The sequence below is a fragment of the Pleurodeles waltl genome, chromosome 6 (genome assembly GCF_031143425.1).
Source record: "Pleurodeles waltl isolate 20211129_DDA chromosome 6, aPleWal1.hap1.20221129, whole genome shotgun sequence".
Lineage (NCBI taxonomy): Eukaryota > Metazoa > Chordata > Amphibia > Caudata > Salamandridae > Pleurodeles > Pleurodeles waltl.
Genome location: NC_090445.1, coordinates 1,034,701,545 through 1,034,989,902, shown reverse-complemented (window position 1 = coordinate 1,034,989,902; position 288,358 = coordinate 1,034,701,545). Strand labels below are relative to the sequence as shown.

At 45.3% G+C, this 288,358-nt stretch overlaps 1 long non-coding RNA gene and 1 pseudogene across 1 annotated transcript; both read left to right on the top strand.

The window, feature by feature from the left end:
• Positions 1–82,234: 82,234 nt before the first annotated feature.
• On the top strand, positions 82,235–251,367 carry LOC138302074 (uncharacterized). Its single transcript, XR_011205258.1, has 4 exons — positions 82,235–82,320; positions 82,408–82,480; positions 248,094–248,149; positions 249,457–251,367. It is a non-coding gene; the product is annotated as an uncharacterized lncRNA (long non-coding RNA).
• Positions 251,368–277,120: 25,753 nt separating this feature from the next.
• LOC138302299 (small nucleolar RNA SNORA17) lies at positions 277,121–277,234 on the top strand (annotated as a pseudogene).
• Positions 277,235–288,358: the final 11,124 nt, after the last annotated feature.

The window sequence follows — 288,358 nt, the reverse complement described above, 5'->3', positions numbered from 1 at the left end:
GCCCTAGAGGGAGCACAAACCATATGTTAAGAAAAATGGAATGTGAGAGCCGGTCCCCCACCAAGGTAAGTGTAGTGTGTATGGGGGAACTGGGAGTACTAGGAAAACTGAAAGGTAAGTGCCACAACACCCCCCCAGTGACCAGGAAAGCAAGAGTAATTCACTGTAATTTCCCCAGAACAGCCACTTGGAAGAAAAGAAGAACAATGCAAAGCCCAGAAGAGACTGCAAGACATCAACAGTGGATTCCTGGATAAGAGGACCTGTGGAAGAAGAGGACCAAGTCCAACAAGCACAGCAGAGTCCAGGAAGAGCAGGAGCCCCTACCCACCAGACTGAAGTTGCAAGAGATGAGTCAATGGTGAGGAAGTAGAGTCAGCACTGCATCCAAGAAGTTCCTGGAGGATACAGGGGATGTCCTATGCTGGATGGAGGATTGCAGTTGGGTTTGCCTCTTCGGTTTCCTCCAACAAGCCTTGGCACACACAAAACTCATGGTAAGCGGAAAGTGGAGCTGCCCGGGACCAGGAAGGACCAGGTGGACTCTAACCAAGATGGGGAGTCACAGGGGATCCTCAGCAACACAGAGAGCCCACAGAAGAACAGGCAGCACCCACAGGAGTCCCACAAGATGGGGACACAAAAGTAAAACAATAAGCCTATGCAGCACTACAAAAAGGGATCCCACGCCACCAGAGAATCACTCAGGGGGCTGTGCCACACAGGATGGGGTGCTGGGGTGGGAGCTTCAAGATGCCTGAAGATCCCTTGGAAAAGATGCCAACAAGCCTTGGCAGCTGCATAGGAAGCGATGCACAGGGGTACTCTCCTGTGTGGTCAGGCAAAGGGCTTACCTACACCCAAGTTGGACAGATGAAAGAGAGGACACCAGGACCACTTCAGTCTACTACCCGTGATGCAGGTTCCATGCAGCTCAACAGGAGAGGGGATCCAGCAGCCGGTCGTCATTGCAGTTGGTACCTGCAGATGCAGGGGAGTGACTCCCTTACCCCAAGGGATATTCCATCTTCTTCCTCATTCAGGCTGTAGATGGGCTGTCCTAGGAGGATGCACGACTAGGGAAATGTTACAGTTGCTGGAAGGAGCCATGGATACAATGTTGCAGGAGGTGTCTTGCTTCTTTGTTGCAGCTTGTCGGGTCCTAGAGCGTTGTCATGACCACACAAACTTGCCAAGTCAAATCAAAGAAGTGCATGAGAAAAGCAAAGAGATATCCTCAGTGGAGACAGCAAAGCCCAAACTGGAAGAAGGTTTGCAGAGTAATCTTGCGCTTATTTCAAAGGAAGAATCAAGAAGAGAAGATCCAAGATGGCCGCTGTGAGTCCTGAAGGTTAGTTACAGTTCTAGTCTTGCAATCGGTTGGTTGCTAGGTTACGAGCTCTCCAGCTGGAAGCCTTGCACTTCAACTGAGGTCTGACAGGAATCAGCTGTGTGGAGAGAGAGCGCGCTTCAGAACAGAAACTCCTGTGAGGTAAAATTACATTTGAAGATTATATTACAGAAAACGAATAAATATTGTCAAGGTTTACTCGAAGAGTTTGATAGTAGACCGTTCCCGTGGAAGTCGGCAAGGCTACAGAGTTAATGTATGAATTAACCTTATTTTTACAAGGTTCTTGTTTAAGATATTAAAGTCAAAGAAAAAACGAACTTTAAAAGAGCAAGCATCTACAAATATCAAGGTTATAAACAAAGGCCAAGTTTAAAGGAGAAACAAACTGTTAACAAATAAGCATTTACAAATTCAATGGTAATAAACCAAAATAGAGTTTAAAAGAGAAACAAACTTAAATAAACAAGCATTTACAACTACAAGTTATTGACAGATGTCGAAGTAAGGAAAGAGAAACTAACTGTAATAAACAAGCATTTACAAATACAAGTTATCAACAAATGTCGAAGTAAGAAAGGAGAAACGAACTTTAATAAACAAGCATTTACAAACACAGGTATTGACAGAAGTCACAATAAGACAGGAGAAATTAAATAACATCAGCTGATTTGAAGAACGCATTATCACCAACTATATATATATATATAGCATCATAAAACCAATCTCTAACAAAGGTTGAGAAGTTCTTCCAGAATCAGTAATAAGCATTTTTTTAAGAAGAGCTATCATTTATAGAGAGAAGCAAGGCTACAGAGAACTCAGGGTGAGTGAAGAAATAATAGAATTAAAGAGAATTAAGTGTTGAGAGTAGAAAGTGAAAAACTGATGTTGTATGTCCCTAGTAATTGCGACTGTGACTCTTGCAGGTGCTGTATCCAATCTTAGATGTGAAGAGGCAGACTGAGTACTGGCGTTCATCATCCCTGTGGCAGTCTCTCTACCATCCCATTCCCCTTTCCCCCTCCGGGGTACTCAGCACAAAGGATTAGTATTCGTTGTGAGTAGCTCGGGTCGGGACTGAGGAGTTATCTTCTGCTTCTGAGGAAATCGAATTGAAGTATCCTGACAAGCGTCCAGATGCAGTTTTTTTGGTCAGAAGTCAAAGTGGAGGTTGCAGTGGAATCCTGCTGGAGTTTTGCAAACCAAATCAAAAGAACCACCCAAAGGAGAGACCCTAAATAGCCCTGAAAGGGGGATTGGTCACCTAGCTGGGTGACCATCTTTCAGGGTGGGGCTCTGGCATTACCTGCCTGCACTGACCACTCAGATGCACCAAGAGTTCCCTGCCAACCTTGAATCCAAGATGGCAAAAGCCTGGGACCCTCTGGAGGAGCTCTGAGCATCACCCCTGGGGTGGAGATGGACAGTGGAGTAGTCATTCTCCTTTCATTTGTCCAGTTTTGTGCCAGAGCAGGGACTGGGGATCCCTGATCTGGTGTGGACTAGTTTTTGCAGGTGGGCATCAAATGTGCCAGTGAAAGGGTGCTCACACCTTTTCACGCAGGCTGCAATGGCAGTCCTGCAGAACCCTTTGCTTGGGCTCCCTATGAGTGTCAAAATATATGCTGAAGCCCTTTGGGATCCCCTGGAACCCCAATGCCCTAAGTACCTAGGTACCATATACTAGGAACGTATAGTGGGGCACCAGTGTGCCAATTATGAGATGAAATACAGAGTTTTGGGAAAGAGCATAACCACTGTGGTCCTGGTTCGTAGGATCCCAGTGAACACAGTCAAACACTGGCATGAGAGGCCAAGAGTCAAAATCTCTCCCTCCAATCCATCTGGTCAGTCCCTAAAATGGCAGAGTTCTGTCGCTTCAGTTGTGTGCCCACAGATTATAGCTGTCACGGCGGAATACACAGATGTGCTCCTCCAGCCTCCAGTGTGAATTTGTGTCAAATTAATAGGCACACAATGCATTTTAGAGCAGAGAAATGCTCATTTTCTAGAAGTGGCATTTCTCAGTTATTATAGGAAGGGGTTTATCAGGACAATTTCAATGACAGTAAACAATATGAAGCTGCTCCACTGCAATCCACTATTGCAGTTAAGAATAGTTGTAAACTTCCCCCATGGTAACCTATGGGCAGAGAAATTCTCACTTGTAATAAAAACACACATGGGTATTCCTCACTCTCTGGGCATATGTGCTCTTGCACAGACACAAGCTGGCCAGGGGCAAGATGGGCACATGTTTAAGAACACCCTTGGTAGAAATGTGCACACCCAGGTCTGCTATGACAAGCTAAATATACGTCTAAAAACACCATAGATATGTGTGTACACACAGGCCTGTTATGTCAGGCTCAGCAAATGTTCGACTCACCAGTCGGCATACGTGCACACACTGGCCAACACCACTTCACAGTGTACTTACAGCGGGAAAATGCCCCGTGCCCTGAGGCCACTGAGAGAAAATCAGTAAAGCCTGCAGGAAAAAAACAAAAAGGTTTGGGGAACCACTACCATAGGTCTAATGTTTTCCTTTTGTATGATTACCCTCATGTGTTTGCACTGACAATGGTGTTTTGGTTTTATTTTGAGCACTAACCAGGTCTCAGTGCATGTGCTTTGACTCCTAAAACATGTTTAAATTGACTATACTTCTAATTGGCAAAATAACCCTTTTTGACAGGTCTAAACACTCCTTTTAAATATTAATGTTATACTTGTGTAGGCCTTTAATTCCAGAGAGAGCATGTTATTTAAAAGTAGGACATGTAAAATTTCAGTGTCAAGTAAGCATCAGGAGAAGAAAAAGGCTTCAAAAGCTATTTTCATTGCAGAAGGGCTTGCTGTTCCATTGGAAAGTATTGGTATACAATATTCCAGTTAATAATGTCATCTACACCTAGGAAACAGCTACAAAGATAATTCTTGTACTTTCTAAAAATGTATTGTAAGTACAATTCACTGGTAAAGTTACATTTTTAAGAAATAATTTTAAATCAGGTCTTTTAGAAAATGACCTTGTCCTTGCCTAAAGTCTCTAGAGGATCATTTGGATAAGCATCTACAGTAACTCAGAATAGTCCCCTTGAAACAAAGGCTTTGCTTCTGTGGAGGTGTTCTGTTCCTTTAACGAGAGGACAATTTGGGTTGTATCCTGGAACCCAATTAATTTCAAATAAGCTGGCATTGTCACAGACCCATGTAGCTAACACCTAGGCCTGTCCCAGCTTGGTCCCACTAGTCAGCTAGGGACCAATCCCAGAGAGAGAAGAGCTGACCTCAGCCGCATTTGAGTGACCACAGAGGTTGGCTTTCTCATTTTCCTAGCCTTACCTCCAGAGTGGTTATAGGAACTCTGCACAAGGGAAGAAATGTTCTGTCATTTTGGTGGAGGGGGACACTGTGGGATTGTTTGCAGTAGGGCACACAGAAACAATTACCCCAAGCAAACATTTTTCAATTTGTTAGGAGGAGCCAGGAGTCATCCTCACTGAAAAGCTATGCTAGACATATATGTGGCACCCCTGAGAAGCCTCTTCAGAACACTACTGGACTTGTGGAAGACTGAAGGACTGCAGCTGCTGTGGAAATCTGTAAGGAGACCTGAAAGGCCACACCTGCTCCAGGGTCCACCTGGTATACTACAGGAATAAAACAAGCTTCTAGAAGCCCTTTTCCTGAAGAGCCCAGCTGACAGGTTCCAACTGGACCAACATTGGACCTCACTGGTGGTTTTTGCTGGAGTGAGCCTTGACCCTCCCCCCCCCATTATCTTGACATTCTGGATAGTATAAACTTCTTATATCCAAAGACCTCTGGAGGACTGAGTCAAAACATAAAGTGAATCTAATGAAGATGCATTTCCACTGGTCCAAACATTCAGACTGTTCCCCCTCAGTGCATTTACACAGCAACAAATCAATTTTAATGGGATGTCGTGGTGAGAGTATCTGGCCTCTTGGAGCCCTCTTTGGCTACAGCTTGTAGCCTTGCCCAGCTGGAGGAATTCAAGGTACAAAAAAGTGACTAAGTCCAAAGATTGAAATATTTACTTGGTGAAGGAGCTAAAAGTATCTGCCCAGCAAGGGACCATGCTAGGGCTGGAATTATGAATTTCTTCCACTCTGAGCATTCCCATCAAATGTCAGTGGCTTCAATGAAACTTTGATGGCTATGGGGCCTTGTGGAGTCCTTCCTGCCACCTTGGCTATTTGAGAAGTTTTGACTTCTATTGGATTTGGCCCTCTCTGATGGGTCACCTCAAACTTGTTGCCTTTATCCTCTACTTTATGTTATAAGTCATTTTTGTTTGGCTCTAGGACTCATTGCTCTTTTCCATTGCTAAATAGTGCCAAAGTGCTCTCTCATTTAAACATAGTAAAATTTGGTTACACCTAATTGGCATCTTTAATTTACATAAAGGTTCCTTGTAGGGTGGTATACTAAATACCCAGGGCCTGTAGATTAAGCCAGCTAGTGTACCATCTATTTAAATTGCCCTTTAAAACACATCACAGGTCTGCCATTACAGCTTGACTGCAGCTTTATCCTGCCATTTCAATATAACTCTCTTGCCAAGCCTGTAACTCACCTTCAATTGCATAAGCACCACCCATAAGGTAGGCCCTGGGTATCCGATAGGGCAGGGTGCATGATAATTAAAAGGTTGGACAAGTACTTTTTAAGTTATATCCTAGTAGTGAAAAACTCCTAAATGCGTTTTACACTACTGTGAGGACTATCCTTCCCGTAGAATAATATTAGGTTGCCTTATTATACTTAATATGTCCTAATGTTTGATTGGGAACAGGTAGCTATATCATGTTTGTGTATGGAAATTGTAATAAAAATCCTCTTTGACAGTAAAGCTGGATTTTAAGTTACAATTTAGAAAATGGGTCATATGACTGGGTGCAGCTGGCAATTGGACTTTGTTTATTACTCACAGATAGCCACAAAATAGAGGGATTGGATGTAGTTGGAAGGCCATCACTGGCAAGATAGGGGTCGGTTCTCAGCACAGCTTCACTTTAACCTGAATAGGGTATGCGCTGCCTTCACACAAAGGATTTGGCACTTCCACTTTATTCAAGCAGCCAGCTTGGAGCCAGGGCAGGGAAAGGAAAAAACTTCAAGCACTTCTAAGGGAATTCTTTAGAAACTTCTCCTACTTCAAAGAAGGTACTAGGTATAAAAATAGGTCTCTCAGACCCACTCTTCAGTTAACTTTTTAGACCTATAGAAGGACTCTCAGAGGATTGCCTGCTGCTGTGGCCAGCTGTGTACTCTACAAGACTTTTTGCTGCACCTAGAGGGATTGCTTTGCTGCCTGGACCCTTGCTTGACACCTCAGAGGCCTGTCCCTGCTGGTTGAGCCCTGTTCTGCTGTTGAACCCAGGACTTGCGGAGTGTCTCTCATAACTAGTTGCCTGGCCTCTGATCTGAGCCTCAGGGACAGAAAAGGCTCCAGCCATCTTAAACCCACTCATTGGCCCAGTATAATGAGTACTGACCCTCCAAGTGGTACCCCTCCAGTCTTGGACCCTTGGTTGTGGTGTTGAAGGTGCCCAGATAGCCAAAATTCATAACTTGGGAAATGTTTTTCTTCTGAGAACCAAGAAGAGACTGTGAACAACCCACTCATCTACCCTCCATAGGTGAATCGCAGATTGGCTATGTTCTTCTCCACAGTAGAAAATCCTGTTTAGCGATCCTTCTGTAATGGGGTATCTGGCCTCATGGAACTCTTGTTCGCTCCAGCCTTATCCAGCCTGGGATTTTCCACTCCCAAAAAGCAGTCCAAGTTAGAACGTAGAACTCTTCACTATGACGATGACGCCTCCTCCTCAGACACTGCATGCAGTCATGCCCTCCTGAACTTCTACCTTCTCAGAAGCTTTTTCACCAAATATCTTTTATGTCTGAATATAAGCACCCACCAGGCCCAATTCACTTTTTTTATCCGACTTGTGCTCCATTCTGGTCAATTATATTTTTCGACTTCTACCCAGTCTTGTGTGTCTAGTTGTAAGCAGTTGAAGCTTTGATCTTTTAGGCACTTGTACTACCTTGAACTTTAAAAATACATAACTCCTGTTCAATTGATTGGATTTCTGTTGGTTTGGTGTCAAATAAATTATGTACATTCACTACATTTTACTGAATTAATGTGGGATTTTCCAGGTGTTGTGTTTTTAATTTTTTATAGTTTTTGTGCTGCATAAATACTTTTCACATTAGCTCTAAGTTAAGCCTGACCGCTTTTGTGTCAAGCTACAAGAGGGTTAAACACAGGTTAATTTCGTGACTTATGTGGAACACCCTGACAGGGATTGTGGCTGTTGCTTGAGCATGATTAAAACCACACTCAACCAACATCCTAATTTCTCACAACTTCCATGTCAGACAATAAATTGGTAGAGAAAAAGTCTGACTGGGATGAAACTGGTTTCTGTATCCGACATGTGCTCCATTGCGGTCGGCCGTAAATTGTGCCTACGTACAGGTCAAATGCAATCAGATGACTGCCATTGGAGTTAAATATTTTTTGTGCTATTTTTAGTCCAAAATATTTAAAATCATATCTTCAATGTCCCGTATTTGGTCTTTTTTTTAGTTTTGGTGTCATTTTGTTAATTAAATTATTTCCTAATTGTATAGATTGAAGTTTGCTTTTTGTGTTGTGGTTTTGAGTATTAACTGTTTTTGTACTTCTAAATGCTTTACACAATTTTCATAAGGTAAGCTTGTTTGCTATGAGCCATAGGTACTAGGGGTTGGACTCAAGTTTAAATTATGGTGATAATATAACTTGTTTTAGACTCCTATCTACCACAACTAATAAACCACTGTCTCATATTTATGGTGGCTAATCTGTGAGGCCCTAAATAATGGATTCCAAATTGTATTTCCATCTGAAACCTTGCCAATATTTGTCCTTCTAAGTACTGCATGTGTTTGTTTTTACAATAAAGACATTTTCTTTTTAAAGAAACAGCATTTATGGGCCATTGGTTTATTTTGTTTTATTTGTATGCATTGATCAGTTGTGAGTTTCTAGTGCACAGCACCACTCTGAGTAAGCCTTGAATTACTATGCTTTTTTTTATTGGCTATCGTTATCTTGTGGGGGCATTCCAATAGCCCGGGAGAGACGCCAAGGACCAGCGGATACTTCACCAGGTTGTCCTCATGTGTTACAGCTCCTGCCAGCTGAGGCCATTAATGCCATTCATCTCCCAGCAGTGCAGGACATGCTCAAAGTTAAAGGGGATCTCCTGAAATTTTTACTTTGATGTATTGTCCATCTTTATCTTACAGGGGAATTCCAGCCTTGCAAAATGCACGCTCCCCTTATTTTCATACTTATCGGGCAACGTATAACGGCCGAGGAACATGCCGGCTTTACGCATAAGTTCTATTTATATTTATTTTTGTACTGGTTCTTTTTCTAATTTGGAGATGCTCAACTTTGTCTTACAACGTACTTTGAAGATATTGTGGGGTCGCGCAATGAACTTCCCGTGGGGTCGCGCGTTGAACTTCCGGAGGAGGACTGCTGCTGCTGGTCCCTGAAGCCTGGGGGCGGGGCTGTGAGCCCTTTAAATCAAATTTGAGCGCGCCCACTTCGCGGGACGCGCGCGGGCCAAGCCCTTGGCCAAGGGCGGGCCCGTCCTTTGCCCGTTCAGTGCCCGGAAGAGGCTGGGCTGGGCAACCCCCCTTGGTTTTCTCTTCCAAACTCTTTGTTTACGCACCTCACAAGAGGGTAGTGAGTGCCTTTTTTTCCCTGTGTTACCTATCTTACTTCCTTTGCCAAGCATGTGGAAGCGTAAGGCGCGCACCAGTCCTGATGCTGCAGGTGCTAAATCTAAAAACCTAAAACTTAATCAAGTAGCGCAAGTCCACTCAAACTGCGTCTCAAGAGAAATTGATAACTTAATTGAGATGGTGGAATCTATTCTTAAGGAAAAGGAGAGCAAGGCCTGCAAGTGACTGAAATCTGGGACTTTACTCCCGTTCCTAACAGCAGGCCCTAACCTTTCTATCGATCCCCAGCCCTTCAAATCCCCTGTGCAAGTCTCTGTTTCGCCTAGTCAGTTGGGTTTGCCTAAATCTTTGACTCCCCCAAGTCTATTGGACAACTTAGATGCCACTTCTTACGATCTCATTGTCAGTGGCATCCCTTGCGCTAATCGCTTTTCTACTTTAGACCAGGCTGACTCGGTGGGTGCCAACCAACCTCCGATATCTTCACATGTTATCACTCCCTGTGACCCTCCAGGAGAAGACGTACTAACTATAGTCTCTAGCTTAAAACGTGAAGTCGGGGAGCTAAAGGGTATATTGTTTGAGGTTCTCAATCTCTTAAAAAAAATTGATTCACCTCCTCACCGTACTTTGACTCCTGTGCCGGTACAATCTTCTTGTCCTTTGGGCCCGGTTGCACTGCCTGCTATTTCTTCAACAATTGAGGACCACAACAAGGGCCCCACTAATAAGCCAGGCCATAGGATCCAACCGGCCACTTTGGCAGTACGTTCAGCCCCTTCTACTCACGTGGATAATTCAAATTGTATTTATTTGTGCAATGTTCCTCCTCTTACATCTCATATCAGAGAAGATACCTCCTCCCTTGTCAACAAGGTGGCATATTGGATTCGTCACACCAGGGGCTGTGCTTCTATCATTCATTCTGACATTGTTTTTGCTTCTCGAGTACGTGGTTGTCCCGGTGGCCGTGATACCATCAAAATTAACCTCACTAACCCCGAATTAGTTAGGGGACTTTTGCAGATGGAAGCCCGCAATACGCTAAGAACTGATTTTGATATACATTTCCGCGAACGCCTGCCTGCTATTGGCCACAAGATCTTGCCTGCACATCCTCTTAGGCCCAAGGGAAGCCCCCGCAGTGTTCCAGTTCCTGCTCCTAAGTCTGGCTTGTTGCCTTTCCCGGTTGATGGGGCTGCTTTGGTTCACAATCCCAAACATAGTGGTTCTCAAGACCCCGTTACTATAGGGGATACATCTGATGTTGACTGACTACTCTTCCCTAATCATTGCATACCTTGTGGTCCACTTGTATTGTCTCAAATACCTTTAATCAGCCCAGGTGGTCCTAACCCAAGTGCTTCTTTCTGTACTCCTATAGTTAATTCTAAACTAATTACGGATTTTGATTTTGATACGCTCACTTGTAACACTCCAACTTCTGAAGGGTATTTGCTGTCCTGGAATGTGGCGGGTATTAAGAGCAAACTGCCTGATCCGGAGTGGGGGGCTTTTGTGGAATCTTACTCTATCTGCATGTTCCAGGAAACTTGGGCAATGGGTGGTATGCATAGGCAAGGTTATCGTTCTTTTGTAAAAAAGGCAACTCAATCCCACAGGGGGAGGGCGGTTGGGGGTCTATGTATCTGGGTCAAGATATCTGAGATGGTTAGGGTCAAGGAAATTGCTGTTGATTCTTGTGATATTTTAGCCATAGTATTACAGCCTAGGTCTAGTGCCCCTGTGCTGTGTATTAATATCTATAACCGACCAGGCTCCCTTAACCAACAGTCTGATACCATTTATCGCTTGCATAATGTTCTTTCAGAATTCCATTCTAAATATCGAGTCATTATTGCTGGTGATCTTAACGCCCAAATTGAGTTTGGCTCAGCCTTTGCTGAGTCCACTCAGGATGAGGACGTAGTGTGAAACATTCCCCCTCTCCAGCTTCATCCTACGCCACTCACTCCTTCCCCTAGGGTGTCTCAGATAATAGACCTTGCACTTACCTACGGCCTCCGTTTTGGAAATGGCCGATTTCCAAATGATAACCCTGCTAGGCCCACTTTTTTCAGAGGTAATTATAGTAGCTGCTTGGATTATGTCATTTTGGACTTACGAGTTTGGCATTTCATAACTAATGTAGAGGTGGGTCTTCCCCACACTAGTGACCACGCCCCCCTGCAAATTGCATAAAACGTAGCCCTGTTTGATCTACCCGCTGGTTTGGCTGGCCGAAGTTTTCTGTCAAAACTTTCCACTAATAAGCTTGCGGTAAAGTGGCCCTCATTTTTTAAATCTGACTAACTGAACCATAAGCTTGGCATTATGATGACCCGTCACCAACTTTTTGAGGACTCCATTGCATTATCTCCTTCAGAAATTTTGTCCGCCCATGTGGGGGTTTTTGCGGAACTCAAGGAGCTCTTCACTAAACCTTCCAAATCCCAAACAAAATCTTCTGCTCCTAGGTGCAAATGGTTTGACAAAGAGTGCCGGGTGGCCAAGTATCTTCTATCTGAGGCCTTAAAGGCAAAGAATCGGGACGACATTACACATGCGAGAAAGAACTATGTGTCTACTCTCACTCGATCAAAACTAAAATACGAGGAGCATTTATGGGAGTGTCTGGCGGCGGCTGCTAGCTCTCGCGACGCCAAGCTCTTTTGGACTCTGGTTGCGCGTAGCGACCCAGGCCTGTCATCCACTACTGAATGTCTTATCGACCCAGGAACCTGGCTCTCTTATTTTCGTGAACTGTACGGCTCTCGGACGGAGCTTTATGATACTCCCATAGATAATGCACTGTGCCAGCCTGAAATGCCGCCCTTCACCCTAAAAGAAACAGAGATGGCAATTTGCGCGCAAAGATCTGGTAGGGCCCCTGGCCAAGATGGTATTCCCTCTGATCTGTACAAATCAGACCTATCTGTGTGGACCCGTTATATAAACAGGGTATCAAACACTGCCATGGCATCTCGTTCCTATCCGCTCTCGTGGAAGATGGCGATTATTGTCCCCGTTCATAAAAAAGGCGACAAGAGCTCCCCTGGGAATTATAGGCCTATCAGTCTATTAGACAACTTGCAGAAAATCTTTTCGTACCAGTTGCTAACTAGATTAAAACAATGGATAATGAAAAATCAGGTCTTAAGCCATCTCCAGGCAGGATTTAGGGACAAGATCAGCACTATCGATCAGATCTTCCGATTCATCACCATCAAGTGGAAGACCGTAGATGCAGACAAAGGCCATTTATTTGTGGCCTTTGTTGACTTGAAGTCTGCGTTTGACCTGGTCCCGCGTGCCAAGCTTTGGGAGGTCCTTAGTACCACCGGTGTTCCGGGTTCCATGATTAATATTATCAAGGATCTTTATTCTGATAATTGTGCTAAAGTCCGCTGGGGTTCCATTGGCGATCTGACGCCTGCTTTCCCAACTACACGGGGCGTGAGGCAAGGCTGTGTCTTGGCGCCCACCTTATTTCTCTTGTTTATTAATGCCTGTTTGCCCTATCTCTTAGACTGTCAAAGTGACGCCCCTAGTCTGGGCGGGCAGAAGATCCCCTGTCTTCTGTTTGCAGATGATACCCTATTGCAATCACGTACTGCCATGGGCCTTTCTAGGCTGCTCTCCAGATTCCTGGAGTTTTGCACTGACCATGGGTTATCAATTAATTCAGCAAAAACAAAATACATGGTTTTTGGAGATAGTAGGAGAAAAATGAAGAGGCCTGTATATTTAGATGATGTCCCTTTGGAAAGGGTGGGTACCTTTGATTATCTAGGTATCAAAGTGGAAGATTCACATCTTTGGCATGCCCAGCGCCATAAATCTTTATTATGCCTGAAGCAGAGGGCGGGTGGAATTGCCAGATTTGCCTCTAGTTCCCCGAAATTTGCAATATCTCCTGCATTGGAAATATACAAAGCACAAGCTAGGGGGGCCGCCCTATATGGAGCTGAACTTTGGGCCCATTGTAATCTGGCGAATCTGGCTAGCGCGGAAAACCAGTTTTTAAAAATGATGCTAAAGGTTCCATTGAGTACCCCATCTTTGCCCATTCACCTGGACCTAAATCTTTTCTCAATCTCACAGATTGCGGCCCTAAGGCCCCTGCTGTTTTGGATTCGGCTGTGGACAACTGATGCCCTAACACCTTTTCGGTGTGGCCTCCTAAAAGTGGTGGGCCGTGATTTTAGTATTAAACCTAAATGGTGTGTATTCGTTGAACAATCTTTTCCCATCTGGGGTTAGGTTCCTATTGGCATGATCCTATTTCTATTCCTAAAAATGCTGCACAGCTGTTAAAGGATGCTTATTGGCATAATGTTCAGGTTGGACAATTTGCTGGTTCTATTCCATTGTCCATGTCCGACAATATTTTACTTGTTAAATGCCATTACGAATTTGAGCCCTTTTTGGATGCAAAGTTATCTCCATTTGCTCGTGCCCTTTTTATCAGGTTTAGGATTGGGTCCCTCCCCCTGTGCTGCCTTACGTACAAATGGTCCAGTTCAACTAATAGATCTAAAGGTTGCCCGATGGGTTGTAAAAGTGCAGAAACTGTTTCACACGTTTTCTTCCACTGTCAAGCATATCACAAACAAAGAGCACTTTGGCTCATCCCGCTTTTTAAACAATTAGGAGTTAGATCCTGTCCCCATGCTGAGAGAATTTTAAAAAGCGACCCGTCCGTCAAGATAGCTCTACCAGTGGCAAGTTTTCTCGAGTCTATCTGGAGGTTGAGATTAGCAAGTTTAAGGGATAAAATGGTGTAGTTATTGTTTAGTACTATTTATGTATATTTATCTGACTTGGATGTATGATTGTAGCTTCTTTTTGTACAGGACATGGATTTTGGCTTGGGTTCTTATGGATTATTTATAGACCTATGGAACTGTTCCCTTATTTTATGCCGTGAGAATTTTAAAGCGAAAACAATCCACCAAGACAGTTTTCTTAATGGGGGGAAAAAGGGGAAAATTCTTGTACTATTATGATATCTGAGTTCAGCAACTTCAAGGAGCAAGAGTGGGGAACTCATTTTTAGACTTATCTATTTATATTTATCAAATTGGATGTGTGATTGCTCCACAGTATTCAGATATTGGTGTATTATATTTTTTAACTAGTGCTGATTTAGGGAATTATTTTCATTTTTGAGTATTGCCTTTCATTATATTAAGTGATGTTTATTTGACTGCTTATTTCCTGTTTGTTTTTTAAAACCTATCTTGTTCCTTTTAATTGTACTTTTACCTTATTTCTTTTATCACGTCCGTGCTTTTAGAAGTCCTCTCTTTCTTTGTTGTGTACTGTACTTTAATGGTTTGTTTTTACTCACCGAAATAAAGTTAAATGAATGATATTGTGGCAACTTTACTTGAGATCCAGTGGGGTCAAGACATTTATACCGTCCCGCCCATCTTGTATAGATACTTCAAATATTTCCGTTAGTCGTTACATATGATAAGTGATTTGTTTACTTTGTTTATTAGAAAATAAACAATATACCCTCAGATTAGACATTCCCAAGTCACTTAGGGGGTCATTCTGACCCTGGCGGTAATTACCGCCATGGCGGAGGTCGGCGGTAGCACCGCCAACAGGCTGGCGGTGCACCGCTGGGCATTCTGACCGCGGCGGTTCAGCCGCGGCCAGAAACGGAAAGTCGGCGGTGTCCCGCGGACTTTCCGCTGCCCTTGAGAATCCTCCATGGCGCCGGGAACAGGATGGTGGTAGGGGGTGCCGCGGGGCCCCTGGGGGCCCCTGCAGTGCCCATGCCAATGGCATGGGCACTGCAGGGGCCCCCGTAAGAGGGCCCCAAAAAGAATTTCAGTGTCTGCCTAGCAGACACTGAAATTCGCGACGGGTGCAACTGCACCCGTCGCACCTTCCCACACCGCCTGCTCAATTCTGAGCCGGCGTCCTCGTGGGAAGGGTGTTTCCCGCTGGGCTGGCGGGCGGACTTTCGGCGGTCGCCCGCCAGCCCAGTGGGAAAGCCAGAATGACCGCCGCGGTCTTTTGACCGCGGAGCGGTCTTTCGGCGGAAACCGCGTGGCGGGCGGCGACCGCCGTCCGCCGCGGTCAGAATGACCCCCTTAATTCCATATCTATTAATATTTGATTGATAATTGTTTAATTTATTTTACTCTGACTCCTAGTTATACATTTTTATCTTACAAAACGTATATTTTATTTGGTCCATATCTTTCACTAGAGAGCACAATAAGGGCCATATTTATACTTTTTGATGCAAAACTGCGGCAACGCAGTTTTTCGTCAAAAAGTTTACCACTGGCTAACGCCATTTCTTTGCCTTGCTCGGGCATCAAATTTATACTTTGACGCACGGCAGCGCAAACCACAGGTGTGAGTCATTTCTTTTACTCAAACCAATGCGTCACGTCATAAAGAAAAACAACGTTAACGTGGCGAAAATGACTGCGAGTCGGTTTACGACATCGCAAGCTGAATAGGCGCCTATTTTTGACGCAATTGCATCAAAAATTGGCGCAAACAATGCAAAGTGTGCTAAGGAGAGAAAAAATTGATCCCAGATGCTTGGACAGACCCCAGGAAGATGACACAAGACCAGGAACCAACCAGGAGGACCCACACAAGACCTAGGAGAGGGAGAAGAACAAAAGAAAGTGTTGGTTCAGTGCAGAGGAGCAGGACATTCTGGTGATAGAGGTGATGGAACACCAGCACCAACTTTTTGTCACCTCAAAATTGCCAATTAGTAGGAGAGAGGCAATATGGCAACAAATTGTTGACAAGATAAACAGTGTGGCAGAAGTACAGAGAACAGTCATTGAGTACAAGAAACGCTGGCATGACTGCAAGCACAGGATCAGGGAAAAGATGGCCAGGAACAGGAAGGCAGCACTGCAGACTGCAGGTGGGAGTCCAGCACCGCAGGAGGCTCTGGACCACATGGAGAAGATGGGGGCAGCCGTCATCCCTGAGGAGATTGTCACAGGGAGTCAAGGACAGGACAGAGCAGACTACCAGGAGACAACACAGATGCAGGGTAAGTTGCATGCGAAATTAAAATGCACAAATGTTAACTGTAAGCAGGGAGGGTGGACATACCTACTACACAATGCATGTAATTCATGATTCACAGGGAGTTTCATGGGTAAAGGGGCACGACACAGGCATGGGCTGTTCAGAGGAAACCTGGAGCACAGTACAACACTACACCAAAAACCTTTGCATGGGGGTATGCTGCCATGCCAAGGATGTTGGAAAGGTAAAGCCAGTCCAGTAGGGTAGGGTACAACGTAAAACTGGCCAGCTGGTATTCTCCCTACATGAACTAGGGCTCCATTAACAGTCCCAGGCCATATCCGGCATTGGAATGTAATATTGACAACAGTTGCCACTACCACCTCTGCTGTGTGTGCAGGTCAAGTACCTAATGGCAGTTACATGCCCATGGATCAAACACACCCAAATTAGAGGGTGCAGGATGACAACGTTATCAATCCTCTGAAATCAATACAAATGTTCTAATCCTGCCAACTGTGAATGTCCATAGTTGCTACAAACATCAGCCATTGCATAAATATTATGAGGTACACAGCACTACTGTCATACCTATGTTGCATATGTCAGGGTCCATCCTGTGCCTGGGTCACAATATCTCCAATGACACCATGCAACATCCCAAATGTTATACTGCTCAGAGAACAGCATTGAGGTGGAGGACATATGTCACCGGCTAGTGAAATATACCTGCACAGTAGAAGAGGAAATGGAACACTGCTAGGGCCATCAGTGTAATGCAATGTAGCAAACATTCCCCAACATCAACATTACACACTACCAATGCTGACATATGTAGTGTGCCATGCCAATGCTATACATAGTTATGCTAGGTCTCAGCAACATATAGCTGGATGTGAAATATGAGAGACTGGCTCAGTTCCGGATTGTTAAGTGTAGGCAAGTGCCATCAGAGCACCCACAACCAGTGCAAGGCCTCACCATGAGAATGGAAGTAGACGGAGGGTTGTGTAGGACAAGAAGGTGGCAATATACAATTTGGGCAGAATCTACACCTAGAGGATGTGATGCTGGCAAGTCCCCAAACTGACCACACTACATGTGACATGCAAGTGGGGCATAGGCCTGGGAGAATGCTAATATTATAGCTAGGAACAATGAACAGGAACCTATATCACAATGTGCATCTAATAGGAAGGCAGGCATGTCACATTACAAATGCCACAACACAGACACACTAATTGTACAATATCTCATTGCAGAGGACGAAGGCTCTACTGGGGATTTGCCTGTCCTGGACTTCCCTGATGACATGGATGACAAGCTGGCAAACATCAGTCAGCAGACCCTCCAAGATGTCCTTGGAACCCTCCAGACTCCACCTTCACTTGCAAGGAGGAGCACAGATACAGCAGCTATCACAGAGGAGCCACCCACCACCCCAGTTGTACGACCTGCCAGCTCCAACCCAGTTGAGGACTCTGACAACACTGGCAGCAGCTTTGAGAGAACTGTAGTTGGAGTACAGCGGGAGCTTGCCAAGGTGGTGCAGGTGCGAATTGAAAATATGGCAGCCAGCTTAGAGCAGGTGCGTTTGTGCATGATGTCAACTGCAGAACAGGCAGCAGCCATGCAAGGGCGAACATCAATCGTGCAAGAACTTGAAAAAAGTGTGAAGGAAATCAGTACAGTTGTAAGAGAGTTGACGCAACACCTCCAAAAACAAACCTTTCAACGCATGCACGAATGCAATACTGACCCCCTCATGGCCGATCTGGCTGCCTACCACAGTGATGTGGCTGCTATTCTTAAGAACCAGCAGCTCCTCCTTGCTGCAGTACTGCCCTTAATAGCCCCACGGTTGGCAGCTACCGGGATGTCTGACTCCACATCTTCAAACACTGAGGTGTGTGTTGCCCCTTCACACCCACCACCAAGGGCAGAGGAGACAGCACACACATCAGAAGATGAAGATGTGGAACAGATCACCTTCACCCATAAGAGTACCCAGTAGCATTAGTTCCTGCCACCTGGCCACTTATAACCAAGGTCCTGTGCTTTGTAACATGCCAGTCTTGCAAAAGCTGCTCTCAAGCACTGTTCTCCAGCCCACTGTTTACCTTGTCACAATGCCCTGTGATTGTCTCTTTCTAACTCATTGGCAAATCATGTCCCTCTGCACTGTATGACACTTCACCCCAGCATGTCCAATGACATGTCCTTTTGCACTTATGTAGGATCACAATGGAAGGTGTCACACTGATGGACTCACAATCATGGACAATGTAAATATAGCACAACAGCACTTTAAAATAAATAGCGCTTCAACAACCACTTTGTCTCTGTGTAATGTGACACATCAACCGTGAGGGAGATTAGTGATGTTTGCCTCATGTTGATGACCATAGAATGTCAATACAACTGCCCTGAAAGAATGTGGGCTGATAACTATGCACTGTGGTCTGGATTATACCATCATCTACCCTTCATGAAGGTCAATTCTGAGGTAACTCAAAACTATACAGTAAAATGCTGTGTTGGACAGAATAAGTCTTCTTCAAGAGATGTCTAAGCCGAAAAATATTGCCTTCAAATTATTGTACTAGACATCTTTATGCATGTGACATTCGTCACAATTTATTCCACACACACCATACAGCAGGAATGGAAGTGTATGAGTGTGCGTACAAATAAGTAACCTGGCTGTACAGTGTAACAAATGATAGGTGTGAGTCATGTATACTATACTACTTGAGAATATACCATCACTCACCTTCTAAGGCTTCACTTGAGCATAAGACTGTAGGCAGACGTAACACAGTGTCTTCAATACCAAATCTGGTCCCAAAGTGTGTGAGACTGAAAACATACATTAAAAATTAACAACACATTGTGATCCATAGTAACCTTGAGTGGTGGGTGCAATGGATGGCAGATTCTTAGCAAAGTAGCTCTGGTGTAGCTGCCAATGTGACAACTCAATTGGGATTTGGTTGCAGGATGGGAACCAAATGCAAATACTAAAGAGACACTGTTCACCCATGCCAAGGCCCTGATCCCCAAGAATATGACACATACTGAAAGGAGTACCTAAATATGTATTTAACAGTAAAAATGGATGATAAAACTAAGGGAAACACCTTAACTAACCTAACCTATCCTAACTACACATTACCCACAACTGTCCCTAACTAACCTAAGCTAAACTTACTTATCACATTTAACTAAACACTCTAAACATCAACCCCCACCCCCGTTATAAGATGGGACACATGGAGGACAACATATGCTAACCTAAACACAAACTATCTTATACTAAACAAATATGTATTTTTATATTTTTTATATATATATATATATATATATATATATATATATATATATATATATATATATATATATATATATACATATATATATATTTTTTTAAACACCAAAATCCCAACATCATCCATCACACATAATAGAATAACATTTCAAAATATCGTACCCCCACCCCCAACCCACTACTACTAACTAAACTAACAGCCTATTCTAACCTAACACTAAGCACCCTAAACCCACTAATTAAAGGAACCAGGAAAGAGGAGGAAGGGGAGGGATTCATGGCAGAGGGTATAACTGTCACAAGTTCGCCCTCCACAGGGTCTTTTTGATGGCACGCACCCTCTTATTAATTTGTGACACCTCCTGCTGCAGCCTGTCCAGTCTCCGCAACATACGTTGCATGTCATGATGCATCATTCTGAAATCTGCAGGGTCAATGACTGCAGCAGGGGTGGTCTCAGAGCCAGTTATAGATGTGTGTCTGGTTGATGGTGCCATGGCTGTAGGGGGAGGTGCAGGTGCTGCTGTCAGTGGTCCTGGAGCAGTGGAAGTCGATGTTCCTGCAGTGGTGCCGGATATCCTTGGTGCCACCTGGTGGTAGTGTTGGTGCATGTGGTGGCGGCTGTTGTGGACAGCAAAGGGACCCCTTGGGCAAATGCCCTCCATGCTCCTGGGGCTCTTTCATGGGGATAACGCTGTGCCATGTGGCGGAAACCAGACTCCACATCCAGAATGTGGTGGTAATGCATCGCCCGGTGCTGAAACGCACGAATCAGGATGGCATCCATATTGTCTGCTGTTAAAAAAGATAAAGCCAAACATTAGGTACTTCATTGTGTGATATAGCTACTGATGAGAATCAGACAATACATCTAATGTAGCTGAAACAGGCCATATCACCATACAGATCACAGATTCTCCCTGAGGAAGCACATGCCAACGCAGCCTACACATGTCCTATCTAACAGCACAGCAATGCTCTAAAAGATGTGTAACAACTTAAATGACCAATGCATCATTGTTTAGCCATTAGTTAGGTAAAAAATGCTGCAAGTCCTCCACATGTGACAGGCCAACTTATGACTATCTTCGGGATGACAATCAAGGGCCACAAGATCTGTGATTTGTAAATAGAATTGCCAGGATGGAATGCAGTTGCTAATCATGAGTGGGTACCCTAGGTTTGGACAAGTGATTTACAGATTTACATGTCTGTGTACTAAACTTGGATCATGACAACTAGGATAGACACAAACCTTGGACAATCCTATCCACATTTATGTTTGTAAATACAGACAATTGTCAACATCATTTAATACCACTAATACCTGTCTTACAACAAGCAGATAGATGCAAGCACACATCTGGGCATGCGTTGCATGCACACCTATGACATTATACTCAAGTGCCACATACACGTAGCACAACATGTGGAGCTAGATGCTGCTAGGAAGTCAAACATACAGTTGAACATGTTCATTAGTGAACAGGGAGGCTCAAGTCTGTGGGTAAGACTTTGGCATCTCTATTCTGTGAGATTCAGGGTCTGACTTGCTGACTAAATCATGAATTTGGGCCTCTGCTAATTTTTATTTATAAAACTTTCAAAAGCAAATGTCATCCTCTTCACATGGCCATTTCTACAGGGCTGCACTAAAATCCCAAAATATGACTCTACGCTACTGATTGTGTACCTCAAAGATGGAAAAAAAGTGAAACTCCACTCAAGTAACATATCTGATCATTTACCTAGGCACATCATACCTTGCTATGTGTCCAACACACAGGAGTCAATCACACAACAGCTACAAACACAACACAGAACTGAAATATCAACACTTACTGGAAATGTCTGGGTCCGCAAATCATGCCACTTATCCGATTGTGTAGGGGGTAGGTCCACCTGTAAAGCATGGAAGGGAGAAATGTGCTCAATGTCTGTGCACCGTACAACACTTTCAAATAAAATTACTATGTGTAACATTAAATCTGAAAGTCCAGCCTCTCAGGCATGATGATACTCCAACAGACATGCCACTGCAAACATGTATAAACCCGGTCACTCCAGTGAGTGATACACACATATCTGCACACATGTAGTGGCCCTAACTATCATGCGGTGACAAACATGCTTCATCAATTGGTTGCAGGCTCATTTATGGAGTGTACTCCTCTCATCATTTGTAGTAATGAGAGATATGCAAAGCCACTTTCCTGGAGCACTGCAATACCAGCCACTCAGGTATTGTGGCTTGTGCATCAAGGGACAATCATTTACTGTATGACACACCTGTGGGTTGATTTAAGGTCATGATTTATCATGCTTTCTATGGTCCCTTACATGTAGGGCCTGTGTTGTGTGTAGGTTACATACGCTACATTAACAGTGTACCCTGAGCCACATATGCCCCCTATGACACCATAATGGCAGGGATACTGTTAGTTAATTGGTGACAATTTGAGGCTAGCCATGGATTGACCAGTTTTAATATTTTGATACAACAAAGAGATATATGCTGACAGTGTATATTGTAGTCATCCATGACAGACTGCATGGGCACAGGTGTAGTAATTGCACCTGAAATGTGTCACCCATTGCCCTGTGTACCCATTATGGGTTTTGGAAATTACAGTGAGCCACATTCATCATCTTACATTTGCCAAGTTGGTAGATCAGTGGCTATACAGCAAACTGACACTGGCATATTATTAACACATGGTTTAGCAAATGTACCACTGTGTCAATCATGATGATGTATGTACCTTTGAAATGGCAGCAGTTACAGGAATGCTGGTCTTCTGATCTTAGCATACACCCATGTCTGTGATAGCCTCCATACTGGGAAGTTAGTTATTGAACAAATGCTGCACTAGATCAGCAGGGGTGTACCAAACTAAACTAGCAAAGTATTAGGGAACTTTATATGTATGATGGCAACAAGGTCAGCCCAGCAGTGCTTTAGTTGGTGGTCGTTGTGTGGTGTGTTGTAGAAGCATTGCAGATGGTACAGAACCTTTGACCACCAGAGCCTCCTTGCCTCTGTGTGATACCCTGTATCACCCTGCCACCTGCTTCGATCATCAATGGGAGGAAGTGGCACACCAGCCAAATGAATCCCCCCAGCACCTCCTCGTACATTCTACCCAGACGTGGCCCACCCAACATGACTGAAATAATAAAGGAATTAAGGGGTACAGAGGTTCATGAAGGGAAAGGAGGAGAGGGAAATTAAAATTAAATACCCCTAAAACAGCCCAACTATCCCCAAACTAACACTACCCACAACAGACTCCCAACAGTACAAAGACTAAATTAGACAACAGAAATGACAAACATACACTTACACAGGATACCACATACACATAGAAAACACCAAAAGACAATATAAAGAGCACACAGGAGACAAATTCACAATATTCACAGAGAGACAAGTCCAAGCACAGCCACACAGTCAAGAAAAACACAGACTGCAAAGTGAAAGTGAAAGTACACCCACTGTACCAATTCTGTAAACAGGATATCACTTCCTGCCTCAATGGAGGTGTGTTTTTATTATGATGCGTCAAAATATTATAATGCGTCAAAATATTATAATGCTTACAGTCTGTGCATCATTTTTTTTGACGCACATGCTTAGAAATTACCCCACATCCTTATTTCCAAACATTTTTCATTGTTAACCAATTTCATGGGGTACAGTGTGGGAATCACCGCTCGGGGCCAATGGATGTATCATGGAGGTGAGCCTCATTTTTCTATGGATATTCAGTGTTTTTTGACGCATATGCATCAAAATTGATGTCTTTGACTGGGTTTGGGTAATTTCTCACATTTTTAAAGTACATGACAGCTGTGACTATACACAGATAGGCTGTTTGCACCTAATTTGTGCATTCCAGTGTATGGGCACATGTGGCAGATCACATTACTGCGGACCATGATCCTCTAGTTGTTGTACCAGATTTGCACTCTTCACTGACACAATAGATCCCCAAACTTTTGGAATACAAATTGGTATTACCCAGTTTGAGCAGGTTGTGCGTCAATAGAGGACAGCAAGGCGATGCAACTCAATACAGCAACTCATTGCCTGTGTGTCAATGTGTGTGAATTGGCTATTTCAATTTTAGTTGTCCCACTGTGTGAACATCACAAGACGTGTTTTCATAAATGTGCTTGTATGCTTGTGGTGTCAATGTGGATAACCGTCAGATGCTATTCAGTGTGGAAATGAGTAAGGAAATGTGTTTGCCATACACGTAGCAACAAATGCTGTGTGAACTTCCCAGAATTTTGGGACAAAACAATCTCCCATGACAAACCATGCACAGGATAGATAGAGGACGGTTGACCATGGCAATGTTCCAAGACTAAGCCATCACATGTCCTGGAATGTTGGATACCACTTCCTGGTCACTTGTTTCAATACTACCCATGAGACAGGCATTTGAAAATTCTATGTGGGTACAGTGTTTGTGACACAGAGTCCCAAAACCAATCCACATATGTAATGTCACTCCACAGTTTGAGTCATATAAATGACCTATGTTTCTCTTGTGGCAGTGGAGGACCAGCAGACCAAGCAGCAAATGTTCACATATTTCCAGTGGTTAATTGCACAAAGGTGTCCAGTTCAAGTGTGTGGGGCCATGTCTAGCCTGTGTCATTATTGGGGTCCATGTTGTCACAGTTACGTGCAGGTCTAGTCATGAGTCTGTGGAGCCATTCCCTGCATTAACAAAGAATTCTTCACAGCTGAATTGAATGAAAGCCAAAGAGGAATTGAGAACACACATGGGGACAGTCCAGCTATGGCACTCCAGACGTTTTATGAGACTGACAACAGGGCAACTTTGGTGTGCTCACAAAGTTAATGGATCAGTAATTTAAAACTGGCAGGTTTCCTCACAATATTTGTACACAGGGTGGCCTCTAAGATTCCCACTGCAGCCGGGAACATCATTGCCTCTGTGCTGAATAATCTGACAGCTATTCACCATGCAAGCCCCATCAATATGTTGGGGCCGATGTGAATCAGTGTGTTGACCGTCAGGGTACAAACATGTTTTGACATTTCATGCACATTAGCAAACTTTGTTTTTGTGCTGGAGGCACCATACCCAATCCATGCATACAGCCATGGTACACTGTCACTATTTGTCACTCATGCATACATGAAACCCAGACAAGGGACTGGCCGTGATTAGGCTATTTGAAGACATGTCACACCCCCATGATACGATAAGTAAACTGATTACTCTATACAATGTATTTGAGTATTCATTGTAAACCTACCTGACACAATACCCCAGGAGGAAAGTGTGGGCATGGAAAGCAACTATGAGACAAATGTAGCCACTGGGAACCTTTATGGTAACGCAAAGACAGGAACCAATCAGGCTAACAGGATGCAGGGTTAGTCAGGAACAAAAATAAACAAGGCAAATACACAGTGAGCAGACTGAGACTGGTCAAAGCTGGAACAGCACTGTGGAAAATTAAAACTGTATTTGTCTTGTGTGCTGCAACGTTACACAATAACCCAAGGCCTGTGTTACACAAGTGATTTATACGGCAATGCATAACAGGGAAATGCATATAATGGCTGCTTCTATGCCGTTCCAGGCAGCAGCAAGGACAGTGCATGTTCAAATGGCTGGTCTGCATGGAAGTGCTCACAGGTGTGTGCAGCTTCAGTCTCTCACAAGTCCTGTAGGTGAGAATCAAGTTCAAAGAGCCAACAGTGCCTTTCACATGGGAAGCAATGGACAGGTGATAACAGGTCCCACAGACTACCAGGCAGTGCATTGTCTGACCAGAAGTCCATGCAGACAAATGAACTATGACTATGGAATTCCATATTAAAGAGGGAAGCACACTGGAGTCAGAATGTGAGTCTGGGTGTGTGTAGATGAAGGATTACCTGGGTAAAAATAAACCATGTCCAGGCCCCCCTAGAGAAGGGTGGGGAGAGACAGAAAACATGGCAGTGGCAGGACTTATGACCTGGGATGGCATGTGCAGGGGATGTCTTGTGAGTAATGCTTGTCATGCCTGGGGCACTCGTGCTATCCATTTGCAACTTACATGGCCTTCCTGTCACACATACTCCTTGCAAAGATAGCTGATGTCACACTTACTGCTGTCAAGGGTCTGGTCATACATTCCTGTTACCAATGCAATAGCACATCATCTGCCTCATGTATGAGGCATTTTTTTCCTTATGAATGATGGTGTCTTTGTTGTGTGCCATATGCTGAAATGAACCATGTTGCCAACATGTATGTGTGAAATAGCTGTGGTCCTCTGATATTGCCCTTCAAATGTGAAATGGACAGAATATATGTCATTTACAGTGTGTGTGAAGTTGGGTGCACATTCATACCCATCAAATGTGATGTGGATTTTTCAGTATCCTAATCTGTATTTCTGTAATGCTCCATGATGCTACTCTCACTACAATGATTACCCAGACCATGATATAGTGATTAGAATAGGTGTTTAATGACATATGGTAAGACAGTGGCGATAATGACTATAGCAAAAATAAGTTTTGGACAATGTGTTTTCTCCTACGCAATCCTGCTGCAGTGTTTGGATGCTCCCCCTCATGTTGATGGACAGCAGCCTCCTCTTCCTCCTCTTCAGCCATTCGTGGGTCTGGTTCATAGAAGGGAATGTTCCTCCTTACACAAATGTTGTGCAGGATGGCACAGGTCAAAATGATCTTGCAGACCATTTCTGGTGGGTATAGGAGGCTGCATCCGGTGATGTCGAGGCACCTGAATCATGACTTCAGGATGCCAAAGGTCCTCTTGACTATGATCTGTGCCCTCCGATGTGCCTCATTATAGGCACACTCTGCTGCTGTGCTTGGATTAGAGAATGGGGTCATGATCCATGGCTGGATCCCATACCCCTGATCAGCTGAAAGAGAAAATGAGTGAGAAAATGTTGCTGTTGCTTGCACCATGATTATCACTTTGCATGGCAGTTGTTCTGTTGTGTTGTCTGTGACTCATCTGTGTTTGTGTTATTGTGTAGAATCCTAGGCTTCTAGGATGTACCATCGGCATTGGAATGTTTCATTATCTGAACTGGTGTTTGGCTGATTGACCGATTGTCAGCGGTAAGTTTGTAGACTTGCAGTACATTGTGTACTCCCATGCATTATATAATGTGAAAGAGGTGTCTATGGGCCAGATGTAGCAAAGTATTTGCACCTCGCAAACGGCGAAAATCGCCGTTTGCGAGGTGCAAATGCCTCTTTGCTATGCAGAAATGCATATTGCGAGTCGGTACCGACTCGCAATATGCATTTCAGAATCGCAAATAGGAAGGGGTGTTTCCTTCCTATTTGCGATTCGGAGTGGAATGCAATACCATTTGCGACCGCATATGCGGTCGCAAAGGGTATTGCAGTTACCATCCACTTCAAGTGGATGGTAACCCACTCGCAAATTGGAAGGGGTCCCCACGGGACCCCTTCCAGTTTGTGAATGGACCCAAAACATTTTTTTCAGGGCAGGTAGTGGTCCAAGGGACCACTGCCTGCCCTGAAAAAAAACCGAAACTAAAGGTTTCGTTTTTTTTTTTAAGTGCAGCTCGTTTTCCTTTAAGGAAAACGGGCTACACTTAAAAAAAAAAAAACTGCTTTATTGAAAGCAGTCACGAACATGGAGGTCTGCTGACTACAGCAGGCCTCCATGTTTGCGAGTGCCTAGACTCGCTATGGGGCCGCAATTAGCGACCCACCTCATTAATATTAATGAGGTGGGTCATTGCGACCCCATAGCGAGTTGCAGACGGTGTCTGAGACACCGTTCTGCATACCAATTTGCGAGTTGCAAATTGCGAGTCGGAATGACTCGCAATTTGCAACTCGCAAATTGGATTTTTCCTACATCTGGCCCTATGTGTCTTAACTGGGGGTGACATGATACTTCCATACACAGAATCAATTCCACAGTGGTGGTAGCACGGTTCCATCTATTTGGCCTGGACATCCCATCCAATTTAACATATGCAATAGAATTTGTTAAACATCAGCGAGGCCCTTTGATTTGGCTAGATGACATTGTACAACACATCTCCATCAGTTGGCAGCACTGACGTGTTGACAATTGACAATGCACAAATATCCCATGTGTGACAAGTTCTCTGTAGACATATTTATCTGCTCTTACCGAGTAGACTCATGTTCATACGTGTACCTATTATACGACTGAACCTGGTCCAGTTCAGCTGGCTAACTTGGTTGTGAGGTTCATGGTTTGAGTGCCAGAAGGTCCATATGCCTGTATATCTGTTGTGTATATGTGAAATTGTCTCAAACCGTATGTGTAGGAATGTGCACTTTCAATATTGTCACATCAATATGTGTTCTTAGCACAGTCCACTTGCTTATTGGTAGTGGACAATGTCAAAGCAGGAGTGATGTGAGATATTGGTACAGCCTCAATGATTCCATGTCACCTTCATTAGAGTCATCATCATCATGCTATGTGTCTCATGGTGTTTGACCTGCAGCGAAACACATTGCACACCCCTTACACAGTACTTATTGCTTGAAAGGGTGTTTGATTGAGTATTATTGATGTGATATTGAAAGATTAATCTTCCAAGTTGTACTGCCAGTTAAGGCCATGTCATTGTCATTGTGTTGTTTCAAATTGGTCCCTTGTGTCTGTGGAGTGGCATGTGTTTTTGTCTGCATCTGTCATTTGTCCATAGGTGTGTATCCCATTGGGTGAGGATATCACACATGACTACCAGTGTCACAACCTCATTGTCTTCCTAGCCACGTGTCAATGTAGTGGTGTATGTGTTGTGTGCCCTACAGGGTTGCTGTGCTGTGTGTATATAAGTAGGTTTCTGTACTTACCAACAAGTAGGCCATTTCCATATTGCCCATCCTGGAAGTGTTGTTTGATGGTGCAGTGGCGGAAGATGAATGAATCATGTACACTCCCTGGATAATTTTCCACAATGTTAGTGATCAATCCCCAGTGATCGACAATGGCTTGCGCATTGATGGAGTGTGTGTGCTTCCTGTTGCGGTATAGATGTTCGGTTGCATCAGGTGGCACAATATGTACATGTGTGCAGTCAATGGCACCAAGCACCCGTGGGAAGCCGTTGATTTGGTAGAAGCCCTGTTTGGTCTCCTGCTGCTTCAGCTGTGTGTTGGGGAAGCTGATGTGGCGGGGTGTGAGGGAGATGATGGCATCCAATACCTTGGGTAGGAAGGCAGAGAATGAGGGCTGTGAGATCCTGGCAACCAGGGCACCAGTGGTTTGAAACAAGCCAGTTGCCAACATGTGGAGGACAGCTAGCAGCTTGGTCTCTGGTGGAATGGTGTGAGGTGTCTGCAAGCTGGGTGCCAACTGTGGCTCAATGTTGCACAGCAGCTGCTGAATGGGTTGGCAGTTGAGTCTGTACCCCTGGATGATGTCTTGTTGCTGGAGTGCCTGAAGAGTTGTCCTGGTCCTGAATATCCTCTCCTACCTTCTGCGTTGCTTTTGGGGTCCCTGCTGGTGTTGTGGAAGCTAGTGCTGTTGATCCTGTGCTCTGCATCTTCAAGCATGCTGGATGAATAGCACCTCCATGTCTTCCTTTTGGAGCTCTGCTGATGCTTCCGTGTGTTTTCCTTAAGTACTGGTGTGTTTGCCCCATTTTAACGCCTGCCCTGACCCAGGCGTTATTTTTACGGAAATTGGGCTGTGCGTCATTTTCCGCCTCCTCCTCCAGGCCTTGCGGCATTTTTGCTCGGTAGCATAAATATGGCACACTGGTGTTTAAGTCATTTTTTCTACAGGAATGCCTACCTTGCATCTCATTAACGCAAGGTGATTTCTCACACACAGAGGAATTTTGACGTTCGCAGGGTTTGGCGTCATAATATAAATATGGTACAAGGTTTGCGCCGAATGTGCCGAATTTTTGACACTCATTTGGCACAGACAGAGAATAAATATGCCCATAAATGTCCTTTTTATGCGCTTTTACCGTAACATGCATCAGGAACCTTACCAAGACTCAATAAAAAACATTTAACTGAGGCTTTTGACTGGCATTTCACACACTTGAAACTATTCTGATGGAATAAAATGGGACTTCCAGGTCTACAAAAAGATTTCTCCAACCTTCCCATACAGAAGTGATTGTGAACCTTATTTTTTGGGGTATTGTGTGAAAGGTCAGCTCCTCTTTTTGTTTAATGCTTAAACATAATACAGTAGTTCGCTTCATTAATACATATTTATTCTTATCTGATTTTGCCTTCGTCTGCATTCCTTTGCACATACTTTCAGGATTTATATCTCATTCATTTCCTGAGATACATTTTTGTGTACTGGCTTTTGGTACGGTCTACGGCCCATATTTATACTTTTTTAGCGCTGCATTTGCGACGCTTTTTGATGCAAAAGCAGCACAAACGTACAAAATACAATAGTATTTTACGCAAAAGCAGTGCTAAAAAAGTATAAATATGGGCCTATGTTCCTTACTCTTTCACTTTAAAACTTTTTGAGATAACTTCTAAACATTTCTCTACTCTCAAATCACGTCTTCTACTTGGGTGCATGATTTCTAAGTCACTACATAATATGACTGCTTTTGATTCTTGGTATTATTTAGCAAGTTAGTACTCTTGTCTCCTATTCTCACTTAACATTGGTACACATTATCGCACTTTTTTCAGTGCTGTATACACGTTCACTCAAGGGCCTACAATTCCTAAATTCTTTAGAACTCACCAATGGTGAGTCTTGCAATTAAAGGGTACTTTCTTCTTGGATTATGGGTTCTAATTTTCTAAATTATGGTATGGTGATCAGTTGATCACATTACATGTAAATATACAAAGTTTATTACTAAATATTTTATTTACCTTATGAATACTGTTTTTTTCAAGACATATTGTATGCTTCTCTGCTATCAGCCCTGAAGAAGTCTCATTCTTGGGACGAAACACGTGTCGGCTGATTCCGCAACTCAACCAGGAACATATTTTAAGCAAAACCTCAACCTCCATGCATATCAGGATAACAAATCTTTGTTCACTTTACAAATCATACCAAATGTATTATTGGATTCGATGCAATATGATGCTTTCGTTCTAGATCACATGACCCTTTTTCTGATCTAATAATTATTCATGATTAAATGTAATTTGAAAGATTACTATTTAAGTATGTGACATTGTTTATGGAGTGCTCTGTTACTTTATGTTGATGTCTATTTAAAGTCCTTCATCCCCTTGCAGCTCGGGATTCGCCTGAGCACATGCCTGGGTGAAGACCAGGCCAAAAGTGGGTCCATCTTCACCAGTCATCAGCAGGAAGAGACTGGGCTGGGCACCCCTCTTGGCCCACGGGCAACTGAATTCCCTGACAACATTTCTCTTTTGAAGCCAACCAGGATAAGAGCTTTGATTTACGAACCATCCAAGTAGCCCCTACAGTTGTGTCTACTTGTTTCACAGTCTCACGCTTCCCCTTTATGAGAATATTCTCATATCCTAATAATTCTCCAAGTTCTATATTTCTTTTGGAAATGGACAAGAAAAAGGCAACAAAAAAAATTGCCACAAGACAGCGGCTAAACACCGAGATGAGAACTGCATGATTATTGGCAGCGATAATTTAATAGAGGAAGTGAAATAATTGCTTAGTGAAAAACCAATGCATGCTCCGAAGGAGCTGTGCAGTCAGAGGAAGCTAGCAAACTTCTTTAAGCAGAAATGTTCTTAGCAGACAGCGACCAAGGGAAAGTCCTCTCCTGACATTGGCAATTCCAATCCTAACTCTAACCGCCTAAGAATCGTTGTCTTAGATATTTCAAACGCTTCCCAGTCCCCCCAGATTCCATGTCGCAGCAGGTTCACGCCACTCGAGAATGCGGGCCGCCCACCTTGCTTCCCTAATAAGTTACCATCAAGAGACATATTCACTCAAACAGACAAAGTGGCTGCTTTTCCCTGCCTAGATTTCTCTGCCCTCAATGACTCTCCAGTCAATCAGTTTGCAATTGGAGATCGCTGACTTCAATTAGATGGGCCCATATTTACAAGCGGTCTGCGCCTCAGGAATGTCACTTTTTGTGACACACCTGCAGCGCAGGCTGCACACCATATATGTACAAGGATACACAAAGCCTCTGTGCATGGCTTTATATGCCCTGGTAGACATAGAGTAAGGCAATGCAGCACAAGTCACTGCATTGCCTTACTTTGAGTCAGAAAGACATTTCCATGGATGATGAATGGGAGTTCACACACAACAACCATGCATTTGGACACATTCACAGATTAACAAGATATCCCACGCCTGGGAATGCGTCAAAATCCTATGCCTACGCAGGGGTGGCATAAGATTTGCGCAACAGGGAGAAATATCTTTCTTTCTCCCACTTTTTACCTCTTTCTATGTGTGGTGCACTCTGCACATAGAAAGAGGAAAACAACACCACTGATTGTTTTTGTGCAGGAAAGTGTCCCTTCCTGCAGAAAAACTATCATCCCTAAAATTGTGCATGGCAACAATTTATGCACCAGGACAGGGGTGAGAGGACCGAAAGGCACCATATCTTGTAGATACCGTGCTTTTCTTCCCTTTCCCGGTGGCGCAGACCAGCACAGAACGGCAGTTGATGCGCTGCCCTACACCATGGGCCTTGTAAATATGGCCCATGGTTCTTATACTGTGTGACATGGTAAGAAACCTTGGTAACACCTATTCACTCCATTTCTTGGAGCCAAGACTAACCCAAACTCCAGCTTCATGCTCCACTACCTGATGCATCTCATATTCTGAGCAGAGCACTCCCTCAGAAGTTACTCCATGCCCTCCCACCAGCATGGAGGTCTTCCACTCATGTTAACCCTCCAGGCACTTACACCAAGCTGCTCTTCAAGAGCACCCAGAGAGTCAGATGCAGTAGCCAGTAATATGTTTTTGAACCTTCATGTTACCAACAATGAACAGCAGTGCTCTCCTAAGATTCCCCCTGTGGCCTCCATAAGTGGCCCATTCCCCAAGTATTTTCCAGCAATAAACACCCATTGATTAAAAGCAAGATATACATGATTAATGTTCCCAAGCTTGCCCAGATCAGGCAATGTTTTGAAAATAGGGAGTCACTTATCAATAAAATGACTCACTGAATCAGAGATGTGAGACACTGCTATTTGTTAAATCGAGATGACATAGAGCAAGCAGAAAGCCAGTCTGCACTAGGCACTGAATGGAATTATAGTAAAACCACCTTGAATGGTCCTTCCATTGCAAACTACTCATGAGCTTAGATCCAATTCCCCTGCAGGGAGCGAGAATCAATTCAATATCATTCTTCCAATGAGGTCTATTAAAAATGTTTAACAGACTTCGAGAAGAGAGGTTTATCACTTGAATAACACATATTGTAACAGCATGGTTACTATCGATGCAAATCAATGGCAACCAATCGTAGTGAAAGAAGCTTCCTGGAAGCACCTAAGGTACTATTCCTATCCTAGTGGACTTAGTGAGCATTTTTTGTAGCTCTCAAATCCCTCAGGTGGACATGAAAAAATTTAAGCTCACCCTCCATTTTATAAAGTCAGTTCAGCTAGCCCATTGATCACCACCCCCAGAGTCCAGGTGGAACACCTTCAGAGCTTCTCGCCCTCCCAAACAACCAATGAATGGCAATGTCCAGTCTGACCACTTAGAGAACTCTTCTCCCTCTTGATCTATCACAATCTGTGCTGAGTCCCTTTATGGCCAAAACAAGATTTTATCATGCGCAGAAACACTGAAACATTAGCACTGATGAATCTGACAGTAGTTTGCAGGAGCTTGGCTGGATTGAAATCTAGATTATTTGAGAATGACTGGAGTTATTTTTATAGACAATTATGACATATGCCTGTTCCAGGAAACCTGGATAACCATCCATGCATTTAGGCCAGACTATAGATGTTTCCAGGACATGGCGAAATCTCCTGCGGTTGGATGGGCCGCGGGTGGCTTGTGCATCTGGGTCAAAACCTCTGTCCAGAGGAAAGTTAAATGAATTCCTTACTCATGCTAGGACATATTAATTCCTAATATAACTTTACACAATTGTGAAGAACTTCTAGTGATTAACATTTATTACAGACTTGTCAGCATTAGAAGAGAATTCTACCTTGACCTTCTTAAATAGTTTTTTTAAATTCTCCAAGAACAATAAACATATCATATTGGGTGAACTCAATGTTTGTTTTGAACCATCCCCATTAAATGACAACATTTATAAGGAGGAAGATGCCTACTGGGGTATACCGGAATCGATTGGCACCCAGTCAGGCATTTGTCAAAGGTAGCAAACAACGTAATTGACCTATTTCACTCTCACTGCATTAGAGCATGTAATGGGTGCTCACCATCTGATAGTAAACCCACCCTCACATTCAGGAGTGGTACCTGTAGCAGCCATTTAGATTACAGCTTCAATAATCTTGAACTCTGGTCCGAATTGCTTTTGTTTTTGTCACTCTTCTGCTAGAAAGTGACCACAAACCATGAACACTTCTCTTGAAAGGGACCAATTTCAAACTCTCTACTTTCCAGGAACACCTTCCTGCACAAAAACATGCATAAGAGGTGTTTTTCTCTTTCTGTGTGTGCTGCAAAAAACAGCACACATGGAAAGTGGAAAAAACGGGGAGAAATAAAGATATTTCTCCCCATTGCATCCTCCTTACACCACCCCTGAGGTGGCATAGGAACCTGATGCATTTCCAGTCTTGTAAATCTGGTAATGTGTCAGATTCCTTCGGGTTCCATGGGTGTTGTGTGGGAACACCCCAAGCAACACCCATGGAACGGCCCTTTTCACGCAGTGAAACGCGTGAAAATGGTCCATATTTACAACGCCATGAAAAGCCACGCAAGGTGACTTTGCATGGTCTTGCACAAACGGGCTGGCACTCTGCACAACCGAGTGTCAAAATAATGACGCTCTTGTGGTGCAGTGTACTTCTAGGGCCTTGTAAATGAGGCCCGTTGTGTCAAGCCTTGTTTATCAGGAGCAAATGTTTGAATACTAAAAACCGGACTCATGAACTGACCAGAGTACCTTTTATCCTTTTATACAGCTAAGGTAATTAATGATTGTATGAACTGTTTTTACACATTTGATGCATTTTGCTGTTTTAAACTGTTTTATGCTAAAGTAGTTTTTTTGTATCAAAGTATTGTTTGTGGCGATGAATTAATGTAAATTCAAAACGCCAAATCTTTGCTTCCTTTTTTTTGACAAAGTCCTTTCCTCACTTTGAATTAATCTTTCATTTAAGTGACCTTCTCCATAATGTGATCTTTACATCTAAAAAGTGCATATTATTTCTTCAATTTGATAGCTGAAGTTTATCTATTTATTTAAACATTTCACTTTTACAATGTTTTGGTCTTGACCACAGTAGACAATTTTTTTCTCGGTAAGGGATTATTTATAAGAAATATTACAGTGCTGTTGATTCTGTATATATTTGTCCTCACATGACCCTACCTGCAAGTTCATCAACAATGGGGGACACACTGAAACAAATTGACAATCTCATAATTTGTAGATAATATGTGTCTTTCTATTGAAAGCAGATCTACATTAAACGTCTCTACAATATTTGAAATACAAATAACCCTTTTTGCTCCCATTTTGCAATAAAATACTCCTTATATAGTCTAGTCCTTGACACTGAAAGTCGTGGTTGTGATGAGGCTAGACTCATCAGAGTTCATATTTACAATGGTTGTTTGCCAGTGATTGATTCAAATTTGATCACATGTTTTGTTTTATCCTGTACATGTGTGCAGTCCTTCACATTGAATAATGTTTGTAAAGAGCTTAGACTCAATAAGGTGCCTATGAACAATAGATGTTTCAAGTGAATAATTTTATTTTTTTCAAATGTTTATGTTTTATCCAATAATCATGTTACCATCATCAAAACCAATAATTAACGAAAAAGGTTTGAGAAACAAATCTAAATATGTTTTCAGGAAATTGAAAATGATATTGATTCTTGTTAGCATAGGCTTGAACGGGAGATTCAAAGTTACCTAATCTAGGTGGACAAACGGACCAGTGAGACACTAGATAGCCAGCAGTAGTGCATGTGTGTAAGAAAACAGGTTATTGGTTGAAGAGGGTGGAAACACCACTCAGGCAACAGCCACAATCCTTGTCAGGGTGAACCACAGAAGTCACTAAATTAGCCTATAATTAACCCTCTGGTAGATTTGCACTAACACAATCAGGGTTAACTTAGAGGTAATATGTAAAGTTCGTATGTATCACAAAGACAGTAATAAAGTAAAAACACAACAAAAATCTCAAACAACTTGGAAAAATAGAACACATTTTAATAAATAACATGATACCAAAACAATCAGCAGAACGGGAGGTATGCAATTTCAAAGTAATAAGTATAGGTAGTGCATAAAAGCACACAGTGCCACTAGTGGTCTTCTGGTCGACCAGGAGAAAGTCACGAGTTCAGGCCAACCACAATGGAGCGTGCTATGGCTACAGGGACCAGGTTAGTCCAGCCGAAAAAGTTACCTTCTCATAATCAGACCGAAGAGTTCCGTTCGTAGTGGAAAGGGCCTCGGGGATTAGGGAGAGCATCACAGATAGTCATCTCTGTAGCATGAAGAACAGGTCTGGCATCATGAATGGTCCCACTTTGCATGTGTGCTGTGCAGTGCAGCACATATGCAAGGTCTGAAAAGAAAGGAGAAACAAAAGCAATTCTCAGTTTGAGCACTTAGTAGAAATAGGCACTACTTTTGTAACACAAAACCCTGTCTAATTTTTTTTTAGTAAATAGGGTTTTGCATCAAATACCTTGGGTGGTTACATGGGAATGCCCATGTCCTACCCATGGACCCCCCCCCTTGGCTATATGTAATGCATAGCAACACTATGTGCTGCTTTGTGTTACTTTCAAGCGATTTTACAGTGCAAAACAAGTTTTTCTGTGGAAAGCAAATAGCTAAATAAATATGTTGCATTGCCTTTCATCCCTTTTGTGATGCAAAGTCAATGCAAAACCTTAGTAAATATACCCCCCAGAGTCATGCAGAATGTGTAACACTAAAAACATTGAAACAGTAACACAGAAAAGTTATGTTAATTAGAAGGTAAAGATATTTTACCTATGGATATATCTACCACTCCCCTAGGAGTAGCATTACCATTTTAGCTATTCACTATTACTGACCACACAGCTTTCCTAAGAATAGATTTACATTTGTCAACCCCATGCTGAAGCCCAGTATAAGTGGATGTATGAGAGTTAAGTCACTACTCATAACTTTTCAAACAGAGATGGAGACCTCTATCACCCTGGTGGGGCTCTTTCTATGGAAAGGTATAGGGAACATAATTACATTTATTATTCTTTAAAATGTTACATCAGAAATTGTAAATGTAAAACTTTTGTCAAATATTTGTATACATTTACTTTAAACCTAAAATTAATAGAATTAAATGATACAGTACATTAACTTAAATGTGTGGTAATTTAAGACATAGATATATATATATAAGTATTTTTTAAATATTTTATTAAGAATACACATCTTTTAAAGTTATGTATAGAATTTACTTGAATTACTTGCGGAGGCTACACAGTCATAAAATTACTATGAATTCATAGTTTGTGTATTTAAAAAAATTTAAACTTCCACAAAATTGTAAGTTTACTTTTATGAATGAGGCTCTAAATGTTTAACTGAATTTTATTATAACATAAGTTAATTTCATGTTACAATTTTCTAACTACCAAACTAATAATTATTATTCATCATATTCATAGCATTTGTTATGCCAAAAGTGATTGGGAGAGTATGCTGAACATTAAGAGGCTGTACCATGCAGATACATTGGAATGGAGGAATCAAGGATTACTCAATCAGGTTGAATACTTATATTTGAGACAGTATTTCACAAGAACGCTGGTGATGTATTTAATACCGAAGGTATATAAGGACCCCACACAGCCAGGGAGGCCCATTATTTTTGCAAACGATAGCCTTTTTGAAAAAATACCTAAATGTATAGACCATGTTTTGCAGGGTTATATTCAGAATTTGCCCTTGTACATTAAGGATACTAGTGATTTCCTGAAGAGAAGTTATGAAACCCTTGGCATGAAGAATTTATGATTTTACCTTTAGATCTGACATTATTGCATACAAGCATTAATCATTGTGATGGGATACGTGCAGTTGACACTGTTTGAGAAGTCGACCTATGAGGATATATGAACACTCTATCATGTTGTTATTGATGATCAAATGGTATTTGGAGAATAATTATTTTCTCTTCAATAATGACATTTTCAGGCAAGTCCAGGAGGCAGTGATGGGCACCTGTTTAGCCCCCAGCTATGCTTGTTCGCATATGGTCTGGTGGGAGGAACAGATGTCCTTCAACGACCATGGTAGGATGTTGGAGGACAATATTATATGTTGGTTGAGGTACATTAACAACCTCATTGTGATATGGAAGGGCACCCAGGAAGATGCAGAAAAATGTATTGAGTCCATTAATGAAAATGATCAGACTTTGCAATTTATTGGCAATGTTAGTAAAACACAAGTAGCATTTTGGGATTTACAAGCTTTTGTACACGAAGGAAGATTGTAACAAGGCTATTTAATAAGGAAACATCAGGAAACTCAACACTACATGCAAAATGTTTTCACCCACACCATGTGAAAGCAAGTGTCCTCTATGGGGAAATGCTGAGGTTGAAGAGAAATTGTAGTCTTGCACAAGATTGGGAAGTTGACAGGAATGACATGATGGAAAGATTTTTTGACAGAGGGCAAGGTAGAGAATCCCTTTCACTGACAGTGGCTGGAGTGAAAGATAAGACTCATTAATCCCTTCTATTTCAGTCTGATAGAGTCAGGAATAAGAGAGAAATGATAAGTTCAATGAAATATGTCTATTAGGTTGGTGACAGCATATAGTACACAAGAAAAACAATTGAGGGGTATTCTTAGAATGTACTGGCATTTAATATTAAATGATGCAGTATTAGGGCCAGTGGTTCCTAAAACTCCAACCATTACATATCGAAGGGCGCATTCCTTGAGGGACACCCTAGCAAGCAGTAGCCTTGAAATAACACCAAAAAAAAATTGGTTGGCAGAAGCACAAGGCTTTTTCAAATGCCATAAATGTAAGGCATGAATAATTGGGATAAATACAACAGAATATGTTACTCCCTTTTCAAAAATGCCTCATAAGATGCCGGGCCTTCACAATTGTAACACTTAGTATTCTGTGTATGTAATGACCTATAAATGGGGGCTCCGTTATGTGGGTAGCACTGTTCTGAGTGTTCATAAAAGAATTTTACAACATCTGAGAGCGATGAGCAACTGAGATGTGTTGTACCCTGTTGCTAGGCATGTAAATGAGCAACATAATGGGGATGTGAATTGCCAAAAGATATTTTGTGATTGATGTGAAGCGACATCTAAGACAGGGAAATCATGAAAGGTTATTGTGACAGACAGAAAGTAGATATATCATGAGCTTGGATGCTAGGTCCCTTAATAGATTAAACTGTGAGTGTGAGAAAACTGGGCTGATTGCAGAGGCTGCCTATCTTTTTGCTCCCATTGTTCACTTTTTGCTGGTGTTTTCCTGGTTCTGATGGTGTACTGCTAACCAGTCCCAGGGCCTGTGCTCTGCGTAAAATGAGTATGCATAGTAGGTTCCTTATAATTGGCAGTATCAACCATCCTATAAGTTCCTAGTGTATGGTAGCGCATGTAGGTTTAAGGACACCAGCATAGGAAGTGCACTCATGGGTGCATTGCTGAGGTACCCAGTGTCATTTTAAAGGCAGGCCTGCCTTGTGGGCTGCTTTTAAATTAAAGTTACATGCAAATTCTACTTTGGAAATAAAAGTACTTCCAAAGTCTTAAACTACCTTATGTTTACATATAAGTCACCCCTAAGGCATGCCCTAATTGACCCTAGTTTTGGGTGAAGTTTTATAAGCCCTGGTGAGAGAAAATAGCCAAATTCCTTTTTTTCCCTCACTGTAGCGAATGGCCTCCATAGGCTAAAATGGGGAGACTTTATTTTAATTAACAAAGTCCCCATAAGAGACAGATACCTTGAGTTTGGTATCAAATTAATTGTTATGGTACATCCCACAACTTATTGTTGGATGTAATACAACTAGTTCAAGTAAAGAGTTTTAAAACTCTACCTGAAAGTTGCTAACTTCAGCTCTGTAGAGCCCTTCTCTGATTGGCCAGCCTCTGGCAGCCTGGCCATTTGGTGAGGTGTGAAATGGCCTAGGCTGAACACAAAGGATGTGCCTGAGGAGGAGATCTGCCTTAGCAGATGGTGAAACAGGATCGGGGAGAGCAGCCAAACTGGTTTTCAAAGGCAAGGAAAGACATTTGGAGCAGCTCAGGGCCTCCCCCATTTCCTGCAACCCCAGACAATTAGGTGCCATCTTGATTAGAAGAGGGCAGGCAAGGGGTGTGTTTAGAATTTTTACCACACCAGTGAATGGGCTCAGCCAGATCTAACATCCAAAAATCAGTTTCAGCCATTTTGGATTTTTGAAAGATATTGCTCCCTGGGATTGATTTTTGCCACACATCCCAGAAAGTGGTCATCCAAGGGGGCACTATCTTGCCTGTGAGTGCACAGTTGGGTCCCTTGCTTTTCACCCCAGGAACAAGGATAAATATGGCAGAGCTGCACCCACACTTCAGATCCCTGCTGGAAGAAGATACAGGAGAAGAAGGACAGCCCTGCTGGACCCCTGACCTGTACCTGGACACTGCACTCTTAAGGACTACACCAGCTGCACACTTGGGCTTCACACTAAAAGGACTTTGCCTGTCTTCTACTGTTTCAAGAGGGGACTCCATGTTTGCCACAGGTACAAAGGAGCTGCCCAGATTCCCCTGCATCAAGTCCTGCAAGCAGAGCCCCGCTGACCAACATCAAGTGGCAATTTGAAGGTGCATTCTGGGAATTGTAGTCCCTACTCCTAAGGAGCAACTCAGAGCTTCTGGAACCTTGGATCAAGTTGTGGACCCTTCAAGGGCCCAAAAAGGACCTCTGGAAGAAGATTCAGATGTTTGGAGCAACACCATAATTTGAAGAGGTGCATTGTGGGAGTTGTAGTCCCAGATCCAAGAGGCAAACCAGAGCCTCTGAACCCTTGGCTGGTGGTGTGGACCACTTTCCTGAATCAAGAAACACTTCTGAAAGTAAGTGTAACAGTGTTACCTTGTGGGTGGCCTGAACTCTGGACTTTGTCCCTGTCTAGTGTGGCCTTTTTTAACCCTTTGCTTTTATGCACTAGAAAAAATTAAGGGGGTCATTACGATCCTGGCGGGCGGTGGTACACTGGAGGTAACACCGCCAACAGGCTGGCGGTGTTCCACCAGTGTATTATGACCATGGGGAATTAGTCACGGCCATGTCGCCGGCCCGTCCATTTGACCACCAGGTTTCCGCCAGGAGGTCATAATCCCCAGGGCAGCGCTGCAAGCAGAACTGCCTTGGGGATTATGAGTCCCCAACCGCAAGCCTTAACATGGTGGTAAACACCGCCATGGAAAGGCTGACGGTAAGGGGGACTCGGGCCCTCAGGCACAGCCCCATTGCGCATTTCACTGCCCGAATTTCGGGCAGTGAAATGCGCGACAGGTGCTGCTGCACCCACTGCACATCAACATTGCCTCTGGCTCTATTATGAGCGGCTACAATGTTGATGTGACATTTCCACTGGACCAGCTAACGGAAACACGGTTTCCGTCCACTGGCCCAGCGGAAATGTCATAATAGGGAGCCACCAATACCTCCAGCACTGGCGGTATTGTGGCTCCTGCAGCTTCAGCGGTCTTTTTGCAAGACCGCCAAAGTCGTAATGAGGGCCTAATTTGTTTAAAAATTCATATCTCCAGTTGCCCTTATCCAATTTTAATCATTTTGGTATCATTTTAAAGACAAAAATATAATCTATTATTATAAATTGTTTGTATTGTGTTTTGTATTTTACTTATTTACTTTTACCAAGATGCACTTTGCAACTCACTTCAGAGGCCTACTAGGGTAGAACTGGTATTTAACTGAGTGATCAAGTGCCGGCAATAAATTTGCTGAACCTAAGCATTTAGCCTTTGAACAAGGACAGGAGATATCCGAAATGCGTTAGGCCTGAAAAATGAAAATGCTAATGAACTCTGTATGTTGCTGGCTTTGCTGTACTCCATAATTAATAGACGGTTGGGAGTGCGCTTTTGTGTGAGGACAACTCTTTTTGTACAAATTTAACAGCCTGTCCAGCCATGAGGGTGATTAACTGTGTATTAATATTTTGTTTGGCTTCAGCAACCCACTGGGGATGAAATTAAAATGTGCAGGATTACTTTTACCAATATGCACTTTACAACTCACTTCAGATGCCCAAACATATATATATAGATATATATATATATATATATACACTGAAATAACAAGAAGATCAGAAGATACAGGGGAGATATCATTAGGCTCACCCTTAAAGCGTACAAAACCATAGAAATTCACCAGTCATAGCTAGAGTTACTTCAAGTAACTATAACTCATGCCCTAAAGTAACTATAACTACTCACGCTCCCACCATGCAGTTTTTTCATCAAAGATTGTACTGCAAATGTTACATTGATATTATCAATGATGTTATCTGAGATGTCATGAGTGCCATCATTTGAGGGTAATTAGCAGTGCATTGTGAGGGCACAGTGATAGTTACCTTGGGACATAAAAGTATACGAGGTATAAGAGGGTGTATCTGGGGGTGAGAGTCTCTCTCTGAGTGTGAGAGTGTGTGCATCTGTGTCTTACTGTGTGTTTTTCTGTCTGCACAGGTCTTTGAGGGGTTGCATGAGGGTATCAGAAGGTCTGTGAGTGGTTGTGTAAGAGTCTGAGTGGGTGTGTGAGTGGGTTCATGAGTGTCTTAGTTGCTCCATAAGTGGGTGCATTACCGTCTGACTGGGTCTGTGATTTGGTTTGTGAGTGTCTGCGTGAGTCTGTGAGTGAGTGTGTAAGGGTGTGAGTGGGTGTGTGAGTGTGAGAAAGAGATTAAAAGAGAGAGAGAGAGAAAGAGTAAGAGGGAGATAGATAGTTGTTTAGGCTTTGATGGATGCTGTACTTAGAATGAGATATTTCTGCACAAATTGAAAAGAAAAATGTATTTGAAAATTAAAAACAGTAAGTTCACCTTTCAGTATGAGCCTTAAACATTTGCAGTTGAAAACAAAAGGAGTTAGATGACCAAGGATACACCTTGACTCGAACCCTCAACACCCTCAATGCTCAGTGTGAAAATCTGTGACCTTCACACTTGAGCTATTCTTATTTTTTATTATACTCTTTTAGCCGTTTATGGGCTATCTGGGACCTCGGGGGAGCTTCAAGGCATCCCCGGTGGTCCCGTTGCTCCACATGCCTGTGTGCAGGAAAAAGAGATGAAAACTCCACTTTCGGACAGTGGGACCTGTTTGACAGATTCCGCTGTCAGAAACAGTAGTGTTTGCGGTGACTTGGCTGCAGCTGGCAAAGCTGCAGCCAAGCCACAGCAAACAGCTATATCCCGGGGGTGGGCACCCTAGGACAAAGCAGGAGCCTATGTTGGCAGTCCCCAGGGCCATCAGTGGATCCTCTAAGAGAGCCGTGCAACCCCCTAAAGTGATAGCCTCGGGGAGGTGGTAGTTCCCAGGGTTACAGAGGGGGTGAAATAGACCACCTTCACACTTTTTACTCTTTGCCCCTGGGAGGTGGTGGTCCCTGGGGCATTGGGGGGGCCTACAATATAGCACAATATAAATATGGCTCTGAGGAGGTGGTGGTCCCCAGGGCTGCAGGTGTGCCATGTCACCCCACCCTCCGCAAGTCAATAACTCAAAGCCCCGGGGAGGTGGTGGTTCCTGAGGTTGTGGGGGAGGCTAAAATTAAAGCATTTTCTCAGCAGGGAGGTGGTGGTCACTGGCGTGCAGGGGGGGCACTGGTAACCATTCATATATGACAAAAATAGTCCTGGGCAGGTGGTGATCCCTGGGGCTTTGGGGGGGGGGCTGGGAGGCCCTCCACATTCAAAATTATGAATGCCCCCAGGACCTGACCCAGTTGGGGGCTTATTGAAAAACAAGCATGGGAGCAATTCTTTTTTTTAAAGAAAATGCTTTTGCGCTCTGGGGCGTAACCACCATAATTAAGAGGTCAGAGTATCCCTTCCTTGGCCCTATGTATTTTTTCGACTCAAGCTGCCAACAATATGAGACAAAATGTTGCTAGCTGACATTCCAGTTCCCTGTTCTAAAGCTTTTAAATAATGCTAAGGGGGCACGGTAGGGATACCCTGCCCCTCCTAGGCCACATGGGGGGCCTATAGGGATCCCCTTTGGGAGCCAAAGAAAAAAAATCATGTTTTATTTCCGCAACCCTGAAGAACTCGTGCAGGATCAAATAAAAAAACAAAATGGCGGCTTGGGACATATTTTTAATTAAAAGGAGGGAGCCTGTAGTCTCACTTCCCAAGCAGCTTTTGCCTCAGGGGACCACATCTCCAGGGCCCAATTTAACTAATATGGTAGGAGGTGTGTGGCCCCAGGATCCCCATTCCTGGAGTCCAATTTAAGTAATATGGGGAGGAAGAGCACTGGGTCCCTCTCCTTGAGCTGTATTTGACCCCATTGTCACTATTTCCCAAGGCTGTGAGTTTGAAACAAAAGGTAGGGGGCCACATGACCCCCCTCCTGAACCTTTAATGGCTCAAGATACCCCGCCCCCCAAGCTCGGCTCACATACCGTGTCCCAGGAGGACTTTCCCTGGGGTCACAGTTGTTTTCCTCCCACACCTGCATAGGCAAGGAAACCCCATGCCAAGCATATCCAAAAGCAGTGCGTGGCATGCGGTTGGCAGCCTCTGGGTCCCTGCCAGTAAGAAATTGGACATAGGGCCTGACTGCAAGGCCAGCCCTGTGGCCAACCCTATGCCACACATGATGAAAGACCATGCACATGGTGGGGTTAACTGCCTGCAGGGGGCATTGTCTGCCTCCAGGTGTATTGGCCAAAGGGCCTGGCCACCTTAAGGCTGTGCACAGCATGGTGTAGGCTACCTGTGCAGGGTTTGACGTAGGGCTTCGCTTTACATATGGTAATAAAATATTAATTTATGTTAAACAAACTCTAGAAATTCACTGAAACAAACAAAGCTTCAAGTAATGTTATAGTTTGGTGTGTTTAAAAGATCTGTATTGTTTTAAAAAAAACTCTGAAAGTCTCTGAAATTCACTAAAAACATGAAGGTTAAGTGTCAGGTGAATATGTTAGTGACAGCTTTATTGTTTGAACTCAAAAACCCACAAAAGTTCCACAGTTACATTTAGCCCCCACCACGCACTGCTTATGACTCCATATTACACCACTCATAACGTCGTATGACATAATTTATGACATCATTCATGACATCAGTCATGACATCACTGATGTCATCAATGATTTAATTTGAGATGTCATCAGTAATGACAAATGGAAGACACTAAATTATCTCTAAGGTATCAAGACTGCCTTGTTGACATGTGTTTTCAAACTTCGCAGCATTTACACTAGACCACTTCCACTTTTGTCTCTGACAAATGCTGGAAAAGAAAAAGTGTGTGTTTGGAAACAGAAACATTAAGGCCCTGATTTATACTTGTTGACGCAAACCTACGTTAGCGCAGGTTTGCTTCAAAAAGTTTACCGCCAGCTAGTGCCATTCCTGGATGGCAGCCAGGCGTCATATTTAAGGAATGGCGCTAGCCAGCGGTAAGGCCGATTATTGTCAAAATAAATGACCGTAACTGGGTGGGGGAGGTGTAGGAGAAACAGGAGGTTGTGCGTCAAAGAATGGCGCTAGTCAGGTTAGAGTCAGAAAAATGACTCTAACCTGACTAGCGTCATTTTTTTACTCAAAACCATCATGGACATGACTCCTGTCTTAGTAAAGACAGGAGTCATGCTCCCTGGCCCAATGGCCATGCCCAGGGGACATGTGTCCCCTGGGCATGGCCATTGGGCACAGTGCCATGTAGGGGAGCCCAAGACAGGCCCCCCATGGCACTTAAAAAAAAAAAAAAAACTTACCTGGACTTATCTGGAATGGGTCCCCCATCCTTTGGTGTCCTCCAGGTGTGGGTGGGTGGGGTGTCCCTGGAGGCAGGGAAGGGCACCTATGGGCTGCTTCCATGGTCTCTGACCATGGAAATGAGCCCACAAGTCCCCTAATGCCTCCCCTGACCCAGGTGTTAAATAATGTCGCTAAGCAAGCTTAGCACCATTATTTATGGCCCCCTTCCTCCTGTGTGTGATTTTTGCACAGGAGGATAAATAAGGCGCTAGTGCCTTTGAGTAATTTTTTGCCTGTGAACACCTACCTTGCATTTCATTGACACAAAGTAGGTTTTTACCATTAATAAATGGCGCTAACTCCAACATTTTGACGCTAGAGGGATCTAGTGTCAAAATATAAATATGGAGTTAAGTTTGCACTGTATTTGTGTAAAAAAAAAATATGCGAATCCGACACAAACAGTATAAATATGCCCCTAAGTTGTAAAATATCTCCATCTCAATTTCCAGTCTAACTCAAGTTAAGTGACCTATATCATTGCCAACACTTTGGAAAACCATAAAGTGGAAGGGTCATACGCACTAACAGAGGAAAGTAGGGGGAATAGATGTTTCCATTTTAGAACTTTTTTACCAATCCAGTGTATTTCTAACCTTTGAAATGAAAATCAGTTTTCAGCTCTGATTAATTAGCATTTCTTAGCATGGTCTTTGACCCTAAAAATGAAACTGTGCCCACGAAGCCACACATGAATCGTTTTGCACATGCACTGATATACAACAATACGCAACACACAGCCAGACAAAGAAATATAAACAGAGTTAAATGATCGGCTAATAGGTATGTAAATTGCATTACCTACTTCATTTTTTTATTGGATAACATAATCCATACAAAGAAACAGAACATTTGCAAAACAACAACCACACATCAGAGAAAAGAAGATATAACAATAAAAAATCATAATCGTCAGTATGAGAGAAACATTGTGGGAAAAAGATCAAGAGAAAAAAACATTGTTTTGTACAGCCAGCATCTCACCCATCCAGAGCATACCTGGATCCAAAATCTTGCTCAGCCTACTTCTTTGAACAGCATTCTCTATCATAGACATTTCCAAGAAACATATATCCAGAAATTCAGGCACCTATCACCAGGGAGCTTTACTTGAAAGCCAAGAAGGAAAGAAACAAATCCTCCTCAAACATTTGTCTGAGGGTAAAACCTTTAGCTGGCTATCAACTCACCCAAAAAAGCTGTAATGGACACAGAGAGGTAAGTTAGGGTTAAACCTTAAGTACGTATGTCAATTAAAACAAAATAGCACCTGGACATACTTTTTTGAGGGAACTCCAGATGAGATGGAACATCTTTAGAGTCTTCTTGAAATGGGTCCTTTTAAAGTAGACTGTATCAATCATGACAATTTTTGGGATAATCAAATCTCCTTCTGGAAAGTAATCCATGAACATGCAATCCTGCACCCATACACCTCATCCCACGAACAGACAGAGTAGAGACAAAAATGAAGCAAGTTAATAAAATGGCACAACAGGGAGGGAACCCACCCTTTATCCTTGGTCAACTGCAAGAGCTGTATATTACAGTAGGGCTTCTTATAGCTCCAGATGAACCTCTACCAACATGCCTCTATCTTATTGAAGGAAGCCATTGAAAGAAAGAGAGGAATAGATTAAAAATATACAGATACCTTTGAAGAATAATCATTTGAAATAAGATAACACTTGCTGATCAAGCGGAGAAGCAAGCGATTTCACTCATTAAAAATATTAACTGTCTGCTGGTAGAGTTTTCCGTAATTGTATTCGATGATGTCCTCCATTTGTACCAACATTTCTACCACCCCTGATAAGGGGCCTAATGCACCCACCTCTTATCCTGAATGAGAGGGATAGCATTACACAGATCCTGTGTTTTATCAAGGTTGAGCTTATACTCTGAAACATCACTAAAAGCCAGGGTGGCCTCCTCTACTGCCCTAAGGCCCTGACCAGGCTGGGGGTTAGAACTGCCACATTATCTGCGTAAGCTAAAAGCTTCACATCAAATCAGTGTATAATCATAGGATGGATGATCTCAGTCATTTTGAGAGCTTAGATATATAGCTTAATATGTAAAGCAAGCAACTGAGGAGATAGAGGCCAGCCCTGCCTAGTGCCTGAGAAATTCTGATGGGGTCAGAAGGAGATCCTGAGTAGCGGATCCTAGTCTTCAGGATAAAATAGAGTTGATGAACTCTAGATATAAAATGATGGCCAAGTCCCGTTGACTCCATGACCAAAAGAATGGCCAGGAGACCCGATCAAAGGCCTTCTCTGTATCAAGCATGATCATACCGACTGAGCCCCCATTCATGGAGGCAGTCTTCAGACTTGTTATGGACATATTGTCATGTGAAGTTGTATTACATCCAGGAATGAACCCATACTGCTTTGATTCCACTGGTCCTGAGATCACTGCTGATAAGGATACAGGTATTAATCAAAGAGTCTGCATTAATTAAAGAGATTGATGGTATGAGGTGCAGAGGATAGGGTCTTTCCCTTTTTTAGGAAAGATAACAATGTTTTCCCCTCCCCAAGACCCTGGGACCCGGCCAACCACATTAAAAGAGTTAAAAAGATCCAGAAAGACTAGGTCTAGAATATGCAAAGATGTCTCATTGAATTCTAGAGGAATAGATCAGGTCTGGAGTGCTTGCCATTAACTAGGGAGCTGATAGTAGCTTCCACCTCAGTCAAAGTTATGGGCACTTCTAATTGAGTCTGCTGGGCATGATTCAGCTTATGGTGGAAATACTGCCCAAAACATTGATGCAAAGCTCCAGTAGAGGCAAAACAATCCTTTTGATCATAAAACAGCCAGAAGACCTCTCTGCTGCCTGTAGGATCTAGCACAAGCTTGTCTTTTCCATTCCTAATCTGCTGGATGGTATTCATACTAGCACTATCCTTGATGCTGAAGGAAAACAACCAGCCCATCTCTTCACTGCTTTTGAAGCTTAACAATTGCTTGGCTCTGAACTTTTTAACCACCTGATCCTTTATGCTTATCCGAAGATAAACCTGCAGATCAGACAGCCACTCTGCAAGAAATTCCATCTGCAGCCCACCCATGTTGATTATACTTTGCCACAGGCTAGTCTCCAAAGAGCTAAGCATTGGGAACATTTGGGTCTCCTCCACAATAGCTACTTTCTACTGATAGGCAGCAAACCTAAGCGTATATCCCTGACAGAAAGCCTTAAGTGCATCCAATATGACTGTAATAGCTGCTGAACCAACATTACCTTCAAATATTAACATAGGAGTGCATTCATACAGTGGATATAATTTTCTCCCAAGAGCAATCTGCTCAAATGTCCATCCTTGCAGCCCTGGAGACTAAAGGAGCCCTCTTGATTAGATAAAGAAGGATAGAGTATTATTATCAAATATAATGCTCAGATTGGCTCACTAGGAACATATTGATAAGTGAGAGAGATTTATGGGAGACAGAGTAGAACACAATGCCTGGTTTGTTAGCTCCTCATTACTCATAGATCAACAAGTGCATTTGAGAACATAAGCTGTTATAGCACCCCCTAAGTTGCTGCTTCATCCAAAACAGCCTGGCCTTGATATGTGAAATCTATTTTTGGACATTATGTGATGTTAATATCCCCACAAGTGATTAAGGGTGATAGCCAGAGCTAGAGTTCAGCCAACAGATAATCAACGATTGTTGGGTTATCATTGTTCAGTTCATACACTACATAACTAGAAAAACACATTCTGTCCTTCTGAATGGTTGCAAGAAGTGTTGCTCAAATCACAATAAAAAAAAAAAAAGTTAAGAGGCATCTGACTAAACAGAAAACATTTGTTTAATTAAACATTACGGCTGGGAGAGCAGTAACAGAGCTGTGGTCTGAGGACTGTTTCACTTTGTATATAGACTGAAGTGAGTTTTATACATTTTCCTGGGAGTAATTGAACCATAAATATGCAATCAGTTGTTGTGGAGTCATAGATACAATTTCAGGCAGGGAATGCAGGTGGGCCTTGACCTGACGTGCACAAAAGTTTGAACCGCAAGTACGTGTTCATAGGTCCAGCCTGAAGGATACCTGATAACTGCATGTTGTATGTGTGCTGTGTCCTGAGTGGCTGAGTTTACCTAACTACATGTGGCATCCTAACTTTATGGTGTTTTGGGAATGCAGACATTCCTTTGGCCACATGTGCTTTCTTGGATCCAATCTCTGGGGACCATTGTAATGCTGCTGCCTATCTTTGGGATCTGTTCTAAGTTTTGATGTTTGTGCATTTGGTTGCTGGCTAAGTGTTACCCCACCTGTGAACTGTCAGTCATTATGCTTCAGGCATATGTCTCAGCACCTGCTTGACCACGCACCTACATGCTGGGGGTGACAGAGATATCACGATGGGGGAAATCTTACAGTGGTGATGCAAGTTCATATGTGTATACAAATGAATTGTTTAGCTATAAAAAGGTTATGTTGATATGCACATCATCATTGATCAATCCAATATCAACATTCCTCCCTCTAGCTGAATTTAAAACTGCACCATCAAACTCACAGATTATTACAGTCACATTGTCAGTACCTTGTTGTCCCACCTCCCTCTTTACTTGTACTCTGTCCAATTTGGGGACATCGTATTTACAGCAGAAACCCCCCAATTGTAGGAAACCACACAAAAACAGTAACACAATGAAAACAAACAACAATGATATGCACAAACTGGTCAGCAACTGGGGGAGCCTGGAGAACCAGATCGTGAACCACTCCTGCTCAGGGGCACCTCTCCCTTCACACATGTCCTTCTGTTGTTGGTGTAGTGCTTGAATAGCAAGTGTCAACGTTCCATTGTCCATGTCATTCACAGGTATGAATGTGTCGCAGGATGCATTGATTTTGGCGCACACCACACCCTCTACTTTTTCCATCAAGTACAAGACATACCGATATTGCATCACCATGAGACGGATGTTAGTTCTTCCTTGATAGCATTAAGGATGAACTCAGTACTGTTCATCATTTTGGTTCATCATATTCAGGTTATTTGCAACCAGCATGCATTTGCTTTTGTCTGCAAGGTGAAGACTGGTATGGACCCTTCCTCTGAACAGTTTAAACTCCTCAGGAATAATCTTGTACTGAGACCTGCCAACATAATCAGCAACTCCTCTCCTTCAAGCCTGATGCAACAGTGTTGTTTTCTTCCTGAGCCGATGTTGGAACAGTTTAAACAGGTCTTCTTCAGGGATTATTAAGGTTGGGATGTGTATGGTGATGAATGAGCAGTGGCTACACCATCTAGGAGCGAGCTGGTTGTTAGCTAACTCGCTGCAATGCCAGTAGGTGTTCATCAGCACGGAGGTGCCTCCCTTGCATGTTTTTGAATGTGCAGTATTGTGACACAGTTCTAGTTAATGCCAAGTGGAATGGTTCATTTGCCTCTGAAACGTAAGGAATACAGCGTGAGTTTCTATACAATTAGGGGTTCCCCCTCCCTTTCCCTTCTATCCACATATATCTTTCTATCACACTGTCCCAGATCTCCTAAAACGGGGTGTCTGTTCTGTTGCTTAACTCTCTCCTATGAGACCAATGAACTTTTATGTCATTGAGGATGATGGTATTGAACTGAATCTTCATGTCGGAAGTCCATTTGTTATTAATGGAGACAGCCTCAGACATGTTAAGGGCCACACTGGGGCCACAGATGAAAGCGGCAGCTGACATGTTTGTGCACTGGTTAGGTGGTTTAGATACCTCCAAGAATCTCTTCTCATGGAAATCCCAAGGCCAAGCAGTGTCCTCCCTTAGAGCTCCCTTCCTGTGCATCCTGTCTAGCTCAGTTTGGAAATCGCTAGGCACTGTAAGAAGATGCAGTATTGTAAGATTGGTCTCAAAGTGGGTCAGATTTACCATGACCCTATGGGGCTCTACTCTAATAGGTTGTATTTGGCCCTAATTCTACACAGGTGCAGATGGAGAAGGCATTTTGTTTTTTCAGTGCTACCTTTTGGGATGAGTAAAGGCCACCTGTGCCTATTGCATGTGGTATCAGCGAACAGACATAACATGACCTGGCTGAGGTCTTGGAACCTATGGTGGTTATGTGCTGATGCTATGGCCCTCATTATGACATTGGCGGTAAGTGCCGCTTACCGCCATGCTGACTGCCCACAAAATACAGCGGCGGTATACCGCTACGCGTATTATGACCCCAACATAGAAATACGCCACTATACAGACACACACACAAGTCCGCCAGACCAAAGGTCAGTGATAAAATGGCGGTACCACAACCCACACCGTTACGCCATCAGGAATACGCCCACAGCATTATGACCAACGAATCACTGTGGCAAACATTCAACCGTGGTAAACCATTGGCGGTGCAGACCGCCGCGCTCAAAATACACACACACATACAAAACAACACCACATTGGACAATTCAAAATACACACAACTGACACACATACACACATGACACCCACACACCGACACCAATATAAAACACACTACCAACAACCCATTACAAAAACAATAAATTGCAAACTGAGAGAGAGACAAGCCAGGAGCACCCAATGAATCAGAGCCACAAAACACCATCACCCATACACCACCCATGTACCTTACAGCACATACCCCAACACATTACCCAACACACCCTCACACACACCACTCACACTACACCCATGGCACCACAAAGACACCCCATGTTCTAAGAGGAGGAGCTAAGGGTAATGTTGGAGGAAATCATCTGGGTACAGCCACAGCTATTCGGATCACAGGTGCAGCAGACGTCTATTGCTAGGAAGATGGAGCTATGATGGAGAGTTGTGGACAGGGTCAATGCTGTGGGACAGCACCCCAGAACAAGGGATGACATCAGGAAGAGGTGGAACGACCTACGGGGGAAGGTGCGTTCCGTGGTTGCAAGACACCAGATAGCTGTACAGAGGACTGGCGGTGGACCCCCACCTCCTCCCTCACAACTAACAACATGGGAGGAGCAAGTCTTGGCGATCATGCCTCCTGAGGGCCTGGCAGGAGAGGCAGGAGGACTGGACTCTGCTAAGTCAAATCTTTACTACTTTCACCCCCCACCTACATGCAATCACAAACTCCTACTGTACCCTCACCCCATCAATCCACCACCTCACATATACCCCACCATCACAACCCACCCATCCCAATACCAAGTCCTGCATGCAACACCAATGCATGGACCCCCATCACAAACCTACATGGACACCCATCACCACAGCATGCAGAATAGTGACAATCACTTAGCCAACCAAATCACAACTCACACAAGCCAAAGCTGCCTTGGGAATAACAACCATAGAGGGAAACATACCCATGCACAAGATGTCACACGCAGAAACAACAACACTGCATTTACATCCCCACAAGACCCCTACACAACGTCAATGGAGAGGAGGTGCCAGCAACATCCAGTCCCCCCACAGAAGAGGCCCACAGTGATGACAGCAGCTCTGCATGCCTGGATCAGGATGACCAACCTGTCCCATCAGGAACCTCTGGACAGTCGGTGACCCAGCCACAGTCCCAAACCACCACAGAGTCTCCCCCCTCAGGAAACACCACCAGAGTACCTACCAAGTGGAACCATACCTCTGTCCCCAGGACACGTCAATCAGCAGTGTGTCCACCACTACAGGGACCCCAGGCAACCCCACAAACCCAGAACGATCAGGGACCTGGGGTCAGTGGCAGCGGGCACACTGTTCAGGGGACAGAGGCACAGGACAACAGGGAAGCTGGAAGGACTGCTGTGTGACAGGGGAAGAACAGGCCCAGGGAACCAACTCTCCACGAGGCACTTACCAACATCCTGGGAGCATACCACCATTCCCAGGAGACCATCGGCCAGATATTGGCCAAGCTGCAGGAAACCCAGCGGCTGCATGAGGGACAGTACCCGGGGATTAGGGAGGACCTGAGAGACATCCACACCACCCTGGTCACCATTGCAGGGGTACTAGCAGACATGGCCAGTACCATGAGCGAGGCAGTGGCACACCAACGGCCCCTGACACTAGCCACTCCGATGAACAGCCCTCCACCTCCACTGACGCTAGTGGACAGGAGGCCCCGCCACTGGAACAACAGGCCACCAGCACCCCACCCCCTGCAGAAGGAGAACCACCAGGCAAAAGGTCCCTGCGATCCAGGCAGAAGCCAGAGGACATTGCCAAGACCCCGCCAGGAAATAAGACTCTCCTGAATGTCACCCTTGTGTCCCACTCTGCCACCCTGTCCACCTTCAACTTCCATTGCTCCACTTCCTATGCCCCCTTGGACAATGCACCTGTGATACAAATAGACTGTACTCTATCCTGGACATTCCTCCACCATCAACCCTGCCCATTGTAATACCCCCTACACTTACTATCACAGAAATAAACACCCTTGGAACTAATACAAGTAAGGAATCTGTCAATTGATTAAAAAATGTATTAGTTTGACAAGCTGTAAACATTGCAATTCAAATGCACAGTTACCTAGGTATGACTTGTAGTGGGCAGCAGTAAACACACCAGGAGCCAGAGTGGGGCACAGATATCTGAAAACAGAGATGCCAAAGAGTACAGTAAGTGGCCATAGAAATAGGAAAATCAGGCTGCCATGTACAATGTCCAACACAAAACTGCAATGGAAGGTGAAGTTACAGTGTCTTACCTGTGTGTCACTGGCAGTACTGTTAAATTATAGTAGTTCTGTTATCCACATCCTCTTTCTCTGCCTCCTCTTCGTCACTGTCAACAGGCTCCACAGCTGCCACACGACCATCTCCAGCCTCATCCTCCTGCAGAAAAGGCACCTGGCGTCTCAAGGCCAGGTTGTGCAACATGCAACATACCACGATGATCTGGCAAACCTTCTTGGGTGAGTAGTACAGGGATCCACCTGTCAGATGGAGGCACTGGAATCTGGCTTCAGGAGGCCAAAGGTGCGCTCAATGATCCTCCTTGTTCGTTCATGTGCCTCATTGTAATGTTCCTCTGCCCTTGTCCTGGCATTCCTCACTCGGGTCAGTAGACATGAGAGGTTGGGGTAACCAGAGTCACTTGCAAATATCGAGGGATACCTGTTAGCCACACACTCACCCTTAGGGCCATCCCCCCACACCCATATACCTACATCAACTGTGTGGGGACCATGGGCTCACCTATTAGCCACACCCTGTGCCTCTGGAGTTGATACATCACATATGGGATGCTGCTATTCCTCAAGCCAGGCTACTTTGCATTGATATGGGAGATGTACTGGTCCGCCAAACACACCATCTGCACATTCAGAGAGTGAAAGCACTTTTGATTTCTGAACACCTGTTCATTTCTCTGGGGGGGGCACAAACGCAATATGTGTACCATAAAAAAGCACCAATGATGTTGGGGATATGTCCCATTGCATGGAAGTCAGCCTTCACTGTAGCCAAATCCTCCACCTGGGGGAATACGATGTAGCTACACATATGTTTCATCAGGACAGACAACACTCTGGTCAGCACGTTTAAGAACGTAGGCTGTGACATCCCTGATGCCATGGCCACTGTCACTTGGGAGGAACCACTTGCCAAGAAATGGAGCACTGACAGGACCTGAACTAGAGGGAGGATACCTGTGGGGTGGCGGATAGCTGAAATCAGGTCTGGCTCCAATTGGGTACGCAGCTCTTAGATTGTGGCCCTATCAAGTCTGTAGGTTAGGATAATGTGCCTGTCCTCCATTGTCACCAGGTCCACCAGGGGTCTGTACACGGGGGTATGTCTCCATCTCCTATTCATCCTCAGAGTTTGAACACTAGGGTATAAAACGGTGAGCAGATGGTCATATTCAAACATATACTCAGATTAATATGCTTTTCTTTTTTTTACAGAAACAGTATGTGAACATGTACGTCTGTTGATGTGCCTATGTCTGCTGTGACGCAGTTAGGTGTCATGGCCTGTGCCCCCATGAAATGGCGTCCGCCTGTCCTGTGAGGAGGAACAAGTGGAAATTAGGTAATTCTGCTGGCTTTGTGCACCGTTGCGGGAGGCGGTTGATGACCACCATGCAACACTGCATTGGTTATCATTGGGGCCTACAAGTTCCAGGAGCCAATGGTGATGTACGCCGGCGGTAATGGTACGCACTGCCACGGGCGTGACCACCATTTTATATCTGTTCATTCACTTTCTACCTGACCTTCAACATGGGAGGACCTACACTGCAAGTGCTACTGTGACCTGTGTCTGGAAGCGACCATGGCTCAAGTGTCTGGGAAAAGGGCCCCTGCCTTTACTTTGGAGGGGTTGGAGAGACTGGTGGATGGGTCCTACCCCAGTACGGTTTACTTTATGGTCCTCCAGACCAACAGGTAAGTACACTGTGAGCACTAAGCATGGGGCATAAATGTATGGAGTGCTGTGTGTGTAAGCCTCATGTGGGGGGGGCTGAGGGGTCCTGGGCAGAGTGCTGCATGTGTGGTGGTCAGTGTATGTGCATAAGGGGATGGGAGGGATATGTTGGGCCATGGGTATAAAAGTCCAGACAGTATGATAATACCTTTTCTGATGTATGTTTTTCTGCAGCTCAGCGCCATCAGAAAAAGGGTATTTGGAATGTCATCGCCAAGGAGGTTCGGTCCCTGGGGGTCCTTGACAGGCAGAGCACCCACTGCTGCAAACGGTGGGAGGACTTGTACCGCTGGGCAAGGAAAACGGCGGAGGCACGTCATACCCTGACCCCCTCATGTTCCGCCTTCTGGCGGTGGCCTATCTGGAGTTAGATGGGCACTTCAAGGCATCAGAGCAGCCACAAGGGGGTGAGTATAGATTCAGAATCATGAAATTGCGCGTGTTAAGGTGTTACCTGGGTGGGGGATGTGGGCTGTGGGTGCCCCTAGGCCAGGGTGAACATGGCAGGGTAGGTTCCATGATGGGCAAGCTCAGAAGCACTCCAACCCCAATAATGTTAGTGGGCATCTACTACTGGGCAGGGTCCTGTGGGTTTCAGGTGTGCAGCTAATGGCGTTAGGCAATGTAGCCCATGGCCTGGTGACTAGCATTGTAACTGGTAGTGCATGGCCTAGGACATAGGGCTGTTCCCTGTGAGTTGTGAACGCCAAAGGTAGTGTTGTTGCAGGCACTGACCAAGTGTATCCTCTGTCTCCCCCCACTTTTTGTTTTGTCACCCTGACCTTGTATGCATCAGCATCATCTGGCGGAGGAGCAGAGGCACCGGCAGCTGAGGGAGCTGCATCCCACATGGGCCTGGAGGCCGAATCCACCGATGGTGAGGGTACCAGTGGGACGGAGGGCAACGGGGCACCACAACGAAGAAAGGAGGGGACAGTACCAACAGCGACACCTCCTCCAATGAAAGCTCCCTGTTGGTGGCGGACACCTCTGTGCCCACCCCAACTACAGGTACAGCTGCCACCTCCATACCAGCACCACCCTCCCAGCAGCCCCTCAGCGAGTTTCACGTGCCCGCTCACCCAGGAGGGTGGGCATCTCCTTTGCCCCAGGCACCTCAGGCCCTGCCCCAGTCAGCCCTGCTGCCCTCAGTGAGGAGGCTATTGACCTCCTGAGATCCCTCTCTGTTGAGCAGTCAACCATACTGAATGTCATCCAGGGTCTAGCACGGCATTTGCAACAAACAAATGCATACCTGGAGGGCATTCACTCTGGCGTGGCGGCCCAACAGAGAGCATTCCAGGCTCTGGCCAACTCACTGATGGCAGCCATGGTCCCTGTCTCCAGCCTCCCCCCTTCAACTTCCTCTATCCAGTCCCAATCCCCTAACACAGAAGTGGCACAGGCAAACACAAGCACCACACTTCATCCCACAGGCACTTACACAAGCACCATCCAGATGCAGACACACCAACATCCACTGTCTCCACTGTGTCCTACTCCTCCTCCTCGTCCACCTCCCTCCCAGTAGCATCTCCACTCACACCTGCATGCACTACATCCTCATCCACTACCTCCATCACCAGCAAAACTATCACAACACGCCCCTCACTGGCAGTCACTACCCCCACATCCATGCACATGTCCTCTGTGTCCTCTCCCACTGTGTCTGCGCTCCCTCCTCCCAAAGTACACAAACGCAAGCACTCAGACACCCAACAGCCATCCACCTCACAACAGCATCCAGCCCATGCACCTGCACCCAAACACAACAGACAGACACCTCCTACAACCACTCCCTCTTCCTCCACTCACAAACCTTCAAGCTCTTCCCGCCCCAGTGTCCCTAAGAAGCTTTTCCTTGCCAACCTTGACCTATTCCCTGCCCCTCCCTTCACGTCCTTCACTTCGGGCCAGGGTGGCCAGAACCCAGCCCAGCACCTCAGCCACCCAATACACGGCCACTGTAGTTTCTGCAGCTACTGCAGGTGTGAGAGGCTCCAAGGAGGCACCCGTTAGCACAGCCAGTGTGTCTGCACCACCTGCCATGGGTAAGAAGGGGCCGCCAGCTAGCAAGGGCAAGAAGGGGACACCAGCCAGAAAGGGGAAGGAGGCACCACCAGCCAGCAAGGGGAAGGAGGCACCACCAGCCAGCAAGGGGAGGAAGGGAACACCAGCTGGCAGAATCAAGGAGGCACCACCATCTGCCAAGGGGAGGAAGGGGACAACAGCTGCCAAAGCCAAAGTGAAAGGAACTGATGCCTCAGGCAGGATGGATCTGGTGGTTGGGGATGGAGAAGCATCTGGGCAAACAACACCAGCCATGGCACTTCAGCTGTCTGAGGCTGCAGGGGAAGGGCTGGAGCCTCCCCCACCACTGACAGCACCGCCACCTGCACTGCTGCCAGCACAGCGCCAGCACCGCCACCCGCACCACCACCAGCACCACTGCCAGCAGCAGCATTCCCAGTGGGTAGCTGTCTGAGGCTGCAGGGGAAGGGCTGGAGCCTCTCCCCACCACTGCCATCCACTGAGCATCCTTCACCGTCGGCGACCAGCGTGTAGTCATGACTACATGGGCTGTAGTGCATCCTGGCCCCTGCAACACCTGTAGGTGTAACACCCAGGTGAGAGACTGTGACCTTGCACCATCCAGGATGAAAGACACTGGGCACAAGGCCCCCTCTAGAACAAGTGGAAGAAGGCATCCACTCACCCCCTCCTTGCCAGGATGAAGCACACTGAGCACAAGGCCCTCTCCAGACCCAGTGGAAGAAGGCATCCACTCACCCCCTCCTTGCCAGGATGAAGCACACTGGGCACAAGGCCCCCTCCAGACCCAGTTGGCAAACCACCCACTTGAGAGACTGTGGCTTTTCACTCCCCAGGACCAAGCAGTGGGTAAACCACCCACTTGAGAGACTGTGGCCTTGCACTCCCCAGGACCAAGCAGTGGGCAAACCAACCACTTGAGATACTGTGGCCTTGCATTCCCCAGGACCAAGCAGTGGGCAAACCACCCACTTGAGAGACAGTGGCTTTGCACTCCCCAGGACCAAGCAGTGGGCAAACCACCCACTTGAGAGACAGTGGCCTCGCACTCCCCAGGACCAGGCAGTGGGCAAGCCACCCACTTGAGAGCCTGTGGCCTTGCACTCCCCAGGACCGAGCAGTGGGCACACCAACCCCTTGAGAGACTGTGGCCTTTCCCTCCCCAGGACATCACAGAGGGCATGAGCCCCCTCCAGGAGCAGTGGCATTGTACCATCTTCTGGCTGAGGTGCCCCCCCATGCCCCGTCCCCCTGAGGTGCCTGTGTGTTTTCGACCTGATGCCCCTGCAGTTTTTTCTCCTTATTGAGGCAGGAGTCAAGTGTGGCCTTGACCTATGTGTTATGGCCCCGTGTGCCAAGGACATTTTGGAGTGGGCATTGTCTCTCCATTTGTATATATTGTACATACTGTTTATTGCTTTGAGGACGTATTTATGTACATTTGTAATATTACACTCAATTTAATCAATTCCTTTTGTCCTTGCATTATTCCTGAGGGTTACGGGGTGTATATGTGATGTTGTTGCATCTGTTTGTGTGTATGGTGTTGGAGGTGGGTGTGTTGCGTGTTGCGTGTGTGTGGGTCACTCTCTTTTTCCTCCCCCCCTCCCTTGTGTGCTAGGTGCGGTACTCACCGTGGTCGTCTTCACTGGCGTTCGTGTTCCTGGTGTAGGAGGAGGTATACCAGCATGGGAAGATCTGCACTTTGGGCTCCATGACGTTGTGGTTCTTCCTTGAGTGTCGAGAGGTGAGTTGTTTCCCTTCTGTGTACTGTTTCTGCCGTGCTTATGATGGCCTTGGTACCGCCCTGGAAAAGCTGGCAGATTGGCTTGTTGTGATACTGTGGGCAGTACATTGTCTTCCGCCTGGCTGTTGGTGGTTACCACCACGGTGTTTGTTGCTACCGCCGTGGCGGTTGGACTGTTAAAGTGGCTATATGTGTTGGCGGTTTCTGCCGTGATCATAATTCAATTTTTCTTACCTCTGGCCTGTTGGCTGTATTACCACTACTTTATCAGCAGCCGCCAGGGTTGTAATAAGGGCCTATGTGTTGTGTAGTGCATGTGGGATGCTAGTGTTGGGTGAGGTGCAATTAAAGGTGATGTGAGAGAGGTCCCTACGCAAGCATAGTGACATTATTCAAATAGACTCCATTAGACCCAACTGATCTTTGGAAATGCAATGATGCAGTAGCATCTCTATCAAACAGAGAATATAGATGCATAACAATACACAAGTTAGGAAACATTGTGGGCCTTGCGATCGTTCTGGCAGAAATGACTGGGGTCTTCTTTGTGATGAGAGCTTCTGAGTTGGAAAACAGTTTGGAAAACGTTTTTGTAGCAAGGTGTGGTACAGGATCCTTTTGGGGGTATGAATTTGAAAAAGTCCTTGGGGTGTGTTGTGGCTCTTGATCCTGCTGGATTCGAGAGTTTTTTGGAGCGATCTCTAGTTCTTGATCCTGCTGGGGGTATGTGATGGGTCGATCTCATCTTGGTCGATCCCGCCATACCCCTGGAGCACCAGTGCGATTGTTGTTCCTGACCCGGATGCAGACCGGTCAGGAACCTATCCGCATCCACTTCCGGATGACGAGGGGCTTCGTAAAGCCCTTCTTGCCGTAGCCCGAGAGAGTAGGGGAGAGGAAGAAGCGGGGGACGAAACAAGGGACATAGCGTCAGGAGCACTAGCGACACTCCAGGAGGTGGCGGCGCTACCGGATGCAGCGGCAGCACCAGGACCACCAGCGGCACTCCAGGAGGCGATGGCACTCCAGGAGGCAGTGCCAGCACCAGGACCATCAGCGGCACTCCAGGAGGCAGTGACAGCTCCAGGACCACCAGCGGCACTCCAGAAGACGGCAGCACTCCAGGAGGCAGCAGCAGCAGATACCGACACCAGAACGTGGTGTCCAACGACAGTGCTGTCTCTACCTCAGCAACCATCGACGGGCCAGGAGCCAGAACAACCCGGGATCCGGCCACGCTCGGGGAAGAGCGTGGCCTCGACATATGCGTGGGACTAGGGGTTAATCTGATATTCCCCATGAGACGAGCGGCAGATGGGAGCGGACAGGCAGTTACCTAACGGGTTTCTGAAAAGAAATGATTAATTCAGTTTTGGTTTGTTTTGATGCAAGTTTTTTTAATTTTTTTATTTTTGTTGTTGTTCGTGGCATTATATTCAGCCTTCATTAGTACACATTAGAAAATCAAAACAAATTGTGCCACTGAACTAATAGTCTGGGCTTCCATGGATCTGAGCTAACATAGATAAGGAAGACAAAGAAGGCTCACAATTGTAGTATAGCACTATCCTACCCCAAAGACGAATAAGAAAAAGAGAAAAAGAAAAAAAAAAGAAACAAAATGGCCTTTGAAGTATATATAAGAGACTAGACAAAAGTAAGAGAGGACAGACCTACAGAGAGAGAGGGAGAGATAGAAAGAGGAAACAAAGAAAACCAAAGAGCAGAAAGAGAGAGCCAAAGAGCAGAGAAGGCGAAATAAAGAAGAAATATGACAGGGAAAACAAAATAGAAAAAAATAATAAGAAGAAGAAAACTTGCCAGACCACTCATCTTTGTTTGTCTCTGCTTCTTCCCCACATGTGCCTTCTGAGAGCCTATCTGGAAGAAAGAAGAAGAGGAATGTGAACACCATGTAAACCCAGAGGCAGAACCACGAGAAAAAAAAAAAACATTAACTGCAACCGTCAATCCACTTTATAAAGACATGGTGTGCACCATACACCACTGGCTACTAGTCATCATTATGGTATCCCCTGTCACAGGGTACTGATGCGGCTGCTGAGAAGGCAGTGGTCCACTATAGAGTTGGTGCACTTAGCAGCTTGATTGCAGACATCTTGGGCAAGAGCCATGTCTGGACGTTATAAAAGAAAGGAACATTGCATTGTTGTATGTCACCAATTAATCCATAAGAATTTCTGTGTTTTCCATGAATTTGGTGAGGCACCAGAGGGTGGCCCTAATCGGGATACCTGGTTGTGGAAAAATAGGTTACATTTATAGATATTATGGCCCTTATTATGACATTGGCGGTGAGCGATCCTCCATGCCGGCGATGGCGGGAGGTCCGTCGCCAGGCTGGTGGTGAAGACCGCTAAATCATGACCATGGTGGTGATCCTTCCCATAGACAGCCAATGTACCACCCGAAGAGCCAGTGTGGTCCAACCACAGACGACGGCGATTGCCATCTTCAGGCTGGCGGAAGACAAAACCCCACCCACCACATAATGACATTGCAGACCACTAGTATTTCCGGGGCAGGACCACCGCAACCAAAAGCCTGGCGGAAACGAATCATGTAAATCTCACCATCAGGGACACAGAGGAGTCTGCGGCCGCCACGGAACCCGAACTGGAAGTCCTGCTGTTGGTGTACCATGCGATGACAGTCCAGGAGCAGCAACACCGACGAAGACAATGACTGTGAGTATAGCCACCTCGTCCACAAGGGTGGGAGGGGAAAGTGACACACCCACACTTATAACACACACCATACACAGACACACCGCACACCGAGAACAATCTACAGAGAAATCCTACATCAACATAAGCCAGAAGTAAAGAAAGCCAGGACACATACCTTTACTCCAACCTCTGTATTTCAGTGCACCTGCGCCCACAGCTGATTAAGCAACTATATACAAAGGGCCATTGGCCAGTCCAATGTTAGGCAAAAGCCACAGGGCAACGTCCCAGGACCAATTTGACTCCTGACAGCCAAGTCACTCCACTGGGTAGGGGCATCATGGTGATGGTAGGCAGGCAACTCAGCGTGGGATGGAGGGGTTGAGGTGGTTTTCTTGGGAGGGGGGCCTTGAACTTGGGTTTGGGAAGGGTGGGTCCTTGCTCTGTTGCTTAGGGGCAGAGGTGGTTGCTTGGGACGGGGGCCGGAGTACCACTCCTGTGCTTCTTAGTGGCAGGTGTAGCTGCAAGGGGGAGGAACAGGAGTGGACTGGGAGCTAGAGGTACTGGGCTGGGGGAGACGGAGCTTCCTCTTGTGGGAGGGACGAGGAGGAGGGAAGAGGTCAAGATGGGAAGGGAAACGTTTCTTCGGTCCAATGAGGTGGGCTGTGGGAGGAGGTTTGGGATTGGAGGTAGACAATGTGGTTGTTGGAGGTGTAGGTGTAGGTGTGCTGGACTTGGTTGTAGGTGCATGGACAGTGTGCATGTGTGAAGTGGATGGCTGTTGAATGTCTGAGTGGGAGCGTTTATGTGTTTTTGGAGGGGGTGGGCAGACAGGGTGGGAGAGGAAAACAGGACGTGTGTATTTATGTTGTGGTGGTGTGAGGTGGATGTGCTGCATGAGGTTGTAATGATGGTGTTGGTAGTGACTGCGCATGTGGTGAATGGGGAGTAGTCTGCGTGTCTGCTGTTGTGGTGACTGTGGGCAAGGCTGTACAGGTGGCAGGATCTGGGATTGATGATGCAGTGCTTGCAGATGTGAGTGTTGATGTGACGATGAGGGAGGAGGGGGAGACAGTGGAGGCAGCAGCTGTTGTGCTTCTGTGTGTTGGGTGTGTGTATGCTTGTGGAGTAAAGTGTGGTGCCTTTTCTTGTCTGTGCAAGTCCTGTCTGTTGTCTTGGGTGCATACATGTCTGAATGTGTGCCTGGGATGGGTTGGGGGAGAGGGCTTTGGGACTGGGAACAGGTAGTTGGAGGGGAGAAAGGAAGAACCAGAGACACTGTCTGCTGTCAAAGAGGAGGCAAAGAGCCTGAAACGATCTCTGTAGGGCAAGCAAACCACCGTAAATGCCCTCCAGGTAGGCACTGCATTGCTGCACTTGGGATGCCAGCCGCTGAATGGCATTCATTATTGTTGACTGCCCTACAGAGATGGATCTCAGTGAGGGCAGCAGGGCTGACTAGGGTAGGGCCTGAGGTGCCTAGGGCGAAGGAGACACCCACCCTCCTGGGTGAGTGGGCACGGGCAAGTGGGTGGGGGCTACTGGGAGGGCAGTGCTGGTATGGGAGGTAGCAGAAGATGACATAGCTGGGGTGGTCCCAGTGGGGTCCACCACCAACCGGAAGCTTTCATCAGAGGAGAAATCAGAGTCTGTAGTCATAGCTCCAGTCTCCCTGTGGTGCTTCCCTCACCCTCCAACCAACTAGTCCCCTCGGTGTTGGTGGACTCTGCCTCCTGGGTCCTGTGGGCTGCAGCTCCCCCACTCGCTGGTGCCCCTGCTCCTTCACCAGATTATGCAAATGCACACAAGGACAGGATGAGAAAAGGAGAGAGGGTGGAGGATAAAGAAAGGGAGCACAGGGTCAATCACAGCAACAACAGCACAAACGGCATACACATCACAATCACTCACTGGGACTTCCAATGTGCAGTATGAACCACAATGACAAACCATTATCTTGGAACAACAGCAGAAATGAACCCAAAGACTACCATCTGCACACCTATTGGGACTCACTAAGCCATGTCTGCCATGGTATGCCAGCTACTTACCAATACCAAATATACATACCAACCTACATTGCTAAGCAGGACTCCACAAGATTAGCTAAACTGGCATATTGGGGCTTCCACTGACTAGAACCTTGAACCCAAATCCTATGGCAGGCAACAAAACAAAATACAGTCTGTACTTACCCCCTTGTGGTTGCTGTGCTAACCTCAGGTGCCCATCCAACTCATGATTGGCCACCGCCAGTATGTGAGCCATTAAGAGTGTCAGGGTCGGACGCGCACCCCTCCCTCATTGGGAAGCCGTCCCCAGCTGGGCTCCCACGGTCTACCATGCCCAGCGTCTCAGTTCCTCACACTGTTTCCTGCAGTGGGTGCTCTGCCGGCTATGGACCCCCAGGTCTGTACGTCCTTGGCGATGGCACGCCACAACCCTTTCTTCTAGTGGGCGCTAACCTGCATAGGGAACACAGATAAATGGACACCATGAACTCAACACTCCATTCTTCAACAGAAATGACTTACATACTGCATAGATCCCACATTAAACACACACATGACCCGAGCTCTGAAGGGCCTGGCCTCGGCTCATTGACTTCTGCACGTGGTGTGCCTTTAGTCGACACCTGTCGACCATGTGGCCCATTCTATGACAATAGTAGCATTGTATGGGATCAACCTCCTTGATTTCCATTACTGTAGCCATTTTGGAAACTTGGGGTCCTGCTGTGGAGTTCCCTTCATAACTGATGCCATTTGCATGCCCCCAATGTCTCTCATACTGTCTGGGAAATCTGTTATGGTCTCCACAAGCTTCATGGTTTCCACCCTAAACCCCCCTGCATCTGGTCAGTCGGGGAACATATCCCTCAGGGCCATCCATATATGGTGCCCGTATGAACTAAATTCAGCCCATTGTGAGTTTGTCAGTGTGACCATTGGGATGTAAGTGCGGGCAAACACTGTGTTGAGCTGCTCACCAATAATGCTGCTTAGCAGACTGTTATCATTGCCTATTGCTAGGGTGATTGCAGCGGTGTTCTTCTCAAAGCATGAAATCTGTTTCCCAGTCCCATCCAACAATGACAGAAGTTTGGCTGTTAGCCCCTCCTTGTCCATCTGAGCCCATGGCACATAGATAGTCCCTGACATGCCCTTCTGTAGTCATGGGCATTTCCTTCTTTTAGACACCCCCACTGGTTTTCCCTCTAGATAGCGTTCCCTTCTTCTCAGACACTTCTACATGTAGGGGAAGATCCACTTGTAAGCTCTCCCTTGGTGATAGAAGCAGTCTTCTGAAATCTCTATGTCCTCCGGCTTGAAGGATCCCTCCTCCAGCCAGGGCCTATAATATTGATCACCTCTCTCGATTCAGCGGGCTAGAGGATGCCAAAAAGGTTGGGCAAGATTTTTCCCTCCTCTTGAGCTACTATGTCCCTTGGGGTTGGTTTACCTGTCCTGTATGTTCAGGGGAAGCAGCAGATGTCTTTGTCGCTGCTCTCCTCATGTGTACACAAAGGTGCCATCTTGGTCCACCTGTATCCAAGCTGGGCTTGCAGGAGGCTGCCTTGGCTTCTAATTTCCTGGCCAGCTCCTCTTATTTGCTGGTGCTTGGGAGAGGCAGGGACACTAGTCAAAAGCTTCCCTTCTGACTCTATCTCAGATTCTTCTATGACTGGGGCTCTGTACCTACCCCAGCCCTCCACAGGTAGAGGGTGTACTACTCTACTCTCTCGTTGGACTCCCAGATTGGGAGCTCTCTCTCTCTCTCTCCCCCTCCTCAGCGACCTTTCCTCTGACTCCCATTTGGATTGCTTCCTTCGCTCGAAGCTACTCACTGTTCTTCTAACCTAGGACCTGCTCTCATGCTCACTCTCCATGGTTTCCTCGGATACCACAGCATACTCTATGGCTCCCTCCTCACTGCCAGATCTTGGAGGACCGAGACCACTTCTCTCACTCTCCCTAGTGGTCTCACTATCCAAGATTGATATGAATCTCCCTTTCACTAAGGTTCACTCTCTGGAACCAGTGGTATTGGATGATCTTTGTACAACTGGGGTTCAGTCTGTTAACCGAGATAGATGGAGGTTGAGCTTCGGGTGCTCTAATGCTGAACTGGCGTGGTGCAGGGAGTGTCTGGGCCTGTTGGTCTGCCAGGCCTAAACCTAACATCCTGCTGTTCCGTAGGGGCCCCCTGAGCTCCCTCGACTGGTAGGCTAGTGTAGCCTAATGCAGAGATAGCAGGCATAAGGGTGAGCACCTCCATGCCTAAATATGGTGGGAGAAGTGCGGATACCTCTCCCGCTGAGGGTGGGTCAATGCTATTGGCTTGTACTTCCTCAAAGAAGGCCCATAGTTCTAGCAACAATTCCCTTTTGTCCTTCTTTTGCCCTGTTTATTTTGTTTGTACGAGTTCTTATACGTTCAATTATATTAGTGTTGAAGGTTCGATTTTTTGACCAGAGGAACATTTCTGTCTTGGTGTGTGTGTGTGTAATTAGTCGCTGAACTTACTCTGCATGTGCTCGAAAGGAGTTTCAATGGTGGATTTTCGGTAGTTTTTAGGGGATAGTTACTCTATTAGCTTTATATTTTTTAGGGGGTTTTTAAGTTATGCTCGTTCTATCTTTCCATTTTTAAAGGATTTTGTTTTCTAAGTTGCTAACTTTTGGTTTTATAGATTTCTACATTTTACACTGGGGATGGGGACATATCTACAAGGGTATTACTGGATCTACTCAGGTAATGGAAATATATCCACAAGAGCTAACTGAATCTAACATTGTGGGGAAGGATATACAGAAGAGGATCCCTGGATCCAATTAACTCGAAGTTATTCACAGTTGCATCAAAATAAACATTTAACAAACAAATGCATGAAGAATCACAATCAGAGAAAAAAGTGCAATTGTTAACTCCCTGCAATTTGAAATTTGGCGACAAAATAGCCAGCCTTACTTCGGCATCAAACAACAACAATTTGTGTGACTCAGCAATATATATTCATTATACATTAAACACTGACAAAAGCACAGCATTCAACATTTAAAACAAACACAGTCATATTGATTTACCAGTATGATAATATCAAAACAACATCATTTTAACTTTTTCTACCCCTCAGATATAACCTCTGTCTATGTGCTCACATGTTCCTTCCCCTATAACTTAGACATTGATTCAGTGTACACTTATTTCTTCAGCAGATCCATCCTAAACACTGAGGTCCAGATTTATGGAGTGCTTCGTGCCAACTATCGCCAAATTAGTGCCATTATTATGCTAATGTGGCAATAGTGTGGCACAAACGCAGCACCATATTTACAAAGTGGTGCAATGCACGCATTGCCACACTTTGTATACCCTTGTGCCACATTATGCCTGCGCCAGGCATAATGTATGCAAGGTGGGGGCGTTCCCCTTTAGGGGGCCAACAAAAATGGTGCAGTGGAATCTCTGAAATTCCACTGCATAATTTTTAGTGACATTTTTAACACCTGCACAGAGCAGGAGTTAAAGGACGCACTCCATTATTTAAGATGAACTTCTACGTACTGTGCAGGAGTAGCGCCAATATTTTAGGTGCTAATCCTGCAAAGTACAACAATAGCATAAAAAACGATTACGCTATTGTCCCTAACCTGTACCATGGTGAACCATATGTTAAATCAGTGCACACATGGTGACATTAGGGGGGTGCAATGGGCCACAAGAAAAGTGGTGCTTCATGACATGAAGTGACACTTTTTTTAAATGTGGGCCTTCTAATTTATTCCACTTACCCTCTGCACTATTACCTATAATGGAACCCTATGACCAGAGCTTTAAGGATAGAATACTTGCTCAGGCTGTGCTGCAATGCTTTCAAGATCCACTACCCCTCTAACCTACTAAAACCCTGCAAAGAATTTCAAACATTATCTATTCAAAAGCAATTCTGAAATCCTCATATTGATTCTTATCTTTGTCCTAAAAATGGTATCCTGGTTCATGATCCAATCTTCTACACTAACCGAAGAGCTCTATGGAGGAGAGCTTTAACCTCTCTGCTCCAAATGAACTCATGTAAGTAAACACCCCATGGCCTACGAATCACCATTATCCCATCACTGATCTTCAAGTCTGAAGTAACCATCTCACTCTACAATAACGGAAATGTGCTCTTACAATCGTCTGACAGAAACCTAGAGTGATTCAAAGGTTCAAAAAATTGTATCAAACAATGTTACCCTTGACCGTCGTAAAATCTCCCACAAGCTCTCCCAGTCCAACCTCTACCTCCCAAACCTCCACTTGACCATTTTCTCACACACAACACTAGAACGGACGCTATTAGTCCTACTTCTTCTATTCCTAGTAATAATTCTTACCCCTCCCCTTTACATCATTTATCTGTCTTGCCCCCTCCCTTAGCCCATTATGCGACGGAAACTAATGCACCAATGTGCTGAATCAGTCAACAGCCTCAACTCAGAGATCCTCAATACCTCTAATTGCCCTCCATCTTTCTCGGGCTCCCACTCACTCACTCCATCTGCAACCCAATGGGCAACTTACTTGACTATTGCTCCTAACATGCTCACAGAGACCCCCAAACAACAGGCACTCTTAGGAGACCCCTTCCTACTCCATTTCCCTACATAACTCCTAATTCCCTACCCATGCGTCCTCATCGCCCCTTTACGTCCCCTATTTCTTCTATCACCACCTATGACTCAACTAGTTCATGCACCACTCCCCTCACTTCAAAGTGATCTCTCACATCCTCACTATCCAGTTCGAGGTACACCCCTACCTATGTTTCTGACCCCTCAACTCTTGAGGACAAACTCAATGCTCTCAAAAGATACCTCCAGATAGTTAAAGACTACTTCTGGAACCTTATACTCACCACCTCAGAGCTCAAGAAATTCTGGAACCCAACCAGCCCACCAGATTTTCGGAAGGCGATTGAGGACATGGGACATAGATTTACTATCAGGGGTTACTCGGATGCAGTTATACAAAAGTCTCAATATAAAGTTTTGAAAATATCTCACTCACAGACACTGTTGCCCGCTGGGCAAAAAGATAGAAAGAATAAAGGGAGCATTAATCAGAAGGTGAGGATTGTTTTGGACTACACAGAGAACTCTCAGAAACTGTTGAGAATTATGAGGAAGCACTGGGTATACTTACTTAAGATTCAGGACTAAGGAGGTATATTGGCAATGAACCCGAGGTGTCATACAGGAGAGGAAACACCCTCAGTAATATTCTTAGTCCCAGCTATTTATCGGATACAACTAAACCAAGTTGGCTCAGCTCACATAACCTGGGCTTCTATAAATGTGGCAGCTGTGCAATGTGCAGGTGGGCATGGCAGGCTAAAAAAGACTTCTATGGCATGGGTGGTAGGAAATATGACATAAAATCACGTATTGATTGTAATACCAAGTATGTGGTGTATATGCTTATTTTGAAAGTTCGACAAAATATATGTGGGCAGCACTATTCGCCCACTGAAAGTCAGAGTATCTGAACATTGGAGAGCAATAAGGCAGGAAGATGAAAGGTATCCCATAGCTTCTCATATGAAGATATGTGACGTACAGGGAACTTATAAGGAATTCAAGTTTTTTGGTTTTGACTATTGTGAACTCAACCCACAAGGTGGGAACAGGGAAATGGCTTTAAGGAGAAGGGAATCCACATGGATCATATGATTAGGAGCCGTAGAGCGAGGTTTAAACTCGGACTATGAGATGGAATATTTCCTTGGTGATAAATAGATGTTGTGCACACAAAAATCATTACTGAGTTTTGACATAGTGTAGGAAAGTACCATCTTGCCTGGCATGTTACCCCCATTTTTCACTGTATATATGTTGTTTTAGTTGTATGTGTCACTGGGACCCTGGTAACCCAGGGCCCCAGTGCTCATAAGTGTGCCTGAATGTGTTACCTGTGTAGTGACTAACTGTCTCACTGAGGCTCTGCTAATCAGAACCTCAGTGGTTATGCTCTCTCATTTGTTTCCAAATTGTCACTGACAGGCTAGTGACCATTTTTACCAATTTACATTGGCTTACTGGAACACCCTTATAATTCCCTAGTATATGGTACTGAGGTACCCAGGGTATTGGGGTTCCAGGAGATCCCTATGGGCTGCAGCATTTCTTTTGCCACCCATAGGGAGCTCTGACAATTCTTACACAGGCCTGCCACTGCAGCCTGAGTGAAATAACGTCCACGTTATTTCACAGCCATTTTACACTGCACTTAAGTAATTTATAAGTCACCTATATGTCTAACCTTTACCTGGTAAAGGTTAGGTGCAAAGTTACTTAGTGTGAGGGCCCCCTGGCACTAGCCAAGGTGCCCCCACATTGTTCAGAGCCAATTCCCTGAACTTTGTGAGTGCGGGGACACCATTACACGCGTGCACTACATATAGGTCACTACCTATATGTAGCTTCACCATGGTAACTCCGAATATGGCCATGTAACATGTCTATGATCATGGAATTGCCCCCTCTATGCCATCCTGGCATTGTTGGTACAATTCCATGATCCCAGTGGTCTGTAGCACAGACCCTGGTACTGCCAAACTGCCCTTCCTGGGGTTTCACTGCAGCTGCTGCTGCTGCCAACCCCTCAGACAGGCATCTGCCCTCCTGGGGTCCAGCCAGGCCTGGCCCAGGATGGCAGAACAAAGAACTTCCTCTGAGAGAGGGTGTGACACCCTCTCCCTTTGGAAAATGGTGTGAAGGCAGGGGAGGAGTAGCCTCCCCCAGCCTCTGGAAATGCTTTCTTGGGCACAGATGTGCCCAATTCTGCATAAGCCAGTCTACACCGGTTCAGGGACCCCTTAGCCCCTGCTCTGGCGCGAAACTGGACAAAGGAAAGGGGAGTGACCACTCCCCTGACCTGCACCTCCCCTGGGAGGTGTCCAGAGCTCCTCCAGTGTGCTCCAGACCTCTGCCATCTTGGAAACAGAGGTGCTGCTGGCACACTGGACTGCTCTGAGTGGCCAGTGCCACCAGGTGACGTCAGAGACTCCTTGTGATAGGCTCCTTCAGGTGTTAGTAGCCTCTCCTCTCTCCTAGGTAGCCAAACCCTCTTTTCTGGCTATTTAGGGTCTCTGTCTCTGGGGAAACTTTAGATAACGAATGCATGAGCTCAGCCGAGTTCCTCTGCATCTCCCTCTTCACCTTCTGATAAGGAATCGACCGCTGACCGCGCTGGAAGCCTGCAAACCTGCAACATAGTAGCAAAGACGACTACTGTAACTCTGTAACGCTGATCCTGCCGCCTTCTCGACTGTTTTCCTGCTTGTGCATGCTGTGGGGGTAGTCTGCCTCCTCTCTGCACCAGAAGCTCCGAAGAAATCTCCCGTGGGTCGACGGAATCTTCCCCCTGCAACCGCAGGCACCAAAAAGCTGCATTACCGGTCCCTTGGGTCTCCTCTCAGCACGACGAGCGAGGTCCCTCGAATCCAGCGACACCGTCCAAGTGACCCCCACAGTCCAGTGACTCTTCAGCCCAAGTTTGGTGGAGGTAAGTCCTTGCCTCACCTCGCTGGGCTGCATTGCTGGGAACCGCGACTTTGCAAGCTACTCCGGCCCCTGTGCACTTCCGGCGGAAATCCTTCGTGCACAGCCAAGCCTGGGTCCACGGCACTCTAACCTGCATTGCACGACTTTCTAAGTTGGTCTCCGGCGACGTGGGACTCCTTTGTGCAACTTCGGTGAGCACCGTTTCACGCATCCTCGTAGTGCCTGTTTCTGGCATTTCTCCGGGTGCTACCTGCTTCAGTGAGGGCTCTTTGTCTTGCTCGACGTCCCCTCTCTCTGCAGGTCCAATTTGCGACCTCCTGGTCCCTCCTGGGCCCCAGCAGCGTCCAAAAACGCCAAACGCACGATTTGCGTGTAGCAAGGCTTGTTGGCGTCCATCCGGCGGGAAAACACTTTTGCACGACTCTCCAAGGCGTGGGGGATCCATCCTCCAAAGGGGAAGTCTCTAGCCCTTGTCGTTCCTGCAGTATTCACAGTTCTTCAGCCTAGTAAGAGCTTCTTTGCACCAACCGCTGGCATTTCTTGGGCATCTGCCCATCTCCGAGCTGCTTGTGACTTTTGGACTTGGTCCCCTTGTTCCACAGGTACCCTCAGTCAGGAATCCATCGTTGTTGCATTGCTGATTTGTGTTTTCCTTGCATTCTCCCTCTAACACGACTATTTTGTCCTTAGGGGAACTTTGGTGCACTTTGCACTCACTTTTCAGGGTCTTGGGGAGGGTTATTTTTCTAACTCTCACTATTTTCTAATAGTCCCAGCGACCCTCTACAAGGTCACATAGGTTTGGGGTCCATTCGTGGTTCGCATTCCACTTTTGGAGTATATGGTTTGTGTTGCCCCTATCCCTATGTTTCCCCATTGCATCCTATTGTAACTATACATTGTTTGCACTGTTTTCTAAGACTATACTGCATATTTTTGCTATTGTGTATATATATCTTGTGTATATTTCCTATCCTCTCACTGAGGGTACACTCTAAGATACTTTGGCATATTGTCATAAAATAAAGTACCTTTATTTTTAGTATAACTGTGTATTGTGTTTTCTTATGATATTGTGCATATGACACTAAGTGGTACTGTAGTAGCTTCACACGTCTCCTAGTTCAGCCTAAGCTGCTCTGCTAAGCTACCATTATCTATCAGCCTAAGCTGCTAGACACCCTATACACTAATAAGGGATAACTGGGCCTGGTGCAAGGTGCAAGTACCCCTTGGTACTCACTACAAGCCAGTCCAGCCTCCTACATTGGTTGTGCAGCGGTGGGATAAGTGCTTTGAGACTACTTGCCACTCTTGTCATTGTACTTTTCATAAGAGAAAAATATACAAAACAAGGTCAGTGTATATACACATAGCCAAAAAGTTTTGCATTTCCTCTTTTCACTCTTTTCTAAGTGCTGAAAAGTACTTCTAAACTTTCAAAAAGTTCTTAAAAGTTTAAAAAGTTTTTTCTGTCTTTCCAAAAAGTTCTGAAAACCTTTTTTTCTCTTTGTCTATCACTTTAACTCTCTCTAAAAATGTCTGGCACAGGCCAAAAAGTTGAACTGTCCAAACTTGCATATGATCACCTTAGCTGGAAAGGAGCAAGGAGTCTCTGCATAGAGAGAGGTTTGAGTGTAGGGAAGAATCCTTCCTTAGAACTGTTAATTAATATGCTTAGAGTACAGGATAAGGCCATAAGTGCCCAATCTGTAGAAAAAGTAGCTAATGGTTCTCAATCTGATCCAGGGACTCCCCCAGGAAAAGGTTCAGGAAAGAAACTTCTCAGCCTGCCCATTACTAGACAGTCTAGCATAGTTGGTACAGAGGTTGAATCACATCATACTGATGATGTGCTCTCACATTATGCTGGTAGCCAAGCTGTTAGGGTGCCCTTGGTAAGGGACAGGTCTCCTTCTGTTCATTCCCATCACACCTCTGTATCTAGAAATGTCCCTCCCACCCACCCTGATGACAGATTGTTAGAAAGGGAGCTCAATAGATTGAGAGTGGAGCAAACCAGACTGAAGCTCAAGAAGCAACAGCTGGATTTGGATAGACAGTCTTTAGAAATAGAGAGGGAAAGACAGAAAATGGGTTTAGACACCCATGGTGGCAGCAGCAGTATTCCCCATAGTCATCCTGCAAAAGAGCATGATTCCAGGAATCTGCATAAGATAGTTCCCCCTTACAAGGAGGGGGATGACATTAACAAGTGGTTTGCTGCACTTGAGAGGGCCTGTGCTGTACAGGATGTCCCTCAAAAGCAGTGGGCTGCTATCCTATGGCTATCATTTACTGGAAAAGGTAGGGATAGGCTCCTTACTGTAAAAGAAAATGATGCTAACAATTTCCAAGTTCTTAAGAATGCACTCCTGGATGGTTATGGCTTAACCACTGAACAGTACAGGATAAAGTTCAGAGATACCAAAAAGGAGTCTTCACAAGACTGGGTTGATTTCATTGACCAGGCAGTGAAGGCCTTGGAGGGGTGGTTACATGGCAGTAAAGTTACTGATTATGACAGCCTGTATAACTTGATCCTGAGAGAGCATATTCTTAATAATTGTGTGTCTGATTTGTTGCACCAGTACTTGGTGGACTCTGATCTGACCTCTCCCCAAGAATTGGGAAAAAAGGCAGACAAATGGGTCAGAACAAGAGTGAACAGAAAAGTTCATACAGGGGGTGACAAAGATGGCAACAAAAAGAAGGATGGTAAGTCTTCTGACAAGGGTGGGGACAAATCTAAAAATGAGTCTTCATCAGGCCTACAAAAACACTCTGGTGGGGGTGGTGGGCCCAAATCCTCCTTTAATCAGAACAAGGAAAAGAAACCATGGTGCTATTTATGTAAGATAAAAGGCCATTGGACAACAGATCCCAGTTGTCCAAAGAAAGGCACCACAGCTCCTCCCACTACAACCCCTACTGCTACACCTAGTGTCCCTACTAATAGCAGTGGTGGTGGGAGCAAACCTACTAATAGCCAATCCAAGGGAGTAGCTGGGCTCACTTTTGGTAATTTAGTTGGGGTTGGTCTGATTAGGGAGACCACAGAGGCTACTTTAGTCTCTGAAGGGGCTATTGACTTAGCCACTTTGGTTGCTTGCCCCCATAACTTGGAGAAGTACAAGCAACTAACCCTAATAAATGGTGTTGAGGTCCAGGCCTACAGGGACACAGGTGCCAGTGTCACAATGGTGATTGAGAAACTGGTGCACCCTGAACAACACATACTTGGACACCAGTACCAAGTAACCGATGCTCACAACATAACACAAAGCCACCCCATGGCTGTTGTAAATCTCAACTGGGGGGGGGTATCTGGTCCAAAGAAAGTTGTGGTAGCTTCAGATTTACCTGTAGACTGTCTATTAGGGAACGATTTGGAGACATCAGCTTGGTCAGATGTGGAGTTGGAGGCCCATGCAGCAATGCTGGGCATCCCAGGGCATATTTTTGCTTTGACAAGGGCTCAGGCCAAAAAGCAAAAAGGACAGGGAAGCTTGGATCCTGGAACAATGGACCAAGTGCTCCCTAAAGCTAGGGCTAGTAGAAGCAAACCACTTCCTACTATCCCTCCCTCTACAGTGGATTCTACTTCTGAGGAAGAAGAATTCCCTCCCTGTGCAGAACCTACACCAGAGGAGCTGGAAGCAGACACTGCTGAGCTTTTGGGTGAAGGGGGGCCTGCCAGAGAGGAGCTGAGTGTGGCACAGCAAACCTGTCCCACATTAGAGGGTCTCAGACAGCAAGCTGTCAAACAGGCTAATGGGGATGTCAGTGACTCACACAGAGTTTACTGGGAGGACAACCTCTTGTACACTGAGCAAAGGGATCCTAAACCTGGAGCTGCCAGGAGATTAGTGATTCCTCAGGAGTACAGAAAGTTCCTCCTAACACTGGCACATGACATTCCCTTAGCTGGGCACCTGGGTCAAATGAAAACTTGGGACAGATTGGTACCACTGTTTCATTGGCCTAGGATGTCTGAGGACACAAAAGAATTTTGCAAGTCCTGTGAAACCTGTCAAGCCAGTGGCAAGACAGGTGGCACCCCAAAGGCACCCCTTATCCCACTGCCTGTGGTTGGGGTTCCCTTTGAAAGGGTAGGGGTTGACATAGTTGGCCCCCTTGACCCTCCTACTGCTTCAGGCAATAGGTTTATCTTAGTGGTAGTGGACCATGCCACAAGATATCCTGAAGCTATTCCTTTAAGGACCACTACAGCTCCTGCAGTGGCAAAGGCCCTCCTGGGAATATTTTCCAGGGTGGGCTGCCCAAAGGAAGTAGTATCAGACAGGGGAAGCAATTTCATGTCTGCATACTTAAAGGCCATGTGGAAGGAGTGTGGTGTAACTTACAAGTTCACAACACCCTATCATCCACAAACAAATGGACTGGTGGAGAGATTTAATAAAACTCTCAAAGGCATGATTATGGGACTCCCTGAAAAACTCCGCAGGAGATGGGATATCCTTCTACCATGCCTCCTTTTTGCCTACAGGGAGGTACCCCAGAAAGGAGTGGGCTTCAGCCCCTTTGAACTTCTTTTTGGACACCCTGTTAGGGGTCCACTCACACTTGTAAAGGAGGGTTGGGAACAACCTTTAAAAGCTCCTAAGCAGGATATTGTGGATTATGTACTTGGCCTCAGATCAAGGATGGCTGAGTACATGAAAAAGGCCAGTAAAAACCTTCAGGCCAGCCAAGAGCTCCAGAAGCAATGGCATGATCAGAAGGCTGTTTTGGTTCAGTACCAACCAGGGCAGAAAGTGTGGGTCTTGGAGCCTGTGGCCCAAAGAGCACTCCAAGATAAATGGAGTGGACCCCACACAATTGTTGAAAAGAAGGGTGAAGTCACCTACTTGGTTGACTTAGGCACTGCCAGGAGTCCCCTTAGGGTGCTCCATGTCAACCGCCTGAAACCCTACTATGACAGGGCTGATCTCACCCTGCTCATGGCAACAGATGAGGGACAGGAAGAAGACAGTGATCCTCTACCTGATCTCTTCTCTTCCACAGAACAAGATGCTCTTGTGGAAGGTGTAGTTTTGGCTGATTGTCTTACTGCTGAGCAGAAAGATAATTGCATAAATCTCCTAGGACAATTTTCAGAACTCTTCTCCATTGTGCCAGGCACCACTTCTTGGTGTGAGCACACTATAGATACTGGAGACAGTTTACCTGTCAAAAGTAAGATCTATAGGCAGCCTGACCATGTCAGGGACTGCATAAAGCAAGAAGTTCAGAAGATGTTGGAACTAGGAGTGGTTGAGCACTCTGACAGTCCATGGGCTTCTCCTGTGGTACTGGTACCAAAACCCAATTCTAAAGATGGAAAGAAGGAAATGAGGTTTTGTGTAGACTATAGAGGTCTCAACTTGGTAACCAAAACTGATGCTCACCCTATACCCAGGGCAGATGAGCTAATAGATACACTGGCATCTGCCAAGTATCTAAGCACTTTTGATTTGACTGCAGGGTATTGGCAGATCAAAATGTCAGCAGATGCTAAACCTAAGACTGCATTTTCTACCATTGGAGGACATTACCAGTTTACTGTAATGCCTTTTGGTTTGAAAAATGCACCTGCCACTTTTCAGAGGTTGGTGAACACAGTCCTGCAAGGGCTGGAAGCTTTCAGTGCAGCATATTTGGATGATATAGCTGTCTTTAGCTCCAGCTGGGATGATCACCTGGTCCACCTATGGAAAGTTTTGGAGGCCCTGCAAAAGGCAGGCCTCACTATCAAGGCTTCAAAGTGCCAGATAGGGCAGGGTAAGGTGGTTTATCTGGGACACCTTGTTGGTGGGGAACAGATTGCACCACTTCAGGGGAAAATCCAAACTATTATTGATTGGGTTCCCCCTACCACTCAGACTCAGGTGAGAGCCTTCCTAGGCCTCACTGGGTATTACAGGAGGTTCATTAAGAACTATGGCTCCATTGCAGCCCCTCTTAATGACCTCACATCCAAGAAAATGCCTAAAAAGGTATTATGGACAGCAAACTGTCAGAAAGCTTTTGAGGAGCTGAAGCAGGCCATGTGCTCTGCACCTGTCCTGAAAAGCCCTTGTTACTCTAAAAAATTCTATGTCCAAACTGATGCATCTGAATTAGGAGTAGGGGCAGTCCTATCACAACTTAATTCTGAGGGCCAGGATCAACCTGTTGCTTTTATTAGTAGAAGGTTGACCTCTAGAGAAAAGCGTTGGTCTGCCATTGAGAGGGAGGCCTTTGCTGTGGTCTGGGCTCTGAAGAAGTTGAGGCCATACCTGTTTGGCACTCACTTCATTGTTCAGACAGACCACAAACCTCTACTTTGGCTAAAACAAATGAAAGGTGAAAATCCTAAATTGTTGAGGTGGTCCATATCCCTACAGGGAATGGACTATACAGTGGAACATAGACCTGGGAGTAGCCACTCCAATGCAGATGGACTCTCCAGATATTTCCACTTAGACAATGAAGACTCATCAGGTAATGGCTAGTCTTATTGTCCTTCGTTTGGGGGGGGGTTGTGTAGGAAAGTACCATCTTGCCTGGCATGTTACCCCCATTTTTCACTGTATATATGTTGTTTTAGTTGTATGTGTCACTGGGACCCTGGTAACCCAGGGCCCCAGTGCTCATAAGTGTGCCTGAATGTGTTACCTGTGTAGTGACTAACTGTCTCACTGAGGCTCTGCTAATCAGAACCTCAGTGGTTATGCTCTCTCATTTCTTTCCAAATTGTCACTGACAGGCTAGTGACCATTTTTACCAATTTACATTGGCTTACTGGAACACACTTATAATTCCCTAGTATATGGTACTGAGGTACCCAGGGTATTGGGGTTCCAGGAGATCCCTATGGGCTGCAGCATTTCTTTTGCCACCCATAGGGAGCTCTGACAATTCTTACACAGGCCTGCCACTGCAGCCTGAGTGAAATAACGTCCACGTTATTTCACAGCCATTTTACACTGCACTTAAGTAACTTATAAGTCACCTATATGTCTAACCTTTACCTGGTAAAGGTTAGGTGCAAAGTTACTTAGTGTGAGGGCCCCCTGGCACTAGCCAAGGTGCCCCCACATTGTTCAGAGCCAATTCCCTGAACTTTGTGAGTGCGGGGACACCATTACACGCGTGCACTACATATAGGTCACTACCTATATGTAGCTTCACCATGGTAACTCCGAATATGGCCATGTAACATGTCTATGATCATGGAATTGCCCCCTCTATGCCATCCTGGCATTGTTGGTACAATTCCATGATCCCAGTGGTCTGTAGCACAGACCCTGGTACTGCCAAACTGCCCTTCCTGGGGTTTCACTGCAGCTGCTGCTGCTGCCAACCCCTCAGACAGGCATCTGCCCTCCTGGGGTCCAGCCAGGCCTGGCCCAGGATGGCAGAACAAAGAACTTCCTCTGAGAGAGGGTGTGACACCCTCTCCCTTTGGAAAATGGTGTGAAGGCAGGGGAGGAGTAGCCTCCCCCAGCCTCTGGAAATGCTTTCTTGGGCACAGATGTGCCCAATTCTGCATAAGCCAGTCTACACCGGTTCAGGGACCCCTTAGCCCCTGCTCTGGCGCGAAACTGGACAAAGGAAAGGGGAGTGACCACTCCCCTGACCTGCACCTCCCCTGGGAGGTGTCCAGAGCTCCTCCAGTGTGCTCCAGACCTCTGCCATCTTGGAAACAGAGGTGCTGCTGGCACACTGGACTGCTCTGAGTGGCCAGTGCCACCAGGTGACGTCAGAGACTCCTTGTGATAGGCTCCTTCAGGTGTTAGTAGCCTCTCCTCTCTCCTAGGTAGCCAAACCCTCTTTTCTGGCTATTTAGGGTCTCTGTCTCTGGGGAAACTTTAGATAACGAATGCATGAGCTCAGCCGAGTTCCTCTGCATCTCCCTCTTCACCTTCTGATAAGGAATCGACCGCTGACCGCGCTGGAAGCCTGCATACCTGCAACATAGTAGCAAAGACGACTACTGCAACTCTGTAACGCTGATCCTGCCGCCTTCTCGACTGTTTTCCTGCTTGTGCATGCTGTGGGGGTAGTCTGCCTCCTCTCTGCACCAGAAGCTCCGAAGAAATCTCCCGTGGGTCGACGGAATCTTCCCCCTGCAACCGCAGGCACCAAAAAGCTGCATTACCGGTCCCTTGGGTCTCCTCTCAGCACGACGAGCGAGGTCCCTCGAATCCAGCGACACCGTCCAAGTGACCCCCACAGTCCAGTGACTCTTCAGCCCAAGTTTGGTGGAGGTAAGTCCTTGCCTCACCTCGCTGGGCTGCATTGCTGGGAACCGCGACTTTGCAAGCTACTCCGGCCCCTGTGCACTTCCGGCGGAAATCCTTCATGCACAGCCAAGCCTGGGTCCACGGCACTCTAACCTGCATTGCACGACTTTCTAAGTTGGTCTCCGGCGACGTGGGACTCCTTTGTGCAACTTCGGCGAGCACCGTTTCACGCATCCTCGTAGTGCCTGTTTCTGGCACTTCTCTGGGTGCTACCTGCTTCAGTGAGGGCTCTTTGTCTTGCTCGACGTCCCCTCTCTCTGCAGGTCCAATTTGCGACCTCCTGGTCCCTCCTGGGCCCCAGCAGCGTCCAAAAACGCCAAACGCGCGATTTGCGTGTAGCAAGGCTTGTTGGCGTCCATCCGGCGGGAAAACACTTCTGCACGACTCTCCAAGGCGTGGGGGATCCATCCTCCAAAGGGGAAGTCTCTAGCCCTTGTCGTTCCTGCAGTATTCACAGTTCTTCAGCCTAGTAAGAGCTTCTTTGCACCAACCGCTGGCATTTCTTGGGCATCTGCCCATCTCCAAGCTGCTTGTGACTTTTGGACTTGGTCCCCTTGTTCCACAGGTACCCTCAGTCAGGAATCCATCGTTGTTGCATTGCTGATTTGTGTTTTCCTTGCATTCTCCCTCTAACACGACTATTTTGTCCTTAGGGGAACTTTGGTGCACTTTGCACTCACTTTTCAGGGTCTTGGGGAGGGTTATTTTTCTAACTCTCACTATTTTCTAATAGTCCCAGCGACCCTCTACAAGGTCACATAGGTTTGGGGTCCATTCGTGGTTCGCATTCCACTTTTGGAGTATATGGTTTGTGTTGCCCCTATCCCTATGTTTCCCCATTGCATCCTATTGTAACTATACATTGTTTGCACTGTTTTCTAAGACTATACTGCATATTTTTGCTATTGTGTATATATATCTTGTGTATATTTCCTATCCTCTCACTGAGGGTACACTCTAAGATACTTTGGCATATTGTCATAAAAATAAAGTACCTTTATTTTTAGTATAACTGTGTATTGTGTTTTCTTATGATATTGTGCATATGACACTAAGTGGTACTGTAGTAGCTTCACACGTCTCCTAGTTCAGCCTAAGCTGCTCTGCTAAGCTACCATTATCTATCAGCCTAAGCTGCTAGACACCCTATACACTAATAAGGGATAACTGGGCCTGGTGCAAGGTGCAAGTACCCCTTGGTACTCACTACAAGCCAGTCCAGCCTCCTACACATAGCCTTTTATGGTTGCTATTTTTGAGTATGGGAAAATTTCTGTTCTTGTGCAGTTCTTTACTAGCAATCTAGCTTAGGAATTAGATTGTGGGCCACAGTATAAGAGATGAATAATTTTTGGTGAGAATGTGCCAGATAATTACTGTATAAAAGGTATTAAGCATTGGTGTGTATTTGAGATTTATGAACTTTAATACCCATTATTATTTAACTATTGATGAAGATGTCATATAATATGATTAGGATTGTGTCATGCAACTGTATTTCCTTTGGCCATACTATAGTTATATCTATCATTATTAGAATCACGTTTTGGTATTATTGATTTGAGTGGGCTAACAGCTTTTACCAACACGATCGATTGAGATACGGTTTGCGTTTATTGCCAAAATCGGCTAAATACTTTGTGACAAGATAGGTGGCTGATCTTTAGTGTTACGGAGTAGTCTTTTCTCCATTTCGTTTCTGTTCTACGTAGGAACAATAGTCCTTTCTTTACTACGATGAAACTGCAGCTTTTTAAAATTGCGCGGTGTGAACTTTCCCTTTCGGTATGGCTATCCGGCGCACTAGCGGGAAACCGCTATCAGACTCAATGTGGTTGTGAGGAATTTACACAGGTAAACGGTGCAGTAGATTGAGGGTTGTTTGGTCTTGTTAGAAGATCAGTGTATACATGATGACTAATAATGGTTTTGTAACTTTAGGATATGCCGGCAGATACTTACATGAGGCATCCCAGTATCCGATTTAACCGAGACGCTAGGAGTGTTTGGTCAGGTGAGCGTTATGGTTGACGTCAATTACTGCAGTACTCATAAGTCCAAGACATGAAGTAGAAAGTTGTTAATGGAAAATTCTTTTTACCTTAGGTCAACGGATATAATGATTTTTTGGCTTTTGAATTTGAAATACAAACCAAATTTAGGATTGTAAGGTACAGCGTTTAAGTTATTCATTAGGGGCACATAGACAATTTAGGGATGAGGTAGCATGTTGGTTTTGCACCATATTTACAGCACGTTTGTGTTGAACTTTTTAGTATTTCTTTGAGAATGTTCTTTTGGGAAGTGTTGAAAAATCTTTGGTTTCCTGGGCTTTTCTACACTGATTGGAGTCAAAATAGTGGTGGTTTTTATATATTTATACATTAACAATAGGGCTGAGGTGCATAATTAAAAATACCCTATTGAGTATCGCATGTAGTAAGAGATGTTTCAGAGTAAGATTAGGCAATGTCAAGTATCATGGACACACTATTATTTAGAGCACGGTTCCCACCATGAGGCATGTACACTTGTGTTCACCAAGAAGGGTAGTATTGTAATTACATTATTTGAACTATATACTGACCTGTCATTTATGGGAATACTGTTGTAGGAGGTCCTGAGGAAGTCTTGGGGTATTCCCCTGATGAAACACGTGTTGACAAACAAGTGGACGAACAAGTGGGATTTAAGAACATTCTTGAGAATTGGAAATGTGATTTTCTTTCAAGGAACCATTGGAAATTTGATTTATCTTTTAAAAAGAACTTAATATGTGAATCTAATTTGGAATATGATTGTTTTCTTTTTTGAACTTTTGAGACATGAATAATCCATTTTGGAATAAATATTTCTTCACGACATTGAACAGATATACCATGGACTTCGTTTTGACTCATATTAATATTATGTAATTATCTTTTGATATAAACGTGTGCCACTACACAGTGTTGCAAATTTAACAGTACCCCACACTCTAATCAACACTACCCATCCACAATGAGAAAGCCAGTCTGCTCCTGGCATGTGACTCCAACTCTCACACATGCAACAACCATGAGATGGAGACCACAAACCCCACCCCTATCCTGCTGCTAGACCCCAGAGAGTCACTGACCATCTATCTGAGGCTGACATTCACTCCCTTTATATTGCCAGACCTGAGAACACATCCCTCTCTCAGCTCTCCATCCAAACCATTCCCTCCATTCATCTTAAAAAAACCTAGTTGCAACCATAGAGCCGAGAACAAATGCAATCTGCTACAGATCCCCATAACACACCAAGAGTGACTAGCAAACAAATCTCACATCAAATCTAGGCTTCTCAATTGCAGGTCAGCTGTAAAACACACAGCGGACATAGCTGATCTCATCCTTGAACACGACCTTGACCTTCTAGTCCTAATGTAAACCTGGCTCAATGATACCACATCTTCCCTTCCGGATGTCCTAGTCCCACCCAACTATGAAATAATCAGATTAGATAGATCTGGAAAAACTGGGGGTAGCATAGCATGCATTTATTGCTCCCCTGTCAACCTGAAACATACACAGACCACTCCAATATTTTTTGCAAGCACCTGGGTATCGATATATGGAACAGGAATGAGATAGTGTGCACTATCCATATTCTCTACCACCCCCCCAGGCAACAATCAATTTTTCATTGAACAACTAATGGAGACTAACTCGGTCAAACACACCAAACAGATTTTTCTTGGTGGTTTAAAGATTCACTGGAACAACTCTAATGACCCCATACTGAATTCCATCAAGGCCTTCCTTTCGTACCTCAACCTGAACCAATAAATGCAATGGCCTTACACATGACAGAGGCTCCACACTTGATCTTATCACCACAAAGGACAATGTCATACAACTAGAATCCAAATCTCCTTGTGACTGGTCACACCACTACCTACTCTCCTTATTCATCTTGGAAGATCTGCTGATTAGACAGGGACAACCACTTAAACACAGACAATGGTCCAGAGACCTTAGAAAAAGCAGTTTAACTGACCAAACTAACCTTTACTAGCAACAGCATCCTACCTTCCCTCCAAACTTGAAGAATGTCAATGATCTTACTGATTATTACTTCCAATCGATGTTTGACATATTTGAAACCATTGCTCCAAAACAACTAAAAAGATTTCCCAATAAATAGCCCAAACCCTGGTTAAACAACAACCTTTATGAGGAAAGACATAATTTAAGGCTTGCTGAGGGATCCTGGAGGATAGCTCCCACCTTAGCACACCTCAAATATCTAAGATCAACTAAATGTGCCTTAAATAAACACATCAGAAGACCCAAAGCCAAGTACTTCAGGACTAAACTTGATAACACCCAAAACAGACCAAAAACACTATGGGGAAGCGCGTCACTCGAGGGGAGGAGCAGTCAGGGCAGGAGCCCTTTAAACTTTGTTCAGCGCTCCCGCCGCCGTGGGAAGCGCGTCACTCGAGGGGAGGAGCAGTCAGGGCAGGAGCCCTTTAAACTTTGTTCAGCGCTCCCGCCGCGCGGGACGTGCGCGGGACGTGCGCGGGCGGCGCCCGGGTGAAGCCCGGGCCAAGGGCGGGCCCGTCTTGCGCCCGTCGGAGACCGGAGGAGGCTGGGCTGGGCCCCCCCCTCTTTCATCCGTATTACAATAACAGTAGGCCTCTTCCATAAGCTTCTACTGGCATCCGGAGGATATCACCCAGAGGGCTGTTCCCAAACAAATCCAAAACAAGCACCCAGCTAACGAGTGAGACGCTGCCACCCCCGGAAGAGGGTTGTTAGGCAGTGCCAGTTACTCCAGTGACAGGACATTCAACTCATAAGAAAGGGAGCTGTCTTCCTTTTCTTTTCTTTTACCACTGTATTTTGTGTTTATTTTATCTTACGGGCATCTTCTTAACATGGGGAAAAGAAAGGCTATAGATTTACCAGCGCAATCCAAGGGTACTAAAATCGCAAAAAAACGCCCAAGTAGACCTTTGAATCTGGGTACACCCAACGGGTCTAACCCATTGGATGAAATAGACCTCCTAGTTAAAGAAGTTGAGTCTATGTTAGGTACACAAACAACTATAGGGGCAAATAATCCAAAGAGAGGCCCCCCTAAGGATAGGAAAATCCCAGAGATATTTAAAAAGAAGGGGTCAAGGGATTCTATAGATACTATAACAGGGGCTGATGGAGATGGGGGCCCGCATAACTGTAGGGGCCCCTTCCCAAAACCCACTCATAACATAGCGAGTCCTCCAGTATCCCAGTGGGGTCTCCCACATGTACCACACACACCAACTCTCCCACCACTGACCCCGGTGATCAAGGTGGTCCCTAGCTTATTCTGTACTAATCGCTTAGAACCTCTATTAACAATAGAGGATTCACCCGTGCCCACGAGTGTGCCCAAGTGCAAGCCAGTAGTTGGAACACCCAACCCTAGTGTTATCTCACCGATCCCCCAGTTCGAGTCGGAAGGCAAAGAATCTGCAGCTAGTAGAGACAACCTGGCTACAGTCCTTCAGAGAGTCGATGAAGTTAAGGGATTGGTTTTAGTATTAATAGATCTTATGAAGAGCAACCGTGCGCACCAGCATGGAAACAACTATGCTTGTGCAGGGATTTGTAAAGTTTGTGGGGCGGTCAGGGGGGAAGAAGCTTTCCCATCATCTGCCCCAACAAAGGGGACGGAGTTAAGGGATAATTCTTGTCTCCCCATTAGAGGGGGGACAGCTCTTCAAGGGAGGGAAGATTACCGCTGTGATCCCAACATAGATAATATGAGGCCCAGAAGGAGGTCTACAAATGTAACTAGACACAGAGATCGTCAAGGTAACTGGTCAAGTAATTTAACCAGTGACAGAGCTAGAGGTAGGACCAGTAGACCTGACCCACCGGAAACTGTCCAAGAGTCTAGTTTTACACAGACCCCTAACAGGTTACACAAGATCCCCTATAATAACATCCCTCTCTCTCGCTACAATATTGAGAGTACAGTTACTAAAGAACAGGACCTGCCTACAAGTCAGGGAACAAACAAAATCTATTTGACTAATGTTCCAAAACTATCGTCAGGGTTAGCTGAGAACCAAGCTTCCTTGATTAACAAAGTCATACACTGGATACGCTCCCGACGAAGTTGTCTCTCTGTTATTCGTTCTGACATAATATCGGCCAAGAGAAGCAGCATCACAGGGACCAATTTTGACACAATAACTATCTATTTTGAAGACAAGTATATTGTGACACAATTAATGGATTTTGATTCTCGTACCCACTTGGATAACGCAACAACCAGGGGGGGAATAAGACTCATGCTACACCCACATAATTCTGGACCAGCCATGGGACCGGCAGGATTCAATGGTTTAATTAATTCCCGTGGAGGTGCTGCACGAAAGGAAGCTACTAATCTCAGGCAGCTGCCTAATCCTGTATGACTGACTACTGAATTAGTAACTAATGTGACGGCCCGCTCCAAGGCCTTACATTTGACGGGGGATGATAAAGCACCATCATTAGACATTTGTAGTAATGACCCGAGCGCGGTAGATGCTGGATGCACAACCGTGGTGATAAACCAAGATAAATGTACGCTAGAACTTATGTCATGGAACGTTGCCGGCCTGGCAAAGAAATTAGATGATGGTGAATGGGCCTCTTTTATTAAAAAAATAGACATATGTCTGTTTCAGGAAACTTGGGTGGAGGATGCTACTAATATAGATGGATTTCTCTCATTTAGCGCACCTGCTATACCTCCAGAGAAGGGGAGGGGCCGGGCGAAAGGTGGGCTCTTATTACTTGTTAACAAGAATCTGCAGTTTGACTATAAGCTTTTGGAAATTGATTCTGTAGATCTAAAAGCCATGTGTATTACGTTCAACAGAAGATTATCAATTGTTATTGTTAATGCTTATATACGATCGGTCCCATATGGCTCTGAGCCCCATACCCTGGCTATTCTGTCCGAATTTGTAGGAAGCCTCCACCCCTCAACTATTCTAATCATAGCTGGAGATTTTAACTGTACCTTCGAGCCTTCTATTCTCATAAGTGGTTTAACTGATGAAGAAGATGAGCAGTGGGGGATCCCACAATTATCCACTACCCGGCCTTGCAAAAAATCTCGGGTGGCCATGCAATTAGCCACATTATGTTTAAACCATGGCCTTAGGGCCTGTAATGGTAGAACTCCATCTGATATGAACAGCGCACCAACTTTCAAAAGGGGCATGTCTATAAGCACTATTGATTACTTCTTGGTCGATGTTAGGTTGTGGCCCCATTTGGTAGATATGAAAGTAGAAGTGAGATGTGATAGTGACCATTTCCCCTTGCTCCTTACCCTTTCTGGAGAAATGTTCAGGAGAACACTTAATAACTATGCTACAATAATTCCGCCACCTTGCTGGAACAACAAATTCACTAAGATTACTTGGCCAAAAGTGATGTCCAACCCTCACCATATTAGAGCAATATATCAAATTTTCTTAAATAGTTTGGCTGAGTACGAAGATCAGGCTGTGGGGAATATTCTGATTCTCAAAATACATGACAGCATGACTACTCAGCTACGGGGGTACTTTTATAAAACAAGGCGGTCAAAGCCACATGAAGGGAAAGGGGCACGCAAGGGATGGTTTGATGAGAGGTGCTCAAAGGCTAAGTCTGGGTTAAGAGTAGCAGTAATGTCTGGTTCCCAGGGGGAAATTAAACAAGCTAGGTCCTTATACAAAGTAACTTTGTCTAATGCAAAAAAGCGGTGGGAGGATTCCCTGTGGCAGGAATTATTAGATGCTTCCAGAGAGAAGAATAACAAGCGTTTTTGGGAACTTCTGTCTAAAAGAGAAAATGGAGGTAGGAGTTGTCCCAGCAACCATATTCAACCAGAAAGCTGGGTAGAGCATTTTACTACTCTTTATGCCCTACCAGAGGGCCCAATGGACACCAATGTGGTCCACTCTCCAACAAAACTGTTGGAATCAAATTCCAGCATGGCCCTCCAAGTGGAGGCCCAGTGTGTCCCTGAGGGTTGCCTCATCTTTAAAGTAGAAGAGACCCTTGAGGCTATAAATAGCCTAAAACCTGGCAAAGCACCTGGACCAGACAAGCTTCCTGGAGATCTTTATAGATCGGAACCATATATCTGGTCCTGGTATATTAATGCCATCTCAAATAGCATAGCTGCAGAGGGGCAAATTCCAGGTACATGGAAGGGGGCAGAAATCATACCCATTTATAAAAAAGGAAATGCTAATCTTCCAGCTAACTATAGGCCAATTAGCCTTATAGACAACTTACAAAAGATCTTTGCTAAACAAATTTCGCAGAGGCTAATCAATTGGGTTGAGGAGTACCAAATCCTTTCCCATTTACAGGCAGGGTTTCGTGCAAAAACTAGCACGATAGACCAGGTCTTTCGACTGGCCATATTGCATTGGAAATATGTTCTTGTTGCCAAGCAGTGCCTGTATGTGGTATTTATAGACCTGCGATCGGCTTTTGATCTGGTCCCAAGAGCCAAACTGTGGGAAGTGCTGGGTAGATTGGGAGTCCCAGAGGACCTATTACTCCTGTTAAAACGACTACATGAGAACACTTATGCCCAAGTGAGGTGGGGTGAACAAGGCGAACTGACAGAACAGATCCCAATTAGAAGGGGAGTTTGCCAAGGTTGTGTGCTAGCCCCCCCTACTGTTTACCATATTTATCAATGAAGTAGTAAAGGCTGTGTCCATAGGCCAGAATGATGCCCCTTCCCTGAATACACAAAAAATCCCCATCCTGCTCTTTGCCGATGATTCACTTCTCATTTCTAAGACACCAATGGGGTTGCAAACCCTTGTTGACCGGTTTAACCAATTTTGTAGCGATCATGGGTCGGAGGTTAATATCAACAAAACCAAACTGATGGTGTTATCCAAGGGATCTAGGAAAAAATGTTCCATTCATATTGAGGGAGTACCGTTGAAGGAAGTAAGCTCTATAGATTACCTGGGAGTTAGGCTAACTAGTAAACTATTATGGGAAGAGCAGATTACAAAAAGTGCAGGGCTCCTACAACACAGAGCCTCATCTATATTGCGTTTCTATCAAAGCACCTCTACAAAAGTTGTTTCCCCAGCAATAAAAATGTATACAGCTAAGGCTCAAAGTGCAGCCCTGTACGGAGCGGAGGTATGGGGTTACGCTAACTCTAACAAGATCAGTGTGGGGGAAAACAATTTTGCAAGGGCTTTAACTGCATGTCCACGCACCACACCCCTGCTTCCATTATTTCTAGATCTGGGGTTAAGCCGAGTAGCAGATCTAGCTACTCTAAGACCTCTCCTTTATTGGATCAGGTTATGGATAACCCCCGAACTAGATATATATAAGACCTCATTACTCGATCTATTGAAATGCCAAAACGCTATTACTCTTCCCTGGATTCGCCATGTGGCCCATTGGCTTCGGCTATTGGGTCTGGGTGATTATTGGGAAAATCCCCATAAATGAGAGAGACGGCATAAAAACGTTTTAAAGTTAACCTATTGGTCTTATGTTAAGGATAACTACATAACCCCCAAATCCCATGGTCGCTTAACTAATTCCCTCATTGATAATAAATGGTCCCCAAAGTTTGAATCCTATCTGGATGTTATACCGGATTTGCAGGGCAAGAGCTTATATGCAAGGTTTCGTTTTGGCTCTTTGCCCTTGATGTCATTGATCCATAGGTGGGGGTCGATTAATCTTCCCGATATATGCCCTGCCTGTGGCAGTACTTTCGAAACCATTGAGCATTTCATGTTCTTCTGCCCAGCCTATGCGATTCCGCGATTAAAATGGATTCGTAATATTTGCAGGGACATGGGATTCAAGAACTGCTCTTTGGCTCTACGGGTTCTAAAAAGCCATAATTCAGCCGACGTAATTCTTTCAGTAAGCAAGTACTTAGCAACAGCTTGGCGCATACGATGCCATCTTCAAAAAGTAATTTAAGGTCTCATTTCTTTTATAGATAAGTTTTAGAGTCATATGTGTAATTCAAGTTATTGTTTTAATGTGTTTACACCAATTTATAGATGTGTATTTATTTATTTACTTAAGAATTATTTATTATCTTGTTTTTATGTGCTTTTATGGTCATTGATCGAATAAAGCTGATGATGATGATGAAAACACTATTCAAACTCATCAAACAACAAAAACCATACAACTCGAATTCTTTTTTGGTAGACAATGGATCTCACCAAGCAGAAATGATTTCTCCATCTATTTCATGGAAAAAACGATGATGATCAATTCAAAACTGCAACTTGCCTCCCAGTGTCTAATAAACCTTTCCCAGTTGCCTCCAGGGGCCTCAAATTATGAGACCACCTCAAACCAGCCTTACTGCAAAAACAATCCTACTTGGAACACCTTCAAAACTCCAGACGAAGCAGACATACTCAAGCTAATTATGTCACAAAAACCCTGCAACCACTTCAATGATCCTTTGCCTGCAAAATTTGTCAAATAACTAAATTGTGCCATCCTCCCACTCTAGACAATGATGGTTAATGGATTTCTCTCCCAGGGCCTAATTCCCAATTGTCTAAAGATAGGACAGGTCACTCCTATCCTAAAGAAGCCAAATGTCAACCAGTCTGACCTCAATAATTTCCATCCCATCACCAACCTCCCAACTCTTGCTAAGGTCCTAGAAAAATGTGTACACTTCCAACCCTGCTACCACATTGAACAATATCACCTCTTTGACCATTGCCCTTCTAGCTTCAGAACTGAACAATGCACTGAAACTGCTCTAACTCTTATTATACATGAACCCTTGAGATAACTTGATCAGAATGAACCATGCTTGCTTATATTTCTTGATCTCTCATCTGTGTCTGATATGGTTAAACATAACAGCTTGATTGACCTTCTAGTGTCACGAATGGGACTACCTGGGCCTGTCCTTACCCCTTCGCTGCCAGGCCTTTCCCTCTCAGGTGGCAAGCCTTTTTTTGGCTATTTGGAGCAGTTCACGCTGAGGCCCTCATAAAGTTGTGTCCACATAAGCTACCAACACCAAATGTGCGTCCTTTTTTTCCAACATCCTAAGGATTCTAGAGGTACCCAGAGTTTGTGGGTTCCCCTGGAGGAGACCAAGAAATTTGCCAAAATATAGCAAACTTTTTTTTTTAAATGGGGGAAAAATGGCTGCAGAAGAAGCCTTGTGTTTTTTCCCTGAAAATGGCATCAACAAAGGGTTTGTGGTGCTAAAATCACCATCTTCCCAGCTTTCAGGAACAGTCAGACTTGAATCGGAAAAAATATATTTTTCAAAAGGGTTTTTGGCATTTTACTGGGACATACCCAATTTTCACTATATTTTGTCCTTTCAGTTAGTGACAGAAATGGGTGTGAAACTAATGCTGGATACCGGAAAGCTAAACATTTCTGAAAAGTAGAAAAAATTCTTAATTTACCAAGGGGTCTTTTGTGTAGATCCTACACGGTTTTCCTACAGAAAATAACAGCTAAAATAAAAAATATTGAAATTGAGGCGAGAAAAACTGCAGTTTCTCTCCACATTTTACGGTGTAACTTTTTCCTGCCATGTCAGATTTTTGAAAGCTATATACAGTTACATCTACAGGGCTCTTCTGGTTTCGGGGATATATAGGGCTTGTAGGTTCATCAAGAACCCCAGGTACCCAGAGCCAATAAATTATCTGCACCTTGCAATGGGTTTTCGTTCAATACTGGGTATCCAGCAATTCATTTGCTGAAATATAAAGAGTGAAAAATAGGTAGCAAGGAAACCTTTGTATTTCGAAAATATATACAAGATAAGGTGCTGAGAAGCAGTGGTTATTTGCACATCTCTGAATTCTAGGTTCCCCATATTAGCATGTGAATTACAGGCCATTTCTCAAATAGTCATCTTTTTTACTCATTGTCTAACATTTGGAAGGAAGAAATGTAGAGAAAGACAAGGGGCAATAACACTTGTTCTGCTATTCTGTGTTCCCCCAAGTCTCCCAATAAAAATGCCACCTCACTTGCGTGGGTATGCCTAATGACCGTGATAGGAAACGTAACATGGACACTTCACATTTTTATTCTGAAATCTGACATGTTTCTTGGAAAGTGCCTAGCTGTGAATTTTGGCCTTTAGCTCAGCCGGCACCTAGGGAAACCTAACAAACCTATACATTTTTGAAAACTAAACACCTAGAGGCATTCAGAATGGGGTGACTTGTGGGGCTCTCACCAGGTTCTGTTACCCAGAATCCTTTGCAAACCTCAAAAGTTGGCAAAAAAAACACTTTTTCCTTACATTTTGGTGACAGAAAGTTCTGGAATCTGAGAGGAGCTACACATTTCTTTCTACCTAGCATTCCCACAAGTCTCTGGATACAAATGGTATCTCACTTGTGTGGGTAGGCATAGTGCCCGCGATAGGAAACGCCCCAAAACACAAAATGGACACATCACATTTTTCCAAAGAAAACAGACTGTAAAGTGCCTAGCTGTGGATTTTGGCCTCTAGCTCCGCCGGCACCTAGGGAAACCTACCAAACCTGTCAATTTTTTAAAACTGAACTGTTGTGGATTCGCCATAATGAATGGTCAGTTGTTCAGAGAAGGCACACCAAATGGGGATTATCCTTTTAGAGTTCAAGGGTGAACAATCTCCAGCGTCAGATAGATGTTCCCTACTTAGCTGAGGAGGAAAACCTCAATACCACGGACCTCTCCGTATGTAGTACGGAAGCGTCGTTGTATATAGTGAGACAGAGACACTCAGGAGGACCGGAAAATTATAGCATGACCAAACGTTGATGGCACCATGTCACGTAGGCTCTCATTATTCTAATGAGACTACAGGATTTGAGCAGCAGAATTGCCTGTGGTGTGGGAGATTGAGTCTGAACCCATTACAGGTGACACCTGTTGCCCTAATCTGGTGTTTGCTCTGGCTAACTAGCAGTGCCTTATCTCTACTCATGAGTAAGGATGATTGGGCAGATGAGCGCATGACATAATTGACTCCTCAAGGAAAAAGTTCAGTAATAAACTGGTGGTATCCAAACCCACACCATTACGCCAACAGAACTATGCCCACAGCCTTATGACCCATGAATCACCGCAGCGGACATTCAACCGCGGTAATCCATTGGCGGTACATACCGCTGCGCTCAAAATACGCACACACTAACAAAACAACTCTACATTGGACAATTCAAACTATACGCACCTGACACACATACAAACACCACACCCACACACCCACACCAGTATAAAATACACACCCACATTATCCACAACCTTTTACGACTCAAAAAAATTGACAACTGAGAGAGACACACCAAGACCACCCACAGAACCAGAGTCACAGAACACCATCACCCATACACCATCCACGCGCCTCACAGAACGCCCCCCAACACATCACCCCACACACCCTTACACACACCACTCATACTACACCCATGGCACCACAAAGACACCCCAGGTTTTCAGAGGAGGAGCTAAGGGTCATGGTGGAGGAAATCATCCGGGTTGAGCCACAGCTATTCAGATCACAGGTGCAGCAGACATCAATTACTAGGAAGATGGAGCTATGGCGGAGAATCGTGGACAGGGTCAACGCCGTAGGACAGCATCCCAGAACAAGGGATGACATCAGGAAGAGGTGGAAAGACCTAAGGGGGAAGGTGCGTTCTGTGGTAGCAAGACACCAGATAGCTGTACAGAGGACTGGCAGTGTGCCCCCCACCTCCTCCCCCACAACTAACAACATGGGAGGAGCACGTCTTGGCAATACTGCATCCTGAGTGCCTGGCAGGAGTAGCAGGAGGACTGAACTCTGGTAAGTCAAATCTCTATTACTATCACACCCCCATCTGCATGCCATCACATACCTCCACCCCTACATCACCCCATCACTCCACCACCTCACATACACCCCACCATCACTACCCACCCATCCAAATACCAAGCCCTGGACGCACCACCAATGCATGGACATCACTCACAGACCTGCATGGACACCCATCACTAAAGCATGCACATTAGAGAGAATCACCTAGCCCACAAAATCACCACTCACACAAGCAAAGCTGACAGGGCAATCACAACCATACAGGGCAACATGCACAAGATGTCACACACAGAAACAAGAACACTGCATTTACATCCCCACGGGTCCCCCACCCAATGTCACAGGAGAGGAGGTGCCAGCAACATCCATTCCCCCCACAGAAGAGGTCCACAGTGATGACAGCACCTCTGGTCACCTGAATCTGGATGGCCAACCTGGCCCATCAGGGATCTCCGGACAGTCGGTTACCCAGGCATAGTCCCATACCACCACAGAGCCTTCCCCCTCAGGAAACACCACCACAGCACCCACCCAGTGGGCCCATACCTCTGTACCCAGGACACGTCAATCAGCAGTGTGTCCACCACTACATGGACCGCAGGCAACCCCACAAACACAGGACAAACAGGGACCTGGGGTCAGTGGAAGTGGGCACACGGTTCAGGGGACAGAGGCACCGGACAACAGGGAAGCTGGGAGGACTGCTGTGTGACGGGGGGCAGGCCCAGGGAACTGACTCTCCACGAGGCACTAACCAACATCCTGGGAGCATACCATCATTCCCAGGAGACGATGGGCCAGATACTGGACAAGTTGCAGAAGACCCAGCGGCTGCATGAGGGACAGTACCTGGGGATCAGGGAGGACCTAAAGGACATCCACACCACCCTGGTCACCATTGCAGGAGTGCTGGCAGACATGGCCAACACCATGAGGGAGGCATTGGCACACCACCAGGCCCCTGACAGTAGCCACACGGATAAACAGCCCTCCACCTCTGCTGCCGCTAGTGGACAGGAGGCCCCGCCACAGGACCAACAGGCCACCAGCCCCCCACCCCCTGCAAAAGGAGAACCACCCTGCAAATGGTCCCTGCGATCCAGGCAGAAGCCAGAGAACACTGCCAAGACATCAGCCACGAAATATGACTCTCCTGATTGTCACCCTTGTGTCCCACTCTGTCACTCTGTCCACCTTAAACTGCTGTTGCTGCCTTCCTATGCCCCCTTGGACAATACACCTGTGATACAAATAGACTGGACTCTATCCTGGACTTTCCTCCACCATCACCCCAGCCCATTGCACATACCCTTCTACTTATTAGCACTTAAATCAACACCCTTTGAAAAAATGCAAGTATGGAGTATGTCAAATGATTTAACAATGTATTTGTTTAACAAGGTTTAAACACTGCAATACAACTGTACAGTAATGTATACATAAGAATGACCTGTAGTTGGATGCAGTCAACACACCAGGTGCCAGAGTGGGGCACAGATATCTGAAAATAGAGATGCCAAAGTACAGTAAGTGGCCATAGAATTTGGAGAATCTGCCTGCCATGTACAATGTCAAATACAAAACTGTCAATGCAAAGTGAAGTTACAGTGTCTTACCTGTGTCACTGGAAGTACTGTCGTATAATAGCTGTTCTGTTGTCCTCATCCTCATCCTCTGCCTCTTCATCTTCACTGTCCACAGGGTCCACTACTGCCACATGCCCATCTCCACCTTCATCCTCCTGCAGAAAAGGCACGTGGCGTTTCAAGGCAAGGTTATACAACATGCAGCATGCCACGATTCTCTGGCACACCTTCTTGAGTGAGTAGTACAGGGATCCACCTGTTAAATGGAGGCACTGGAACCTGGCCTTCAGGAGGCCGAATGTCCTCTCTATTATTATCCATGTTCGCCATTGTGTCTCATTGTAACATTCCTCTGCCCTTGTCCTGTGATTCCTCACAGGGGTCAATAGCCATGAGAGGTTGGGGTAACCAGAGTCACCTGCAAATATTCAGGGACACACACTAACCCTTAGGGCCCACACCATACCCATACACCAACAAACACTGGGTGGGAACCAGGGCTCACCTATTAGCCACACCCGGTGCCACTGGAGTTGAGCCATCACATATGGGAGGCTGCTATTCCTTAGGACATAGGCCTCATGCACAGAGCCAGGATACTTTGCATTGACATGGAAGATGTACTGGTCCGCCAGGCACACTATCTGCATATTCATGGAGTGAAAGCTCTTTCGATTTCTGAACACCTGCTCATTTCTCCGAGGGGGGGACAAATGCAATATGTATACCATCAATAGCCCCAATAATGTTGGGGATATGTCCCATTGCATAGAAGTCAGCTTTCACTGTTACCAAATCCTCCATCTGGGGGAAAACGATGTAGCTGCGCATGTGGTTAATCAGGGCAGACAACACTCTGGTCAGCACTATTGAGAACATTGGCTGAGACATTCCTGCTGCCAAGGCCACTGTCACTTGGAAGGAGCCACTTGCCAAGAAATGGAGCACAGATAGGACTTGCACAAGAGGGAGGATCGCAGTGGGCTGATGGATAGCAGATATCAGGTCAGGCTCCAATTGGGCACGCAGATCTATGATTGTGGCCCTGCTCAGTCTATAGGTGAGGATGATGTGCCTGTCCTCCATTGTTGAAAGTCCACCAGGGGTCTGTATATGGGGGGATATCTCCATTTCCTACTAATCTGCAGCGGTTGGAACCTAGGGGCAAAACAGGGAGCAGCTGGTCAGTATACCACATTTCCAAAAACTACACTGCATTGCATGTTGTGACTGTAACAGTATGTTGTTAGATCGGCCCAAATGGTGCCTATGTGTATCGTGACGCAGTTAGGTGCCATGACCAGCCCCGCCTGAAATGGTGTCTGCCTGTCCTGTGTGGATGGACATGTGGAAATGATTTAATGCTGCTAACGTTGTGCGCCATAGTGGGAGGCGGTTGAGTACTGCCGTGCAACTCCTCATTGGTTGTCATTGGGCTCTATGGGTTACAGTGGCCAATGGTGATGCACGCCGGTGGAGACAGTACACACCGCTGTGGACGTGACCGCCACTTTCTATCTGTTCACTCACTTGCTACTGTTGTGTAGCCATTTTAGTTATAGCTCCATGCACATCACTTAAACACACCAGGCCGCTGTGCACTTTAACCTAGATATATTATATTCAGCTTTGTCTTATTATTGTTACAATAACCATTTTTACGGTCTTGTTTTATTTTCCGTATATCTAACTGTTTTTGCCTAGGCCAGCACTCTGTTCTCAAACAAGACATTCTTGATCACTCTGTGCTTCTTCCAAGGCTACAGCACAGTACATTCGTAGAAAACACACATCTTTACGTAGGGACACTTTCTTAGAACATCAACTGTGTTATTATAAAAACACTTCCTTGTCCCTTACATGTTAGAGGGAGATTCCAGCCAGAGAACCACGACTATGCTGATTACTGAATGCTTCACTACAGATGCTAACGCAGACTGCAGGCCTTTGCTCAGGAATGGGGGTTGATGTCTTCCCAGGGGAACCTGAAGGGCAGAATTACAGCTTAATATGCTGTGCTCTATCATAGCCTAGGTAGGAGCTAGTCCATTGATTATAGTGACAATATGATAGATTTGTTTTTATGCTTCACTCTTCTCATCACAATTCTAATACTATCATGTTGTGTCGTCCTGGTTATTGCAGCTCAGGATTTGCTATCTAAGATGCAGTTGTTTTATTAAACTCTTTATTGAAACATATACTGCTTCTGTTCATCATTTATATATGGGACTAAATTGTAAATGAGAGAACCGGATGAGACCTGAGTGACACGACTTCCCTGAGAAGCCAAGTATGTCATGTGCGTGGCTGCCCAGTCATCCCTATTCCCGGGTAGAGATGAGGCACTGCTAGTTAGCCGGAGCAAAACCCGGATTAGTGCGACAGGTGTCTCCCGCAGTGGATTAGACATAGGGCCTCATTTCAACATCTGTGGTCTTTAAGAAAGACTGCCGAGGTACTGCTGTGCTGAAGACCGCCAGTGCAGGTGGTTTTCCGCACAGCCTATCATGACTGCTGGCAGCCCTCTGACCTTTTTCGGACGGAGAGAAGCCATACTGGCATTCGGCAGTGAAGTGGAGGCTGCTCCACCTCCTCCTCCCATCATCAGAACACCGCCCACCAAATCACGTCCCATGATTCAGTGTGGCGGTGTTCTGGTGACGGAGAGCTTGCGGTGGAGCTTCCCCCATGGATCCCGTTCCCTCCCAGAGGATCACCGGACCAGGTAAGGTGATCGTCCGTTAGGGGAGGGGTAGGGGGGTGTTGTGTGTTGTGTGCGTACATGGGTGTGTGCGTGTGAGTGTGTAGAGGTGGTGTGTGAGTGCATGTATTCATGCAGGGGGTGTGTTGTGTGTTTGGAAAATGTGTGTGTGTCTTTCTGTGTGTCTGTCTGTGTGTCTGTCTGTGTGTCTGTCTGTGTGTATGTGTATGTGTAGTTGTAGTGTAAGTGTGCATGTGGGGGGGTGTGTGTCAATGTTGGGGGGCGGTGAGGGGGCTCCTACCACCTTTGGGGAGTGATAGGGGGGTTGTGGGTTTGGGGGGAGGACTCTGGGGAGGTGGAGGTGAATGGGGGAGACCCCTATCAGTGCCAGGGCACTAATTCCCTGGCACTGACAGTGCCTACCGCTTTGGAATTCGTGGAGGTACAGAACCCCACAAAATCCATGGAGGTATGCAGGGTCGTGATGTCGCTGGTGGTGTAGTAACGGCCTCTGGGCTGGAGACTGAAGTCTCCAGCCCAGTGGTCTTTACCACCCTGGCGGTCGGTGTGGAGAAGTGGTGGTTTTGCATGGCGGTCACCACCATGCTTGTAATTCCAATTTTTTTACAGCGCTTGTTTGCGGTATTACCGCCACTTCTACACCGACCGCCAGGGTTGTAATGAGGGCCTTAATCTCCCACACCGCGGGCGATTGTGCCACTCAAATATCCAGTAGTCTCATTAGAATAATGAGAGCCTACGCAACACTACCTGACCTTCAACAGGAGAGGACCTACACTGCAAGTGCTGCTGTGACCTGTGTCTGGAACCGACCATGGCTTGTGTCACTGGGGAAAGGGCCCCTGCCTTCAATGCTGCGGAGTTGGCGAGACTGGTGGATGAGGTCCTACCCCAGTACCTAATGCTGTATGGGCCTCCAGACCAACAGGTGAGTACACTGTGAGCACGATGCAAGAGGCATGGATGCGTGGAGTGCTGTGTGTAAGGGCCTCGTGTAGGAGGTGTTGGTGGAAGGGTTCTGGGCAGCATGCTGCATTTATGGTGGGCAATGTCTGTGCTACGGGGATGTGAGGGCTATGGTGGGCCATGACGGTACAACTGATACCTTTTTCTATGTGTATTTTTTCGGCAAGTCAGCGCCTATCAGAAAAAGGGTATATGGCAGGCCGTCATCAAGAGTGTGCGGACCCTGGGGGTCTACAGCAGGTGGAGCACCCACTGTCGGAAACTGTGGGAGGAACTGAGACACTGGGCAAGGAAGACAGCAGAGGCCTAGCTGGGGATGGCTTCCCAATGAGGAAGGGGTGCCTGTCAAATCCTGACCACACCTGATGGCACGCATACTGGTGGTGGCCTATCCTGAGCTATATGGGTGCTTGAGGCCATCACAGAAGCCACAAGGGGGTGAGTACAGTTTCCCAATATACTACTTACGCGTGGTGGGGTGGTTTCCGGGTGGGGGATGTGGGCCTGTGGGTGTCCCTAGGCCAGGCTGGACAGTGCAGGGTAGGTCCCATGTTGGGCAGGGGCTTATGAACACCACCTCCTACCAAGCTAGTAGGCGTCCACTACTGGGCAGGGGTCTGTGAGTGTCAGATATGCTGCTATTGGCGTACCTGCCTCAGCGGGCAGCCGTCCGAGGCTGGAGCCTTCCCCCACTATTGCCTGCACCACCACCAGCACCACTGCCACTAGCAGCAGCCCCAGTGAGCAGCTGTCCAAGGCTGAAGGGGAAGGGCTGGAGCCACCCACCACCACTGGCATCCCCGACACCAGCAACACCATTGCCACTACTGAGCAGGCGTCACCGCCGACGGGCAGTGTGAAGTCCTGCCTCCATGGGCTGTAGTGCGTCCTGGACCCTGAAAATCCTGTAGGTGTGACACCCAGGTGAGAGACTGTGACATTGCACTCCCCAAGTGCTGTATCACAGGCACAAGGCCCCCTCCAGAACCAGTGGAGAAGCCATCGACTCACTCCCTCCTTGCCAGTATGAAGTACACTGGGAACAATGCCCCCTCAAGGGCAAGTGGAGAAGCCATCCACTCACCCCCTCCTTGCCAGGATGAAGCACACTGGGCACAATACCCCCTACAGAACCACTGGAGAAGTCATCCACTCACCCACTCCTTGCCAGGATGAAGCACAATGGGCACAATGCCCCCTCCAGAACCAGTGGAGAAGCCATCCATTCACCCCCTCCTTGCCAGGATGAAGCACACTGGGCACCAAGCCCCCTCCAGAACCAGTGGAGAAGCCATCCTCTAGAGAGACTGTGGCTTTGCACTCCCCAGGACCAAGCAGTGGGCAAACCACCCACTTGAGAGACTGTGGCCTTACACTCTCCAAGACATCGCACAGGGCATGTAGCCCCTCCAGGACCAGTGGTGTTGTACCATCTTCCAGCTGAGGTGCCCCCCCTGTTCCCCGTCCCCCTGAGGTGTCTGTGTATTTTTGATCTGATGCCCCTGCAGTGTTCTCCCTGTGTTGTTGCAGGAGTGAAGTGGGGCCTTGGTCTATGTGATGTGGCCCTGTGGCCCACGGACATTGAGGACTGGGCAGTGTCCCTCCATTTGCATAGATATATATACTGTTTTGATTTTGAAGCACAAGTTTCTACTTTTTTATCTTATTACACTCACTTAAATCAATTCCTTATGTCCTGGCATTTTTCCTGAGGGGTTCGGGGTGTATATGTAATGTTACTGCATCTGTTTGTGTGTATGGTGTTGGGGGTGGTGTCGGTGTTCCGTGTGGCATGTGTGTCACTCTCTTTTTCCTCCCCCATCTCATGTGTGCTAGGCGGCAGTACTCACCATGGTCTTCTTCGCGGGCATTGCTGTTTGTAGTGCATGAGGAGGTATACAAGAATGGGGAAGATGTCCAAATAGGGCTCCATGGCGTTGTGGTTCTTCCATGGGTCTCCAGAGGTGAGGCTTTTGCCTTCTGCGTACTGTTTCCGCAGTGCTTTTGATGTCGTTGGTACCGCCCCAGAAAAGGTGGCAGATAGGCCTGTTGTAATAGTGTGGGTGGTACACTGTCTTTCGCCTGGCTGTTGCCAGTTACCGCCGCAGTGCTTGTTGCTATTGCCGTGGCGGTAGGTGTGTTAAAGTGTCTGTCAGTGTGGGCGGTTTCCGCTGTAGTCATAATTCCATTTTTTTTTACCGCCGGCATTTTGGCGGTATAACCGGTGCTTTGTCACCAACCGCCAGGGTTGTAATGAGGGCCATAGTGCTGGCCTAGGGGAAAACAGCTAGAGAGAGAGAAATTAAAACAAGACCGCAAAAGTGGCCATTGTTAAAATAATAAATGAAGCTGAATAAAATATATCTAGGTTAAAGTGCACAGTGGCAGGCCCAATGTGCTAAAATAACGTCCATAGAGCTATAACTAAAATGGCTACACAACACCCTCCCCTTGTCGGTTGAAGGTGGTTCAAAGCCTGAACATATGTAAAAGCTACTAAAACTCAACCTAAGATATGTGTAGAAGTATCAATAATGACAAGTTAAAAGGACACATAAGCTTATATAAAGGACAATTTAAAATGTTAACTTGTGGTGCAAAAAGGGGCCGTATTTCAAGAGCCAGAGTCATTTTGAATCTTGCAAATTGAATCCAGGACTATGGCGCACAGGAAATCTTCCACTTCAGCAGGTGTTAAAGTCAGAAAGGCATCGCCGAGAAGGACCAAGGAGCAGTCATGTTCCATAGCCTGGGCTTCAGCCGAGGCAGCAGCGTTCCATGGTGTGCCCCGTAGTTAGTTCAGAGCCACATCCTCCGGGAAGGGTAACTCATAAACAGCTTCCCGTAGCAAACGCACCCTCAACGTGCACGTCTGGTAATGAACCCTCAGCGAGAACATCAACAGATCAGTGTCCAATGAAAGCAAGTGCTTTTAGAAAGACAAACTTTCAGTGCATGTTTGAAAGGGCACCAAAGGCACCGAAACACGGGCTGCACACAGTGCAAAACCGGTCTGAATGACAGGGACCAGTCACACTCCAATTGCTCCAAAAGTGTTGCTCCAAAGTACTGCATCATGTGTTCACGACACAGCTGCGCTGATGGGAGCACCATCATTCCTTCTTGTTGCGGCGGGAAAGCAAGTGCGCATGAAAAATAGCAATAGCAAAATGACAAGTATTATAGCCAAAGTTATTGGAAATCCACAGAAAATATTGGAGAATATTGAATGGATGGCTGATGGTATCAAACCGAATATAGAGGAGAAGGTGTGAACGAAACCAGAACCAACAGCCTTAAATAAATTTGCGATTCCACTAGTACTGAACACATTAAATATTCATCCCATGAGTTCACCAAAGTGTCTTGGAAAGTTGGTACTTAAAAGGGACTGTATTTCTGCTGATGACCTTGCCACTTGAAGTGTTTCGATCTCGCATGCAGGTGTGAGGGCCACATGTTTCTGAAACAATAAATCTTTGAGTCTGCTCAATTTGTCAAAATTCACATTAGAAGTAGCAATATGAGGCCACATGTCAGCTACCTCTTATATTTTAGTGAGAGGAAAAAGTACATTACCGCAGCATGTAACAATCTTAGAGACCGAAACAACATAAACTATTCCGGCTTGCGTCCCACAACAGTCTTCACCACTGAGGAGAACATAGCTGCCATTCAAAAGCACCTGGAAAGCAGGTCTAATCAAGGGGACTGGAACCCCCTTTAGATAACAAGCTAAATTAACTGCAGGCGCGTTACACGCCCCGTGCAAGGACAGCTGTTTACAGCCCATCGAATGGCTGACAGAAGTCTCGGATTTACTACTGCAAAGAAAGACCTCTTTTATGCCACTGAGACATTTGTACAAGAAGGGCAGCCCCCACACCTCATGGATGTAACTATCTCCTAGCTTTTCATATCTGCCTACCGGAATGTGTTTTAAACAGGATGTGAATTGGAGTTGGGAAATAGGCAGATTAAGGACCCTGTGTATTAACCATTCAGCAGATGGTATCTCAGCCACAGTAAAAGGCAACTTTTCTAACTTTTCGATGTTTAGCATGACATACGTTGCTTCTTTCTTAGCCATTAGTTGTTGTTGTTACTTTAAGTTAAATGTAGAAAATATGTCCCTTGCGTTAACGTGTTGCCAGGGCATGAGACCCGCCTTCAATGTTTGAAGTGTCCAACCCAAATGCATAACGGACCTGAGTTGACTTTGTCCATGGTGTAAAGAAGACATGTCTGATTGTATAATGTCTATAGCAGGAAAGACAATGTTATTTAAGGTGTATATCTGGTCAGACATGGTATTAATCCCATTATCTACAACAGCTGCCTTTTATAAGTTTTGCTGGTCTATTTGCCTTAACCGGGCAGCAGCTTTTTGTTAGGAAAGCTTCGAAATTTCATTATATACCTCCTATCAGAAACACTTTCTGTGTTGTTTTCTGGGGCCTAACAGAAAGTCCTGTAAATCGGTGTTCTTAGACAGGAGACTGGGGTGTTCTCTAACCACATCCAGTGAAAAATTGGGTTTTAGGACCTCATCCACCAGTTCGACTGTAGATCTTTCAGGAAGAAAATGACCATGTATCAATAAAAAGAATGTCATAACAAACACAATCCACAGGAGGAAAACTTGACAGCAACAGATAGTTCCTGGAAAAATTAAGTAATTTGATTTAAGACAGTTTATCAACTTACGTGTATTTGACAGTTCAGATGTAGAAGAGGCAAATTAGTCCAAAATGGTGTTGTTGATGTCGGCAAAGTATCCAGAAGCAATTTGTGCAAAAGCTGGAGCTGTATTTGTAGGTGGAAAACCAGTGGGTGCTTCCCATGGTGATTCCGAATAAATGACACCATCCGTCTGTGTTGAAGTTGTATCAAATCAATCAATTATTTCTGTATTATTTGTTGAAACAGATGTTAGTGGAACTAATGCAAGGTCATTTTCCACCCTCCCCATGCTCGGATAGGTGTCAGTGTTGCTGCTTAAAACTTGTAGAGGAACTTCTTGACTAGTAGTAAGAAATATTCTGGAACTACTAGTTGATCCTTTTGGTCTGCTTCAGCCACATGGTGTAATTTGACATTGTCGATAGAAACAAAGCAATTTTCTTTGGCACCAACCAACGGTGGTAGAATGAAAGTTCTGGTTACGTGTATTCTCAAGACTGGGACTGGTGCACGATATGAAGGACCAAACTCCTGTTTCACAGCAACCTTTTCATGTACTAGATCCCCAAGTTTAGGAATCCAGCCTGTAGGTGTTACAGGTAAATCCTTAATTCCTGTGGAGGCAGCACTGGCAGAAGCGTTGTCGTCATGGAGCTGTTGTAATTCCTGTATGAGAGTGACACGTTCATTTATGTCAAAGGGTTTTTCTGCCGCCTCCATGCCAGGGCCATCAAGATCTGGAACATACATTTGGATTCTGAACAGGCACTCATATGAAGTACGACCCCCCAGGGACCTTCTAGGGAGATTATTAAGTGCTCTCTGGACTCCATACAGGTGATTAAGCCAACTACGACCCGTACGCAAGACTCTGGCTGTTAAGGACTGCTTAAATCACGGTTTGATCGCTCCACAACACTATTTCCCTCAGGATGAAATGGAGACGAATACTGAAGATAGACCCCTAACGAAACCATGGCATTCCTGAGTGCCCTTGAGGCAAAAGCAGGGCCCTGGACCGAGTGGAAAGCCGCAATTGCATATGTACTGATAAACACTTGCAAATCTTTGATAACAGTCTGAGTGTCAGCCGAGCATTGTGGCCACACCCACAGAAATATGGAGCAAGAGTCAACAGCAACTAAAATGTATTTGCATACACTGTCCGGTGCTAGGGGACCACAATGGTCCAAGTACACACCTTGTAATGGTTTGTTTGAAATTAGGAGGGGTGTCTGCGGCGGGCATTTAGCAGTGGAAACTTTAATTTGTTGGCAGATGTCACAACAAAGGACATGCTGCTTGGCCTCTTTGTATAGGCCTGGCCACCAAAAACAGGCTTGTAACAAAGATATTGTAGCTGCCACATCAGCATGGGCAGATGCTGCCCCCTCATGTGCTGCTTTAATCAACTCTGTCTTACGTTTTTGTTGGGAATTTCTCAAACCCCTACGCCTGGTATTTTAACTGCAGCGTTCAGACAGGCTTCCCTTCGGTAGGAATATTTAGCAGGAAATGCTTATAGATAGGGCGTACCTTTAGCCATGGCTTTCACTGCAGCCCATAAGTCCTCTTCTGGTTTCGCACCTAAGCGGGTTACTGCAGTAACAGTGGCCATAGCTACTGCTGACTTTGCGGCTTCATCAGCCAGTGTATTCCCAGTCTTCCAACACGCTGGTGTCCAAATGTATGTACAACATGGACATTTGGTAGCGTTTCCTTCAGATCCACTACTTTCCCCCACAGAAGTCTGTGTTAGATGGTGTTGCCTTTAGAATCCCTGAACCCATTCTGGTGCCAATAATGCAGGTATCGATTGAATGACTAGCCACAGTAGTACGAATCACAAACAATCAGTGTTTGCTTTGAAGGATCCGTGTGTTCCAGTGCCATCTCCAGAGCCTTTATCTCTGCTAGTTGTGTTGTGCAATCCCCTAGGGTTTGCGTGAATGTATATTGGGGACAAAATTTATTATCCTCCATTTAGCCACATACGCCTGTGCAAGCAGCGGAGTATTGATGCTTTGTGCCACTTGCTGGTTGCACTGAGCCATTGGTGTACATGACTCTTTGATACTGATCGAAAGGTAGAGTGTTTGCTGAAACTGGGTATTACAGTTCATATTGCAAAAATTCTTGAGTTTGCAATGTTGGGTCAAAAATGTAGTCAACATCAGTGGCTTTCAAAGACGTTGCTCATTGTATTCAACGTGGATGTAGTGCTTTAGCATTTGGAACGCTGGCTTTAGTGACAGCCTCAAGGGCTGGAATCAGAGAAACAACAATAGTGCGTTTGCCCTGGGCTAGAGGTCTTCTCTGTGAGAATTTTCTCAGTGGGAGCAAAACGTTGTTGTGCTGCTGAGTACAAATGTGATTTGTATGCTATCAGGACTGTCTCGCCCTCATTAAAGGTTAAATAGGTGAAACCAATGGCACCAGCAAGTACTCTGATGACCAAATGTGTTTTGTTGTCCCTCGAGTGTAAGTGTTGTGCTGCAAGCATATCTGTCTGCAGGTCTCTGAAAATGCGTGTGTGTTTGATTGTCCAAAATTTACTTGAAAAGTCAGGACTTAATAAGTCATATAATGGTTTTATGCGTGACACATAATCAGGAATGTAAGTTCTGCCAAAACTTAGAAAACCCAATAGGGATTGGAGTTTTTTGATGGTATTTTGAGGTTGTAATTGTTCGCATTTTTCCAAGAAGTGTGGTGCTAGGCTCTTTCCTTCACTTGATAGCTCATATCCCAGAAACAGGAAGCTAAGGAAGGCTATTTTTGTCTTTTTTTAATTGAATTTGTAGCCAAATTTGGCAAATCCCACAACAATGTGGGCTACCCATCTTAAATGTTGTTGTAATACATCATTCGTGAGATAGATATCATTTACATAGGACAATACTTCAGGGTCATTGTCCTGGACTGTTCTTGCACCCCTGGGGTAAATGACAGAATCTTTTCTGGGAGCCTAGTGCGCTGAAACTGGTTATGTCTTTACTCTCTGGTGCTATATTTTGGCAGAAGAAACCATTGGAAATATCCAGTGTAGTTTTGTATTTTTTGCACACTATGTTGTTCATCAGTGCTGTGCTATGTGAATTTTGTATAGCATAGGTGCATGTATGACTGTTTAAATGTCTGTGGTCTAAGACTACTCTGTACGAATGGTCCAGTTTAGCTACTGGGAAAAGAGGATTATTCATAGGTGTGACACAGGTTAGACCATGCCCTGGTACTCCAGTTGTTTGAGGATTTCCCTCACAGGTGCTTTAGCATCATGTTCAATAGGATACTGGGGTTGAGGTTGGCGTTGGTTCTTAATAGGAATTACATGGTAGGGAGAATCTTTGTCCCATCCTACATGGTTGTGATATAATGCAGGTGCCTGCGCCAATGCCCAATCGATGGTGTAGGATTCTGCAAGCTCCTTGGGACCAAGGGGCAAGAAAGAAGGTTTAATAACATCTTCCCCATATGGGCAGGTACGGACAAATTCAGGTGGCCAATCTTGTTCGGCCAACGAAATATCATATATGTGGACCACGCGATCCCAAAAGATTGCGTCTGTTGTGTGCTCAATGTCTCCTTCTAATAGTAACTTTACTTTGTACATCCTGTCAGGTGTGGAGACATGCATGTCCGCTGATTCTACCTGTAGGAATTTGTCAGTTGCTTTCACCTCCAGATGCTCTAGAAGGCAAACTATTGTGACCTGTGTCGCGATGTCTAGTAGCGCTACTGCCCACTCCTTGTTCTTCAAGAGAACCATCTTCTTGAGTGGCATGTCGAACCGCAACTGCTGCCACCTTTTTCTTTTTAAATTGTTTTTTTTTTAACAGAAACCTCTGTTGAGCGTTGTGATTTCTGTCTCGGTTTCACGTACTCAGTTCTTCGCTCAGACTGCCCACCTCCCTCACTGCATGTTTCCGATGAGTCCTGAAAGGAACTAGATTGGTGGGTATCAGTATATTGATATCTGTCAGGCGTTTTCATATTATCTCTATTTCTGAGATTATATCTATTCTGTGTGGTCTCCGTACGCTGTGATTCACCCCTTTCTTTTTTAGGAGTTTGCAAATCTTTGATAACAGTCCGAGCGTCAGCCGAGCATTGTGGCCACACCCACAGAAATATGGAGCAAGAGTCAACAGCGACTAAAATGTATTTGCATACACTGTCTGGTGCTAGGGGACCACAATGGTCCAAGTACACACCTTGTAATGGTTTGTTTGAAATTAGGAGGGGTGTCTGCGGCGGGCATTTAGCAGTGGAAACTTTAATTTGTTGGCAGATGTCACAACAAAGGACATGCTGCTTGGCCTCTTTGTATAGGCCTGGCCACCAAAAACAGGCTTGTAACAAAGATATTGTAGCTGCCACATCAGCATGGGCAGATGCTGCCCCCTCATGTGCTGCTTTAATCAACTCTGTCTTACGTTTTTGTTGGGAATTTCTCAAACCCCTACGCCTGGTATTTTAACTGCAGCGTTCAGACAGGCTTCCCTTCGGTAGGAATATTTAGCAGGAAATGCTTATAGATAGGGCGTACCTTTAGCCATGGCTTTCACTGCAGCCCATAAGTCCTCTTCTGGTTTCGCACCTAAGCGGGTTACTGCAGTAACAGTGGCCATAGCTACTGCTGACTTTGAGGCTTCATCAGCCAGTGTATTCCCAGTCTTCCAACACGCTGGTGTCCAAATGTATGTACAACATGGACATTTGGTAGCGTTTCCTTCAGATCCGCTACTTTCCCCCACAGAAGTCTGTGTTTGATGGTGTTGCCTTTAGAATCCCTGAACCCATTCTGGTGCCAATAATGCAGGTATCGATTGAATGACTAGCCACAGTAGTACGAATCACAAACAATCAGTGTTTGCTTTGAAGGATCCGTGTGTTCCAGTGCCATCTCCAGAGCCTTTATCTCTGCTAGTTGTGTTGTGCAATCCCCTAGGGTTTGCGTGAATGTATATTGGGGACAACATTTATTATCCTCCATTTAGCCGCATACGCCTGTGCAAGCAGAGGAGTATTGATGCTTTGTGCCACTTGCTGGTTGCACTGAGCCATTGGAGTACATGACTCTTTGATACTGATCGAAAGGTAGAGTGTTTGCTGAAACTGGGTGTTATAGTTCATATTGCAAAAATTCTTGAGTTTGCAATGTTGGGTCAAAAATTTAGTCAACATCAGTGGCTTTCAAAGACGTTGCTCATTGTATTCAACGTGGATGTAGTGCTTTAGCATTTGGAATGCTGGCTTTAGTGACAGCCTCAAGGGCTGGAATCAGAGAAACAACAATAGTGCGTTTGCCCTGGGCTAGAGGTCTTCTCTGTGAGAATTTTCTCAGTGGGAGCAAAACGTTGTTGTGCTGCTGAGTACAAATGTGATTTGTATGCTATCAGGACTGTCTCGCCCTCATTAAAGGTTAAATAGGTGAAACCAATGGCAACAGCAATTACTCTGATGACCAAATGTGTTTTGTTGTCCCTCGAGTGTAAGTGTTGTGCTGCAAGCATATCTGTCTGCAGGTCTCTGAAAATGCGTGTGTGTTTGACTGTCCAAAATTTACTTGAAAAGTCAGGACTTAATAAGTCATATAATGGTTTTATGCGTGACACATAATCAGGAATGTAAGTTCTGCCAAAACTTAGAAAACCCAAAAGGGATTGGAGTTTTTTGATGGTATTTTGAGGTTGTAATTGTTCGCATTTTTCCAAGAATTGTGGTGCTAGGCTCTTTCCTTCACTTGATAGCTCATATCCCAGAAACAGGAAGCTAAGGAAGGCTATTTTTGTCTTTTTTTAATTGAATTTGTAGCCAAATTTGGCAAATCCCACAACAATGTGGGCTACCCATCATAAATGTTGTTGTAATACATCATTCGTGAGATAGATATCATTTACATAGGACAATACTTCAGGGTCATTGTCCTGGACTGTTCTTGCACCCCTGGGGTAAATGACAGAATCTTTTCTGGGAGCCTAGTGCGCTGAAACTGGTTATGTCTTTACTCTCTGGTGCTATATTTTGGCAGAAGAAACCATTGGAAATATCCAGTGTAGTTTTGTATTTTTTGCACACTATGTTGTTCATCAGTGCTGTGCTATGTGAATTTTGTATAGCATAGGTGCATGTATGACTGTTTAAATGTCTGTGGTCTAAGACTACTCTGTACGTATGGTCCAGTTTAGCTACTGGCAAAAGAGGATTATTCATAGGTGTGACACAGGTTAGACCATGCCCTGGTACTCCAGTTGTTTGAGGATTTCCCTCACAGGTGCTTTAGCATCATGTTCAATAGGATACTGGGGTTGAGGTTGGCGTTGGTTCTTAATAGGAATTACATGGTAGGGAGAATCTTTGTCCCATCCTACATGGTTGTGATATAATGCAGGTGCCTGCGCCAATGCCCAATCGATGGTGTAGGATTCTGCAAGCTCCTTGGGACCAAGGGGCAAGAAAGAAGGTTTAATAACATCTTCCCCATATGGGCAGGTACGGACAAATTCAGGTGGCCAATCTTGTTCGGCCAACAAAATATCATATATGTGGACCACGCGATCCCAAATGATTGCGTCTATTGTGTGCTCAATGTCTCCTTCTAATAGTAACTTTACTTTGTACATCCTGTCAGGTGTGGAGACATGCATGTCCGCTGATTCTACCTGTAGGAATTCGTCAGTTGCTTTCACCTCCAGATGCTCTAGAAGGCAAACTATTGTGACCTGTGTCGCGATGTCTAGTAGCGCTACTGCCCACTCCTTGTTCTTCAAGAGAACCATCTTCTTGAGTGGCATGTCGAACCGCAACTGCTGCCACCTTTTTCTTTTTAATATATTTTTTTTTTTAACAGAAACCTCTGTTGAGCGTTGTGATTCCTGTCTTGGTTTCACGTACTCAGTTCTTCGCTCTGACTGCCCACCTCCCTCACTGCATGTTTCCGATGAGTCCTGAAAGGAACTAGATTGGTGGGTATCAGTATATTGGTATCTGTCAGGCGTTTTCATATTATCTCTATTTCTGAGATTATATCTATTCTGTGTGGTCTCCGTCCGCGGTGATTCACCCCTTTCTTTTTTAGGAGTTTGTTGTTTTTCATCCCAGCGTTTCTTGTTACCCTCAGGAGCTTGCTTGGTAAAATATTTATTAGATTTACCCTGAAATTGTGGTTTGGTATCTCTGGCCCCCAGGCTATCTCTACCACTACTAGAGTAGGTCTCCGTGATCATCTTTGGCAGCTCACGTTCTAGATCCTGTGGAGAAATGTCCTGGAGCTGCAGGCGCACTGCTAGTGCCACTGCTTCCTCTTTAAGGTTACTTAAACAAATTGAGGATATTGTGGCAAACTTGTCCATTAATTGCATCCACAAGTCCAGGGCTGGGGCAGCCCCGTATTCATCTTGAATTTGTTCCTGTAAATTGGCAAGTTTAGGTGTACTGTGTGCGGTTGTATAGAGCGCAGCAAATACCGTGCCCCATGTATTGCAGTTATCTATTGTGGGAACCATTCCAAATGGCAAGCACATTGTTAATAATCTGTGTTTATTCTGAGGTCTCGTATGAGGAAATACTGATTCTAGCACATTTATTTTTTGACCTAACCAAAACTGAATTTCTTCTCGTTTGGGGGGTACCTTACCAATGATCAAATGTATAGTTGCAGGATTAATGCCTGGCATTACTGCATGTGGGTACGCCAGAGCAGCACGTGCTGGGTTTGTGTTTAATGTTTGCATTACAAACTGCACTAATCGTCTATATATTGCCGTCAGATCAGTATATATTAGACGGACTTCAGCTAGCATTAGGTTTGCTGCAGCCGGGTGAGGTGTATAAGTGGCCAATAATGGCCAGGTAGGACCATCATTACTTAGAGGACCTCACCTAACAGGTCAAATTGTGTGGGGTAGGGTGCCATCAAGTCAATTAGTATGTTCTCGATAAGATAATGGTATTTCTAAGTATGCATATGCTCTGTATTGTGCAGGTGTGTTTGCAAATGTATAATTATGAAATGCATTTGTGTTCCCATCAACTGCTGGAAATGTGATCCAAGAATAGAAAAGTTCTGTTCTATAAGCTGCGTATGTATCAACAACATATGTGACTGGACCTCCGTGGGCCGTTAAGCCATGTGACAATAAATGTGCAGTAAGGGGCTGTCTCATATTGACTACAATTGCTACCTGTTGCGGATTCACCATAATGAATGGTCAATTTGTTCAGGGAAGGCACACTAAATGGGGATTATGCTATTAGAGTTCAAGCTTCAATAACCTCCAGTGTCAGATAGATGTCCCTACTTAGCTGAGGAGGAAAACCTCAATACCACGGACGTCTCCGTATGTAGTACTGAGGCGTTGTTGTATATAGTGAGACAGAGATACTCAGGAGGACCCGAAAATGAGAGCATGACCAAACGTTGGCGGCACCGTGTCACGCAGGCTCTCATTAATATAATGAGATTACTGGATTTGAGCGGCAGAATTGCCTGTGGTGTGGGAGACTGAGTCTGAGCTCACTACAGGTGACACCTGTTGCCATATTTCGGGTTTTGCTCCTGCTAACTAGCAGTGCCTCATCTCTACCCAAGAGTACGGATGATTGGGCAGCCGAGCGCATGACATAATTGACTCCTCAAGGAAATCGTGTTGACTCAGGTCTTTCTCTCAGTTACATTAGTCTCACATACACAATGACAAACAGAGGCAGTATATGTTTCAATAAGGTTTTAATGAAGCGACTGCATCTTAGATAGCAAAGCAGGTACTGCAATAACCAGGACGATACAGCATGACAAGATTAGAATTGTGACAAGGAGAGTGAAGCATAGAAATAATGTCACCTTGTTGTCAGTAGAGTCAATGGCTTAGTTCCTACCTAGTCTATAATAGAGCACAGCATGTTAACATTCCCCTCAGTCTCCCGGTAAAAATGATGCCTCACTTGTGTAGGTGGGCCAAGTGCCTGTGACAGGTGAGAACCAAAAACATGCTGCAATTGAGGGGGAACCAAAGCTGGCCCAAAAGGGCAGTTTGTAAAAAAACATTTTTAAGCTGACAAGTGGGGCAGAATTTTTATCTGTATAGATGAGGCAATGCTGGGTGGTAGGAATTTTTAGGATTCCTGCAGATTACGGACGGTTCCATCACAAAAATGTAGAAAAAATTTGTGATTTCCAGCAAAGTTGGAGGTTTGCAGGGTATTGTGGGTAAGAAAATGGTGCTGGTGCGTGTGAAGCACAGCACCCTGGACTCACCCTGATGCTAAGGCCCATATTTCTACTTTTTTTGCGCCGCATTTGCGTCAGTTTTTGACACAAATTTGACACAAACTTACAAAATACAATTATATTTTGTAAGTTTGCGCCGCTTTTGCGTCAAAAAATGGCACAAATGCGGTGCAAAAAGAGTATAAATGTGGGCCTTAGTTTTCAGATGTGTATAGGTCTTGTGGATTTTTCTACATGGCAGCATCCCAAAGTCCAAAAAGTGCAGCCCTCACCATTCCAAGTCAGACGATTTTGAGAGTTAGACAAGCTCTCATGGCCCAAATGTAAAACCAAAACACAAAATGATCAAATGTCCTCTTGCTTGCTTGCCGTGGGCTAAGATGTTTTAGTGTTCAGGGGAGAACTGAAAGACTGTTACCCCCCTCATTTGGGGTGGGGGCATAACCATGTCCATACTGGTTGGTAGCCACCACCCCTCTATTTTTTTATTTTTTATATCCCTGGCATCTAGTAGGTTTTCTGACCCCCAGGGACTGGATCAGGGGTAATTGCCCCATCTGCCCACTGGTGGGCATAACAACTTTGGCCTTGTTTATTTTTTTTGAAAAATAAATCTTCCCTGGTCTCTGGTGGGCTTTTTGCCCCCATTACAAAAATAGGCTGATCTGCTCTCAAGGGGGGCAGAAATGGCCTAAAATAAATTTGCCCCCCAGAGGAGCGACCTTTGCCTAAGGGCTCGATTCCCTTGCGTGAAATTGCCACAAAAAAATAATCCTTGGTGTCTAGTGGTTTCTGCCGACCTTGGGGGCAGATTGGCCTAAGAAAAATAGGCTGATCTTCCCCCAAGGTGGGCAGAAATTACCTAAAATAAATTTGCCCCCGAGGGGAGCGACCCTTTCCTAAGGGGTCGCTCCCCATCAGGACAAAATAAAAAAAATAAAAAAACCCTGGTGCCCAGTGGTTTCTGCCCACCTTTGGGGCAGATCAACCTAAAAGAAATAGGCCTGATCTGCCCCAAAGGGTGCAGAACTGGCCTAAAAGAAATTTTCCCCCCAAAACGAGCGACCCTTGCCTAAGGGTTCGCTCCCCTTGAGTGAAATTGGCAAAAAAAAATCCCTGGTGTCTACTGGTTTCTGCCCCCCTTGGTGGAAGATTGCCCAAAGAAAAATAGGCAGAAATGGCCTAAAATAAATGTGTCCCCCAGGGGAGTGACCCTTGCCAAAGGGTAGCTCCCCTTGCTTGAATTTGTCGCAAAAAATAAAACTCCCTGGGGTCCAGTGATTTGCCTAATTAAAATAGGCAGATCTGCCCCCAAGGTGGGGCAGAATGGCCTAAAAACAATTTGCCCCCCCCCAGGGCAGCGACCCTTGTCTAAGGGATCACTCTGCTTATCAATGTAAACAAAAACAAAACATCCCTGGTGTCTAGTGGCTTCTGCCCCCACTGGGGGCAGATCAGCCTAATTAATATAGGCTGATCTGCCCCCGAGGGGGGCAGAAAAGGCCTAATAAAATAATTGCCTCCTGGGGAGCAACCCTTGCCTAAAGGGTCGCTCCCCTTATCAATATAAATAAAAAAATAAAAATTCTGGTGTCTAGTGGCTTCTGTCCCCCTGGGGGTAGAAAAGGCATAATAAAGAAATTGACCCCCAGGAGCAACCCTTGCCTAAGGGGTCGCTCCCGTTATCAATATAAATAAGAAAAAAAAAAAACACTGGTGTCTAGTGGTTTCTGACCCCGGGGGGCAGAAATAGGCTAGTAAAAAATTACCCCCTGGGAGCGACCCTTGCCTAAGGGGTCGCTCCCCTTATCAATGTAAAAAAATAAAAAATAAAACATCCCTAGTGCCTAATGGCTTTGCCCCCCCCGGGCGCAGATCGTCCTAATTAATATAGGCGGAGCGGCACTTGCCCAAGGGGCGGCTTCCCTTATGACAATTTCCAGAAATAAAATTCCCTGGTGTCTAGTGTCTTCCTGCAGCACGATCGCCATGCAATTGTGCTGCAGGAACGCACAGAGAGACATGAAAAGGGAAGGAAAAGCCTTTCCTTCACTTTTCATACCTCTCTGCCTCCATGCCCCCCGTACAGAGGAGAAACTAATCAGTTTCTCCTCAGTCACGAAGGGAGTTGACCTCTGAAGTGGTCCGCGTGCGTTGGTGAGCTGACGTCATCAGACGTCACTGGGAGGGGTCAAACGGGGGTCAGGGGTAGAAGGAGAAGCGATTCCCCTTCCAGCCCTGCCCTAGCGGTCTGGGGGGAGGCCCTCTGGAAGAGCGCCAGCGCTTCCCTGAGGGCCTCTACCAGGATGTAATGGTTCTGTCCGTGGCGCCTCAGTGCCGTACCACCGGACATAACCATTCAATCTTTGGCGGGGAAGGTGTTAAACTGGTTTGCCTCATTCCTACCAATGACAACTCAAAGGATTAAAGTCAATCAGACTGTCTCTGACACTACCCAAGAATCAATTGAAGCACCCCAAGGTTCAGTGATCTCAACCACATTATTCAGTTTGTTCATGGAACCTCTCATTGAAATTCTAAAACATTCAAACATACAATACCACATGTATGCTGGTGACACTCAATTACACCTGAAAATATCATCACCCGAAGAGATCAATGCTATCAACTACACCCTGCTAAAAACCCAACAACGGCTAACCCGCTACCACCTTATGCTTAAGATACTCAAAGCGGAATTCCTCTTAATCGCCCCCCATGATCACTCTACACCTATAGCAGACTGGCTCAAACAACTTACAGTTCTCAATTGCACCCCACTCTATAAATCACTTGGCATAATGTTGGACAACCAACTGAATATGCAAGAGCATATCAGTGCAACCACCAGGGAAGACAACTACCAACTAAACGTTTTAAGGAAAATCAAACCCTTCTTGCCCCGTGATGACTTTCAGCTGGCTGTGCAATCTCTTGTCATTTCATAAGTAAATTACTGGAATACTACTCTTGCAGGTTCACCCAAAGCAAAGCTTGGGTTGATAAGAGCTACATTGAATGCTGCTAGGCTCTTTACAGGATCCAGAAATTTTGATCACATCATTCCTGACCAAAAACTGCTAAATTGGCTCCCAGTTGAAGCACGGATCCTGCTGAAGATAACCTGCATGACACACAGGGCCCTCCACCATAACACTCCCATCTACCTGGCCAATAAAGTGGAACTGTCTGGAGGCTGTTGCACCTTAGGAAGTGCTAACTCGCCATTCATGAAACCAGGGAAGCTCAACTAAAAGAAAACTTATTACTGCTCTTTCTCCAGCCTAGCCCCAAGAATATGGAATGCTCTTCTGCCTGTAATCAAGTCAAACCCATTGACTACCTCATTCAAAAAAGAAGTAAAAATACTTTTGATGAACAACTTACTTCAATTATTTCCCTGTTAGTTCTCAGCTGACTTATATTCATTGAAGCACAACTAGAATGCAAATCTACTTAACCATTTGGTTCACAGTACAGTTGTTTTGACATTCGCTTTTTTACTTTATATGTATGACATGCATGCTATCTGTACAGCGCACGGATACCCTTTCAGGTCATGTTCGCACTATTTAAAACAAATAAATAAATAAATAATGGAGAAAAGCTGAATAGGCCCCAAAGAATAAGGGGAACAGTCTGCCCACAATACCTTAGCCCTGCCCACTCCTAGCTCACGTTATCCTGTGACCAAGGGAAGTTTTTCACTGGACTAGGGGAGCCTGATAATCTTGTTGATACCAGCTCAGGGGAAAAGATTGCAACAATTTATGTGGAGGAAGAAAGGACTCACTTCAATGACTATAGATCCTTAATCGGCAAGAACAAAAGCTAGGCCTAATCTCCAGACTCCCAATCGTTCTACTACTATAACATCCGAATTCACCCTGTTTCACAACCAGGGGTTATGTGTGTCATCTGTGTCACACCCAGCAGTCCCAGTGAAGCACACATCTCACGTCATTTAAGTACCAAGCATATTGTGGTACTGAGAAAAGTGAACTGATTTGGTGGGATTTAGGGTCCAATACTTATACCAAAATGTGTCTTTCCAGTGGGGAAGACCTCAAAATAGATCTTTAAAGACCACAAGATCCCTTTGCTTCCTTCCCTGGCTCCAGACACTCTACGGGGGGGTATGCAGTCCTTTGTGTGAGGAGAGGCACAGCCCTATTAAGGTGTAGGTGTCAGCTTCTCCCTCCCATTTAGCCACGGAAGATCCATCAGCCAGGTGATGGGCCATCTGGATGTAAATGTCACACCCAAGCTCCCTTTGTGTGGGGCAAAGCCCAGCTGTCATCTACCCCAGACGTGTATTCAGAGACAGGCAGAGGCACAGAATGGTTAGAGTTAAAAAACGCCAGCTATGCAAACATGGCATTTTCAGACTTACAATTAAAAATCCAAGTTCACCGTAAGTTATGATTTTAAATTGGGAAACCAGAGACACCCAACTCTATATTTCAATCTTACCCCAAATTGAAAGTTACACTTATATCATATCATATCATAGTTAGCTTTATTTCGGTAAAACACAAATACCATAGAAGCACATCACAAAAAATCACAATTTTACAAAAATAGACTATAGATAAAAGTCCTTGAATGTAAAACATTTTCCCTTTAAGATCATACCATATAAAATCGTGATAGAAAAAAATATTACATTTTCCATAATAAATATCGTGACACAAATATATTCCTAATTAAAAACGACAAATAGGATAAAATGAAAGTACAAAGCATTCCCATTATGAACTCCTATTAATGGGATGATTTTAACATTTTTGTTCTAACACACCAGATTTCATCTAAATAGCTTGCTAAGGCAAATGCCACCGTTCCCTCGGTATTAGACCTAAAAATTCTGAGGGCAGTAAAACGATTCTGGAAGCCCATGATTCTACAAAGAGGTACAATCTATTTGATTAGTTGATTATCATAAGCAGGACAATGGAATAGTACATGTGCACTACATTCAGGAAGGCAGCAGCCCATCGGACAAAGATTGGCATAAGGATCATCTTTAGACCAAGTACAGGTGAAGGAACGTAGCGGTAGCGAGCCTAGCCTGAATCTGATGTAAAGGGCGCGGGCTTGAGGGAATGTAATCAGATCCATATATGATTCAAACTCGTAGTGACATTTGACTGATGTAAACTTATCTGTCAAACTACCTAGAGGGACCTCTGCTAAATGTCCCACTTTTAGCCACCGCCAATATCCATCCTTTACAACATGTGCCACATTTTTCGGGTAAATCATTGGGGGGCATCCGGAAATGGGCCAGTCCCAGTTTAGTCAGACTAGCCCTAACATACTTGCACCAAGGGATTTTTTTTGTGTTGTTTCCACTAATCAGAGCTTTCAGCCATGTCCTATACGGGCTAAGTGTATCCAAGGACCATATTCTGATCCAGTATAATATTGGTTTCAGCGCTGCTATATGAGCGATAGAATCAAGCTTCACGCCCATGCGGACAGGCAACGTAGGAGAACTAGTGGGTATTCTGAGAATAGACTTTATAAAAGAGTTTTCAGCAATCTCCAGATTTTTTAGGTTACCATGTCCCCATAGCTCCGCTCCATAAAGAGCATTCCCTCTAGCTTGTAGCTTGTATATTTCCATTGCTGGAGTGATTGCGAACCTAGGGGACCTGTTTGCAAATCTCAGTACGCCACCCAGGTTCTGCTTCAGTGACATATGTGCCCTTGCTATCTGAGCCTGCCATCTATGCGTATCCTCCAGTCTAACCCCCAAATACACAAATTCAGCAACTCTCTCCAGCTCTACTCCTTCCATAAAGATGCTCTTTCTTACTTTATGCTTGTTATCACCAAAGATCATGTACTTTGTTTTCATAGAATTCACTTCAAGACCGTGATCTCTACAGAAGGACGTGAATTTTTGGAGTAAGTTTGCTAAACCAGAAGCAGTTTGGGATGACAATTATGTATTGTCCACAAAGAGCAGGCATGGTGTCTTCACCCCCCCTAGTTTGGGGGCATCGTTATCACAAGCAAATAAATAAGGAATACAACTGTTTATAAATATTAAGAAGAGGGTTGGGGCCAAAACACAACCTTGTCTCACTCCCCTTTTGATTGGGATCTCTCTTGTTACTTCCCCATTTGCTCCCCATCTAACTTTGGCAAAGATCTTATTGTACAAGCTTTTGATTGTATTTAATAGCGTACGTGGGAGTCCTGCTCTGTCCAGTATCTCCCATAGCTTTTGTCGTGGGACCAAGTCAATTGCAGATCTAAGGTCCACGAAGGCTACGAATAGCTTCCCTCCTTCCAGGTCGACAGACTTCCATTTAATCGTGAGGAATCTAAATATCTGGTCAATTGTGCTAATTTTTTCCCTAAAGCCAGCTTGGAAGTCACTCAGGATTTGTGATTCTTGCATCCAAACCTTGGTTCTCATCAGGATCTGATGGCAGAATATTTTTTGGAGGTTATCCAAAAGACTAATTGGCCTGTAATTTGTTGGGTCAGATCTATTTCCCTTTTTATAGATAGGTATAATGATAGCACCCCTCCAGGTGCGAGGATAATTTCCAGTGGCCAAGACTGCATTTGATACTTTATTTATATATGGGACCCATATCTCTGGGTCAGATTTATATAAATCAGCCGGAATACCATTGAGACCAGGAGCCCTTCCCGTTTTTTGGGCCATGATGGCTTCTCTCATTTCAGATAGTGTAAATGGCATAGGGTTATTCTCAGAGAGAGAACCCAATTTGTACGCCTCAGGATCATGAACTTCCTCTTCATAGAGTTTTGTGAAGTGATCAGCCCAAGTATCAGTGGGGATATGGCAGTCAAGTCTATGGCCCTGGTTTCGCCCATTAGAAGCTACCAGGGACCAAAAGCGTTTTGTATGCTTTTCCCTGGCTGATGTCAATAGATTCTGCCAGGCCTCCATTTCCCAATTGTTTTTGACATGCTTTATTGTTAACGCATAATCTCGCCTGGCATTCGTTATCAGGGTTTTATCTCTTGAATTGATCGCTTTGATCAGGCCATTTCTAGCAACCCTGCATGTTTTGTCGAACCACCTGTAACAGAAACGCACCGGGTGTTTGACTTCTCTACTAGTTTTTAGGAAAAGATCCGAAGAGTAACAAATAAGGCCGTGTGGAGACTCAGGATCTCACTTGGAGAATGGAAAGAAGGGGTTTCAACAAGCTGATGTGTTGATACTATATCATACATAGGGGGTTATTCTAACTTTGGAGGAGGTGTTAATCCGTCCCAAAAGTGACGGAAAAGTGACGGATTTACCACCAGCCGTATTACGAGTCCATTATATCCTATGGAACTCGTAATACGGCTGGTGGTATATCCGTCCCTTTACCGTCACTTTTGGGACGGATTAACACTCCTCCAAAGTTAGAATAACCCCCATAGTCTTCTGCAATTTTGTTGACTTTTGGAAGCACTCCCATTTCAAGGTACACTTGTTAGAGGAAAGTGTTAGGGCCAGAGAAACTCTCTTGTTACAATGGGTATCCTCATTTTCTAGAATTAGGCCCTCGTAGGTGACTAAAATTGGGGCGTGGTCACTAGTATACTGTCTTCCTACATGCATATCATGTACACAGAACCAAATTCTTGTATCAATTACCGCATAATCCAATGTACTACTATACTGGCCTCTAAAACAAAGTGTGCTTAGCAGGTGTGTCCGAGGGAAAACGGCCATTCGCGGGGCGAAGGCCATGGGTGATCATAAAATGAATAAATTGAAGCACTCTACTGTTTGACCTGACCTGTTTCTTTAGAGAGGAAAAAGGCGGGAAGTTCCATGCTGCGTCTTCTAATTGAGTTAGTTCTGAGAAAGCACAGTTTGGGCCAAGTGTTACATTTAGGTCCCCTACAATAAAAATAAGATGTAAACTTATATGTTCTGAAACTAAAGCATTTAGCACATAGAAGGTTTTGGACAATTTGTTAGGGGGACCTGGTCTATTGTAAATGTTAATACATAGTAGAAAAGAACCAGACTTCTGCTGTATGGATAAGGAAAATATGTCCTCTGAGTCCACTTCAATTTCTTTAATTTTCCCCTTGACTGAGGTCTTCAGCCATATAATGAGCCCTCCAGCTGGTCTCCCCATCGGGGAAGGACTTGCTGATTTGCAGTAGGATTTGAAACCTTGCCTAAATACATTATCTATCATCCATGTTTCTTGAAAAAAACAAATATCGAAGTTGTTGATGTAGACCCCCCAGTCTGGATCAGCTAATTTAGTACGAATTCCTGCCAAATTCCATGACAAAAGGTTTGGAGTTAAATGCCCATCGCTTACAATCTTCTTCAGTGAAGGTGCAGGACTACACATGTTACCATTTGAGTTTTTAGAGGTAGAGTTAAATAAAACATTTTTTGTGCCTGGCAATGGAGATTTCTCCCTCCTTTCAGTGGGAGGCTCTGATGGGGCCCCCTTTTCCCCATGAGATGTAAAGTTGGGGAACTCCCTGTGGTCCTGTTCGGGAATAAGTCAATCAGATTCATCTGCCAGGAGTAATTGGACAAGACTCTTTAGTGTTGTTGAAACATTCGCTGGGGGACTATCCTGGTTGTTGGATTGTACCAAAGGTCTCTTAGAAGCTAGTGAGTTCATAATTGGCACGTGGTATTCTTCGGGCCAACAACTTTTGAAGTAGATCTTTGAGCCATTTTTCAAAGAGTTTCTCATTTCTAGAGATAGAAGACCCCTCACCATATCAGGGGTAGATAACGTCAGTTTTATCGTATCAAATTGACCTACCGATGCAAGATATCGCTGGACAGAGATTATGTCTGAGTGTATTACAGAGCTGCATTGGCGAGTGTGCCGAATCCAATGTATTACTTTATTTTTTAGAGACATCATGTATTCTTTAATATCTGTTACTACGGATGGAACCCTGCACATATAAATTGAATAGTCACAGTCTCTAGGCTGGAGTGCATTTTGTGCGGAATTTACAACCCTTGTATGCTTTGGGTGGGCCAATATTGGTACATAAGGATTTTTTTTTGTTCCAAAGGGACTACTCTGACCAGATGATGAAGCAGAGTTTGCCTGAACCGGGGCACTAAATGGCTGTAGCGCAGATTTTTCCTCAATTTTCCCAGGAACAGGTGCTTTGCAAGGCCTAGTTTTAGTGGATGGCTCATGATTATTTAGATTGCAAAGTTCCATAGATGTACTTTTGGAACGAAGTAGAGACAAGACCTCAGCTACAGAAGACTTTAGGTCTTTCACTTCTTCTTTTAATTCTACAACAAGAGTTAAAAAGTCCTTCTGCGTGGAAAGAATAGAATGTTGACTTGTGGCTTGATCATTAGAAACACCCAGATCATCATTAGGGCCCAGGGACTCCAGAGCAGAGAAACGGTTTGAACATGGGATCTCATGGACAATCACACTTCTGGCTGGGGTTTCCTCCGCACTTGATGAGGCTCCATGTAGGCCCCCTTTACTTTGGCAAGGCGAGAGCCTCGCAATGACATCGCTGGTAAGGATCTTTCCCTTGTCACAGGGTCTTAGGAAAGTTGAAAGGGAGCCATTTTTTAAGCACTTTTGTGGATCTTTATCTTTTTTGGTCAGCAAGGCCTCCACTTCCTCTATTAAGATGTCAATATCATCTGCCACACAACCAGACGGAGCGCGAGATGTTTTAAACAACTTGGGAATCTTGGGCTGGGCATTTCCCCCTGACGGGCTGTTTCTGGCTTTGCGTTTCACCATAGGAGCTGTTCGCTAAAACTTAAAGATTCCTAAAAGCCTGGAAAGAGGAAATATCTACACAGAGTTAAAATGTAGAAAATCCTACCTTACAACAAAGGGGGATTGCCCAGCCTGGCCTTCTGTCGGTCTCTGACGGGCACAGATGGGCCCGCCCTTGGCCCAGGCTTTGCCCAGGCGTGTCCCGTGCTGCGGGGTGTTGCGGTGCGCTTTGTAGCACCCGCGATGCCTTGTCCAGCCCCCTTCGGTTGGCGAGTGCTCCTGGGACTCGCAGTCCCACCAGGAGCCGGAAGTCAGGTGCAGAAGATGCCCCGGGGTGTTGTGGCGCACTTTGTAGCGCCCGCGATGCCTTGTCCAGCCCCCTCTTGTTGGCGAGTGCTCCTGGGACTCATAGTCCCACCAGGAGCCAGGAGTCAGGTGCAGAAGTTACACTTAAAGGATGCTTCATTGTAACCCCCTATATTAACCTATCGGAGAGACATACCTTGCAGTATTGAAAAACAAATGAACAATTTTTCACTATATGGACAAGTTAAACTTGAAATACACTGGCACCCCGCCCTTGAAGTTGACTAAGGTCTACCTTAGGGGAGACATATGTGATAAAAAGGAGGGTTTGGGCCTGGCAAGTGGGTGTACTTGCCAAGTCAAAATGGCAGTTTAAAATTGTTCATACAGGCTGTGCAGTAGACATGTTTGAAAAGCTACTGTAGTGGGTGGCACAATCAGTGCAGCAAGCCTAGTAGTAGCTTTTGATTTACAGGGTGAGGGAACATATAGTTTCTTATCTAAGGACTTACAATTATATTAAATATGCTAATTGTGGATATGTCAATGTCACCATGTTGTAGAGTACAGAACACCTGCACTTTAGCACTGGTCAGCAGTGGTAAAGTGCATCAGAATCTTAAAAGCAAAAATGAAATCAGAAAATAGGAGGTCACAGGGTAAAAAGTAAGGGGAAACCACACCAAGGATGCCAGTCAAATACTGGGCCACATGACTGAGTGTAGATGGCAGTTGGACTTTGCTTATATTTCCCAGACAGCCACACAATACTAGAATTAGGTGTACCTGGAAGGGCCATCAAGGGGCCAGGTGGAAGGGCGGAGTTGGGCACATTCCCTCTTGCAGCTGAATAGGCTGTGTTCTGTCTTCACACAAAGGACTTGTCATCCCTGCATTGTTCATGCAACAAGATGGGATCAAGGGCAAGGAAGTCAGGAAACTTCAAGTACTTCAAAGGTAATTCTCTAGAAACTTCTCTTACTTAACAGGAAGTGCCCAGGTATCAAAATAGCACCCCTATACCTGCTTTTCAATTCACTTTTTAGACCTGTGAAAGGACTATCAGAAGACTGTTTGCTAATGTGGCCTGCTGTATACTCCAGAAGGCTGCTTTGCTGTACCTAGTAGGACATATTTGCTGCATAGAGCCTGCCTTAAACCCCAAGAGGCTTGTCCTGCTGCTTGTGCCCTGTTTCAAAACTTGAACCTAGGACTACCAGAGTGACTCTAAGGGTGAGCTGGCTAGTCTGAGCATTAGAGACAGAAAAAGGTACCACCATCTTGAACCCACACCTGGATCCAACCTGTCAGAGTCCTAACCTCCCAAGTAGTACCCCACCAGTCCTGAACCCTTGGTGGTGGTGCTAAAGATCTGCAGATAGCCAAAATTACAAACACAGACAAAATGTGGCTAAAAAGTGACCTGAGAACTTGAAAAGAACTGGCACCCACCTTCTTGTCCATCTGCCCAAGAAGCATCTCCAGTCTGCCTGACTTTCTGGCAGCTGCTGTTTTGTTCAGCAGTCCTTCGCCAAAGGGGTACCCATCCTCGTAGAGCTCTTGTTGACTACAGTTTCCTGCCTAATCCTGCTGTCAATTTTTGACTTCTAAAAAGTGACTTAGTCCGAATGTCGATATCTTCACTGTGACTTCATCCAGCGTTCCCTGATGACAATGTATACTTCTCGGACACCGTCTGCAGCCTTGCCTGTTAAACTTTACATTCTCAGAGCATTTTCTTAATAATTTCTTCTAAGTTCGAAGGTGTTAGACATGGTATCTCTAGTTGGTAGAGGTATATAACCTTGTCCAAGTAGGAACCACAATACAGATCAGAGTAAATCACAACACAATCCGAATTATCCTGTGCCCACACTCTGGTAGCTTGTCACGCTTAACTTAGAAGGCAATGTGTAGAGTATTTGTGCAATAAATCATAAAACAACACAGTGAAAACACCACAAAAAAACACCATGCAGGCTTAGAAAAAATAGATAATATTTATCTGAATAAAATAAGGTAAAAATGACAAAGATCCAATAAGCACTAGTTAAAATATCACTTTTAAAAGGTTTAAAAGAGTCTCAATCCTTAAATATAAGCAGTTGTCCCTTTGTTACACACAGTACCTGGGATGCGTAAAAAATAACGACACACGGAGACTGCAGAGGAGGAGATGCATGAAACAATGAGGTGCTGCTTCAGATTTTCTCATGCAGCACAGAAAATGCATTGTTTCTTTCCACACTGCAAGGGGTTTGCTTTATTTTTCAGCACCCAGTTCAAGTTCCTCACCATGATGTGAGGAAACTTTGACTCCCAGGGCCAATGTGTCGAAAATCCTTGAGAAGGAGCAGGTGCTGTATCAATCTGGTAGGTGATGTGTTGGATTTTCCATTGCGAGGTGGGTGCTGCATCGAATTTCAAGTCAGAAAGTCAGTACTGCATCTTTCCGGTCGGCTGTGCAGCAATTTCTTGACCACAATGCAGGCTTTGTGTCGATTGTCGATGCACAAGGTGTTCTTGAAGAGGTAAAGTCGTTGTTGGCCCTGAGACATCAGAAACAGGAGGCAAGCCGTTGGAGACCACTGTAGGGGAAGACAGAGTCCTTCCAGCAAAGTCAGGTGTCAGCAGGGCAGGGAGGCAACAGCAGGGCAGCAGTCCTTCTCAGCAAAGCAGTACAGATGAGCCCTTTGGGCTGCCAGGTAGCTCCTCTGACAGGGTGTATGTGGAGGTCCAGAGGTGTCTCAGTTGGTGGGGTTAGAGATCCAGTTTACATACCCATAAATGCCTTTGAAGTGGGGGATACTTCAAAGAGTGGTTTTGAAGTACGCAAGTTCTCCTTTTAGCCCATTCATGTCCACCAGGGTTCCAATGGGGGGTTATCAGTCCTTTTTTGTGAGGGCAGGGCACTGGCCTTTAAAATGTAAGTGTCAGGTCCTTCGCCCTTCCAGGGCAGGAAGACCCATTCATTATGCAAATGAATGCAGATGTGTCATTGTGTGCCCTGTGTTTGGGGTTGTCTGAGTGAAATGCACAAGGGAACTGTCAACCAGCACAGACCAGACGTTGATTGGAGACAGGCTGTAAGGCACAAATGGTTTTAAGTGCAGAGGAATGCTCACTTTCTAAAAGTGGTATTTCTAAAATAGTAATATAAAATCCAACCTCACCAATAACCAGGATTTTCCTACTACCATTCTGGCCATACTAAATATGACCTGGTTACCCTTTTCAGATCAGAATCTACCACTCAAAAAGTATATGACGCAAGTCCTAATGCTAGTCTATGAAAGGAGCAGGCCTCGCAGTAGTAGAAAACAAATTTAGGAGTTTTCCACTACCAGGACATATAAAACACATATGTACATGTAATTTTAAATACCAAGTTCAAGTGGCAGTGAAACTGCACACACAGGCCTTGCAATGGCAGGTTTGAGACATGGTTAAGGGGCTACTTATGTGGGTGGCACAATCAGTGCTGCATGCCCACTAGTAGCATTTAATTTACACACCCTGGGCACATATAGTGCACTTTACTAGGGACTTATAAGTAAATCAAATATGGCAATTGGGGATGAACCAATGTTACCATGTTAAAGGGAGAGAGAATATGCACTTTAGCACTGGTTAGCAGTAGTAAAGTGCGAAGAGTCCTAAAACCATCAAAAACAGTGTCAAAAAGTGGAGGGAGACAGGCAAAAAGTTGGGGGATGATCACCATAAGGCTATCAGATCTAACAGAAGGTAAGTGTCACTGGGCCCAACATACTCTTTGTATCTATCTAAAAATGCACTCATTTTTTTTAATTGGTGTCGGATTTTTCTGTGCTGTTTTTCCACTTTATAACTGTTTGTGTGCTACATTAATACGTTACAATGACTGTTTTGTACCAAGCTACCAAAGGGTTAGGTTCAGGTTGATTTATTGACTTTAATGGTTAGCTCTGACAGGAATTGTGGCTGTTGTCTGAATGGGGGTAACCCCTCCATTCAACCAACACCCCCAATGGGAATCAGTGGTTGGGTCCAGTACGTGTGTTTTTGCAGTACCATGCAGCAATTTATGTAACACAAAAATCTCATAGAAATAGAGTCGACCTCTTTTTATATTTATGCTAGTTTTTCATTGGCTGTTCTCTCCTTTTTTCTAATTTAAGTGCACTACTTCCTTTTTTTGGTACCATGGAGATGGATTTGTACAACTTCAACACTCTCATCAGAGCTGAGCTGCTGACGTGTTGCGAAGAAAAGGGGCTGAAGGTAGGCAGGAAGGCTACCAAACTAGATCTCCAGGTAGGCCTCAAAGTCTTTGAGGAAGTACAGAGGTGAAAATCCATCCCAGAGGAGGATGACCCAGAGAGGAGGTGCAAACTTGAATGATGAGGGAGAGGGGACCCGGAACTGGATCCTGAGCCGCAAGGAAAGCACAACTCACCTCCAGCGTATACCCACAATACCCAGGATGGGGCAGGGAGCTATGTGTCTGTCCGGGGCATGTTCCTAGAGAATATGAAGGACAGGAAGGCAGAATGGGAGCTCACACAGCATATGGGTAAACTAAAGTTGGAAGCAGAGGAGAGAAAGGCTGAGAATAAGAGAGCTTTGGCAAGAAAGAGACTCACCGTGGAAGAAAGGAGGATGGCCCATAAACTCAGTCTCAAAAAGCTGGACATTAGGGTCAGGCAGGCAGTGTCCAGCAGTACTGTTAGCTTCATACCCACATTGTCAAGTAGAGAGGTTAGGGGGCACACACCATAAGACCTAGTGCCCATTTATGTGGTGGTAGATGATATAAACAAGTGGTTTTCTGCCTTTGAGGCGGATTTAAGGGTACACATGGTCTCAGAGGAGTACTAAGGATAGCTTGTGGAAGCACATTCCTATGGAGGGGAGGACACACATCTCACACTTAAGGTGGGAGACCAAAGTATGCCCCCATGAAAGCCATTTTGCTAAAATTGGGCTGACACCTGAGATGTATAGTCAGAGGCACAAACTCTCAAACCAGTCTTGGATGGATTTCTTATACTATTCCAGCAAGGCACTGAATGGCTGGGTGTGGGACAGCAAAGCTGATAATGCAATGCATGTTTTACAGAGCTGCATCAGCATCTAGTGGATAGCAGTCTTACTGATACCAGATAGCTTGCTGAGGACACAGACCTCTGGGTCAGCACCAAAGTGTTCAAAATAGCATCGGCGACTCACAAAAGGGTGGTCAGGGTTCCCACCAAAAGAAGGATGGGGGGATAAAAACAAGAAAAACTACTGTCAGGTATCATCTCATGTCCTCAGAGTATGCGATACCCAGTACATTTCACAAGATTGTAAAAGCAGACAACTGGACGAGCCACTACTCGGTAGCTTTGATTACCTTTGAATGGTGGAGGGTCCAAGGTTTTGTTAAGGTAGCTGGGAGACATGCCATGCCCATGGACTGTTTGCTAGGGAATGATCTGGAACACACAGCCTTGAAGGAAGTAGAGCTCTGGTAACACAAGTAAATGTTTGGGCTGCCTGAGTGTGTCTGTTTCAACACAAGGCTGGTAAGTGGAGGACTTAAGGAAGTCTAGAGCATGGAGACTGGCCCAGAGAGCTTCTAAGAGGGGCAAAGGATGTGGGAAACCAGCCCCTTAAACTGCCACAGTATAGGTGGATGGGGGTGCCAGAGGAGGCTGTCTGCAGTCCTTCTGGGAGGGCATTGCTTCCCTTGGACACCTGCCTGAACTTGCAGGATGGCAAGAAGGTGGTGGGCCCAAAGGTGATGAGTTCTGTGAGACACAAAAAGAGTGCCTGAAAGAATGCCCAACACAAGAGAGCATGGGGAGTCAGGCTGAAGCTCAGGAAGCAGATGACACCTTGGGAGCTGACCATAAATATTTGGAGAATGACCTCCTGTATAGTGAGCCCAAGAAACAAGTGCATTGGGCAACATTTGGTGGCCTCTAAAAGCTGCAGAGCCTACCTACTGTGGCTGACTCAAACCTTCCCCTAACAGGACATCTGGGGCAAGACAAGATCTTTTCCAGGTCTGTCTCTCACGTTTATTGGCCCCAGGATGAGGATAGCCTTGGAAACTTTCTGCCAGAGCTTTCTCACTGGCAAGCCTAGTGGGAAAACAAGGAAAACGCAGAGGGCTCCTCTGAATCCCTTACCTGTTGTTGGCACCCTCTTTCAAAGGATAATTATCAAGATTGTAGGACCCTTAGACCCTGGATGTACCATAAGCAACTGGTTTACCATGGTCTTGGTGGACCATGCCACTAGATACCCAGAAAGTACTGTCACTGCATCAGCAGTGGTTAGGGCCCTGATTGGGATTTTTACCCAAGTGGAGTTCCCCAAAGAAGTGGTATCTGGCAGGGTCACCAATGTCATGTCTACATGCATGAAGTCTATGTGAAAGGAGTGTGGGGTAAACTATAAGCTCGCCACACTCTTCCAGCTTGCTGAAAGGTTCAGCAAAACCGTGAAAGGTATGATTGTGAGCCTGCCTGAGCCAATGAGGAAGAAGTGAGGCATCCTCCTACCATGCCTCTTTTTTGCCTACAGGGAGGTGCCATAGAAGGAAGTTGATTTTAGCTCATTTGAGCTTCTGAATGATCAACCTGTTAGGGGACCACTGATTCTGGTGAAGGAGGAGCGGGAGGAAGCTCCCAAGGATTCCCCAACAGGATGGGGTTAACTACATGCTAACCCTGAAGAACAAGATTGCCGTGTTCTAGAAGATAGCTTCTGAGAAATTGAACAGAAGGCAGGAAGTCATGAAACAGTGGTATGACCAGATGGCCAACCTGGTGGAGTTTCAACTAGGTCAAAAAGTGTGGGTGATGGAGAAAGTGGAGCCCAGAGTCCTATGAGGTTATTTAGAAGAAGGGAGAAGCCATTTATTTGATGGACCTCAAGACTCCTAGAAGACCCCTGAGGGTACTCCACATCAATTGCCTCAAACCCCACTAAGAGAGGTAGGAGGTCACCATGTGGTTGGTGACAGATGATAGAGAGGAAGAGAAGAATGAACCTCTCCTTGACCTCTTGTCATCCAAGTAGAAAGGTAGGTCAGTAGAAGGTATCAACCTCTCTCTAAACTGAGCCCCAGATCAGAGGGACTGTCATCAGTTGCTGGGACACTTTGCCTCACCTTTTTCCCTTACTCCTGGGCTTACACATTTGTACACCCATGACATCGGGGACAGCATGCCTGTCAAAAACAAAATATGCAGTCTCTCAGATAAGGTGAAGACCTGCAATTTCAAGGAGTTCTCCAAGAGAGTGATTGAGCATTCAAGAAGTCCATGGTACAACCCATGGCTGCAGGTACCAAAAACGCTCCACAAGGCGACAGTCCAAAACTTTGGTTTTGTGTGGCCTACTGGGTAATTTACTCAGTAAAAAAGACTGATTCTCACCCCATCCCAGAGCCCATAAGCTCATTGGTCAGTTAAGGGCTTTTGAGTACCTGTGTACCTCTTAGTTGACATCTTGGTATTGACAGGTTATTCTAACTGAGGGGGGCAAAGTGAAGTCATCATTCTGTACCAGAGAGGGCCACTTTCAAATTAAGTGATGCCCTTTGGTGTGTAAAAAACCCTTGCCACATTCAAGAGGCTGGTGAACGAGGTCTTTGCTGGGATGGAGTTCTTCAGTGCTGCTTATCTGGATGGCATTGTTGTCTTCAGTAGTAGCTGACAGGACCACCTATTGTACATGTAAAAAGTGCTTCAGGTCCTGAAACAAGGCAGGCCTGACTCTCAAGAACAGTAAGTATCAGATAGGCTAGGGTTCTGTGGTGTACTAGGGTCAGTCTTATGGGCGGGAATAAAGTGCAGCCCTCCGAGGCCAAAACAGAGAATATCCTGGCATGGGAGACCCCGAAATTAAGACAGAAGTGAGGGCCTTTCTGGGCCTCACTAGCTATTACAGGATTTTTGTCAAGGATATTTCACGATTGTTGCCCCCTTGACACAGCTGACTTCCAGGAAGAACTACAATAAAGTGATCTGGATAGAAACCTGTCAGAAAACCTTCAACTCCCTCAAACAGGTCATGTGCAAAATTCCTGTGCTCAGGACCCCCGATCTTTCCTAGAAATTCATAGTGCAGAGTAATGTCTCAGAGCATGGACTATGGACAGTCTTATCACATCTGAATGAGGAGGGCCTGGACCAACCCGTAGCTTTCATTTCTAGGAGGCTACTTCCTAGGGAACAGAGATGGAGTGCTATTGGAGAGGAAGCCTTTGCTGTGGTCTGGGCACTTACAAAGCTGAGACCAAGCTTGTTTAGGACTCCCTTCTAGGTTTAGACAGACCACAGGCCCCAGACATGGCTCAATCAGATTAAGGAGAGAATCCAAACTTTTGAGGTGGTCCAGCTCTCTACAGGGAATGGACTTCATGGTGAAACATCATCCTGGGTCTGACCACACCAGTGCTGATGGTCTGTTCTGGTTCTTCTACCTTAGTGATGACAACGTCCCGGAGGTTGGGTAGTTGTCACCAGAAGATTGGTTTTCCCCAAATCATTTTAACTTTACCTTCCATTTTTTACTGAAATTTGTTTTTGTTGGCCTTAAGAATCTGTGCACTTTGCCCCTGCTAACCAGTGCTAAAATGCTTGTATTTTCTCCCTTAAACATAGTAAAATTGGCCTGTACCTGATTTACATTTAATTATACGTCCCTTGTGGAGTGGTATACATATACTTAGGGCCTGTACATTAAATGCTATCAGTAGCAAAATGGCATCTTACAGACAAATTCAGGTGGCCAGTCTTTTCTGCCAATATAATATCACAGTTAAGTGCTTCCCAGAAGACACAATATTGTGTTCTATGTCCTCTTCAATTTGAATGTTTAACTCATAAACCCTGTAGGGTGGGGAACACACCTGCCTGCTGTCTCTGTGATGAGAAAGTCATTAGTTGCTGTCACATCCTGATGATCTATGGGACTCTGGTGATAAATTGTGACTTCTACCACACCGTCCAGCAGTTGCTGCTGTTGCGTAGGCTCTCATTATTCTAATGAGACTACTGGATTTTGAGCGGCAGGATCACCAGCGGTGTGGGAGACTGAGTCTGACCCACTACAGGTGACACCTGTCGCACCAATCCGGATTTTGCTCAGGCTAACTAGCAATGCCTCATCTTCACCCAAGGGCGGGGATGATTGGGCAGCCGAGTGCATGACATAGTTGATTTCTCAGGGAAACAGTGGTCACTCAGGTCTCATCCTTTTCTCTCAGTTACATTAGTCTCACATACACAATGACAATCAGAAGAAGTATATGTTTCATTAAGGTTTTAATGAAGCGGCTGCATCTTAGATAGCAAAGCTTGGGCTGCAATAATCAGGACAATACAGCATGGCAAGATTAAAATGGTGACAAGGAGAGTAAAGCATAGAAATAACACTACCATATTGTCACTAGAGTCAATAGACTAATTCCTACCTAGGCTATAATAAAGCACAGCGTGTTAAGCTCTAATTCTGCTCTTCAGGTTCCCCTGGGAAGGCATCATCCCCCATACCTGAGCAGAGGCCTGAAGTCTGCATAATCAGCTGTAGCGAAGCATTCAGCAATCAGCATACAGTCGTGGTCCTCTGGCTGGAATCTCCCTCTAATGTGTAAGGGATTAGGAAGTTTTTTTATAATAAAACAGCTGATGTTCTGGGAAAATGTCCCTACGTGAGGATGTGCGTTATTCTGTGAATACCAGAGACAAAACATTTACCACGTTCACCGGCAACCTTGGTCCCTACAGCCTTGAAAGAAGTACAGAGTGAGCAAGAATGTCTTGTTTGAGAATGCAGTGCTGTCCTGGGCAAAAACAGCTAGATAGAGTAAAATAAAACAAAACCGCAATAGTGGCTATTGTAAGAATAATAAAATGAAGCTGAATAAAATATATCTAGGTTAAAGTGCACAGCGGCATGCCTAGTATTCTAAAATAACGTGCATGGAGCTATGACTAAAATGGCTACACAACACTGCTAACGTCCTGTTCTTCAGCAATGTTCGCAAGACTGCTGGCATGTTTAATGGATAGTGCTGCTACCTTTTTCTTTTTAAATTGGGGATTCTGTTGGGGAGATTTATCCTCTTTTTAATGTAAGTTTCTGCAGAGTGTTGTGAGTACTTTTTCTGTTTCGTGTTGTCTGTGCGGAGTTCAAAATGGCCCACTCTCTCACTCTGTTTATACAGCGTGTCCTGAAAAGAACACAAGGGACATTTATCAGTATACTGGTATCTATCAGATGTTTTAAAAGTTTCCCTACTTTGGAGATTATATCTCCGTTCAGAGGATCTGCTATCTGACTTCTTTTGTCTTTGTTTTGCTTTTATTTATCCCAGCATTTTTTAGAACCTTTTTGTGCTTGTTTAGTACCTTCCTTTATGGGGTGGTACTTTGAATTTGAGGTTTAGTTGGTCTGGCACCCAGATTATCCCGACCTATACTAGTGTAAGTCTTGGAGATAATCTTTGGCAGCTTGTGCTCCTGGTTCTGTTGAGGAACCTCACAGAGCCAGTGGAGAATGGCCAGTGCCACTGCTGCCCCTTTAATATTGCTTAAAATAATTAAGAAGACCATGTTGAAGTTACGCATCAATTCATCCCCAAGTACAGGGCTGGGGCTGCCCAGAGTTCCTTTTGAATTTGTTTTAACACTTTTGGCTAGTTAGCAAGTGTTGGGATATCATGTGTGGTTATATAAATTGCAGCAAAGCCTGCATCCCACATGGGTCACTCCTCTACTTAGGGAACCATTCCAAATGGCAAGCACATAGTGAGAATTCTATTTTTATCTTGAGGTCTGGGATGGAGAAACAGTATTCCATCTGATTTGTTTTTTGTGGTATCCAGAATGGAATCTTCTCCCATTCTGTGGGTACTTTGCCTATTATTGAGTGTACTGTTTGAGGAATAATTCCTATAAATGCCAACTGATGCACAGTTGCAGCAACCCTCACTGGGGAGGTGTTCAAAGTCTGCATTACAACCTGAATTAGTTGTCTATATATTGCTACTATCTCATTATAAGGTGTGTGTATGTCTGCTGCTTGCATTGCTTGCACATCAAGATGTGGGGTGTACATGGCAAAGGTAGGCCATGCTGGTCCATCATTGCTTAAGGGACCTAGGGCCATATTTATACTTTTCGACGCACAACTGCGCCAACGCAGTTGTGCGTCAAAAAATCTAACGCCGGCTAACGCCATTCTGAAGCGCCATGCAGGCGCCGTATTTATTCAATGACGTTAGCCGGCGTTAGCCGGCGGAGCTGCCTGGTGTGCGTCAAAAAAAATGACGTACACCAGGCTGCGCCGGCGTAGGGGAAAATGGAGCTTGGGCGCCAAAAAATGGGGCAAGTCAGGCTGAGGCAAAATTTTCACCTCAACCCGATTAGTGCCATTTTTTTTTACTCCCAACCCCCATTAAAATAACTCCTGTCTTAGCAAAGACAGGAGTCATGCCCCCTTGCCCAATGGCCATGCCCAGGGGACTTCTGTCCCCTGGGCATGGTCATTGGGCATAGTGGCATGTAGGGGGGCACAAATCAGGCCCCCCTATGCCACAAAAAATAAAAATTACTTACCTGAACTTACCTTATGTTCCCTGAGATGGGTCGCTCCATCCTTAGGCGTCCTCCTGGGGTGGGCAAGGGTGACAGGGGGGGTCCCTGGGGGCATGGGAGGGCACCTCTGGGCTCCTTCTGAGCCCACAGGTCCCTTAACGCCTGCCCTGACCAGGCGCTAAAAAACGACGCAAAAGCGGCTGGATGTCATTTTTTTGACCCGACCACTCCCGGGCGTCATTTTTGCCCGGGAGTGTAAATACGGCGCACATGCCTCGGAGTAACTTTTTTAGACGGGAACGCCTACCTTGCATATCATTAACGCAAAGTAGGTGTCCACGCTAAAAAGTGACGCAAACTCCATGGACTTTGGCGCTAGACGCGTCTAACGCCAGAGTATAAATATGGAGTTAGTTTTGCGTCGAATTTGCGTTAAAAAAAACAACGCAAATCCGGCGCAAACGGAGTATAAATATGGCCCCTAATTTCATGGGTTGTATTACATGTGGAAGGGTGTCATTGAACCAGTTTTGATGTTCTTGATAAGTAAGTGTTGATAATCTCGGTATCCCTGTGGTACGTCCACTATTTTGTAAGTGTGAAATGTGTGTGAGTTGTCATTCAGTTCTGGAAAGCTGGCCCAAGAGTAAAATGTTTCTGTTTGGTATGCTTTATGAGCTCCCACAACAAATGTGACTTCCCTGCCCTCATCTGTTAAGCCATTGGCCAGAAGAAACTGCGTAAGTACTTGTCTTCAGTTTTCTGGATTTTTTTTGCCATTTGCCATGTTAAGGAGGTATCAGAGTAAGGTACACAAAAGGAGAAAAAAACCTTTAACATTCAAGCTTTAACAACCTACAGCTTAGATATGTGCTCCCTGTTCAGCTGAGGAGGATTATCCCTAAGACCCCGGACGTCTCCATATAATGGTATTAAGGGCACATTTACTGTGTGTGAAACAGAGATACTCAGGAGACTCGTAAATCCCCTTCCATAAAGATGCTCTTTCTTACTTTATGCTTGTTATCACCAAAGATCATGTACTTTGTTTTCATAGAATTCACTTCAAGACCGTGATCTCTACAGAAGGACGTAAATTTTTGGAGTAAGGTTGCTAAACCAGAAGCAGTTTGGGATAACAATAATGTATCGTCCACAAAGAGCAGGCATGGTGTCTTCACCCACCCTAGTTTGGGGGCATCGTTATCACAAGCAAATAGATAAGGAATACAAGCGTTTATAAATATTAAGAAGAGGGTTGTGGCCAAAACACACCCTTGTCTCACTCCCCTTTTGATTGGTATCTCTCTTGTTACTTCCCCATTTGCTCCCCATCTAACTTTGGCAAAGGTCTTATTGTACAAGCTTTTGATTGTATTTAATAGCATACGTGGGAGTCCTGCTCTGTCCAGTATCTCCCATAGCTTTTGGCGTTGGACCAAGTCAAATGCAGATCTAAGGTCCACGAAGGCTACGAATAGCTTCCCTCCTTCCAGGTTGACAGACTTCCATTTAATCATGAGGAATCTAAATATCTGGTCAATTGTGCTAATTTTTTCCCTAAAACCAGCTTGGAAGTCACTCAGGATTTGTGATTCTTGCATCCAAACCTTGTTTCTCATCAGGATCTGATGGCAGAATATTTTTTGGAGGTTATCCAAAAGACTAATTGGCCTGTAATTTGTTGGGTCAGATCTATTTCCCTTTTTATAGATAGGTATAATGATAGCACCCCTCCAGGTGCAAGGATAATTTCCAGTGGCCAAGACTGCATTTGATACTTTATTTATATATGGAACCCATATCTCTGGGTCAGATTTATATAAATCAGCCGGAATACCATTGAGACCAGGAGCCTTTCCCGTTTTTTGGGCCATAATGGCTTCTCTCATTTCAGATAGTGTAAATGGCATAGGGTTATTCTCAGAGAGAGAACCCAATTTGTACGCCTCAGGATCATGAACTTCCTCTTCATAGAGTTTCGTGAAGTGATCAGCCCAAGTATCAGCGGGGATATGGCAGTCAAGTCTATGGCCCTGGTTTCGCCCATTAGAAGCTACCAGGGACCAAGACCGTTTTATATGCTTTTCCCTGGCTGCTGTCAATAGATTCTGCCAGGCATCCATTTCCCAATTGTTTTTGACATGCTTTATTGTTAACGCATAATCTCGCCTGTCATTCGTTATCAGGGTTTTATCTTTTGAATTGATTGCTTTGATCAGGCCATTTCTAGCAACCCTGCATGTTTTGTCGAACCACCTGTGACAGAAACGCACCGGGTGTTTGACTTCTCTACTAGTTTTTAGGAAAAGATCCCCAAGAGTAACAAATAAGGCTGTGTGGAGACTCAGGATCTCACTTGGAGAATGGAAAGAAGGGGTTTCAACAAGCTGATGTGTTGATACTATATCATACATAGGGGTCATTCCGACCCTGGCGGTCCATGACCGCCAGGGCCGGGGACCACGGAAGCACCGCCAACAGGCTGGCGGTGCTTCCAGGGCCATTCTGGTCAGAAAAGGGGAACCGGCGGTTTCCCGCCGGTTTTCCCCTGGCCCAGGGAATCCTCCATGGCGGCGCTGCTTGCAGCGCCGCCATGGGGATTCCGACCCCCTTCCCGCCAGCCTGTTTCTGGCGGTTTACGGGAACGGGCGCCGCCCGCCGCGGTCAGAATGACCGCCATAGTCTTCTGCAATTTTGTTGACTTTTGGAAGCACTCCCATTTCAAGGTACGCTTGTTAGAGGAAAGTGTTAGGGGCAGAGAGACTCTCTTGTTACAATGGGTATCCTCATTTTCTAGAATTAGGCCCTCGTAGGTGACTAAAATTGGGGCGTGGTCACTAGTATACTGTCTTCCTACATGCATATCATGTACACAGAACCAAATTCTTGTATCAATTACTGCATAATCCAATGTACTACTATACTGGCCTCTAAAAAAAAGTGTGCTTAGCAGGTGTGTCCGATGGAAAACGGCCATTCACGGGGCGAAGGCCCTGGGTGATCATAAAATGAATAAATTGAAGCACTCTACTGTTTGACCTGACCTGTTTCTTTAGAGAGGAAAAAGGCGGGATGTTCCATGCTGCGTCTTCTAATTGAGTTAGTTCTGAGAAAGCACAGTTTGGTTCAAGTGTTACATTTAGGTCCCCTACAATAAAAATAAGATGTAAACTTATATGTTCTGAAACTAAAGCATTTAGCACATAGAAGGTTTTGGACAATTTGTTAGGGGGACCTGCTCTATTGTAAATGTTAATACATAGTAGAAAAGAACCAGACTTCTGCTGTATGGATAAGGACAATATGTCCTCTGAGTCCACTTCAATTTCTTTAATTTTCCCCTTGACTGAGGTCTTCAGCCATATAATGAGCCCTCCAGCTGGTCTCCCCATCGAGGAAGGACTTGCTGATTTGCAGTAGGATTTGAAACCTTGCCTAAATACATTATGTATCATCCATGTTTCTTGTAAAAAACAAATATCAAAGTTGTCGATGTAGACCCCCCAGTCTCGATCAGCTAATTTAGTACGAATTCCTGCCAAATTCCATGACAATAGGTTTGGAGTTAAACGCCCATCGCTTACAATCTTCTTCAGTGAAGGTGCAGGACTACACATGTTACCATTTGAGTTTTTAGAGGTAGAGTTAAATAAAACATTTTTTGTGCCTGGCAATGGAGATTTCTCCCTCCTTTCAGTGGGAGGCTCTGATGGGGCCCCCTTTTCCTCATGAGATGAAAAGTTGGGGAACTCCCTTTGGTCCTGTTCTGGAATAAGTCAATCAGATTCATCTGCCAGGAGTAATTGGACAGGACTCTTTAGTGTTGTTGAAACATTCGCTGGGGGACTATCCTGGTTGTTGGATTGTACCAAAGGTCTCTTAGGTGCTAGTGCGTTCATAATTGGCACGTGGTCTTCTTCGGGCCAACAACTTTTGAAGTAGATCTTCGAGCCATTTTTCAAAGGGTTTCTCATTTCTAGAGATAGAAGACCCCTCACCATATCAGGAGTAGATAACGTCAGTTTTATTGTATCAAATTGACCTACCGATGCAGGATATCGCTGGACAGAGATTATGGGGGTCATTCTGACCCCGGCGGTCAGAGACCGCCGGGGCCAGGGTCGGCGGGAGCACCGCCGACAGACCGGCGGTGCCCCGCAGGGCATTCTGACCGCGGCGGTTCGGCCGCGGTCAGATGCGGGAAACCGGCGGTCTCCCGCCGGTTTCCCGCTGCCCTGCAGAATCCTCCATGGCGGCAGAGCGCGCTCCGCCGCCATGGGGATTCTGACACCCCCTACCGCCATCCTGTTCCTGGCGGGACTCCCGCCAGGAACAGGATGCCGGTAGGGGGTGCCGCGGGGCCCCCGTAAGAGGGCCCCACAAAGTATTTCAGTGTCTGCTATGCAGACACTGAAATACGCGACGGGTGCCACTGCACCCGTCGCACCTTCCCACTACGCCGGCTCAATTCTGAGCTGGCGTCCTCGTGGGAAGGTTGATTTGCCCTGGGCTGGCGGGCGGCCTTTTGGCGGCCGCCCGCCAGCCCAGGGCAAATCCCAAAATACCCTCAGCGGTCTTTCGACCGCGGAGCGGTATTTAGGTGGGGGAACTTCGGCGGGCGGCCTCCGCCGCCTGTCGAAGTTAGAATCACCCCCTATGTCTGAGTGTATTACAGAGCTGCTTTGGCGAGTGTGCCGAATCCAATGTATTACTTTATTTTTTAGAGACATCATGTCTTCTTTAATATCTGTCACAGTCTCTAGGCTGGAGTGCATTTTGTGCGGAATTTACAACCCTTGTATGCTTTGGGTGGGCCAATATTGGTACATAAGGATTTTTTTTTGTTCCAAAGGGACTACTCTGACCAGATGATGAAGCAGAGTTTGCCTGAACCGGGGCACTAAATGGCTGTAGCACAGCTTTTTCCTTAATTTTCCCAGGAACAGGTGCTTTGCAAGGCCTAGTTTTAGTGGATGGCTCATGATTATTTAGATTGCAAAGTTCCATAGATGTACTTTTGGAACGAAGTAGAGACAAGACCTCAGCTAAAGAAGACTTTAGGTCTTTCACTTCTTCTTTTAATTCTACAACAAGAGTTAACAAGTCCTTCAGCGTGGAAAGAATAGAATGTTGACTTGTGGCTTGATCATTAGAAACACCCAGATAGTCATTAGGGCCCAGGGACTCCAGAGCAGAGAAACGGTTTGAACATGGGATCTCATGGACAATCACACTTCTGGCTGGGGTTTCCTCCGCACTTGATGAGGCTCCATGTAGGCCCCCTTAACTTTGGCAAGGCGAGAGCCTCGCAATGACATCGCTGGTAAGGATCTTTCCCTTGTCACAGGGTCTTAGGAAAGTTGAAAGGGAGCCATTTTTTAAGCACTTTTGTGGATCTTTATCTTTTTTGGTCAGCAAGGCCTCCACTTCCTCTATTAAGATGTCAATATCATCTGCCACACAACCAGACGGAGCGCAAGATGTTTTAAACAACTTGGGAATCTTGGGCTGGGCATTTCCCCCTGATGGGCTGTTTCTGGCTTTGCGTTTCCCCATAGGAGCTGTTCGCTAAAACTTAAAGATACTAAAAGCCTGGAAAGAGGAAACATCTACACAGAGTTAAAATGTATAAAATCCTACCTTACAGCAAAGGGGGATTGCCCAGCCTGGCCTTCTGTCGGTCTCTGACGGGCACAGATGGGCCCGCCCTTGGCCCGGGCTTTGTCTGGGCGCGTCCCGTGCCGCGGGGTGTTGCGGCGCGCTTTGTAGCGCCCGCAATGCCTTGTCCAGCCCCCTCTGGTTGGCGAGTGCTCCTCGGACTCGCAGTCCCACCAGGAGCCGGGAGTCAGGTGCAGAAGATGCCCCGGGGTGTTGTGACGCACTTTGTAGCGCCCGCGATGCCTTGTCCAGCCCCCTCCGGTCGGCGAGTGCTCCTGGGACTCCTAGTCCCACCAGGAGCCAGGAGTCAGGTGCAGAAGTTACACTTAAAGGATGCTTCATTGTAACCCCCTATATTAACCTATGGGAGAGACATACCTTGCAGTATTGAAAAACAAATGTAACAATTTTTCACTATATGGACAAGTTAAACTTGAAATACACTGGCACCCCGCCCTCGAAGCTGACTAAGGCCTACCATAGGGGAGACATATGTGATAAAAAGGAGGGTTTGGGCCTGGCAAGTGGGTGATTTGCCAAGTCAAAATGGCAGTTTAAAATTGTTCATACAGGCTCTGCAGTAGCAGGTCTGAGACATGTTTGAAAAGCTACTGTAGTGGGTGGCACAATCAGTGCAGCCAGCCTAGTAGTAGCTTTTGATTTACAGGGTGAGGGAACATATAGTTTCTTAACTAAGGACTTACAAGTATATTAAATATGCTAATTGTGGATATGTCAATGTCACCATGTTGTAGAGTACAGAACACCTGAACTTTAGCACTGGTCAGCAGTGGTAAAGTGCCTCAGAATCTTAACAGCAAAAATGAAATCAGAAAATAGGAGGTCACAGGATAAAAAGTAAGGGGAAACCACACCAAGGATGCCAGTCAAATACTGGGCCACATGACTGAGTGTAGCTGGCAGTTGGACTTTGCTTATATTTCCCAGACAGCCACACAATACTAGAATTAGGTGTACCTGGAAGGGCCATCAGGTGGCCAGGTGGAGGGGCGGAGTTGGGCACATTCCCTCTTGCAGCTGAATAGGCTGTGTTCTGTCTTCACACAAAGGACTTGTCATCCCTGCATTGTTCATGCAACAAGATGGGATCAAGGGCAAGGAAGTCAGGAAACTTCAAGTACTTCAAAGTTAATTCTCTAGAAATTTCTCTTACTTAACAGGAAGTGCCCAGGTATCAAAATAGCACCCCTATACCTGCTTTTCAATTCACTTTCTAGACCTGTGAAAGGACTATCAGAAGACTGTCTGCTAATGTAGCCTGCTGTATACTCCACAAGGCTGCTTTGCTGTACCTAGTAGGACATATTTGCTGCATAGAGCCTGCCTTAAACCCCAAGAGACTTGTCCTGCAGCTTGTGCCCTGTTTCAAAACTTGAACCTAGGACTACCAGAGTGACTCTAAGGGTGAGCTGGCTAGTCTGAGCATTAGAGACAGAAAAAGGTACCACCATCTTGAACCCACACCTGGATCCAACCTGTCAGAGTCCTAACCTCCCAAGTAGCACCCCACCAGTCCTGAACCCTTGGCGGTGGTGCTAAAGATGTGCAGATAGCCAAAATTACAAACACAGACAAAACGTGGCTAAAAAGTGACCTGAGAAATTGAAAAGGACTGGCACCCACATTCTTGTCCATCTGCCCAAGAAGCATCTCCAGTATGCCTGACTTTCTGGCAGCTGCTGTTTTGTTCAGCAGTCCTTCGCCAAAGGGGTACCCATCCTCGTAGAGCTCTTGTTGACTACAGTTTCCTGCCTAATCCTGCTGTCAATTTTTGACTTCTAAAAAGTGACTTAGTCCGAATGTCGATATCTTCACTGTGACTTCATCCAGCGTTCCCTGATGACAATGTATACTTCTCGGACACGGTCTGCAGCCTTGCCTGTTAAACTTTACATTCTCAGAGCATTTTCTTAAAAATGTCTTCTAAGTTTGAAGGTGTTAGACATGGTATCTCTAGTTGGTAGAGGTATACAACCTTGTCCAAGTAGGAACCACAATACAGATCAGAGTAAATCACAACACAATCCGAATTATCCTGTGCCCACACTCTGGTAGAGTGTCACTCTTAACTTAGAAGGCAATGTGTAGAGTATTTGTGCAATAAATCATAAAACAACACAGTGAAAACACCACAAAAAAACACCATGCAGGCTTAGAAAACATAGATAATATTTATCTGAATAAAATAAGGTAAAAATGACAAAGATCCAATAAGCACTAGTTAAAATATCACTTTTAAAAGGTTTAAAAGAGTCTCAATCCTTAAATATAAGCAGTTGTCCCTTTGTTACACACAGTACCTGGGATGCGTAAAAAATAACGACACACGGAGACTGCAGAGGAGGAGATGCATGAAAAAATGAGGTGCTGCTTCAGATTTTCTCATGCAGCACAGAAAATGCATTGTTTCTTTCCACACTGCAAGGGGTTTGCTTCATTTTTCGGCACCCAGTCCAAGTTCCTCACCATGATGTGAGGAAACTTTGACTCCCAGGGCCAATGTGTCGAAAATCCTTGAGAAGGAGCAGGTGCTGTATCAATCTGGTAGGTGATGTGTTGGATTTTCCATTGCGAGGTGGGTGCTGCATCGAATTTCAAGTCAGAAAGTCAGTGCTACATCTTTCCGGTCGGCTGTGCGGCAATTTCTTGACCACAATGCAAGCTTTGTGTCGATTGTCAATGCACAAGGTGTTCTTGAAGAGGTGAAGTTGTTGTTGGCCCTGAGACATCAGAAACAGGAGGCAAGGCGTTGGAGACCACTGTAGGGGAAGACAGAGTCCTTCCAGCAAAGTCAGGTGTCAGCAGGGCAGGGAGGCAACAGCAGGGCAGCAGTCCTTCTCAGCAAAGCAGTACAGATGAGCCCTTTGGGCTGCCAGGTAGCTCCTCTGACAGGGTGTATGTGGAGGTCCAGAGGTGTCTCAGTTGGTGGGGTTAGAGATCCAGTTTACATACCCATAAATGCCTTTGAAGTGGGGGATACTTCAAAGAGTGGTTTTGAAGTACGCAAGTTCTCCTTTTAGCCCATTCATGTCCACCAGGGTTCCAATGGGGGGTTATCAGTCCTTTTTTGTGAGCGCAGGGCACTGGCCTTTAAAATGTAAGTATCAGGTCCTCCGCCCTTCCAGGGCAGGAAGACCCATTCATTATGCAAATGAATGCAGATGTGTCATTGAGTGTTCTGTGTTTGGGGTTGTCTGAGTGAAATGCACAAGGGAACTGTCAACCAGCACAGACCAGACGTTGATTGGAGACAGGCTGTAAGGCACAAATGGTTTTAAGTGCAGAGGAATGCTCACTTTCTAAAAGTGGTATTTCTAAAATAGTAATATAAAATCCAACCTCACCAATAACCAGGATTTTCCTACTACCATTCTGGCCATACTAAATATGACCTGGTTACCCTTTTCAGATCAGAATCTACCACTCAAAAAGTATATGATGCCAGTCCTAATGCTAGTCTATGAAAGGAGCAGGCCTCGCAGTAGTAGAAAACAAATTTAGGAGTTTTCCACTACCAGGACACATAAAACACATATGTACATGTAATTTTAAATGCCAAGTTCAAGTGGCAGTGAAACTGCACACACAGGCCTTGGAATGGCAGGTTTGAGACATGGTTAAGGGGCTACTTATGTGGGTGGCACAATCAGTGCGGCATGCCCACTAGTAGCATTTAATTTACACACCCTGGGCACATGTAGTGCACTTTACTAGGGACTTATAAGTAAATCAAATATGCCAATTGGGGATGAACCAATGTTACCATGTTAAAGGGAGAGAGAATATGCACTTTAGCACTGGTTAGCAGTAGTAAAGTGCGAAGAGTCCTAAAACCATCAAAAACCGTGTCAAAAAGTGGAGGGAGGCAGGCAAAAAGTTGGGGGATGATCACCATAAGGCTATCAGATCTAACAGAAGGTAAGTGTCACTGGGCCCAACATACTCTTTGTATCTATCTAAAAATGCACAATTTTTTTTTAATTGGTGTCGGATTTTCCTGTGCTGTTTTTCCACTTTATAACTGTTTGTGTGCCACATTAATACGTTACAATGACTGTTTTGTACCAAGCTACCAAAGGGTTAGGTTCAGGTTAATTTATTGACTTTAATGGTTAGCCCTGACAGGAATTGTGGCTGTTGTCTGAATGGGGGTAACCCCTCCATTCAACCAACACCCCCAATGGGAATCAGTGGTTGGGTCCAGTACGTGTGTTTTTGCAGTACCATACAGCAATTTATGTAACCCAAAAATCTCATAAAAATAGAGTCGACCTCTTTTTATATTTATGCTAGTTTTTCATTGGCTGTTCTCTCCTTTTTTCTAATTTAAGTGCACTACTTCCTTTTTTTGGTACCATGGAGATGGATGTGTACAACTTCAACACTCTCATCAGAGCTGAGCTACTGACGTGTTGTGAAGAAAAGTGGCTGAAGGTAGGCAGGAAGGCTACCAAACAAGATCTCCAGGTAGGCCTCAAAGTCTTTGAGGAAGTACAGAGGTGAAAGTCCATCCCAGAGGAGGATGACCCACAGAGGAGGTGAAAACTTGAATGATGAGGGGAGAGGGGACCCAGAACTGGATCCTGAGCCGCAAAGAAAGCACAACTCACCTCCAGCGGATACCCACAATACCCAGGATGGGGCAGGGAGCTATGTGTCTGTCCAGGGCATGTTCTTAGAGAATATGAAGGACAGGAAGGCAGAAAGGGAGCTCACACAGCATATGGGTAAACTAAAGTTGAAGCAGAGGAGAGAAAGGCTGAGAATAAGAGAGTTTTGGCAAGAAAGAGACTCACCGTGGAAGAAAGGAGGATGGCCCATAAACTCAGTCTCAGAAAACTGGACATTAGGGTCAGGCAGGCAGTGTCCAGCAGTACTGTTAGCTTCATATCCACATTGTCAAGTAGAGAGGTTAGGGGGCACACACCATGAGACCTAGTGCCCATTTATGTGGTGGTAGATGATATAAACAAGTGATTTTCTGCCTTTGAGGCAGCTTTAAGGGTACACATGGTCTCAGAGGAGTACTAAGGATAGCTTGTGGAAGCACATTCCTATGGAGGGGAGGACACACATCTCACACTTAAGGTGGGAGACCAAAGTATGCCCCCATGAAAGCCATTTTGCTAAAATTGGGCTGACACCTGAGATGTATAGTCAGAGGCACAAACTCTCAAACCAGTCTTGGATGGATTTCTTATACTATTCCAGCAGGGCACTGAATGGCTGGGTGTGGGACAGCAAAGCTGATAATGCAATGCATGTTTTACAGAGCTGCATCAGCATCTAGTGGATAGCAGTCTTACTGATACCAGATAGCTTGCTGAGGACACCGACCTCTGGGTCAGCACCAAAGTGTTCAAAATAGCATCGGCGACTCACAAAAGGGTGGCCAGGGTTCCCACCAAAAGAAGGATGGGGGGATAAAAACAAGAAAGACTTCTGTCATGTATCATCTCATGTCCTCAGAGTATGCGATACCCAGTACATTTCACAAGATTGTAAAAGCAGATAACTGGACGAGCCACTACTCGGTAGCTTTGATTACCTTTGAATGGTGGAGGGTCCAAGGTTTTGTTAAGGTAGCTGGGAGACATGCCATGCCCATGGACTGTTTGCTAGGGAATGATCTGGAACACACAGCCTTGAAGGAAGTAGAGCTCTGGTAACACAAGTAAATGTTTGGGGTGCCTGAGTGTGTCAGTGTGAACACAAGGCTGGTAAGTGGAGGACTTAAGGAAGTCTAGAGCATGGAGACTGGCCGGGAGAGCTGCTAAGATGGGCAAAGGATGTGGGAAACCAGCCCTTTAAACTGCCACAGTATAGATGGATGGGGGTGCCAGAGGAGGCTGTCTGCAGTCCTTCTGGGAGGGCATTGCTTCCCTTGGACACCTGCCTGAACTTGCAGGATGGCAAGAAGGTGGTGGGCCCAAGGGTGATGAGTTCTGTGAGACACAAAAAGAGTGCCTGAAAGAATGCCCAACACAAGAGGGCATGGGGAGTCAGGCTGAAGCGCCAGGAAGCAGATGACACCTTGGGAGCTGACCATAAATATTTGGAGAATGACCTCCTGTATAGTGAGCCCAAGAAACAAGTGCATTGGGCAACATTTGGTGGCCTCTAAAAGCTGCAGAGCCTACCTACTGTGGCTGACTCAAAACTTCCCCTAACAGGACATCTGGGGCAAGACAAGATCTTTTCCAGGTCTGTCTCTCATGTTTATTGGCCCCAGGATGAGGATAGCCTTGGAAACTTTCTGCCAGAGCTTTCTCACTGGCAAGCCTAGTGGGAGAACAAGGAAAACGCGGAGGGCTCCTCTGAATCCCTTACCTGTTGTTGGCACCCTCTTTCAAAGGATAAGTATCAAGATTGTAGGACCCTTGGACCCTGGATGTACCATACGCAACTGGTTTACCATGGTCTTGGTGGACCATGCCACTAGATACCCAGAAAGTACTGTCACTGCATCAGCAGTGGTTAGGGCCCTGATTGGGATTTTTACCCAAGTGGAGTTCCCCAAAGAAGTGGTATCTGGCAGGGTCACCAATGTCATGTCTACATACATGAAGTCTATGTGGAAGGATTGTGGGATAAACTATAAGCTCGCCACACTCTACCAGCTTGCTGAAAGGTTCAGCAAAACCGTGAAAGGTATGATTGTGGGGCTGCCTGAGCCAATGAGGAAGAAGTGAGGCATCCTCCTACCATGCCTCTTTTTTGCCTACAGGGAGGTGCCACAGAAGGAAGTTGATTTTAGCTCATTTGAGCTCCTGAATGATCAACCTGTTAGGGGACCACTGATTCTGGTGAAGGAGCAGCGGGAGGAAGCTCCCAAGGATTCCCCAACAGGATGGGGTTAACTACATGCTAACCCTTAAGAACAAGATGGCCGTGTTCTAGAAGATAGCTTCTGAGAAATTGAACAGAAGGCAGGAAGTCATGAAACAGTGGTATGACCAGATGGCCAACCTGGTGGAGTTTCAACCAGGTCAAAAAGTGTGGGTGATGGAGAAAGTGGAGCCCAGAGTCCTATGAGGTTATTTAGAAGAAGGGAGAAGACATTTATTTGATGGACCTCAAGACTCCTAGAAGACCCCTGAGGGTACTCCACATCAATTGCCTCAAACCCCACTAAGAGAGGTAGGAGGTCACCATGTGGTTGGTGACAGATGATAGAGAGGAAGAGAAGAATGAACCTCTCCTTGACCTCTTGTCATCCAAGTAGAAAGGTAGGTCAGTAGAAGGTATCAGCCTCTCTCTAAACTGAGCCCCAGATCAGAGGGACTGTCATCAGTTGCTGGGACACTTTGCCTCACCTTTTTCCCTTACTCCTGGGCTTACACATTTGTACACCCATGACATCGGGGACAGCATGCCTGTCAAAAACAAAATATGCAGTCTGTCAGATAAGGTAAAGGCCTGCAATTTCAAGGAGTTCTCCAAGAGAGTGATTGAGCATTCAAGAAGTCCATGGTACAACCCAGTGCTGCAGGTACCAAAAACGCTCCACAAGGCGACAGACCAAAACTTTGGTTTTGTGTGGCCTACTGGGTAATTAACTCAGTAAAAAAGACTGATTCTCACCCCATCCCAGAGCCCATAAGCTCATTGGTCAGTTAAGGGCTTTTGAGTACCTGTGTACCTCTTAGTTGACATCTTGGTATTGACAGGTTATTCTAACTGAGGGGGGCAAAGTGAAGTCATCATTCTGTACCAGAGAGGGCCACTTTCAAATTAAGTGATGCCCTTTGGTGTGTAAAAAACCCTTGCCACATTCAAGAGGCTGGTGAACGAGGTCTTTGCTGGGATGGAGTTCTTCAGTGCTGCTTATCTGGATGGCATTGTTATCTTCAGTAGTAGCTGACAGGACCACCTATTGTACATGTAAAAAGTGCTTCAGGTCCTGAAACAGGCAGGCCTGACTCTCAAGAACAGTAAGTATCAGATAGGCTAGGGTTCTATGGTGTACAAGGATCAGTCTTATGGGCGGGAATAAAGTGCAGCCCTCCGAGGCCAAAACAGAGAATATCCTGGCATGGGAGACCCCAAAATTAAGACAGAAGTGAGGGCCTTTCTGGGCCTCACTAGCTATTACAGGATTTTTGTCAAGTATATTTCACAATTGTTGCCCCCTTGACACAGCTGACCTCCAGGAAGAACTACAATAAAGTGATCTGGATAGAAACCTGTCAGAAAACCTTCAACTGCCTCAAACAGGCCATGTGCAAAATTCCTGTGCTCAAGACCCCCGATCTTTCCTAGAAATTCATAGTGCAGAGTAATGTCTCAGAGCATGGAATATGGACAGTCTTATCACATCTGAATGAGGAGGGCCTGGACCAACCCGTAGCTTTCATTTCTAGGAGGCTACTTCCTAGGGAAAAGAGATGGAGTGCTATTGGAGAGGAAGCCTTTGCTGTGGTCAGGGCACTTACGAAGCTGAGACCAAGCTTGTTTAGGACTACCTTCTAGGTTTAGACAGACCACAGGCCCCAGACATGGCTCAATCAGATTAAGGAGAGAATCCAAACTTTTGAGGTGGTCCAGCTCTCTACAGGGAATGGACTTCATTGTGAAACATCATCCTGGGTCTGACCGCACCAGTGCTGATGGTCTGTTCTGGTTCTTCTACCTTAGTGATGACAACGTCCCGGAGGTTGGGTAGTTGTCACCAGAAGATTGGTTTTCCCCAAATCATTTTAACTTTACCTTCCATTTTTTACTGAAATTTGTTTTTGTTGGCCTTAAGAATCTGTGCACTTTGCCCCTGCTAACCAGTGCTAAAATGCTTGTATTTTCTCCCTTAAACATAGTAAAATTGGCATGTACCTGATTTACATTTAATTATACGTCCCTTGTGGAGTGGTATACATATACTTAGGGCCTGTACATTAAATGCTATCAGTGGCAAAATGGCATCTTACAGACGAATTCAGGTGGCCAGTCTTTTCTGCCAATATAATATCACAGTTAAGTGCTTCCCAGAAGACACAATATTGTGTTCTATGTCCTCTTCAATTTGAATGTTTAACTCATAAACCCTGTAGGGAGGGGAAACACATCTGCCTGCTGTCTCTGTGATGAGAAAGTCATTAGTTGCTGTCACATCCTGATGATCTATGGGACTCTGGTGATAAATTGTGACTTCTACCACACCGTCCAGCAGTTGCTGCTGTTGCGTAGGCTCTCATTATTCTAATGAGACTACTGGATTTTGAGCGGCAGGATCACCAGCGGTGTGGGAGACTGAGTCTGACTCACTACAGGTGACACCTGTCGCCCCAATCCGGGTTTTGCTCAGGCTAACTAGCAATGCCTCATCTCCACCCAAGGGCGGGGATGATTGGGCAGCCGAGCGCATGACATAGTTGATTTCTCAGGGAAACAGTGGTCACTCAGGTCTCATCCTTTACTCTCAGTTACATTAGTCTCACATACACAATGACAATCAGAAGAAGTATATGTTTCATTAAGGTTTTAATGAAGCGGCTGCATCTTAGATAGCAAAGCATGGGCTGCAATAATCAGGACAATACAGCATGGCAAGATTAAAATGGTGACAAGGAGAGTAAAGCATAGAAATAACACTACCATATTGTCACTAGAGTCAATAGACTAATTCCTACCTAGGCTATAATAAAGCACAGCGTGTTAAGCTCTAATTCTGCTCTTCAGGTTCCCCTGGGAAGGCATCATCCCCCATACCTGAGCAAAGGCCTGAAGTCTGCATAATCAGCTGTAGCGAAGCATTCAGCAATCAGCATACAGTCGTGGTCCTCTGGCTGGAATCTCCCTCTAACGTGTAAGGGTTCAGGAAGTTTTTTTAATAATAAAACAGCTGATGTTCTGGAAAAAATGTCCCTACGTGAGGATGTGCGTTATTCTGTGAATACCAGAGACAAAACATTTACCACGTTCACCCTACAGCCTTGAAAGAAGTACAGAGTGAGCAAGAATGTCTTGTTTGAGAACGCAGTGCTGTCCTGGGCACAAACAGCTAGATAGAGTAAAATAAAACAAAACCGCAAAAGTGGCTATTGTAAGAATAATAAAATGAAGCTGAATAAAATATATCTAGGTTAAAGTGCACAGCGGCATGCCTAGTATTCTAAAATAACGTGCATGGAGCTATGACTAAAATGGCTACACAACACTGCTAACGTCCTGTTCTTCAGCAATGTTCGCAAGATTGCTGGCATGTTTAATGGATAGTGCTGCTACCTTTTTCTTTTTAAATTGGGGATTCTGTTGGGGAGATTTATCCTCTTTTTAATGTAAGTTTCTGCAGAGTGTTGTGAGTACTTTTTCTGTTTCGTGTTGTCTGTGCGGAGTTCAAAATGGCCTACTCTCTGACTCTGTTTATACAGCGTGTCCTGAAAAGAACACAAGGGACATTTATCAGTATACTGGTATCTATCAGATGTTTTAAAAGTTTCCCTACTTTGGAGATTATGGGGGTCATTCCAACCCTGGCGGTCGGTGTTAAAGCGGCGGCCAAACCGCCAACAGGCTGGCGGTAAAAAAAATGCAATTCCGACCCTGGCGGAAACCGCTAACAGAGACCACCACTTTAACACACCGCCCGCCACGGCGAGACAAACAAACAGCGCGGCGGTCACCGCCAACAGACAGGCGGGAGACAATGTACCGCCCACCCTATCACAACCCACCAATCCGCCACCTTTTCCGGAAACAGCCATTTCAACCGGAAAATGCTCACCTCCATACACTCCACGAGGAATCTGGACAGCATGGAACCCGAACTACACATCCTACCAGCCATTGTCTTCCTGCTCCTCTACCAGGAGCACGAATGCCGGCGCAGAAGACAACGGTGAATACTGCACCTACGACACAGGGGAGGGGGAGGCAAAAATTTACGGGGACACACATATGCGACACATCCACCCTCACCCTCAACCACTACAACACACACATCAATGCATGGCAACACATCACAGTTACACCCCCAAACCCCCCGGAAGAATGCAAAGGCAAAAGGAAATGATTATAAATATAGAATTATATTGTAAGACTGAGTATAAAATATATCACACATCTATAACTTTATATACATAAATTGTCCAGTCCGATATGTCTATCAGCCATTGTTCGTGGGCCACTGGGCCAAAACACATGGGCAAAGCCCACACAGGATACCTGCCTCCAATGGAGAGAACACTGCACGGGCATCAGATAGGAAAACTACAGGCACCTCAGGGGGAAGGGAAGGGGGGGGCACCTCAGCCAGATGAGTCCACGACGCCAGATCCACGAGGGGCCTCCATGGCCACTGTGCCATCCTGGGGAGTGCAAAGCCACAGTCTCACAAGCCTCTACAGTGGGTGGGTTGCCCACTGTACCATCCTGGGGAGTGCAAAGCCACAGTCTCTCAAGTCTCTACAGTGGGTGGGTTGCCCACTGTGCCATCCTGGGGAGTGCAAAGCCACAGTCTCTCAAGTGGATAACCGTCTCCACTGGTACTGGAGGGGGACTAGTTCCCAGAGTGCTTCGTGCAGCCCTGCCTGACACAGATGCGGGCCTGCCCCTTCCGCCAATGGGCCAGCGGTGCTTGAGATGAAGGGCCCAGTTCAGCGGTTCTTGAGACGGCGGTGCCCAGCGGGGCGGTGCTTGAGATGAAGGGCCCTGTTCAGCGGTGCTTGAGATGAAGAGCCCAGTTCAGTGGTGCTTGAGACGGCGGTGCCCTGTTCAGCGGTGCTTGAGACGGTGGTGCCCTGTTCAGCGGTGCTTGAGATGAAGGGCCCAGTTCAGCGGTTCTTGAGACGGCGGTGCCCAGCGGAGCGGTGCTTGAGATGAAGGGCCCAGTTCAGCGGTGCTTGAGATGAAGGGCCCAGTTCAGCGGTGCTTGAGATGAAGGGCCCAGTTCAGCGGTTCTTGAGATGAAGGGCCCAGTTCAGCGGTTCTTGAGATGAAGGGCCCAGTTCAGCGGTTCCTGAGACGGCGGTGCCCTGTTCAGCGGTGCTTGAGATGAAGGGCCCAGTTCAGCGGTGCTTGAGATGAAGGGCCCAGTTCAGCGGTGCTTGAGACGGCGGTGCCCTGTTCAGCGGTGCTTGAGATGAAGGGCCCAGTTCAGCGGTGCTTGAGACGGCGGTGCCCTGTTCAGCGGTGCTTGAGATGAAGGGCCCAGTTCAGCGGTGCTTGAGACGGCGGTGCCCAGTTCAGCGGTGCTTGAGACGGCGGTGCCCAGCGGGGCGGTGCTTGAGATGAAGGGCCCTGTTCAGCGGTGCTTGAGATGAAGAGCCCAGTTCAGTGGTGCTTGAGACGGTGGTGCCCTGTTCAGCGGTGCTTGAGACGGTGGTGCCCTGTTCAGCGGTGCTTGAGATGAAGGGCCCAGTTCAGCGGTTCTTGAGACGGCGGTGCCCAGCGGAGCGGTGCTTGAGATGAAGGGCCCAGTTCAGCGGTGCTTGAGATGAAGGGCCCAGTTCAGCGGTGCTTGAGATGAAGGGCCCAGTTCAGCGGTGCTTGAGATGAAGGGCCCAGTTCAGCGGTGCTTGAGATGAAGGGCCCAGTTCAGCGGTTCTTGAGATGAAGGGCCCAGTTCAGCGGTTCCTGAGACGGCGGTGCCCTGTTCAGCGGTGCTTGAGACGGCGGTGCCCTGTTCAGCGGTGCTTGAGACGGCGGTGCCCTGTTCAGCGGTGCTTGAGATGAAGGGCCCAGTTCAGCGGTGCTTGAGACGGCGGTGCCCTGTTCAGCGGTGCTTGAGACGGCGGTGCCCTGTTCAGCGGTGCTTGAGATGAAGGGCCCAGTTCAGCGGTGCTTGAGACGGCGGTGCCCAGTTCAGCGGTGCTTGAGATGAAGGGCCCAGTTCAGCGGTTCTTGAGACGGCGGTGCCCAGCGGAGCGGTGCTTGAGATGAAGGGCCCAGTTCAGCGGTGCTTGAGATGAAGGGCCCAGTTCAGCGGTGCTTGAGATGAAGGGCCCAGTTCAGCGGTGCTTGAGATGAAGGGCCCAGTTCAGCGGTTCCTGAGACGGCGGTGCCCTGTTCAGCAGTGCTTGAGATAAAGGGCCCAGTTCAGCGGTGCTTGAGACGGCGGTGCCCTGTTCAATGGTGCTTGAGATGAAGGGCCCAGTTCAGCGGTTCTTGAGACGGCGGTGCCCAGAGGAGCGGTGCTTGAGATGAAGGGCCCAGTTCAGCGGCGCTTGAGATGAAGGGCCCAGTTCAGCGGTTCCTGAGACGGCGGTGCCCTGTTCAGCGGTGCTTGAGATGAAGGGCCCAGTTCAGCGGTGCTTGAGACGGCGGTGCCCTGTTCAGCGGTGCTTGAGATGAAGGGCCCAGTTCAGCGGTTCTTGAGACGGAGGTGCCCAGCGGAGCGGTGCTTGAGATGAAGGGCCCAGTTCAGCGGTGCTTGAGATGAAGGGCCCAGTTCAGCGGTGCTTGAGACGGCGGTGCCCTGTTCAACGGTGCTTGAGATGAAGGGCCCAGTTCAGCGGTTCTTGAGACGGCGGTGCCCAGCGGAGCGGTGCTTGAGATGAAGGGCCCAGTTCAGCGGCGCTTGAGATGAAGGGCCCAGTTCAGCGGTTCCTGAGACGGCGGTGCCCTGTTCAGCGGTGCTTGAGATGAAGGGCCCAGTTCAGCGGTGCTTGAGACGGCAGTGCCCTGTTCAGCGGTGCTTGAGATGAAGGGCCCAGTTCAGCGGTGCTTGAGATGAAGGGCCCAGTTCAGCGGTGCTTGAGATGAAGGGCCCAGTTCAGCGGTGCTTGAGATGAAGGGCCCAGTTCAGCGGTGCTTGAGATGAAGGGCCCAGTTCAGCGGTGCTTGAGATGAATGGCCCTGTTCAACGGTGCTTGAGATGAAGGGCCCAGTTCAGCGGTTCTTGAGACGGCGGTGCCCAGCAGAGCGGTGCTTGAGATGAAGGGCCCTGTTCAGCGGTGCTTGAGACGGCGGTGCCCAGCGGAGCGGTGCTTGAGATGAGTGTCCTGGTCAGCAGATCCGGCCCAGGCATGGATGTCACTCGCCACCTGACATGTGGCTGGCGGGGCCTTCCTGTCCATCTGTGTGGTGGTTTGCGGGGCCCTCCTGGGCTGAAGATCTCGGCCTGTGGGTGTCCTCCTGCCCAACTGGGACGTGGCTTGCGGGCCTTCCTGGCCAGCTGGCCTGCTGCCGGACTTGTCGGGTGTGCTGCCCTTCCCACCCTTCCCTGCACGCTTGTGGCCCTTTCTCACCTTTGGCGGTGTGCCAGGTGGCACCTGACTTCCTGCCGGAGCCAATGTAGGGATTTTTGTCCCTGGGGTCTTTGGTCGCTCGCGCCGGGCACTGGCAATCTTAGGATGCTTTTCCGGTGGTGGGCTGGCCGTGCCTTGGCTCCTAGCTGAACTGGATGTCCTTGAGGGTGGGGGACTCCACAGTCCATGGACAACAGTCTTCACAGGTCCCGGTTTTGTGGTGGCTGAGGTGCTGATTGGAGTCTTATGAGATGGACGGGGTGGGGGAGTTGTAGGAAAGAGGTCAAGTTTGGAAAAAAAAAGCAATTTGGAAAGAGAGGGACGGGTAGGTGTAGTGGGTATGGGAGTGGAGGAAGAGGATGTGGTTGTAGGAGTGTGAAGTCTGGTGTTTTTGGGTGCAGGTGCTTGGGCTGGAGGCTGTCGTGAGGTGGATGGCTGTTGGGTGGGTGGCTGCCTGCGTTTGTGTAGTTTGGAGGAGGGGGTGACAGACACACTTGGAGAGGACACAGGGGTCGTGTAAATGGTAGTGGGGGTGGTGACTGCACGTGTGCGGAGTGTTCTGGTGGGTGTGCTGGTGACAGACGTAGTGGCTGAAGATGTTGTGCATGCAAGTGTGAGTGGAGACGTCACAGGGAGGGAGGAGGGAAACGAGGAGGAGGGGGACACAGTGGAGGCAGTGGCTGTTGGTATGTCTACATGTGGATGTTGCTTGTGTGAATGCTTGTGTGATGTGTGGTGCTTATGTCTGGATGAGCTTCCCTTGGGTGTTGAGGAGTGTGCAGGCTGGTCTGTAGGTGTGTCTGGGATAGGCAGAGGTACAGGGGATTGGGTCTGGGTGGAGGAAGTTGGAGGGGGGAGGCTAGAGACAGGGACAATTGCTGCCGTCAGTGCTGAGGCCAGAGCGTTGAACAATCGCTGATGGGCAGCCTGACCCGAATGAATGCCCTCCAGATATGCATTACTCTGGTGCACCTCTCTTTGTACACCCTGGATGGCATTCAAAAGGGTAGACTGCCCAACAATGATGGTCCTTAGGAAGTCAATGACCTCCTCACTGAGGGCAGCAGGGGTGACAGGGGCAGGGCCTGAGGTGCCTGGGGCGAAGGAGATGCCCACCTTCCTGGGTGAGCGGGCACGGGGCAAACGCTGAGGGGCTGCTGGGAGGGCGGTGCTGGTGCGTTGGGTGGCAGCTGTACCTGTTGTTGCGGGGGGCACGGATGTTGCCGCCACCACAAGGGAGCTCCCTTCAGAGGACGAGTCGCTGTCACTGACATCAGCACGAGTCCCCGCTGTGGAGCTCCCTTCGCCCTTCGTCTCACTGGTGAAATCCGAGTCAGTTGAATGGCCCGCCATGGCCATGTGAGATGCAGCTCCCTCGTGCTCCGATGCCACTTCTCCTCCGCCTGATGATGCTAATGCACACATGAACAGGAAGACCACAAAAAAGGGGGGGAGGAGAAATAAAGACATGTTGAGTGCATGGATTACTGCTACCGTTGGCGGACAAGACAGACACAGAAGCCCCCTGCACTACGCTGCGCACTTGGGGTCCACTACGCAATCCGTGGGACATGGCCTACAAGCCTATGGACGACAACTGCACACATAGATGACACAGGGCCATGGATACCTGTACTTGGCACCCTACAGAGGTGGGGGGCAGGGGCACAGGGCCATGCCTTACGGAGGGGCCTAGCCTACAGAAATCGCCCTGGCCTAGGGATACCCACAGCCCTCCTCCCCCACCCAGACACCTCCACTGCGCGCAAAGTCAGCAGAATGTATTTGTACTCACCCCCTTGTGTCTGCTGTGATGTCCTCACGCGCCCATCCAAATCGGGGTAGGCCACCGCCAGGATCCGGGACATCAGGGGGGTCAAATGACGACTGGCACCCCTCCTACGTTGGGAGGCCATCCCCAGCTGAGCCTCCGCCGTCTTCCTGCTCTAGCGTCGGATGTCCTCCCACCTCTTCCGGCAGTGGGTGCCCCGTCTGTTGTGGACCCCCAGGGTCCGGACGTCCTTGGCGATGGCACGCCAAATCGTGACTTTCTGGTGGGCGCTGACCTATGTGACATGTACAGGGAGAGAAAAATTGTCATCACCTTCTGCATGCTCGATGTGAGTGGCCCCCCATCCCCACCCTTGCCATGTGGCACATGCTCTCATCTGTCGTTTGATGCATGCCTCAATCGCTCCCCTCCCCACCATCTTTCATCCACCCCACTCAACCCAGGCATTGCCCACTAAGCATGGTCCCAGTGTACTTACCTGTTGGTCTGGAGGACCGTAGAGTAGCGCATACTGGGGGAGGACCCCATCCACAAGTTTCTCCAACTCCTCCGCAGTGAAGGCAGGGGCCCTTTCTCCAGTCGCATGAGCCATTGTCTCTTCCAGACCGAGGTCACAGCAGCACTTGCAGTGTAGGTCCTCTCCTGTCGAAGATCAGGTATCGAGTGATTAAGCAGATAGAAAATGGCAGTCACGCCCGCGGCGGTGCGTACCGCAGCGGTGTGTACCGCGACCGCCGGCGCACATCGTCATTGGCTTCTGAAACCCATAGGGTTCAATGTTAACCAATGCGGCTTAGCGCCGCGGTCTTCGACCGCCTACCGCCGCGGTGTGCCACGCCAGCGCATTGACCTCACATCCCACTGTCACACTTCACAGGTCAGGCAGCCGCCATTTCAAGGGCCCACATGGCCTAATTACCAACTGCGTCACACATACCTAGGCCATGCACCAACACTCATACAAGCCATTCAATGCATTGGGAATCGTGTTATGTGCAAGCTGTGGTTACGTACCTGTGGGTTGCTTGACTCTGTGCTCGCTGTTGTCCTTCATAGGCACCGTCCGCTGGGACATGCGAGGAGATGGAGGAATCTTCCCGTGTACAGACCGCTGGTGGACTTGTCGACAATGGAGGAACGACATGTCATACATACATACAGGCTTGACCGAGCCACTATACAGGAACTGTGTGCCCAGCTGGAGCCAGACCTGATGTCACCCATCCGCCAACCCACAGGGATCCCCCCTCTAGTGCAGGTGCTGTCAGTACTCCATTTCTTAGCAAGTGGGTCATTTCAAACAACAGTGGCCATATCATCAGGGATGTCCCAGCCTATGTTTTCCAAGGTGTTGTCCAGAGTGTTGTCTGCCCTGCTGAAACACATGCGGAGCTACATCGTTTTCCCTGAGGTGGGGGATTTGCCTACAGTGAAGGGTGATTTCTATGCCCTTGGACATATCCCCAACATCATAGGTGCCATTGATGGGACACATGTTGCTTTGGTCCCCCCCAGCAGGAGTGAACAGGTGTACAGGAACCGGAAGAGTTATCATTCCATGAATGTACAGATGGTGTGTTTGGCTGACCAGTACATCTCCCATGTTAATGCCAAGTTCCCTGGGTCAGTGCATGACGCCTACATCTTGCGGAATAGCAGCATCCCGTATGTGATGGGTCAACTCCAGCTATTAGGGGACTCTGGTTACCCCAACCTGTCCTGGCTACTGACCCCAGTGAGGAATCCCAGGACAAGGCCAGAGGAACGGTACAATGAGGCCCATGGGCAGACTAGGAGGGTGATCGAGCGAACCTTTGGCCTCCTGAAGGCCAGGTTCAGGTGCCTCCATATGACAGGTGGATCCCTAATGTACTCACCAAAGAAGGTGTGCCAGATCATCGTGGCCTGCTGTATGCTTCACAACCTGGCTTTGCGCCGCCAGGTGCCTTTTCTGCAGGAGGATGGTCCAGATGGTGGTGTTGTAGCAGCTGTGGAGCCTGTGGAGAGTGAAGAGGAGGAAGCCGAAGAGGAAGACCTAGAGAACAGGAACACAGTAATACAGCAGTATTTTCAGTGACACACAGGTAAGAGTAGACACCGGCATATTACATTTACTTAATGACTCCTACCTCTCTACTGTCTGACTTTTTCCTCCAGTGTATGGTAACTGTGTTGTGACTTTCCCTTCCGTTTTCAGAGATGTGGGCCCCACTGCGTGACATCTGCTTTGTTTCCCCATGGACTACAGCTGTGTGACAGCGGTTTGTTAGCATCACAATGTGAATGAACATTTTGGCACAGTCATGTCTAATACATTTGTTCTAAATCACAGCCAGACTACAGATTGTTTTGTTCAATAAGTGTTTTTATTCAAGTGCTCTAAATTGGATGGGTGGTTGCAAATCGGTGAGGGTTGATGGTGGAGGATTGTACATGGCAGAGTCCAGACTATCAGTTTCACAGGTGCATTGTCCAAATGCCTGTGGGAAATGGAGCAGGGGCAGTTTAAGGTTGGGCAGGGTGACAATGTGGGACAGTGGGATGACAATCAGGGCGGTATCCTTTGCTGGCGGGGGTCTTGACATCTTACTCTGTCTTCTTCCTGGATCTCAGGGCCCGTTTGCGGGGTGGTTCTCCTTCTGCAGGGGGTGGGGTTCTGGTGGCCTGTTGGTCTTGTGTCGGGGCCTCCTGTCCACTAGCGCCGGCGGAGGTGGTAGGCAGTTCTTGGTGCAAGCTAGTGTCAGGGGCCCTTTGAGGTGCCACAGTGTCCCGTAATGTCGTGACTACCTCATTCAGGGCCACTACGATGGTACCCATGGAGGAACTGATGTTTCTTAGTTCCTCCCTGAACCCCATATACTGTTGCTCCTGCAGAAGCTGGATCTCCTGAAACCTGGCCAGGACCGTCGCCATCGTCTCCTGGGAGCGGTGGTATGCTCCCATGATGGAGGAGAGGGCCTCGTGGAGAGTGGGTTCCCTGGGCCTGTCCCCCCCCCCTGTCGCACAGCAGCCCTCCCAGTTCCCCTGTTTCCCTGGGCCTCTGTCCCCTGGACCGTGTGCCCACTACCACTGCCCCCAGGTCCCTGTTGTTGTTGGGGTGGTGGGTTAGCCTGGGTTCCCTGTAGTGGTGGACACACCGCTGTTTGACGTGTCCTGGGGACAGAGGTATGGGCCCTCTGGGTGGGTGCTGTGCTGGTGTTCCCAGAGGGGGGAAGGTCTACTGTGGCCTGTGGCTGTGTGAAGGGAACCGACTGTCCCGAGGTCCCCAATGGACCGGGCTGGTCATCTAGATCCAGGGAGACAGAGCTGCTGTCCTCACTGTGGGCCTCTTCTGGGGGTGGAGTGGACATTTGTGGACCCTCCTGCGCGGTGACGTGGCGTTCGGGTCCTGCAGGGGTATAAAAGTATGGTTATTGCTTCTGTGTGTGTCATAGCGTGCAATGGGTGGGTGCCCGTGTACCCCAGTGCTGGCATTCCTTTGTGGGTGCTGTTGTGACGGTGGTTGGGGGGGTTGTATGTGTATGTGCAGTGGGCATGCTTAGGTGATGGGTGTCCATGCTTTGTGGACGCATGTAGGGCTAGGTGTTGGGATGAGTGGGTTGTGATGGTGAGACAGTTGCAAGGAGTAGGATGTGATGGGGTGAGGGTGAGGGTGGGGTTATGAGTTGGCATGCAGGTGGGGTGGGGGGAAGAAGTAGTTAAGATTTGCCTTACCAGAGTCCATTCCTCCGCCTACTCCTGCGAGGCCCTCAGGATGCAGGATGTTGAAGACCTGCTCCTCCCATGTTGTAAATTCTGGGGGAGGAGGTGGGGGTCCGCCGCCAGTCTTCTGCACCGCGATGTTGTGCCTGGATACCATGGAACACACCTTCCCCCGTAGGTCGTTCCACCTCTTCCTGATGTCGTCCCGATTTCTTGGGTGCTGTCCCACAGCGTTGACCCTGTCCACTATTCTGCTCCATAGCTCCATCTTCCTGGCAATGGTGGTGTGCTGCACCTGTGCCCCGAACAGCTGTGGCTCTACTCGTACAATTTCCTCCACCATGACCCTGAGTTCATCATCAGAGAACCTGGGGTGTCTTTGCGGTGCCATGGGGTGGTGTGGGTGATGTGTAGGGTGGATTGTGTGGTGCTAAGTGTGGTGATGTGTATTGTTGTGTTGTGTGAAGTGCGTGCAAATATTGCTGGGTGACAGTGAATTGGGCGTCTGGGTGCTCGGATGTCTTTTCTCTGTGCGTGTTCACGAATCTCTAGGAGTGGAGGTTTGTGGGTGATGTGGGTGTGTATTTTATATTTAATTGGGTGTGTGGGAGTGGTGTGTGTATGTGTCTCAGGTGTGTGTATTTTGAATTGTCCAATGTGGTTGTATTTTGTAAGTGTGTGTGTATTTTGACCGCAGCGGTGTGTACCGCCAATGAAATACCACGGTTGAAAGACCGCCGCGTGGATTCGTGTGTCGTGATAGTGTGGGCGTATTTCTGTTGGCGTGACGGTGGAGGTTTGGTCATCGCCAGTTTCTCGCTGCCCTTTGGTGTGGCGGACTTTTGTGGATGTCTGTATTTTGACGGTTTGCCTGTTGTGGGTCAGAATGACCGTGGCGGTTTACCGCAGCCGCGGCGGTGTTATGGCGGTCTTCTGAAGGGCGGTAAGCGCCTTTTACCGCCGAGGTTGGAATGACCACCTATATCTCTGTTCAGAGGATCTGCTATCTGACTTCTTTTGTCTTTGTTTTGCTTTTATTCATCCCAGCATTTTTTAGAACCTTTTTGTGCTTGTTTAGTACCTTCCTTTAGGGGGTGGTACTCTGAATTTGAGGTCTGGTTGGTCTGGCACCCAGACTATCCCGACCTGTACTAGTGTAAGTCTTGGAGATAATCTTTGGCAGCTTGTGCTCCTGGTTCTGTTGAGGAACCTCACAAAGCCAGTGGAGAATGGCCAGTGCCACTGCTGCCCCTTTAATATTGCTTAAAATAATTAGGAAGACCATGTTGAAGTTACGCATCACTTCATCCCCAAGTACAGGGCTGGGGCTGCCCCGAGTTCCTTTTGAATTTGTTTTAACACTTGTGGCTAGTTAGCAAGTGTTGGGATATCATGTGTGGTTATATAAATTGCAGCAAAGCCTGCATCCCACATGGGTCACTCCTCTACTTAGGGAACCATTCCAAATGGCAAGCACATAGTAAGAATTCTATTTTTATCTTGAGGTCTGGGATGGAGAAACAGTATTCCATCTGATTTGTTTTTTGTGGTATCCAGAATGGAATCTTCTCCCATTCTGTGGGTACTTTGCCTATTATTGAGTGTACTGTTTGAGGAATAATTCCTATAAATGCCAACTGATGCACAGTTGCAGCAACCCTCACTGTGGAGGTGATCAAAGTCTGCATTACAACCTGAATTAGTTGTCTATATATTGCTACTATCTCATTATAAGGTGTGTGTATGTCTGCTGCTTGCATTGCTTGCACATCAAGATGTGGGGTGTACATGGCAAAGGTAGGCCATGCTGGTCCATCATTGCTTAAGGGACCTAATTTCATGGGTTGTATTACATGTGGAAGGGTGTCATTGAACCAGTTTTGATGTTCTTGATAAGTAAGTGGTATTTCTAAGTGTTGATAAGCTTGGTATCACTGTGGTACGTCCACTATTTTGTAAGTGTGAAATGTGTGTGAGTTGTCATTCAGTTCTGGAAAGCTGGCCCAAGAGTAAAATGTTTCTGTTTGGTATGCTTTATGAGCTCCCACAACAAATGTGACTTCCCTGCCCTCATCTGTTAAGCCATTGGCTAGAAGAAACTGCGTAAGTACTTGTCTTCAGTTTTCTGGAATTTTTTTGGCATTTGCCATGTTAAGGAGGAATCAGAGTAAGGTACACAAAAGGAGAAAAAAAACTTTAACATTCAAGCTTTAACAACCTACAGCTTAGATAGGTGCTCCCTGTTCAGCTGAGGAGGATTATCCCTAAGACCCCGGACGTCTCCATATAATGGTACTTAGGGCACATTTACTGTGTGTGAAACAGAGATACTCAGGAGACTCGTAAAACAGTACCTATGCCATTGTTAGTGGCACCATGTCATAAGGACCCTTGTATCGCTACATGACTGTTGGATTAGGGGCGGCAGCTCCTCTGTTTTTAGGCGACTGAGTCACTCCCACAACAGTTGGCAACTGTTAGCCCAACCCTCCCAGCTCTCTAACAGCATCTCACCCAACAACATTGTTGGACTTTTTTGCTTATGCAGGGTCATCCCAAATCTTTTTGCCTCCTGCCTGCTATTTTTTCTGACCTGTTGCTGTTGGCTTTTGAACTCTGAGCACTTTACCACTGCTAAACAGTGCTAAAGTGCATTTGCTCTCTGCGTAAATTGTATGGTTGATTTGATTATCCATGATTGGCATATTTGATTTACTAGTAAGTCCCTAGTAAGGTGCACTAGAGGTGCCAGGGCTTGTAAATCAAATGCTACTAGTGGGCCTGCAGCACTGGTTGTGCCACCCACATAAGTAGTTCTGTAATCATCTCTCAGACCTGCCATTGCAGTGTCTGTGTGTGCACTTTTAACTGTAAATTTGTATCCAGTTGCAAGGCCTAAACCTTCCCTTTTTTACATGTCAGACACCCCTGCGGTAGGCCCCAGGGAGCCCCAAGGGCAGGGTGCAGTGAATGGTTAAGGTAGGGCATACAGTAATGTGTTTTATATGTCCTGACAGTGAAATATTGCTAAATTCGTTTTTCACTATTGCAAGCCTGTCCCTCTCATAGGTTAGCATGGGGGCTACCTTTAAATCTGATTTAAGTGTAGATTCCCTTTGGGAGCAGATGGACATGTGGAGTTTGGGGTCTCTGAGCTCACAATTTAAAAATCATTTTTTTAGTAAAGTTGATTTTAAGATTGTGTGTTTGAAAATGCCACTTTTAGAAAGTGGGCATTTTCTTGCGTATACCATTTCTGTGACTCTGCTTGTTTGTGGATTCCCTGTCTGGATCAGTTTGACAGTTGGGCTGGTTGCACCTCACATTAGACAGTGGCACAAAGGGAGCTGGGGTGTAGTCTGCTTTTCCTGATCAGCCATCTGTGCTAGGAGGGAGGGGAGGGGATGAGTGGTCACGTACACCTGAAAGGGTTGTGCCTGTCCTCACACAATGCAGTCTCCAACTCCCTGGTGAGTGTCTGGGGCCTGGCCTGGGCAAGGCAGGATTTCGCATTCAAAAGAGACTTTACTTTGAAGTAGGCCTACCTCAAAGGAGAAATTGGGTATAAGAAGGACACCCAAAACCACAGACTTTAGAAACACTTCTGGAAATAAGAGGAACCTCTGCATTGAGAAGAGCTGAAGAGCTGAGGAAGAAGAGCTGCCCTGCCTGTGACTGTGCTTTGCGGAGCTATCCTGCAGTTGCTGCTTCTGCCAGAGTAAGAGGGCAAAGCCTGGACTTTGTGTGCCTTCCATCTTGAGAAGAAATCTCCAAGGGCTTGATTTAGAGCTTGCCTCCTGTTGTTTGAAGTCTCAGAGACAGCAAAGACTTCTCTCTGCCAGCACCTGGAGTCTCCGAAGAGACTCCTACTCTGCCCTTTGGTGCCCATCCAGTTCCTGAGACCTTGAAAGGAGAAGCTGGCAGCCTAAAGAAAAGAAAATCCACGCACCGAGCGCAGTGCAGGGAAAAGATCAACGCAACTCCGATCTGTGGCTCAAGAAACGTTGCGCCGCCGGCTTTGCAGCTGAAAATCAACGCTCACCGGAAGTGCAGCTGAAGAATCGAGACACGGAGCAGGAGAAACGACGTGCAGTATCACTGACGGAGGCTGGGAGATCGCAACCCGCGCTGCAGGGTTTTCAAATCATTGTCCGGCTGGATTTCCAACTCAAGTACCGCTGGGCGTATAAAAACAAAGAAAGGCCTGCCCGCACCCGAGAGTGCTGACCGGATCAATGCATCGCTCTCCTGCAGAGGGAATAAACGACACGCCCGACCCGATGAATGGAGAAACAACGCAAGGTTCCGCTTGTGAGTGGAATCGACACATCGCAAAGCCTTTTTGACGCACACTCACCCGTGCAAGGTTATTTTTGACGCACCCAAGGTACTTTTTCACGCTAACAGAGTTAATGTGTGCTTAAAACTACTTAAAGACTCTTTTTGCATTTTTATTAATAACTTGACTTGGGTATTGTGGATTTTTGTCATTTTGGTCTTGTTTTGTTTAGATCAATATTTCCTGTTTTTCCAAACTGGTGTTGTGTCATTTTGTAGTGTTTTCATTAAGTTACTGTGTGTGTTGGTACAAATACTTTACACCTAGTACTCTGAAGTTAAGCCTACTGTTCTGCCAAGCTACCAAGGGGGTAAGCAGGGGTTAGCTGAGGGTGATTCTCTTTTACCCTGACTAGAGTGACGGTCCTTGCTTGAACAGGGGAACAGGGGAACAGGGGGTAACCTGACTGTCAACCAAAGACCCCATTTCTAACAAACATGAACAGTAAAGGTGATTTCTGGCAGCCTAGAACAAGGACTTAGAAATCCTCTCAGGGATTTGCTGTGCAACAAGTCTTACCCTTTTCTCTAGTTAGAAATGAGTCTCCTACACACACAGACGAAGAAGAAGATGCAGGAAAGTTTTCAATATATTTATTGAAAAGACTGCAATCTACTGTAAAATACATGCACTGCAATGATGAAGATAACGACAAGAGACAAAATCAGGATTGTGAAATAAGCAATGTGAATATAAACAATCCTAACATCTTGCAATAAACATGAATATACAAAATTCTTCCTAAAAGCATATTGTCTACTGTAAAGAGAGGAAAGTGTGATAAACCGAATCTTCCCAAACCATGTTCATGGGAAGCGCCTCCGCTCCGTTACCTTGGAACAAGGTTGGCCTCTAGTCCACAAATAAGACGATGTAGGTGCAAGGCTGAGGTCTGCAGCGAAATGTTGTGCAGTGTGGAAGGAATCTCCTGGATGGAACCATGTTATTGTTTGTGCAGACATCCTGATGTGGGTATGCACCTAAGTGTTACATTGTGTGCGCAAACTTGTATCATCAATACCATAATAAAAATGCCTGACATGTTCATATTCTGTAAATTAGAGGGACATGATGACAATTCAATATGTACATTTCTGATAATGATGCTTTCATAGAATAGCAACTGATTATAACATAAACACATTTCTTATAAAATGCAGAAACTGCAAGTACAGTTAAAGTGAATAATAATAAAACAGAGCCTTTTGTCTAGGTAAAAAGAGTACAGTCCTGCTACTCAAGGCTAAGCTAAACTCCTATACCCAAGCAAACTAAAATGCGGGCCTCAGGTTTCTCAACAGGTTGAGGCCAGCCAATCGCAGTACTGCTTGTGACGCACGAAGTCACGATGCTTCGTGTACGAGTTGCAACGGATCCACATCCCTATATATACAAACCTGTTTTACACTACAGAAAGATTTACACCAAATAACAAATAGGACCCTTTCTTGAGCTAGAGTTACCTTTGTGTCAAATTTAGTGTATTTCCATCCAGTAGTTTTGGCACTATCACTGTTCAAAATCACTATGGAAAAATGAATTGGGAAGAAGCATTTTGGGAACCCTTCTCTTTCCTCAGCCCCTGCTAGACTGATCACCCCAAAACTTTCCAGACATCAGCTGATGTGAGGGTGAAAGTTTTTTGGAAGGTTTTGTGAATATTCATCAAGCGGCGTCAAAGTTATTAGCAAAACAAAAAACGCTTTTTCGATAGGAACCTGGATGCTAACAATAAGTGTATATACAGAGAGAAAGAGAGATACATATATAGATATACATATATGTATTTGTATATATTACATATATTTATGCACACAGACATACACACACACACAAGATTTAATCCACTTCATCTCCATCCCAGAAAGATTCAGGGTAATTCATCAAGCTGGGACTAAGAAGAATGGGGGCCCGAAACAAATCATCCCCATGCAATTGTCTATTGGTAAATTGAACAGCGATACAGGAATGAACACTGAACAGAATAACATCACATCGGGCAGACAGCTAGCTCTATAACCCAAAATTTTACCTTTTTGATTATGTTTAAATCCTTTCAGTAGTTCATGAGAAACTGAAGTTCATAATGCATTTATACAGAGAGATGTGGTAGTACTGCAGCTCTGAGAGGTCAAAAGATTAGATTTTTTTGGCTGTTCCACTTAAAAAAAGATGGTCGACAGCCATTTTAGGACTTGGGGGCTCAGTCCCCTGTCCTGAAAAAAGAACTGAAAAATAAAAGGGAACAGGCTTGTGTTAAGCTGTCCCTCTTGGCCTGGCAGATGAGTGCTAGAGGGAACCCGTTTTGGGCCAAAAAGGTTTTGCTAACATTGCTGATAACATCTGAAATAAAACTGTTGATGATCACACTGTGCATGCTGGGATGTTAGTTATAGCACTTAAGTTAACTGTAACTGGAGAGTTTCAGTGTTTTAAGAGTGTAAAATCTTACATTTTAACTGACATTTTCATTTTATATAATTACTTCAACATTTGTTCTTTTCAGTGAATTTCTGTCATTTTTTTCAAATGTAAAGTAAGATAGTATTACCTGATCTAACTATAATGTCAATTCAACCTCCGTTTTTTTCAGTGCATATATATATATATGTATATTACCCAGTGCCAGTTGCCCCTGGTTAGTTATAGTTAGAACCCTGTTTTTATAGAAAAATGCATTGGTACTGTTTGACGAATCTTCACAAAACTTTCCAAGAAAAACATTCTATTATCTGAGTTCTGTCCTGGGAAGCTTTGGGGTGATCTTTTAACCAGGTACCGATAAAAAAGCGGGGGAGCATATTTTCCCCATTCATTTTCCACCAGAAAATTGAACAGTGATACCGCAAAAAATGCTGAATGGAATTCACACCAAAATTGGCAGAAAGCTAGATTCTCATCCAGAAAGTGTGCTTTGTGTGATTTGGTGTAAATCCACTAAGATGTTTTGGGGAATTACGGTTCAAACACTTTGTATATTTCACACCACAGAGGATACTCAGAGCCAGCAGATCTCTAGATAAGATCTGATTGACTGCCACTACATCAATGAGGATTTGACAGTAGCCAGTTTAGGACTCAGGGACACTGTCCCCTGTACTGCACAAAAAGTTTTTAAAAAAGTATAAGTTCAGGTTAGGGATACCCTACTCCCCTATGCCTGTATTTTTGGAGATAGGGGCATGCGGCATACTACAAAAAGCAGTTTGTGAATACGTCCCAATGGTATTTTATTTCTGCCCTGAATAAAGAAATGCACAGGTCAAATGCTAATAGTTACCTTTTTATAACTTTTGAGCACTGTGCAGCATTTTATGTGAAGTGCTCAGTAACTTGTGATCCATTTTAGCTATAAACTATTCTCTCTTTTCCTGAAATCTGAAATCATGGATCATTCAACAGTTTGCTAATTACATGGAAAGTGTGACATATGCACTGTTACATGAGAAATACTGTGGTGGTGTAATTTGTGTTGATGTTGATCCTTTACTACAACAGCTGTACTACTATATTGCCTCCATCACTGAATTTTGACATGCCAGTCCTTTGTAATGCATACAGTGAACATAGTATGCTGAAGGACAGGACCCGGGTCATTGACATTTATATCACTACGATGTTTGCATGTGTGATGGATATTTCAAATTCCTCCTGGGGAATTTCAGTGGTCAGTGTTGACTGGTGTCTTCTGAATGGAATTACTTCAATGACGAATGTGTTTCTATTTCTTGTTGTCAATTTGTGCATGTTGATGATGACAGCCAATTCAAGTGGCCAAATTTGTACATATCCATTTTCTCCTTGGTACATTTATGCATGTAGATTCCTGCATATTACTTCGCCGTCGCAACTTACATTGACAGGAATCACATGTCTGCTCCTTTCATAGGTTCTGTCTATCTGCCTCTTTTGGGGTAAATTTACACGCAGTTGAGAAAAGACATTTATGCACAACATAAACTATTATTGTAATCTGCTTTCTTACCCTGATGCCCTTTACACCTATTTAATGTTTATACTGAGCATTAGCAATTTTTATCAAATTGAATATACGATTGGTATCTTTAAATAAACTGGTCTGTAAATTCTTGGTTTATGCAGTATTACTAGTAATTGTATTAAAGATTGAGAGTCTTTGATAGACGATCTCCTATGGTTAGATGATGGACGACTTTGCTATGATGACCCAGTTCCGATTTCAACTTAGAGCTCATTAAATTTTGATCCAGATGTCTAGAGCACAGTAGGTTATTCATGATTAATATTTTTCCCATATTTCTTAACCTACTATCGTCACAGTAGCATACGTTAAAACTGAAATAAAAAATGATCATTTTCACCGTGACACACACTGCTTCAGCAGTCACTATTCTACACTGTATATATAAATAAATAACTTTATTTCGGCTAGACACCATAAAATCAGTAGCAAGACAATAAATACAAATTGTTCATAAAAATTAATTTAGAAAGACATAAAACATGATTAAAATCAGTCCATGATATCACTAAGTTAAAATAAACCTCACTGGCAGTCTCTCTAGTAAGTCGATTACTGCTCAGTATCATCCTATAAATCACAGTACCAGCCAGGTATCATAGTAAAAGTCTAAGCTCTCCCTAGATCTCCAGGCACATTGGCGGTACCTTGTTACAGCAAACACAACCTTGTCTGTATACAAATGTTTTTCTTCATTGCTTGAAGTTTTAACCTTCAGATTTGACTTCTCCAAAGAGCAGTACTAAGAGTAGTTCTATTACATGCAGGCCATCCTGAAAAACTAGAAGCTTTTGCTTGGGTCAAATGTAAATATGTGTACTAAAACTAAAGTGTGTATCTGACAGAAAACTGTCTGTATTTTCTGAACTCATAAGTCGATGCTTTCGGAATAGTTGTTTAATTTCCAAAATATGTTTAAATCTGATATTTGGGTGGTAAATCATATAGCATAGAGGAGACGTATTACCTACGTTAGTACTTGGGCGTGAGGGCCATTGCTGTTATGACTGGTATGTTTTATTGATGGCTACGCATTCCACTCTGACCTTTTTACATTCCTACTGGCAACCATTCCTAATGTACTGAGGTGATCGCTGCAGGAAAGTTTGTATATGGTAGCCACTAATGTCATCTTGCCTGACATGACTACAATTAAAGCACTAATAATATTAGTTGCTCGGATGATTTTCATTAAACATAAGAAACTTTTTTTGCAGAAAAGATTGGAGATCGCTGGTTTAGAGAGGTAAATGCACACAAGGAGAAGCCAATCTCTGTGCTGTGTTTATTTCCCTTTGAGTAATTTTCCTCTTCACTTATTTAATAGCTGTCTTGTCCACTGTCTGACATGCAGCATTTAGACAATTTACCTCACTCATCAGAAACTATATAATATTCATCATCAGCACAGGCTCTTTTTGTCCACCATGCCCCCTTCGATTTATTTTTCAAGTCACTATGTAGTTCACTGAGTCTGCTATTGCAAATATGAAATTTAATAAATCATTACAGGCCCCTCCAAATATAAAATATAATATGAATATATTATTTCCACAAGGGCACACATTGTCTGCTTGGGTTTTTGTACTTGAGGAAGAATTTCTGTTCATAACTTGCTATAACAAAATGTGCTAACTCTAGATCAAAACTACCACTGTACCCCCTTCCTAATTTTGAATTCAAATGAAGCTGGTGGCTTAGAAAAAGTTTCTGATCAATGGAATGATTGCCATATCAATGATAAAAGAGGTCAGCATTTGAATAGTTCTGAGCTTGTTTCAAATATCATTTGAGGTCGTTCTGTCCAAGTGTCTGAGGAGCATTTCTTAAACTCATAGATCACTTATATGTCAGCGGTTGTGTCAAATTGATAGCCATCTATCATGTCTATCAAGCACATTGTTTCCTTTATGCATGCACCAGTGTCTGGAACAATGCATGTGATGAATTGGCTGTTTTCGTGCTTTTAGGTTGATTGACATCTTCACATAATGGGTCTCCTAGCACGATTCTGTTGATCTTGGCGAATGTTGGCAAGCATGTCTCTTGTCAGACTTGTCAGGAAAGGGCAATTCAGTAAATATCATTCTTTATTACTTATCCAGACTTTATAAAGCTCGTTTTTTATGATTGATTTCATTTATTCTATAAAGGTGGTTGCAGACTTTCTTCTGAGAATCCTGTTTAGTAAAACGTTTTTGAAGGCTGCATTAGTTCGTTCTAAAAATCGAAAACACTCAATTGGACTGGCTTACATTAAGATATAAACCTTTTCATGCTTTCAGAGACCTCTGCTTCAAAAGAAACTTATAAATCGCTTTCAGTGATTAAAGAAGTAGAATTATGAGTATTTGTGTAACACTCACAAAAACTGTTTGAATTTGGATCATCATATATATGAATCACAAATATTTGTTAACAAACTTAGGACTGTATAAGTTTGTCCCTGCAGCATTGATTCTCCACAAATGTGTTAGAAAACGACATCTATTTTTTAATCTTTTAAATTGTGAAAGATGTGAGAAGCCTTGTGCACTGGCTAGTGAAACATTTTCAATCAGGCAGTTCAAAACACTAATGCATTGATTGCATCAGTTAATGAGGCACATTCAAGGACTCATTGAAAGTCCTGCATTCAGGTTGGTGTAATGAGACAGCCCTTCTCCATGACTTTATAGGGGAATTACACTGAAAGCGTTTTTGCTAATATTTTCAAAGACAGCTACCAAAGTGAGCGTTTGTTTTTTAAAGTTAGCAAACAATGTCACCGGTTCATTGAGAATTTTACCCAGCGCATCGGGACAATTATTTGTATTGCCCAGTACTGCTAGGTTTTGCAGGCAGGGCTGCCATGCTGTGCTGTTAAAGAATCTCGGACATGACAAAAACAGTGGGAGAAGTCATGCTCTAAATAGGGCTGTGCTTCCGACTCCAGGTAGCACGCTTGTGTGATAGGCTTGGACAGCAACGACACACAGGGAGCTATTTGACCAAGCCCTCAAACATTTTCATAATAATTGTTTATTCAGGAATATCAAAATCCATAAAACATCATGCATTAAATTACAAATGTGAGAATCTGCGCAGTGTAAAATCATAAAAATAAAACTAGGGTACAAGCAGCCAACCATGGCTCATTCTATATAATACAATAGCACAAATTGATGCATTCAAAAACAAGATATAAATCGTAAAACTAACTCCAAAGTAAACAGGGTGAGCCTTTAAAAATATGATTAAAAGGTATGATAAAACTAAGGCAGTAAAAAGGGCCGCAACAGCCATGTCAAAGACTACAGAGCTGCATTGCATGTTTGTGGAGGAGACAGGCAGTGTGCAAAATTTGGACATTGTAACCACAATCACCACTCTTGTATCAAAGCGTAAAATGCATAGTGGACGTGCAAGTGCATAGTACCTGAAACCTCAGAGATTGCACAATGGTTTTAGCCAATGCTTGCATGGCCTAGCAGAGCCGGGACAAAAAAAGGCAAAATGGTGGAGAGTTTCTTCTGCAGCACCGCAAAATGGGCACCTGCACAAACTGCCATGCTTCTCACCCCACTTTGTACAGAAATGGTTTACCAGGAGGACCCCATACCTCCATTTTAAATAGATTTGCAATGAAATAGCACCGAGCAGAGAGTCAAAAAATGGTTTATTAGCAGGATTGATCTTGGTGCCCAAGAATAGATTTGTTAAACTCACTGCCTTAACACATTTTAGTTCCCTCAGCCCCAGATTCTCTTTTATATTATCTTTTATCAATTGGTGGGTGACTGATTTAGCTGATCCCAGAGAGGCCGACAAAGAGGACAAACCAATATCATGCAGAGAGGGCTTGATAAGGGCAAGCTAGAGGATCTTCTCACTCCCTCGAAAAATTTAAAGTACCTTTATCGAAGCTCTATTGGTTTTCAATTCCTCTACAGACCGAAGTCTGTACCAACGCAGGATGGGTCTAGACAATATGGTGCATTTAACTGGGAAAGACCTAGAAATGAGGAAGAAAAGGGGCTCTTTGCAGAAGTTTAAGAACAATCTGTTCAAACTATTTTCTACATTGCAGAGCTCAAAAGAGCCAGTATAACCCCATAATTCTGCACCATAGGTGGCTGAGCTTTTCGCTTTTAGATTATAACTCTCAACTACTGGAGCAAGAGAGTTTGTATGGGTCCTCCTACGTATTTTACATACCGCCCTTGCCACAGATTTGAATTTCAATGTACATTTAGACAACTAATTTTGTGATTTAAGCACACTCCCAGGTAATCAAACTTCTGCACTTGCTCAGTTGGAGTACTGTGCACCATGATCATAGCCCTGGCAGATTTGTAGGGGTTGAATGCCATGAATTTAGTTTTGTTAATGTTAATCTCATGGCCCCAAGCATTGCCATAGCTTATGAAGCAAACTACTATTGACTGCAGACCACACAGAGTTTTAGATCAACAGCAAACAACGTCGTATTTTATCGGGGTCCCAGTCTGGGTGCATCATTGCCTGGAATGTCAGGTGTGTGGACAAGGTCAATAATAAAAAGTGAGAACAAGGTGGGGGCAGCTCGCAGTCCTGGAGAATACCAGAACCTATGTTTATCGGGTCGGTAAACTAACCGTTATTACCATACCTGTACCTGTCCAGGTTGTGCACATAAAGCCTATAATGACAGACAGCAGGTTATCATGGATGCCAAGGTCCCGCAAAAATCGCCTACAGTTTGCCTTTTAGGATGGAGTCAAAGGCTGATTTTAAATTGACATAAACCACATACAAGTGGCTCTTGTTGAGAAATATGTTTTTCCATTAAAGGAAACAAAAGGTGAACATTTGATCCACTGTGCTTACCCTGCTTTTGAAGCCTGCCTGAAACTCAGAAAAGGTAGAATTTTCTTTAGCCCAATCCATTAACTTGCCCAGAATGAAACAGGAAAAAAGTTTCTGAGAGGTTTCAATAAGGCTGATTGCTCTATAATTCACTGGATTGCCCTCACTTCCTTTTTTTCATAAATTGGTATAATCCCGGCAGAATGCCAAGATGCAGAGATAGGGTTGCCTATCAAACAGAGAGAGAAAGAGCAGCTAAAAGTACATGGCCCTTATCAAGGGCTCAGCCTTAAATAAATTCCCAGGGACAGAATCAAGTCCCAGCACTTTATGAGGCGGAAAGGCCCTGATGTCCTCCACAATGTCCTTAAACTCACAAGTTCCTCCCGGGTGAGTAGTGACAAAATATGGTCCGCTGTTTTCATTGAAGGGCTTAGCTGTATACATTTTCAAAAAGTAGTCCATCCAGGTCTGTGGTTGAAGATTGTAGTCAATACTAGTGACTATGTTACGATTACCATGGGCCACTATCCCCTCAAAACACTTAGGGCTGATTATGAGTTTGGTGGTCAGAAAACCCGACCACCAGACCCAGGGTGAGGAGACTGGTGAGGAGACCACTGTCAATGTGGTGGTCTCCCCACAGCCCCTATTACAACTTTCCCCAATGGGCTGACAGGAGAGAACCAAGGTTGAGATCTATACCACCCTGGTTAATTACAACCAGGACTGCCGTTAGCCTGTTGGGATCACAAATCCTGCAGGGATGGGTATAGGTTGGCAGGTCTGCCAAACAACCTCATAATGTGGTGGTCGGACCACCAGAGCAGTGGTAGTCCGACCACCACTGTGAGGTTGGCAACCTTGAGACCACCAGCCTCGTAATTGGGCCCTTGGTGTCTATAGCCCAAACCGATGTGACCATTTCCTCCCACATATCTGGTTCACATTATAGCTAGTGCGATCTTATAGACCTTTCAGGCTTTACAAATGACATCTCTTGGCGTCTTTCGGGCTCTGAATACGAATGGATCTTAATTTCCTGCAATGACTGTCAAACCAAGCACAGTGGGTGCGTACCCTGGGATCTCTGGCCCCAACCAAACCTTCGAAAGACCTGAACAGCTTTTTATGGCAGTTAGTAATAGACACCTGGTCATGGATTCCTGGACCACTGGTGCCCAGGAACTCAATAGTATTCAGCAGCTAGGCATAAATCAGAGCCAACCTCAGAGGGTCTCTAAAAATCCCCTCACATTTTAGAGCCTGCTTGTTATCTCAAAGCAATAGATTAACCACTGAATTAGGACTACCCCCCTGGTGATGGCCAGAGCTGTGCCCACTATGGGTCAGATGGATGGCATTCTGGTCAATATCAATGTGTTCTTCTGATTTACATACTTGAAGGTGTGGGCACCTCTTCAATTTGAGTACGATCTACCATTGGAGGCCCAAAGGCCAAAGTAAATAGATAGGCTCAACAACTGGTTGATAAACAGGGAACCACACTTTACTGGGACCAAATCTAAGTGGGGAATACCCCAGGCAGCATCTTCCTCCTCAGCTAATTTGAAGTGTGCTTCACTCATCGATTAAGCTCACCAGCGACATTTGTTCTGTCATGAAGTTGCAAGGAGTCTAAAGCATTCTCTAGAACACGCAAGTTACTTGATGAACTCTTTGCCCTACCCACCTGTTGTAGACATTAAAGGCTTAGGATATAAATCTGTCTCCCACCAGAGATACCCCATCACATCTCTCAAGTTTATAACCAACCTTGTAACAGTAAGAGTGAGTACGTTTTTGACCCACAGAATTAGGCCACACAATGGCTGGCCACTCACACCACACATAGCTGGACAAAAAAAGTGATAAAAAAATTGGTAAATCCAGATTTGTATGTTGGCTTGACATACAAAGGGGCTTAATTACAAGCCCTAGTGTGCCGACAGAACCTCACTTTTACTGACGGTCAGGCAGCGCACACTCTACGGCGATATTTACAAGGCCACGTAAAGCCACTCAGCATGGCTTTTCATAGCCTTGTAAATATGGACTGAGGAAACACAGCGCAAGTTGCTTCGTTGCCTCAACCTGCAACAGGGAGGCGTGCCATGGGTGGTAAGGTGGGTGTTCCCACGTAACACCCATGTTATTTAACAAATTCCCAGATTTACAATGTTTTGTAAAACTGGGAATTCGCCAACAACCTAAGCCTCCCCAGAGAAGACGTTAAAGTAACACAACAAGGAGAAATACCTTAATTTCTCCTCGTTTTTGCATTTTTCTATGTATGCTGCATTCTGTAGCACAAATAGAAAAACGAAAATGCCCTCATGATTGCTTTTGTGCAGGAATGTGTCCCTTACTGCACAGAAAACAATCATCCCTGCAACATAGACACCCTTGCACCACGGTGCAAGGGTATCTGAGTTGATGCATGGCAGCCCATTGTGAGCCAGCGCATGGGGAAAATACATGAATGTGCCATATATTATAGATATTGCGCATTCCTGCCCTTTTCTTTTGACAAAAGGCAGCACAGCAAAATCACTTGAGAAACTGCCTTGGGACAAAATCTAAAAAATGAGGCCCCTAATTTCCTGGGGCATGCAGATATCAAATGAGTCAATAAAAAGACCCCCAGTCTCGGTTTGCCAGCGTAGGGTTTTGACAAGCAATGTTCCACGATAACATGTCCCAGACAAATGATGATACAGTGGACAGAGAGGGAGAGGACAATGATTCCCCTTGAGTAAGAAGAACCGTTAATGGAGAGTAAGGCTGGTCTGGGGTCAGATCCATTGATGTCAATGTCTTGATTTGCTGGAACCTTCTCCTGAATCCCTACTACTGTCGAGGGATCAAGGATGATGAAATCTGAGGACTAGGGGGCAGACAAATGAGCAGTATGACTGAGACTGCTGGATACAGGGACAACACTGGAAACAAAAGATGGAGCAGTGACATGAACTCTTATATGGCCTTTTAATAGCCTACAGGGGAGCAGGGAATTCAGAAATCTATTCCAGGCACCATCAGTCTTGACTATCCAAAGATGACAGGGGCTGAAAATGTTTTTGGTAGGAATTTTAAATAGTGTCTTGCCACATGCATTCCCATCAGACCTAGACCCAGTCCTAAAATGCCACGAGGGGGATAAGGGGCCTATAAAAATATCCTAAGGGAAGAGTTTTAATTCACCCGGGAGGGTTTGCCATTAAGTTTAGGTGACTCAGGAGCAACTCGGCAAGGAGGGGTGACTTGAAATTCACTAGCACACAATCCCTCTCACAATCAATAGGGTGTATACCGAGCCTTTCTAATGAATAGAACTTCTTGGGATAGATCCTGGGTCCACCTCGCGTGAAGTGCTTTATTCTTCAAGGTCTCTGGGCTTTCCAGGAAATTTGGCGAAAGCACAAGAAATCCCTCAAGACAATTTAATAGGTAGTGCCCTTTGGGGGTAATTGAGGATAGTTGGTAGGAGGGTTATTACAATGGCCAGTTGTGAAAAACTTCCCACGTCTCACCTGCTGACCTAGCTCATTAGTGTCATTAGTGTCTCTAGGTTGTCCCCATGAGTTGCCCACTAAAATCTGGTCACTGCTTTAACCTGTTGCACTGGGTACTTGAACAGGAGGTAAGAGATGCAACCCTCCATTAGCATTCTGCACCTGTGTACAGTGGTGCTTTATTGGGAGCTGGGAGGGAATCTCTGTGCCTTTGGATTGCGGGACTAATGACTTCAGTTAAGATGCTAGCATGCCAAGGCGGGTCCCTAGAAAGGCTAGCTAAACCTTTGAGATATCTCTAAATTTCCCTTAGCAGTTTTTCCTAAACTCACTTAAAACGTCCATTAATAGTGGCTGAAGTTCTCACACATTTTAATGGAACAAGTAAATTGCGTGCCTTAGATGTTTATTCTTGAAATGCAGATAACAGTTCTCCATAAGAAATGCTTCAGAGGAGGGGTTGGACTAGGCTAGAAAATAGGCCACGGCACCAAAATAAAAGCGGCTCCAAATAGCGGATCGGATTGCTAAAAAAGTGGGCCATGTTTGCAAATCAGGGCAGTTTTGAACTTGTAAGTACACTTTGCATAAGTGTCTTCTGAGACATGAAAGGCTGCATAGATTTTGGCGCGCTGCAGCCAATGTTTGTGGCACCACCCAAAAAAACAAGCATTTGCAATGCAACAGGTCTCGTATTTGCACGTGTTAGAGCTATTAGCGTTGTAAATTCCTAACTGGACTTTTCTTGCCACATAAATAGAAAATGAAAAGTAAAACAGTTGACATAAGCAAGCTGATTCACAGCACCATGCTGGCATGAGCGCAAAGGAGAGAAACAAAAGGAAAAAAGTTCGCTTGCAGTCAAATGTATTGGCAAAAGTGCAATTATTCATGTAACAGGGTTTGTGTCCAAGGGGATAACATAACTCCCCAAGGAGGGATAAATATAAAGCATTTACCAATGATAACAAAGGATTTTTGAAAGGCAAGACTACGAACGAGTGATAGTGATGGGGGTGTGGTGGGCGTAGTTACAACAGGTCAAAGCGCATGCATGCTTAACCGAAAAACGGCCTACACACTGACCTGTTTAGCCCATCGGGCACTGACTGCATTATAGGCCAGTCTGACCCTGTTCAGACGTGCTCTGCCACAAATTTGACTTACCTAATTTAGGGCAATCGACATTAGGGGGACGTGTTTTTTTTTTCCTTTTTGATTTAAGAGACCAGTAAGATGGCAGGCAGAGTAAAAATAGAAATAGAGGCGTGACCCAGAACGTTGTCAGATCATACCACTGGAGTAGAGACCATTTACATTGTACACCAATCTCTGTGCTGTGGAATTTGCATGACGGAAAGTAGGAAGTCTTGAGATCATAATGTAAACTACGCAAGGGTGTGAAAACGGAACAGCTTAACAAAAATGAGCATGAAAAAGTGCGCAAGGAAAGATAAGAATAGGCAAGTCAGCCATAACAAAACCGAAGACGTCTTTCACAAATATTTCAGAATTACTTATTTTACAACTGTTTGAGGTTAATATGTAAGCTAACTGAGGTCAAAAAAAGAACCGAAATGAATAATATATCTAACGAGAAATGCTAATGGCTGATTGAAATGTTAAAAGAGAAAGCTGTCATCCCATGAAAGAGTCAAATAAATTCAAGCGTACTCTTGAGTGATGAATGAATTGCAGCTGTGTATTTTGTCAAAACAAACGATGCCTCTCATCTGAAACACAGTATTTACTTATTAAATATGTATCATGACTTTAGTGAAATGAACAACATCACATAACCCAGCTGCCTTCAGCTAAATGTCTTTAGAGATGCGTTTTCCTCTTGAAAAGCATTGCTACCACCTGTTCCAGCCCAAGGCTAAACGTTACAGGTCACAACAGAACACGCTGATTAGTAGGAATTGCATCCAAATGCAGATATCAAATCAAATGTTTCTAATTTGAAAGAGCAGGAGAAGTACGGATTGGTGGCTATTGGATGTCATATGTAGGACCACTGTTAGACTTGTGCAATGCACACTGTGTGTGTGACACCAGTGGAATATTGGTTTGTGCTCTATCTATCTATCTATCTATCTATCTATCTATCTATCTATCTATCTATCTATCTATCTATCTGTCTGTCTACACACACACACACTGAGGGGTTTATGTTGAGAAGAACAACTAAGATCCAACAGAGATACTAATATCCAATACAGATCCAGACACAAAAACTTCTGTTCAAAAGTGTTATGTGTGGCTGCAGGAATCTTTTGATAGCCCAATACCACTAAGAACAACAAAACGGGACTAAAGAAAACAAGCACCTTAGAGAAATGCAGAACTAAAAGAAATAATACAACAACTTAGAAAGCTGCAGCACACCTGGCTCAAAACAAACAAATCAAGAACAATGTCACCAGAAAGTTAACAGAATACACAAGTCAACAATCAAAAAAAGCTCAAAACAATACTATTCAGACAGAATTAAAAATGCTAAATGAGCAAACAAAGAACTTTATAAACTCCTCACCAAATTTTGTAAACCTAAATCCACAGAAGGATTCATCACATTACTCAATATTTCACAGAAAAACTGACAAATCATTATACAACCAAAGCAGACTCGGTGGAATCCTACTTAAAACAAAGGAAAAACTCCAGCACCAATCCCTCTCCAAAAATTGCTTCCAAGAGTGGGCTTACCCAGCCTCTGCATTCCTTCAAACAAATATCACAACTTGAATTTATGGATCTGGTCAAGGCAAGCAGGCCAGCCGGATACCCTTGCCCACCAAAACATTCTTGTAACTACCTCTGCTGCCACACCAGTTACAAAAATCAGCAATAATTCTTTAACTATGGGAAACTTTCTTGAAGATCTAAAAAAGGCATACATATGCCCATTATTAAAGAAAACAAACTTGCCCCCAAATGACACCAACAACTACAGACTGTTTACAAATGGGCCTTTCTTGGTCAAACTGATAGAAAGAGCAGCATTTGCCCAGATGCCACAATTGATTGTCTTAGACTACTAGACAGAAGTCTGCCAGAAAGAGGCTCAATATATTGCCCTCATTACCATCTGAGATGATCTTAAATACACAGTAAACTATAAAGGGTTGCCTGCACTACTTTTCTTGGACCTCTCAGCTATCTTCAACACAGCTGACCATGACGCTCTAATAAAAAACTTAGAAGCCGTCATCGATGGGACGGCGCTCAACTGGATTACAGTCCCTATTCCCAAAATTAAACAAATGTCACCTATACCACCCTTTCTCATCCAACCCACACTTCACAAAAGCAGGGGTCCCTTATGGATCTATCATATCACTGATGACTTACAACATCTACATGAAGTCATTACCGACATTGATCAATGAATTTCAGCTCACATGCTATAACTATGCAGATGACATCCAAATGCTCCTTAAACTGGAAAGACCCAAAGACATCGGAAACTCAAAGATCTTCAGGTGACGTCCGAGCCACCCATCAGTGGATGACATGGAGCTATCTCAAATTTAATGCTTCCAAAACTGAAATACTAACATGTGGTGATTGGAAACATTTATGACCCACTCTGTGCCTGACCTGATGATCAAAGTCCACGTCTTAAAGTATCTAAGGAAGTAAGAAACCTTGGGATTACCATTGGCTCCAAAGTATTAATGAATGGCCAAGTGGACAAATTAGCAAGATTAAGGCCCTCATCACAACCCTGACCGTCGGTGTTAAAGCGGCAGTAATACTGCCAACAGGCCAGCTGTAAAAAAAATGGGATCACGACCACAGCGGAAACCGGCAACACAGACAGCCACTTTAACACTCCGACCGCCATGTCAGTAGCAATAAACACCGCAGTGGTAACCACCAACAGACAGGCAGAAGACAATGTACCGCCCACCCCATCACAACCCGCCAATCCACCAGCTTTTCCGGGGCGGTACCAACGCCATCAAGAGCACGGCAGAAACAGGACTTGGAAGGGAAACCACTCACCGCTCGACACAAACGAAGAACCAGGACGCCATGGAGCCAGAGCTGCAGGTCCTGCCCATGCTGGTCTACCTCCTCATCTACCAGGAATATGAAAGGCGGCGACGACCACCACCGTGAGTATGGCACCTAGTACATAGGGGTGGGGGGTGGAAAAAGAGAGTGACACAAATACGCAACATGCAAAACCCTCCCCCCAACCCTCACCAACAACACCATACACACAAAAACATGCATCAACATTACATTTACACCCCGTAACCCTCTGGAAGAATGCAAGGACAAAAGAAATTGAGTCAAATTACTGTCATATTAGAAATATTCAGATATGCGTTACAATTTGAAAAACAGTATTTACAAAAATATACAATATGTACATAAGGGGTTACATTGTCCACTCAAAATGTCCACTGGGCCAAAACTCACAGACCAAGCCCACACTTGACTCCTGCCTCAATACAGAGAGAACACTGCAGGAGCATCAGGTCAAAAACACACATGCACCTCAAGGGAATTGGGAAGTGGGGGGCACCTCAGCCGGAAGATGGAATAACACCACTGCTCCTAGAGGGGGCTCCGTGCCCACTGCTTGGTCCTGGGGAGTGCAAAGCCACAGTCTTTCAAGTGGGTGGGTTGCCCACTGCTTGGTCCTGGGGAGTGCAAAGCCACAGTCTCTCAAGTGGGTGGGTTGCACACTGCTTGGTCCTGGGGAGTGCAAAGCCACAGTCTCCCTAGTGGGTGCCTTTCTCCACTGGTTCTGGAGGGGGCTTTGTGCCCAGTGTGCTTCATCCTGGCAACAATTGGGTGAGTGGATGCCTTTCTCCAATGGTTCTGGAGGGGGCTTTGTGCCCAGTGTGCTTCATCCTGCAAAGGATTGGATGAGTGGATGCATATCTCCACTGGTTCTGGAGGGGGCTCGGTGCCCAGTGTACTTCATCCTGCCAAGGATTGGTTGAGTGGATGCATATCTCCACTGGTTCTGGGGGGGCTTCGTGCCCAGTGATGCAACACTTGGGGTGTGGCAGTCCACAGTCCCTCACCTGAGTGTCTGAGGCACGAGATTTGCAGGGACCAGGTTGCATGACAGTCCATGGAGGCAGGGCTAGACTCCATCCTGTGGAGGCTAAGGCTGCATACTGGTTGTAGTGCCGGTGCTGGTGGGGGTGCTGCTAGTGGTGGTGGGAGGCTCCAGCCTTTCTCCTGTAGCCTCGGACGGCTGCCCACTGGGGCTGCTGCTGCTGGTGGTGGTGCTACTGTCAGCAGTGCAGGTGGTGGTTCTTGCAGTGGTGCAGGTGGCGGTGCTGGCCGTGGTGCAGGTGCCGGTGCTGCCAATGGTGGTTGGAGGCCCCAGCCCTTCTCCTGCAGCCTCGGACGGCTACCCACTGGGGCTGCTGCTGCTGCTGACAGTAGTGGTCTTTGCGGCGGTGCAGGTGGCGGTGCTTGCGGCGGAGCTGCTGGCGGTGCTGGCCGCGGTGGAGGTGGCGGTGCTGGCGGTTGTGCTGGTAGCCACCAGTCCTTCACCTGCATCCTCTGATGGCTGAAGTGCCTTGCCTGATGTTTTCTGCTCCTTCCTCACCTTGGCAGATGGTGGTGTCACCTTGGGTCTGGCAGCTGGAGTCTTTGAGGTGGCCTTGCTGGGTGGTTGGTGCTCCTTCCCCTTGCTGCATCCTGTCCCCCTCTTCACCTTGGCAGGTGGTGGAACGGTGTTGTCCTTGGCAGGTGTTGGTGGCACACTGGCTGGGCTGATATGTACCCCCTTCAAGCCTCTGTTAGCTGCAGGAACCACTGTGGACGTCGACTTGGTGGCTGAGGTGCTGGACTGGGTTCTGGACACCCTAGCCCGAGGGGAAGGATGGGGGAGGGGTAGGTAAGAGGTCAATGTTTGCCAGGAAAAGCTTCTTAGAGACGCTGGGATGGGAAGAGGAAGAGGTTTTGGGAGCGGAGGAAGAGGGAATGGTTGTAGGAAGTGTCTGTCTGCTGTGTTTGGGTGCAGGTGCATTTGCTGGATGCTTTTGTGAGGTGGATGGTTGTTGGGGGGTGGGTGCTTGCGTTTGTGTACTTTGGGAGGAGGGGTCACAGACATACTGGGGGAGGACACAGGGGATGTGTGCCTGGATGTGGGTGTGGTGACTGCCAGTGTGTTGTGATGGGTGTGCTGGTGATGGAGGTAGTGGATGAGGATGTAGTGCATGCAGGTGTGAGTGGAGACGCTACTGGGAGGGAGGTGGATGACGAGGAGGAGGGGGACACAGTGGAGGCAGTGGATGTTGGTGTGTCTGCATGGGGATGGTGCTTGTGTCAGTGCCTGTGAGATGAAGTGTAATGCTTGTGTTTGCCTGAGCCACTTTTGTGTAGTGATTTGGGTGAATGCTGGTCTGAAGGTGTGCTTGGGATAGGTTGGGGTTGAGGGGATTGGAACTGGGTAGAGGACGTTGGAGGGGGGAGGCTAGAGACAGGGATAAGGGCTGCCATCAGGGAGGAAGCCAGAGCCTGACATTTTCTTCTCTGTTGGGCCGCCACGCCAGAGTGAATGCCTTCCAGGTATGCATGTGTTTGTTGCAAATGCCTCTCGACACCCTGGATGGCATTCAGAATGGTTGACTGCCCAACAGTGAGGGATCTCAGGAGGTCAAGAGCCTCCTCACTGAGGGCAGCAGGGCTGACTGGGGCAGGGCCTGAGGTGCCTGGGACAATGGAGATGCCCACCCTCCTGGGTGAGCGGGCATGGGAAACACGCTTAGGAGCTGCTGGGAAGGGGGTCTGGTAGGGGGTGGCAGCTGTAACTGTTGTTGGGGTGGGCCCAGAGGTGTCCGCTACCGCCAGGAGCATCCATCAGAGGAGGAGTTGCTGTCTCCGTCATGGTGCTCGCCTCCCCCTCCGTCCCACTGGTGCCCTCTGTGGATTCTGCCTCCAGGCCCATGTGAGATGCAGCTCCCTCTGTCGCCGGTGCCTGTGCTCCTCTGCCTGATGATGCTAATGCACACAAGGACAGGGTGACAAAACAAAAAGGGGGGGAGAGTCAGAGGATACACTTGGTCAATGCCAGCAACACCACCACTGTTGGCATACACAACACAGAGGGACTAGCCCTATGCACTAGGTCATGGACTACCAGTCACTAAGATAGTCACCAGCCCATAGGGCACAATGCCTACCGCCAATCAGCTGCACACCTGAAACACACAGGACCCTGCCCAGTAGTAGATGTCCACTAACAACATTGGGGTAGGAGTGCTCCAGAGCCTGCCCAACAAGGTACCTACCCTGCCTTCTTCGCATTGGCCTAGGGGCACCCACAGCCCCCACCCAGGTAACCCTTAACACGTGCAAAGTCAGGATTTAGAGTCTGTACTCACCCCCTTGTGGCTGCTGTGATGCCTTCAAGCGCCCATCCAACTCCGGATAAGCAACTGCCAGGATGCGGAACATCAGGGGCGTCATGGTGCGACAGGCACCCCTTCTTCGTTGGGAGGCCAGCCCCAGTTGGGCCTCCGCCATCTTCTTTGCCCAGCAGCACAGGTCCTCCCACCATTTGTGGCAGTGAGTGTTCGCCTGTAAAAGACCTCCAGGGTCCGCACCTCCTTGGCGATGGCACTCCAAATACCCTTTTTCTGGTGGGCACTGACCTGCATGGAAAAGACTGCAGAAAAGGGAATTAGTCAACCGTCCGGACCGTCACACTCATGGCCCACCATATCCCTCCCATCCTCTGATGCACATACATTGACCACCATACATGCAGCACTCTGGCCAGGACGCCTCTGCCCCCCCTACATGTGGCTTACACACACAGCAATCCCTACATTCATGGGCCATGCATCATGCTCACAATGTACTCACCTGTTTGTCTGGAGGACCGTAGAGTAACGTGTACTGGGGTAGGACCCCATCCACCAGTTTCTCCAACTCCTCCGCAGTGAAGTCAGGGGCCCTTTCCCCAGACACATGAGCCATTGTCGCTTCCAGACACAGGTCACAGCAGCATTTGCAGTGTAGGTCCTCTCCTGTTGAAGGTCAGGTAGCAAGTGAGTGAAGAGATAGAAAATAGTGGTCACGTCCGTGGTGGTGCATACCATCACCACCGGCGTACATCGCCATTGGCTCCTGGAACCCATAGGTCCCAATGATAACCAATGTGAAGTTGTGCGGTAGTCTTCGACCGCCTACCGCAACGGCACACAATGCCAGCAGAATCACCTCATTTACACTTGTCATGCAGCCACCATTTCAGGGGGGCACAAGGCATGGCACCTAACTGCATCACAGCAGACATTGGCACAGCAACTGATTTTTTTATTCACATACTGGTTCTGTAAAGGAAAAAATGCATCATTAGTGCAATAGATGTGTGAATATGACCCACTGATCACCGTTTTCTTCCATAAGATTCAACCGCTGAGGCTGAATATGAGATGGCGACATCCTCCGGTGTATAGACCCCAGGTGGACCTTGCGACAATGGAGGACAGACACATTATCATAACATACAGACTTGATCGGGCCACAATCCAAGAGCTGTGTGCCCAATTGGAGCCAGACCTGATGTCAGCTATCCACCAGCCCACAAGTATCCCCCCTCTAGTGCAGGTCCTATCAGTGCTCCATTTACTGGTAAGTGGTTCCTTCCCAACTACAGTGGCCATGGCATCAGGGATGTCTTAGCCAATGTTCTCCAACGTGTTGACCAGAGTGTTGTCAGCCCTGCTGAAACACATGTGCAGCTACATTGTATTTCCACAGGTGGAGGATTTGGCCACAGTGAAAGCTGACTTTAATGCCCTGGGACATATCCCCAACATCATTGGTGCCATTGATGAAATACATGTGCCATTTGTCCCCCCCTGGAGAAATGAACAAGTTTTCAGGAATAGAAAAAGCTATCACTCTAAGAATGTGCAGCTGGTGTGTTTGGTGGACCAGTACATCTCCCATGTGAATGCCAAGTATCCTGGCTCTGTGCATGATGCCTTTATCTTGAGGAATAGCAGCATCCCATATGTGATGGGCCAAATCCAGAGGCACCGAGTGTGGCTAATAGGTGAGCCCAAGGTCCCCACCCAGTATAAGTAGGTGTCTGGGTATGGGGTTGTCCCTAAGGGTTAGTTTGTGTCTAACAGTTGTCCCTTGATATTTGCAGGTGACTCTGGTTAACCCAACCTCTCATGGCTACTGACCCCAGTGAGGAATGCCAGGACAAGGGCAGAAGCACATGGGCGAACAAGGCGGATAATTGAAAGAACCTTCAGCATCCTGAAGGCCAGGTTCAAGTGCCTCCATCTCATAGGTGGATCCCTGTACTACTCACCCAAGAAGGTGTGCCAGATTATTGTTGCATGTTGCATGTTGCACAACCTGGCCTTGAGATGCCAGGTGCCTTTTCTGCAGGCGGTGAGTCTGGAGATGGTCTTGTGGCAGCAGTGGAACCTATGGACAGTGAGGAAGATGAGGCAGAGGAAAAAGATGGGGACAACAGAAGTAATATAATACAGCAGTACTTCCAGTGACACGCAGGTAAGACACTGTAACTTCACTTTACATTTCAGTTTTCTGTTGGACATTGTTAATGGCAGTCTGATTTCCCTGTGTCTATGGTCACTTATGGTACCCTTTGGCATCTATATTTTCTGATCTCTGTTGCCCACGCTGGTTCCTGGTGTGTTTACTGCTGCCCACTAAAGGCCATTCTAATGAAAATGTAACTGTGCATATGACTTGCTATGCTTTGAGAATGTTGTACTACTACATATTTGAATCATTTGCCAAACTCCAGATTCATATTTGTTCCAAGGGTGTTTATTTAAGTGCTCATAAGTAGAAGGGGATGTGCAATGGGCTGGGGTGATGGTGGAGGAAAGTCCAGGATAGAGTCCAGTCTATTTATATCACAGGGGCATTGTCCAAGGGGCAATAGGAAGTGGAGCAATGGCAGTTCAAGGTGGACAGGGTGACAGAGTGGGACAGAAGGGTGACATCAGGAGAGTCTTATTTCCTGGCGGGGGTCTTGGCAATGTTCTCTGGTTTCTGCCAGGATCGCAGGGACCATTTGCCGGGTGGTTCTGCATTTGCAGGGGGTGGGGTGCTGGCGACCCCTTTGTTCTGTGGCAGGGTCTCCCGTCCACTAGCACAGGTGGCGGTTGAGGGCTGTTCTTCAGTGTGGCTAGTGTCAGGGGCCCGTTGTTGAGCCACTGCCTCCCTCATGGTCTTGCCCATGTCAGCCAGCACCCATGCAATGGTGACCAGGATGGTGTAGATGTTTTTTAGGTCATCCCTGATCCCTAGGTACTGTCCCTCATGCAGCTGCTGGGTCTCCTGGAACTTGTACAGTATCTGGCCCATGGTCTCCTGGGAATGGTGGTATGCCCCCAGGATGTTGGTGAGTGCCTCCAGGAGAGCCGGTTCCCTGGGCCTGTCCCCCCCGTGGCACAGCAGTTCTCCCAGCTTCCCTGTTGTCCTGTGCCTCTGTCCCATGAACCGTGTGGCCACTGCCACTGACCCCAGGTCCCTGATCGTCCTGAGTTTGTGGGGTTGCCTGGGGTCCCTGTAGTGGTGGACACACTGCTTTTTGATTGACGTGTCCTGGGGACAGTGGCATGGGCCCTCTGGGTGGGTGCTCTGCTGGTGTTTGCTGAGGGGGGAGGTTCTGTGGTGGGTTGGGACTGTGATAGGGTAACCGATTGTCCGGAGGTCCCTGATGGGCCAGGTTGGTCATCCTGATCCAGGCGTGCAGAGCTGCTGTCATCACTCTGGGCCTCTTCTGGGGGGACTGGATGTTGCTGGCAACTCCTCTCCAGTGAAGTTGAGTAGGGGTTCTGTGGGGATACAAATGCTGTGTTAATGTTTCTGCGTGTGCCATCTTGTGCATGGGTATATTCCCCACTATGGTTGTTTTTCCCAAGGCAGCTTTGGCTTGTGTGAGTTGTGCTTGGTTTGGCTAAGTGATTGTCACTAGTGTGGATGCTGTGGTGATGAGTGTCCATGCAGGTCTGTGATGGGGGTCCAGTGATTTGTGTTGCATGCAGGGCTTGGTATTGGGATGGGTGGGTTGTGATAGTGGGGTATATATGGGGTATATGTGAGGTAGTGGAGTGATGGGGGTGAGGGTAGGGGTAGGAGTTTGCGATGGCATACAGGTAGGGTGGGGGATATAGTAGTAAAGATTTGACTTACCAGAGTCCAGTCCTCCTACTACTCCTGCAAGGCCCTCAGGATGCATTACTGCCAAGACTTGCTCCTCCCATGTTGTTAGTTGTGGGGGAGGAGGTGGGGGTCCACCGCCAGTCCTCTGTGCTGCTACCTGGTGTCTTGCAACTACGGAACGCACCTTCCCCCATAGGTCATTCCACCTCTTCCTGATGTCATCCCTTGTTCTTGGATGCTGTCCCATGGCGTTGACCCTGTCCATGATTCTCCGCCATAACTCTATTGTCCTAGCAATGGGACTGCTGCACCTGTGATCCAAATAGCTTCTGGCTCTACCTGGATGATTTCCTCCACCATCACCCCTAGCTCCTCCTCTGAAAACCTGGGATGTATTTGGGGTGCCATGGATGTGGTGTGAGTGATATGTGTGCAGGTGTGTGGGGTGCTGTGTTGGGGTGTGTGGTGTGAGGTGCATGGATGGTGTATGGGTGAGGGTGTTTTGTGGCTCTGATTGAGTGGATGCTCCTGGTTTCTCTCTCTCTCACTTGCCAAAATGTTTGGGTCCTACAGGGTTGTGGGTAATGTGGGTGTGTGTTTTATAGTGGTGTGAGTGTGTGGTGTGTGTATGTGTGTCTGGTGTGTGTAGTTTGAATTGTCCAATGTGGTGGAGTTTGATAGTGTGTGTGTATTTTGAGCGCAGCGGTATGTACCGCCAATGGTTTACCGCCATTGAAAGACCGCTGCAGTGATTTGTGGGTCGTGATACTGTGGGTGTATTCCTGTTGGCGTAATGGTGTGGGTTTTGGTATCGCCAGTTAATCACTGACCTTTGGTCTGGCGGATTTGTGTGGGTGTCTGTATAGTGGCAGATTTCTCTGTGTGGGTCATAATACCCGTAGCGGAATATCGCTGCGGTCACAGTATGTTGGCGGCCGTCAGCACAGCGGTAGGTGGCATTTACCACCAAGGTTATAATGAGGGCCTAAGTGTCACTACTATGAAAACTCTGTGACGCATCTTCCCCCCCACCTGGGATTTCCTCACAAGGACAGGATACTATCTCTCTTGTATTGTCTAAACTTGATTACGGCAATGATCTCCACAATGAATCATATTTATCAACTATGAAAAGACTACAGACAATTCAAAACTCTGCTGACAGACTTCTCCTACATGTAAAGCCACAATGCCCTACATTGTTTACTGGTTGCCAGAAGGTCCACAGTCCGGCTGCTTTGTATCACCCACAAAGCAATACACGGGAAAATACACTTCATCAGGAATAAAATCACCAAATACATTCAACAAAGAATGCTCCACAACAGATTTGCACCTCACCTCAAAATCCCGCCATACAAGAAAAAAACAATAGGTGGCACATCTTCCTCTGTCCAAGCACCCAAACTATGGAACTCACTACTCCCAAACATAAGATCCAAATATATCTAGCTTATCTTCAGGAGACTACTCAAGAGTTGGTTCCTTCATACATAACCACAATACTCAAACACTAATGTACAGCAGATCCCTATGTATATAAATATTTCTAATTTGATTATATGTATGAATCTAGATATGTTTATTTCTTTGCACAAATATGTATAATGATTATGTTTTTTAAAATATATAGATACTCTTTAGGACTGCTCAACAAATATATATATATATATATATATAATTTATGGAAATATATATACTCCTTGGTATGATCAAGGTGAACTCCAACATTTTTTGGGGGTCTAGGGGTAGTCTCTCTTCTTCCTCAGAAGGATACAAGGTACGTAACAAGTAGGCAAGGTGGCGGATTGGCCTACATTGCAGGGCGTAATCACTTTTGGCAGAAAGGTTGGTCCTTGTATGAAGCATCACTTTATCAGGATAGATAGAAAAGTGGGGCAGCTGAAATGACATTGCTCGCAGCTCACTCATCCTGAGGGCAGATGTAATGGCCACAAGGAAGCCTGTTTTCAAAGTGAAAAGCCTGAGAGGACAATAGTTTAGAGGCTTGAAAGGAGTACACATCAGAAAGGTCAACATTAAATTCAAATGCCATTGGGACATAATGAATGGAGAAGGAGGAAACATATGAGTAAGGCCTTTAAGGAACCTATTTACAATAGGAAACTATGCAGCGAAGGTTTATTAGGCAACCCCAAAAAAGCAGAAGAGGCACACAGATAACCTCTGAGAGTGCCCATAGCAGAACCCTATTGGGCCAGAGAAAGTATAAACAATAGGACCTCAGAGAGAGGGGCAGAAAGGGGGTCAGCAGAAATGCCATAAATTTCTTCGGACAACAGACGTATACCATTTTGGTGGAGGGACACCTGGCTGCCAAGATTACGTTACAACTTTGGGCAAAAGGTCAAAACCTGTCAACTGTTTCTGCTCATCCTCCAAGCAAGAAGGCAGAGATTGTACAGGTTCAGGTGGAGAAACCCTCCCATGCTGCTGCAACAGAAGATTCTCCCAGGGACTGACTGACTGGAGGATCAACGGCCATGCTCAGTATCTCAAGATACCAGACTCTTTGTGCCCAGTCTGGAGCCACAAGGATTAATTGGGCCTAGTCATTCTTGACATTCTTCAGAACCCTGGGCAGAAGTGGTATGGGTGGAAAGGAGTACAGGAGGCCTGAGTTCCACTTGAGTTTAAAAACGTCACCAAGCGACTGTTGCCTTAGAAACCCCAAGACACAATACTGCTGACATTGATTGTTCTCTGTGGAGGCGGGCAGATCTAACCAAGCCTCTCCCTACTGCTGAAAGAGACCTTGTGCCATCTCTGAATGAAGATGCCAGTCATCATCGACTAGGCATTGTTGGCTGAGTTCCCTCTGGTATTCAGAGAGCCCACCAGATGTTGAACCACCAGGAAAATGCCTTCATGTTCCAGCCACGACTAGAGGTGAGGAGCTTGCTGACAAAGGGTCCACGACCCCACCCTGCCCTGCTTGTTGATGTACCACATGGCAGAAGTGTTGCCTGTGAACACCTGCACTACCTTCCCCTTCATAGAGGAAATAAATGGTTTCAATGCTAGTCTGATCGCATGGATCTCCAACAGGCTGATGTCAACTCCGAACTCTGTCAGGGACCAAATGCCTCTGATCTCCTCCTCTTCCAGGTGACTGCCCCATCCCAGGAGTGATGTATCTGTCAATACTGTCAGATCTGGTTGGGGAAGAAAGAGGGAGCTGCCTCTGACCCAATCATGGTTCGTTAACCACCACTGCAGATCTTGCGCAGTTCCGTCAGAGGTCTGGACGATGTCAGAGAGATTCCCCTGATGGTGCACCCACTGGAACTTCAGGTCTCACTGCAGAGCCCACATATGCTGTCTGGCATGAGTCACAAGCAGGATGCAGGAGGCCATGAGGCTCAGCAGCCTCACAGTCTTCCTCAATTAATGAAATGAAATCCAGGATAGAGGCCGAAACATTAGTATTGTAGCTTGAATATTGCTGCTCTGGAAGATAAGCCTGAAACTACACTGGGCCAGAACAGCTGCAATGAAAGAGAGCGTTTGAGAGGGAGTCAGGTGTGACTTCAGAAGTTTATAATGAACTCCAACAAATGCAGGAGTTCTGTCATAGACTGGAAGTGGGAGGTGACAGCCTGGGCTGAGCCTGCCTTTATCTGCCAGTTGTTAAAATAGGTGAAGACTGAAACCCCTGATATGAGCATATGAGCTGCTGCCACCACCATCACCTTAGTGATAGAAAAACGGGAGCATGGTGCACTAAAACTGCTCGTGGCCTACCCTGAATCGCAAGTTACATCTGTGGGCAGATCTCATGGGTTGGGAGCACTAAAAAACTGAGCCAGAGTGAGCATTTTTAAGTTCTCCTTCTTGAAGAAGAGATTGAGGTGCCAAAGATCTAGGATAGAGTGGAGGCCCTTGTCCTTTTTGGGTAGAAGAAAGTAGCGGGAATAGCAACCACGACCTACTTCTGGCACAGTAACCCTCTCTATGGCTCCTTTGGGCAAGAGAGGCATAACTTCCTCCTTGAGAAGTGCTAAGTGATTCTCCATCAGGTGATTGTATAATGGTGGCATGGATGGAGGGGTAGTCTCGAAGGGGAGGGAGCACCTACTTTTGACTATGTGCAAAACCCACCTGTCTAATGTGATGGATTGTCAGTGGAGCAAGTTATGGAGGAACCTTACTATAACTTGTCCCTGTTGGGGAAGAGTCAGACTAGGAAGGTTTGGAAGCGGTTGGTGGTGGTGGACTGTCCAGACCATTGGCTCCCTGATCTATGAGGGCCATGGATTCCTACTTCCCCAGCTTCACAGAGGCTGGGCAGCATGTGCAGCTCAGTGGCTAACTGGGAACGGACACGGCTGGGCACCTCGTAAGCATGAAAGGGACAAAAAGCAGACTGGGGGGGTTGAGGGGCTGCAGCCAGTCCAAAGGACATGGCCATATTAGAAGAAGAGTTTTCACTGAAGAGACGGTTGCTATCAAAGGGCACGTCCATAAGATTGTCTTGGACATCTCCAAAAAGCCAGACATTCTCAACTAGGAGTGGTGCTTTATGGCCATTGTTGATGCAACCGCTCTGCCCACTGAGTCTGTTGTGTCCAGTTCACATCAGATTGTGAACTTTGCTGCATCTCTACCATAAGCAACTACTTGGGGAAGTACAGCCTGGGCCTCCTCCTGGGCCTGTGGCAGCACTTGTGCAACCATATACCACAGCTTATGTGAAGAACATCCCAAAAGGCATGCAGTGTTCATGGACTGCAATGCCACATTGGTGGAAGAGAACATCTTCTTCTAAAGTATGTCCAGCCTCTTGGATTCTCTACCCTTGAATCTGGAAAGGGAATGAAGAGGTCTGGATGACCAAACTCGGAGGGGTGGGGTGTTACATAAGGAAACTTGGGTTGCCCAGAGCAGAGCAATGGCAACAGGCAATTGCCCTGTTCACAGGGCCCCCTGTGCTGGGTTTGGATCAGGTACCCAGTAGGACATCTGTAAGAGCTTCATTGAAGGATAGCAGGGGTTCAGATGAAGAAGCTTCAAGTTGAAGCACCTCTGTCAGGAGGTTAGCCCTGACTGCCACAGAAGGCAACTCAAAGTCCAGGACCTCAGCAGCTCTTCTCACCACAATAGAGTATGGTGCTCCCTCCTCCATGGCCATTCTATTGGGACAAAGCATGCCAGTATCTGGGGAGGTACCTAGACCACTTGCTTCACCCAAGTCCATACGCCAGTCCATAAATTCTTGAAGCTGGCATTTCAAAGGGTTCAGAGACCCCTCCCATTCCTCACCATAATCCAGCCAATAGGTCACTCTTTCAAAGTTGCAGGATGCCTAGCCCAACACTCAGATCACAACTTTGGGTTTTAGTCACGCTCCAGGCACCAAAGACACACGAGGTACAAATCTGTCACAGACCTTGCCCAATGACAGGATCCGCAGGGCTTGAAACTGGTCTTCCTTCAAGACATTCCTCAACACACCAGGAGTTAAACAACTCAAAAAAACGTCAACAAAAAGTTGACAAAGACCAGCCAAAAAATGACTAAGTGGTAGCTATTTCTGTGTCTGCACTGGCTGGCACAAAAAGAATAAAACTGACGTCTGCGCACTGGGGTGGTGCCTATATAGGACCTGCAACACCTTATCCAGCATGGACGATGCTGACAATGGATGTGAAACTGATCAACGCCACCTACGGCACACTGGGGTACTGCTCATGAAAAATCTCTGAATACAGACTGATGCCTGGGAAAATTCTAGGGTAAGGAATCTGCAACTAGATGTCTCTATCAGATTGATCATTTTAATAAGATTGCACCTGCCAATTATTCCCAGATGTAACCATTCCACTTATTAAAGTCATCCTCGAAAAGATGTCACATAAGTATTCTCAATTATTTCTTCCATTTGTAATGCTAGCAGAACCCTAAGATAGGTTGCCGATTGTACCCAATGCCTGTCTAGTTCCACACCTGAGAAATTACTCAGAACCTGAGTCTTTTCAATGTTATGTTTATACCCAGATACATTCCAAAACTGATTCTATCGTTGACAGGGCGGTGTCTGGGAAGAAAGTCAAAAAAGCCACATCATCCACATAGGCTAGGACCTTGAGCCCAAACTGATGTATAAGTAATGGTTGAATACCTTCAGCACCTCATAAGGCTTAAATATAAGGTTCGATGTATGATGCTAATAACTGAGGTGATAGAGGGCACCCTTGCTGAGTACCCCTGGAGATTTTTATAGGGTCCTAGAGAAAGTACCACAACAAAAATCCCTGACTGTCAAACCCTTGTACAGTTGTTGCACCCGGTTGATTTGGACCAAATCCGCAGGCACTCATTACTACCCTGAGAAAAGCCCAGGAGACACAGTGGAATGCCTTTTCTGCATCTAACATTATCATAATCACCATGCTATTCACCATCCCAACCAATAATGCAGTGATGGCCACATTGACATAAGCAGTGATATCTCTACCTGGTATACATCCAGGCTGGGTTTCATCCACCAAGCCTGAAATCACTGAAGATAACCCGTTGGCCAAGATCTGAGTGTAAACGTTTGAGTCAACACTGATCAATGAAATCGGTTGATATGACCCACACAGCTTAGGGTCTTTCCCCTCCTTAGGGAAGATGGCAATTTCAGTTTCGAACCAAGATTTAGACCCCTGTCTCAAAGATCCAAATAAATTAAAAAGATTACAAAGAAGAGAAATGAAAATATGTAAGAAAGTTCCATAAAACTCCAGGGGGATTTGATGAGGGCCGGATGCTTTCCCCCTGGCTAGTTGAGTGACTGCAGACTCAACTTCAAGCTGTGTGATAGGATTTTCTAAGCTAGAATGCTGAGCCCCTGTCAGGTCTCAATGATAATGCCCACTAAATAATTGATGGTTAGTATCTTTTGAGAGAGAACCATCCTCCAAATACAGCCTCTGATAAAAACTCAGGAATTTTTCCTGGATAAGCTATGATTTACGGACCAGTTCCCCCTGGTCATTAAGAAGTTTCTGAATAGTGTTTGTGCTTACTCTATCTTTGATCAAGGAGAATAGTATTCTCCTCATCTCTCAATTATTTTCAAAGGTCGTTAGACTTTTGGCTTGAATCTTCTTAACTGACCAGTCAAAGTCTGTTCATAAGAGAAGCCTGGCAATTAGTGTGTTGAGGATTGAGAGAAGCCTTCCCCTGTCCTGACTGATTACACTCTGTGCAAACGAGAATCCATCTGACTGAAGAAAGACCGTATGTATGTATCTGCCTTATCATGCTTCTTTCAATGATAAGAGGAGTATTTCATAGTACGTCATCTGCAGCAGGTTTTAAGTGTATCCCAGACCATGAGAGTGAAAGCAAAGCCAACAGTAAACTCTATAAAACCCTTAGTTCCATATTCATAAAAGAAATATATTCATTATCAAGTAACAGCCTCCTATCAAAGGCCCAAGTCTGAGACTGACAAGACTGATAAGATGGTTCCACTGCACAAAACAAAGACAGTGAATTGTGATCAAAGTCTTCACTCAGATTCAAATGAATATGAAGGAGGGGGTCATATAAAGCAATTAACAAGAACATGTCGATCAGAGAACGTGAATAATGAGGGTCAGAGAAGTAAGTTATTCCAGGCTCCCTGGTGCAACATGTTCATCAGCCATTAACCAGTGCATAGGAACTCATTGGCTGCCACTAAGCATCCCTAAGATGTCACTTTGCCTTAGGAACCAAACTCGGATGCCCACAACGTGAAGAGTCAAGACTAGGATCAGAATAAAGAGTGACATTAAAGTCACCACAAAGTATCAGTGGATCAGGCCACTGCTGGAGCTCAGCCAACAAAGCTTTGAAAACCATGAAGGGCCATAATGCACAGGGTTAATTGAATCTTTTCCTGGGTAATGATCGTGATGAGCCAGCGACTATTAGAATCCAGTATATATCTCTCATAGCCCAGCGCTTACCATGCACCAGGAGAGCAATACCCACTCTGAGTAGAAGAAAAGAAGGTAGCACAGAGCACTCGATAATCCAAGTCTTCCAAAATCAGAACTTCCCACTTGGTGAGATAAGTCTCCTGAAGGCAATCAATATGTGGGTATAAAATTAAACAGTTCCTCCTTCAATAATCTTCGTTTACGAGGCATCTTAATCCCATTTACATTTCAGCAAAGAATATGCATATGCTGGTCATGACCGTTAGCACTATCAGCCATTATCAAGATTTACCCTAAACCCTAGACCAACTGAAAATGACAGACCCCACAGCAAATGACCACTAAATGCGAGCAAGTGACTGCTAGCTATCTCCAAATTTTTCTGTTCCCCTTACAACCTTTGCCCACATCAACTTCTTATTTCAATAAAATCATTCATACCACCATCGTACCCTGCCTCCAAACTTCCCTGAAAAGAGCTCCCCACGCTACCCACTACCTACAACCCTTAAAATCAAGGCACCATTGATGTGTAGTCCCCACCCCACCCACTGTGACATGAACAAATAAAAGCCTTAGCAAGCTACCCACAGTAGTATGGGACTTGATTTAAGATAGTGTTTGCTAGAATTGAGTCAATTCTCATGTTGGATGCTAGTACAAGGTGACTGCACATCTAAAGTAATGAATCTATAGTCTTTCTCCCATGCAAAGTCATAGTGTTTAGTATCACTGTAATTTGAGGGTAGCGTATGAACATAAGCTTTCAAAAAGTAATCAATGTACATAGAAGTGTGCTCAAATAGAATACTTTGTGCTGAGATCATCAGTGTGCCAGTCGGAACCAACGTATTCTTAGGAATCTTGGATAACAGGAACACAATGAGAATCTTAAGGTGTTCATTCTTCAATAGAGGTTTTCATATCTCTGTGGCATACCTGTCATTCCAATTGTTAATGTCATCAAAAAACCTCTGTATTTATTTGGCAAACGTGTCTTATATATGCTAATGTAACATTTCTTATTATTGAGTAAAGAAAATAACAGCTTCTGCCACAAACCTTTCATTCTACCATAGCATCACATTATGCTTTTTATCAGCCTGTTTAATAACTAGAGGGCTGTGATCCCTCAAAGGTTCAGTTGCATGTGTATTTACTCTATTTCTATAAGGCTCATGGGAAATTCTCAAATACACCATTGAAGATCAGATACTACTGCTTCATGGAATGTGTTGATGGTATTGTGGGGCATCTGTAGAATGCACATGGAAAGTGGTTTGAAAAGACTAGTGCCGCAAGCATTGAATCTAATGTCTTTGATATCATCAATAGCTATACCATCATTAGCTCCCAATTCTAAAGACATAAGGGCCATCAAACCATCTATATTAAAAATAGACTGATCAGAACTTGAATGGTTTTATACACTCATGTTTCTTGTTTTTGTGGCACACAATAATTCACGTTTTCTGAAGAATTTGAACACAATTTTATCTGTCTGAGTATAATCAAATACTATTTCAGGGCAGAAAGAAAATGCTAAACTTAAAAATATAAGTCCTGATTCCAAAAAGGTAAACTTACACTTTTGTGTAAGCTTATACTTGTTTGCTATTCACAAAGGTATTTTACAAGCAGTAGCATTTCAACTGTGGAGTCTATGCACATAAAAAGATAAGATTGTCCTATTTTTTTATGTGCAGGACACCACAATCATAAAGATACCTTTTTTAACCCCTATGGTGCCTTGGACTAGATCACCTCGTCCTGCACCCGGGAACCGGGGATGTGCCCCCCACCCACACCCCCCAGTCCTGGATTGAAGGGGAATCCCTTCCCCTTCCACCCCGACCCCCGTGACGTCAGCGCGCATCGCACGCTGATTGTCACCGAGGCCTCCTCCTTTGCACTGGAAGCTCAGCTTCCAGCGCGCTCGGAATAGAAATACAAAGCATTTCTCTTCCGATCACGTGGAGGAGGCCGAGAGAGGCTTCAAAGGGAAGGAAATGTATTTCCTTCCCTTTGAAGTCTCTTTCAGCATTTCAAAAGCCGGATTGTAAAGCAATCGGGCTTTTGAAACGCCCAGTAGACACCAGGGATTTATTTAGAAAACGTAAATTGGCATAAGGGAGCGACCCCTTGGGCAAGGATAGCTCCCAGGGGGGGCATTTCTTTTTAAGGCCTTTTCTGCCACCCCTGGGGGCAGAAACCTCTAGGCACCAGGGATAAATATTTTTTTGTTTGTTTTGTTTTTGTTTTGTTTGTTTTTTTAGAGGTCTGGAGCGACCCCTTAGGCAAGGGTCGCTCCCCTAGGGGGCAAATTACATGGAGGCCATTTCTGCCCCCCTTGGGGGCAGATAGGCCTATTTTTTATGAGGCTGATCTGCCCCCAAGGGGGACAGAAACCACTAGACACCAGGGAGTTTTTTTTTTCTTCGTGAATTTCACGCAAGGGGAGCGACCCCTTAGGCAAGGGTCGTTCCCCTGTGGGGCAAATTTATTTTAGGCCATTTCTGCCCCCCTGGGGGGGCAGATCAGCCTATTTTAATTAGGCCGATCTGCCCCCAAGGGGAGCAGAAACCACTAGGCACCGGGGATTTTTTTGTTGTTGTTGTTTTACAGATGGTGAGTGACCCCTTAGGCAAGGGTCGCTCCCCTGGAGGGCAAATTGTATTTAGGCCATTTCTGCTGCCTTTGGGGGCAGATCGGCGATTTTAGGTCAATCTGCCCCCAGGGGGGGGCAGAAACCACTAAGCACAGGGGTTTTGTTTTGCGCCAATGTCACGCAAGGGGAGCAACCCCGTAGGCAAGGGTCGCTCTGGGAAGGGCACATTTATTGTAGGCCATTTCTGCCCCCCGGGGGCAGATCGGCCTATTGGCAGAAACCTCTAGGCGCCAGGGCTAATTTTTTTTTTTTGTGTTCTTTATTTTATTTTATTTTTTAGATGGGGAGCAACCCATTAGGCAAGGGTCGCTCCCCTGGGGGGGGCACATTGTATTTAGACCATTTCTGCCCTCTTGTGGGCAAATGGGCTGATTTTAGGTCAATCTGCCCCCAAGGGGGGCAAAAACAACTAGGCACCGGGGATCTTTTTTTTTGCGCCAATGTCACGCAGGGGGGCCCGTAGGCAAGGGTCGCTCCCCGGTGGGGGGGTTGGGGCGGGCATATTTATTTTAGGCCAATTCTGCCCCCCCTGGGGCCGGCTGAGCTAGAGGCCAAAATCCACAGGTAGGCACTTTGTAAAAAACACCTCTGTTTTCTGTGACAAAATGTGATGTGTCCACGTTGTGTTTTGGGCCATTTCCTTTCGTGGGCGCTAGGCCTACCAAACACAAGTGTGGTATCATTTTTATCGGGAGACTTGGGGGAACACTGGGTGGAAGGAAATTTGTGGCTCCTCTCAGATTTCAGAACTTTCTGTCACTGAAATGTGAGGAAAATGTGTTTTTTTAGCCAAATTTTGAGGTTTGCAAAGGATTCTGGGTAACAGACCCTAGTCAGAACCCCACAAGTCACCCCATTTTGGATTCCCCTAGGTCTCTAGTTTTAGAAAATGCACAGGTTTGGTAGGTTTCCCTAGGTGCCGGCTGAGCTAGAGACCAAAATCTACAGGTAGGCACTTTGCAAAAAACACCTCTGTTTTCTGTAAAAAAATGGGATGTGTCCACGTTGTGTTTTGGGGCATTTCCTGTAGCGGGCGCTAGGCCTAACCACACAAGTGAGGTATCATTTTTATCAGGAGACTTGGGGGAACGCTGGGATGAAGGAAATTTGTGGCCCCTCTCAGATTCCAGCACTTTCTGTCACCGAAATTTGAGGATAACGTGTTTTTTTAGCCAAAGTTTGAGGTTTGCAAAGGATTCTAGGTTACAGAACCTGGTCAGAGCCCCACAAGTCACCCCATCTTGGATCCCCTAGGTCTCTAGTTTTCGTAAATGCACAGGTTTGGTAGATTTGCCTACTTAGGTGCCGGGTGAGCGAGAGGCCTAAATCTACAGGTAGGCACTTTGCAAAAAACACCTCTGTTTTCTGTCAAAAAATGGGATGTGTCCACGTTGTGTTTTGGGGCATTTCCTGTCACGGGTGCTAGGCCTACCCACACAAGTGAGGTATCATTTTTATCAGGAGACTTGGGGGAACGCTGGGATGAAGGAAATTTGTGGCTCCTCTCAGATTCCAGCACTTTCTGTCACCGAAATTTGAGGATAACGTGTTTTTTTAGCCAAAGTTTGAGGTTTGCAAAGGATTCTAGGTAACAGAACCTGGTCAGAGCCCCACAAGTCACCCCATCTTGGATTTCCCTAGGTCTCTAGTTTTCAAAAATGCACAGGTTTGGTAGTTTTCCCTAGGTGCCGGCTGAGCTAGAGGCCAAAATCTACAGGTAGGCACTTTGCAAAAAATACCTCTGTTTTCTGTCAAAAAATGGGATGTGTCCACGTTGTGTTTTGGGGCATTTCCTGTTGCGGGCACTAGGCCTACCCACAAAAGTGAGGTATCATTTTTATCGGGAGACTTGGGGGAACATAGAATAGCAAAACAAGTGTTATTGACCCTTGTCTGTCTCTACATTTTTTCCTTCCAAATATAAGAGAGTGTGTATAAAAGACGTCTATTTGAGAAATGCCGTGTAATTCACATGCTAGTATGGGCACCGCGGAATTCAGAGATGTGCAAATAACCACTGCTCCTCAACACCTTATCTTGTGCCCATTTTGGAAAAACAAAGGTTTTCTTGATAGCTATTTTTCACTCTTTATATTTCAGCAAATGAATTGCTGTATTCCCGGTATAGAATGAAAACCCACTGCATGGTGCAGCTCATTTATTGGCTCTAGGTACCTAGGGTTCTTGATGAACCTTCAAGCCCTATATATTCCTGCAGCCAGTAAAACGTAGAGAAAAATTGCTGTTTTTTTACCTCAATTTCATTTTTTTTTTTTCAGTTGTTATTTTCTGTATGAAACCCTTGTAGAATCTACACAAATTACCCCTTGTTGAATTCTGAATTTTTTCTACTTTTCGGAAATGTTTAGGTTTCTGGGATTCAGCATTGGTTTCATGCCCATTTCTGTCACTGACTGGAAGGAGGCTGAAAGCACAAAAAATCGTAAAAATGGGGTATGTCCCAGTAAAATGCCAAAATTGTGTTGAAAAATTGGGTTTTCTGATTCAACTCTGCATGTTCCTGAAAGCTGCGAAGCTGGTGATTTTAGCACCGCAAACCCTTTGTTGATGTCATTTTCAGGAAAAAAAACACAAGCCTTCTTCTGCAGCCCCTTTTTCCCTTTTTTAGAAAAACAAACCTTTTCACTGTATTTTGGCTAATTTCTTCGCCTTGTTCAGGCAAACCCACAAAGTCTGGGTACCTCTAGAATCCCTAGGATGTTGGAAAAAAAGGACGCAAATTTGGCTTGGCTAGCTTATGTGGACAAAAAGCTATGAGGGCCTAAGCGCAAACTGCCTCAAATAGCCAAAAAAAGGCCTGGCACTGGAGGGGGAAAAGGCCTGGCAGCGAAGGGGTTAAAACACCTTTGTGAATAGCAAACAATCTTAAATTTACACAAAAGTATGTTTACCTTTGTGAATCAGGCTCTGAGCTCCAGCCTCATTCAAGCTTCATATTGCTAAATTTCTAACCATGTTCAAACTCATATTGTACTCTAAAAGTTCTGTATTCCAGCTATGCAGGTTCCTTATCAGCAATTTTTGGTCTTCTTTTGTGTATGTTCTGCAGTTCAATCACCCCTTCCAACACATCTTTCTATGATTGTTGCTAAAGCCAATATGAGTCTCTGAGAGTCCCTCAAGAGTAAAAAAAAACCTATGGCATACATTTAGCTTATTTTAAACCTAGTGGCTCATATAATACACACCACTGCTGGATTTCATGATATATGTGTATGTGTGTATATGTGTGTGGGTGTGTGTGCGTGTTCATGTGAGAAATTGGGTTGTTGGTCGAGATTGATGTGAGCCCTTCTTAAGCAACAGCCACAATCCTTGTCAGGGTGAGTCACAAAAGTCACTAAATTAAGCTGTGCTTAACCCTCTGGCATCTGGGCACAAAAGCAGATAAGCCTAGCTTAGAGGCCATGTGTATAGTATTTATACAGCACACAAAGAGTAATAAAGATGAAAACCAACACGAGGAAGATCCTAAACCAATTCAGAAAAATAGAGTAAAATGTAATAAATTATCTGATACCAAAACTACAAACATCCAATGAGTAGAACCGGAGATATGCAATTTCAAAGGGATAAGTTAAGTATATTGCCTAAAAATACAAAGCACAACTTGTGGCTTTATGGCAAGAATGTCAGAAGTTTAGGTTGACTGCAGTGGAGAGCAGGGTGGATCCAGGAACACAGTTTGGTCCTGTTACCTTCTAAAGTCTAGCCTGAAGAGTTCTTTTGACTGTGGAAAGGCTGTGAGGAGCAGGGAGTGTGTTGTGGACAGTTGTCACTGTAGCCCGAAGATCCTGTCTGGTTTCATGGACGGTCGTTGCTGGACATTCACATTGGCAATCACTTTGGGCTTTTGAGGCTGTAGTGTAAAGTGCAGATCTCATGTTGCCGTAGCTGCTGATGGTCACTGTAGCACAAAGAGACAACTTCACCTGAGCTTTGTATTGTTGGTTAGTACAGGCAGAAAGATTTTGATGTGAAAGGGCCTGTTCACAGTCACAAAAAGTCCAAAACCTCAGGATCTCTCCTTTTCTTTTAGGAAGACCTCAACTGATGACACACCAAGGGTCCTGGACTTCAGGGACACTTGTTGATCAGCAGTTCACTCCAGCTCAGGACAGCAGGGCTCAGGCAGGTCCAGTTGCAGGGCCTGGTAGGTCCATTTGTAGCAGGTCAGATGGGCAGTTGCCAAGGGGCCTCTGTAGCTTTTGTGTCCCTGTCACTCAGGACAGGAAGTCAGCCAGCTGACCCTTGAGGCCACGTCAGCCTGGGATAACAGGGGCAGGTCAAGTCTTCCTTCTCAGACTGCAGGACAGGCCTCAAACAGATGGGTAGTCCTATGGCAGCAGGGCAGTCCTTCTTCTCTAGTATCCAAAGGTCCAATTGTGTCCTAAAACATGGATCTGAGGTTACCTTTTCATCCCTGGTGCCCACTTTGAAGTGGAAGAAACTTCTGGAGTTTTCCCCCTACAGAAGTGACTAGAATTTCCTGCCTTCTTGAACTTGTCTCCATCGGTCTGGAGACACAATAGGATAGTGGGAAGTCATCTGAGCTGGGACAATGCCTTTAAAGTGCAAGTGTGGTAGGTGGCAGCTCCACCAGCCATTAACTCAGGATGGCCTACCCTGCCTTCACCCAAACACTCTATTGGAATGCTATCTTAGAGCAATACACATAGGCCAACTGTCACTACACCTAATCATGTGAGCCAGGAACAGGCTGCAGGCACCAAATGGTTAGGACAAGAAAATGCCAACTTTCTAAAAAGTGAGATTTTCAGAACTGCGACTTAAAATCCGACTTCATCAGTGAAGAAGGTTTTAAATTACTATTCTGCAGACATCAAACATGAGATTCCTACTTGTGCCCAAACAAAAATTAGTGCTTAATAAATGCACTCTAATGGGACATCCAAAACTTAAAAGTGCATGTCCAACTCTTTAAATACAGTGATCATGTTTTTTACAGCCATTAAAAATTGCAAATATAGACTGCAAGGGCCTGCCTGGACATCTTTTAAAAGGCTACATATGGGGGTGGTACAATCAGTGCTGCAGGCCCACTAGTAGCATTGAAGTTTTAGGCCCTGGGTACCTGTAGTACCACTTTACTATTGACTTACAAGTAAGTTAAATGTGTTAATTGAGAATAAACTAATTTTGCCATTTTTAAATGAGGGCACACAAGCACTTTAGCACTGGTTAGCTGTGGTAAAGTGTGCAAAGTCCTAAGGCCAACAAAACAAATTCAGCAAAACAGGATGAGTGAAGGCAAAAGGTTTGGGGGGAGGCCACCCTAATGTTGATGGGTCTAACAGTGTGCTTGCATGTGTGTGTGTGTGTGTGTGCATAAATACACCACTGAAAACACCAAAGGAGTTGCAGGTAATAGTTTGTTAAGGTAACTATAATTTGTGCCCTCACCATACACTGTTTATGACCTCTCATATGACATCACTCATGACAAATTACATCATTGATTACATCACTGATAAAATCTCAAATTAAATCATTGACAACATCACTGATCATATCTTCCAGTCATTCTGACAATTTCCTCTGGGATTAGTACACTTGAAGTAATTCAAAATGATACATTTTTTAAACACCAAACTATAAAGTTGACGTCTTCTTTTTTAGGTGAATGTTTTGGGTGTTTTTTAACTTGAGCTAATATCTTATTACAAATCCTAAATATAACATGACATTACCCTGTAATTTTTTCAGTGAAATACTGTTATTTCTTTACATAAGGGTAGACCTTTTTAGCATACCTAAATATAACGTCTCTGTAACCTTTGATTTTTTTCAATTCATGTATGTTTTTTTTTACCATAATCAAACAACTCGCCCACTGCAATGCCTCATGCACAGTGGGGGTGTAGACCACAGGCTTTTGCCTCCAGCCTGGCCCTAAGGTCAATTCTGTACATGCAGCCAAACCCCCACCAGGGTAGCCACTGCCCTGTGAATGGCCTAAGGCAATTTGCAGCGGGAATTGGCCACAGGGCCAGAATAAGCCCTGTGCACAACGTAGCCATGGCCTGCCAATCCAACATCAAACAGGGAATATACTATTTATTACCATTTTTGATTGCTGGGCGGGGCCATGAATCAAGAGAAGCAAAGCCTCAAATGGGTCTTTGTTAGAAATGGGGTCTTTGGTTGGCAGTCAGGTTACCCTCTGTCCAAGCAAGGACCCTCACTCCAGACTTAACTTTGAAGGCAATGTGTAAAGTATTTGTACAATAAATCATATAATAACACAATATAGCACCACAAAAATACACCACACAGTGTTTAGAAAAATATATCATATTTATCTGGATATTTGCACATCAAAACGATCAAAGATGCAATAAGTAAATGTAGAGATATCACTGAAAAGTGATTTAAAGTGTCTTAAGTCTTTTTAAAGCAAACAAAGTCTCTTTTTAGCACAAAGTACCTGGTTCATGTGAAAAATCTCCGCAATGGGCTGCAGAGGAAGAGAAGCGTGTAAACAAAGGAGGTGTGCGTCGATTTCTAGGGCCGCACACAGTGTTACGTCATTTAGTTTCCACGGCGGGACGGCTGTATGTCGATTTCCGGCACTCGGTCGTGGATCCTCTTCGGGTTGCGGGGTTTTCCGAGAGCCATGGGGTCTGTGTGTGGAATCCTGGGCTTGTGGAGTGAAGTCACAAGCGCTGCGTTATTCCGGTTCAGCGTGCAGTGAATGTTTCACCGCTGGGCAGGCTGTGCATCATTTTTAGCAAGCTGTGCGTCTAATTTTCACAGCACAAGGAGTCCAGTTGCAAGAGAGAAGTCTTTTTGGTCCTGCGACTTCAGGGAACAGGAGGCAAAATCTATCCAAGCCCTTGGAGAACACTTCTCCACCACAGCCAGGGAGCAGCAAGGCTGCAGGGCAACAGCAAGGCAGCAGTGCTTCACAGAAAGCAGTCAGGTGAGTCCTTAGGGCAGCCAGGCAGTTCTTCTTGGCAGGATGCAGGTTCTGGTTACAAGTTTCTTCTCCAGGAAGTGTCTGAGTTGGAAGGGGCAGAGGCCCTGTTTATATACCCAAATGTACCTTTGAAGCGGGGGAGACTTCAAAGAGTAGCTTAGAAGTGCACCAGGTCCGCTTTCAGTTCAATCCTGTCTGCCAGGGTCCCAGTAGGGGGTGTGGCAGGCCTTTGTGTGAGAGCAGGCCCTCCACCCTCCCAGCCCAGGAAGACCCATTCAAAATGCAGATGTATGCAAGTGATGCTGAGTATCCTGTGTTTGGGGTGTGTCTGAGTGAATGCACAAGGAGCTGTCAACTAAACCCAGCCAGAGGTGGATTGTTAGGCTCAGAAAGATTTAAGTGCAGAGAAATGCTCACCACTCCAACAATATATGAGGACAGCCCCAATGTTAGCCTATGAAGGGAGCAGGCCTCACAGCAGTATAAAAACGAATTCGGGAGTTTTACACCATCAGGACATGTAAACTAACAGGTATATGTTCTGCCTTTTGTCTACACAGCACCCTGCCCTATGGATTACATAGGGCATACCTTAGGGGTGTCCTATATGTAGAGAAATGGAAGTTGTAGGCTTGGCAAGTACTTTTAAATGGCAAGTCGAATTGGCAGTGAAACTGCACACATAGGCCTTGCAATGGCAGGCCTAAGACAAGGTTAAGGGGCTGCGTAAGTAGGTGGCACAACCAGTGCAGCAGGCCCACTAGTAGCATTTATTCTACAGGCCCTGGGCACATGTAATGCACAGTACTAGGGACTTATAAGTAAATTAAATAGTCCAGTTGGGTATGATGCAATGTTACCATGTTTAAAGGGAGAGAGCATATGCACTCTTGCACTGGTTAGCAGTGGTAAAGTGTGCAGAGTGTAAAAATCAGCAGAAACAGTGTCTGAAAAGTGGAGGGAGGCAGGCAAAAAGTTAGAGGTGACCACCCTAAGGCTGTCAGGTCTAACAGTCATAAAGAGCCTTCATTTCCTAAACACTAGTAATAAATAGTAATGAATAACATATCATACTTTGTGCATTCACATATGTGAATTACGATTTATTACATTTTTTGTGTATATTTGTTTTAACCAACTGGAATACAAAATGTTTCAGATGTGCAGTAAGTTTACTCACAATAAAAGGCCACGTGGCTTTTAAGAGGAATGGGTCCTCATATAAAGTAATTGGGACATGCAATCTGTGCTCCAGCAAACATAGTTTACCTGGTATCTGTTTTGCTGTAATGTGGTAATACACTGTAATTTGCCATTTGACTGTATTAAACATTTTTTTGCTGGCGGATAATAATGATGTTTTTCATTCAGTTCTCTAGAAATGTTAATAGGCATATTACACTCAGCACAACTGCATTCTGCACATATAATCTATGCATTGCTATGTTGTTATTATTAGAGACATTTATGCAGAAAGAGGTGATAATATTGCCACTGTAGTTATAGTTAGGTCTGACTAAACCATGCCTTTACATTTAAAAAACATTTTCATTTTGCTAATAACTTTGGAGCAGTTTAATGAATCTGTACATCACTGTAAAAAACATTCATATAGTCTTGGATTGTCATGAAAAGTAATGTAAAGATCTGTCAAAGGTGGGGCAGAAGTAACAGGGGTCAAACATACTTTACTTTTATAACTTACCAAAAGATGTATTCTACACAGCTACAGAAAAAAAATATATAAACAGAATTAGACCAAACATAGGGCCAGATTTACAAGGAAATGGCACAGCTCAGCGCTGCACCAAAAGTGGCAGCACTGCACTGTGTCATTTTTTAAATGCAGGGAGACACCGCATTTACAATAACATGGTGCACCCTGTGTTTCCCCTAGTACTGGTGCTAAACTTTGCTGCCTAGCACCAAAGCAGGGACTCTTGCCACCCAGTGCAAGGGTGTCTGCGTTGAAGGGAATGATTGTTTTTGTGCAGGAAGGTATCCTTTCCTGCACATAAATAATCTACAATGATGGTTTGGCACTTCTATGTATGCTGCAGAATGCAGCACACATAGACATAACAAATCATCATTATTTAATGATTCTTTATGCGCAGGAAGGGACACCTTCCTGCGCATAAACCATCATTCATGGCCTTTTGGACTTTTGATGTGTGCTGCAGAATGCAACACACATAGAAAAAGTTAAAACAAGGAGTAATAAAAGTATTTATCGTCGCTGTGTCATGCTTACGCCACCCTTGGGGTGGTGTTGGTTTTTGGCACTGCCTCAGATTTACGATTTCTCGTAAATCTGGGGCAGTGCCGAAAGCAATGGGTGTTGCTGTGGAACACCCAAAGCAACACCCAATGCACTCCCCTCTGCCACTGAAAACTGTGTCAGAGGGGCCCATATATGCAAGGCAGTGTTAAGGCACAAAAAGTGGCTTAGCATCACCTTGTAAATATGACGCAGTGCACAGTGCCACTGGAGTGTCACAAAAAGTGATGCTCCTGTGTCACTAGGGGCTTGTAAAAATGCCCCTAAGCTTTTAAATACACCATTACTCAGGGAAGGGCCTTTGTTTGGTTTGGTGTAAATCTATTCAGTAGTTATTGAGAAATGAGCATGAGAAAAGTGTGTTTTGTAGGCCTCAAATTAAGTCTGCCTGTCAATGTAGTTAGAGATATATGAACTGTCAGTCTGCAGACAGTCCTCAAATGCAGGTTCAAGGTCCATCAGCTTATATGCAATTTACCAAAATAGGCAAATGAAAACGTATGAGAAAGATTTTTCTTTCAACATCCATATCAATTCTACAGCCTTAAAACAAAGATTGCAGAACTTAGCACTCCAATTAGCTGGCTACACAAGAACATTTTCTCTTGCAGCTGTCAGCATATGATATATAGCCCTATGTTCCAAATATATTATGAAAAGGCCATAGAAAGTTGCAGGGTGAGCTCGCTGTGACCTCCGGGCATCAGTAGATGGACCTATAAAGGGTTACTCAGACACATTTTTTAAAATCCATATGACAGGGTCTGCAAATACCTTAGGGAACCACCAATCTTCAGCAGTCTGGATTTTGTTTGACCTGTCAGGCTTCGGGTGGTCTTCCCCTAAAACTTTAGCCATCCTCCTCTATTCTTGCTGATCGTGTTTTTGCTGGCCATGGGACTCTGGCACATACCACTGACAGCCAGTGCTAAAGTACGTGATCACTCCTTAAAACATGGTTATGACGTGACTTATCACCAATGGACCTATTTATTTTACTTGTAAGTCCCTAGTAAAGTGCCACTACATGTGTGCAAGGCCTATAAATCAAATGTTGCTAGTGGGCCTTCAGCACTGATTGTGCTACCCACTTAAGTAGTCCTTTAACCTTGTCTCAGCCGTGCCATTGCAGCCTGTATATGCAGTTTAACTGCCATTTCGTCATGGCAAAATGAACCTTTTGCCAGGCCCAAGCTTTTCCTTTTTATACATAAAGGTCACCCTTAGGGTAGGTTTTGGACAGCCCAGAGGGCAGGATGCATGGTATTTAAAAGGTCTGACATGTACTTTGAATTTTTACACATCCTGGTAGTGACAAACCCTTGCATTCCTTTTTCACTAGTGTGAGGCTTATCCTTCTTATAGGATAATGTTTTTCCTTGTGAGCAACAGATAACAAAGATCCTTGGCTCCCCTAGTTCTACGAAATCACAGACCAGTATAGATACCCAGACTCCGGGACTTCATTTCCTGAAGATTTCCCCCATCATCTCATTTATTCCCTGCACTGGAATTTAGGTGCTTCCAATGCAATTACTCTTGTCCTGATGATGACCCCTCCATGACTCACCTGATTACGGGGTCAAAACGTCAACACATTTCCAAAGAGTGGGTGAGATAAATATAAAGAATTTTGTGACACTTCAGGGCTTCCTGGATTGTAGGAGCTACTGGGAGTCCATATTTTTCGTACAACCACACTCTGCACTACTTGTATATATCACCGTCACTCACTTGCACTTTAGCACTTTCACTGTTTTTTAGGAGCACCTACCTAAACAAATGTAAAATATGATACCCTGTTACTAAAAATTATATGTTATTACAAGATTTATACCGAAAAAACATCTGAAGTAATATTATGTGTGAAAAATAAATTTCGTTTGTTTTACATTTATGGTACATAGAGATCTTTTCAAATTCTTTTTAAGTTGGTTATATTCCGTGGAAGTCTAGGTTACTTTCCCCATGCACTGACCTCTAATACAATTACATTTATTACCCTGGTCATGAGGGTTAGTGGGCACTTGCCTCATTGTGTTACTTTCTGAATTTAGTCTGACTGCTCAGTGCCAAACTACCTGAAGGTTGAGCACAGGCTAATTAAGGATTTGTTTGTGACTTCACCCTGACAAGCAATGTAATTCCTGATTGAGTGAGGTTTCACCCCCTCAACCAGTAACCAAATTTTTTACAGATTTCCCAAGTGATGATTATGTATGGCCCGAAGCAATCTATGTTTGTCTTGATAAAGGGGAAAGTAATGCACAAGGAGAGGGATTTACATTTTGTCCCAACCCCTGACACTGGCAGCGCATTAGTTGCCTGAAGTGAGTCAACTCTTGATCATAAATCTGGCAAGCCTGTAGATGAATGTAGTGATGAAGGAGAGGCCCTGTTGACTGTCTTTATGTGTCAGTACCTCGATTTCTCAGCAAGTCTATTTTTTGCTACAACACCTAGCGACAGAAGGTAAGGCCTTGAAGAGTGCTCAAATGGTGACATCCCAGAAAATTTAGAATACGTTTCAGGCAATAGAGGTACAGCTGTGTGGACTGAATGAAAGATTTGTGGAGACAGAAGATAGAGTCTCTACTATTGGATACCCAAGCTCTATAATAGAGTCTTTTTACTTATCTTCCAAAGGTGCCTATGTTTAATTACAACTGAAATAGAAGGTCTCGAGTACCTGTTGAGGAGGTTGATTTATGATTAGTTGCCATTCTTTTGAAGATAAATAAGACTCTAGAGGCAGTCACAACATATCTCTCTTCTTTTGTGCTGAAAGAGACTCATACAGACCATGCTATTGCTAGGGCTCAAATAGGTCCCTTTAATAACCCTACAGAAGGAGCCAAACCACTTACTATGATTGTATATTTTCAAGATTTCCAAGTGAGAGAAAAAATCCTGCAAATTCAGTTAAAAATTATAAACCCTGGGGACATTTCGTTTAATATTTTTCCTGACATTTCTTTTGAAACTTCTAGATGCCGATGAGAGTATAAACACCTGGCTGAAAAAGTTCACATTCATGGTGTTCAATCCCAGATTCTGCAGCAGGCAAAACTGAGTACTTTGTTCTGGTCAGTGGCTTTTTTGCCTCTTTGTTTCTTCCCCCACTTTTTTCTTCTTTCTTTTCTCTCATTGGGGAGAACATTCCCTCAGTAGTGCCACAGGTGCACAATTATTGCCCTATAAAAATTTGCACTTGTGCACCAAGCTGGTGGTGGCTTGGCTCACAAAAATTTGAGGCATTACAGGAAGACTGGATTAAGGGGAAGGTTGGACATTCAACACATTTTTTGGATAGGGGCACATTTGGTGTTTGATGGTTGTGATGGAGAGGTCCTTTTAATATCACTTCATTGGTTTGCATTGAATAACGAAAGATCAGCTGCAATATTGGTTATAATGAATGATACAATTACTGCAAGACACAAGGTCTATTCCATTTTCTGTGGCATGTGAAGGGTATTGTTATATATAACTGGTGAGATTTTCAATTGTTAGCTATAATGCCAATGGGTTAAATAACAAAAGAAAGAGGGTTGCTGTATTCTTATAGTTGCAACAGTTTATTCCCGCGATTCTTATTTTACAAGAGACTCATTTTATAAGCATTAAAGAAAACAAGAGACTCAAGTATAACTGGGCTGAAGATAGCCACCTCTTTTATTCTGCACAACTCCTATAGTTGTAGAGATCATAACTCCTAGGAAAAAAAACTCAATTTGCTGTATTCTTATTGTCGACAAAGATGTCTTTAACTGATCGTGCCAGTTACTGTGCATCAAACCAGATATAATATTGTTTATTATTATGGGCTTATTTTTGGCACAGTTGAACCACTACAAAGTTTGGACTGGGAACTGTATAGCCTACCAAGCACCTGAGATAATGGAAAGGGATTTGAAGTATTTACTGTCTGCTAGTTTGAATTCAATCAATCCCCTACTCCATCAGCACAAAAAAGAACAAAATGTTTTTTTGCAGAATTTTGTAGGCATCTAGGCCTTCAAAGGATATGAAAGAGCTTGAATCCTCAAAATAAACCATACTTTTCTTTCTCAAAGCAATATAGGTCCATTTCTAGGATTTATTATTTTTATTTACGTTTTTTCTGCCAGAGACTACAGTACAATACCACACAGGAGGTTTTTCTGATGATTATGATGTAAAACTTACTTATTTCAAGAGCATGCCCATGCCTGCAAACCAATTGAAAATGGATACAACTACATTGAGTTCTCAGACTAGAACATTGACTTTAAAGACTGAAATACAATATATTATTATAGTTAACACAACTGCCATGGATATTACAATAGTTTGGGATGCCTTTAATGTTCCATTCAGATGTTTTTTTCTCACTTACTAGATACTTTAAACTGAGAGAAAGAGGAGACCCTTCTACCATAAAAACAGCCAAAGATAAACCACTAGAAAATGCATATCAGAATAAATATGTAGTGGGATTTCATACTTGCCAGGAAATAAAGGATGCATTACAGGGTTTTCTTAAGAGTAAAGAGATTTAGAATCTTAGCACCATGAATAATAAGGTGTATGTGAAGGGGTAATATGTTGGTTACTTTCTAGCCTTGACATCAAAGGAGAGACAAAACCATAATTTGATAACTGAGTTAGGAGACCCTCAAATCAATAAAATTGCCACAGTGGGCAGAACAATTCATAGTATTTTTTGCACTACCACTCTCGCTACGGTGGTATGCTACTATGCAGAACCTATAGAGCAGCTTTCTTCTTCAGAATTAGATAGTTTTTTAGCACTGAGCCCCAAGTTATCAGATACTCGAGTTTCTGCGATAACCATGGATGAATCATGGATGAATCAGCTGAGGCAATCAAAGAGCTCATCTGTTCTAAATCTATAGTGGAATATGGTTTTGGTGCAGAATTTTATAAACTTTATGTATTTTTCATTAAAACCCCTGCATTTGCTTTTCAATTCTATGTAACACAGTAGAATGATCGCCCTTTCTTCAAAAAATGCAGTTGTTTTGAAAAAGATGAAGCTTGAAATGGATCCAACTTCATATTGCCTTATAATGCTTTTTAATTCAGACCATAACATTTTTACCACAATGTTAGCTAATAGATTAAATAAATATAATTATACACACACTTGCATTGCAGGATCAAAATTGTTTTATCAAGGGAAGAAGCTTAGGTGGGAATACCCATTATTTAGCAGAAGCTCTAGATAGTGCCACAGTTCTGCGTGATGCAGCAAAGAGATTTGACCTTGTAAGCTGGAGGTTTATGTTGGACAAGTTATAGTTCACTACCCAGCTTATGAGGTCAATTGCCATGCTATATGAGATCATTTAGGCTCAAGTGATTATTATTAATAGTAGTGAGCGTACAGTTTTTCTAAGCAAAGGTACAAGACAAGGTTGCTCACTTTTCCCTATTCAGTTTTCTCTTTTTAAAGAACTCTTAGCCCAATATATTTTTCACTACCACTTTGATTTTTCACTGTATCTGGTTGATGCAGCCTTATACTTGAATATAATATTTGAGTCAGAGACAAAAACATTGTTATTTAATAGCTCTCAAGATAGCCTTCCCCAAAAGTTAAAGAAGAATTGTGGTGCATGGCTAAAACGATTTCCGGGAGTCTATCATCCAGATCCATTAGTGGACCCATACACACTGAGGAGCATTTTATAAGCCCCTAGCGCCACCTTGCACCACATTAGCATCATTTGTTTTATGCTAATGTGGCCCAAATAGACCAACATTATTGTGCCATATTTACAAAGTGGCGTATTGCATGCACTGTGCCACTTTGTAACCTTTTGCGCTACATTTTGACTGCTACAGGCATAATGTATGCAAAGGGGGAGTTCCCCTGTTATGGGTGGACCAAAAAAATGGTGAAAGGAAATCGAACAGATTTCCTTGCGTAATTTTGAACGCACTTTTAACTCCTGCTCAGAGCACGCGCTAAAAGGGGGCTTCCATTTTTTATAATGGCCCCCTATGTACTCTACAAGAGTAGCATCAATATTTCAGCACTACTCCTGCAGAGTACAATAGCGTCAATAAAAATAATGCTATTGCCCCCCACCCTGCGCCATGGTGCGCCGTATCTTAGATTCACATGGATCTTAAGGTGCACAAGGAAAGCGGTGCTGCACTAGGTGCAGCACCACTTTCCTTAAATATGTCTCTAAATTATAGACCCCTAATAGAAAAAGTTGAAAACCTGTTGTGCATCTGGAAATCTCTCCCTTTGGCTATGACTGGCAGAATAACTTTGATTAAAATGACAGTTTTTTTTATTTAACATCATGTAAACCGGATTCTATTTTTTTCAAATTTAGAACATATGCTTGTATCTTTTGATTCAAACAATAAAAAACAGTGTTTAAAAAAATCTGCAGTTGTCATAAACGGAATTATGAATGCCCTATTACGAGTTGTATGACATAGCTTCACGAAGTCTTACCACTGGGATGCTTTGCCAGGCTTACGTCTGAATATGATTCCTTAATTTTAGCAATACTACAACGTTTGGGAATAAATCATTTATCTTGAGCAATAAAAGAGCCCAAAATACTCAAAAATGCTTACTACAAGTCCCTGCAGTAAATATGGATCTGCAGCCAACATTTTTTCCTACAATATAAGATTCCCACGATGCATACCAAACACCTCTCCAGAATTTGTCCTTAGTTTATAAATTACTAATTGTTAATAGGTAATCAAATAAAATGGTTCTCTGAATTATACCCCACGGATTTTTATGAAAGATCTTTTTACAGATTTTCTTATTAACAGACATTTTCCATTTTAAATAAATCCCTGACATTTGAAGTGTTCTTTAGTGCTGATCTTGCAAGAAAATCATTTTCCTGGTAATCAATATCACTCTCTCTGGCTGTGGAGTTTAGAATTATAAAAGGAAAATTACGTGGGAACGACAGAAATTTGTTGCAAAAAGGGAGAACTGGGACGGATTTATTGTTAGACTATGAATGTTGGTTAAGATTTTGTAATCTGGGCTATGCCCCTCTGAAAGATGCCTCTCTGAAAGGTGTCAGTTTTCATTGGATGACTTTGTATAATGGTTGGATGTTATATTATAACCCAAATTGATTGAATAATATGTATCATAATACGGACAAAGCATGTCCCCAATGTGGACAAAAGGCGATTAGGTACATATATTTTGGTCAAGTGCAGTTCTCTCTGGCTTTTGGATGGAGATCTCACGGGCAGCTATTCTCTGCAACAATTATTTCCACTCCTACCAACGCATTGCTAGACTTGACACCAACAGCCCAGGCTACGTCAGTTTCATTTCTTTAATGATAGTCCATGCTTTAGTTATCCAAAATTGGATGCCGCACATTAGCTCCTCCTTGTAACAGTGGAAGACCAAACATAGAAAGATCAGTAAACTGGAATTTTGGTATCATGCTCGTGTAAATAAATTATACAGGTATTATTAGATATGGGGTCCTGGTCTTATTAGGAACAATTTCTATGCTATTAAACGTTCACTATTTGCCCTTTTCGAATTATTATAATTCACTTAGCACAGCAAAATTAATATCAGCAAGAGAGTGAAAATGTATTTTAAATACAGGATTACCTTGGGTTAAGGAGGGTCATGTATTATAAATTACAATATTGTGCTTTGCATTGCTATCTTTATAGCATTTTAGAATTATTATAATTCACTTAGCACTATCACCTAAATTGTCATTAAGAGGCAGAAAGCTGTTTAGTTACAGGATTGGGACACAGGTTTGGTGATGGAGGGCTAAATTTTATAAATTAAAAGATTGCATTTTGCATTATCTTTATAGCATTTATTAATGTATACATTATGTTTTGGCATTTTATCTTTTTATTCTGAACAGGTCTCAGGCCCAGTTCTCCCTGTGCTGCTACATTGTTCTTGCACTTGTCTTCTCCATGCTTTTTCTCCAATTTTTTTGAGTGCCTTCTCCATGTTTTTCCCTTATTTTCACTCCTGTCTCCTTGCTTTCCCTCCCACATTTGTTGTGTGTCCTCTCCTTGCTTTTTCACATTTTCACTGCTTTCTCCTTGCTTTTTCCACCAATGTTTGTGTGCCCTCTCCTTGCTTTCTCTTGTTCCCACTGCTTTCTCCTTTCTTTTTTACCATTTTTATGGGTGCCTTCTTCTTGCTTTTCTCTTGTTTTCACTGCTTCCTCCATGCTTTAACCCATTTTTGTATGCCTTCTTGCTTTCCCTCATTTTCATTGCTTTCTCCTTGCTTTTGCCCTCATTGCCACTCCCATCTGCCACCTGTTATTTCCTGCTTTCTGACTACCCTCACTCACCACCTCTCAGTGTTCCCCCTCCTCCAGGGACCTACTTGATGGAGTCTGCAGCGCAACCACATTTAGCAGGACCGAGGTCCAGCTCTCTAGTTGCTGTTGCATCACTCTTGCTCCTCTGTTCTCCTTGATTTTCCCAATTTTTGGAAAGCATTCCTCTTGCTTTTCCCTTGTTCTCAATGCTTTCACCTTGCTTTTCCCAGTGTTTTTTGTGTGCCCTTCCCTTGCTTTTCCCTCATTATTATTGCTTTCTCCTTGCTTTTTCACCAGTTTTTTTTGTGTGCATGCTCCTTGCTTTCCTTCATTTCCATTGTTTTCTCCTTACTTTTTTCCCCATTTTTGTTTGCCTTCTCCTTGCTTTTTCTCATTCTCACTGTTCTCTCCTTGCTTTTTCCCCAGTGTTTAGATTGCCTTCTCTTTGCCTTTCCCTCATTTTCCCTGATTCTCAGGACCTGCAAGCACCTGGATGCCCTGTTGGTTGATTACACACGCTTCACAAATCCTGGTTGGTTGACTGATTAAGTTCCACCCTGTGAATGACTGATATTTTATATCACTGTTATGGAGCAGCATCACACACCTTGCACCGTCACTTTCTTGCTTAATCATATGTATTTGTACCAATCATGAAAAACAATAATACCAAAGTATTAAATATTTATTGCTTTATAAGTCTTGTTTTTGATATCATGTTCATGTTTTTGTCATAAATGTGCAATTTATTTTATTGTTTTTTTTTTAAATAATTACATATATGTGTGTGTGTATATATATATATATATATATATATATGTAAATATATATATATAGATAGATAGATAGATAGATATAATATATATATATATATGGACACAAACGCTTATATATAATAATGTGTGTGAGTATATATATTTGTATGTATATACTTTTGCAATATGAAGATTTTTGGGTTGCATGGTTTCATAGAGTTTTATGTGCGGAGTATTGAAAAATAATAATTTTCCTAGGTGAAGTTAATGAAATGTTTAATATTGTTTCCCATTATTTTATTTAATAATTGAATATATTGTTTTACATTATGTTTTGGGTTGTTTGCTGTTTTGCAGTGGTTGTGGGTGGGTGGCATTAAAAACTGCAATTGTTTTTGTTTTAAATATTTGTGTACTTCCATGATTTTTTGTTTTCACATTTGTTACTCTATTTAAAAAAATATATTTTAAGTGATTCAGAAATTAGCTATTTTAATTGTTTCAAATTAAAAATGAACTGTTGTGAATTAAATGAGTGTGTTCCTGTAGATTTACATGGCAGATATTAAATGTACTACTTTTGATATTTTTATTTGTTTAACAGTGTTTGCTCTTTGCATAATATTATTTTTCTGCTTTGTAAACTGTAATAGATAATGCATTGTTGATGTTTTATGTTTATATTTAATGTTTAAAATGCTTTCTTTTGTCTTTCCCCGAGCATTGAATTGTCTGGAGTGGGAGTATTAAATCTGACCCAGGTCCCCACCCAAGTGTTCAATGTTTTCTCACCCACCATAAAGTCCACCATTATCTCAAATGTTACTGTGTGTAGTGGCAATATTAAATCAGAAAAAATCAATTGACTTATTGTTTGAAAATTCAATATTTTTAAAGTTAGAAGTTGTGTTATTTTTACATTAACTGTAACGAAAAGGTCACATTTTAAAGTTTAAAGACCACAAGCCAAATGTATTTGAATAATGTAACACATATTTCTGAAAGTATTGCAACTTCTTAACTTTTAAATTTAATTTTAATTAAATAAATGTATTATTTAAAATTGACATTCCACATATTATACAGTGTATATTGGTTTTCAATATTTCTTCTTGTTTTTTTAAACATTCATTTTAAGAATCAATAGTATTGTGATCTATATATTGTTTTAGATATATTTAACTTGAAATATGTTTGTAGGACAGTAGGTTATATTTAGAATATATACAGCATTGATTTATCTGCCTTTGGAATAGTAGATCTGACCCAGGCCCCCGCCAAAGTACCTAATGTTTTTTCAGCCACCCCAAAGTCAACCATTTTCTCAAATGTTACTTCGTACGGCGTGGCAATAGTAAATCTGAAAAACACTCATTGATTTATAGTTTGCAAATTCAATATCCTACTTAGATTTTCTTTATTTTCACATTTATTGTAATTTAAAGGTCATATTTTTAAAGAATGTCTATTTTACACTATATTTTGGTTTTCAATATTTGTTGTTATTTTTTTTAACATTCATTTTGAGTCAGTATTATTGTGATCTATATACCTGTTTCAGATATTTTCAACTTGAGATATTTTTTAGGACAATATTTTATATTTAGAAGTATTAGGGTGTCAATATTATGGTAGTCGATATTTTGACTCTAATATTATTGTAAGTCAATATTTTTGTTGTTCATATTTGGTGGTATAATCAAAAATGAAAAAACAAAGGTGGGTTAGGCACGGTGATTGGCCACCCACGGATGTCTGGGTGCAGGTCTGGACAAGGACTGGCTGCTAATAGAAGCATGGATGCAGGGAACTGTTGCATGAGGTACAAATTCAAAGAAATTGTGAACTAAAACAACTGTTGAAATACAGTTATTGTTATATTTCATTTTAATTCCTTAAAAATGTTTTTTGAAAACCCTCTCGAAAGTCACCTCAAAAACAGTTAACTTGCAGGTATTGTTATCAATTTAAACTTAAAACCAATGAAACGTGCAATAAATTGACATAAATAGAATCCATAACTCGTGCAACAGATATAAAAACCATGACTGCACACCAAATGCAAAACCTATGACATGGCCATATTTATACCAATAAGTAACAACACTTAAAAACTCAATAAGATTAAATAACTTAACAAATTGAAACCAATGAATAATCCTACATTCCTAGCCATATTTTGCATTGTATTAAGGGGATTATGAAAATTTAGCACACCTATAAGATTCTTTACAAATGTAGCTGCACTTTCCATCAAATTATTTTATTCTTGGTCTGCCTATAACTTTGGACCATACCAACAGATCTGTACCACATTTGCCACATGCTTAGCACAATCAATTAACATGTACCATGCTAAATTATATTTAGTTCTGTACAAGGAACACAGTTAAGAGGGGGCAACATTATCTGTTTTTCTGTTTTAGCTTCCATAACTTTTGCTCACGCTATAGCCTAAATTGCTAAAAACTGCTGAATGGATTTACAGCAAATCTAGTGTGAAAGTAGAAATTTACTCAGAAAGTATTCTTTTGTTTGTCTTGTACAAATCTGATCCATAGTTTTTGAAACATTAGCTTTTAAAAAACTTTTGAATATCTTGGCAATTGAAAAGCAATTTGTTGATTTGCTGATAATATTTACTCTGTTTTTCATGGATATGCACAAAATATGGCAAATGCTTATTATTTTGAGATGAGTATGGTATTCCTAAATTAATGCAAGTCCATTGGGGTGAAAAGAGGACCCAGACACAAATTGGGCCAAAAAATAATTAATTTGTCAGTTGGTTTGGCATTCTTTGAGCAAGCTGCACAACCTTTGACATAAGCTTGGAAGAATTTGTTTTGGAAATATTGGCCCTCATTACAACCCTGGTGGTCGGTGATAAAATGGCAATAATACCGACAACAGAATGGTGGTAACTACCGCCAAATTCTGACCATGGGGGTGGGAACTCAGATAGACAGACACTTTACCACACCGACCTCCAGGGCGGAAACAACAGCCACCACAGCGGTAGCCACCTACAGCCAAGCGGAAGTTAATGTTCCGCCCATCATATTAAATCAATACACCACCTTTTCTGGGGTGGGAGCAATGACATCAAAAGTATGGCATAAACAGACCTCAGAAGGTAAAGGACTCACCTTTGGAGACACAGGGAACAACCATGCCGGCATGGAGCCCGAACTTCAAATATTCCCCATGACTTTCTACGTCCTGCTCCACCACGAACACCAACGATGGCAAAGATGACGATGGTGAGTACAGCTGCCTAGCACACAGGGGAGGAATGGAGGAAAAAGAGAGTGACACACACACACCACACACACCCCACCACCATACACACAATCAGCTGCAGTAATAAAAAATATTTACCATGTACCCCTGAGGAATAATGCAAGGACTACAGAAATGTGCAAACGTGAGTGTAATAATAACATAGTAGAAATAAGAAAATTAAATCTAATAGTAAATACATATGTACAGTTCAAGAGGAACAGCCCAGTCTTCATTATGCATGGGCCACAAGGCCACAGGCCAAAGTCCAAGGCCCCATTTGTCACCTACACCAACATGGAGAGAACATTGAAGGGGCATCAGTTGGAAATAGGCAGGCACCTCAGGGGAACGGGGAATGGGGGGAGCACCTCAGCCGGCAGATGGAACAAGACCACTGGTTCTGGAGGGGGCAACATGCCCTGTGCTTGGTCCTGGGTAGTGCAAGGCCACAGTCTCTCGTGGGTGACTTGCCCACATGCTCTGGAAGGGGCAACATGCCCTGTGCTCTTGTTCCTTGGGAGGCTGGTGTTGGTGGGTGTCTTACCCACTGGTTCTGGAGGGGGCATCGTGCCCTGTGCTCTTGTTCCTGGGGAGGCTGGAGTTGGTGGGTGTCTTACCTACTGATTCTGGAGGAGGCAGCGTGCCCTGTGCTCTTGTTCCTTGGCAGGCTAGGGTTGGTGGGTGTCTTACCCACTGGTTCTGGAGGGGGCATCGTGCCTTGTGCTCTTGTTCCTGGGGAGGCTGGGGTTGGTGGGTGTCTTACCAACTGGTTCTGGAGGGGGCATCATGCCCTATGTTCTTGTTCCTGGGGAGGCTGGGGTTGATGGGCGTCTTACCCACTGGTTCTGGAAGGGGCAGCGTGCCCTGTACTCTTGGTCCTTGGGGGGCTGGGGTTGGTGGGTGTCTTACCCACTTGTTCTGGAGGGGCATCGTGCCCTATGCTCTTGATCCTGGGGCGTGTAAGGCCACAGGATTTGCAGGGGGCAGGCTGCACAGCAGCCCATGAAGGCAGGACTTCCTATCGTCCAACGGCAGTGACGGCTTCCCACTGCTGGTGGTGCTGCTGCTGCTGGTGGTGGTGGGGAAGCTCCAGCCCATCCCCTACAGCCTTGGATGGCTGCCCACTGCTGGTGGTGGTGCTGCTGCTGGTGGTGGTGAGGGAGACTTAAGCCCATCCCTTGCAGCCTCGGATGGCTTCACAACCATGGTTGGTGGTGGAAGCTTCATCTGAGTTCTTCCTGCCTGCTTGTGAAGGCCCCTTGCCCTTCCAAGCAGCACTTGGGGCAGGCTCCTTGCCCTTCCTGGCAGCACTTGGGGCAAGCACTTTGCTCTTCCTGTCAGCACTTGGGGCAGGCACCTTGCCCTTCCTGGCAGCACTTTGGGTAGGCTCCTTGCCCTTCCGGGCAACAGCTAGGGCAGGCACCCTTTCCTTGAGGCTGGCTGGTGCCCTGGATCCTTTCCCACCACAAGTGGGTATGGAGACTCCTGGGCCCGTGGACTGCGTGGCTGAGGTTCTTGCCTGGGTTTTTGCCACCCTGGCCAGATGTGAAGGACAGAGGGGAGGGTTATAGAATAGGTCAATGGTGGCGAGGAAAAGCTTCTTAGGGACGTTGGGCTGTGAAGAGGGAAAAGGTTTGGGAGGGGAGGAAGAGGGAGTGGTTGTGTGAGGTGTCTGTCTGCTATGTTTGGGTGCATGGGCTGGATGCTGTTGTGAGGTGGATGGCTGTTGGGTGTCTAAGTGCTTGTGTTTCTGTACCTTGGGAGGTGGGGTGACAGACACAGTGGGAGAGGACACAGGGGATGTGTGCATGGCTGTTGCTGAGGTGTCTGCCAGTGAGGTCTGTGTTCTGCTGGGTGTGATGGTGATGGAGGTAGCAGATGAGGATGTAGTGCATGCAGGTGTGAGTGTAGACGGAACTGGGAGGGAGGTGGATGAGGAGGAGGAGGGGGACACAATGGAGGCAGTGGATTTTGGTATGTCTGCATCTGGATGGTGTTTGTTTGAGTGCCTGTCGGATGATGTGTGGTGCCTGTGCCACTCTTGTGTGTTGTCCTGTGTGCATGCAGATCTGCCTGTGTGCTTAGGATAGGTTGGGGTTGTGGGGAATGGGATTTGGAAGAGGAGCTGGAGGGTGGAAACAGGGACAAAGGCTGCCATCAGAGAGGGGGCCAGCGCCTAGATTGATTTCTGTTGGGCCACCAAACCAGTGTGAATGCCCTCCAGGAATGCAGTTGTCTGTTGCATTTGGGCTGCCAGCCCTGGATGGCATTCACAATGGTTGACTGCCCAACAGAGATGGATCTCAGGAGGACAACAGCCTCCTCACACATGGCAGCAGGGCTCACTGGGGCAGGGCCCGAGGTGCCTGGGGCGAAGGAGATGCCCACCCTCCTGGGTGAGCAGGCATGGGCAACTCGCTGAAGAGCTGCTGGGAGGCCAGTGCTGATACAGAGGTGGCGGCTGTACCTGTAGCTGGGGTAGTCACAGAAGTGTCCGCCACCACCAGGGATCTTCCATCGGAGGAGGTATCTGTGTCCGAACTCTCTCCTCCGATCTCTGCCGTAGTGCTCCCCTCGCACTCCGTCCCACTGGTGCCCTCACCGTCAGTGGACTCTGCCTCCTGGGTCCTGTGTGATGCACCTCCCTCAGTCACTGGTGCCTTTGCTCCTCTGCCAGATGATGCTAATGCACATAAGGACAGGGTGACAAAACAAAAAGGGGGGGAGAGAGACAACGCATACACTTGGTCAATGGCTGCACCAACATCACCCTTGGCGTACACACCACCGTCACACACAGGGAACAGCCCTGCGCACTATGCAATGCACTGCAGTTATAATGCTAGCCACAAAGGCATGGGGAGGGGCACATACCGCCAAATGCAGCACACCTGGGACCCACAAAGCCCTGACCAGTTGTGGATGCCTACAAGCTAGGTAGCAGGATTATCACTTCAGAACCCTGCCCAACATGGGACCTACTCTGCAATGTCAGGCCTGGCCTAGACGCACCCACTGACACACATCCCCACCCGGGTACCCCCCTACCATGCGTAAGTTGTGATGATGGGCACTGTACTCACCCCCTTTTGGTTGCTGTGATGCTCTCAGGCACCCATCCAGCTTCGGATAGGCCACCACCAGTATGCGGGCAATCAGGGGGGTCAGGGTTCGACGGGCACCCCTTCCTCGTTGGCAAGCCACCCCCAGCTAGGTCTCTTTGGTCTTTCGTGCCCAGCATCTCAGGTCCTCCCACCGTTTCTGACAGTGGGTGTTCCGCCTGACCCCCTGGGTCCGCACTTCCTTGGCGATGGCCATATACCCTTCTTTTGATGACCTGCAGAGAAATACACATAGGAAATGGTATCAGTGAGGCCGACCTGCCTGTTACACTATGGCCCACCATACCCCTTCACATCGCCATTTGCCCACACAGAGCCAAGCACAAAAGCTGCACGCCGCCCAGGGGACAGAACATGAGGCCTACAAACACACACGATTCCATGCATTCATGCCACATGCATGGTGCTCACAGTGTACTCACCTGTTGGTCTGGAAGCCCATACAGCAGTCCGTACTGGGGTAGGACCCCATCCACCAGTCACTCCAACTCTGCCGAGGTGAAGGCAGGGACTCTTTCCCCTATCACACGAGCCATGGTAGATTCCAGACACAGGTCACAGCAGCACATGCAGTGTAGGTCCTCTCCTGTTGAAGGTCAGGAAACAAGTGAGGAATCAGATAGAAAATGGCAGTCATGTCCACGGTGGTGCATACCGTCACCGCCGACGTACATCACCATTGGCTACTGTACACAATGGGGCCCAATAATAACCAATGAGGAGTTGCACAGCGATTCTCGACCTCCTCCCGCAACGGTGCACAACGTCAGCAGAATTACCTCACTTCCACCTGTCCCTCCACACAGGACAGGCAGACGCCATTTCAGGGCAGGGGGGGCAGGCCCTGGATAATAACTGAGTCATAGTTCAAAATAGGACATACAGGACAAATACCACTTATACATTACAAATTAATATCATGCATTGTACTGTTGTGGCTACGATGTTCATTTTGCTGACCGGCTCCTCACTCTTTTGTCCCTTAGACTGCAACCGCTGCGGATGAATAGCAGATGGAGACATACCCCCGTGTAAAGAACCCTGGTGGACTTGGCAACAATAGAGCACAAGCACATTATCCTCACCTATAGACTTGACAGGACCACAATCACGGAGCTGTGTGACCAACTGGATCCTGACCTGATATCTGCTATCCGTCACCCCACTGGGATCCCCCCTCTTGTGCAAGCCCTATCTGTGCTCCATTTCTTGACAACTGGTTCTTTCCATGTGACAGTGGGCTTGGTAGCAGGAATGTCAGAGCCAATGTTCTCAATAGTGCTGACAAGAGTGTTGTCTGTCCTGATTAAACACATGTGCAGCTACATTGTTTTCCCCCAGGTTGAAGATTTGGCAACAGTAAAGGCTGACTTCTATGCAATGGGACATATCCCCAACATCATTTGGCCAATTGATGGAACATATATTGCAATTGTCGCCCCCCCCCCGGCAAAATGAACAGGTGTTCAGAAATCAGAAGTGTTTTCACTCCATGAATGTCCAGATAGTGTGCTTAGTGGACCAGTACATCTCCCATGTCAATGCTAAGTATCCTGGGTTGGTGCATGATGCCTTTATCCTGAGGAATAGCAGCATCCCAAATGTGATGGCCCAACTACAGAGGCACTGGGTAATAGGTGAGCCCTGGTTCCCACCCAGTAGATGTTGGTGTATGGGTATTGTGTGGGCCATATAGGATAGTGTGTGCCTAAATGTTGTCCCTCAATATTTGCAGGTGACTCTGGTTACCCAAACCTATCATGGCTACTGACCCCTGTGAGGAATCTCAAGACAAGGGCAGAGGAACGTTACAATAAGGCACATGAGCGAACAAGAAGGATTATTGACCGTATCTTTGGCCACCTGAAAGCCAGGTTCAGGTGCCTCCATCTAACTGGAGGAACCCTGTGCTACTCACCCAAGATCGTCTGTCAGATAATCGTGGCATGCTGCATGTTGCACTACCTTGCCTTGAGATGACATGTGCCTTTTCTGCAGGAGGAGGAGCTGGAGATACCTGTGTGGCCCCTGTGGACAGTGAGGATGATGAGGCAGAGGATGATCATGAGGACAACAGAACTGCAGTGATTTGACAATACTTCCAGTGACACACAGGTAAGACAGTGGTACTTCACATTTCATTGTCATTTTTTGATTATCTTCGGCACCGGCATGCTATTATTTCCCACTTCTATGCCCTCTCACTGTACCCTTTGGCAACTCATTTTGCAGATGTTGGTGCCCCACTATCGCTCCTTGTGTGATCACTGCAGCCAACTACAGGTCTTCCCTATGTGAACATTACTGTACAGTTGAATTGCACTGTTTGAACTTGGTTAAACAAATGCGTACTTAAAACATTTGACATACTCCAAACTTGTATTTTTTCAAAGAGTGTTTATTGAAGTGCTAAGCACTAAGAGGGGAAAGTGCATTGGGATGGGGTGATGAAAGAGGAAAGTCCAGGGTATTGTTCCAGTCTATTTGCTGCACAGGTGCATTGTCCAAGGGGACATAGGAAGGCGAGCAATGGCAGTTCAAGGTGGACAGGGTGACTGAGTGGGACACAAGGGGGACAATCAGGAGAGTCTCATTTCCTGGCAGCCATCTTGGCAAGTGTCTTTGGCTTCTGCCTGGATCGCAAGGAGCATTTGCGGGGTGGTTCACCTTTTGCAGGGGGAGGGGTTCTGGTTGCCTGTTAGTCCTGTGGTGGGGCCTCCTGTACACTAGCGGCAGTGGAGGTGGAAGGCAGTTCAGATGTCTGGCTAGTGGCAGGGGCCCCCTGTTGTGAGACTGCCTCCCTCATAATGTTGGCCATGTCTGCCAGCAACCCCCGCTATGGAGGCCTGCAAGTCCTCCCTGATCCCCTGGTACTGTCCCTACTGCAGCCAACTGTTCTCCGGCACGTTGTCCAGGATCTGGTCCAGCGTATTGTGGGAATGTTGGTAGGCTCCCAGGATCTCTGGAAGTGCCTCCTGGAGAGTCGGTTCCCTGGGCCTGTCTTCCCACTGGTGCACAGCACTCCTCCCAGTTTTCCTGTTGTCCTGTGCCTCTGTCCCCTGAATCGTGTGCCCACTGCCACTGACCCCTGGTCCCTGATCGTCCTGAGTTTGTGGGTTTGCCTGGGGTCCCTGTAGTGGTGGACACACTGCTGATTGACGTGTCCTGGGGACAGAGGTATGGGTATGCTGGGTGGGTGCTGTGGTGGTGTTTCCAGATGAGGGAGGCTCTGTGGTGGTGTGTGACTGGGCCTGGGTAACCGGCTGTCCAGAGGTCACTGATGGGCCAGGTTGGTCATCCAGATCCAGGTGACCAGAGTTGCTGTCATCACTGTGGGCCTCTTCAGTTGGGGGACTAGATAGTGTTGGCACCTCTTCATCGCTGACATTGGCTGAGGTACCTGTGGGGATGTAAATGCAGTGTTATGGTTTCTGTGTCTGACGTATTGTGCATTGGTGGGTTGCCCTCTTTGTTTGTATTTGCCCCTGCAGCTTTCACTTGTGTAAGTTGGTATGGTGGGATAGCTGATTCTCGCTAGTGTGCATGCTTTAGTGATAGGTGTCCATGCAGGTCTGTGAGTGATGTCCATGCATTGGTATTGCATGCAGGACTTGGCATTGGGATGAATGAGATGTGATGGTGAGGGTTGTGGGAGGTGGTGGAGTGATGGGAGTGAGGGTGAGGGTGGGGGTTTGTGATGGCATGCAGGTAGGGGGTTGATAAAAGTAGAGAGTTGACTTACCAGAGTCCAGTCCTCCTGCTACTCCAGCCAGGCCCTCAGGATGCATGATTGCCAAGACTTGCTCCATCCATGTTGTTAGTTGTGGAGCAGGAGGTGGGGGTCTACCGCCAGTCCTCTGTACAGAAGTTGGTGTCTTGCTGCAGTGGAACGTACCTTCTCCTGTAGGTCGTTCCACCTCTTCCTGATGTCGTCCCTTGTTCTGGGGTGCTGTCTGACGGCGTTGACCCTGTCCACGATCCTCCGCCATAGCTCCATCTTCCTAGCAATGGATATCTGCTACACCTGTGCTCCAAATAGCTGAGGCTCTACCCTGATGATTTCCTCCATCATGACCCTTAGCTCCTCCTCTGATAATCTGGGGTGTCTTTGTGGTGCCATGGGTGTTATGTGAGTTGTGTAGGTGAGGATGTGTAGGGTGATGTGTTAGGGTGTGTGATGTGGGGTGTGTGGGTGGTGTATAGGTGTAGGTGGTGTGTGGCTCTGGTTTTGTCTGTAGTCGTGGTGTCTGTCTCGTGCCAATGGTTTGTATTTGTAAGGTGTTGTGGGTAATGTGGGTGTGTGTTTTATATTGGTGTGGGTGTGTGGTGTGTGTATGGGTGTCAGGTGTGTGCTATTTAAATTGACCAGTGTAGTGTTGTTTTGTATGTGTGTGTGTGTATTTTGAGCATGGCGGTATGTACCACCAATGGTTTACTGCCATTGAATGTCTGCTGTGGTGATTTGTGGGTCATAATATGATGGCCGTAGTTCTGTTGGCGTAACGGTGTGGGTTTTGCTACGCTAGTTTATAACTGACCTTTTATGTAGCAGACTTGTGTCTGTGGCTGTATAGTGATTGATTGGTGTGTGTGTGTCATAATATGGTGAACGGATATCCGCCACGGTGGCGGGATGTTGGCGGCAGTCAGCATGGCAGTAAGTGGGTAATTGTCATAATGAGGGCGATTGTGGCAATTCGTTAACAGGGTATGGGACACAGTTAATCGGGGGGATAAAATGTTAATTTTCTTACAACTGTGGTGCTGTTTGATGGATCTGCATCAAATGTGGCATGTGGTTAGGAAATTAAACCCCATGCTGACTTTTCAAATTTTGTTCAGATCCAATGGGTGCATAGTTAAAGAGGAGGTGTCAAAACAATTTTAATTAACTAACAACTTTGGCTCAGTTAGCTGGCTCTGCATTGAATTTGGCAGAGAGCCCATTTTACTGATCCTCGTATTTTCACATTCACATATATCTATGAAGGGAGGACTGGTTAAAAACAGAATGGGGCAAAAAGTATTCACTTGCCAACAATATTGCACATCAGGACAAATCTGAATTTTGCTGAAAATTGGAAGGGATGCTTTTCTGTTGGTGTGTCAAATATGTGTCAGTCCAATAAGGGGAGCAAAATATTTTTAATTTACTTATATCTTTTTGCTGCTTGATGAGAACAAATGTGGCAGATAGCACATTACTCACTGCCGGTATTTCAGTTTTTATACGGATCTCCATAGAGGGGGTAAAACCATTTTGATTTGCTTAGTACTTTGGTACCATTTTCGTTTATGGTTCATATGTCCAAATGAGTTGTATAGCAGCATAAGAGGCTGCACAGTAGGAACTTACCATATGATTCTAAAAGCAAGATATACTATGGGGCATATTTATACTCCGTTTGCGCCGGAATTGAGTCGTTTTTTTTGACGCAATTTCGACGCAAAACTAACTCCATATTTATACTTTGGCGTTAGACGCGTCTAGCGCCAAAGTCCATGGAGTTAGCGTCATTTTTTAGCGTGGACACCTACTTTGCGTTAATTATATGCAAGGTAGGCGTTCCCGTCTAAAAAATCAACTCCGAGGCATGTGCGTCGGATTTATACTCCCGGGCAAAATTCACGCCCGGGAGTGGGCGGATCAAAAAAAATGACGTACGGCCGCTTTTGCGCCGTTTTTTAGCGCCTGCAAAAGGCAGGCGTTAAGGGACCTGTAGGCTCTGAAGGAGCCCAGAGGTGCCCTCCCATGCCCCCAGGGACACCCCCCTGTCACCCTTGCCCACCCCAGGAGGACACCCAAGGCTGAAGGGACCCATCCCAGGGACATTAAGGTAAGTTCAGGTAAATGTTTTTTTTTATTTTTTTTGTGGCATGGGGGGGGCCTGATTTGTGCCCCCCTACATGCCACTATGCCCAATGACCATGCCCAGGGGACATAAGTCCCCTGGGCATGGTCATTGGGCAAGGGGGCATGACTCCTGTCTTTGCTAAGACAGGAGTCATTTCTATGGGGGTTGGGAGTGAAAAAAAATGGCGCAAATCGGGTTGAGGCGAAAAAATTGCCTCAACCTGACTTGCCCCATTTCTTGACGCCCAAGCCCCATATCCCCCTACGCCGGCGCTGCCTGGTGTACGTCGTTTTTTTCCACGCACACCAGGCAGCGCCGGCGGCTAACGCCGGCTAACGTCATTGATTAAATACGGCGCCCGCATGGCGCTTCAGAATGGCGTTAGCCGGCGCTAATTTTTTTGACGCAAAACTGCGTTAGCGCAGTTTTGCGTCAAAAAGTATAAATATGGCCCCAAGTTTTTGTGCCAGGGCTAGCTCCACACAAAGCCATGCAAAGCCTCATGGGTCCTACTATCCTTCTCAAAAGGTGTCTAGCGCTGGAGAAGTGACCTTTTCACAGCACATTAACTTCTTTGCATCAGTTTTCACAAAGGAGTCATTCATTGAGGTGAATAAGCACACAGACCTGTTGCACTTAACACAATATCCGATCCACTAAGATCACCAGGCCGGACTTTGTGCACAAAAACATCTACGGAAGCACAAACAAAGGAAAATTGTTCAGTATTCCAAAATTCCAACACATTGGGTGTGTGCTGCATTGCACAACACACGTCTAACTCATCTGAACATTTCACTATTGTCCATGTATAAGGATTTGTACTGGAACTGTAAAGGTATGCTTCCAGTATAAATCTTTTACTGGATAGCTCAGTGAAACCTCTATACCATGGCGCAAGCCTGTGTGTGATGCAATGCAGCCTATTTGCAGAACAGCTTCTGGGATGACAGCAGCAAGCCTATTTTAGTAGATTTGATCTGTGTTTTTACATTTATGTAATGTAGTGCAGCTAAGCTGGACACTCTACTGCCCTGCGTTGTATGAAAGTTTGCAAATCTGAGCCTTGGCTTGATTTATGGTGTCAAGTGGCTATCACGTCACTTTGTTACCGAAATCTAGGGAAATTGACTATGCTTGTATTTTGATGCAGAGTGAAATGCTAGCTTGATGTGAGACACCCTGAGCAATATAGTAAAGTGGTTTATATTGCGGCCCGCTTTTAAACATACAATATCAATGCACCTTTTTTAGTCTTTGAAGACAAAACATGTGCACAGCTTGTGCTCCTATTCACTGTATTCATCAAACGATTCCTATGGCGAACCATTACATCTCTCCTCTCCTTTGGCGGCGCCAGGGCTAGAAGGTATACCCTCGGACATGTTTAAATCGGACCCGAACCTTTGGGGTCCTAATGTCAATAGGGTTTCAAATGCTGTCATGCAAGTGGAATTTATCCTCAGTCCTGGAAGGGAGCAATCATCGTCCCTATACACAAAAAAGGGGAGAGGGGTATCCCGGGAAATTATTCTTCTGGACAACTTACAAAAGATCTTCTGTTACCAGGTACTAAGTAGGTTAAAAGTGTGGATTGAAGATAACCAAGCTCTTAGCCACTTAAAGGCAGGTTTTATGATTGAAATAAGTACAGTTTATCAGGTATTTAGTTTCCTTACCATTAAATGGAAAACAGTGGATGCGGACGCAGGGAAGCTTTTTGTGGCGTTCGCAGACCTGAAGTTCGTCTTCGATCTCGTCCCACGCCATAAGTTATGGGAGGTTACCAACTAGCACTCCTACTTTGCCAATCCGGATGGATTTAGATCTCCACTCCATTGCACATATTGCTGCTTTAGGGCCAATGATATACTGGATCCGGATTTGGTCATCAGATACCTTCATTCCGTATTGAGCCTGGCTGAGCGATTTGATGAGTACTAGCACTACAAATAAAGTCAGGTGGTGCACTTACGTGGAAAAAACTCTTATCAATCTTGGGTTGGGAGATTATTGGACAGACCCTTCCCTCCTCCCAAAAAATGCTACTCAGGTTGTGAAGGATGCCTATTGGCTAAAGGTATCAGCAGCCAAATTAGCAGGAGTGCCCACATTGGGTATGATTAATAATTTTCTACTAATTATATGCCACTATGAGTTTGAGCATTATATGGATGCTATTTTATCCCCACTTGCACGTGCACTTTATGTTAGATTCAGATTAGGGTCTCTTCCTTTATGCACCTTAACTCATAGATGGTCCAAGTCTGATAACTATTCTAAATTATGTCCAATGTGGTGTGGAACTGTAGAATGTGTTGCTCATGTTCTTTTTCAATGTCCAGCGTATATTAACCAGAGGGCTCGCCGGATTGTGCCGTTATGCAAAGCTATGGGTCTTAGGAATAGTTTACTAGCTCTCAGGATTTGCAAATCAGACCCAAATGTGACAGTGGCATGTTCTCTAGCAAAGTTTCTTGAAGCCATCTGGCATTTCAGACTTAAAATGTCTCCAGCAGGCCAACATTCCTGTGAGGGCAGCCATTCCCAATGGGGTCACAAATTGCAAGCTACATCATGAATATTAATGAGGTAGGTCATTTGCGACCCCATTGGGAATCGGAAACAGTGTAAAGTACACTGTTGTACATCCAGTTTTGCGACTCACAAATTGCGAGTCGTTAAGACTCGCAGTTTGCAATTCGCAAAACCGGATCTTTGTACATGTGGCCCAAAATTCAGAGTGTCAGCATTCTGCCTTGGATGAAAGTAACCAGGATAGGTAGATGAATAGACAGATAGATAGACAGATAGATAGACAGATAGATAGACAGATAGATAGACAGATAGATAGACAGATAGATAGACAGATAGATAGACAGATAGATAGACAGATAGATAGACAGATAGATAGATAGATAGATAGATAGATAGATAGATAGATAGATCATGTTTATGCATTTGATAAAATTTCACAGGAAAATATCGCCAGATAAAAATGTTTAACAATTTGCTTTTCACATCGTTTTTTGTTTTCAGTTTTTGCAAATTGATTACCATTCAGAAAGCAGAAAGGTTGGAAATGAGACCCTGCTCTCAAGTGATTCCTCCAACTAGATGAAGTTAAATCATACTAAAAGAAGTCGTTCATTCACCACACTTGGGATAACCAAGGAACACGGATGAACTGCTACCTTTATGAGGCATGCAAACGGTGCTCGGTAATCACTTCTAACTGGTAACCAAAGGTCTCCTGCTAACATGGGCTGAAATGTTTATGAAGTTACAAAATGGGTTCTGTGGACTGGATGTTTTTGATCAACAGTGGATTGAAACAGAGCTATTCTGAGGAATCTGTTGGGGTGGTAATAATTCCCAATAACATCCTCTTTATTATTTTTGCACTGAAGAGAATACTTCCATGCGGTGAGCGCTGGGCGGGATTCTGCTGGCCCTTGTGGGAGAGTGTTATATTTGTTTCCTTGGTAAGCGCTTCAACCATTACTCGAGTGCATCTGGAGCGCTGCAGCTGGGGCCCACAAGAGGACAGGTCCCAAAGTTCAGAGAAACACCAGCCCTACCCGTGAGCTCAAGCTGTCAGGAAAGACTCATCCTTTGTGGGCTTTCCTGTGCTAGGATCAGCACACTGTTCACATCAAGCGACTGCCGTGCCGAGGGAACCCCGCCTTGAAAAGGTCCCATCCAGCCTCTGTGCCATCACCTAGGGGAAGGCGTGGTTTCCATTCCCATTATGGCACCACACCAAGGGAGGAGGATCGTTGTAGCGGTGCCAGTGCGGTAGGGGGAGCTCCAGAATGTGGGGAATGAAGGACCATTCCCCACAGGCAGCTGGCAGCCACACTGCGTGTTCATGACGAGTACAGTAGGTTGCCTCAACCGGTGTTTTTAAAGGTTCTAGGCACAGATGGGTCCAGGGCGGTCTGCCGGCTAACCCCCTTGCAGTGTGTGGGCCCCATGTTACTCATACCTTGGGGGCCCCTATAAGTTTAATCAGATAGCAGGACAGGGTGACAATCCTCAATGGCAGTCCCGATCCTGCTGATTTAATTTCCTTGGTTTTACCGTATAACGTACAGTAGGAGTGCTTGTTTGCCTGCATCCCACATAGAACATCTTAACTACTGTACAATGCGTATTAGGAGGCCTGGAACACTGGGCCCTATACTTTTATGGTGACAGATGTGTTTTTATTTAATATATATGCTGCATTTTAGTGCCCTAGGATTGATGTATGGCTCCAATACTGTTTCAGGGACTGTAAGATATACACACTAACATTTTGTTTGTGATGTTCTTTTTAAGACATGCAAAGGATGAGGATATCCCTTTTTACATTCATAATGATGATGACCTGACAAGTGTTTGTTTAGCAGGTATAGTGATTTATGTGATGACCCGACAGCTGTTTGCTTAGCAGAGTACTACTGGCTTATGTCATTTTTGGTCTAATGATGTTCTACACATTACAGTATATTTTTATATAGCTTGGAGTTTTCCTTATGGTGTATTTATTGTTTCAAAGGTGTGAGTGTATTGCACATGACCTCTGGGGATAAGCCTGACTGCTCTGTGCCAAGCTACTGGGGGTGAGCACAGGTTATCTTTGGTTTGTAACTTACTCGCCCTGACTAGAGTGATGGGCCCTGCCTGGCTGAGGTGCCTAACCTAACCAACCAGGAATCCCATTTCTAACATGACCGATATGCTGTCTACTTTTCTACGAGTAGATTACATCAAAAGGCACTAGACATTATGCAGTCCCTCATATTTGTGAAGGAGTGCCCTTTTGCCAAGTTCTAAATCAGTGCAAACAGCAATAGGTCCTCACGAATGACAAGGCCAAATTGCTTTGCATAAAAAAAGAGGAAGTAGGAAAAAATAAATCTTCAACAAAAAATGTAATTGATCACAATTTCAATAATGGCAAAACAAAGAAACAACCCAGAGCTACATATAAATGCAAAACGATGTTACATTCCTCAATAATACATAGTTACAAAATATAATGGTTGTTCCACAGAGTAGAAAAGGTGATGGTAAGTGTTTAGTGAAAAGTGACACAATTATATGCAAATAAAAAACAGCAGATGAATTGTTGTGCACACAGGCAAAACTCATCACTTTGAGGGTTAGCCGTTAATCCCACAATTCCCTCCTAATGACTTATATCACAGACCAGGGTACAAATGAAAGATTGTCGACATTTCAAAACAAAACAAGTGAATTCAGTGCCTTAGCATAGTGTTTTCTTCAGGACAACAAGGTTGAGGAACAACCTATGCAGAAAAAATTCAGCAGTTAACATTGCATATGTTGTGAACGTTAATTAATATGAGAAATGCTCCCTGAAGGCAATGCAGACATCTATTCATTTAATCAATAGACCCTAATTGAGTGTCACACAGGATTTCCTACGGCGGATTCAACAGGTTTATTACATTCAAAATGATACATAATTTTCGAAGCAATTTTACAAATAGTGTGCAATAATTCTTTATTTGGCTTAATAACCTTAAAAGTGCAAGACATAATAAACAATACAATAATTCAATAAAATTATCTATTACATAATCCCTTCCCATACAATATTCTTGGTTCATTCCAATTCATAATTACCATGCCCTCCTTACATAATTCAATTAATTATTGTAACCTCAAATACAAATTAAATTTTCCTACTAATTTACAAAGTGCATTGTGCATACTCACTTTCCCGCTTACAATTCTGCTAAGCCTTTAGTTCTCATAATTTCCATAAGGGCAAATCCTAAATAAAGTGACACCACATTTTGTTTTGGACCTCATTATAGCAAAATAATTGTCCTATATTACGATCAAACCTTGTAATTGTTAAAGCAATCAATTTATAAACTCTATGTTCATCTAAAAAAATACCATCTCTTCTTCAGCTTCACTTCTTACATTTTACGAGACCCTATGAGACCAATTAAAACCTCTTGTGATCCAATTAAAAATCTGACTAGCATGCACGTTACATTTAAAGATCTCATGTCTACTAGTAACTTAAGCGCTTGATCCCGATTTATAATATTATATTCCTTAAAAATTGTTTTTAAAAACTTCTTACACACTTCTAAAAAACACTGGCAATCCAAAAGTATATGTTGAGTACTGCAGTTCTGTAGTAAGCCACAAGTGCAGAGGCCCTGAGCATCCTTAAGAATAGCTTTTGCTTTACGGTCCCTATGCCATAGTTTAAACCGATTCTAAACTGTAGCACTGCGTCCCTTAATCTTCGGTCGGGTAGGGCCCCTAGATAAGGGACACTATCGGGATTTCTCCATCCACCTGCCATAAACTTAGTGGAAATTTTACATTCCAAATACTTCAAATCTGCCTCTCTTGCCCTCTCCTTTACCATTATATATAAAGGTTGCTTTGGGATTTGATCTGCACACCACTGGTTACCAGGGAAACCTAAGAGGACGCAAATCTTTTCTAACCGTCCTCTCACTTGTGATTTCCAGTGTAATTCACTTGCTATTATTTCTTTTTTACACATTCTTGCAATCTTTGCAATTCCCTCACCTCTTATGCTTAACCAAAATTTCAACGAGGCTTGCTATCCCTGGTAGGTCCACACCGTCATTTGACATTCTGCTCTTATAGATTGTATTATGCCTGAAGGAGGTAATGATAACATACGCTTTACACATGTGCTTTCTTCTGCCTCCCAATTTAATTTCCCAGAGAATGTTAAAACTTCAACCCCATATTAAAACTGAGGGCGTACCATAGCGTTGAAAGCAGAGACAACCAGCTGAAGGGAAGGTCTCCCATATTTCCAGCAAAACTGTTTCAATCCCCAAACCAATGTTAGAGCTCTATTCTTTAGAGCATCAATATGATCTTTCCATCTCAGTTCCGAATCAAACCACATGCCTAAATATTTATATATTTTTACTTTCTCTACATTTTCTCCTCCCAAGTAGTAGGTGAATCCACTCTTATTTTTTCTCTATTGACATTATTTTCAATCCACTCTTATTTTTTCTCTATTGACATTATTTTGATTTTATCCATATTTACTACAATTTTTTTCTTTGCCAATAAGAATTAAACACATCTGATTTCCGTTGAAGCCCTAGCTCCGTGATATCGATTATCACTAGATCGTCCCATATAATAAGCAGGAGATATGTGCCCTGTTCATTTTTGGGTATAAACCTTTAGCCTCCTTAAGCAACTCTGGTAAGTCTAACAGAAATATAGTAAATAATAATGGAGCCAGAACACACCCTTAGCGTAAGCCATTCCTTATGGAGATCTTCTTTGAAAGTGAACAACTTGTATGTAAAATTACTTGGGCCCAGTTTTGTGAATGCAAACCCTAAAGGAGGAATAATAAATCCGAGTCAATCCCTCACTGTTTTAACATTTCAAATAGTAACTTTCTATCCACCAAATCAAATGCAGCACAGAAATCAACAAAGCAGCAAAACGGACTTCCTTAGCTTTGCTTGGCAGAGCTTCGCTTTTATATCTATAGACGGTCTTTTCTTTTATTCCCTTTCTAGTTTCCGCACCTTCTGCTTCTGTCTCCTACAATCCTGATTAAACCATAACTTCTTATTATTGCTCTTACACACTTCTCCCTTCATCTTTCCCTCCTGCAATGTTTTTGGCGTTACTTCTAGACAATCAACTATTAGCGCAATTCCCCTGTTATAACCCTTGAACGTGTCTTTTGAATCTTCCTCCATTCTGATATTTGTATAATTTACTATCACTTCATTAAGTGCTTTTAAGCTGCTTTCTGTGAATCGTGTAGTTTTCCTACGAGGGTATTCCACCTGCACTATCAGTGCTTTTTCTCTTCCTTTTTGGGCTTTACTTGCTGATCGGATTGTTAACCACAAGGGCCAATGATCACTGCCCTTTATATGCTCAACTCTGAAGTCCAATACTTCTCCAAAATGCCAAGTACTTATAAATAGGGCATGCCTGGTTACCTATACAAAAGGTCTGTTTTGCTGGGTGATCTGTATTCATACGTCCGTTTATACAAAACATGCCTGGGGATCCTAGGGTTCTTTCTAAGGACAAGTCCTGGGCAGAGCATTCTACATTTGGAAAGTTACTATTTGGAATTTGTGCAACTTCCAGCAGCTCCTTATACAATTTATCACTGCTATAAGGGTCAAGTCTATGATTGAAATCTCCAAGCATTAAAACCAAGTGTCCTGCTTTACCTATGCATAATGTTTCCAAGTCTTCCTCAAACAGACTCCGTTGGATGTCATAATCATATGTTTTCCCTGGTTGTATGTAGACATTAATTATCATAAGCTGTCTGATCCCTCCTATTATATTATAGAGATCTACCTGACCCACCAATAGCCAGCAACATTTACGCCCTTATTTTTACGTTTTGGTGCAAAACTGCACTAAAGCACTTTTGCACCAAAAAGTTTAGCACCGGCTTGCACCACTTCTGTGCACCAGCCAGGCACCATATTTATGGAATGGTGCAAACCGGTGCAAAGGTTATGCTAGAGTAAAAAAGAAATGACTTTAGTCGGTGGGGCTGGCGGTATAGAAGAAGGTGGTTTAGCACCAAAAAATGACTTTAGGCAGGTTAGAGTTAAAAAAATGACTCTAACCAGATTAGCTTAATTTTATGGTGCTAAACCAACCATGCTACATGACTCCTGCCTTAGAAAAGGCAGGCGTCATGCCCACCACCCTAATGGTCAGTGCAGGGGACAAAGGTCCCCTGGGCATGGCCATTTCACCCTGTGCCATGTATGGGGGCCCATTACAGGGCTCCCTATGGCACTGTAAAAAATAAAATGCAATACTTGCCTGTACTTATCTGTACTTACCTGGGATGGGGTCCCCATCCTCTGCAGTTCCTCTGGTGTGGGTGGGGGTGTCCCTTGGGCCGGGGGAGGACACCTGTGGGCTTATTCCATTCAAATAGGCCCACAGGTCCCCTAACGCCTGCCCTGACCCAGGAGTTAAAAAACGGGGCAAAGTATGTTTGCACCATTTTTTGACCCCTCTTCCCTCCGGTGCACCATTTTTATACAGGAGAATAAATATGGCGTTAAGGCCATAGAGTCTTTTTTTGCACAGGAACACCTACCTTGCATCTCATTAAGGCAAGGTAGGGTTCCACTTCCAAAAAATGACCTTAACTCCATAAATTTGGTGCTAGACGGGTCTAGCACCAAAGTATAAATATGGAGTTAGTTTTGCACCATGTTAGAGTAAAACAAAATGACACTAATTCGGTGCAACCAGAGTATAAATATAACCCTTAGGTTTTACCTCTGTAAGCCTATTCGCTATTCTGGTTGAGGCCAAATTTATTAGGCCCCCTGACAGACGGCCTGGAGCTTGCCAGGTTGCTCCCCTAAAGAGCCTCATAAAACCATCTACAGGTTTGGGTTCGGCGCACAGCCAAGTTTCCTGGAAACATATTTTATCACATGTTTTCAGCTCTCCCTTAAATAAATCTTGTTTTAATTGTTTTTATAGCCTCCTAAGTTCTAGCAAAAAATCAGGTGGCTGTGCGAGGAGCTTAATTCCTAATCCACATCGCTCGATTCCCCCTGCTGTAATTATCATTGGAATTTACAAAGGGCTCAAAGCGGTTCTTCAACTTTACATCATTGTAGTTAGTGGCTATAGTTACACTTAATCTGCCCTTATTTCCAATCACACACGTTCTTTGATTTTTATGACGTACCAAGTTACACCCTACTTGATTTGGGAGCAGGCCTGCATGACACCTAAGGGCTCGCTTAATTGCACCAACCTTATACCCTCATTCATTAGCTCCATCTCAGCTTGCAGTACCAATTGTTCAACACATTCAGAGCAGAAGAGTGCCTTTGTCACCTACGCCCCTTCTGAGTTTAAGAGGAATCCCATTTGCTTTATGTCTTCTGACTCAATCTCACATTGGCTTGGACACAGGGCCATCACTTCTAAAAGTTGCGTACGATTCAAGGGCTTTAACTGTCTCCTCCATTTCCTCCCTGTCTCCCTTCCCCAGGGCTTCAAATATATCCACCTACTCATACTTCCTTTAGGGCTAGCGCTTTCCTTTCTTTCCCAAAACCATTTGGTGGAAACAAAACCCTGCTGTTCTCCTGGCAGACTGAATTTGCCATTCTTTATTTTTCTCGGAGCCCCAAATTGGGCATGGGGCCTCGATGAGTTGCGGGCGCGGCACACCCTCAGTAGTTTCCTGAACACCCCTCCCACACACCCTCACTTACCTCTAAGTCTATCCTTTTTTCCCATTTCTTCTTTTCTTCTTTCTTTGTTTTCTCCTGTAATTATGCTTTTTCCCAGCTGCCATGTTCTTTATTTTTCCCTGCATATCTTATGAATCTTTTTTAACATGGTGTCTTTCTCTATATGTTTCTATGGTGTATTCCCAATCCAATATGGTGCCTTTTTACTTCCTGTTGGTCACTTCCTGTTCTTGGGTATATAAGGTGAGTGATTCCTGTTCTCCTTGCGCTGCAACACTTCCTTTGGAGGTGATCTTCGCTCCTGCTTCTTTCTTCATCAGTTATATTGTTTGCTAGCCTGTTCCAGCTTTTTTCAGTACTATTTTTTGTCCTGTTGAAAAGACTTACCTCTTTACTTTTGTTCTTGTTCCAGGGAGTTCCTGCTTAGAGGTTTTCCTCTTTTGGTTTTTTTTCCATCTGGGACTCCTTCTGGAGGGCACGGACTGCTTTTGGCGTTACCTCGGTCGGCAGCACTATAGCTACCAGAAAGGGCCGCCCCTAGCTGAGTCAAGGCAGAACTTACAAAAATCAAGACCTCTCTGCCGTTCCTGTGGGCCATAGACATAGACCCCGAGTAGTCCATGCCAGATTGCAGTGTCTAATAAACCAGATTTCGTTCAGCGTGATGGAGAATACCGCAACGGCTGCTGCAGAACCTAACTAGTCACTACTCTTAACTATTCAGCGACAAGCCCAGAAACTACAACAATTAAGAAATGAAAATGCAGCTTTACGACAAGCCCTGGCATCCCGAACTACGATGTTCCCACCCTCCCTACTACTACGCCTCAGTTCTCAGGAGACCCAAACAAGCTTTGAGAATTTCTTGATGCTCTGACTGTCTATTTTGCCTTTAGACCAACACAATTTACGCAACATGAAACAAAGGTGGGTTATCTCATCAGTGCCTTGTCTGGTCCTGCCTTAGCCTGGGAGACTCCGTTAGTGGCCTCCAACGACCCGGTGCTGTCTGACTATTCAGCTTTTGTGAGAACATTTAAACAAATGTTTAAATGCCCAAGATTGAAAGCATCAGCTGAAGAAGCGCTATGTGACATCCAACAAGGCACACAAGATGTTCGCCAATACATCACACACTTTAGACAATTGGCAGCTGAGGCGACATGGGTGGAACGTACTCTGGTGACTCTTTTTCGCACAGGTCTGCGAGAAGACATAAAAGATGAATTAGTACATTCCACCAGAGTAGACGATCTACGAGACTTGATGGATTTAGCGCTTTCTATAGAATATCGTCTCCAAGAACATCGTCTAGAAAAAGAAAGAGTTGTGGACCTTCTCAGTCAGGCAACCCACGTATAATCGTCCATCGTCCCGAAGAACCTTGACCTGCATTAAAGGAGACAACAGAAGGAGAACCTATGCAAGTAGACACTGCTTGTGGTTCTCTTTCTACTAGCGAATGTGAAGATAGACGGAGAAGAGGATTATGTCTATATTGTGGTGCTGCTGGCCATGTGCTCCGCACTTGTCCAGTTCGTCCTGTGAAGACCTCGGGAGATGCCACTTCCCATCCTCTGTGTGAAGAGAGGGGACGGGATCTTCTGCGATTCCTTCCATCAGTTCTTCCAAGGAAGATGCCACTGTCCTATTTCTGTTACCTGTTATTCTGCAATTACCTGATGGTCGTGAAGAAAGGACCCTGGCATTATTAGACTGTGGAGCCAGTGGCGTTTATATGGATGTGACCTGGGCTAAGAAACTACAAATTCCAAAACTACCAAAAGACGTTCCAGAACAAGTGCATACTGTAGATGGATCCTTATTATCATCGGGTCCTGTCATCAATACCACTTCAACTCTAGGTCTACGCTTTGGAAAGCATCAGGAACATGTCTCTTTTGATTTAATCTCCTTTCCCAATCATGCCATAAGCTTAGGAATACCTTGGTTTATGAGACACAATCCATATATTAATTGGGAAATCCGAACCATTTCTCTGTCTTCTAAATTCTGTCAAGATCATTGCTATGCTTCGGAAACTTATGGGTCTCCCAGAAAGATATTATCCTCAGAACAGGAATTACAACACCCTGTAAACTCCATCCAAGTGGTACCTAGTCATTATCTGGATTTTATAGGCGTGTTCCAAAAACCATCGACTTCTATGATGTATTCCCAATCCAATATGGTTCCTTTTTACTTCCTGTTGGTCACTTCCTGTTCTTGGGTATATAAGGTGAGTTATTCCTGTTCTCCTTGTGCTGCAATACTTGCTTTGGTGGTGATCTTCGCTCCTGCTTCTTTCTTCGCCAGTTATATTTTTTCCTAGCCTTTTCCAGCTTTTTTCAGTACTATTTTTTGTCCTGTTGAGAAGACTTACCGTTTTACTTTTGTTCTTGTTCCAGGGAGTTCCTGCTTAGAGGGTTTTTCCCTTTTTGGGTTTTTTCCCTCTGGGAGCCCCTCTGGAGGGCACGGACTGCTTTTGGCGTTCTCTCCGTCGGCAGCTCAGTGGCTACCAGAAAGGGCCGCCCCTACCTGGGTCAAAGCAACCCACAAAACTCAAGATCTCTCTGCAGTTCCTGTGGGCCACAGACATAGACGATGAGTAGTCCATGACAGGATTATTTAATTCTCCACTTCCCCCACTTCTTACTAATCTCCTAACATTATTCTTTCCCTCTAATCCCTCACTTTCCCTTCTTTCTTCTATTACCTTTCTTTGGATGCCTTTTTTTTTCTTTTTGCTCGTTTACTATCCTCATGAAAGGGTACACTGGCTATCTTTTGTGGTGTACTCCCCCCTATCTGGGACTACTACTTCCCACCCTTGTCCTTGTGTTGTCCTTAATTTCTTATCCTGGGCTACCTGTGCTACCTTTCCCTCTCTTTCTACTAAAATTTGCTCCTAACATTTCTTTGCTTACTTTGTTTACTTCTTTGGGGATTATGATAGGTCTATAGGATCCACATACTTTCCTCCCCCATCCTTGATTTCTTCTTATCACCAGCATTGGTTGCTTAGAAACATATACTGACGGCTGATTTGAAGTCTTTATTATATCTTTTGCCCCTCTTTCTATACTTTGCTCTGAGATACCTGTTTCTTGATCCTTCTTTTCTGGTACAAATCATACCAGTACTGGCATACTGCTATTGATATATTTCAACTCCTCAGTTATCCCTTGCAATTGATTTTTATGTGATTTCCCCAAGCTATTGTTTGCCGTTAGGACCTCTAGAATTGCCTGTAGAATTTTTTGCATTAAGAACATTACGTCTCTTAACGATTTGGCCGGTACAGGGGTGGTGTCTAAAGTAAATGCAGACTGTCTACCCAAAGGGCGGTAAAAATGTATCCATTTTACTTTCTCCTCTGAACCCTCCCCATAGACCTCCTAGAAGGTCCTCCCTCTCTTCCTTTCTCTCTGAGACCTCTCTTCCAGCCTATTACCATCCCTTACTTGAGGCGGGAGGCATGGTGATGAGGATTGCCTGAGTTCCAGCGAAGCCTTCCCCCCAATAACCTCCTCTGACCCCCCCCAGGAATAAATCCTCTATCTGCATTGAGTTTGAGGGCTGATAGACATGCCTTATAGATCATTCGATTTCACTCTCGTTAGGATAAAAAATAATATTTCCCTCGGACACGTGTGGCATGTAATGAGTCTTTTTTACATATTTCCCCACAAATTCTCTGATTGATGCCCCGAGTGGGGTTACTGAAGATCTTTCACCAATGTCTCCATTATCTCTCTGGGTTCTTCTTGTTCCAACGGTTGGAGTATTTTCCCTCCTCCTTCTTGACTACTGACTGTTACCCCTGAAGGCCGACACCCATTCACAGTTTCCTTTGCTTTGGAGACTGTCTTCGGTCCCTTTTTTACGTCACAAGTACCACGTGATCGAGCTTTGTTTGCAGGCATACTGTATACAATATGTCTACCACTTACAGCGGATACACCCCGCTCCAAATTCCAAACTGCAGGGGTTCTTTAAAAGTTATTTTATTTCTTAAGTTCTTAAGTAGGTGCTTAAGTAAGTGCCAGGGAGGGCAGACCCCCTGAGAGGAGCAAGCCACACTTGCCTAATGCCAGCCACCTCTGCACCACTACTGGGAACTGCAGCTCAAAGCTTACCTCCCCTGATTCGACTTTAGCTCTATTTGAGCTCTCCCCGGTCTCCCAGGACTAGCGTATCCTGCGTAACCTGTGCGAGTTTGTGCTTAATTCGCCCTCAATATATACTCAGTTTGTGCTTTGAATGTGGCGCTTGTAGTAGTGGCACTTATAATAGCACTTTTCCAGATTCCAGGGTCCAGACAGGATTCTCAAAGTTCTAAGTCAAATAAGCCACCCACTATAGTCAGGCTGGCTACCATGCAATTTATAATTTTTAGTTGATAAATTACAAGTTTCCCTGGGAGGTTACCTTGGGAGCGAATGGAGCAAGAAAATCACCCGGGTTGCTGCTGCTGCTGGTCCCTTTATTCTCGCATCTAATCACAGCCAATCACAACCAGGTATCTACCCCCTCCATGTCACCTCTACTCCTCAACATTTTGCTATTGGTGTAGTTGCTGTACTTGCTGCTTTTACCCCCCTCCCCATGCTAGCCACTACCTGCCCAGTTGGTCACTAATTAACACTACGTCCCTAGATACCTGGGCACCTGGGCAGTAGGCATGAGGGGGAAGGGGAAGGGGAGGGTGGAGCACAGGCTTGCGTAGGAATATGCTGGCATAGGCGTATGCTGGCATAGGACACTCTGCCTTGCTCTTGCAGTCTTGCTGTGCCACCCTAATCCAAAAAATGGCCGGGTTCAGTTCAAGCAGTTCAAGCAGACTCACAGGTTTCTGCAAAAGTCCAACTCCTTTTTTTTTTATCCTCTGCTTTCCTCTTCTCTTCAGCGGCTATGACTGCTTTTTCAAAGGCAGCCTGATCCAAACAATGGCTGCAATAACTGCAATAACATTGGGAGGTAAAAGACTGGCAAATGGCAAGGCAGGCAGGCACTGACACTGATGCAGGCGCAAACGTAGATTACCGCAGCTGTTCCGGTATTGTATGCCGCTAAACCTGAAACACAGCTCCCGGAGGCTCCTGGCAGCTTCTAACATTTCACCGCCTCTCTCCTCGTCTTTCTGCTCTGCCTTCTTCAGTGGCCAGTGACAACAGCGGCTCGTGGAGGCAGCGGTCCGGCCCTCCTCGTGGCCTCCCTCACGGCCCGCACAGCGGTCCTCACAGCATCAATGCAGCGGGTGCTGCACCTCCCTTCCTCTTCTGGTTCACAAAGTGCGTCCTTCCGGTTCACTAAGGATGTGTCAAATAAAAAATAAATAATTTTTACTTTATCAGGACATAATTGTACAGGGCTATCAACCTCAATGGGCCAATGTAAAACAAAAAAAACACTCACCCAGAAACATTGGTTATGTAGCATAAATCAGTGCCTCACAATAAAGACTTGTAACAACAATAGTATTTAAAACTACTATAACTCGGCCATTCCCTAGATGGCTCTAATCAAAAATAAGTTTAAAGAATTAAAATCGGGATGTGGCGCCCAATGCTTACCTCACAATGAAAATGTTTTTTTCCACCAAAGAGTTCATCGTCAAGGAAAAGTCGTCAGAAATCATTGAAAGGGCCCATTAAGTCCATTTAAGCCCAACCACTCTTTTCAACCCTGATGAAATGAGATGAAGTATAAAAAAGGAGGGAAAGCAATCATACTGAGCCCATAAATCAGAAATGCTCCAAAAGAACCAACCCTTTATATGCCCATGGTGGCAGCTTGCAAAGCTTACCTCACACTGCTACATTTTATCCTTCCATTCAAAAATACTCTGACTCCATATAGACATAAACTTTTGTAGCACCAAAATTGTTCTTCACATTAACGTTCAATGAGCAAGAAAAACACTTATAAAATGTCTGTCTGTATTTACACCACCCAAATTAGAAAAACATGTTACTTTCACAAGGAGTTGTCACTGTCAAAATAAGACTTACCTTACACCGCTATAACAAAACAACCACGTCAAAGCGAGAGCGAAACCTTTTCTTTGTGAGGTAGGCGTTGGGTGGTACCGTCAGTTTTTTATTCTAAAAACTTGTTAAACCTGACAGCCTTAGGTTGGTCATCACCCAACTTTTCACCTGCCTCCCTCCACTTTTTCTGACACTGTTTTTGCTAGTTTCAAGACTCTGCGCAAATTACCAGTGCTAAAGTGCATATGCTCTCTCCCTCAAACATGGTAACATAGGCTCGTACCCAAGTGGCATATGTGATTTACTTATAAGTCCCTAGTAAAGTGCACTACATGTGCCCAAGGACTGTAATTTAAATGCTACTAGTGGGCCTACAGCACTGATTGTACCAACCACATAAGTAGCCTCTTAACCATGCCTCATGCCTGCCATTGCAAGGCTTGTGTGTGCAGTTTCACTGCCACTTCGACTTGGCATTTAAAAGTACTTTCCAAGCCTTAAACTGCACTTTTTCTACATATACGTTACCCCTAAGGTAGGCCCTAGGTAACCCATAGGGCAGGGTGCAGGGTGCTCTGTAGGTAAAAGGCAGGACATGTACACATGTGTTGTATGTGTCCTGGTCGTTTTCCACTACTCTGGACTGTTTTCCACTACTGTGAGCCCTGTCCCTTTCATAGAGTAGCATTAGGACTGCCCTAATTTGTGAGTGGTAGATTCTGACCTGAAAGGGGTAACCGTGTCATATTTAGTATGGCCAGAGTGGTAATAGAAAATGTTACTTATTGTTGAGGTTGTATTTTATATTACTATTCTAGAATTGCCACTTTTAGAAAGTGCACTTAAAACCATTTGTGCCTTACAGCCTGTCTCCAATCAACATCTGGTCTGTGCTGGTTGACAGCTCCCTTGTGTATTTCACCCAGACAACCACAAACACAGAAAACTTAGTCAGATCTGCATTCATCTGCATACTGAATCGGTCTTCCTGGGCTGGAAGGGTGTAGGCCCTGACACTTACTGTTCAAAGGCCAGTGGCCTGCCCTCACACAAAGAACTGATAACGCCCCACAGGGACCCTAGCAGACAAGACTGGACTGAAACGGGAACTTGTGCACTTCAAAACCACTCTTTGAAGTCTTCCCCACTTCAAAGGCATTTTGGGTGTATAAACTGGGTCTCTGACTCCATCAACTCAGACACTGCTGGACCTGCATCTTAACTCTGTCAGAAGACCTGCCTGGCTGCCCAAAGGCCTCTATCGACTGCTTTGCTGAGGGAACTGCTGCCCTTCTGTTGCCGTGCCTCACTTCTGACCTCTGACTGTGCTGGAAGGACTCTGCCTTTCCCCAAAAGTGCTCTCCAAGGGCTTGGCTTGAGCTTGCCTCCTGTTTTGATGTCTCAGGGACAGCAAAGACTTCAACTGCTAGCTTTTTGCTAGTTTCCAACTACAGCTCCTCCAGAACAACTTCAGTGATGTCAGCTACGCAACAGCCTGCTTCCACTCTGTGGATCTCTCTGCATGTGACTGTGGCCTGCAACACAAATCTGATGTTGCATCGACTCCGCTGATGTCACTCAGGATCATTGCGAGGCTGTGAAGTCGACATATCACGTCCTGACGGAACAGGACCAGTGACCCCCCCCCAGGTTCCACGGAATCGACGCATCCCGGACGATCCATCATCTCCCTTTGCATTAAGATGGAATCAACGCCTCATCACCATCTGCTTCACAGCATGAAACCAACGCCCCTTTCCTCGAATGCCGTAAGGGACTGATGCTGCACTGATGCCAGCAGCACCTCTTTCTGAATCTGTGCAATGTCCTTGCTCTTCATTTTCAAAAGATACTGTACCTGGTGGTCCGTGTGACTCCGTGACCAGTACCAGTAGTGTCGGATTGTCAACAACACCGTGATGGCCCCAGTTGGAGCTATTGTGTTTTCTAGGCACTTTAGTTGTATTTGATCTTTAAAAATTGATAACTTAGCTTGTCTACATTGGATTTTCATCTTTTCAACAGCATTTTACTCAGATACATATTCTTTATTTTTCTAAACCTGTGTGATGTCTTTTTTGTGGTGTTCTCGCTGTATTATTGTATAAGTTCTGCACAAATACTTTACACATTGCCTTCTAAGTTAAGCCTGATTGCTCAGTGCCAAGCTACCAGAGGATGGGCACACGATAATTTGGATTATGCTGTGACTTATCCTGACTAGGACTGTGGTCCCTACTTGGACAGGAATGTATACCTCTGCCAACTAGAGACCTCATTTCTAACAAAACTTATTTTTGTATAGAGACATCTGGGAAATAGATGATTTATAGTGGTTATATGTTTTTGTTGTTACAGGCCTGCTAATTCTTTATTGTGGACGTTGTTTTATTCTCTATCATCGATTTTTTAGGGTGAGTTTTTTTATATTTAACATCAGCCTATTGAGTTTAATACACTTAAAGCATTATACCCTGATAAAATAGTTTCTTTTTATTTGTATAATTGTCTTGAATAATCTGTTTAATTTTCGATGTGATAACCCCATTGTATCAGCCATTTGAAATCCTTTGTGACACTCAATTAAGGATCTATTAGTTAAATCCACAGGTGTATCCGAAATGTCTTTAGGGAGCATTTCTTATATTAATAGAATGTTCACACCAGATGCAATGTTCTAATTGAAAACAGTACTTTATGGGCAACAAGACTTCACTGGATGTGGCTAAAAGATGTTAGACCAATAGTTGTGACTTTCTTCATTAAGATAATCGAATAAAGTGTTCAGAAGATCTGGTGGACCAGCTATGGTGTGTTAGACCTGACGTCCTAGTTGTGAAATTGCCCAAGACCATTGGCCTTCACCCTTCCCATTTTGCTGAATTATTTTTGATGCTTTTTGACTCTGTGCACTTTACTACTGCTAACGTGATTGTGCTCTTTCCTTCAAACATTGTAAAATTGGGTTATCTATAATTGGCACATTTAATTTATTTGTAAGTCCCTAGTAAAGTGATACTATAAGTACACAGGATCTGTACATTAAATGCCTCTAGCATCACTAAAGTAGTCTTTTAAAACATGTCTCAGAGATGCCTATGCAGCCTGTAGTGTAGTTTTAAAATAAACCTTTTGCCTATTCTAAGCCTTCAGTTTTACTTATAAGTCACCCCTAAAGTGGGCCCTAAAGGCTGATGGGGCAAAGAAAACATGGTATTCAAAAAGTAGGACATGTGTACTTAGGTTTTACATGTCCTAAGGTCATTTTTCATTGTTGCAAGGCCTATCATTCCCATTGGCTAACAAAGGGCTACCTTAATACATTAATAAGTGCTGACCTTGGATTGAGGCAGGTCAAAATATATGTCTTACACAAATATGAATTATAATATAAAATCCTCTTTAATGGTCAAATCTGATTTTGAGTTAGAATTCAGAAAATCCCACTCTCTTCAAGTTGGGAATTTCTTGTCCTTGGCATTAGCGCATTCTCTCATAATCCTGGGCCACATGACTGTGAATAGCTCTGCTGATAGGGGTTTGTGTACTACTTCCAGAAAGTAACACAAAGAGCGCATAGGTGTGGACAGGATAGCCTATCCTGGTATGATTGACTTGGTAGGGGCTGTACCCATCCCCACTAACATTTTAAAGGACTTTGCCTCCTGCAACACACAAAGAATTCTGACACCAGGTCTGCACTGTTTTTTGTCATTCCCAGACAGTTGAGTCTTGACAGTGGAGGGGGAAAAACCTTTCAGAACCAGATGTGGGTGGTAGGACAGAGAGTCCTCCATTCAAAGATTGGCACCAGATGTAAATATTGGCCCTCCAGAACCGCTCATCAGAACACTCCTGGACCTGTGGAAGTTACAGAAGAAGGACTGCCTGTTGCTGGAGGATTGCTCTGCTGCTTGAAGGACACTTTCTGTCAAAGAAGGAAGATTGCAAAAATAAAGAGGGAGAAGGAGGTTGTGGGGCTGAGTCTGTTCTCCTTATAGCCTATATAACATTACAAAAGAGGTCCAATTGAAAGAACTACCACAAAAGGATTTTCCTGTTAGAAAAACCCTCACCCACCAGGGTTACCCCTTGGTGGTATGCTTCATCATTGGGTTTCTTCCCGTTCTGCTATGGAGTGGGGCGTGCTACACCCTACAGGATATATGGAGCACTAATCTAGTGTCATCAATGTGAATCACAGGAAGGATAGGAGTCGTGGGGTCTTGGGTGAGTTAAAAATACCTGTCTCCTAGTAATTCCAATGATTTAATAGATCTCTTGGAGGTGATATGATTACAAAGGGGCTGCCGAAGTGGGGGATGTAATGTACCTGACTTCCTAGTCTACATGTTTCAGAGCCTTACCCTAGGCTCCTCTTCAGGACCAAGGTGGACTCCCAGGTGCCATTCTTTGTTTGATTACCTCTAATGAAAGGATAAATAACACATGTTCTGTGATATGGTGCAATTCCTCTTACTAATGTGGTGTCATAGGATGATACCTATTGTTTATGGTGTCCGTCATTGATTCTTGATAGTATTTGGATTCACATATCATGGCTCCTCTGGGACCGGGGTGTGCCTGTTGTCACACTTTCCTCTAAGCAACATTCCCCCTCTGTACATAATGCTCTGCACCCAATATTCACCTCCCCGGGTCTGAAACTAAGAAGGAAGATTGAACATGCTTGCCTTCATCCCAAGCAAACCAAAGAGAGTCCAAGGGTCAGTTGACTGACCTCCAGTGTGAGCTACAGGGACACATCATGTTTCAGACACCTCCCTGCAACTACTCATCTGACCTGCTTGGACCTGCAACTGTATCTGCCTGAACCCTGCTGACCTCTGATGAAGAGAGTCCCTGATCCCCATAGGTCCCTACCCACGTCCTAGACCCTTCACTAACAGCAAAGTGTACTCCTGAAAAAGAGGCGAAAATCCTGAAGTTTGAACACCTTTCGAACCGGCCCTTTCATGCCAGAACTCGGCTGCCTGAGACTGCTGCAACTCGAAGCTCTTGTGAGCTCTACTCCTAGCTTTGACAGCAAACATCAGTGACAGACAGCAATGCGAGACCCGCACTTCACACTGAAGCAGTAACAGCCCACAATAATTGCCAACTCAAGCTACAACAACAGCTGTCCGTGCCACATGACCAGATGTTTGCGCTATAGTGGTGACTGTCAGCAATACCTGACATGCTCTATGTGCTACAGCGTTGAATGTTTGCAATGCTCTGCCTCCTCCTTTTGGCCTCCTCCAACTCAAATGGAAGTCTTTGGCTGGATGCAGCTTGTAATATTTCAGCAGGACTATTCTGATCCCTGTTTTTCACCTGTGCTCTATCGCAGTTGGCCTGAACTTGTGAGTTTCTCACTGTCTAGCGTGACTTGATGACGCAAATGCTGCTTTTTGCTTTCAGGTGCTTTTTCACTAACATTTTACAATTGCATATCTCCGGTTTAACTTATAAGATTTCATCATTCTGCTGTCATTTTGTTTATTATAATGTACTCTATTTTTCTAAATTAGATTGGGATTTTGAGTGTTGTGTTTCCACTCTACTACTGCTCGCGTGCTGCATAAATACTTTACACATCAAGTTAAGCCTGATTGCTTTGTACCAAGATATCAGAGGGTTAAGAACATGTTAATTTAGTAACTTTTGGCGTTCACCACAACAAGGATTGTGGTAGTCACCTGAGTGGGGCTTCTACTATCCTCCACCAATATCCCAATTTCTTACATAGCAAAAGGGTGATTGCCATTTTCTTAGATGACAATTGAGAACATGAAAACCTAGATAGAGATTGTTAATGACTGAAATGAATTATAATGTTAGCTTTTCTGCTGGTACCTGTGGAGGGCAGTAGAATGCTAGTTCACAATTGTTGGGAGCATAGAATACTGGTATCTTGAGATGAGAAAAAGATTAATAAATACATCTTTTATGTTGTCCTTCGTCTTCAATGCATCAAATTGCTCCTGCTTCTTACTTAAACTTTAAATATCATGGCATTAGGATCATAAACCCTGACTTTAACAAGCAGCAAAGAACTGTGGGGCAGATTTATGAAAAGTGCAGCTGCACCTAATGCAGCGTCACTTTTCTTGCGCCCCTTAGCGCCTCCACTAATGCCACCATGTGTGTGCACCATGGCTGTAGTCAGGGGTACTAGAGTCATACTTTTTGACTCTAGTCCGGTGCTTTGCATTATTAGCGTCACAAATGTTGGCGCTAATTGTGCAAAGCACCTAGAGTCCCATTGAAAACAATGGGAGCCTCCCTTTAATGCCTGCTCTTAGCAGGCTTTAAAAATACAGATAAAAAAGACACAAGGAAATCTCTTAGATTTCTTTGCACCATTTTTTCATCCCCTAGCACCAGAAAGCCCCCTATGCATACACAGGCATAATCTGGCACTAGGGGTTACAAAGTGGCTCAATGCAGTCATTGCACCACTTTGTAAATATGGTGCAGTGTTTTTGTCCTTTAAACACTACATTAGTGTCAAAAAGTACACCAATTTAGCGTTGGAATAGCGCTAGACCCTCTTAAATCGGTGTCTATATTTATCTTTTGTGTACAAATATCAACTTCAAAAGTCACTACTTGCTTAAGGTTTTGCTGGAGGTAATCTGGGCCAGATGTATCAAAGCTTTTTGCATTCGCAAACGGTGCGAACAGCCATTTACAAATGCATAAAAGCCTTTCAGTATGTATGAAAGGCATTCGCTATGTAATTTTAAGGAGAGAATCGCAAATTGTGATTCTCTAAAAAAGAAATCGCAAATAAGGAATCCTTATTTGCGATTTCTTAAGCACATGAATCAAGCTTTTCCTTAATGCGAATTGGGCATTAAGGAATCGCAATTACCACCAAATACAATTTGGTGGTAACCATGTGCAAATGTAAAAAATGCATTAAAAATGCATTTTTAAAATTGACATGTAACACACACATGCCCCTTTGGCATGTGTGCGCCTCACATGTTCTAAAATAATTTTTGGGGGTGCAGCAGAGGGGGCCTTAGGCCCCCAGCACCCTGGGGTTTGCATTTCCAAAATTGCGAATTCCAGTTAGGAATTCGCTATTTGGGAAATGCTAAAAATTCGCAAATATGGGCCTACAGGCCCGTACGTGCGAATGGGGTCAGAATCGCTATTTGCGATTCGGTAATAGCATTTGTGATTTTTAAGAAATCGCTATTAACGAATCGCAAATATGATGCATACCATTTTGCGATTCTGAAATAGCGATTTCCTAAAAATTGCTCTTTGAGAATCGTAAAATGGATTCTTGATACATCTGGCCCTCTGTTTCTTACCGTCCTTGCAATACCATTTGACCACTATGTGAGTATCAAGTGCATTATCGTTGTTCATGGTAATCCGGTTTTGTCTGCATTTCAGGGAACTAATGCCTTCCACGGATAATCGGATTTGGCTTTTCAATTTGTTGAACAAAACAGTTTCCAGAATTTTTGTTAAAAGAAAGTTTTTTTGCTTTGGTTGATACCATTCTAATATCAGCTCTAAAGGTTGCATGCCTAGTTTGTAACTAGCATGGATATTTATTAATTATATATCATTAGGCAGATGTTCCTTTTCCAAAACTGTAAGAGCTACAAAATACAAAAAACGAAATTGATGCCCTATGGTTTCATGAATCTGTCTGATTTAGTCATGTATAGGGATATCAGCATTTTCACCTTCCGTGGAAAGAGGTTGTTGGTCACTGCAGAAAAATAATTCATCATACTATATGATGTTTGTACACATGCCCTCACATTTTGCATGCAATTTAATTTTTAGAATGTTATTAACCCCTTAACTCCTGGGAGTTTTCTTCCCCAGTGCTGAGCCATTTTTAGGCTATTTGGGCTAGTTTGTGCTCAATAACATTTTTGGCACGAAAGCAATTCATATCAAAATTGTGCCCTTTTTTCTAATAGCCTGGGGATTTTAAAGATGTACAGCGAGAAAATAGGCAAAATATAGCAAAATTTTGAGATTTTTGGAAACAATATGAAAAAAGTGTTCTTGATAAAAGTGTGTGTTTCACTAAAAATGGCATAAAAAATGCTTTGCTGTGCTGTCACCATCTTCCCAGCTTCCAGGAGCATGCAAAGCTGAAAAAAAACTAAGGGCCATATTTATACTTTTCGATGCACAACTGCGCCAACGCAGTTGTGCGTCAAAAAATTTAACGCCGGCTAACGCCATTCTGAAGCGCCATGCGGGCGCCGTATTTATTCAATGACGTTAGCCGGCGTTAGCCTGCGTTAGCCGGCAGAGCTGCCTGGTGTGCGTGGAAAAAAAATGACGTACACCAGGCAGCGCCGGCGTAGGGGAATATGGAGCTTGGGTGCCAAAAAATGAGGCTAGTCAGGCTGAGGCAAAATTTTCGCCTCAACCCGATTTGCGCCATTTTTTTTAACTCCCAACCCCCATTGAAATGACTCCTGTCTTAGCAAAGACAGGAGTCATGCCCCCTTGCCCAATGGCCATGCCCAGGGGACATCTGTCCCCTGGGCATGGTCATTGGGCATAGTGGCATGTAGGGGGGCACAAATCAGGCCCCCCTATGGCACAAAAAAAAAAAAATTACTTACCTGAACTTACCTTATGTTCCCTGGGATGGGTCCCTCCATCCTTAGGCGTCCTTCTGGGGTGGGCAAGGGTGACAGGGGGGGTCCCTGGGGGCATGGGAGGGCACCTCTGGGCTCCTTCCGAGCCAACAGGTCCCTTAACGCCTGTCCTGACCAGGCGCTAAAAAACGACGCAAAAGCGGCTGGACGTCATTTTTTTTGACCCGCCCACTCCCGGGCGTGATTTTTGCCTGGGAGTGTAAATACGGCGCACATGCCTCGGAGTCAATTTTTTAGACGGGAAGGCCTACCTTGCATATCATTAATGCAAAGTAGGTGTCAACGCTAAAAAGTGACGCAAACTCCATGGACTTTGGCGCTAGACGCGTCTAACGCCAGAGTATAAATATGGAGTTAGTTTTGCGTCGAATTTGCGTAAAAAAAAATGACGCAAGTCCAGCGCAAATGGAGTATAAATATGCCCGTAAATGTTTACCACAATTGTGGCATTTTTCAAAAAGGTAGTCAATTTTTCCTATTTTTTGTGCTCTCAACCTGCTTCAAGTTTGTGGTAGAAACTAATGTGAAACCCATGGGTGATCCAAGAAAACTATAGATTTCTTAAAAGCAGATTCAATTTTTAATACAACAGGGATTCAAGGGCCACATGTAGCAAACTCCGAGATTGCGACTCGGAAGTCGCAATCTCGGATGCAGAACGGTGTCTCATCAATATTAATGAGGTGGGTCGCATTTTGCGATCCCATAGCGAGTCCCTGCACTCACAGGGATGGTGGCCTGCTGAAGTCAGCAGACCTCCATGTCTGTGACTGCTTTTTAAATAAAGCAGTTTTTTTCTTCATTTTGCAGCCCGTTTTCCGTAAAGGAAAACGAGTTGCAAAATGAAAAAAATACCGAAACCATTTGGTTTTAACGGCGAGTTGCTTTGCGACCGCATTCGCGGCCACAAAGCAATTCTGAATTGCGATGCGAGTCGCAAATAGGAAGGGAACACCTCTTCCTATTTGCGAGTCGCATTCACAAATTGCGAGTCAGTACTGACTCGCAATTTGTGTATGTGCCTCGCGTTAGGCCGTTTGCATGGCGCAAACTGCGATTTTCACAGTTTGCACCATGCAAACGGCTTCCTACATCTGGCCCCAAATGTGTAGATCTCTCAATGTTTTCCTAAAGAAACTAACTAAAAAAATTAAAATAAGTAGGAAAAAACAGCCATTTGTGACAACGTTTTCATCTGTAACATTATGTCACAATGACCAATTTACAAAAGCAATATATTATTATATCCACTTGACCCTTCTAGTTGTGGGGATATATGAGGTTTGTATGTTCTCAAAGCATCCAAGGTACCCAGAGCAAACAACTGAGTTGCACTGTACAATAATTTTTCATTGTGTACAGAGTGTAAATCAGTTCATAGGATGAAATATGTTGAGTGAAAAATGGGTATCTTGGATCAGTGGTTATTCCTACATCTCTGAATTTATGGGTATCCGTACTAACATATGCTTTAAAAGGTACATTTCAAAATGTCTTCTTTCTTACACACTGCCTTACATTTGGAAGGCACATATATTGCAAAATCAAATTGGTAGTGACAAATGTTCCACTTTTCTATGCTCCTACATGTCTTCTGATAAAAACTGTACCTCATTTGTGTTGGTAGGCCTAATGTCCACAACAAGAAATGGCCCAAAACGAAACATGAATACATCATATTTTTCCCCTTCAAACTGAGCCTTTCTTTGCAAAGTGGATAGCTGTAAATTTAGGGCCTTCGCCCAGTTGGCACCTAAGGAAACTGTGCAAACTTGCACACTTTTGAAACGCTAGGGCCCATATTTATACATTTTGACGCAAAACTGCGCTGACGCAGTTTTGCGTCAAAAATATTACCGCCGGCTAACGCCATTTCTGTGCGCCGTTTGGGCGTCAAATTTATATTTTGACGCATGGCGGCGCAAACCACAGGTATGAGTCATTTTCTTTGACGCACACCACAGCATCATGCCGTAAAGAAAAATGACATTAACGTGGCGGAAATGACTGTGAGACGATTTACGACACCGCAAACCGGATATGTGCCGTTTTTTGATGCAATAGCATTAAAATTCACCGCAAACACAGCAAGTACTGCAGAGGAGAGCCAACATGGATCCCAGATGCATGCACAGACCCCAGGAAGATGACAACAGACCAAGAACCAGCCAGGAGGACCCACACAAGACCTAGGACAGATAGAAGAAGAAAAGAAAGTGTCGCTTCAGTGCAGAGGAACAGGAAATTCTGGTGAAAGAGGTGACAGAACACCAGCAGCAACTGTTTGTCACCTCAAAGTTGCCAATCAGTAGGAGAGAGGCAATATGGCAACACATTGTTGACAAGATTAACAGTGTGGCAAAAGTACGCAGAACAGTCATCGAGTGCAAGAAACGCTGGCATGACTGCAAGGACAGGACCAAGGAAAAGATGTCCAGGAACAGGAAGGCAGCCCTGCAGACTGGAGGTGGGAGTCCAGCACCACAGGAGCCCCTGGACCACATGGAGGAGATGGTCACAGCTGTCATCCCTGAGGAGATCGTCACAGGGATTCAAGGACAGGACAGCGCAGACTACCAGGAGACAATGCACATGCAGGGTAAGTCGCATAGGGAATTGAAATGCACTAATGTGAACTGCAAGCGGGGGGAATACCTACTACACAATGCATGTATGTCATCATATTCAGGGAGTGGTATGGGTAAAGTGGCACAGTACCGGGCTATGGCCCGTTCAGAGGAAACCTGGGGCACACCACTACACAACACCAACAACTTTCCCATGGGTGTATGCTGCCATGCCAGCTATGTTGCAAAGGTAATGCCAGGCAAGGAGGGAAGGGCACAACGTCAAACTGGCATCCCATAACACGTCAGCCACTATACTCCCTACATTAACTAGGGCCCAATTAACAACCTCTAGCCATACCGACAACTGGAATGTAACATTGACAACAGTTGCCACTACCACCTCCACTGTGTGTGCTGGTCAAGTAGCTAATGGCAGGAACGTCCCCATGGATCAAACACACCCAAATTAAAGGGTTCAGGATGACAACGTCAACAATCCCCTGAAACAAGACAAATGTTCCAGTCCTGTCAAATGTGAATGTCCATAGTTGCCGCAAACATCAGCCAATGTCAGTGACATTAGGAGGTACACAGCACTAATGTCATACCCATGCTGCACATGTCAGGGTCCATCCTGTGCCTGGGTCACAATGCAACATCCCAAATGTCATACTGCTCAGACAACAGCATTGAGGGGGAGGACACATGTAACTGGTCACAGAAATACACCTGCACAGGAGGAAATAGGACACTGCCACGACTATCAGGGCAATCCAATGTACCACACATTCTCCAACATCAGCAGTACACATTACCAATGCTGACATCCATATTGTGCCATTACAATGCTATACATAGTATACACTACATTGCTACTACATATAGGTGGATGTGAAAGATCAGAGACTGGGGCAGGTCCAGATTGTTAAGTGTGCTGCTAGTGCCATCAGAACACCCACAGACAGTGAAAGGCCTCACCATGAGAATGGAAGTAGACAGAGGGTTGAGTAGGACAAGAAGATGGCAATTCACACTTTGGCCAGAACCAACACCTAGAGGAGATGATGCTGACAAGTCCAGAAACTGACCACAATATATGTAACATGCAGGTGGGGCATAGGCCTGGGAGAATTGCCATCTGAAAGACAGGAGCAATGAACAGGAACCAAGATCACAATGTGTAAATCATCACAAGGCAGGCATGTCACATTACAAAGCCCACAACACTGACACACTAATTGTACCGTATTTCATTGCAGAGGACAATGGATATACCTGTACAGGACTACCCTGATGACATGGATGACGAGCTGACAAACATCAGCCAGCAGACCCTCCAAGAGGTCCTTGAATCCCTCCAGACCCCACCTTCAGTCACAAGGAGGAGCACAGATACAGCAGCCGTCACAGAGGGACCACCCACAACCCCAATTGTACAACCTGCCAGCTCCAATACAGCTGAGGACTCTGACGACACTGACACCAGCTTTGAAAGAACTGTAGTCAGAGTACAGCGGGAGCTGGCCAAGGAGGTGCGGTGGGGATGCAAACTATGGCAGCCAGCCTAGAGGGAGTGTGTTCGTGCATGATGTCAACTGAAGAACACGCAGCAGCTATGCAAGGGCGAACAACTATCTTGCAGGAAGTAGAAAAAAGGCTGAAGGAAATCAGCACAGTTGTAATACAGTTGACCCAACACCTACAACAGCAATCCTGTCAACGCATGCATGAATGCAACATTGAACCCCTCAGGGCCGACATGGCTGCCTACCATCGTGATGTGGCTGCTATTCTTAAGAACCAGCAGATCCTCCTTGCAGCAGTACTGCCCTTAAGACCCCCACAGGTAGCAGCTACCAGGATGTCTGACTCCACGTCTACACACACTGAGGTGTGTGTTGCCCCTTCACAATCACCACCACCAAGGGCAGAGGAGGCAACACACACATCAGAAGATGAAGACCAGGAACAGATCACCTTCACACCTAAGAGTACCCAGTAGCACTAGTCCCTGCCACATGGCCACCTATTACCAAGGTCCTGTGCTTTGTAACATGTAACATGCCAGTCTTGCAACAACTGTACTCAAGCACAGTTCTGCAAACCACGATTTATCTTGTCAGCCTGCCCTGTGATTCTCTCTCTATAACTCATTGGCAAGTCCTGTCCCTCTGCACTGTCTGACACTTCACCCTAGCATGTCCAATGACATGTCCTTTTGTACTTGTGCAGGATCACAATGGAAGATGTCACTATAATGGACTCACAATCATGGACAATGTACATATAGCACAACAGCACTTTTCAATAAATAGCACTTACACAACAACTTTGTCTCAGTGTAATGTGACACATCAACCGTGCAGTAGATTAGTGAATTTTGCCTCCTGTCAGCTATCATAGATTGTCAATACAACTGTCCTTAAATAATGTGGGCTGATAACTATGCACACTGGCCTGGACTCTACCATACTCTGACCTTCCTGAGGGCTATTTCTGAGGAAAAGAGAAACTATACACCATAATGCTGTGTTTGACAGAATAACGCTTCCTCAAGGGATGTCAAAACCAGAAAATAGTACCTTCAAATAGTTGCTTCAATGCAAAACAAACGTATGTGACATTTCCCACAAATTTAAGCTAACACACACCAAACTGCATGAATGGAGGTGTATGAGTTTACATCCAAATAAGTAATCATGCGGAACAGTGTAACAAATGATCTATGTGAGTTATGTACACTATACTACAAGAGAGCTTACTACCACTCACCTTATAAGGATTTCCTTGGACATCAGACTGCAGTCAGACTTAACACAGTGTCCCCAATACTAAATCTGGAAGCACAGCATGTGACATTGGAAACATACATCATGAAAAAAACCACACTTTGGGATCCATAGTAACCGTGATTGGTAGTTGCAATGAATGGCCAAATCTTAGCCAAGTAGCTTTGGGGTAGCTGCCAATGCTACAGCTCAGTTAGGATTTGTTTGCAGCATAGGACACAAAGGGGGTTATTACAACTTTGGAGGAGGTGTTAATCCGTCCCAAAAGTGACAGTAAAGTGACGGATATACCACCAGCCGTATTACGAGTTCCATAGGATATAATGGGCTCGTAATACGGCTGGTGGTATATCCGTCACTTTACCGTCACTTTTGGGACGGATTAACACCTCCTCCAAAGTTGTAATAACCCCCAAAATCTAATACAAAAGAGACACTGTACACTCATGCCAAGGCCCTGACCTCAAGCATTTGACACATACTGTAAAGGGTTACCTAGATATTTATTCAACAGTAAAAACAGAATTGAAAACTCAGGGAAAGACCTTACTTACCCTAATCTACTCTAACTACTCATTACCCACAACTGTCCCTGACTAACCTAAGCTAAACTTACTTACCACATTCAACAAACGTTCTAAACATCAACCCCCCACCCCCTTTATGAAACGGGACACATGGAGGACAACAGATACTAACCTAAACACATACTATCCTATACTAAACAAATATATATTTTTTTATTTATTTTTTATTACATATATATACATTTTTTAAAACACAAGAACCCCAACATTGCCCCCGACCCACCCACCCACACACATAAAAATAAACTGTAGAAATATTCAGGAACCCCCACCCACTAACACTAACTAAACTAACAGCCTATACTAACCTAACACTAATCCCCCTAAACCCACAAAGTATAAGAACCAGGAAAGAGGAGGGAGGGGAGGGAATCATGTCCATCAACATGTCTATAGGTTGGCCCCCCGGAGGGTCTTTCTGATGGAATGCACCCGCCGGTTGACCGGTCGCACCTCCTGCCGCAGTCTGCTCATCTTTCTAAGGACACGGTCCAATTTCCGTTGCATTTGTGCAAAATCAGCAGGGTCAATGGCTGTAGCAGGGGTGGTCTGGGTGCCAGCTAAGGGAGTATGGGCCCGTGTTGTGTCAATGGCTGTAAGCTGCCCTGCAGGTGGTGCCGTGCTTGGTCCAGGAGCAGTTGCTGTGGATGGTCCTGCAAAGGTCCCAGCTGCTGGTGGTCCCACCTGGGTGGAAGTGGTGGTGGTGCTGGTGGTTGTTGTGGTAGGCAAAGAAGGGCCGCTGTGTGCAAATGCCCTCCAGGCTCCAGAGCTCGTTCATGGCAATATCTGCGGGCCATGTTGTGGTACCCAGACTCGACATCTAGTATGTGGCGGTATCTCTTTGCCCGCCGTTGAAACTCCCTGACCTGGATTGGAGTCATATTTGCAGCTGTTCAGACAAATAGAAAACCTAACATTAGGTTCTGCATTATGTGAAATGGCACAAGAAGTAAATCAGACTATACATCTATTGTACTTGTAACAGCCCATATCATCATACAGATCATTTATTGTCCCTGAGGAAGTATATGGCAAGCCAGCCTACAAAGGTCCTATCACACATAGCACATCCAAACCCTACAAGATGGGTACCCACTGGCATAATTTTGGCATCATAGTTCTGCCAGTTGTTAGCTAAAAAACATGCTGTACATCCTCCACCACTGCCAGGGCTACAAATGTCATTGTACGGGATGGAAATCTAGGGCCACATGATCTGTGAATTGTAAATGGACTTTCTAGTATAGTAAGCATGTGCTAATCATGAGTTTGTACACTAGGTTCAGACAAGTGATTCACTGATTTACATGTCTGTGCACCAAACTTGTATCATCAGTCCTAGGTACACTATTCACAACCATATGCCTGTGTCTCAGGGGAGGTGGACCATCAACTAATTATTTCAACAACAAGGACACCCAGGAAGCTTAGTAAAGCTGGACATGGGTTTGGCCGAGCACACACACCACAGGTAAGGAGGATCTCCAAATAGGAGACAGCTGACCCTTGACCAATCCCATTGACACTCATGTTTGGAAATGCAGACCTTTGTCCACATCATTTACTACCAGTAAGCCATGACTTACAACAAACAGAGAGATGCAAGAACACCTCTGGCCATGAATTGCATGCACACCTGGGCCATTGCACTCAAGTGCCACATACTCGTATCACTACCTGTGGAGCTACATGCTGCAAGGAAGTGTGACATACAGTTCAATAAGTACATTAGTGAATAGGGAAGCAGAAGTCTGTGGGCAAGCATTTGGCATCCCTATTCTGGTAGATTTCGGGTCTGACTGGCTGACTTATTCACTAATATGGTCCAGTGCAACTTTTTCTGAATCAAGTTTTATCCACATGACTCATCCCTATTCACACTGCCGTGCCTACAGGACTGACCTAGAATACCAAAATATGACAATACGCTAAGGATTGGCCAACTCAAAGATGGTGATTAAATGATATTCCACTTATGGAACAAAACAAATGATTGGCCAGCGCATCACACCTTGCTATGTGTCCAACACACAGGAGTCCATCACACATCACCAGCAAACACAACACATAACCGACATATCAACACTTACTGGAGTTGTCTGGGTCCTCGAATCAACCCACCTCACCAACAGTGTAGGGTGCCGGTCCACCTGTAAGGCATGGAAGGGAGAAATGTGCTCAATGTCTGTGCACTGTACAACAATTCCAAAGACAAATACAATGTGTAAGATTACATCAGAAGGTAAAGCCCCTCAGACATGATAATACTGCATCCTACATACCACGCCAAACATGTACAGACCCAGGGACTCCAGTGAGTGACACACACATATCTGCACACATGCAGTGGCCCTACCTATCATGTGGTGGCAAACATGCTCCTTCATTGGTGAGCAGACAAAATCATGGAGTGTATTTGTCTCATCATGTGTATCCATGAGAGACAGACAAAGCCACTTCCGTGAGGACTGCATTACCAGTCAACCAGCCATTGTGACTATGACAAATTTATGACACACAGGTACAATGTTCAGAGGGCCAGGGATAGTTGTTAGCCCTCATTTTGTGTCAGTTTCTTCATTTGATGTGGCACAGCTATGATGAGTTGCACCAACCATAGAGATATGAACCCATGTGCATACCTTTGGCCAGCCATCCCTATTTGAAATGTGGCACTACAAACTCCAAATACCAGTCTAAGATGTTAGCTGAGCGCAGCTAGAAATTGTTACCTATTTGTCCAAATCCAGATCAGACATGTATCCGAAATGAAGGAGGGGCACAATAATCCCTAAGATTTTCGGAATTTCAATGATCGGTTTCCTTACACACTCACCAAACAAACACACATGAGACATGTTTGTGCCACATTACTATCAACAATTGACGTGAAGCCTGCACTAATTTTCAGCCTCCTGTTGTGTTTAGAAAGTCAGTCTAGCTGTTGCGTCAACAAATGACGGTAATAAATTAGAAAAATCTATACCTCACAGGCAACTGTGGCCTATATCTATACATCATTGCCTCCTGATATGTGTTGCTGTTTGACACAAAGGCGGCACTAACTTACATAATACAAATGTATTCAGTAAGTTACGGAGCTCTTGCTTCCAAACTGCTCGCAACTGTGGTCCTTAACAAAGTAGAAATATGACCCTGTCTGTTACAGTAGCATTCCACACACTCAACAACATAGCCGGCAGATATTGTAAAAAACAGCTGATGTCACTACAGACATTTAAACGTGCACATTAACATGATTTGTACTCACCAACAGGACTACCAATCACAATCCCCACGTGGTCCAGCAGATCTTGCTCCCTGGAGACAAGGTCAGCCCAGCGGTGCTTCAGCTGGTGGTCGTTTCTGGGTGTGTTGTAAATCCTTTGCAGATGATGCAACACCTTTTCCCACCGGAGCCAACGTGCCTCAGTGTGATACCCCTGTATCACACGTCCACCTGCCTCAATCATCAGGAGTAGGAAATGGCACAGCAGGCAAATGAACCTACCCAGCTCCTCCTCTCCCATCCTGCCAAGACGAGGCCTACCCAACATATTTGTACAAAAAGAGAAATAGGGGATAAAGGGGAAAAAAGGAGAATGGGGGAAAGTAGGACAGGAAAAATTCAAATAAACAACTAACACAGCTCAACTATACCCAAACTAACACTACCCACAACAGACCCCCAACCAAACAAAGACAATAGTTTACAACACAAATGACCACAAAAAACACTCAGACAGGATATTACAACAAATTTTTAATCACAAAAAGGCAATAAAAAGACCACACAGGAGACAAATTCACTAAATGCACAGAGACAAATTGAGACACAGCCACACAGTCAGGAAATATGACAGACTGCAAAGTGAAAGTGAAAGTACACCCACTGTATCTATTCTGTAAACAGGATATCCTATTACATCACTTCCTGCCTAAAATGGCGGGCGTTTTTATTGTCATGCGTCAAAATATTTTGATGCATAGAGTCTATGCGTCATTTTCATCGACGCACATGAGTCGATTTCAGCTGGCATCCATATGTTTCTAAATTGTTTCAAACTTAACCAATTTTCAGAGATACAGTGTGGAAGATACCGTTCAGGGCCAATGGTTCTTTCAGGGCATTATGCGCTGTTTTTCAGCCATAAGCGTCATTTTTTTACACATATGCGGCAAAATTTCAAGCATTAACTGGGTTTGGGTAATTTTACCATTTGAAAGGTATATTACAGTTCTGTCAATACTGAGATAGGCTGATTACACCCACTTTGAGCATGACGGTGTATGGGCACATGTGACACATCATACTACTGCGGACCATGATCCTCTACTTGACGTACAGGATTTTCACTCTTGACTGATGCAATAGATGGCCAAACGTGTGTGCTATATGTATTACACAAATTGGGCATGTTTGTCGTCAGGACAGGAAAGCAAGGTGACGCACATAAGTACAATTAATCAATGCCTATGAGTCAATGTGTGTGCTTTGGCTACTAATATTGTTGTTGATCCACTGTGTGACCATCACAAGATGCATTATAGCAAATATGCTTGTATGCATGTTGAGTCAATGTGTCCAACCCTCAGATGCAAGTCAGTGTGGAAATTAGAGAGGATATGTGTTAGTCATAAATGTAGCAACAACTGCTGTGTGCACTTTCTATATTTTGGGTAACATAAACACCACAAATGACAAAGCATGCACTGGGTAGATAGCAGATGGTTGTTCATGTCAATGGCCCAAAACTTGGCCATCACATGCCCTGGATGTTGGATACTGCTTCCAAGGCACTTGTTGGTGAACCCACCAAGAATGAGGCACATGTACATACTAAATGGATACTGTGTTTGTGACACGGAGAGCCAAAGATAAACCACATTTGTAATGTTACGCCACAGTTGAGGTCATATAACTGAGCCACAACTCTCCTGTGGCAGTGGAGGACCATCAGACCAAGCAGCACGTGGCCATATATTTCCAGCGATCATATGCACAGAGGTGTCTGGTTCATGTGTGTGGGCCAATGTTTAGCCTGTATATTTTTAGGGGTCTATGTTGTCACAGTTACGTCCAGGTCTAGTCATGAGTCTGTGGAGGCTATTCCTGTATCTACTAAGTATCCTTTGGAGATCAATGGAAGTAAAGCCAATGAGGATTTGAGAACCCACATGGAGATGTTCCTACTCTGTCACTGCAGACGTGTTATGAGACTGTCAACAGGGCAACCTTGGTGTGCTGAGTAAGATAATATCTCAGGATTCTTGTACCGGCAGGTGTCATCACAACATTTTTACACAGGTTGGCCTCTAAAGTCTCCACTGCATCTGGGAACTTCATAGCCTCTGTGCTGATTATTCTCGCAGCTATTCACCACGCACGGCCCATCAATATGTTGTGATCAATGTGAACCAGCGTGTGGACTGTCAGGGTCCTAACATGTGTGGACTTTTCATGCACATTATCTGACGTTGCTGGTTCTGCTGGAGGCACCATACCCAATCTCTGCATACGGCCATGGTACACTGTCACAATTTGTCACTCATGCATACATGGGACCCAGACAAGGGATAGGCCATGATTTGGGTATTTGGAGACAAGTTTCCAACAATAGTACGATAAATAAACAGATTATGCTATACAATGTATTTGAGTATGCATTGTAGACCCACCTGACAAAATACCCCAGGAGGAATGTGAGGGTTGGGAAAGCAACTACGGGGATCATTCCGACCCTGGCGGTCATGGACCGCCAGGGCCGGGGACGGAGGAAGCACCGCCAACAGGCTGGCGGTGCTTCAGGGGCAATTCTGACCGCGGCGGTAAAGCCGCGGTCAGAAAAGGGGAACCAGCGGTTTCCCGCCGGTTTTCCCCTGCCCCAGAGAATCCTCCACGGCGGCGCTGCAAGCAGCGCCGCCATGGGGATTCCGACCCCCTTCCCGCCAGCCTGTTCCTGGCGGTTTACACCGCCAGGAAGAGGCTGGCGGGAACGGGTGTCGTGGGGCCCCTGGGGGCCCCTGCAGTGCCCATGCCACTTGCATGGGCACTGCAGGGGCCCCCTAACAGGGCCCCATTCAGATTTTCAGTGTCTGCAAAGCAGACACTGAAAATCGCAACGGGTGCCACTGCACCCGTCGCACACCAGCAACTCCGCCGGCTCCATTCGGAGCCGGCTTCATCATTGCTGGGGCTTTCCCGCTGGGCGGGCGGGCGGCCTTTTGGCGGTCGCCCGCCCGCCCAGCGGGAAAGTCAGAATGACCGCCGCGGTCATTTGACCGCGGTGCGGTTTTCTGGCGGACTCTGCGCGGCGGACGGCGCCCGCCGCCTGCCGGGGTCGGAATGACCCCCTACGATACAAATTTAGTCACAAGTAACCTTTAGGGGAACGCACAGACAGGAGCCAGTCAGGCTAACAGGATTCAGGGTCAATCAGGATCCAGACATTTCACAAGGTACATACTCAGTGGTCTGACTGAGACTGGTCAGAGGAGGAACAAGACAGTTGAAATGGAAAACTGTGTTTGTCCTGTGTTTTGGAAGGTGACACATTAACCCAAGGGCTGTGTTACACTTCAGATGTTTATGCCAATGCATAACACTGTAATTGATAAAATGGCAGCTTCTATGCTGTTCCAAGCATCTGCAAAGGCAGTGCATGTTCAAATGGCTGGTCTGCATGGAGGTGCTCATAGGTGTGTGCTGCATCAGTCTCTCACAAGTCCTGTAGGTGAGATTCAAGTTCAAATGGCCAGCAGTACCTTTCACATGTGAAGCAATCTACAGGTGATAACAGGGCTAAGAGACTACAAGCCAGTGCAATATTTAGCCTGATGTCCATGCAGACAGAAGTACAATGACAATGGCATACCATACGAAAATGTAAAGCACACTGGATTAACATTGTGAGTCTGGGTGTGTGTAGAGGAGGGATTATCTGGGTACACATATTACCATTCCAGGGACCTCTTAAGACGGGTGGGGTGAGACCGGGAACATGGGTAGGTCAGGAGGACATGTGCTGACATGTACATGGACTGTCATGTGCGCAATGCTTGTCATAGCTGTGGCACTTGTGCTATCTATTTTCTGCTTATTTGGAATTCTAGCCACACATAGTCCTTGCAAAGATAAGTGATGTAACAGTTACTGCTGTCAAGGGTCTGGTCATACATTCCTGTTACTAATGCAATTGCACATCCACTGCCTCATGTATGATACTTTTTGTTCCATTATTGACTGATGGTGTCTTAGTTGTGTGCCATATGCTGCAATGAACCATGTTGCCAACATTTATATGTGAAATAGGTGTGGTCCTCTGCTATTGCCCTTCAAAGGTGAAATGTACAGGATATATGTAATTTACAGTGTGTGTGAATGTGACTGTTGATTCATACGCATCACAATTGCTTTGGAAATGTCTGTGTCCTGATCGGTATATCAGCAATGCTTCATGAGGCTACACTCTTATTCTGATAGTTAGAGATAATGTTATGCAAAAATGATTACCCAGACCATGATATGGTGATTATTATAGGTGTGTATTTACATATGTTAATACAGTGGTGATGGTGAGTTGATTCAAAAGAAATTGTTGACAATATGTTGGCGCCTACGCAATCCTGCAGCTGTGTTTGGTTGGTCCCCCTCATGTTGATGGCCAGCATCCTCCTCTTCCTCCTCTTCAGGCATTTGTGGCTCTGGTTCTAATAGGGGAATGTTCTTTCATTCACAAATGTTGTGCAGGATGGCACAGGTTAAAATCATCTTGCAGACCATTTCTGGTGAGTATAGGAGGCTGCCTCCAGTGATGTCGAGGCACCTGAATCTCGACTTCAGGATGCCAAAAGTCCACTCGACTATGATGCGTGTCCTCCTATGTGCCTCATTGTTGGCACGCTCTGCTGCAGTGCTTGGGTTGCCAAATGGAGTCATATTCCATGGCTGGATCCCATACCCCTGATCAGCTGAAAGATAAAATGATTGAAATCATGTTGATATTACTTGCCCCATTAATATCACCTTGCATGGCAGTAGTTCTCTTGTGTTGTCTGTGACTCATTTGTGTTTGTGTTATTGTGTCAATTCCTAGGCTTCTAGGATGTACCATCAGCATTGGGTTGTTTCCTTGGCTGAACGAGTGTTTGGCTGCTGACCGGTTGTCAGCAGCATATTTTGAGAGTTGCAGTACAGTGTCTACTCCCTTGCATTGTGACTTGTGCTACAGGTGTCCCTGTGTCTTCACTGTGGGTGAGATGATAGTTCCATACACAGAATCAAATCAACAGTGGTGGTAACACGTTTGCATCTATGTACCCTGGACATCCCATACATTTTGACGTATGCAATAGATTAATTTAACCATCAGTGAGATGCTTACATTTTGCAAGGTGACAATTAGCCAAACTTCTTCGTACGTTGTGATCATTGACGTCTTAACATTTGACTGTACACTAATTTCACATGTGTGACAAGCTCACTGCAGACCTATTTATCTGCCCTTGGCAAGCGGACTCAGGTTGTAACGTCTACCTAGACCACTGCACATGGTCTAGTTCAGCTGGCTAAGTTGGTTGTGAGGTTGTCGTTTTGAGTTTCAGAAGGTCCTTATGGCAGTACATCTGTTGTATGTGTGGTAATTTGTTACAATGCATATGTGAAGGAATGTGCACTTTCCATATTGTCCCATCAAGATGTGTTCTTCGCACATCCCACTTGCCTCTTGGTAGTGGGCAATGTGAGAGCAGGAGTGATGTGAGATATTGGAATGGCCTCAATGATTGCATGTGGCCTTGATTGTAGTCATCATCATGCTATGTGAGTCACGCTGCTTGACCTGCAGCAAATTACATTCCACACCCCTTACACAGTACGTATTGGCTGGAAGGGTGTTTGGTTGGGTGTTACTGATGTGTTATTGGAGTTTGATCTTCGCAGATGTAATGCCAGTTGGCACCATGTGTTTGTCATTGTGTTGTTTTACATTTTCCCCTTGTGTCTGTGGAGTGGCATCAATTGTTATTTTGAACAGTCATTTGTCCCTGGGTGTGTCTCCCATTGGGTGAGGATATGAAACATGCCTAGCGGTGTCACAACCTCAGTGTGTTTCTGTCCACATGTCGCTGTCGTAGTGTATGTGTTGTTTGTCCTGGGGGTTGCTGTGCAGTGTGTATATAAGTAGGATTCTGTACTTACCAACAAGTAGTCCATTTCCATATCGTCCATCTTGGAAGTGTTGATTGATTGTACAGTGACGGAAGATGAATGAATCATGAACACTCCCAGGATACTTTGCCACGATGTTGGTGATCAATCCCTGATGATCCACAATGGCCTGCACATTGATGGAGTGTGTGTGCTTCCTGTTGCGGTATTGATGTTCGGTTGAGCAGGTGGCACAAGGTGTACATGTGTGCAGTCAGTGGCACCAAGGACGTGTGGAAATCCATTAATGAGGTAAAACCCCTGTTTGGTCTCCTGCTACTTCTGCTGTGTGTTGGGGAAGCAGATGTGGCGGGGTGTGAGTGTGATGATGGCATCCAGTACCTTGGGCAGGAAGACGGAGAATGATGGCTGTGAGATCCCAGCAACTAGGGTGCCAGTGGTTTGAAAGGAGCCACTTGCCAACATATGTAGTACAGCTAGCAGCTTGGTTTCTGGTGGGATGGTGCGGGGTGTCTGCAAGCTGGGTGCCAACTGTGGCTCAATGTTGTGCAGCAGCTGCTGTATGGCTTGCCAGTTCAACCTGTACCTCTGGATGATGCCATGTTCCCTGAGGCCATGAAGGGTTGTCCTGGTGCGGAATATTCTCTCCTGCCTTCTGCGTTGCCTTTGGGGTCCCTGCTGGTGTTGTGGATGCTGCTGTTGCTGGTTCTGTGCTCTGCGTCTGCGTGCACGCTGGATGAAAAACACCTCCATGTCTTCCTTATGGAGCTCTGCTGTTAATACAGGTGTGTTTGCCCCATTTTAACGCCTGTCCTGACCCAGGCGTTATTTGTTTACGCAAATCGGGCTGTGTGTCGTTTTCTGACTCCACCTCCCGGCCGTGCATCATTTTTGCGTGGTAGCTTAAATAAGGCACACAGGTGTTTGTGTCATTTTTTGGACGGGAACGCATATCATTAACGCAAGGCGGTTTCCCGCATCCAGAAAATGATGCACATGGCAAGATTTTGACGTTCGTGGGCTCGGGCGTCAAAGTTTAAATATGGTGCACGGTTTGCCCAAATGTGCATCAACATTTTTGATGCACATTTGGCGCAGACGGTGTATAAATATGCCCCTAGATGTGTGGGAGAATCTGAGTTGGGATAAAGCATGATTCTCACAAGGTCGTTTTACACAGAATCCCCTGAAACACTCAAACCATGATAGAAAAAACACATTTTCTTCACATTTCTGTGATGTAAAGTTCTGGAATATGCCAGATGCCACACACATCCTTCCACCCACTATCTCACTAATATTCCCAATAACAATGGCACATGTCTTGTGTTTTTTTCCTAGAATTCATTACAAACCTCAAACCTTGACTTAACAAACACATTTTCCTCACGTTTCTCCAATGTTGTGGAATCTGCAGTGAGCTACAATCTCCCTCCACATAGCATTACCCTAAGTATTCCAATAGAATTGGTACCTCACTTGGGTGGGTTGGTCTAGCTGACACCTAGGTAAACCAAGCAAATGTGTACATTTTGGAAAACTAGACACAATGGCTGAGCTCAGCCAGCACTTATGTAAACCTAGTGAATGTACACATTTTTTTTAATTAGACACATGGGGGAATCCAGGATGGGGTCGCTTGCATGGCCTTCACCACATGTTCTTTACCTATAATCCCTTGCAGACCTGGAGCTATGTTTAAAAAACACATTTTCCTTACATTTCTGTGATGGGAAATTCTGGAATCTGCCAGGTGGCACAAACTTCATTCCACCCACCATTTACCTAAATCTCCTGATAAAAATGGCACCTTGCATGTGTACATAGCACTAGTACCTGCAACAGGGAGCAGCCCTAAATGCAAAGTTTATTAGCTGTAAATTTTGAGCCCTGTATCAGCCGTCACCTAGGGAAACCTAGCACACCTGCACATTTTTGAAAACTAAAGTCATGGGGGAAGCTAGGGTGGGGTGTATTGCGTGATTCTCACCAGATTTGTTTCCCAGAATAAATTGCAAACCTTAACAAAAAACTTTTTTCTCTTACATTTTTGTGATGTTCTGGAATCTGTGAGGAGCCACAATTTTCCTTCCACCCACCATTCCCCTAAGATTCCGATAAAAATGGGACCTTCATTTTCCACTCATATTAAAACTTTTTTGAAAAGCTGGTAGTTGTGGATGTTGCACCCTAGCTCAGCTGGCACATACAGAAACCAAGCAAACTTGCACTTTATTGAAAACTTGACACCCGGGAGAGAATCTAGGGTAGAGTGTAAATTCACAAGGTTGTATTTTTTACCCAGAATCTCTTGCAAAGCTCAAACTTTGACCAAAAATACATTGTCTTCATATTTCTGTGATTTACTGTAATCTGCAGGGTCGCACAGATTTCCTTCCACCCACCGTTCCCCCAAGTCTCCTGAACCAAAATGGGGCCTCACTTGTGTGGCTAAGACAAGTACCTGCAACAGGAAATCGCTAAAAGCGCAACAAGGATACATAACTTTTTCTACTTATACTGAACCTTTTTTTGTAAAGAGGGTAGCTGTGGATTTTGGGCTAGAGCTCAACTAGGACCTAGGGAAACCTAGCAAACTTGCACATTTTTGAAAAGTAGAGACAGGAGGAATCCAAACTAGGGTGACTTGTGTGACTCTCATGATATGTTTTTACCCAGAATTTCCTACAAACCTCAAACCTTAACTGAAAAAAACACATTTTCCTCTAATTTCTGTGGCATTCCAGAATCTACATAGAGCCAGAAATCTCCTTCTCCCCACCATTCCTTTATGTCTTCTGATAAAAATCGGACCACATTTGTGTTAGTAAGCCTAGTGTCTACAATAGGAAAAGGCCCTAAATGCAGTATGGACACATCACATTTTTCCACTCAAACCTCAACATTTTTGCCCACTGAGGAGCTATGAATTTTGGGCCGTATCTCAGCTGGAACCTAGGGAAACTTAGCACACTTGCACATTTTTTAAAACTAGACACGGGGGAACCCAAAGTGGGTGACTTATGTGACTCACACCAGATTATTTTACCCAGACACTCTTGCTGACCTTAAACCTTGACTGAACAAACAGAATTCCCTTCCATTTCTGTGATGGAAAATTCTGGAATCTGGTGGGACCCACAAATGTCCTCTCACCCAGCATTTCCCTAAGTCTCCCGATAAAAATAGTACCTTACTTGTGTGGGTAGTCCTAGTGCCTACAACAGGAAATGGCCCAGAATGCAAAATGGATATATCACATTTTTCCACTCAAAACTTACGCTTTTTTTGCAAAGTAGGTAACTGGATATTGGTCCCTAACTCAACGGGCACCTTGGGAAACCTAGTAGGCGTGCACACTTCTTGAAAACTAGACACCTATGGAAATCCAGAGTGGGGTGATGTGTGGATTCCACTCGTTTTTTTACCCAGAATTCCTTGCAAACCTCACGCAATGACTATCCAGTTTTTTTTCACATTTCTGTGAAGAAATGTTCTGGAATCTGAGGGGAGCCACACACTTCATTTCACCCACCATTCCCCTAATCTCCTGTAAAAATGGCAAGTCAAATGTGTTGGTAGGCCTAGTACCTCCAACAAGAAATGGCCCAAAACTCAACATCGATACAATCATTTTTCCACTCAAAACCTACTCTTTTTTTGCAAAGGAGATAACTGTGCATATTGGATCCTAGCTCGGGCAGCACCTAGGGAAAACTAGCAAGCTAGCACAGTTCTTCAAAACTAGACAGCTGGGAAAATCCAGGGTGAAGTGACTTGCCTTGTCTTGATTTCACCAGTATTTTTTTTACCCAGAATCCCTTTCAATCCTCAAAGCATAAGTAAAAATCCAATTTTTCTCACATTTCTGTGATGAAAAGTGTTAGAATCTGTGTAGAGCTATACACTTCATTCCACCCACCATTTCCCTAAATCTCCCAATAAAAATGGCACCTCAGTTGTATCTGTAGGCCTAGTGCCAGCAACAGGAAATGGCCCAAAACTCAACATGGATGCATCACATTTTTCCACTCAAAAGGACTCTCATTTTACAAAGTGGATATCTGTGTCATTTTACAAAGTGGATATCTGTGGATTTTTTACCCTTGCTCAGCCGATACCTAGAGAAATTTGGTAAACTTGTATATTTTTGTAAACTAGACACCTGTGGGAGTCGAGGGTGGGGTGACTTGTGTGGCTTTCATCAGGTTTTTTTTACCTAGATTCCCTTTCAATCCTCAAACTTGGACTAAAACCTCACATTACTGTTTGAAAGTTCTGGAATCTGCAGGGACCCATAAACTTATTTCTGCCCAGCATTCCCCCAAGCCTCCCGAATCATAAAAATGGTACCTCAGTTGTGTGGATAGGCCAACTGCGAGCAGCAATAAATGTCCCAAAATGTAACATTGATATACATCCTATTTTTCAACCAAAAACTGACCCTTTTTATTTCAAATAGGGTAGCTGTGGATATTGGCCCCTAATCAGCTGGCCCCTAGGGACACCTTCCAAACATGTACATTTTTAAAAACTAGACAACAATGGGAGTCTAGATGCGCATTAAGTACATGGCTTTCACTATGTAATTTTAACTAGAAGCACTTGCAAACATCATCTTTAGTAAAAAAAAAAGGAAACACACACACACACTTTCCTCACATTTCTGTGACAGAACGTTCTGGACTCTGTGGAAGCCACAAATTGTTTACTTCCCTGATTTCCCAGATGTCTCCTGATGAGAACGGTATCCCACTTTTGTGGGTGGCCCACAAGACCATGACACAAAAGGCCACACAGTGCTCATTGATTGATAGGTGAGCAATAGGGATAGCTGCAGTTCTTGGGGTCATGGTGTGGTACCTCCCTTGCAAGCCTCCAAACCAAAGACATTTGTGAAAACTAACCTACCAGGGCATTTCAGAGAGGTGTGTCTTGCATGATCCCCATAAGGTTTTCTTACCCACAATGCCCTGTAAACCTCAAACTTTGCCTGAAATCTCACATTTCCTTACATTTTTGTGATATGACCTTCTGTAATCTATAGGAATACTCAGAACCTACCATCCAAAATTGCCCCACTTATGCTGAAAAAAAAACCCTCCTCCACTTTTGTGGTTAGGCCTAGTGAACTTGACAGGAATGTGTCAAACCAATGTTAATGGGAGCACTTGTGATGTGACTCCCATTGACCTGGGTTTAATCTGTTTGTGACCCAAGTGTTGCCACATATTGGGCAATCCAAAGTGATAGAAATTTAGTGGGTTCCTGTGGATTACGGAAGGAAATGCATGTTTTCAGGCAAAGTTTGAGGAAAACCTTGTGGGTTCCATGCAAATCAAACCACCCTGAAAGCCCCTGGTTATTTAGTTTTCATAAATGTCTATGGTTGGTAGGTTTCCATGGGTGGTGGTGAGGCACAATGTCAAATCCTACAGCAACCTCTATTGCTGATCTCTTCATGTAGCTCTACAGGTCATTTTATGTCAAGGTCACTTGGCCCACTCACATAAGTGAGATACAATTTTAATTGTGAGACATAGGGGAATTCTGGACCTCATTCCAACCCTGGAGGTCTCTGACCGCCAGGGCGGAGGGCAGCGGAAGCACCGCCAACAGGCTGGCGGTGCTTCCAGGGCTATTCTGACCACGGCGGTAATGCCACGGTCAGAAAAGGGGAACCGGCGGTTTCCCGCCGGTTTTCCCCTGGCCCAGGGAATCCTCCATGGCGGCGCTGCTTGCAGCGCCGCCATGGTGATTCCGACCCCCTTCCCGCCAGCCTGTTTCTGGCGGTTTTCACCGCCAGAACCAGGATGGCGGGAACGGGTGTCATGGGGCCCCTGGGGGCCCCTGCACTGCCCATGCCACTGGCATGGGCAGTGCAGGGGCCCCCTAACAGGGCCCCATACAGATTTTCACTGTCTGCTTTGCAGACAGTGAAAATCGCGACGGGTGCCACTGCACCCGTCGCACCCCTGCAACACCGCCGGCTCCATTCGGAGCCGGCCTCTGTGTTGCCAGGCCTTTCCCGCTGGGCCGGCGGGCGCTCCTTTGGCGGGCGCCCGCAGGCCCAGCAGGAAAGCCAGAATGTCCGCCGCGGTCTTTTGACCGCAGAGCGGCCAAATGCCGGTAACCGCATGGCGGGCGGCTACCGCTGCCCGCCGCGGTCAGAATGACCGCCTCTGTGTGGTAGGATGTTTGTGGTTCCCCACAGATTAAATAAGTTTTCCTCATAGAATGTGAGGAAATTGGTTATTTTTAGTCAAATATAGGGGTTTGCAGGACATTGTAGTTAAGAAAATGGTGTGGGATCCATGGGAAGCATACCACCCAGGACTCCCCCAATGTCTAATTTTCAGAATTTTCTGCCATTCACAGTTTTGGGAGTCAACCACAATCTCCTGGCCCATATGTAAAAACAACACCCACCACATTATTTTATTGAGCTAAAAAAATATTCCTGCTATGCAGTGGGCTTTCTGTCCCCCTGCCAAAGGCAAACTATGAGCATACCTCCTGTAGGCACCTGTGTGGGAAGACAGGTTTGTCCCCTTTGAGATGGGGATGTGGCCAGTGCCTGAGTACAAAAGCCACAGCACTTTGTTTTGCCACAAAGACAAAATCCCTGTTGTCACATGGATTTTCTATTCCCCAAGAGCATGTTTGTAGCAACCTCCCCAATTGGGACAAGCCTTGAGGGAACAAAAAAACACTATTGTCCCGACAGAGCCAGGAGTATAGCTGAATGCCAGTACAGACCACCAGTTTATTTTGTTTGTTGTGGCACCATTTTGAAAACCCTGGTGTCTAGTTGGCTTTATGTCCTTAATGGAGGAGCTGACTGCGCTTGAATACTCTAACCCCCACCCCCCCCACAGGAGAGGTAGAAAGTCTACTGGGCCCTGGGTCAGGGAGCACAGACTCATGTCCAAGAGAGCTGTTCCTAACCAAACAATATTGCCTAAATGCAGTCTCTAGTGTCTAGTGGGCTTTCTACCCCCAGGGGACAGATTGGGAGTTATCACCCCCATCTACACCATGGGGTGAGGGCAGAAAGAGTGTCTGCTCTGGTTTGGGGGCATGGCAATGCCCATGGTGGAAGGACCCACCCCTATATTTCTTTAAAACATCCCTGTTATCTAATGAGGTTTCTTCCCCCATGGGGTTCACATTGAGGGTAATTACCCCAAAGACTGTCTACTCTGTCGTCAAGATGGGGGCAACCCACTATTGGCCTATATTTGTTTCTTAAAAAAAGCTTTCCCTAGTGTCTAGTGCGCTTTCTGCACCCCCACCAGTCGGGCAGATCAGGGGTAGCTACCCCCATCTACCCCCCCAAGGGAGGTCAGAAATACCTATGCCCTATTTTCTGGGGGTGTGGACATGTATTGGGCAGCCTCCACCCCTAATGTTTTTTAAAAAGGCAGTCCCTGGTGTCTAGTAGGCTTTCTGCCCCCTCAGAGGGGAAGATCAGAGTTAAAACCCCCATCCACCTCCAAGTGAGGCAGAAAGACTAATGTCTCATTTAATTGGGATTGGGGTATGGCCATGCTGATGTTGGACAGCCCCCACCCTTTATTAAAAAAAAAAACTCTTTACCTTGTATCTAGTGAGCTTTTGCTCCCCAGGGGCTGCAGATCGGGGTACTTTCTCCTTTTTGCCCCCTGGGATGGCAGTAAGACTGAGGCTATTAAATGTGCTAAGGGGAGCACAAGCCCTTGCCTAAGAGGCTTCTTCCCCATCCTTGGTGGCTGGTACGTAGAGCCACATTTGGGGGATTGCGCTCCTGGGCTGATCCCCAAGCAAGGATCAAGAAGCTCTACCTGAGCAGCCCAATGAAAAAAAGAATAAAAGACTCCCCCTGGTACACCAGAGGGGCCTTTAAGCACCTTCCCAGTGTCTGTCAACAGCTGACAGACGCACTGGGGTTAGTGCGGCCCTTGTAGGGTTAATGATCTGTTGCCCGAATGTGGATTTACCTTAAGGACATGTAAGACAAGAGGCATTTGGCTGCAGAAGAAATGCAGCGGCTGGGAGAGGAGTACAGAGTTGGTGTCTGACAACTGTTTCTCAAAGTTTCAGACTTGTGAGCAACATTATATACAATTCTCCGAAAGGTTACAAAACAATTCTACGCATTCTTTGGAGAAAGGAATACGGGCCTAGTCACAGAGAAGTAAATCAGACCATCTGATAAACCACACAGGTGGATCTCGACCTGGGTGGACATATTACGGGTCAGTAGGAAACATGTCCAGTTGTCCGGCATGGGGAATGCATGATGACTGTGTTTTGTGTGTGTGTTGTGTTCTGATTGGCTGAGTGTTCCTGACTTCATATGGCATCTAACTTTTATAGTGTTTTGGGAATGAGCACCCCTCCACCTTTTATTTTGGCCAAGCTCCTACGATCATAGTGGTGTCACGGCCTATCTGGGGAATCGATTTGGGTTTTTCCTGTTTGCGTATTTGTCTATGGGCTACGTGTCACTTCACTTGTGATCTGTCAATCAGCTATGTTTGACCTAGGTCGCAGGTATTGCCTGACCATATATTTCTGACTTGGGCTGATGAGGAGGTCACATTGGGTGGAATCAACAAAAGTAATGCAACTTCATTGTTATGCCAGCACATATCATAGCGTACATTGACATTGTTCTTATCAATATCAACATTCTCCCTCACAACATTATCCACCCCCTACTTCATGATAGTCATATTGTTTGAGGTTTGGCATGTTTCTGTTGTGTCTGTTACTATTTCTCCACACTGCCAGTTAAGGTCCGTCAGCACGGATCTACTCTGGTGCATCTCTTCAATATTCAGTATTGCTTCACAATTCTCATTCGAGTGGAGGAAGAGTGTCCCTTTTCCTATGAAACACAAGGAATACAGGCCCGTATTTATACTTCGTTTGCGCCGAATTAGCGTCGTTTTTTTCGACGCAAATTCAGCGCAAAACGAACGCCATATTTATACTTTGGCGTTAGACGCGTCTAGCGCCAAAATATGGGAAAATAGCGTCATTTTTTTGCGTGAACGCCTTCCTTGCGTTAATGAGATGCAAGGAAGGCGTTCCCCTCTAAAAAAATGACGGCGACGCAAATGCGTCGTATTTATACTCCCGGGCAAAAATCATGCCCGGGAGTTGGCGGGTCAAAAAACCCCGCATTTGCGACACTTTTTAACGCCTGGGTCAGGGTAGGCGTTAAGGGGCCTGTGGGCTTAAAATGAGCCCACAGGTGCCCTCCCCTGCCCCCAGGGACCCCCCCTTCCACCCCTGCCCACCCCAGGAGGACACCCAAGGATGGAGGGACCCACCCCAGGGACATTCAGGTAAGTTCAGGTAAGTATAAATTTTTATATTTTTTAATTTTTTTTGGTGGCATAGGGGGGCCTTATTTGTGCCCCCCTACATGCCACTATGCCCAATGACCATGCCCAGGGGACATAAGTCCCCTGGGCATGGCCATTGGGCAAGGGGGCATGACTCCTGTCTTTACTAAGACAGGAGTCATTTAAATGGCGTCTGGGCGTCGAAAATAATGGCGCAAATCGCGTTGAGGCGATTTTTTTGCCTCAACCTGACTTGCCCCATTTTAAGACGCCCTAACGCCATTTTCCCCCTACGCCGGCGCTGCCTGGTCTACGTGGTTTTTTTCCACGCACACCAGGCAGCGCCGGTCTGCTAGCGCCGGCTAACGCCATTCCATAAATACGGCGCCCGCATGGCGCTTCAGAATGGCGTTAGACGGCGCTAAATATTTTGACGCTAAACTGCGTTAGCGCAGTTTAGCGTCAAAAAGTATAAATATGGGCCACAATGTAAACTTCGGTACAATTAGGGGTTGCCCCTTCCTCTCCAACCCTGTGTATCTATTTATCTCAGCATCCTGGTTTTCCTGACCTGGGGTTTGCATACTGGTATTCAATCCTCCCCTATGAGATTTGTTTTCCTTTGTATCATTGAGGTGGATGGACCTACACAGAAACTTCATGTCTGGGGTCAAGATGTTGTTAAAGAGGTCCTCTCCAGAGATGCTAAGTACCTCCTTGGGACCACAGACGGAAGCGGGAGTAGATGTGTTTGTGCACGGGTGTGCTAGTTTCGCTAACTCCAAGAATCTCTTTTGTGGAAAGTCTTGGGGCCAAATTGTCCTTCCCTATATTGCCTTGCCTTCACATCCTGTCTAGTTCAGTTTAAATATAGTTAGGCTCGGTACACAGGTGCAGTCAGGTGGGATTGGTCTCATACTGAGTGACGTTTACTACCACGCCATGGAATTTCACTCTATTAGGATGTAACTATAATCCTACACAAGTACAGGTGGGAGGAGACATTTGGCTTTTTCAGGGGCTATTCCTTGGGTTAAAAAAAGCATATCCATGTCTATGGTGTGTGGTATCAGAGAACAAACATAGCACGGCAGTCATGTGCTGACACCATGAGTTGTGTCAGAGTCTGATGTGTAATGCATGTGGAATACTAACAGGATCAGTGTAATTGTAAGTGGTGTGGGAAAAGTCCCTATGCAAGCGCTGTAGAAATGTCGAGGTAGACTCCATGTGATTAGGCAGATTCCTGCCTATGGACGTATGTGGCCACACCCACTGCAAGTAAAAGGCATACAATGGTACAAAAGTATATATAACTTTTGGAATTTTGCAGATCTTGGGATGGCTTCTTGGGGTAACATTGTGATCTTCTGGCCATCAGGGATGTTTCTGCACTGTCAAAGTGCTGCGGTACCGTGGATGTCTTTGCTTTTGGAAAAACATTTAGAGGGTCATTCTGACCCTGGCGGGCGGCAGGAGCCGCCCGCCTGGCGGGAACTGCCAAATCGCCGCTCCGCGGTCAGAAGACCACGGAGGCCATTCTGGCTTTCCCGCTGGGCCGGCGGTCGACCGCCAAAAGAGCGCCCGCCGGCCCAGCGGGAAAGGCCCTGCAACAATGAAGCCGGCTCCGAATGGAGCCGGTGGAGTTGCAGGGGTGCGACGGGTGCAGTTGCACCCGTCGCGATTTTCACTGTCTGCTAAGCAGACAGTGAAAATCATGGTGGGGCCCTGTTAGGGGGCCCCTGCACTGCCCTGCCCATGCAGGGGAAATCCGGCAGGAAACCGCCGGATTCCCTTTTCTGACCGCGGCTTTACCGCTGCGGTCAGAATGGACTGGGAAGCACCGCCAGCCTGTTGGCGGTGCTTCCGTGGTCCCCGGCCCTGGCGGTCTTGAACCGCCAGGGTCGGAATGACCCCCTTAGTGCAAGAAAGTCTGTATAAAGTAACCCAAAACAGTCCATGGACTTTGTCTGATACACTTGGGTTTTGTTGGGGTTCTGGAAGTTGCTGCCAAAGAGGTGGTGGGCCGCTGTAAAGGTGGTGCACTCGTGATTCAGTCACAGTCCTGTTAGATAACAGCTGTGGGTTAGCTTTAGAAAAACATACATCATTATTCAGCCTCGCTTTTTTCCGTATACTTTTTTTGCAGGTGGTTCTAGTTGAGGCAACTATTTTTAGGGAGAAGTGAGTGTTTTAGTTATGGATCGTCTGAGTTTTCTTTTGCATGCCATTTGGTCCGCTCCTCTCGCTGTGAAAGAGAAGAGTGTTTCTGTGGGGTGTTCTTTGTGGGATTATTCCATTTCCCCACCTTTGGGGCATATTTACATGCCCCTAGTGCCACCCTGTGCCACCCTAGCATCATTTTGTTTACGCTAAAACGGTGTTAAGGAGGCCTTTCTCCCTGCACCACTTTCTACACTCTTGTGCCAGAATATGCCTGCGCCATAATGTATGCAAGGGGGTGTTCCGATGCAGGGAGGACCGAAAAAATGGCGCAGTTAAATTTTCATTTCACTGTGCCATTTTTTTCATCATTTTTTACCGCTGCTCAGAGCACGCATTAAAATGACTCCCCCATTTTAATCAATGGGTCTCCTTGTGCTTTGCTGCACTAGAGTACAAAAAAAATTACGCTAATGCAGCAAAATACCACAATAGCGTCAAAGTTTTGATGCTGCTGTCCTAACGATGGCCATGGAGTGCCATATTGGAAATGCGCTGCAACCATGGTGTCATTAGGTGGGGCAGGGGCGATGCAAGAAAAGTGGCACACCAGGACCGATGAGCCCCTTTCTTGTAAAGATACCCCTCTTTCCCTAATGTGTGTGTGTGACTTACTGATGCAGATGGAACATTTTGACCAAGATGTGCGTGGAACGATGTGCATGAGGAGTGCATGCCAACTTGTGGGTTGCTGGTGATCACAACATGCTCCAACGACACGTGTATGCCCCTCTAGTCCCTGCACGTGGCATACAATAAGGTTCTGCCTAATGGAGTCAGGTGTCTTGGCTACGCCCTTTCTCTGGAAACTTCATTTTGGGCTACTTTTTTGCTGGTCATTGTAATGCAATCTGTATTTAACCACCATCTCCATCTTGAACACTTACTCCATTTTGTGCTTAGCTTACCTTCATGTGCTTGCCATAATCAAAAGGAAGAATGGAGCACACTATTATTGATTTACTTCCAATAATAATTGAAACCCTGAGTCCTTTGGTTCTATTTAAACTTCAATAGACAACCATGGTACAGTTCAAATACATAATAAGTTCTACATATTGGCTACACTATTTGAAATTCACATTTAATACAAATAGAAACACACCTATACAAATAAAACTAATAATTCAAAATAACAACAGAAAATTAAAGAAATAAATATCACAAATTTGACACAACTCGTCTAGAAAGTCCATATCATTGAACTCCAGAGACTTAAAAGTCAAAAGACACCCAAGTCCAAAAAGTCCGTGACAAGGGTGTATGTTGTCCCATATGTTGACTTGAAGCAATGCAGTTTCTTAGTATCCAATGCGAAACAATTCGCTGCAGAATCCGAACCAACTTCAGCCATCACAAATTTGACACAACTCGTCTAGAAAGTCCATATCATTGAACTCCAGAGACTTAAAAGTCAAAAGACACCCAAGTCCAAAAAGTCCGTGACAAGGGTGTATGTTGTCCCATATGTTGACTTGAAGCAATGCAGTTTCTTAGTATCCAATGCGAAACAATTCGCTGCAGAATCCGAACCAAATTCAGCCGACACGTGTTTCGTCCCTAAAGGGACTTTCTCAAGGCTCGTCCCTTCGCATTTGGTATGAACTTTTCAAAATCTGTTTGTCCAGTAGGGTACAGGGGTGCTACACATCTGTACTAATTTCATTTCCAGTGGAGAGATTCCCGATGAAACGTAATTTTCTAACATATGGTCCACCAAGACTTTTCTTCCGGTCCTCGAAATCCCAATGAGAACAACCCGGGTCGAGAGAGTCTCCACGCGGAAGGGGGAACAACTGCGGGCCCAGCGCGACTCCAGCCGCCGTAAACATTGGTCGCACAGGATTTTTCCACACCAAGCTTGTTTTCCACATAGAACGTGTTTGCACTTCTTCTCGTCAGCATTGGGTTGCACTGTGTAGGATCATAACATGGGGGATGTGGACAGTACACGTGGTAAGACCGCCTCAGCTTGGGAATGTTTTCACTGTTTTCATTACGGAAACGTACTGCATACTTATATATATATAAATATATATTCACTGCATATATTCATTGTTGATGTATTGCACCTTTTTATGACTATTGTTGTTTAACTGCTGTGACTATTTTAGCATTTACACATGTTTTACTGCATTCAAGTTAAATGCTCATATTTGTGTGTGCTTTATTTTGATATCTGGGAAGTGCCTTAATAAATACATTACTCAAACTAGAAGTGCTGCATTCCTTTGCATTGTTTTCTTCTTCGTTTGAAGCAGAGCAGAACAATTTGGCATAGTTTTTTTCAGGATATGAAACAAAGCCTTTAAAAATGAAAATGTTTAGTAATAAGTCAAAGGCAGTTTCCCAGGTGCCAAATTACATACCAGGATGGGAAAAAACACCATATGATGCTCTTGCAAATGAATGTTCATGTGGAGCAGGGTTATGTAAGAATTGGAGTAGATGTCTTGTTGATGCTGAACCAAAACAGTACACTTTGCTTGCAAAACGTGCCAGTAGAGAAGGCACATGATTTATCTATTTTAGGCAGATAGGCCTTGATCCTGTTATCTGCTTATAGAAAACTGCATGAGAAATGTCCTCGGGACAAGAAAATGTGCAATTGGAGAGGTGGCTAGTTGAAGCCAAAAATATTGAAACCATGCTGTCCTGTCAGAATAAGTTACTGCAGGATTAATTTGATACTTATCAGTCCGTCGCAGAGAAAACAGCCATCTGCGTTGCACAATATTAGTACTGTAAATGCAGAGGTAGAGTTAATCAAAAGAAAGTTCATTTAGCAATTGCCAAAGCAGGGCTAGATCGGAACCCTGATGTTTGGGATGTCAATATTTGGGATTCCACTGATTTTTCTGGTTCCAGTGAAGAGTCTGTTCAAAGAGGTGGGGGACAGCTTGAGGCAGGTGAACAGAAAATAATTCAGGCTCAGCCCATACACAGACGAAAGTTACAGCAGGGACCCCAATTCCCTGCTGGGGGTGCAGCTATGGATTCTTTAGAGGCTCCAGGAAGATAATGACATAATAGATTCAACCAGAGATCTGAGGAAACATTATTTACATGGCTGGTGTAGTTATCTGACACAGGAGCCTCTGGAGTAATGCTTGATGTAGTAGCTGCTCCTAAGGTTTGCATACTCAGCACTGTTCCCACCCTGCAGGAGCAGTTTAGGGGTTGTCAGGGTAACCAGCGGATCACCCTACTGCAGCTAGAAGTAACGGGTGTAACCATAAGTATCTTATGGAATCAGACTAGCCACAAAAGGATAATCCTTGGTATACATTAAGAGATGAAATGCATAGAATTAAGGATAAGGGAATGAAAACTGCTATTTTTCTGGGTGATTATCACCATCTGCTAGATAGACTGCTCTGTGTGTCAGTGCAAAACAAGATAATTTGCTCCTGCTTACAAACATCAGATGATTGGCTTATTAATCAAAAAGAACAAGTGATGGACGGAATGCTGAACAATGTCAAACATTCACCCCCAGTACAGAGACCTGGTCCTAAATCCATCATTTTTTTGCTGCCCATGCCGTTCCAGTTTGGACTCAGCCATATGCAAATCAGTCTTGACCCTGTTCCCCATGGGAACAGTCCAGCCCGAACTGCCAGGCCAGGTCTTCCCTGGACTGGAAACAAGCATCCTGGGACCGGTTTCGGGTTTTCTCCCCTCATCAGCCAGGCTAGCTTGAATCCAGTGGCATGGGAAGCTGGGAACCCACGTCTGGGCATACCCTTCCCACTTAGGGTGACAAAAGCAAAAAAGAACAAGTGATGGACGGAATGCTGAACAATGTCAAACATTCACCCCAGTACAGAGATCTGGGCCTAAATCCATCGTTTTTTTGCTGCCCATGCCGTTCCAGTTTGGACCCAGCCATATGCAAATCAGTCTTGACCCTGTTCCCCATGGAAACAGTCCAGCCTGAACTGCCAGGCCAAGTCTTCCCTGGACTGGAAACAAGCATTCTGGGATCGGTTTCGGGGTTTCACCTCTCATCAGCCAGGCTATCTTGAATCCAGTGGCATGGGAAGCACAGGACCCACGTCTGGGCATACCCTTCCCACTTAGGGCGACAAATGCAAAAAGAACAAGTGATGGACAGAATACTGAACAATGTCAAACATTCACTCCCATTACAGAGATCTGGGCCTAAATACATCGTTTTTTTGCTGCCCCTGCCGTTGCAGTTTGGACCCAGCCATATGCAAATCAGTTTTGACCCTGTTCCCCCTGGGTACAGTCCAGCCCGAACTGCCAGGCCAGGTCTTCCCTGGACTGGAAACAAGCATCCTGGGACCGGTTTCGGGGTTTCACCCCTCGCCAGCCAGGCTAGCTTGAATCCAGTGGCATGGGAAACATGGGACCCACGTCTGGGCATACCCTTCCCACTTAGGGCGACAAATGCAAAAAGAAAAAGTGATGGGCAGAATACTGAACAATGTCAAAATTCACTCCCAGTACAGAGATCCAAGCCTAAATCCATATTTTTTTGCTGCCCATGCCGTTCCAGTTTGGACCCAGCCATATGCAAATCCGTCTTGACCCTGTTCCCCATGGGAACAGTCCAACCTGAACTGCCAGGCCAGGTCCTCCCTAGACTGGAAACAAGCATTCTGGGACCAGTTTCAACCCTCATCAGCCAGGATAGTTTGAATCCAGTGGTATGGGAAGCACGAGACCCACGTCTGGGCATACCCTTCCCCACTTGAAGTGACAAATGCAAAAAGAACAAGTGATGGACGGAATACTGAACAATGTCAAACATTCACCCCCAGAACAGAGATCCAGGCCTAAATCCATCGTTTTTTTGCTGCCCATGCCATTCCAGTTTAGACCCAGCCATATGCAAATCAGTCTTGACCCTGTTCCCCATGGGGACATTCCAGCCGGAACTGCCAGGCCAGGTCTTCCCTGGACTGGAAACAAGCATCCTGGGACCGGTTTTGGGGTTTCACCCCTCATCAGCCAGGCTAGCTTGAATCCATTGGCATGGGAAGCACGTGACCCACGTGCCTGGGGCGAAGGAGAGGTGCCTGGGGCGAAGGAGATGCCCACCCTCCTGGGTGAGCGGGAATGGGAAACTCAATGAGGGGCTGCTGGGAGGGCGGTGCTGGTAGGGGGGGTGGTGGCTGTACCTGTTGTTGCGGTGGGCACAGAGGTGTCCGCAACCGCAAGGGAGCTCCCATCAGAGGAGGAGTCGCTGTCACTGGTGTCTCCTCCTGTCCCCGTTGTGGAGCTCCCCTCGCCCTCTGTTCCACCGGTGCCTTTTGACTCCGTATTTTCACCCTCCAGGACCATGTGGGTTGCAGCTTCCTCCTGCTCCGGTGCCACTACTCCTCCGCCAGATGATGCTGATGCATACAAGGACAGGGTGACAAAAGAAAAAGGGGTGGAAAGACAGAGGAGAGACATGGTCAATGCCTGCAACAACACCACCGTTGGGGGACACAACACACATGGGAGCAGCCCTATGCACTAGGCCATGAACTAACAGGTCAGGGAGAAATCACATGCCCATGGTGGACTGTGCCTATACCCATTTTATGCACACCTGGAACCCATAGGAGCCTGACTAGGTGTAGAGGGTCACTACCACTTTTGGGTTTGGACTGGCACTGAGCCTGCCTAACAATGGATCTACCCTGGCACGCTTGCCCTGCCCTAGGGGAACCCACAGCCCTCTTCCCTCACCCAGAAACCTCATAAAGCACGCAGAGTCAACTGCATGAGACAGTACTCACCTGCTTGTGGCTGCTGTGATGCCCTCAAGCACCCATCCAACTCCGGATATGCCACCGCCAGGATCCGGTACATCAGGGGGGTCATGGTGCGACGGGCTCCCCTTCCACGTTGGGAGGCCATCCCCAGCTGGGCCTCTGCTGTCTTCTTGCTTCAGGTGCACAGATCCTCCCATCTTTTGCTGCAGTGGGTGCTCCATCTATGGTAGACCCCCAGGGTCCGCGCTTTCTTGGCAATGGCACGCCAAATACCCTTCTTCTGGTGTGCGCTGACCTACAGGAAATGTGAAGTAGGAATGGATTTTATTACCCCTTCCGGTTATTCTTACTCATTGGCCACAACCACCCACCCTGTCCCACAAACACATACACTGACCATCCTCACATGCTGGTCTCTGCCCACCCCCCACCTGTATCTTCCATCGACGCCACTCCATACATTCATGTCCCATACATCAAGGTCACAGTGTAGTCACCTGTTTGTCTGGTGGACCGTAGAGTTGCGTGTACTGGGGGAGGACCCCACCCACCAGTTTGTCCAACTCCTCCGTAGTGAAGGCAGGGGCCCTTTCCCCAGACATTGTAGCCATTGTCGCTTCCAGAGTCAGGCCACAGAAGCACTTGCAGTGTAGGTCCTCTCCCGTTAAAGGTCAGGTATCAAGTGAGTGAACAGATAGAAAATGGCGGTCACGTCTGCGGTGGTGTGTACCGTCACCGCCGGGCGTACATCATCATTGGCTCCTGGAACCCATAGGGCTCAATGATAACCAATGCTGAATTGCACCGCGGTCTTCGTCCACCTACCGTAACGGTGTACAATGCCATTACAGTTACTTCATTTCCCCTAGTCCCTCCTTACAGGTCAGGCAGCCGCCATTTCAGGTGGCCATATGGAGGGCCAACCAACTGCGTCACAGCAGCTTTGTGCAGGAATACGGACATACAGCGCCAAACACAGATTACATCACATTTGTTCTAAACACCATTGTGAAACCTTTGTGGTGTATAACCCTCTGCTCACCCTTCTCCTCCAGAGGCCATGTCCGCTGGGGCAGAGGATGAGATGGCGTCATCCACTGGTATACAGACCCCTGGTGGACCTGTCGACAATGGAAGACAGACACATCATCATCACCTACAGACTTGATCGTGCCACAATTCATGAACTGTGTGCCCAGTTAGAGCCAGACCTGATGTCAGCTATCTGCCAACCCACAGGAATCCCCCCTTTAGTGCAGGTCCTGTCAGTACTCTATTTCCTGGCCAGTAGGTCCTTTCAAACAACAGTGGCCATGGCATCAGGGATGTCACAGCCAATGTTCTCTAACGTGTTGTCCAGAGTGTTGTCTGCCCTGCTGAAACACATGCGCAGCTACATCGTATTCCCCCAGGTGGAGGATTTGACCACAGTGAAAGCTGACTTCTATTCCCTGGGACATATCCCCAACATCATTGGGGCCATTGATGGTACACATGTGGCATTTTTCCCCCCCCCGTAGAAATGAACAGGGGTACAGAAACTGCAAAAGCTACCTTTCTATGA